General features: G+C 40.3%; 1 protein-coding gene and 1 long non-coding RNA gene across 19 annotated transcripts; both read right to left on the bottom strand.

Moving 5' to 3' along the window:
* Positions 1–83,060: 83,060 nt before the first annotated feature.
* On the bottom strand, positions 83,061–89,230 carry LOC121674655. Its single transcript, XM_042049172.1, has 2 exons — positions 89,053–89,230; positions 83,061–85,763 (listed from the first exon to the last, which is right to left on the bottom strand). Exon 2 carries the CDS (start codon positions 85,736–85,738, stop codon positions 85,115–85,117), a length of 624 nt encoding a protein of 207 aa, XP_041905106.1. The 5' UTR covers positions 85,739–85,763; positions 89,053–89,230; the 3' UTR covers positions 83,061–85,114.
* Positions 89,231–91,785: 2,555 nt separating this feature from the next.
* LOC121674611 lies at positions 91,786–211,645 on the bottom strand. 18 transcript variants are annotated; one of them, XR_006019704.1, is made up of 7 exons: positions 211,543–211,642; positions 152,107–152,210; positions 115,131–115,196; positions 110,577–113,198; positions 109,443–109,880; positions 95,314–95,564; positions 91,786–94,801 (listed from the first exon to the last, which is right to left on the bottom strand). It is a non-coding gene; the product is annotated as an uncharacterized LOC121674611 (long non-coding RNA). The 18 variants fall into 18 exon arrangements; XR_006019706.1 differs by lacking the exons at positions 91,786–94,801; positions 95,314–95,564 and adding exons at positions 147,264–147,403; positions 147,930–147,983 and having other exon boundaries at positions 100,829–109,880; positions 211,543–211,645; XR_006019709.1 differs by lacking the exon at positions 95,314–95,564 and having other exon boundaries at positions 211,543–211,641.
* Positions 211,646–243,655: the final 32,010 nt, after the last annotated feature.

Here is a 243,655-nt window from a genome sequence, read left to right as displayed (position 1 = left end):
ACAGAGCAAAGTATATCAAAGAGTATATAATAAAAATGAGACCAATATTAATGAACGTTAATTTTTTATCTAATTTTAGGATTCCTGCTGATAATAAAGCTCTTGATGCAATTCTATTTCAAGAAAAACAAAACAAATAGACAAAAGTAGGAGGAATTATTTGCTTTATGCAAGATGATGATTTAACTAGATATTTTCTACTTTTTTTCCAGCTGAGAAGTCTTTCAATTAAGGCTGCATAGGTTGTGTTATCAGCAAGATACTGCCTTTCTCTAAGTATTTTGGATGCTGGGGAATACTCCAAGGACAACTCTTGTTCCTCTCTTGTCAAGATATCTTATAAACTGTCAGGTGGCTATTTATTCCACCCAGCTGAAGGTCTGTCTTGAAGGATATTTGATTAGGTTCATCTGATCAAGACGGAGATCTAACATTACCAGAAGGATGGTAATTTCTATTGCCAAGTTAAATGTTCAGAGGTACATGCATTTAACATGGTTCTGTCTCCTATTTAAGACGCAATGTAGATAAAGTTTCTTCCTCGGTAGGACATAGGTCTTACTGCAAGTTCAAGACTTCACCAATCTCATCTGACAGTGTTATCTCTTTATGCCATCCTACAAGATTAATTTACTCAGTTTCATAAACAGTAAACTGTGCTAAAACTTTGCTATTTCACTGATTTTAAAATCATTACAGGTAAAAATATTTAAAACCATGTGTCCTCAAAAGATGAAGAAGAAATGGCCATGAGCTGACTTCACACCTCAGTTAGTCCCTTTAGATTTTAAAGAACCACATCCTATATAGTTTAGATAATTTAGTACTTTTATATATATATAAAAGGAAAAGGGTTTTATAAAAAGCTCTTTACCAGGGTACCAAGCATATAAAATTTAAAAGATTAATCGACCTCCAGGAAAGAGATGGATGACCATTGATTACCATGCACACATGTCCAAGATAATAGATGAGTGCTGTTGGACCATTGATCTTTGTGAATGAGCCTGACTTTGGTCAACTTATCACTCGTCTTTGGGACTCTTTCCATTAGCAGCTAACCTTAAGTAAAGAAAAACAAACAAAACCCAGCATATCCTACTGTGTTCTAAGCCACTACTTAGAGTGCAGTCTCATCAATACAGCCATAGCTCATCATAATGTTGGAGCTGTTCAGCAAAAAGAGAAGAGATGGTTTCATTTTTCACCATTCTGTAAAGAGATCCACAAGATTTTTTGTGGTTTTCTGCCAGGACCTATACTCAGTCTCCTGCTCAGGTCATTTTTCCCATCAAAGTTTACATTTTGAGAACAGGTTGAAAATGTGAGAAACCATTCTACAGAGATAGAATTGTTTATCAAAGCTTTCCCATGGCTCTCATTCTGATTTTGTGCTTTTATGCTTGCACAGTGTCAGATGAGTTTTAAACAAATTTTTCTGCTTTTCACCAATAGAAGCAAGATCCAGAACAGCCTGTTGAAAATAGATGTGAATGTTTTGCTGACCATTGTTTTGCTGTAGAAAATCTGAGCCAAATAGCCAAATAGTGTAGAGGGACTCCTTGCAGAACAGGGGCATATGATACCCCTGGAAAGGTTGGACAACCCAGGGTTGCTGAGAAAAAACCCCTGAACTGGCCCCTGGCTGCCGGCAAGCCTGGAAAATACCTGGCTGCAGGCAGCCCTGAAAATCCTTGGCAAAGCAATACACTGGTCGGCTCTCCTGCAGATTAGAGGCCGTCTAGAGGCACTGGGCGTGAATCTTTGCAAAAGTAGATATGAGCTTGTATAGTTAAACAATAAAGCGGAGAACGACGCTCAAATCATATCGGTGTATGTGTCGTTACTCTGGCCAGCTCTCCAGCACTTGAACCCCCCAAAACCTGGCGCCTGAGCAGGGACTCGAGTGATTTTCACTTAGATGTGGTTTGTTTTTGCTTAAATGCATTTTGCTTGAATGCGGCAAGACTCCGAATCATTGCAAGGACAGTGAGGAGCCTGGAGAGCTGGAGCGGGAGTGTCCCAGCAAAAAAGTTGAGTGGAGCCGGAGACCGGAGCTCGCGCAGCCAAGCGGGCCCCTGCAGGTAAGAAGCTATGGAATACGAGTCCGGCACTCATCTCCTAGCCAGCATCCTCTCTAAGAGAGTCAAGCCTGTAAAAGATCGAGATCTCTATGCCCTAATAACGTGGGCCCAGGAACAAGGGTTTTTGAAATGCACTTTGCTTTTGTTCTCGACTGAAGAATGGTGGGAAGTTGGAAACAAACTGTAGCTGTCCACAATTGAGGGAGGAAAGGAAGGTAAAGAAGCTAAAGCTCTCAGATTAACATGGAGAGCTGTGACTAATACCCTCACAGAAATGAAGGCAGAGAGGAAGGTGGCCGTGGCAGCCATGGAGGCACTGGGGGGTGTCAGCCCCGGAAAGGAAAGAGATGGGGTCTCACGGAGTGGTGCCTGGAGGCCAGGGCGGAGTCCAGGGTTGTGCGATTCTTCGGGCTGACCACGGGTCGATCGATGAAGGGAACAACAGCACCCGTACATTCGCTGAGGGAGCTGCTGGACACGACGGGGAAGGAAGTTACCCCACAGACGCCTGAAGTAGAAATGGCAGCAGAAGCGGAAGTTCAGGCTCCCGACTCTGGGGGCAGGGCTCAGACGAGCATACGGGAAGTGAGTGGTCCTAGCTCCCGGCCAAAAACGGCAGCGCGCCACCCCCCTCTGCCAGACAGCGGATCATCGTTTGACTGCAAAGCAGCCTCTATGGCTTTGTCGCCCACAGAGCCAGAACCAGCTAGGGCTGCTGGGGGTCAGCCCCAAGAGGAGGAGAAGCACCGAGAGATGATGCATGAATTAATCAAGAAGCTCACTGAATTGTCTACACGTCAGGACGCGCTGGAGTCTAAGGCTTGCGAAACCACACCATCAGCACCATGGCGTCCCGTGGACCCACCGGTCAAGACAGCCACCAGAACTCCTATGTTCCCATCGGCAGAACCGGGCACAGGGCCTACAGCCCTTCCCTTCCCGCAAGAGGAGGTGCAGCCATTGCCTCCATCAGCCCTGACGGCGAGGACTGATCCATTGCGAAAGAGATGGAATGCAGTTGTCCGTAACACAGTTATTGAAGGAGATTGGCAAGCCGTAGATGCCCTAGCCTGCCCTGTACTGATACAGGGGGACACTGCAAGGTGGGAGCCCCATGACTGGAAGATCTTGCAGCAAGCGAAGCAAACGGTCACCACGCATGGCTTGCAGTCTGAAGCTACACGGAGCATCCTGAAGTTTATCTTTACAGCAGATGTCCTGTGTCCTAATGATTGCATCAGCATCACACAATTGTTGTTAACCCCGTCACAGTTCCTGCTCTGGGAGCGAACGTGGAAGCAGCTAGCACAAGAAGAAGCTAGCAAACAGCAAGGTGACACACAAGACCCACTGTATGCACTCCAAGCTGACATGCTAACTGGGAGCGGAGCTTACGGGGCGACGGTGACACAGCTGACCATGCCCATAGTCATTCATCAGTTGTCACAGACTCTTGCCCACAAAGCCTTGTTGTCAGTACCCGAAAAGAAGTCTCCTCCATATGCAGCAGTCCGACAGGGGCTGTCGGAGCCATATGGTCAGTTCATTGACCGTCTGTCAGCAGCCTTGAAGGACGCAATTGAGCTCTCTGAAGAGCTCCAAGAGTAAATGTTCCTGACCCTTGCCTTTGAAAATGCTAATAGACAAACTAAGACAATTCTTGCCACACTGCCTCAGGGAGCAGGAGTAGACGAGATGCTGGTGCGTGCTAGCCATGCGGAGCAGTTGTCTCAAACAGCTGCATTTACCGCAACGCTGCAGAATGTCCTGCAAAAACAGGGACAAGTCATCGCCGCAGCGCTGACGGGAGGGGCGCAAAGTAAAAATGGGGCGAAGTAAAAAGGAGGCCCACCTCCTGATCCCTGGACGGGCGGAGTAGCCTGTTTCCGATGCGGTGAAGAGAGGCCTGCGAAACCTTCAGGAGACAGATGACCCTCTTAGAGATTGGCTTAAGGGTCTGGGTATCACCGGATGGCTGCGTACCTTGGTAGTAGAAAGCTGCCGATTGCTATTTGTAGTTATATTGGGCTTATTAGTATTTGGGTGCATTTTTTCTTGCATTAAAGCAGGGCTGCGAAAGATCATCGACCAGGCCTGGGTTGCCCAAAAAGAAAATGGGGGATGTGTAGAGGGATTCCTTGCAGAACAGGGGCATATGATACCCCTGGAAAGGTTGGACAACCCAGGGTTGCTGAGAAAAAAACCCTGAACTGCCCCCTGTCTGCCAGCAAGCCTGGAAAATACCTGGCTGCAGGCAGCCCTGAAAGTCCTTGGCAAAGCAATACACTGGTTGGCTCTCCCACGGATTAGAGGTCGTCTAGAGGGACTGGGTGTGAATCTTCGCAAAAGTAGATATGAGCTTGTATAGGTAAACAATAAAGTGGAGAGCGACGCTCAAATCATATCGGTGTATGTGTCGTTACTCTGGCTAGCTCTCCAGCACTCGGACCCCCCAAAAAAATAGCTTCCTTTATAACATCTGTTGGAAGATGTCAAGCAATCTAAATTCTACCACTGCAGGAGACAAAGGAGATGAAACTGCTAAGTTTTTGAATAATATTCCTATTCTCTATACTTTTTCTGAGATTCCACTCTGAAGATCAGCTGTAATCACTACATGCAGCACCAAATTCAAAATCTGATCTGTGTATGTATACACAACATTTTAAAATTAAACAGATATATGAGGAAATTAAATGTGCCTATTTTGCCACCAGCTGTGCACAGGCTTCTTGGAACGCATCTATTGATCTTGTTTAGGCTTGTCATTATTCACAGCAAGATCCTCAGCTTCAATTTTCAGAGTTCACTGATGTTGTATACAAGCTCACAAGTAAGAGATGATTTTCAAGCTTGATGTGAAATTCCAAGAACGACCATGTCTACATGCTGTTATTAATGCCAAGAAAACAGCCTGGGCACACACTGGCCTCATGCCCAGTGAAGATTATAGAAACTGCTGGCCGGGTGTCTAAGGATATATATTCCTGACAACCCAGGAAACATCTCAGCATGTGTGCTGCCTGAGATTTTAATGCTGGTAATGAAGAGAGAAAAGTCTAATAGGTAGGAAAAATTCTCATTAAACATGATGATTTCATCCAGGATGCCTTCCTTGCCCCCAGAGGAGGTCTGGTCTGACAGCAAAGGAAGAAATCACTCTAGGAAAGGGGTTGAAACCAAGAGAAGTGAAGAGGGGATAAATTTTATATTGCACTCTGGATAAGTGTCTAAATGTACTTGCCTTAACAGCAGATAAGGCAGACTATATGCAAACCTTACTCTTAATGTTACATAACTTATGATCTGAGGTCTAAAAACTACACTTTACTTACAACTGTGCTGCGCAGCTCCTAATAAGCAAGATCAAATATGTGAATGCAGAGGAAAGAACACAAAAGGTGCCAATGTTACACAGGGTCATTACAGATCAGGATTAAAGACATTAATTATTTTACCATACTCAAGGTACAAGTGAGAAAGAAGAAATATTTAACATATCACAGGAAGTTTGTGAGTCATTAAAATCCATTCAATGCCTAAACTGATTACAGAATAGAATTGGCCAAATTCAGTTTTCACTGCATGGATAATTCAAATATTTCAGTGTTTGTTTGCATCCAGAATTAAAATGAAAAATCCATGCTTTCAAATTATTCATGAAAGGGTTCAGTTTCATAGAAATGCCTCAGAAATGTCAAAATGAAATTTGACATTGCCAAGCGAGTCAAAATATTTTGTCATTTGCAAACTTCTCTCATTTCACTTAACAGCATGAGAACTTTTGGGAGAGATGAGGGTATGTTCAGCACATCCATTTTCCCCAGCAATGCTGGAGAACTCTGCAAACCACAGCCTACACTGCAAGGTCCACAAACTCCTTGGTGGATGGGATGCCATCCTGACAATAGGTATAATGATACTCTGTGCCCATCTGACTTAAAAGATGCCCCTTGAGTTGAATCAAGTGAGCAAACCTCATATATCATTTTCTGATTCATTTAGGCCAAACTTCCATTTTATGAAAACTCTGTCTGCCATAATAAAGCAATCAAATCTTAAAATTCACACAGAGTTTTAAAAAACTTAGCTTAAGTTCCCTTGTTCTAGTGTTGTCATAAGAACAGCAGGGCTCAAATTATAGGGTGCTTAAGCACCTTTTCTAATACAATTGTAGAACAAGTTGCTTCAAGCAAGATCAACCTGAACCCTGTGATTGATCTCTTGTACTGAAATCTAACTAAAATATTCCATTTTTCTTTCTTCTGTGTAGCTGCTCTCACTTCAGTCTGCTACCAGATGCTTATTTTCTGTCAGACTGTCATATTCTTTTAGGAAGCATTTTGCTCGCTTTAAAAATGTTTCCACTTAATCATTTCTCTTGACCAAGGTGACTTTTTAACAGTTCATTCTGACTAAACTTGTGAAGTTCTAATCAATGCAAGTTCAGAGCCTGTTTTTCATCCAAATCCCTTCTGTTTTCATTGATCTCTTGCTGAGAGAGCAATTTAACTTCCTTTGGTTATCCTTCATATATCATACATAACGGCTGTTGTACAAATATTTGTCTGTGCCTTCCACACCACCATCTTTCCAGTTTTCAAGAGAGCACTGCTGTATTAAATAGAAGCCTTTTTATGTTTTTGGGGTTTTTTTGGTTGGATTTTGTTTGGGATTTTTGTTTGTTTGTTTAGGTTGGTTTTGTTGTTGTTGTAGTTGGGGTTTTTTAGCAACATCTATGAACCTGTCACATCCGCGTTTGTTATCACAGGATAAATCAGGTGGAAGGAGGATACCCAACCCTATACTCTGCTGTAAGACTGCACAGCATCTCTGTGACCCTGCTTGGCTACCCTCATGGGGAGTCTGAGCCACTCTCATTTCAGATTGTTCCCGCTGTCCCTTGTGCTCCTGAGCTACCATCAACATTTGTGAATTTTAGGGAAATTCTTTTGTTCCCTTTTCTTTAACTTCTGTGCCAGATTGGTGGTCATTCCACGTCTGTACGGCGCAAGCACTGTGCAAGCCATGCAGGCTGCCCATGTCTGCTCAGGGTTAATGCTCAGGGGTCTCCACCTGCCATTTTAGTGTTAGCAAGGGCATCTCATTTTGGGTGCTAGAGGTGTATTTAGCTCAGAACTCCATCCCAGAAGGAAGTGACAAAGTCCTGATATATTCCTCTGCATGAACACTGAGCCCCAAAACCTTGCGTTACTTAAAAAAATGTAGCTCTTCAATTATAATTTATTGCTGTAATCCATGTAAAATACTATTTTTTAAGACAATAACCCACTGAAGTGAAAGTTCCACTGTTTCTGAAGAAACTGCAAGGAGTATCCATTATGAAAAATAGGAAAAATTTCTAGTAGTAAACAAGTAATATATGTAATACCTTTGGATCATCCTGTATATTAATACATCTGTCCCCCCACAGTCATTTCACTACTCCAGTTCTTCTCTGAATCAGACTGGCATAATTCCAGAAGGTTCAGTCATCCCAAACTCTTCCACATGTCCTTCCTCTGTCAGTGACACTGCTTCTCTTCAAACCACAGCTCTTCTGCCTGTTGGGAATTCTCCCACAAACACTGAAAGCACACCTGATAAACATTCAGAATAGGAAAGTAAGAAATTATATGCAACACCATTCTTTTCTTTTCATAGTGCTAGACGTCTCGTTGTCCTCCAAGCCCGCTCTAAATCCAGTACAACCTTCCATGATTTTATCATGCCCTGACACTGGTTCTTATTCTTGCCTCTAAGTCAGGCTAGATTACTCAGAGCACCTTCTCTCAACCTGTCAGTCCAAGAATCTGTGATACATTTCGAAAAATGTCCTATTGAAATATATGTATGTTTACCAGCTAAAATTTCAGAAGTAATCCTTAATCTTGTTTGAAGAGGAAGTCTGCTGCAGCCATGCTTTCACAGCACAGTCACCGTGTTTCTCCAACCTCCTCTTATGAATGACATCATCTATGGTTACTTTGAAACCCATTCGTAATTCGGACAGATAAAAATCAAATTCAAGGCATATGATGTCTTTATTTTGCACGCATATTTTCTTTGACCCAATCACACGTTGCACTGCAATTAAACCAGACAGCCATACAGTTATATGTCCCTTTGAGTTAAAACATGTGAATGGTTCTTAAATTCTCCTCATTAATCAGAAAAACAGGTTAAGCACCTTGCACATCTCACAGTATTTCATACCACGGCATATGCACACACTCTCTTGAGTTGTCAGCATTAGGCACTTGGGTTTGAAGTTAGAGGTGTTAAATATGCACTCAGCTCTCTGCTTTGCCTTTATCTTCACTTGAGTCATGTGACCATTTCTGTGCCCCCCTTTGCTGCCAGGAAGTAGGTTTTCATTGTCTGAACTTGTTCCACATTTTCAAGCTATTCAATGGAATAATCGTTATTTTCTGCACCTGTTTCCTCAGCTATGTTGTGCCCGTGTATCATTATTAAAGCAAAGAGAATTTTCTGAATTTATCCTAAGTTCGTGAATAGTTTTGGTCATATACAGTTTTATGCTTCAGACAATTGGTTTTTTATGTAGAATATTACCATTCCTCTAATTAAAACAATACTACACCTCCAGTTTTATAAGACCTAACTTCTGTGATGTTTTGTGCCAAAATATTTCTAGAAGGTAAGTTTAAGGAGTAAATGTCCCAGATGTCAGCATCAAAGGAGTTCTTGAAGCCTTAAGAAGTGCTTTGACAACTCCAGATGAAAGATGTAGGTAAGACCTAAGGGAATTCTCTGTATTTCTGGCAATGTATTTAATTTGCTGGAGGATTATACCTTCTTCATCCTCTAAGTTTCTTCAGCAAGTGCAAGCATTTCCTTTAATTCTTCTTTGTAAACTCATAAGAATGAAAACTCTGGGCACTCCCTTTCTTATGGCCAATTATTATGCTCATTCTTCTGAATTTTTAAAGGATGCCACTCATTGTTTCACAGCTTCATCTTCTTTCTGATTTTTATTTAAAGAATGTATTTGTGGCACATTCTATAGATGGGAGTAATTATGGTTGAAAACAGGGTACATTGACTGGAGACTTTTTTAAGCCATGTGGGTGTAGGTACAAAAATGCTGCTAGCGAGGATTTTCTTGTTATTTTCTAAGTCCGTGAGACATTTTTCTCTCTCACAGAAGAGGTAGCATGGAATGTAAACAACCAAGCCACCTGCAACCTTGAAAAGTCTTGTTTATGATATAGTAGAAAATATTTTGACAATGGATGTTTTAGGATTTTGGCCAATCACCCCCAAGGGGTGGCTGGTCCTTTGTCCAGTTAGACTATGAAGAAAAAAGTCTATAAAAGAGTTTGTAAAATAATTAAATAAATCAATCTTGCTGCACAATTCCTGCCTGCTGGACCTTCTCTCCTCCTCCTCCCTATGGCTGCGGGACACGGTGATATACCGTAGGAACCAGGCCTGTGGTAATATGTGGGCATATTTGGAAAAATTCCCATTAACATTATTTCCATGAAGAAAAAAGAAAAGGGAGGAGGGATGGGGAATTTTAATCCTTTTCATTTAATACTGGGACATTTTACAGAATATTTTCCTTCCTACCAAACAGGAAAAAAAGAAAAGAAAATGAAAAAATTTCTTTCAGGTCCCCTCAGGGTTTCTCAGCCTGGTTAATTCCCCTATTGTGAGCTTTTGTAGTTTACAAGACTGTGGTCCATCCTGGGAGACACAGCTTTATTAAAGACCCTGTCAAAGAGCAAGAACATGAAGCATTGAAACAACAGTTCCTTGGCCCTTGGCCACATCTTGGAGTATGTTTATCATCCCAGCCTTGTATAAGATCTCTGGGTACTGCTGAAGCCAAAACAGTTTTAAATGAAAATGAACATGTTCAGGTTGTAGCAGCCATATACTCTCCCAGGCATTTGGTGGAGCTGAAATGGTAAATTATGATTCCTTCAAGATGACCAACATGTTAAGAATTCCCACAGTGCTGTGTACTTGTGTAGAAAAAAGTAATTATTATTCTGACAATATTGTGATCATAATCAGAAGGAAAGCTGTTATTTTTCTTGGCCAAGCCATTCAGAGGTGGCTTGATGGCCTGTTTGATGTGTGCTGATTATTATTTACTTCATCAGAAATGAACCTGCTAAGGTGTTTCATGTAGGTATGTAGCCATTAAATTTTTTAAAACAAGATGCTGCCTGAAATGTATTTTCATGTGTCCCCTCTCAGTCGGAATTACTGAAAACAAACATCACAATTACAAGATCACCACAATTTTAAATGTATCTCTACACATCCAAGGAAATAACAAACTAATTCTTGTCCCGTCTTCTTTAATATGATCCAAAAGTATTCCATCTCTGAATGCACTGCCTCTGAAGAGGGTATCTCCTGATTGGTGTGCATTGACTAAAACGTGTGCATGTCTGAACTTTGAGGCAAGGGTTACATCTGTTAAACATGAAAAAGAAGTCTATTTACCAGCCATGCTCAATGTTGCAACCTGTTTTTTGTGCTGGAGTTGCACAGTATTTTGCCACAACTGAGGCTGTTTTCCATTCTAAAAATAAATAAACAAATCTCATCTCTTCCATGTAACACCGGCGGGAGCTCTTAGCCTTTTCAACATCTACTGGGTATGGTTTGCAGAGCGCCTGGCCAGAACACAGCTTCATCATGGCCAAGGCTGCACATGGAGATACAGTGCTACCCTTCACTGGAGAAATTACAGTGCAGTTTGTGTTTTATTTGAGCAAAAGAGAAGCCCTACACTGCTCACCTGCCCTGCTTCATGTTTTCTAAAAAGTAGTTGGTGTTGCTCTGCCAACGATAGCTGCACTGCTGGGTCCCTGGGAGTCATTCAAGCAGAGGAGAGACAGGATTGCTATTCCTCAGCTACAAGGAGACCAGTTTACAAAAGATGTTGCCCAAAACCTCCAGAACCAGGTTACCTCCTTCCTGCTTCTGGAGGTGCCAGCCTTGATTATGCCTCTCTCTGCTAATTGTTAGTGCTGATAATGTCTTCTTATCAAACAAACTTTTCATTAAGCTTCCATAAAGTCATTTTTATTTAGCCTGAAACCAAAAAAAAGACAACCTACTCTACTCCTGCTAGAAAAACTGCTGAAGTGAGGGGCCTGTTACCCACCAGAAATAACTAACTGCGTGAAACATCTTTCAGCACCTGACTGCAAAGCAGGTTCATACAGAAAGGTCATGTGAGCATAAACAGGCCTTTTGTACCCTGACAGGCAAGGACTCCCAGAAGCCCACAGCAGCAGTTGCCTCTCCTCCCTCCACACATAGGGTCTCAGGAAGGCTAATGAGTCCCTGCTGCTTCCCAGTGCTGGTCTTTAGCGCAGCTGATAGCTAACAAAGCCTTGCTGCAGCTTAGCTCCATTCCTCCTGGGTTCTGTTCCCCCAGGGGGAGGGATGACCCACAGCGAGCCTTTCACAACATCACGCGATTCCCATATGGGGTTTGACGTGCAGTGTGTGCAGGCTCCATCCTGGCTGAGGGGAATCTGGGGTGCTTCAAATGTGTTCTGAGGTACCCCAAACACAAGCCTACCTGAGGAGATCCTATACCCAGAGTCTAAGCTTGAGTTAAACTCATGCCTGAGTGACCAGGATGGAGAAACTGAAAACAGAATTGTTATGAGAGGAAATATGTTTAAACCCAGCAATAGATATCCATTGTCTGAAGTGCTCTCCTGTCATTGCCCTGGTCTTAGTACCAATGAATCTGTTTCACTCACATACCTTAAACTGCTGTAAGATTTTGTAACACCTTATAGAGATGTGTTCTCAAATCTCAGAGGGCTGCATAAAAATTGCTTGTTTCATACTTTATTTCAGACATATTTTTGATAAACTGTTGATTAATTAGTTTCCTCATTGACAGAACTATACTTGTTTATATCACCACAGTTCAGTATAAAATGCATTATTGTTCTGATTCCCCAAATCTGTTGCAACAGAGTCCCTTCTTCAGGTTTTGTCTTTTTTCTTCTTTTTTTTTTTCCCTCAGCTCATTGTACTACCACAAACAAGATGTATCCAGAAGGAAGAGAATTGCAGACAGAAGTCTGTAAGCCCTGGGTTCTGTAGGGAACTCTCCTGAGGGTACTGTCAGACCTGATGAATTCCACAACCATAAGTTTTACTAGGACCCATAATTAGAGTTGTTCTCCACAGAAAGGTGAAAAAAACTGAGCAGCCATGAACTCAAAAGCCCTCACAATGATCATCCTTTTCCTCAAGATATAAGCCAAGGACCGGTCAACCTTTGTCTTGGAGCATGGTCTTATGCTCTGGATCAGCAGCCAGCCTGGGAGAGCGTTATTGAGTCCCTTCTACTCCCTCCAAAGGCTCTTGATAGCAGACCTGGGGCAAGGTGCCCTGTATTTTGTTTTTTCAAGGAAAGAAAAGACAGATGGCTCCCATGTGGCTAAGATCCTCATAAATTCGGACACCTCTTGGTCCAAAGAATTAAATGTGAATTTCCTTCCTGTGCGTAATCCCTGGAAACAATAACAATACCCAGGACAAAAAAAAAAACAGATTGTAGCACCTTTAATTATATTTTTCTTGCCCTTCTGAATCACCAGACAAAGCAGAGCTCTTCATATGCATGATTAATGTGATAATTTAACAAGTGATCTATAGCAAAGGCACAGCAAATAAAGTGGAGGTTTAGTTTGTTGGTAAGCAAACATGCATCTGCCCTACCAACAAACAGCACACCCTGATCTACGGGGAGATGGCCTGATATGGACACTGCTCTGACCCGATCTTTTAAAATATTTATATATGTACTGTAGTCTCTTATGGACCTCTGCAATAGTCAATTGGAGGCACTTAGTCCTGCTGCTGGTCTTTCACTGTGGTAAATATTTAATCACAGAGGGAAGTGTGCCTTTGCAAGAGGAGGCATCACTCACAGACTCTTAAAAACAGCACAAAGGGCACTATTACCTAGAAGTATTTTATTCTCTAGTCTAGGAGTCAAGAAAGGTCCATCTAATTATTTCTGCAGTGAAATAGCAGTCTCTCTCTGTGCATTTGACATTTATTTATCCCCTCTTCTGTAGAAAAAAAAGAGAAATTGAATACAGAACTATTGCCCTTTCTGGCTAGTTTATTGCTAGATTTTGTAGCAGGATACATGATATTTGATTAAGTGGCCAGCAATATTTAATTTGGTTTCTAAAACTGAGGTGCAGGCAGTACAGCTTCTGGGACTACCCAAAAAGTCTCATGCCAGGTCATGCTTATATTGCCATCTAAAGTTTCATCTGTCAGGACAGTTTTTAGTAATTCCTCAGAAAGTATGGGCATATGTTTGAAATAATTCAAAATCTGATTTGACTGAGTCAAACAGGTGATAAAGAATTAATGGCAAAAAGACATTTATTTTTATGAGTCTGATTAATTTGTAGTAATCCTTGAAAGGTTTTTAGGACAGTTAGGACTCATGCAAAAATCAATTGTTAGCAGAAAGGGGGATAGATGAATGCAACTTGGTATACACAGTAAACAAAGAATTGATCTGAGCAGCTATAAGGAGTCATAACTCACGGAACAAATGCATATTGAAGAATATATCAGGAAAGTAAAGTATCAGGATAAGGAAAATGGAGCAGAATGCAATTATTTTGGACTGAAAAAGTTTAGTGGGTCATTCATTTAGTGGGTCTTTCTGCTTTGAGTCTGTTCTGCTAGAGGTCTGGATTGTTCCACAAATTTAACTCAATGTTTGGCAGACAAATAGTACCTATAATGTAAAAATTAAAATTAAAACACTTTTGTTTGAGTCTTAGTACTTTGGTTGGGGGTTTTTTCCTAACTGGGATGCATACCTGGAATACAAAGTTAAGACAATGAAAGGGTACTAGTATTAAATCACTGCTTCTTTTAATACTGAATTACATTGCAATTCATTACTCAGAAACTATCTTAAAGTATATTTCTCTAGTTTAAATTTTCAGACTATGACTTCCGTTGGAGTTGATGACATAAGTTTTTCTTAATTATACTGGAATAAATCAAAAGTAATAATGCAGCAATCTGTGGAATTGCTCTGGGTATACAACAACTTAATTGGAAACAGAATTTGAATCGCTAATTCAATGTTGGGGGTTTTTTTACTGCTTTGTGTGTGTATGTGTTGCGCTACATTAATTTTATATGAGGAGTATTCCAGAAATACAAACTCACCTATAACTATTACTTTTTATTTTGCCTGACAGACATCTTTATTTGTTGCAATTTAGGTAAAAATAATTTCTGGGAAAGTTGCACTAGGGATAAAGTAAGTTCAGGATGTTATTACAGTAAAAGTGATGTAAAGGTTTCTGATCTACCTAAGGGCATCTTTGTAAAAAAAATTTTTGCTTGTGAAATAAACCTGGATCCTAAGGCCAAGACTGAGGAATAGGAAGCTAAAAAAAGCATTGATGGCGAGAACAGCAGACATAAAAATGTCAATATGATAGGGTTTTTTCAATAAAACAGGTTTCTAGAAAATGTCCAGGAGCTGAAGTTCAGGTAAATCCATGCTCACAAGTTATTATTCCTCAAGTAGTAAAACTGCCAATACCACACACAAGCTTTCCTTTATTTAAATCTGTGTTTTGCAGTCGGTTTGTAATGAAAACCTAATCAAAAAAAGCAGCTCCATAGAGATGAAATTGATGAATAAGGGATAGACCACACACAGGCACATACAATTTCCATTTTCTGTTAGTGGTGAGATGTAGTTTGTAGTCTTCACTGACAAAAGACTGAAGTTTCACTTAATTTGTTATATGCTTAAAGCATTGGACCAAATGAATGGGAAGATTCTTATCAGACATCTGGCAAGGAGTCTGCATTGTAATTCGGGCATGTATATTATTTTGATGTTTCAGATTTGCCACTTCCACTACTGGATATCAAAGTGTATTAAATTTGACAGATGCAGGTCAACAGCTGGGTGTCCACATACACAGCTTCCTTCCTTAATTCGAAGACAGAATTCTGTTTCTGTTCTCTGTGGCTGTCATCCAGGAAATGATAAGCTGCAAATAAAAATTTTGCCATGAGAATTGTTTTCTACAAAATTGTATCTTTTCCTGGGAAAAATTCATGTCAACAGAAAATTTCCAACTCCAGACAGCTCAAGACATTCCTATGAATGCTTGCCTGAGAAGCCTTCTTCACTGGTATTTTTCTATGGGTTCTCTCCAGCTGCCAATCCCGAGCTTGGTGAGGTGAGACTCTTAGAATTTGTTGCAAGGCACAGCCAGCCTCATTAGGCTGGTAATGAGGTCTAGGGCCTGGGTCATATGAACAATGTTTATTCTTATAACATTCTGTATGCCAAGGCAGCACCCAAGAAGCGAGGTACCTTTGGATGTTTTTTATCAATGTAATAAACAAATACATATACACCAAGGATTTTAAAGTGATTCCAAGGCCCATATACAAAAACCTGCATTTGAACACCTGAAAAAACCGTTTTCAATATACCAGAACAAATCCAATGAGTAATAAGCCTACACCTTGAGATCTCATCAGAGTAGGCAATTAAAGAATCCTGAGGTTCGCCAGGGCTGATGCTGTGCCTTCAGAGCCCACATGGGAGTATGGAACAGACACCTACTCCTGAGAAATCAGACTCCACCAGAAAGAAACTTAGCTAGCACACAATTACTGCTTCCCTTGCAAAAAGGTTGTATAGTTATGACAAAGGGGGAAGAGCCCCATGAGCCTAGATGTGGACATCAGACACCTCACAGACTGTGTGTACTTCCAGATACCCCTCCAGCCTGCCATGGTAGGGGGAAGTTGGTTGTCCTACATGGGCTTCCCTTTAGAAATACTATGTTCTCTATGCACAGCACTAGATAGTTACTTGTAACCTAAAATGTCACCCTGACATGCCCAGGATTAAAAAGACATTCACAATAGAATCATCTCTCTCGGATATGACCAGAGCAGAGGTTCCTGAGTGTCTGTCTTCACACAAAGACACCAAAGTGCTGACTGATTTTTAGGATGAAGATGTCACTTGGGAATTTTCCCCACAATGATCTTTCAGATGTATACCTGGCCGAAGAATCTCATCCCATCTTGCTTTTGCCCACTGCCTCAGCAAGAAGCCAAACAGAAACACACTGCCAGGGTAGGGTCAAGAGCACTGAGCAAACTCTGAGCTCACACTATCCCTGGGTGGTGGTTGGAGCCACTAATGGCACGTGCCCTCAAAACCCACACACAGATTGCTTCCCAGATGTGTCAAGCTTATCTGCAGCATCCAGCAGTTCTTATCATTCCCAAAGGAGTCATCTCACATCTGAAAATCCCCTTGGACCTATCATCCTTAATAATAAAAACCACATTAAAAAGTGAGATTAAAAGCCATAATCAATCTATAATTATAAGGTAAAAAGCCAAGAAGTTGTTAAAATGGAAGGTACCTCTTTCTTTCTTTTTTTTTTTTTTTAAACATGACAGCATAATAGCAATGGACCAGCACTGTTCGTTTGAAGGGCTGTCCCAGCTCAGAATAAAAAAAGTAAATCTTTGTGCACATTTTAATATTAATGAAACAATTAAGCAGTTCTCTCTCAAAAGAAAGAATATTTTCTCTCATAATCTCTGTGTGTACTTTAGCTAAACTGTGGAATCTCACATTCAAAAAACATTGGCCAAGACATAAAATGAAATTGTTGGGTTTCTGGTGCCTGTGACTGCGTATGCCTATTCAGCCTAATTTCAGATATTTCAGAAATGCATATGGGGAATGATATCCTGAAAAGGAGGCATCTTTCCTGCAGGCATGTGGAAGTTTTGAAGTCCTTGGTTGAAATGTGAGGAAAGAACTTCTTTTTTTGATGATTTCTCAGAGGAACAAAGCACTGACTCATTCGTTTTAGTTCAATCATTAAGAAATGACTAGATAATAATAAGGTTTCATCTCTGACAAAGATCCATTTTCAGACAAGCTATTAATTGAAAATGTGCTAAGTATTACTTTCTATTATCAATGCATTGTTTTAATGTAGTATTACATTAGAATGACTACAAAATAGTAATACATAAGATCCTTCAATACAGTAATATATATAATTTATATCTATATAGGTATATAAATAGTTATATAAAATAGAAAAAATATATAAAATAGAAAAACTTCAAATTAATCCTTCTTTAGCAAATTGCAGTGAAAGGGAACATAGAGACCTTCCCAAGAACTGAAATTAAGGTTGCTTCTGGTGAGAGATGAATCTTTCAAAGCACTTTGTTTTTATTGTCAAATAGTGTTTTACAGCAGTGAAAGCAACCTGTGTACTGCTCCTTAAGAGTTGTTGTGAATTCCCCAGAGCATATCCTACCTATTTTTAGCTGAAATTTTCAGCTACAAGAAGGGAGGGTAGAAGGAGAAAGGAGAAAGAATATGACAGCTGTTAATAAGTAGTCTGCACAGCCATGAAATTAGAAGACAGAAGGACAGGAAATTAGGGAGAACTGTGAAAGTAAGAGAAAAGCAGAAAGAAATGCCATCCGAAGACTGTTTGAGAGGGAGACTGCAAAAAAAAAGAAGGTTTCACAATGAAGATAATAGATCCTAATTGTGGCCAAATCAATAAAAAGAACCAGGGGTTGCTCTCTGCCCATCAGAGGTTGATGTGGCAGGCTGGCCAAGGCCTCAGCACAAGGGCAGCTGCTCATGGTGCGTATGCAATGCTCACAGTCACTGCAAAGTCACAACCGTGCACCATGTCCCAGCCAGCATCCTGCCAAATTCATGCAGTGCAGCAGTGGCAGCTGCCCTTAGCAGTTCTCCTCCATTGAAGAGAAGGGTCACTAAATCCTAGAGGAATTATTGTAACTTTAATCATTATTGGAAGCTAGGAAAGAGATTGGCAAATTTATTTTTTTCCCAGATCAATATTTTGCCTACTTGTCCACGTATCATCAAGTAGATACATTAAAAAAAACCAGACATTGGTAGGGTTCTGTTGAGCCCTTTCCAAAGTCAATGAAGTTTATTGGACAAAGAATATCTTAGGGAACACAAAAACACTGTTTGTATTTAGGTATAAAAATGTTTGTTTGGTCATTTTTATTTCTCGACTGTATTTGATTTAATGCCCTATTTGACGGAATGCTGCCAAGCTTTGCACATTCAAAATGGGACTTGCCTATTTTTGGTTAATTTTAGGGATAAATAGTTAAATCTTCTCACTTCCTTATTACTGCTTGTTTCTGCTACTGCCAGAAAGCTCACAGGCAAGTAAATCAAAGTATCCAGATGGAGGAGAGAAACAATTCACTCAAGAAATGGATTTAAGCTTCAGTTTTCCCAAGAAGCTTTTATAAACACTAAGACACAGAATGTTTATGAAAAATGTCTCGTCAGTCTCCTTTTAAATGTGCCATGCATATGGAGCATATACAAAAATGTTAGAAAGGAAATGAAGTTCCTGTAGATACTCCATGTCATTTGGGCATTTGGAAGGCACCCATGCCCCAACTTCAGAGTATATTTAGCAATACCTATAAGCCCAGAAAGGATCCATTAAAATAAAGGTTTCTATCTGCCACACAGGGGAGAGAAGCACATTGAGCGGAATATGTTTGGTTTGGGAAACCTGGTTTTGCCTGTAAAGCAGAGCTTTCCTTACACATTAATAGAAAGATGAACCTAATGTTCATCACCTCACGTGGTTTTGTGTGTCCCAGGAATACTACTGCTACAGTCTACAACTACAAGGCTCCATCTGGCTGCTCAATTAGAGCCCAATGTGACAACTGTTATGCAAAAACAATTTATTAGATTTTTATGTCCCTCAACAAGCTGACTCAATTACAATGGGTATAATTTTTCTTTTCTTTTCTTTTTTTTTCTCTTTTTGCATTATAGCTTATAGTTTATTTTATTGTTTTCTAGTTCTGGCGTTGAAGTCTGCGGACTATCAAATGCCCTTGCCAAGAGGAAGCTATACAAGTCTGGGAGCTTGCTGTGCTGTGAAGGACTTCTGGGAGGCTTGGCGGCAACTTTGCCAAAGCACGGTTGATCATGCAGCATTCAGACAGAATTTTTGAGTAGTCTTGCTAACCCCCTCTCCAAAACAATTGGGAGATGAATATTAAAAATGAATTTTAGTTACTAACTGTTCATCTGTTCGTATCTTCTAAGTTGGTCTGCTCCTCCATTTTTAAAGCTCTGCTTTTGAGATGGGGTGAGCCAAAGCAAGCCTCGGCAGTACTAGTCTTGCCCATTTTGCACAGACCAGAAACAAGGTCCAGGGGGAAGAAGGCTAGCAGGAGTTCTGAACCTTGCAGATCTGGAACACTGACCTTCTGGAAGAATCGTTTTCCAGCAAAGTTCTTCACATTTATACTGATGCTCTGAAAAGAGAATCTGGGCCTCAGAGCTGGATTTTTTTTACCAGCATTCAGATGAGCTGAAGAGCAAATAAAGCTCCTTCTCTGCTGCATTTCCTGTATCTGGGGATGACATCCTTGTATTTACAGAGATTTGAGACTACTATTCTTATTTTCCCAAAGTCCAGGGTGTGTGTATATACAAAAACTTCACCAAGAGTTCACTTTACTGGCTCAGGCCATTAAAGCATCTCCTAAGTAAGGAATGAGGTATCAAATAGAAACAAAAAGGACTGTATTTACTTGTGACCTGCTAGAGAAATTTTTTTTTCCTTAAAACTGGAAATTTGGCTCAAAATTCATCTTATCCTGAATAATTCAAAGTTTTTCTATTCAAATCCACTAACTCTAAAAAGCAGCAAAGTTTAGTAGAGTTCTGTTCTCCTTTATGTCCTATTCCAATCCTTACAAATGTAGGTCTTCCCTATTTTAAAGAGTTTAAAAAATAGTTTAATGAGGCAGAAATATGGTAACACAATTTCCCCCCACCCTAGAAAGCAAATACCTCCCTTTCTCGGAGCAGAGTAAATTCTTAGGAAAAACAGCATTTTGGTAACAAGCTTATTTGCATGATGTACACACAACCCGACACAGAAGGAATACTTTCCAGCACACTGCGCCACTGACATAACCCTCTGCTGCTCCCTCGCTGCTCTGTTTGAATCAAGGGCTCCATGCACCAGCCATTGCTGCAGGGGAAAGGTGGGGAAAGAGTTGGTTCTCCCCACTCTGAAGTTCATTTTTGTTGCTCTAGATGCTGCTTTTGAATTCCTCCTCTTATCAGGATTTCCTAATCATTATTTCATTAATTGTTCTTTTCATAAAAAAAAAAAGCAGAGCCAGGATGCTGCAAAAGCATCTGCGAAGGAGAAATTGAAATGTTTTCATATTCAACAATGAAGTGTTTTTCTCAATTAGCTGTTAATATGAAAATTAAGCAATATGATATGAGTTTCTCAAACAAACAAAAAAAAATTTGAAATAGAATTATTCATTGGGTTGTGTTTTTCGTCCTTCAAGGGAAAGTAAAAACAGAGGACCTGAAGTCAAAGGTAATTTTGCAGGAGACTAGACCCCACTCAAAACTTACATCTTTACCTGTGAATGAGAATTGTGTAACCAGGACATTATATAGAGACTCACAGCATCTGGAAGTTTTATACAGATGAACTGACCCTAACCTGAGCTAGAAGCCAGAAAATTCTTAAAAAGTCAGCTCTCTAAAGAGCTTACCTCTCTGAAATTCTTTGAAAGCACATCATTCTTACAACAGATTGGAATAACTACTGGTTTATGCCTGCCTTAGGCAGTAACACAAAGATGCTAAATACCAGTACATTCTGATTCTTATAAAGCATAGTTTCTTCTTGCTCTTTTAGGTGAGGCTGATATATCAAGCCCCGAAGTCTATTCTGCCCAGGCAGTGTTATTAGACTTGCTCCACTGGGAGGGACTCCCAGAGGTTTCAATGTCACATGAAATTATTCAAGCTGCACCCTTTTTTTTTGTTCGGCAAGTAACCCTTCATTCTGAGTCACACCACCAGGCCTTATTAGCAACATCAGTCTTGCTGGCCCAGAGCCCCACAACACCTCCCATCTGAAGGAGCTATGAGCTGGCGTCCCTACTCCTGGGGTCAACAGAGCTTTAAAGCAGACATAAACAAATTATTTAAGGGGAAAAAAAGAAAAAGAGAAAAAAAGGAGCAGTAGCTAAGAATTTAATTTGAACATTTAAAACTTGTAGTGTGAAGAAGAACTCAGACTTGGGAACACCAGTCCATGAGAAATTTCAATGGAAAGTGCTTATGAGCTGGAGATGTGTAACTTACCAGCAATGAAATGGGCTCAGGCCTTGCTTACTCAGGAAAGCTGACATGGGATGATTGTTTTTTGGAAGTGCAAAGGCTCACTATAATATATGCCACATTCATGTTCCCAGCAGCAATGCTCTTCAGCTTTAATTATACTGTCAAAGCACCCATTTTGCCAGAGGTTGTAGGGGTAACAGTACCAGCATCACAACCTTTTGCAAATAGCAACACCCTTCTAAACAGAATGTTTTGCTGCAGAACACAGTTGAAATTTAATTTCTCCACCACATGAAAAACTGAAATACTTAAGTAATAACATTCAGCAACATCATCTGCCATCTGATAGTGCACAGAAACTGGGCAATTATGTTTCGCCTCGGGTGGCTAATAGGCCCATTTCAAATTTCAGGCATTATCAGATAATAACACTGCCTGCATCTGAGTATGTTATTATAATTATTAACCGTAAAGAAAGGGGAGCAGGGGGGAACTACACACAGGGAGGGAAAGGGATTGTTTTTAATTATTTAATTTTGAAGTTATGTAAGATAAGTTCATTTTTCCCCATGAACTAACAGTCAGAGACTGAGCACTGGCACCACTGCAGATTTAACTCAGTTCAAAGAGACTTATTTTCAGATTCATAAAACCTTATCATTGCTATTTGGAATAAGTAGGTTCCAGAACAGTGAGACTTGTCTAGAAACATTGCATGCAATTGAAAATGGCAATGACAACAGAAATTCTGAGTAATCTTCCACTAAAGCCAGTTTATTGCTGATATCATGCTTAAAACCTGAGATTAGGGTTTTAGATCCATTACTCTATTTTAATTATTTTGCTTTCAAACTCTTCTTAGGATGTGGATATCCATGAACAGAATGATGAAAACAGAACCTAGATGAGTATCCTTCATACATTCATGCTTGCCAAAATTTAGGGCCAAAAATACTTACATGTTTGGAAAGCGCAGGAATGGCCTTTGGGAATAGGGATCCTGAGTCGAAGTGGCACTGAAGGCCACAGTTTTGCCTTTGTGACCTGGGTAAAAACAAATAAAGGCAATAGATAGGTATTTTGATGAATTTCACATCCTCCATTTCTGTACCTGTAACAAAATAATGTAGTACCAAGGTGAAATACAGCTTTAGGTTTTTTAGATTGATAGCTGCTTTAGTTCGTGGGAGAAATATCTAATATATACGTTCCTACAGAAAGGAATAGAAAGTTCAATAGATATAGAAAATTTAAGAAATAAAATTATTTAATGTAGAAATTGATATTCTTCACATCTCTCGATTTGATTTGATTCTATTATATTGGTATTCTTCAAAGCTTAAGGCTCAGAGACAACATGCAAAGTGCTTTTAATAATTGCTTTATTTTAAAGGTAATTTTCTAGCATTCTGTAGGAAATGCTTCAGAAATACTGAGGTGAATTTACACTTTTGGCCAAAACATAAGGCAGCATAAAAAAATCTAACTAATGCCTTTAACCTTTTTCATTATTTCATGTAGGACTGCTCTTTCCAGCTCTCAAAGGTCATGCAGAGCAGGACTATAATGCATAAGAGTTGAGTGCTGTGGAAAAGACACATTTAGCAGAGTTGCATTAAAAATCAGAGAATAAGAAGTAAAGGCAGTTAAAAACAAGTGTTGGCCTAATCACCGGGAGGCAAAAAACTCTCCATTTGAGCAGCCACTATGAGCCATTTCAGGCTACCAGTAGCATGTGTTCTCCAATCCCACGAGCTTTCTAACCACATCAGAAGCCAAATTCACATCTCTCTATGTCTGCATATGTGCTACAAATAACTACATTTTTTTCTGAAAAATTATAAACTTAAGAATTCAGTTTTCATGGGTGTCCTTTTCTCTGTGCATATTGAAATTTTCTCATTAATTATGTTTTACAACTAGAAAAGTAAGAAAAACCTCCTTCCCTCTGCAGTCCTAAAGGGTAGCTGTGATGGAAGATGCAGTTCAGGAGACTCACAGCACTGGACAGCCAGGCACTTCTCCAGATCTCTCCAAAACAGAGCTGCTCCACTTCCCTAAAGGGAAGCTTTGGCTAAAACACAACACTTCACGTTTTTCCATTAGCTAATCTTAAATATACATGTGGAGTTAGTTTTAAGGGATAAGGCAAATACAAATACAAGAAGGTCTCTGCCTCAGCAGCAGTGGATTTGATGAAGAACAGGTCTCCCTTCAGAACCTTCATGAGCTTTCACAAAAACAGCCTCACCAGTGCTCATGTAGCCGGTGCCAGCATTTGCAGCTACTCTGATCCAGCACTCCAGGAAACCAGTGATCGTCTCCAGTGCTTTGCTCCTCAGCTGCCTGCAAGATTTCATGGCATGGCCAGCCCAACCTGTGCAGCCAGATCATGTGTAACACAAGGAACTCAGGAAAAGGCAGCATTGATTCTCCCACATGTCAACAGGGAACTAAGCAACAAACGTATACCTGGGTTAAGCTTTTAAAAACTGAGGGCACCGGGAACAGATGGAGCTAAGCTGAGTACCACACTGGATTGTGATCTCCAGCATAAGGATGCTGAGATGGAAGCACTGGGAGGCAAGGGCAGCCTGGTTTCCCTGGGCCTGCGTGGGAACAGTTCATGCACAGCAGTCATGACCCTGGCACGGCACCTGAGAATTGAAATATGAGTGATATGTTTTATGGTTAGGGGCTGACTTTATGACTTTTTTAACTAGTAAGGGAATTATTTGGAAAATAATTTTTTCAGGGCCTCACCATGGAGTTTTTCAGTATGATGTATGTAGTTATTTAATATTTCAGCCTTTCAGTGCCACACAAGAGGTAAGTAGACAGGACATGGAAATTTTCCATAACTGCAGAGCATTGCAGCCCAGCAAATATATATATTTTTTTTTTTTTTTAAAGTACATTATTGATAGGATATTTAGCAAATTCTGAATGGCAGATTATTTACTACTTTGCAAACACCAAATATCTCAAGTATTAAGATATTCAGCTCTTATTGCTCTCAAATAGAAGTTGATCACATCACACATTTAAAACAAACAAATAAATCCAAAAGCAGAAATAAAACTGTTTACTCTAGTTTCTAGTGAAACAAATCTCTTAGATCTGGAAATCTTCCTCTCTCTCTCCTCCTCCCCCATGTTTTGAAATGGCAGTGGCCCAACATACAGTAATCCAGTTTGTTCAGTGACCAAACACTCTCACGCCTGGAGGATCAACTTGAGATGCTGCACAGTGAGAATCAATTCGTGAAGCTGACATATGAGCACCCTCTGAAGGCTGCAGTACCTGGGGTGTCTGAAATGCCATTATTCTCCCTGTAAGTGGCAAATCTCAAGAGGTGGAATCACTTTTTCCCTGGCCTGTTTTCAACGGCAGCATGTCAGGTTTTAATTGCCTAAAAGGGTCTTAAATTTAAAATGCTTTTTCCCAGGTTCTTGGATAATTTAAATCCTTGACTAGTTCATTAAAAGGCCATTTGCGACAAGGCAGGATGGCGCATCTCTCACTTAACACGCTCAGCTGAGCTAGGAATAGAAGCAAATAAACAGCAACTGTGCTGCCTGACACTGAGCATGAGTGTTTGAGGTCACCCGCAGCAGTGGCAGAGCGGCAGAGCAGATCCACTGTGGTTAAAAGGTTCCATTCTTCCTTGAACAATTATATAAGGTGAAACCCTGGCTTCAGGGAAAGCAGTGGCAAAATTCCCCGAGATTTCAGTGGGAGCAGATTTTTCTCTCAATTAGTTTCACGGTTCCTACAAGGTGTAGCCTTAGAAGGTGCAATGTCAATAGATAGCTAATCCATCATGGTCCAGTGTTGCTCACTGGAAAACATAAACCAAATTAGAGCAACAGCATGCAATAAATGCATGCCTTGGCTCGACACCTTCCTCAGTGCTTTGCACTTTCATTCTGTGTTTTGGTAGCGTCTGTGTATTACTTCAAAATGATAAAATATTAGATTAGACCCAGTAGTGGAAACCCGATTTAAAGTAGCATTCAGGACATCAGTAAAAGTCAGTTTCCTGGTGAATGGAAATAGGCCTATAATAAAAATGGAAAAGATGTGTTCTTAAGGAATTTGGAGCTGACTTTAGGAGAGAGGTGGGAATGGCCCATTGTACAGGTTCTGCTTTCTATGAAAAATTAGTATAAGAGCCTATTATTTTAAATTTGGAAAATGTTAATATTTTCTATAGTTTGGGAAAATGTAGTGAGGAATGTATCATTAAGAAATCTCAGATGATGTTTAATGTGGGCACATGTATAGGTGGTTCTCATAGACACAGCTGTCGCTATTCATATATACATGAACAACAATACTATAGATATATGTACACAGAAATAATGAGACTCATCATGCACCCACCCATATTGTTCTTACACGAATGAACATACACTGTGCATGCTCACCTCTCAAATTTTACAGACCCTGACCACAAATATTTCACTGGCCAGGACTGCTTGCAAAATTCCAGTTCTTAGTGTCAACCACTTTATTAATAATTTTACTCGGCACTTACATAACCTTTTTAGGATAAATGATACTTTCTGGATGCTGAGAGATTTTCCCTTACAGAAAAACCATGTGTTTGTGGTATCACAGTTTCTTGCCACAAGCTTGGCGCTATACAGTGTTGAAAAGTTTTGCTCTGCAGTGCTGCCTAGTCTGGTGCTATACAAATATTAAATGCTGTTGATACCTCTAATGAATTTTTCAGGTGTTTGAATTTTGGCTCTTAGGTAGCTGGAAAATGAAATCTGGGAGCAAGTTGCAGCTTACCAAAAGTGTTCAGTGGTGAAGCACACTTGATCATTTCCAAATGCCTAGGTATTTTTATTTTCCTGTTGGAGTTCTTTCCATCACAATTGAAATTAAGCAGCTTGTTTAACTTCTTTTCACACATTTCCCAAGGAGACTGAATAGGAAGTGTATCTTTAAACTCTACTATTTTTTTTAAATCTATCTGCTTCCTTTCCTCCCCCTTTGAAAATTTTCTCTTCCTTGGAAAGCATGTTCAACAAAAGTAGTATTTTTCCTTTTTCTTTTTTTTTTTTCCTGTGACAGGTTAGATTTTCCCAGTTCTCCTTTCTTGCTTCTCGCTGTCACTTTGCTGTACAGCAAAACAGCAAGAAAATGATCCATCTCTGTAAAGGTTGCTTGCTATTAAACTTAATACCTCTTTGAACTGCTGCTTCTTTTTCTTGAAGGCCTATATTTGTCTTTAATTAAAAAGAAAGGATGTGGATGATACATAGCTAGCTGCCTCTGATCTTTACTATTTGATCCCATCCACTCGAATATAAATGTTCTTTCTTGTTTATTCAGACACTAAATCAATGCAACAAATCCAAAGGTCTACTGCAGCGTTCATTTGTTTGGGGGATTCTTGTTTTCTTTTTTTTAATGAATGTGTTGAAAGAGAGATATTACAATAGTTGGACCCCAAGAATTCAATATTTAAAACACAGAGCATAGAAAGGCGAGATCTGTTAGGCAATTCAGCATATTTTGCAACATAACGCAAACATCTACATTAGGAAAGCATCAAACTCGAAGAGTTAAATACCAAGAGTGGGATTACTTGAAGCTGACCCTACCTTCCCCCCAGGGAAGGCAATGCTAATACACCCAGAAGATTAGCAGCCTTAATACAGGCTAAGTGTATCTGTGTCTGACTAGTCCTCTTTCATGCTATGGTTCTGTCCATACTCCCAATCAGTTCAATTTACCGTTGCATTCTTTTTACAGACATGAGCTGCACCACCACTTACCGCCTCCTTTCTCCCCCAGATAATTATAATCCTCCTGGAGACAATGTCTTTTCTGCTTTGGTTTTAAAATTTTACAGTTAGATTTGCAATACAAGATGAAATTACATTTCCATATCTCCTTCTGCTAGCTCTCCCAGCTTTCCTGCTCTGCAGCTTTACATGCTCAACTCGCAGGATTTCTTTTTAAACTGGGTCTTGCTAATCTCTTCCATTCAGCCCTGTCACGTTCGGCACCTCAGGGTAGATCACATTGGTGTAGGGAAGACAAGGGATCTGGTATGTCATGGACAGAAGATATTTTGCTTGTTTACCCACTTTCTCTTTTGAAAATTATTTTCTTCAGATAGCTTAATGTCTTCTTCATATTGCAAGTGTCTTTCATGTCAGAGCCATTTATGAAATCCCCGCTGGAGAATTCTATCTTAAAAATTAGGCAGCTGGGGACTGGAATAGTTAGAAAATAATATCATTACAATGCAATAATGTGTTAATAGTGCTGTTATAGCTTTGTAATTCCTACTGTTCTCATATCCCTGGCCTGCTATATGCTGATTTTTTCTTGCACTAAAGGAATTGCTATAGCAACATACCTTCAAACACATATGATTAATACTTTATATGTCCATGACTGACTAGATATTTGTTCTAGGCATAGCATATTGAAAACCAAGATGGAATACCTGCCACAAATCCATAGAACAGAAACCGATTTATACCAGGAGAAAAATAAATCATAAATTGAATAAGAACAAGAGAAAATACAATTTCATAGATTCAGAATACAGGCAAGTTGATAAAATATACTGCAATGCTTTGATCTCTCTGGTATATCTAAATAACTCAGAATATCACAAGCTATTGTAGCATTATATGAAAAAATGTTATTTTTTCCAGATAGGAAAACAACTTTATCACTTTTCTCCACCTGCAGACAGATTTCTCAAGCCAGCAGCCAGATTCTTCCTTAGACTCCAGGGGAGATAAAGCTGTTTCAGTCTGGGAAACCAAGAACTGGTCACATTTTGCAAATCCAACTCACATGCACCTAGAGTGGCCTATAGTGAAAACTATGTAAATATTCATGCTTCCTCTTAACTACAGCTCCACCTGGCATTGTTCAGGATCTCACATAACTGGCTAAAGCTGTTGTTCCTGGTCCGAGCAAGCAATTAGCAACATATGCTTTCTTAAAATCTAATTATACAAAACTTGCCATTAACCACAAGCGAGGATAGTTACTAGAGGCTGATTAAACTAATTTTCAGAAGTCACCCAGTTTGCATGATGCTAATGGCAGAATTTCCTCCTCTTCTAAAGCAAAAAGCACCAAGGTCTCTCCAGTGTAGTTACAAATTTCGTCTTTTAAAATGCTGAATAAAGAATAAAGCTGACTCATGAAGTGAATGGGGCAGTTGTCAAGTGTAAAACTGTCTTGCTATGAACTAAAGTAGCAATGCCTGGCAGATTCAAGAGGAGGCCCACACACTACTAACAATGACTTTAAAACTTTAAAACAGGGCTTTGTGTGTGAGACAGCTTTGACCTTACCACAGGTAAGTTCCACAATAGGGATGGACAGCGCAGGTCTTAGCGAAAAGTGAGGCTGTGCACCACTCAGGTGGTGCAGGAGCTCTTGCATCCATTTACTAGCCCAGGTCCTCCAGTTCATTTCTGTCAAACTCTTTCAAAATGGGCTTTGTTCATGTGCAGATTGTGGTTTGCACGATGCAGGAGTTGGGGAGTTTGTCATGCAAAATGTGGAAGAGAAATAAGGGGGACAAAATGCGATCAAGTTCCAAAGGGCAATGCCCAGCAAAGAGCGTGGAAAATGCCAAATGTCCCAGGAAAAATGGTGAAATCTGATGCTGTGAATAATAGCTTACAGGGAACATCACCAGTATTGGAGAGGATCTTTAACATTTCCAGAGCTGGGATTAAATTTCTGGCTCAAATTTCTTGATGTTGCATGTGGCGCTCACATACTCTATTGACCTGACAGAGGTGTGTGCACAGCTCTTCTCAGTCTGTGATAAATACACCTTCAAGCCACTTGCAAAGAGAAACATCTCAATCTGTCTTAAATGACACTAACAGACTCACTGGTGTTGGCTACTGTCCTAAAAGACCAGGATTTTTTAAGGTGGTGTCTTCCCACTGGCAGTCTCAGGGCCTGAGAGTCAAGGTAAGTTTGCCTGCCAGACACACATGCCTTCCCAGTTAATAGGGGTATGAAACCCAGACATCTCTAGGTATCTCTGACCAATTAAATAGGTAGATAGCTGCATGGGTGAGTTTGATTTCTGACTTCTTATAAACAGCTGCTTGTCCCTTCATCTGAACGTCCACTTCTTATGCCCAAGTTCTCAGATCATTCAACAAAATCTCAGTTTGTTCTGTTCTAGCACTTTTTGGGCTCGCAGCCTTTTGTAAGTTTCCAGTTTTGACACATCATTAGGCAAGGGGAAAAAAATGTCCCTAGCATCTCTTTTTAAGTCAAAATTTTTAAACTCTGATTGTGACAACACTCAAGGTTCAGACAACACTCAAGGTTCAGACAGCCTTTTGGTATCGTATTGCCACATAATTTGTGCCTCGGTTTCTTTTCTGGGAATTCTGACCCACATTTTCCAAATACCTGCCTATAGTCCTGCACAACCTCTATCTTTCAACGCCTTATCCTGGACATTTCCTCAAACAACTCTTCTCCAGTCATCTTTCCAAGACTTATAAATCCTCCAGCTCACTCCAGCTCACAGAAATTCTTTTGAGAAGGGAGTGAAAAAAAAAGGGGTGTGATATCCCCCCCCTCCCATTCTCTTAAATAAGCAAAATAAGGTTATCTGACAACTGTCACTGTAAATGAATGAAGTATAAGCCTTTGTCAGAAGAAATGGAAGCCCAGGCCTAAAGGAATGACAAGCAACTGTCATCAATGATGGGAGTCAAAGAAATTACCTAAATTGTTCGGTAAGCTTCCACAGAAAGGTCAAAGTCTTCCTTAGCCATCACAGCTAGCTTCATTAGTAGACACAAAACTTAACCCAAGAGCTCCTTCAGCACTTGTCTTTACCTGAGTGTTGACTGCCAGCTGCATCCTAACTTGGGGGAGCAAAAGAAAGAAAGAAATAACACAGGCATGTGGAAAGCAGAGAAAATGTCACTATCCCCTCTACAATCCACATCCTCTTCCTATCATGTATCTTGCACCATGCATCCTTGCTGCAGAATCCCAGAGACAGAAGAAATGACAGCTTTATCCTGTCATTTCAAGGTTGCGAGTCTTAAAAATCATGCTGATGAGGGGTCCCTTTGACTCAAAAAATAAGAAGGGCTGAGGGAGGCAGAACTACAGTAAATTGCTAATCAGAGGTACCATTCCTGAAGAATACCAGCCCCTTTCTTCTTTGGTAATATTTTATCATTATGTTACTTCAAAATATTCTAAGCCAAGTACTGATTCCACCCCAGTTTGTCTGACTGCTCTCTACACACTCTCTACACATAATGATCAAATTGATTACAATAGTGGTCTATCATAGTTCCTCATGAAGAAGCTGTGCATGCCTTTCCCAGCATCCTTGCACCTGTAGGAAAGACTAAGACAGTCTGTATTGATACAATGGTTTGAGAGATTTTAGATGTGTTCTTCTAGACTGTTTATATGTGGACAAACCCCTTAATCTTAATTCTGACTTTTTGTTAGTTTTAATGAGCAAATTCAAAACCATGGATGTGATGCAACTTTTCAATTTTTCCACACGCTGAGACAGCCCAAGTTTCACTTACCTAGACCAAGAGACAAAAAACTCTGCAGAAAATGAAGATACACTTTATTTCTTACTCAAGGGTGAATATATTCCACTGTGAATGCAAAGGGAAATCATCCCTTCTACACTGAAATAAGCCTTCAGATCTACTCATATGATGGTGGAAGATGTGTGGGCCTGCATCTGTTAGCAAGTACGGCAAACATGAACACACCAAATTTTGAAAAACTGGAGGAAAAGTCACATATCCTGCATTGCAGCATTTGCTCTTTCTGTCTCAAGAAAATGAAAGCAAGCCAGTGGACAGTATATGGAATCAAATTTGATCTCCAAATATTTGAAAACTGTGGGATAAAGCAACTGGGGTAGATTACACAGAAATGTGTAGACATAGAATATGGCACTTACTAAATATGCTCAGATGTTTGGTAACTGTTTCTGAAGCTTTAAAGAACTTTCCATTGTGGGAAAGCCATCTGGCGGGTCATCCACAGCTGCTCGATGAGAAATTCTTTGTAAAAGTGAAAGCTAAGGTCTGCCCTGAGCCTGACTGATTAAGATCCAAGAGATGTATCTCCTGGAAGGGCCAAGTCCCAGAACTTTATCAGTTTCAGACATGAACTGCTGGGAGAACAGTCAGGCACCCCAGAAAGTTCCTGACAGACTTCAGAAAGCCAGTGAGCAGTGAGGAAATGCTGTGTCAGGGACAGTCTTCTCAGACTCTGAGCATGGATGACATTTCCACACACATATTGTGGTTATGCTATAAATTTAAAGAACTGCCTTGGGAACAAGATGAGAAGATGCCTTTGTATGCAATAAAAAGTGCTCAAAACCTTATGTTTGGATATAAAACAGCAACAGAGAGGGGTGGACTGCATAAGGAATTCTAACACAAATGCTCTAGTAAATTTTATTTAAAATTTCTTGAGGGCATTCAAAATACAATTTAATGTTACAGTTTACGATATTTTCTGTGTACATTAAACATTTGCTTCATTAAGGAACTGCATGGTATTTTAAAAATTGTCTGGAAACTATTAACACCTGTGTTCCTGAGCTGCATGTCCAACGCCTTGAGGTGTGAAGCTTTGAGTACCTCCTGAAGAGTCAGGGCTGTAAACAGTACCTCAGCTTAGAGGTAAGAGTGATAGGAAGATGGGAATTCAAGGACTTGTGCAAAACATTGCCTACATCATTATATTAACATAGCTGAGGTTGCCAAAAGCAAACATATTTAAACAGGAAATACCCCAAATATGCTAGCCTCCATCTCAGCTGGTGTCCTTATATCTTCTTAGGGGATGTGCTGCATCAGCCCAAGTTCAGCGTTTCTGTAAAATCTCCTGATTTCCCTTTCCAGCTCTCCTTAGATCACCTTCCTTCATCACTAAAGAAACCATCATTACCCTTGGCCTGTTGTTGCTTTCTCTGTCTGTAGGACATCTTCCATTCAAGCTTCCTGCTGAAGATCTAGGCTCTGCCTTGATAAAGGTTCTGATCTAGGCTCTTCCTTGATAAAAGTTGTTGGTATTTTCTGCTTAAAAGCTCTTAAAGCCTTTCCTTCAGAGCAGAAATTCTCATTCCCCATCTTGAATATTGCAGTTTTCCTTCCCTTGCCCTTAACAAAGCAGTTTCACTTCTCTAGAAAGCAGGTGTCCCTTCTCATATCTTGTGGGGTTGACTGCAACAAACCTCTCTTCACACTTTTCCCGTGGCTTCCTTCTCTCTATGATACCTTCGGTTAAACTTCCAAGGTGACCCACAATTCATGCCCTCCTTGATATCATCTTTTCTGACACAGTTAATCCCTGATGCCAGCTTTTCTATGCTGATTTTGTATTTGAGTTTTCTCCATGAGCTACTGAATAAATGTTCTCAGACACCTTGGTGTCTTCTTTCACATCTGTTTTCCCATTGTCTCAACTTGACTAGTAACTCAAGACCTTGTTCTGTACTTGTGGATGCCTTTGGGAGTTTTGCTGCAAGCACGAACAGGAGAAAGAACACCTCTGTTGTGAAATGCTGGCATAGTGTTATAAACCTTAGCTGATGTTGCGGTTGCCATGTCATCAGTGCATTTGGTTGCATATTGTTTCTCTTTTTTCTAATTGAAAAAATAAATGAGTAAAAGCTGTTTTGAAAGAGGGTGGATTTTGTGTTTAAATATGTGTGATTCACTTGTAAGAAGGACTGGAAGTGGTTCATTGGAAAGTAGTCTGAATCATAGCCTTAAAACTGAACATCTCTTGTCCTTGAAATTCAAGGTTGAAAGAAAAGTTCAATCATTGAATCTCCTTGGGTTTGAATTCTGGGTTTCATTCAAAACTATAAGGGACTTATGTTCCAAATGAAATTTGATGTGGCCTGGGATAGTATAAATCTCACCGAAACATCTGGGAAGAGTTTTGCTGATAGAAAGAACATGGAAGTATTGTTTTTTGACAATGCACAGAATTATAAAATTAACATACATTTTTTCTAAAATAATTTTCAATCTGACATTAAAACTGAGGGCCATTAATCCAGAAGAATAGCAGAGCACCTTTGAATAATTATTTGCAACGCAATTGTATGTTGTAATTTTTATGTCTAAGAAAATAAAAGTACCTGCTGGGTAAAGCTAATGATATCCAACACCATCAAAAGGACAGTGCAATTTAGGGAAAAATATGTGAGCTTCGCAACATTTTGTGGTCTGTTCTTCTCATACTCCCTAAGCATCCAGAAAGACAGTTTTAAGGACATTCCAGGACCTATTCATGTCTACTTCACTCCGGTCTTAATGCAGATCTGCTGTCCATTAATTCCTCTAACCCTTTCCCAAACCTAGTGGTACTCACTGCCTCCACAGCTTCAAATGGCAAAAGGTTGTGAAAGCTCATGATGCCCTGTGTGAAGGCATCTTGTCACTTGTTTAAAACCTATCTCCTATCAGCTTCAAATGCTGTCAAGTCCAGTTGTTGCAGAGTGTGGCAGAGAGAAGTTTTGTATCTGACTTATCAGCTGGCTTTCGGGATTTCATAAACCTTGATGACATCTCCCCTAATCCAGCTGTCTCTTCAAGATGAACAGTCCCAAACTTTTTACCATGTTGAGGTAAAGTAGCTGCTGCAAATCCTTGAACATTTTGTTGTCCTCCTCCGTGCCAGCTGCACAATGTCCTTCTTGAGTTGTGGAGATCAGAAATATACATCTCATTCAAGATGTGAGCCCACCAAGCTTTTATATAATTCCCTCCTTCTTCCTTCCTGAAGATACCCAGCATTTTTTTGGCTGCTCTTGCATGCTGAGCTGATGACTTCCTGAGCTGTCACTGCCATCTCTGTGTTTAACCCCATGCAGCAGACCCACCTAGATGATTTTATTTCCAGATGCATTTGTTCATATTTATCTGCATTGGTACTCCTTTCCCCCCCCTTTTTATCCCCACACTTAATTTTCTGAGGTCCTTGTGAAGTTCCTTGCCATCGGGATGGCATGTGGCTGGCTGAGAGAACTTACTGCCAGCTGCAGCCTTGGAGATTGCACGGTGAACTCCCACCACCACAACACTGATGAAGGTCCTGAGTAAAACTGGGTTTAGCACTGATTCTGAGGGAATAAACTACTGACTCATCCATGTAGAAAAATCATCTGTTTTCTCTCATTTTACCAGGTTTCTCTCAATAAATGTTTTTTTCCTCCAAACTTAGCTCCCATAATAACTTCTGGTTATGGACCTTAAGGAATTTGGAAACTCCGTGCTATAACCCAGGGAAATCCTTTATCTGTGTTCTCACTGACAAGATCACTGGCAGCCTCCAAGAGCTTGATAAGGCTACTGAGGCAGGATTTGCCTTTGAAGAAGCCATGAACCTTTTCTAAAAGATGATGTTCTCAATGCTTTTACTAATATTTTATGGACTATACTGTCTGAACTGACTTAACAGCTGGTAGTGATATCCAAAGACTTTCCAACAAGACTGTTGCATTAAACAATGATGCCTAATCTCCATAAAGCTTGTTCTCAATGTTTTATTCATAACCTGGAGATGGGTAAAGGATGCAAGTTTCCCAAAGCTGTGGCTCTTGCTGAAAATTATTTTTATATGCTAAATAAGATAGACCAAGGGCAATCCAGGTCCAACAAGTGATCACGCCCACTTAATTTCATAGCTAATCAAAGAAAACAAAACCAAAATAAACCCCAGGTGCATTACAGCTTTACAGTTATAATGAAATTAGTAGATGATTTGAACTCATCCTTCCAGCCAGGTTTCTCATCTTGCATATACAGCCCTCCAAATTTCAGTAAGATGTAGTCTTTTTATTTTTCTATTTTAAGTCCTAATTATGTTTGTTTTTCATTCCCACTCCATTGCTTTTTCCTTCACCCATCCGTTTTTCCCTACCTTACATATCTCTTAGCTTCTTTATTTTTCCCTCTAAAAAAGCAGTAAAAATGCTAAGTTTTAAACTTTAATAAAATACTTGCTGCTGTTACTAGAATAAATATATCCCCCACATTCATTTGGAAATCAAAGTGCTGGGAAAAAACGGGTCAATTATTGAGAAAATATTACAGTTTCAATGCCAGTAATAAAAACCTAAGCAATACAGAAAAAAATCCTTACAATGTGAAGTTCTTACAAATGAACCTAATTTATGGTTAGAAACGTGTGATGTTATGATTTTTTAAAGAAGTAGATCTAACATTGGACAAGCATACATACACACATACTTACATAGGTTGTAGTGAAGCTCTAGGAATCAATTCTCTGAGGGTTTGCCGAACTACCCTGGCTGGCAAAAATAATGATGCAGTATCCAAGCCTGTCTTTTGGGGGTTCACTTCATGGTATTTATCAGTCTTGACATTTCACCCCTGCCATGCAGTAGAAAGGTTACTAAGAGTAAAGCACAAATAGCCTGTGTTCCCAAGAGTATATTTTAATCAGAAAGAAAAACAGCAACTGCAGACTCTGATAAGAAAGGGGCTCTGTGTGAGGGGAAATATCAGAAATTACATGGAAGTTTTGCTCCTGCCTATGTCCAGACACATCCTGTGGTGCAAAAGGGAATGGACTATCACCTGCTGGAGCTGCTCTCTGGTATCATGCCTGGAGGTGCAGAGGAGATACATCCCATTCTTGCTTAGGTCCCATCACCTGTCGTTCCCATGGATTAAAAAAAAGCCCAAAACAAACAAAAAGGTTTTTTTCTTTTCAGCTATGAGGAAGCAAAATCTATGGTACAACTAGGGTCTTAGTCCCTTAATTTTTTTGTAAACTCTGCTGGAAATGTACCTTCCACTCCTGTTCCTCCTCTGGTGTACATTTAAAATTTCCTTTTAGTTTGTTGTGTAAGAGTCAGCATTGTTCCATACTAATTTGTTGCCCCAAGAAAAATTAACCAGTATGTGACCACCCACTTCTGCTGACTCCCACCGGGCTAAGGTGGTATGGCTGAGCTGGAGTCACATTCCAGACATTCCTGACTCCTTCAGTGGCATCCTTGCCCAGCAGCTGCCTCTGGCTGCCTGCCCCTTGTCCGTGCTGCCCAGCAGTGAGGCACCCACTCAAAGTAGCGGCTGGGGTGGGACTGTGACTGAAGGATGAATTTTCCCCCATATTTTGACATCTGCTACAGAATTTCCCAGCATAGCTAACTGGAAAGAACAGATTCTGTGTGTCTGCTGTTTTGCTACTCTATTGCATTTTTTTCCATTTGTGTGATTTTTTGGTATTTTGCAGCTGAGAAAGATCCTTATTTATTGTTGTTGAAAATCTCACATTTCTGGGCACACCTCATCAGCAGAGGGGATCTGCCCCAGGACTTCTGAATGCATGGCACTGTCTCCTCATGATGCAGCCTACATCATCCTGTAAGCAGACACATGCTTCTTGGTGCTGGAATTCCCAAGACATCTCTCTGCTCCTGCTTCAGCTGCAGTCTCACAGCTCTGGATGCTGTGCAATATATACCCACAGAGTGGAAAGCCTCAAAAAGCTGCATGTTACCAGGCAGCAGCACAAAAACCTATAAAAAATGTGCCTATGAAGTAGCAGTGTAATTCTCACTGCTTGAATGGACATCACAATGAGATTGCTTGAGCCTAAGCTTGATCAGTGTACAGTAAAAATGAAAAATAATGCTGTAATAAATCACCTTGAACTCCACTCCCCAGGTATTCAGTGAAATTATGATGAATTTCTCTATTCACATGCAATCTGCTTCTCTCTTTGCCAAAGTTTCTCCATCATATTTTCAAGTCCAAAGTCATGGTCATAAACATTGATGAATTTAACTGGGGATAGTTAAGATAACCTGGGGATATTATATAGATGTAGAAGCCAGACATTAAAAACCAAGCTCTGCTTAGAGTGTCCATAGGTCAATCATTACTCGACTAGAAGACTCTTTGCAGAGTTAAGTGGTTTTCCACCTTTGCCTAATATAGTCTTTTATCAGCCCTAAAGCAAGTTCTCTACATAACCCAAACAATTTCATCATGCATTGTTTACATCTGACTGATGTATAGTAACATTTAAACTTGAAAAAAGGTTACACTTTTTAGTCTTTCATGGCACCTTATAGCAAAATGTTCTTTATCAGGACATTTTGCCTATGTACTATACAAAAAATGTATAATGTGAATGTGTAGTATAAATATTTATATCACATTCACTTAACCTCAATCCATCATATATATTCAGCTTTAACTGAGGAAGTTCTGGGGGAGAAGTATAGCCTATAGGGTGGCTTGTCAATAGCCCATGCCTGTTAAAGGATGGGTTTTCCTTCCTACTTCCTCTGTACCACGGAAAGAACACAGTGGTCAAACACAGAATTTATCATTCAAAAGCATAAGTTATTAATAAAATACTAATTTGTTGATAACTGCGCACTAGTCTTTCCTAAGTTACAGACAAACACCACAAGGCATTATCCAAACTCTGTTGGAGATACTCCCTGGAGTTTTCATATCTTCAATAAGTTTTGATGGTATCTTTGGCTACACTTTAGCTGATCTCCTTACATATTGATTACTGCCCTCCAAATTAGATCATTGTTATACTTTTTATTGTAGAGGTTTTTAATTAATTAGTGGCATTTAAATTTCTGTGTTCTTGAGGCTTCATTAAATAAATGGATAGAACTCATTTCCAGTCAGCCTTAGAGGTTGAGTGTACAGTCTTTCTTACACAGGAAGGGATGGATGCTTTTGTACTACTCTTGTATTTCAGACAGTCCAGCCTTTTCCCTGCATCCTCTTTCACTAACAATTATCATGCACCATGTCCATGGAGGACTAGAGGAATTCATTAGCAAAATTTTGTTTGATTTAGTTTGTTGAAAAACATTTTTGTCCAGTCAATGAAATAGATTAGGAAAGAGATGCTTTTTGTAAATGACACTACATGGATCACACTTAGTTACTTGATATATTAAATGTTATCTAATGCTGTAAGTATTCTTGATATAGAATTTCCACATACACAGCATTTCTTGCAAACAACTAGAAATTATATCTGAGCCCCACAAAAACCCCACCTTTCCAAGGCTTTTGTTAATTTTCACTTTAAAATATCCAATTAATACTTATCGAGAATGCTTATTCTTCAATCTCTTTCCAAAAGCCACAGTCCAATGTACAAAAGGGAAGCTGAAAATAACACAGCTGTTCAATATTATACCTATGAAAATGAATGTTTAGCTGAGTTCAATATGGGATAGGTGCAAATGCACTCATTAAATAAACAATTTAATTTTCCTCCTTCAGAATGACCTTGCAAAACCAGCTTTGTTACAAGAAGTAATAACTGACTCATCATGTTGACTAGTTCAAAATTAAAAGTGCCTCTGACTTTCCACATTATCCAAGCATTGAAGGTAATAGACTCTATATTGGTAAGAAGCCAGCCAGCTCCTCTCAAGGTCATCCAGTCAGGCACTGCTAGTTTTGGTAACTAAGCAAGGCCAAACCACTGCAATTTTCAAAGAAAGGAGACCTAATAAATTTGAGAGGCAAGGACTGGGAAGGAAAGCCAAGTCACCCACATTTTGGGGCAGGAAGGTGAACAAAGTGCAGCCATCTGGGGCTTAGAGCAAGCCTGCTTCAGCTGCCAGTCTCATAAAAACAAAAAAAGAAGGATGGATTATAAAAATGTAATAAAACTGTTTAGGGATTTATCCTTATTTCAGTTCTATTGAATGGCTTTACTTTCCAAGAGAAGACATCAGGCAGAGGATATTTTAAAATATTATAACTGCAGTACACAGCACAAGATCCGAGTGTAAGGGGATTTTTCTTGGAGGGTGTGCCACTGCAGGTTTTTTACCTGTCACTGAGGGTTTGTGTTACGCACCCTATGGGCTTTCTGAGTGTGCCATACATGTGGTTCTCTGCAGCCACCCTGCAAGGCAGGGACATTATCCAGCCTCCCAGGAGCTGGCTGGAGTGCAGCTGCCTGTGGTCACCTCGCTCAGGTATGGTAGGGCTGAGTCCTGCCAGCCTGGCTCACTCTCTGCTCCTGCTCTGCTCCTCCTGCTCCTGCTGCTCTGCTCCTCTTTGCCACTGCCTGACAGGCGAATCTTACAGCAGAGCAATGCTCAAGAACTTTACATACACTCTTTGTGGACCTAGGCCATTCAGACTTGGAAGAGAGCAGTTTCAGAGGGCTGTTTTCAGTCTCATCACAAGCATCCAATGTGTTTACCATTATTCTTCACAACACTGAGGAACAAGAGCAGTAAGAAATGAGCTCTGCAGCATGATAGCATGATAGAAAAAGGATAAAACTGTATTCAGGCTAAACAGGGAAGCTGCTATCTGAAGCCTGAGGGTTTCAGCTACAAAGCCAATGTTAAGATTATGATGATCAGATGGTTTTCCTACACAGAGAAAAGAAGAGGACAATCAAGCAAATTAGCAGAGGGAGGAGACAGTGCATGCCTGGAACATGTGCAGTAAACCACAGAATTCATTATAAATTGTATCTGTGTGTACATTTGCTAAGCCAGCTGTGTATAATATCTTAGATATGCTTTAGGGTTGTTTCGCACCAATAACTCTTTAAAGAGTATTCTGTTTTTACACTGAAAGTCTGTCCCTTCAGCTCACCATTTCTTTGACAAAACCATATTAAATAAATAATCCACTGCTTTGATGTTTTTGGTTTAAGGAGAATGAGAACGGCATTCTGCCAGTGACTGTTGCAAGGAATTCCATTTTCCAGCAGTTACAGCAAGCTGTTACTTCTGCAGTCACCTCTGCATGCACTTGTCCAATCAGTGTTGATGATGGTGCTATGTGCATGCAATGTGGACATACAGCTACCTAGCCACCTGCTGTGTCTAGGTGTAGATAGATACTGAGGTAGGTAAGTATCCTCTCCCCTAGTAGATAGATACACAGGTATCTAACTAACTGGCTCTACACAGGTATCTATATTTGTCTATCTAGGTAGATAAAGGCATCAGGATACAGATTATCTATCTATCTATCTATCTATCTGTCTATCTCTAGATCTATATGATTACCTATCTAGATATGTGTCATAGGTTAGCAAAGCATAGTCCCGGAAGGGATGTCCTTGCTAAGGGGTGCTGACAGCTTCCTCTGGGACCTGATAGAACCTATCAGCTGGCCAGTTTGAATATGGACAATTCTTTAAGCCACTTAAAGTTGTGACCACCTCTGTGATCCACACTTAAGAATAGACAAAACCCCCCACAGCTCTCTCTCCTTTCCGGCGCTGGGACAGGTGGCTGCAGGCCCCCTGTGGGGGCCAGTGGGCCCGGCCCCTGCTTGGGCCAGGCCGGGCCGGGCCACGGCCATCCTGAAGCCATGGACCTGTTCCAGCCGTGGAACCCCCCCCCCACTGCCTTGCCGTGGGCAGCCGGAGCGGCTCGGCTCTCCCCCCTCTCCACTTCGATAAGAAACATTCAACATTCCAGCTGCAAAGCTGCAAGGCCGAGGTGAGATTAACCCTTTTATTGCTGTGAAGAGCTGAAAACCTGAGGGAAGAGAGAGAGGAGAGGCTTAAAGCTGAAATTCTGTTGTGAAGCTATGATATATCAGAGTATCCTGTTGTAATTTCATGAAGATATGGGGGGTGGAGTGTTCAACTCGTAAGCAAAAGCACCTGCGCTGAGATAGGCAGATGCTGACACAGCTGTAATTTCATGAGAAGTTTGGACAGGGAGAGATGGACCAGATGAGGACTTTTGCTCCAAATGGGAAAGGAGAAAACCTCAGTCCCTAGAGATGCTCCCAGAGATAGTCCTAAAGATGAAGATGAGGAAGACCCTTTGCTCCCAGGGAAGGAGAAGGGCCTCTGGTTTTTGTTTCTGAACGGCTCAACCTTAAAATTTTACCCCAAAAACCTTCAAGAGTGGACCCTCAAAAGCAGTTGCAGGAAAAGCTGCAAGTCGGGGGAAGGGACTCACATGCGAGCAGAGAGACTCCTCTTCCTAAATGGACTGGACAATATTTGGAAGTGGGCGGCTGTCTCATTGTGATAATGTTTTCATAGCATGAGCAAGAAGAGACTTCTCTTTCTAAATGGACTGAACAAGGTTATTATGGAAGTGGTAAACAGACTGAACATCTCAAGGGTTGTCTTTTTACATTGTCAGTGGGAGAAGGGAGGAAGGTGCGGGGGAGGAGGAGAGTTCTGAAGGTGGTATAATTTTTTTCCCCTCTTTTAGGTCTGTTAATAAACTTCTTTATATTCTTTCAAGTTTGGTGCCTGCTTTGCGTTTCTCCTAATTCTTATCTCACAGAAGGTAAACAGTAATGAGTATTTTGGACCAAACCACTACATTAAATTGGTGTTTCTGCCCGGTTATGAACCGAACCTGCTACAATATGCAAATATCTAGCTAGACAGATGTCTAGATGGATCCAGACAGATAAATATCTCTAACTGTATAGATCTGTGTCTACATCTGTATAAGTCTGTCTGTTCCCAACCAGATGAGTGTAGATCCTGGATACTGGACCAAGACATGTAATTCAAACACTTGCTGGTTGTTCCATTAACTTCAGCCCAGCTCAGGAAAGTGACGTTCTCCCCAAACTACCAGCATGGATGGAAGGAAGCAGAATAGCTCACTGCCCAACATTTGATAAACCTGTGCTGCTAAAACAACAGGAATCTAACTGGATTTCATCACTAGTCTCTCTGATTCTTCATTTGCTTGGAGACATTTGATTTAGATTACTGTTAAAGTAAATTAAATTAGTATTAACCTTGTCTGTGAAAATGATGCTTCGGAAAGATAAATGTATTCCTTTTGGCATGCATGAAAATGAAATTATAAGTTGTCCAAATCTCAATGCAGATGGACCCTTTCTAGTGAGTTATCACCAATGTGTAAGTCTATTGATTACATCTCTTGGTTGTCAAGTGGGATTAGAGAAATCAGTCTTCGATTATGTTCAGAGATGAGACTATGATACCACTCTGGTTCTAAACTATACCTTGGTATAAAAAAATGTGGAACATCCCCATTATATTCGGTGGACACAGATCCAGTTGATCAGATTGGCTTTGCAGGAACTGGCTGAACATTGTTACCAACTATATCTAGCCTAAATTATTAACTGGGCAGAAATAAATGAGACAGAAAAAGCTTTAATAAAAATCTAGTTCAGTAGTACCTATTAGACTGAGGTTAGCTTCCTAGGTCCCTGCTGTTTTTTAGCAAATGGAGGAAAAAGAAATGGCTCGTATTGCCATTGTATGCCTAATTTTGCTGATGATTACCATTTCAGAGGGGCTGAAAATTGTGTATTAGTCTCCAGAATATCTCTATTACAGCTGTGGTTAAGATGTACCCTATCTGACTTAGTTTTTAATGAGTACTATCTGAACACCTGGCTTTTGATGTTCAAAATAATTTAAAATAAAGTCTTATTTTGTAGTGAACATGAGGCATCATCTGCCTGCCACGTGCTTGTTTACTACATCCAGCTCCATTTCATAATTTTTCCTAAATAGAGCAATATATCTAACTATCTGTGGTAAAATTTCTATCACTGTGACTCAGTCCTAAGGAAATGCATGAGAATATCAGTAGTATTGTAAGCTGTATGATTACCTAAGTGCCCAGTGTGTTGTTAGAAGAGGGACATGGCAAGCACATACTTAACTCATCACTAGTTCAAAACACGTTTTAATCTCTAAATGGGATGGAACTAAAAGATGAGTCTCACTGGAAAGAAGGTCAGTTTTAGCCATTGTGAACCATGACATGATAGTTAAGGTGACATTTTCCTAAAAGGAATAATGAAGACTGTCTTTACATTCTCAGCCTACTCCTTCAGGCTGATGAGTATTTTGTACAAATTCTGGCTCTCTTCAGATGAGATTCTGTGTTAAATACAGATCAAAACATGTTTGTCATGCACAAATTATGATTTCTTTCAATCATGACATGTTATATGCAGATATCAGAGTTGAGTAATTGACATGGTATATTTCAACACTGTACTGTGGAGTCCTGCATTTCTGGAAATTGCTGGGGTTTCTGAAGGGCAAAAGCAAAACAAGAATGTAAAATGAAGATCCTACAGGTTTGGGCCACTCCTCTCCCACAGAGCTACACAAGCATTGTTTTTATTCTGAAGAAAAGGCTTTGATCCATATCTTTGAAGCACTGTGCACTTTCCTTCACAGACCCTGTTGCTTCAATGTTTTCAAAGAATAATATTCACTTTGAGTTCTCCTTGTTTCAGAAAGTCTGGCCCCACTGACACTTCTACTATGCTGATGGAGATAATATCAGTGCCTTGTACCATATGTTTTCCTCATATTCTTATAAGATAAAATGGTATAACATACCAGTTGGTTTCATTTGGGTCATAAACATGCCTTGTATGGTAGATCTGAATTTCCTAAAAGTGCAGTAAACTATCTGCCTTGCCAGACATATATAAAAATTTTATGACAACAAAATCAGAAATCATAATTTAATTTCCCCTGGAAAGATTTGTCCCAGCTTTTCAAAGCGCAGAAGGCCAGAAACTGCCAATATTTGCTTTTTACCCACCCAGAAGAACTAGTTTTCCTCTGCTCTCTTCCCTCCTTTTCCATCTCACACTGTTTTTCTCTGCATGTACAATCTGTCCTTGAACCATATTGGCTCTGATCTTCTCGGACTGCTTGCTAGGCTAGTGAAAGGGAATGAAATGGAACAGGCATCAAGAGTCCTATAGTGTAAAAGAGGATAAAGGAAAGGGAAGAACATGGAGTCTGTAATGCTCCACCCTTCTCGTACACATCACAGTGCGGCACAGCACATCACGGCCAAGATTACACTGTGCCATCATATGAGACATGTTATAAACTTGTGGAATAACTCCACTGAGGACTATGCTTATCCCCTGCAAACAAATATCTTCTCTTAAAAATCAACCAGACACAACAAAATCTCTAGCCTGACTTGCAGACAGTGCTTGAAAATTGGACGGAAGAAGAAGACACCCTTCAAAAGAGGCCTAATACATATTTTTTTTCTAAAATGGAGGAGCATAACACCAAACATTACGAACAGATCCAGTAGAAGTGATATTCGGTTGAAGCATCTAGTGAAGAAATCAGGATGAATACTTGGTGAATGTTGAGTGAAGTATTTGAATTCTTTAATCACTGATTCAGATATTTTCATAAGCTGTTTCCTGATGAGCAATCAAAATTCCAGTTACCTAGAGCACCGTTGGGTAGAAAAACCCTAATCTCCCCATTCTCCTCACAACAAAACCCTTTCTGCAAAGTTCCTCTAATTTTTAAGATGCGAATTCAGTCTATCAAGAACACATTTTTTCTTTGGCTAGCTCCTAATAAAATTCTATATATAGGAGGTTAATATTATGTATTTTATGACTACATTATTTTATCCATGTTTTGCTTCATCTTTTTGGGATTCATCCATTCTTTTGTTGCCATTGGACCCTGTGTCCTTCATTGTTTATCAGAATAATTAGATCAAGCAATAATTCAGATTTACTGGAGCTCTTACAGCTCGTTCAATTGGTTCCCAAAGAGTCTTGGAAGTTGAACAAGTTCATATTTTGCCTTTTTCTTTCCCACCAAGGCATGTGTGAATTGTCTGGCAAACTCATGGTGCTGCACTAAACTGGTGCTTGGCACCATGGAGTTTGATAGCTGACCACAATTTCCCTTTCTCTACACACCAGTGAGAGTGGGAGAGCTCAGGCATTGCTCAGTTTCTCCAGATTACCAAAAATCACTGAGTTTCACAGTGCAGAAAGCCAAGTTTAGTCTGCCTGGTCAAAAACAACACTGTGCACAGGGGTGGCTGGGTATGAAGTTAAAGGGAGATGTAGTGAGGGGGTCTAACTATGCAGAGGACCCTCTAGAGAGAAGAAGAAAGGAAAAGGCTTGGTTTTCCAGCTGGTGATACAAGCTCAGTTCCAGCGTCCTGCACGGAAGTTGGCAAAGGGAGCACAGGACCTCTGCTGTGCTCTGAGCACTGCACTCCACTGGCCCCACCACCACTGTCACACTGGGCCTCAGGGCACCAGCACCCTGAGCAGCCTGACAGTGCTGTGACTTATGTCACGCTCACACACATGGGGTGGGCACTGAATCCTGGAATACAGACAAAGCATCTGACACTGCGTTAAGCTCTTCAGATAAAAGTCTGGGTGTCTGTGCCAAGGAACACACCACTGCACTGCTGCTTTCATAACGATTGTGTTTGACTCCCACATGTTCTAAAGCAAACACACCTCAGATTACTGCTACTGGTGGAAAGCTTACAATATGGGAAGAAACCAGTGACTTTCTTGAAGGATTAAAAGAAGACCATGCTGCTTCTTTGTACCTCTGCACCACACCAGAGTGGAAACCTCTTGAAGGCCACCTACACCTTTTTTTAAATTTTCTTTTTTTTTAAAGGACGTTAGATATCAGATCTGAAATGTTGAGGCTGAACTGTCAGTTTAAGATTTACGTAAAGCAGAGCTCTGGCAAGGCTGCACATCTCTTCAGCATGACTTCTCTTGGGAAACAGAGTTTTAGAAAAATGTCTTGAAACTTGAGAAATGTAAAATAAAGAAAGATTACTGTCAAATAACTGGTTCATGGAAAGCATCAGTCGTATCTGAGATGATCTGTAATGAGCTGTGTGCTGATTAAAATAAAACAGTAAATCTGAACTACTTGGTGCATATTTTATCATCTATGTCTTAATATATCACCAGTTAAATATGCTTGGTGACTCTGAGATGATCAGCTGCATAGGTCCTGTGTCTCAGCTCTCCAAAAAGAAAGCCATGGCACTTCATTTCCAGCACACCAGAAAACAGCCCATTCATCACTGCCACTGGGACTGTACTTACCTGACATTCTCCCGCTAAGGAGAGATGGGGATTTTGCCAAGAGCTATTTGCTTGCTCACTGCTGCCATGGAGCATTGTTTTTTCTCCTTTGGTTGGGATGCTGTGCTCAGCACATAATAGCCAGTGCACAGGGCACATGAGAGCAGAAGCTGGAGAGATATCGAGATGTAAATGAAAATCTGTACCAGCAATCAACAAAAACATAGCCAAGTTAGCTCAGCCAGATTAAAAAAAAATAAGAGATTGCAAAAGTCAGAATGAAGCAGCAGACTGTACATTTGCAATGGCTTGATGGCAAATACTCATGTTCTGATTTATATTTTTTCACACCTTTTCCCGCGAAAGAAAATGTCAGGCCATAGAATCACAAGAAACAACCAGAAAATTACAATGGAGTTGTACTTCTATTTCCTTATTGTTTCCTTGGACTGGCAAAATGTGCTCCAATTCAGACACATTTCTGAAATGAGCCACAAAACATAAGAGGGACAACAGGGTGAGAAAGTAGAAGTAAAAAGGAAGGGAGAGGAAAGAAATGTGGCCTAGCAAATGCACTGCAGGATCAGGTACGTATGCTGTTAGCGTTCCTGACCTGGGTATGTACAGGTCCAGGGAAATTTCTGATGTGCTGTTGCTCTGATAAGCAGAACACCTTGTTGTAGGTTTGATTTAAGAAAAAGCAAAATCAGACAAAGGAGAGTCTCAGGTCCAACATTTGATAAACTTGGCCTAAAACTGAGCATCAGCTGAGAAATTAAGCTCTCATGGTTTTCATTAGATTAACATATGTGTGTGCTGATAAGGAATTGCTTACCCAAGCCCTAGAATGGAAATGCAGATCCAACAGCCCCCAGAGGGAGACCCAGTGCTTCCCCTGCTGTCTCATTTTCCATTCCTTCTTGTTATAAAAATACATCAACTGCCTCTTAAAAGAATAATGAACAACTGGCCTCTGGTAAAAAAACTGACACCAAATCACACACATGCAGAGTTTTCTAAGATGCGCATGCTTTTCCCATAAGCAAAAACTAGAGAATTAGTGGAAATCCAAATTGTGGTCTCCCCTTATTCCATACTAATAATGCTTTCATTTAATTTTTGTTACACTTTTCCCAAGAGATTTCTCAATTATAACTAACATTATGTCAAATTAGATAATACAGAATGAAATGTTCACACAATATATTTTTCATCCACATTTCACAAAAAAATTAGGCAAAATCCTGGCGCTGGACATGATCCTGTATCCAGGAACATGTAGGTAATAACAGCACCTAGGAGACTTTTATTTTATGAAAAAATACATAGGATGCATAAGATGTGCCTACTTAACTTTAGCTTGCCATGTGTATAGAAAGCAAGATCCTCACAATTGTCATCTGCAATCATCCTTTTTCTATCTTCTCTCAGAAGAAAGAACCTGTCCTCACCATGAGGAGTTGCTGAACATATCTAGAGCCTGGTGTGACATCAGGGGTGAATAGTGCTTGTCCCTGCACAGAATGCAGGGAAAAGGAAAGAACTTTAGGAGAAAGCTCTTCTGCTAAGCTGCAACTTAGAAATCCTAGTTCTCAATACTAAATAGAGAAGATATACCTCTACACCTATCTCATGTAAAATCAAAAATTCCTCAGAAAACTTCACAGCAGTTAGTCTCATGTGGGACCCATCCCCCTAACACCCATTCGAAATAACACCCTGGAGAATTAATGACATCCTCCCCCTCAAGAGACCCCTCACCCATCCACTCCAGGCTCTGAGTGCCAACCACAGCAACCACGAGGGGAGCAGCAGTCAAGCTGCTTTCACGATGGCAGCAGGAAGGAATTACAAAGACTTTCACTTTGGCCACAGTACTGCTTTTCACATCCAGAATTTCAGATAGAGAATCATCCAGAATCAACATGATTTGGCACCATCAGGAGGGTAACAAAGACCCCAAACAGAGTCTTGTGTAACCCATTGCTGCCTTAAATTTAGTCAAAGTTAAGAAACTAGCTGGGCTGAAACTTTTTGTGAAAACATATGACACTCTTTTTAAATAAAAAAACCCCTCTTTCTTCAAATGAATTTTCATGAAAACAAAATTTAATATATCTTTCCACTCTGCCCAGAAGACTGGCTATTTCTAATTTTTTGTACACATAAACATTATCTGTACATGTAAGTGTTTTACTATAGAATTGCAGGTACCCAACTTGGAAATGTAGGTGATTGATAATATAAAAATTAATGTAGATTTTATGGGGTTTTTAGAGAATGGAAATATTTCTTTTGTGTTTGTGAGAACATCAGGTATTTTTTGAATTATTTTATATCAACTCAGTGTTTTTTAAAAGAGAATCCAGTCAAAAGAAAGTTCTGAATGTAACTTCACTCTAAATATAAAAATATATAAAAAATACTAGGGAAAAAAGCCCTGGCTGCGTGACAGAATTTTTCTGCAATCTGAGCCTGTTTTTTCTAAACTGCTCTTTTGTTTGTACAGATACTTCTCTTTTTTTTCTTTTTTGTGAAATACAAGTTCTTAAATTATGCTCTCCTGGTTCATCAGGCCTCTTTGTTGTATTATAGGAGCAATATTCCCCCTCAGTGACTTATTTTTATCTTCTTTAATATTGATAGAGGTAAGACCGGAGAGGGCAAGCTTTCTTAGCTACAGTGCTAATATTTAGCAGAAAATTCACTTGGTAGCAACACAGCTTTAGCCTGGGTTGCCGAGCAAGCAATAAACCCTTTAAATAGCTCGGGGACCCCTGGGGCCAGCACTGTGCACAATTCATGAAGCCAGGCCTGCAAAGGCTGCTACTTGGATATTGCTTTCAATGCCTGGTGCTTCCTATATGTATCTGGCTGAGTCTCCTTTGTATCCTTGATACTGATCGATCCTCAAGAGCACCACCGTGGGCAAGGAGCTGGAGCTGGGGGGTCAATGCCAGAGCCAAAAGCACCGGCCATTCCCTTCAAGGAAGGGTGGTCTCTGCCCTTTTGCCTTGGCTCAGACTCCTGCTGCTGCCCAGTCTGGGAAACAGAGCCACTGTCCCCATTGCAGCTCACAGCCAGAGAAGGAAGGAGAGTGGGAACAGACAAGGAGATGACATGAAAAGCAAATAACAACAAGGCTTTGTGGACCTCTGGTAATAAAAGACCAAGAGCACCTTGTGATACAGTGATGGCTTCTGCCAATATGTTCTGCACATAAAAATAAAATCTATTTCTTTCCCCATTTCCTACCTCCCTTTATTCATTTTCTTGCTTACAGGACTTGCCAGGACCCCTTACTGTGCTTCATTTCCATCACTCTTTCCAGCTTAGTTGCTTTAGTATCAAGAAGATTTCTTTACTTTTTTCCTTCCTTTATTTTTTTTTTCAGTAAAATAGTCTAGGGTATTTTTATTCCTTCACGCTTGATAGTAATTTTCTGCAGTCATCTCTGGCCTCTGTGGCCATTTAGAATGATTAACAGTTTACAAGAGGTAATGAGTTTCTATCTTTTTCTTTCTCTGCTCCTTTCTTTGGCACAGTCTTTCAGTTATTTAAAATAAACAGACAACTGCATAATTGTCAACCTTAATGCCAAAAAACAAAATAGAATTGAGCCTTCCAAGTACTAAGGAAAGAGAGGAAGAGCTTGATAAGTATTGCTACATTTTCTTTCAAGGCATGGGGTTGGTATTTCTTTTCTCCCCCATTTAATTTCTCTTTAGGAAAAAAAAGATTTTTGTGTTTGCAAGAAAGAGGGGATGAGTGATTTTAGATTTGCATTTTCTCTTTGCTAGAGCCTGGCACTTTACTGAAAATAAAAAAAAAGTTTCCCATCTTACAAATGAAAGCATCTGTTTAAATAAAAAGCCTCTTGAGAAAAAAACATAAAAAATAATTATGATTTTTCCAAAGCAGGAGTGAAATATCCAGAGGTCAGTAGAAAATGACCAGCACTCAATTAAAGGTGTCTGTTTCCTTTTTCTGAAACCTCCATTTTAGCTGTGGATAAAAATCTACATTAAATGATCCATCCTCGTTTCACACAAAATTACTTCCCTCTTTAGAAAAATTGCAGGAGCCTTTTAAATATATCCATTTTAAGGAAGTCTATTTGTCAGAGTTTGCTGACCATATACGAAGTAGCACTCAAAGACAGTATCCAAGACTGTCTTCCCCTGGAGCTGGCTGAGGTCTAAGCAGAATGGGGAATCAAGCAGGAGTGGGGTGAGGCAGTGAGGTCTCTTGTTTATGGGTGCTGAGTGTCAGGGCACAGCAGACACCTCCTCTGGGCTCTGTTGCCTGGGCCAAACAGGTGCCTAGGAGGGGGCTTCTGTCTGTCACCTAGTACAGTACGGTGACAAGAGCTGTGGCAGTCTCATCATTTGCTCTTCCCGTTGCCACGATGAGCCTTGGTGACATCTCCGAGATGCCACTTTCAGGTCTCTTCATTTCCCTTACGTTCCTGGAGAAAAACTTGCATTGTTTTCCATGTATCTGATACCGAAGACTTTCCCTTTTTCTTTTTAAGATATCAGTATTTTTAAAGATCCTGTGGACCTTTTGGAAAAATATACATAGTTGCTTTACCTTTCACTTGAAGCCCTCCAAGGACAGCAGGTCCTCTGCTCTGCTGCTCCTCAAAAAGTGAACCAGAAGATAACATTTAATGCCCATAGAAGAGCTGTGCTTGCTGATGGCTTATAGGTTACCCAAGCCCAAGGCCAGTGCCAACAAGCAGCCTGGATTCATCCAGCCTATTTTAGGAACAAACTTCCAGCTCTCTGGACACAAGTCATGCTCATTCTCTAGCCTGAAGGCCAGGGAACAATTCCCAATTTATTTTATTTATTAGTAAAAATGTAGCCAGGGAGATCATTGTCCTAAGAAAACCTAGTCAGTATCAGCATACTTTATTAATTATTATTATTTCTTGCATCTCTTGTATTAATAGAAGACTGTCTTTGACAGGATTTTTTACAAAAACGAAGTAAGTGGAATTTGACCCAACAGGAACACTAATGTGGGAGATCCTGCACAAGCTGCTTTTCTTTTACAGAGCACACAGCCAGTGCAGCTCCAGTACTTTCTCCACTGTTTATTTCTCCCTCAGTTCAATCTCATCCTCTACATTTTTCAGTTGTCACACTGAAGTATTTTGGCAGAATTCACACGCCTATCAAGGTTTGGCCTGGCTCATGTCACTTTACCACACTTACACACTTGTATATGCTTCAGCCTTACAATAACAGAAACTTAACACACTGTAAATAAACCCTATTGTTTTCACCCATGTGCAAGCCTATTATCATTAGCCTTAACTTCACGCAGGGTGAACATGTTCTGACTTATACAACATGATTTTTTCATTCTCCTGCTGATTTCTCTCAATACTTTATTTTAAGCTTTTTGTAGCTGAATATAGGCCAAACTTGGGATACTTCATCTGCTCACACAGAAACAATCTACTCGATTCCAACTGTGAGCCCATGTCAGTCACATTGCACAAGAAATGGAAAAAGAAATTGGTCATATATTTTTTCAGTAAGACCTTCAGGTGCAAAGGAGCCAAATTTTCCAGTGCCATGCTGCTGCCCAGGGGACACAGTATTTTCTGCAGGGAGGGAGCCTGCTGAGTTCCAGCTGATCTCATACAGAAAGGTTCTTGGTGCCTGGCCCAATCTACACCAAAAGGCAGATTCAAGGCCATTTGGATGGCCTGTGGCAGATTGGATGAAACACTGAATTAGTCATCATTACCAAGCCACTTCTGCAAATGGCACAGTCCTGTGGTTTTGGGGGTTCTTTATGGTGTCAGACCTTTGCTTGAGCTTCATACCATGCTATACTGTAATCTACAAGTAAGGCCTCTATTTCTCAAGAATCTTCTTCCCATTTTGGCATCTTGGAGTATGATAAAATAAATTCTTTAATTTCTTCTTATTTTCTTGTGAAAAGTCAACAGAATAAATTTACTTAGGTATACCATGGGGAATTAGGTTACCTACTTTCCTGCCTTATTTTTTCCTTCCCCTGGATGACTATGGAACAGTATATAAAATGCCCCAACTTAGGTCTGACTAGAATGAGCCTGAGGAAAAATTACTTTATTTCATTTTTTGGTATAATGTACATTGATTTCTAAGGATTGAATTTGCTCTTGCACCTCCAACATCATATATGGATATCCTGTTCAATTAGGTCTTTTTTTGACCATTCTCAGAAGCATTGTTTTTAGAGATAATAACTAATTTAAAATCTGGTAATTTAAAAACACTAACAATGATCAGATGCATTTATTTTCCGGAGTGAACTGAATTAGCCATGAACTAAGAATGATGTGTTAACACCTTGATACAAAATAATGTTAAGAGGTCCATTTTGCAGTGTGATAAGTGCTACCGTATATTTTCACATGAATATCTGGAAAAGGAGAAGAAATAATACTGTCATTTAAATAGCTTCCAGTTACGAGTTTAGCACCTCAAAAAAAATGAAAGACATTTTCTTTTGAAGTCCTTCCTGCCAAGCACGAGTAAAACAACAGGTCTGCATTCAGACTCTGGCTCATGGGTATTCATTAAAACAAATAAACAAAGAAATGGTAAAGAAAGCATTACACAGCTTAAAGCCTGGACTAGTATCAGATGAATAATAAATACATTAGTGTTGGCTGAGCAATGGCAAAATACATTTCTACATTCCAGGAGATAATGAGCTCACTCAAGGAGCCTTGTGTATGAAAAGAGATTTCTGAAGAAACACATCACAGTATAATTGAGAATTTGTTATTGCTAATCCTAAGGCTTTGAATTTACATCCCCAACTTTTCTTTTTCCTTTGACTTGTCTCAGCATACCCTGTGTTTCAGTAAATACATATAAGTGGGCCAAATATGAGCGAAAGAGGGACATACAGAAAACACAGCGCCTGGAGAGAGGTGTTAGAATCTACTAGAACAATCACCCATTTGCTCTCATACAATACAATATGTTTAGGAGTGGCAAGATATTTTAGTGACAATTATTCTTTTTTTAGGTTTGTTTTTTTTTAATGCTAAACCCTGGCCAACATATTTTAAACCTTATGGACGCCAAGTGACAAAATGTCTTCAGTCTTTTAGCACACACTCTTAGTAATCATAACAACATTTTTGTATTATTATAGGCAGTATTGGCAGTGTGTTCAATTGTGCATGGAATAAACAGCTCACATTAGCAGTTTGCCTTAAAATTCATGTGATGCTAGCAGCCAGCTTAATTAAGCGCCTCTTTCTGGGAGATCAGTAATAACAGTAATGAATGAAGCTGCTGCTGACCTGCAGCAATGAGAAGTCCTTCAGAACATTTCTGAGTTTGAAACTCGGTGTCACCCAAAGCTACCTGCTCTGTAAAGCTGTGATTGGGAAAGGCAGCCAATACCAACAATATTCATCTAGTTTGATAATTATCCCGTTCTTCCTTGCTGGCCTTGGTCAATTTATATCTCCCATGATCTTCCACTGTTTTCCACTGGTGGGATTTTCAATATATTTTTTCAACCAGATGAAGGGCTGCTATGTGATTAGGTGCCTGAATTCTTCCACAAAAAACATATTTAAGAGTAGTTTAGATATTTTGGCCAGTTAACCAGAGGAAAGAAGCAGCCATTTGGTTTCACAAAACTAAATGTGTCTATTCAGATCATACCAACCTAAAACATGTGTGAGGGAAGGAGAAGCAAATACCTTCTGCAGGATAATTGTCTCTGATTTTAGAAAAAAAATCCTTTTCAAATAAAAAGCAAAACAAAGAACCTTTTCACTGGAAAATTCCCAACTAACTCTAACATTGACAGATTGTGACTTCTGAGAAAAAGCCAAAAACAAACACAAAGACATAGAGACTGGAAAACTTGCCTTGCAAGGAAAGAAATGAAAAAGCTGAGGGCAAACATTTGACAAAGATGGAAAGACAAATAGATGTTTAAACATATTTGAACTGCATAAACATCAAGCACAGAGAGAATCTCGGTAGTTAGACACATGCTGTCATAGAACAGATTAAGGAGACTTGTAATCACGGGGCGGCCTAACAAGACAGGAAGTCAGAGACACAGACTACATTTTTATGGGTGACATCTATTTTACTAATAGCAGTAGAAACATCGAAAAGGTTTAATGTACACTGCCTTATTGTTTGGGACTTGGAGAGGGAAGCAGAAAACAAATTAAACAAATGGAAAAGGTAAAGAATACAGTTGATAGGAAATACAGGAAAAGTACAGAATATCCTATATCCTATATATCCTAGATATGGTAAGGAAATGTGAACAGCCTGACAGAGAATTTTCTGATTTTTCATTTCTATATCTGTCCAGATACCAGAGTATAAAGAACCTGAATACCATGCATGAGACACGATAGACACAGAGGAGACATTGCTGGCAGGCTGTCATCATTGGTGACAGTTATTTAAATAAAAACTACGAAGTTCTAGGAAAAGGCATAGACAATAGCTAAAACCAGAAACAGTAAGCAAGAAAAGGGATGTGGAAGAAAACATCAACAGTCTCCTTCAGCAGTTTGAGCTATGTCAAAGGGCTCAGTCAGGAACAAAATGTACAGCAAGTTAGTTGTAAAGAGAAGACTTATTAAGGAAAACCCTTCCTTTTTCTTTTTCTTCTCATTAATTAGTAGCAGTGATATCACCTAAGCCAAGAAGAGGACAAATGAAGAGAGACTAGAAATAGTACCTTGCACTCTGAAATGATGATCAGTTATGTAACATTCCTATTTCTAAGGGAAAAAAGAGTTTTACATTTAACGTTATTAAGTATACAACTAAGAGTCACAACCATCAGAATTAAGATTTTTTTTATTCATCAAATAAAAAGTGTCAAAAGTTTAAAAAGCTGGCTACGCAAAGCTTAAGTGGAGAAAATCTAGAAATCACGAATAATGAATCGTAAACTGCAGTACTGACACCAGTATGTGCTTTTGCCCCAGATGGCCATCAGCAAAATTTTGAATGAATTAAGATAAAGTTACTGGCTCAAGAAAAGCCTTTAAAATGTACATAAAACCACAAAGGACCACAAAGAATCAGTCTCAAAATCAGGAGGAAGAAGGAGAAGTTAAAATATTTTCAGTAGTCCAGAGACAAAATTTCTAGGACTTTCTTCAAAATATTTGAAGCCTATACCCCAGTAAGCAAGCAAGGAGTCCAACAGTAGGTAAGGGAGGAGATGGAGCAAAAATACTGAGGTTCAGTTGAGTCCTCTCCCGAGTTGCTGAGGTGCATTGGGTATTTGCTGCTGATCTGACATCACAGCAAAGCTCCCCCATAACTGTGTTGTGGAGATAAAACAGAAGAATAAATATTTCCATGCACTTATCATGTGTAGCTTTGCTTCAGATTAAGTCTTTGAGTGTTACTGGTACAGGGCCAGACCACAATGCTCACACAATCTATACATAATCTGGCTGGGCAGAGTTCAGAAAAAAAACCAGATCTGGTTTTCATTTCTTTCAGTCTTGAGAGAGCTTGAGAAGTTTCTAAAAGCAAAATAAAACCAACTAAACCATCTTCACCTCCATATCCACCCCAAGGAGCTGTGGAAAGCAGAGGATTCTTGGGGAATTACACTGATAATCTCCCCTGCTCGCTTTCAGGGGTCCTTATCCAAACCCTGGGGCCAGGAGCACAAACAGTGCCTTGTTCTAAGCAGCAGTGGCTGAATTCTCCTGCCATGTGGTGACACTGGTTCAGGGTAAAAGAAAAGGGGAGGGGGAAGGGGAGAAGCCCTGCCGTTTCCATCAGTCAGACAGACAGCGAATTGAGGAAGGAGCAGAAGTTGTTTAGGACTGTCTAGCAAGTGACAACTGCTTGATTGGCAGAGAGCCACGATGAGCATGCTGTGCCTTTAAAATAGGTGTCTATCTTCAGCCTGGAATATATTCAAATCAGGTTGCATAAAAAGCTGTTCCAGCTACTTACAAGCTACTTACAGTAATTAAAAACAGAGAGCTGCCTTTGTCTCCCAGAACCTGCACAGAATAAAAAGCAAGCAGAGCAAAACAAAACAAACAAAAAAAAGCAATTCCCAAGGTCAGTTCTAAGGTATTATCATCCTTTTCTGCATATGAAATTTATGTTTACATACATAGGGCAGCACAAAGTCACTTCTCTGCAGCTCTTGATGACATACGCTGCAGGAGGTGAGGGTTCTACCAAATATAGGAGGACTTAGTCTATGTAATTTGGATTGTGAAATACAGGCAGGGACAGATTAGTCAAGCTCCTAGTAGGCATGGTTAGGGGTGGGCAGGGAAACTATTATGCTCCAGCCTCCTGCTCATCTTGCTTTTTTCCTCAGATTTGTCTACATTGGCCAAAAATGTCATACATCCAGGGTTCTGGTTTCTGAGTGCTCCTGGGGCACTTTAGCAGTGTGAGGCCCAAAAATAAGAGGAACTGATTTCAGAAACTTGATTCCACCTGACAAACAACCCTACTGCAATTTTCACGGGGAATGTCTGAACGTACTCAAGGCATGGAGGTTTCTCAGTCTTCCTGAGTGCTCTTCAAAGGTGTGTCCTTGTGGAAGAGCATAAATTAATTTAATGAAAGGTTTTCTGTCCCAGTCTGGTCTGCTTGCAAGCATGCACCTCATTTGTATGTCAGGAGGGCAAAAGAGCAGCATTCCTTCCACAGAGGAAGCCCCCACACTCAGATCTCTAAAACAGTGCAGCTCTCAGCCAGGTACCATTGTTGTGCTTTCATTCCAGATCATACAAAAAGGAATGGGATAGAGGCTAAATGTATAGTTGGGTGATGAGCTATAAACTTTCTCACAATTTGGAAACATGGAAAGAATGACAGTACAATATTCAAACAAAACATTTATATACACAATATACAACATATCAATACTCTATATACATATATCAGTAAAATAGATTGAGCAATACTAGTATGATTATCAGCCTCTTCAGCTAAGTTAACACACTAGGACTTTTCATTGTCACTTACACAGAAAGTGCTACAGTAAGCAAACATTGCATGTTTGACATAGAGCATTGTATGATTTTTTTTTTAGGGATTTCTTCAGGGTACTCAGTGTGCAGGGGTTACCAAGCCCAGCAGACCAATCGAGGCAAGGCTGCCACAGCTACATGACCCCAGGTCCACCCAGCAGCCAGGCTGAGCACATATTCCCAACAGGAGCACAGACAAATACCTGTATATGATACACACACACACAGCTGGCCACACAAACCATCACAGACATGCTCAGCACTCACACAAACACACACAACCCCTTTCCTGTTCTCCTCTGGACAGCCAGGCTATTCCCATATCCTTCCTTTTCAATCCCTTCCTTTCTCTGTCTTTGGTGACTCCCCTAAAAATCCCATAATAACTTTCATGTAGTCCCAAAGGGCTCTTCCCTGCATTCCAGTGAGTCTTGTCCACATACTCGTCTTTGCCACGGGGCCGAAGGCTCCCCAAGGACAGCTCTAGGAGCATCTGGGACAGAGTGTTATTCAGGTTTCCCTGCCTGCCCTTGTGTGTGTCTGTTCTCCTCTGTGTGGCTGCAGACGACACTTTAATCACACAAACTCCCCCCTCCCACTGAAACATCCTTTTTCATCAGTCTACACTAAACAATTACTATGAACCCAATCCACCTCTGATTTCTTCCTGGAAACACTAATAAATACCTTTAATAAATACAATTAAATCAAGAAAGACAAATGATTTATCATTTTTCAATTCCATCTATTAATAAATAGCAGAGAGTTAACCTAATATTCAGGAAAGACAGCTATCCATTATTTGCAACTTCAGTTAAAATTCCTCTTAGTAAAAGAGTCTGGACTGGAAAATGGGCTCAATCAAAATAGAAACATTTTTGTAATTAAGATGTAAAATTTCTCTCTCTCTTTCTCTCTTCTCTCTACTGGTGTTTCTCACTCCTTGGTTTGTCTGGGGAGAACTTCAATTTACTGACTTTTCAACCTTTCTTCCAGTGTATTAGAAAAATTACTCCTCTACTTCCAATATTTTATTTCTGAGAGTAATTTATTTTATAAAATTTCAGTTAATTTCATAAAATAACACTATCTTATTCCAATGGAGTAAAATACAGTAGCTTTCCCTACTGAAAACTTTATGGGAAGCTTGGGGATATTTTATTAAATATTATTCCCCTAGTATATCATATAATTTTAAAATGTTCTTATTTTACCTGAAGTGCTTGCAAACACATAGATAATTTTCAAGTGGCTCTATTTGTTTGTAACATATTCAAGTATTAACAAATTAATATACACATTTCAAGGTCATTTTTTTCAGAATAATTTTTAGAGGATGATGAAAATTTCATAATAGCAATTTTAAAATTGATTAGAATAAATACTCTCTCAAATGCACAATACTTTAGAAACATTTTATTAGGTTGTTCATCGTTTATCCTCAAATGGCTTAATTTATTTTGAATGGCTTTTTAAATAGTTATAACTTGTCAATAGTCAGCAAAATTACCTTTATTCAATGATAAAAACTATTAATTTTATTAAATATGTTTTCAGAGCATGTCTAAGCCATTTATAGAAAAGGACAATTTTTATAATGTATTATACTGTCTATCTTTGCTGTAATCTGTGGTGCTTGATAATATAATTGTCATGTCCTCTAAATGTATTGTAAATGCATTGTAAGACATTTAAGTCACTGCACAGTACTGACAGCATGGTTTTAAACATGTCATTGACTTTCCACAACTTTTATACAAAAATCCATGAGGCTTGTTACCAACCAAGGAAATAGGAACTATACCCTTACAATGTCTCAAGCTATGAGAAGGAAAAAAAGACTAGGAAAGGCCAGGCAGTCTAAACAGCAAATTATCTAATCTGAAATACTCAGATGATCATGATTGCTAAAAAGGAACACTTTATCTTCTATGTTTATTCAGGTCATATGTCTCACAAGGGTTGTGCTGCAAGGTGTACACACCATGAAGTTCTACAAACTTCCTTTCACTCACATAAAGAGGAATGCAAGGACAACAAGAAATAATTCAGAGCTTCTGGAGAATTTAAAAAACACACCCTGGAAAATGATCGGCAAGTTTTGTAGAAGAGAAACAATCCAAAATATAAAATCACAGAGCAGAAGCGTGGAAAAGAGCATGAATTTACAATAGCCCAAACTCAGCGGAGGGGCCAGCACAGTTTAGATCTCCAGATACAGGACATGACATCACGATCTTGATGAAGATCAATCTGCTACAATATGCTGAGTGTGAAGCCATTCTCTAACAGAAATGTATCAACTGACATGTTGGAAAAAATTCTGATAAAGGCAAGAAAAATATGCAAGTAATTTTATCCACCAATCCAAACTCATCTGCTCTCTCTAGCCTGATGACCTATAGACATCCCTCTCTGCTCCAGACTTGTCTCCTTCTTTACACTATAAAATATGTGGCTGTCTCTCTGACGTCTCCTCACGAGTGTTTAGCTGTCAGCTGAAGTTCAGGGTGGTTAAAACAGAACTGTGATTCCCCCTCCCCAGCTTGGTTTCTCGATCTGTGTAGACAATGCCATTATTCTGCCTGTCACTCAGGCTCACAGCATGGACATCATCTTTGGAGAGTAGTCTGAGCTGGCAGCTTCCATCATTTCAAGCCAGCCTAAGCGTGAGCAGCCACAAAATGCATAACTCAATTTTCCTGGGTGAAGTTTGAGCTGGATCAGCCCCCTAATCCTGCTGGTAGCATGGCTCCATAGAAACTAATGGAATTGGGAGAAACAAGCGGTATGGTGCCCCTTTTGAAAACAGCCTGTTCTGCCCCACAGTGATTATTGTAATCTGAATTCCAGTGCTAACATCTGGATATTTTTTCTCACATGTAGCTGCAGAGGTGAAGCTCCTCTCACACTACATCCAGCTCCTGCACTCTCCTTGAGAAATGAGACTTTGAACACTGTAATCAGGCACAACTGAGCTCTCTCCAGAATGCTACTGGAGACGCTGTGCTCTGAAGCTGTTTCGACCACTTCTGTCCATCCTTTGCTTCATGAGTTTCCTTCCTCTGTCATACCCAATATGGATTGCTTATTTTCAATGTCAGGTGGCCCTAACATCACAGCTGTCCTGCCAATCATGTCAGTCCCTGCTCAAACATCCACTCTTTAGCTAGCTTAAACTTGGCATAATAATCAAAACAAGATGCTCCAGTTGCTTTTAACTGGAGTTTAGTCCCCAGTCTCTGAATTATCCCATTATTCTCCACCTGGAAGTATTGATGGAAAATGTACCCAGGAGTACCTCCCGCTCCCTGCTTTGTTCCTCGGAAGCTTCAGCAGATAAAATGACTTCAGCCTCAGCCCTTGTCCACTGCAAGGAGTCCATCTGCTTGCAGACATTCCTCTCCTATCCACCCAAGACCAACACACACACACACATACTGTATGCAAAATCATGTGCCACTCCGTCTCATTCCAACTGAAACTGTTCCTCAAGGAGGCGCAGACTTGTCTTTTCTAGAAGCTTGCTGTTTTGAAGTTCTCTATGTGTATTTATCTACAACCTGTCTTTTCAGCATGTAAACGCACACCACCCAGACTCATCAGTAACTTACAGCTGAGAGATGCATCTCTTGGTTAGCACAATAGTACCACCAGCTGTCACACCTCTAATGAGAACTAAGATAAAAGTTTTGGACCTGGAATTTTGGTGCTAAGCATCAGAGATCAACCTCAGTAAGTGAAAGCCACAGCTAGCTTTACTTGCATTCCCATTGCCACTCCTACCAGAGGTCTGTTGCCTTGAAGAATGGAAGAGAACAAGATCTTCATTTTCAGGATCCCTGAGAGTTATAAGAACAGCAAGAGCAACATAGTTGGTGGGAAAGACATCAGCTGTTTCAAAACTAAATGCAAGAGATACAATATGAGTAGTGAATAGAAAACACTTTATCAGGTGCGTGGTCATTAGCTGCTCCACCACAAGCATAGAAAATATACGTCCTCTCTGTTAGTGTAGGAAATCCACTCTCAAAGTGATCTCTTTCTTGCTATAGCAAACATACGTAATAAAATGACCAAAAATAATCACAAAGAGAGGAAAAGATTTTGAGATTGGTACAACAACAAAGAAAAAAAGTAAAAGAAAGGAAGTAAAACCCATGCGGGATTAGTTAGGAAAAAATATGCGTTAACAATACAATGTATCAGCCTGCAAAATAGTCTCTAGAGGGTATAGATGGAAATACCATCATTCAAGGTATTTGCACATAGACAGTACAAAGCACACCAGAACATACAGTATAGCAAGTGTAAATCTGCCTTGACATAGGAATGAAACACATGCTCTTACTATAAGCTGGTCTGTGAAGCAACATCAAAACTTGGAGTAAAAAAACCAACCTCTGTTTTCTAGACTTAGTCTGGATCTAAGAGTCCTTCCCCTTTCTAATTTCTGTGATTTTCACCTCTTTTAAATTTGTTGGTGTAGCAAGAGTATTTGAAACACATTGAAACAAAGGTGATGGAAGATGGATCTAAAAGAAGGGAAACAAAAGAATGATTCCACCATGTCGCAGGTTCATATGACAATGTGCCCTATCAGGAATTCTCACTGAGTCCTCCCATGGAACACATGGGTCCAGCAACATGTTTCATGTTCAGTTACTACACCCAGCTGTGCCACAGAGGGTTAATCTCATCCACCTGTCCCAGATGCTCTATGCTTCACCAGGAGTTCAAACTAGCCATCTCAACTGGAGAACACCTCACCTTGAACACGAGTGACTTCCAGCAACACAATTTATTCTTTTAGTCTTTACTGCAAGAGGCATAACCAAGGGGAAAAATAGTAGCCAGGGAGAGTCCACACCTTGGTTATACTACATCCCTCTTCAGGACATCAACCTCCTGGGAATCGTAAGTAACAGTATAAATAAATAACAGCGTAAATGAGAGCTCAGAGATTACTGCAAAGTGGCCAGGGACCAACAAGGCTCCCAGTTGGTCCTGGGATTAGAAAGGCATAAAAGCAATTTAAAGCTGACTTTTCTTCCCCCCACAGCAGCACACAGCTGAGCACAGCTCAAGGGAGTTTGGAAAGTAAGCCTTATGCTTCCAGCTTTGATATTTTAATTCAAATTTCAGGTTTTAATAGACAACTTGGAATTATTTTTATATTTATTTATTTAATATATGATATTTGTTTAAGAAATACTTGATTATGAAAAAGTAATTATACCCAGAAAACTGTATAAAATCAATTAAAGCAAAGCAAACTGAAAATCAGCCTGAATGTTTTTCTCTCATAGTGCTTAGCAGAGATACTTGGCAAGCTCATGGTGGGCAGGAAAAGAAAGAATAGAGTATCACCTTGCAAATAGTGAAGGGACTATAATACTTCTACTCATAAAAATCAGTAAATTCACTATATAGTCCTGACTAATCACCAGGATTTCCAAATGAAATTGAAAAATTCATACAAAGGTCAGAGCAAAATCAAAAGCAAGAATTAAACTGAGCAAGGTTATTTTACACACTGGTTGAAGGAATATGTTCCTGTTTGATGTTGTAAATAAGCTGCTCAAAAGGTTCACCTTTTCTCTGCCAGCAACCTTTCAAGTTCTCATAATTTTAGGATGGAAATCACTTGTGAAAGCAACAGGAAGAGATGTATTTGGGTAGGTGCCATCTATTTCTCAGAGCCTTGACTTCTACATAGTACAGGAAAGAAATACTTCAGGAACACTTGATGTCTGTCAGATGATGGAGTCTCCTGGCACAGGTGTGTAGGGAAAGCCAGGGTTTTTCTCCAAGGCCATATGCAGAGCCAGTGTTGGGGTGCTGCAGCTGTTACTCACCATCATCTCTCACACGCCACTTTAAAATACATTTTGTGAAGCCATTCTTGGGCTGAACATTTATACCTTAGCACATGAGGACCTGTAATTAACTCCTGCTTACCAACAGCTGGATCCTCACAGACACACCCAAGAAGGTCTGTGGAAGCCTGCCCTGTTCCTGCCTGGCCAGAACCAAGGACCTGGACCCAAAATCCTTGGCTGCACCCACCCTGTCTCATCACAGAGACACTGAAGTGGCCCTGCACTAAATTCCCAAGGAAGCCCAGTGGCAGCAAAATGATCAATGCTTCCCCACCCAGACCCCCACTGCCCAGCAAAGCAATAGACACGCACATGGCCACTAGCCATTGAAATGATGTAAATATTGGATCAGAAGCCACGTTTTACAAGTCACAAATATTGATCTGATTTGCAGCAATCCAAAATCACTGATTAATGAGTAGCACAGCACACACCAGTGCCTGCAGACTATGTAGACATGGAATTTTTGGCAGTTAGAGCCATGTCCTTCATCATGGAGTACGAGATTTTTTTTTTTTCAACTAAGACAAAGAAATGATTCAATTTCAAATATTTTAAAAAAGTTTCTGTGTCAAACTTTTACAAAACAAGTATTCAAAGTCCAGTTGGTGAAGTTTTCTTTCTGCTTTTTTCTTTATTTTTTTCTGCTGCCCTAGCATATTTTCACAAGTGGTTTTCCATATAAACAGAAATCTTCCTGAAAATTGGACTAGAAGTCTTCAAATCCCAAATCCTTTCAAGGATAAATGGCCTATTTCATCTTAGTTTAAATTAATTATTGTACATACATAATGTGAACCAAATTGCTTCAGAAAGGGAAGGAAAGGAAGTCTGCACTAGATTATGCCAGATTAATTTCAGTGCAACTCCTTCGATTTCAATAAGAATAATTTACACCACCATCACTAGGAGCAAAATATGCCACAATGTCTGGCAGTTAATGGAAACTCAGTAATTCTGGCAGATGTAATGCCCAGTTTTCAGCTTTCTTTTTTTAATCTTGTAGTTTTTTCCAAGTGATTAAAGCAAGTACAGAGAGAATCCATCAATTTTCACCTCACTCTGGTTGCTCTTAGGGATTATTTCTTAGTTTGAATGAAGTCTTTCCAAAGTCTCTTACAGAAATATGGGGATTATAAGAGGTAATTTATTTTCAGGATTTTTTCTTTCTTCAATTAGATGTTGAGAGCTAGTTTGCAGTCTGGTCACTCAGAAGAAAGTTAACACTATCCATATACACAAGTCACTTATTGAAAAGAGGTCACCTGGCTTTGCTGCTCATTTTTTCAATGAAAATCTTTATTTATGTTAATAAAAACTGATGGCTTGTTTGGGAATGGAAGGTGTATTATCCAACACGAGATGAACATATAAATATGGTTAGTTTAATGCCACTGAAAATGTGACTGTAAGATAAAAACACAGAGAAAAAAAAAGCAAACAAACAAAAAAGGAATTTAATAAAATCCAAATCAAGCCTTCCATCAGCAGTGTGCTAACTGGTTAAACTATAAACCAATTAAGTAGGCAAGCAATAGGAAGCAATACTTGAAGGAATAGGAGCAAGATAGGAAGAAATTAAGGGTGTCCAAGTAAGAAGACAAGAAAACTTCTCCAGGGGTTCAGGAGTTCTTGTCAGGCAAAAGCATTTTTGGAGAAAATCTCACAGCTCACCTTGAGATGTGACTTAAACTGCTAAATGAGAACGTGATTTGGCTAAAGATGTTAAAATGGCCTTTCCTTCCAACTTCCCCTTAGAAGGAATTATGTTTAATAGAATTAAGGAAAAATCAAACCCCAGATAAAACAAAAAAACCCAAGCCCAACAAAAAATTCCACTAAACCAAAACAAAACTTCACAACTCATGAAAATCATGGAGAACAGTTATAAAGGAACTGGAAACTTTTAAAACAGAGAAATCTTATGCAGAGAGTCACAAAGACTATTTATGTTTTCCTCAGTCACAGCATACATTTTATTATTGTGGTTCCCAGCACACTGAAAGCATTCAGCTTTGGGAGTTCGATATATTAGAACATTTGCCTGGCAGAGAACAGGCAGAGAGTGAAAACATAGTCTGGGAAACATAACACAAAACAAAAAAAATAAAACCCCACCTAGAATTGTTGCATTTACTTAGCTGATTTACAGGAAGATGCAGGGAGGAGGGAGAGCAGTTACACCAAGCCTGGGACTGACCACAATTAATGAGTTGTGACCAAGACAGACATGAGCAGTTTCACAGCAAACAGATTTCCATTGTTCATGAGAAGTTAGAAAACTCTGCTGCTTAGAAAAATACCAGCTGTATCCAAGAAACTGTCAGCTGCTGTTATCAATATTGCTTCTCAAGTCTTGACCCATTGCCCAGAAGTCCACTGGGTGACCTTGATCTCAATGGCTTGTGGTGGTAAAGCAATAGCTATAAATAATGCATTAAAAGTGCCCTTCCATGTCAGCAGGCTCACATTTGTCAGGAATTTCCATACTATTCTGGGCCACTTTTTATGGTGTTCTCTTAATGTGCTGTGCATTTTCCTTCAACTGCTTTAATGTGGATTTATCCCTTCCTTAAATACAAATATATTAATATAGACTTGTCTCTTCATCAAATGTGGTCTGAAAAACAACAGTTGGTGAGTACAGTGGGGGAAGAAAAAACAGTTTAGGGATATCACATAAAATGTTGGCATCTTTACTACTTTTTTAAATGGTGTTTATTGTGAGGCAGCAACTTGCATGCTAATGGTGTTTTTCATGTAATTTGATGATTCCAAGTGTTTTAGAAAGCAGATAGTTACATTCATGGGAATACAGAACATCATTATAGGCAATTAGGCATAAGCAGGGATATAACTTACTTTATAAACTCAATAACCTCTTTACCTTATCTCTTTATTATCAGATCATCAAGAAGAGGCACAGAAGGTACCACAAGTGGCCAACCTCTGCCCCAACACAGGATTACCAGCCCCTTAACCCAGCTTTCTCATTCTTTCAAGCCTTCCAGCAACGGACACTCCACGCTCCTTCTTGACACTCTACCTCATCGTCAGGGTTTTCCCAAAAACTAACAGAAATCAAACTCCTCAAGTTTTTGAAGTCTTCTTACTTGGAACTGATTTTCTTTAACAATTCTTTCCTAATTATTTCTTTTCTCCTTCACATTCTCTGCAAGGCTTCCTTGTCAGAATCAAATTTGGTAGAGTTCCCCATTAATACCTTTATTCTCCATCCATACCAAAAATGTGTATCCCAACACAAACTGATAAAATTTTGAACAGTCCCTACTGTTCAACTATTTACCTGACAGGTAAATATCCCTCTTAAAAGTCAGATGTTGAAAAACTTTGCTAGATTAAATCTGCATCCACCTGATCCTTCTACTGTGATAGAAATTCCCTTGTTTTATTATAGATTTATGGTAGACAACTACTCATTAAAAAATCCCTTTTCTCTTTTTTTTTATGACCTTGAGGCTATCAAGAGGACTATCTTCCTCACCTCTTAGACTATTTCGGTACATGCATCCTTTTATTTACATCTCATTTCCCTCTTTACTGCCATTCAGTCCTCCCTAAATGAACTCTGACTTTTTATTTTAATGCTTGGTTTTGTTTGTCTTTACATAACTAGGATTGGGTACTAGGACTTTGGGATCCTGTTTTTCCTCAAACTGCCTATGGCTTCCAGTGAGCTTGTGATGCCACCTCCACCTCTGAGCCCAACTTCCATGCCCTCCTCCTCATGAGATTAGGTGTCAGACATCCTCCATGGGGCTGAGGGATGCAGAGAAAGAGGAACATCTTTAAACAAGTTGCATATCGAGCAAGCTCTCAAAGCTGAGCAGCATGATTCTAGGGGAATTTGGCTTTTAGCTTTGAAATTTGTGTCATATTTGAGAGAGCACATTTGAAGCAGAGGTGTCCCCTCTGACAGAAGAGGCAACCCTGGAGACCATCAATGCAGTGGTGTCCAGTCAACTCCTGTAGCTGAGAGAGGTCCTGAAGGAGCGCTTGGAGGCAGCAAGAACAGAAGACTCATGAGGCACTTGCTGAGTCTTCATCTTCCTGCTATTAAGAGTTCACTTAGAGCTGAGTTTCCAAACTTATTATCAGGAACTTACTTCTTTGATGTACTTGCTGAACATTTTTTTTGTTTACACAAACAAACAAACAAACACCTCCAACCAACCAACCAATCAAAAAAAAAAAAAAAACCCCAACCAAAAACTATTTCAGGTTTTGAGCAGGATTTCAAATAAAGCAATGAGCATAAGGCACCTTTCTTTCCCAGAAATGCCAAAGAAAAAGTCTTAATAATGTACAGTTACAGAAGAATCCTTTCAGTGCCTAGAAACCAAGACAAATTTGGAGTGTCTTAGCAGCTGGGTAGTGTTTCCCACCAACCTGCTGAAGTCTTTTGAAGCATAAAATCGTCAAGGGCCACAACATGGAAAGAGTCATTCCAGTGAGACACTAACCAGTGCCTTCTGGCAAAGGGAAAGTGACAGAGACACAGCCCAGGACTGTAGGAATCCCCATGTTGTCATAATCTATAAACAAGAAGTTTTGGGAAACTTTCCAGGATTCCTTGCCATTCTCATATCAGCAGCACAAGTTGCCAGCAGAGACTTCTCTGCTTTTTTCAGTGCCTATCAACACACAACATGTGTCCCAGCTTCTTCACTGGGAAATTGAAAGTGAAATCGTGAGAGAAACCACACAGTCTTATACATGATAGAGAGCTTTGTGTTAAGCATGAGAAGAAACTGTCTCAGCTGGTAAAACGCCATGTGGATTAATTAAGGTGCAATGGATAATGCTTAAATTGCTCCAAACACTCAGGACAATACTAGATAACCAAGAGCTAATTCTAGGTAGAGAAGATGACGGCCCCAAGGTTAAGTGATCTGTACTTTTTTCAGATTTGTGGACATTTTAGCGAGTCCATTTAACCATCCTCTTTAAGCACAATCTTTTCATAAGTGCAAATACATTAACTGACTTTTCTAGGCTCTTCTTCCTATAAGAGAACAGAGTATCATTGTATGATACAAGTGCATCTGATGGTAGCAACCAGGACTTCAGGTAGACATAATTATCAGCATAATTCTTAAGCAAATTGCTGTCTTGGATAGAGACATTCTACCTTGCATCATGAACAGCAATCCCAACCTGCTGTCACACCTATCCGAAACAGGAGTTTTTCCCAACTTAAAACTGGAAAGCATGTTTAAGGTGTGCTATATTCAATTACCAAAGCATACACTTGTACAACCAAAGAATCACACAAAATCAATCTGATTGTCAGAGAATCTGATAATATCTCAGATATTATAGACATTTTAGTCAAAGATAAATTTTAAGTCGTAACCACTATTACACTACTTTTAAACCATAAATTAACACAGATATTGAAAAAAACTTAGAAAGCATGCTAATTTGGAATTAATCTTAAAAAATTATAATTAATGTTTCCAGCAACTTGACCTTCTTCACCTCAGCTAGAATGTCATGCCATACAAATGTAAGCACAATTTTAGCTATAACACCACTGCTCTTTCACTGCTGATTATGCTTCCAGTAGACACAGAGCCCATGGACAGTGTACGTAAAGTATATTCAATTTTCTAACACATGGTGAACAAGCGTGAATGCAGTTCTTTAGTTCCAACATTTAAACAAGACAGTTTAAACACCAGTGAGTATCATGCACCTTGTCTTCTGAGGACAAAAGTTATGTTCAGTTTAACAGTCTAACAGAGGCCTTGGAGATGAGTGGTGTGTGCCAGACACATACAATACCTTTACATTATGAAAATGGGCTTTATGCTTCTCTATGCCTGTACCCAGCCAAATAAAAGTGCACTGTCACTACTGCAGCTACCAAATTAAATTAATTAGTCCCAGACAAATATAAATCCACTGGCTTGGGCCCTGAGGAGCACTGGGGAAACACAATTCCCTGATGCAGCTGCTGGGTACTGCTGCCAAGCAGCAGGTCAGTATGGGCTGTGGCACAGAAGGCAGTGAGGGAGCCTGGCCCTCAAAGCAGCAGCCTCAGCTTCACCCAGACTAGTGATCCCTCCAAGCCTCAGCATTCCAAAGTATCTTTATTCTAAAAGAGCCCAGCTGGGCTACAAACCTCCACAATTTCTTTGTTTGTGTCGTGGTACTCTCCAGGTTTTCATCCTTTTCTTGTTTCTTTCAGGCTTCACACAAGCAAGGTTGCCAGATCTTGGATGGCTTAGTGATAAGTCACAGGTAGGAAACGACCCTGATTCACTGGCCCAGAACTATAGCTCCTTAGCTTCAAATAGCCTTTGCAACACACAGGTGACTACTGCGGTCACCAAAAGTCTCTGCTTTCTAATTTCAGGTGTAGCTTTTTCCAGAACTTAGTAGCTCTCACCCAAACTCATTAGACTTACAGGCACACATGAGCAGAGCGCTACATGCAACCTTGAGAGCTGAATCTGTCTACAGTTACAGTTTTTATTTATATTGAACTAGAGAGGCCAATAAACTCATTTAGAGGAATTCTTTTTCTGTCTTTCCTTCCTGCTATGCTCAGCCTCCAGCCCTTGCACTGCCCCTGCCAAGCACACCCAAGAACATTTTTCTTTCAAGCCTCTATGTTTGCCCTGACACTTCCACTCCCGTGCTTGTCTGCTGCAGAAGGTTCAGGGCATCACACTCACCATATGCCACTGCCCACAGAGATGATGAGGACATGGCCAGCAGCTAGCAGGAAAAGTGACATTCTCTTACACTGATGTGACATTTAATCCTGGACTCAATGAAATGTATGGCATGAAATTTATTAACTAGCTGAGCCATCCTATAACAGCAGAAATTGGCTGCAGCTGTGACAGCCTGTGAACCAGTCCAGGAAACTGTCTGGGGGTTTCTGAGGCAGAAAATCACCACCAAATTTTAGCCTCTTCCAAATAAGTTGTTTTCCTTTACCAGGTGTTGCTACTGCATGGTGTCATCAGCAGAGCAGGCAGTGAGGCCCATTCCTGGCCGACTGGTTCCTTCAGATTTGTGGGAGAGGAGAGAGTCAGCCATACCTGCCTGCTCTGCAGTGCAGTAGTATGTGACAAAGGACACTGGGGGACACCACTGGGGAGACAGCCCCCACAAGGTGGCCCACCCCAGCTCCAACTCCCCATTCCTCTGACTCTAGGGAAGTCAGTCCTAGCTATAAGCTTCCTTATTATAAGGAAAGCCTAGATATAAACATACACACATACACACATATATTTACATTCACACATGGATACATATATATGTGTGTATATATATAGGCACGACAAAAAGATATGATGAAGCTGCACAGAATTCAGCATATCACAGCTTTTCCATTTGAGCCTTGTACAGCAGAAGGATTTTATTGCATTTTTCTTTTTCTTTTTTTTCTTTTTTTTCTCTTTTTTTTTTTTCTTTTTGTTACCTTGCTGCTGTAGACAGGAGCAGTTTGGGGGAGGGGAAGGATGCCCAGAGGCTACTTCAAAAGGCTGGGGTGCTGCTGCCATCTAGTGAGGTGCGTCTGCCCAGGGACACACACATATACACATGGCAAGGTGTGGGGGACACCTTTGTGTTCGTGTGTTCCAGGTAACGCTGGAAGCATCGTGCCACTCTGAAATCACAGGGGCAGTTTGGAAGCTGAGCCGTAGGACAACATGGCATACAGCAAAAGTGCTTGTTTCCCATAGGGAAGCCTGCAGTACAGCCAGGTTGCAGCCTGTGTGGGAGCAGTTTATTAGGACGGTTCAGTGATGCTGTATCAGAATCTACTACTGCCTGAACATTATCACTTCAGAGAAAATATATGGAGCCATCAGTTCAGGTGATACTAGGGATCAAACTATAAACGTGACAGTGATCAGAGCCTCATGTATGAATTGTCATGGGAGACCCCAAGCCTTGCGAGCACAGTCTGCTCTGACAAAGGTAGCACTGAAATGCAGCTCCCCTTCTCAGACCACTTCCATGGGGAAAAAAAGGGTCCTTTCCACACACAAAACAGCTCTTTTCTGGCTTATAGCTGGTTTCTACTGTTCTGCAACAGTCAGGAATAAAAGCAGACCAAGCTACAACAAAATGCAAAATTCACCAGAAACCACCTTCATTTGCAAAAAGCTTTGTGATTCATATGTCTTATCCCAGCAATGGAGGAACAGAGTATCCCAGGAGAGAGGCACCACTCTTAGTGGGCTCCATGTCATATCACACAAAAGAAACTGTAATCTTGCAAAGCCATCCCATTCACACCAGCTCCTTGTAGCCTGTCTCCTGGACTCAATGACTCCCTTCAAGTGTAGATGGGAGAGTCCAGAAAGAAGTCCAAATATACCCATGTGGGAAAGAGAATGAATGAATCACATCCCAATGTGTGCAGTCAGGAAGGGGGTTAGTTTTGAAGCTATTGAATTAAAACTACAGAGGAAAGTAAAAGGACTGGGAATTTGAAGTGCTTGTTTGAGAGCTCTGCTTCAACCCATGGCACATCAAATCTGTTCCTCCACAGGGAGTCCTAGACACATGGTTATCTTATGATGCAGACATGTGGCATATTTTCCTAAATACCCTGAAAGACCTAAAGACGATACTGTAAAATGTAGTTTGCTAAAATATCTGAGAACTGATGGAAAAAGAAAGCACTTAAAGTGGTTTCTTAATTACTATCCATGGCTCATTGTGCTGGTTTTGACTATGAGAACAGTAATTTTCTCCATAGCAGCTTGTATGGGGCTGGTTTTTGGATCTGCACCGGAAACAGTGTTGATAAAACAGGGATGTTTTCATTATTGCTGAGCAGCACTTACACAGACTCAACTCCTTTTCTGATTCTCCTACTGCTCCTCCAGCGAGGAGGCTGAGGGTGTGCAAGGAGCTGGGAAGGGACACAGGCAGGACAGCTGACCCCAACTGACCAAATTGATATCCCATACCATATGGCATCATTCCAGTATACAAAGCTGAGAGAAGAAGGAGGAAGCGAGGAAGTGAGGAAATTTGGAGTGATGGTGTTTGTCTTCCCAAGTCACAGTCCCATGTGATGGAGCCCTGCTTCCCTGAAGTGGACTGAACATCTGCCCATCCATGGGAAGCAGTGAATTAAATTTTGTTTAGCTTTGCTTGTGTTCATGGCTTTTGCTTTACCTATTAAAGTGTCTTTATCTCAACCCAGGAGTTTCCTCACTTTTAGTCTTCCGATCCTCTCCCCCCTCACACCATATGGAGAGTGAGTGAGCAGCTGTGTGATTCTAGCTGCTGACTGGGGTTAAACCACAACACTCACCAACTTTGAGACTTAAAATCTTCCAGGACTTCTTCCAGTCTTCCAGGACTTTCTGTAAGCTGGGTCAAAGTGAAGCCATTCAGCAGCCTTCTGTTCTTGCATTATGGACTCCCCACTGATAACTCAATCGCTCACAGGTCTGAGCCATGTGGAGACTGCTGTTTTAGACACGTGTATCTTTTGGTTTGCACTTGGATAATGGGTCTTCTAAGAAAATATTCTTTTTCTGTTTCATTCCTCTTTTCTCAAGGTCATGTAGATTTTGGGGATAAGAGTGCTCTTACACTGTCAAAGAAATTACTTTTTTTTTTTAAATATATGGAATCAGTCTTGTGCTCTGATTCTGGAAGACCTTATGAAGATTTGACCTCGTGGCTTTAGCCTACTACATATTAACTTGATGGCAAGATTATGCAGCTGTGTAGGTCTTTGCAGGACTTGTCACTGCATTTTGTTAAGTTGAGCATTTAAGCCAGTGTTGCTGTGATAAGTAGAAAAATATCTGAGTACCGGCTACCTTCTAGCCAAAGAAAATGTCTGAAAATCGTGACATTTTCACTGATAGCCATCAGATTTTTCCCCTGGAAAGATAATAAAAATCCACAGTTTAATATTCAAGCTTCCCCTAAATCAACCAGTCAAGCAACAGTTTCTATTCTATCCAACGAGTGAGAAATCACATTCCTATCTGAATAAGACACTATAGAGGATAACACTTGAAGTAAACTATTTCCAAACCTTTATCAGACTAAAACAATATGCTGAGAACAGATGGCACTCACTCAGCATAAAACCCCTCTAAAACCTGGACAGAGTTGTAATGTTTTTAAAAAAACAAAAAATGAGGACTGCTTTCAGAGCAAAAATTTTAAGGCAGGTCTTCTGCCAGATCCCTGGAGTAGGTGACTCCAAATTAGAGATCAAATATAAATGAGACTTTGCCCTCAAAATACATATGATGGTTGCATCACCCTCTACTATAATGGAACTTTTACCAGGCAGAGGATGAACTCATAAGAGTGCTGGAGTGAATGAAAGTGAGTGAAGAAGGAAAATTATCAGTAGAATCATTAGACTGTCAGACAGAAATGGCCTTTTTCCATCAGAGCTGTGAGGAATCAGGTCCAGCAAAGCAAAGAATCTGGTTTAGCCTCATAGTGAAAACTTGATTTCTGTTTGACTTTCTAGAGACCTTCACAGCTCCTTCACTGGTTTTCTTCCTTTCTCTCCCTTTTCCGCCAAGCCATACTCACACTGAACCATGAGCTATTCTGTGCACAGTTGTGCACCTACAAAAGAGCCACAACCATCACACATATGGCACAGGAGAGGCAGGGGATGTAATTCACCACTACAAATAATTTATACCTGAAGTCTAAGTGCAAAGAGATTAACTCTGAGGCCTGTCAAGATACTGCTGCTATTTCTTGCACCACAACAGCAGCATCAGTGTTGTTAATCTTTGCCACAGGAGGCACATATTATATTTTATAACATTATGAGCAATCCTCACACGTTTTCTAAAAGGAGGAGAGCCAAAAAAAAAAAAAAGCAGAGGAAAATAGAAAGGTAGGACAGCAAAAAGAAACACAATGAAACAAACATGCAGCTAAGACCCATCTTATCCTGCTATATCTGTCCTCCCCTCTAGACACCCTTATGGAGCTGTTTTAGTAAGGTTGGCTATTTATTATATTGTAAGCCCTGCTGCTTGATTTATTGGGCCTTGGTTGCCTCAAGGAGTGAGAAAATCTCACTCCTTTCTCAGCTTAAAACAGAAGAAAGTTTTATTACCATCTCTGTGGTGCTCCCTGGTCCTTGCTTAGTGATGCTATTTCTGGCACAGACTGATTGAAAAGTGCTGCTGTCCCCCACATGGCTGCTGGTTTGACACTTTTTGACATTTCTAAAAACTCGTGCTCTTCCTGCCAACTCCCTGTTGCTTTCTAAACCTTTTTAATCCTGAAGAATGCAAACTAATCTACTGAGAGAAAGAAGCTGGTCCTGGGAAGCAGAGCTGGAAATGTCAGAGTGGTAGAAATGATAAATTTACCTGCTACAGAAAGAGAGCCAGCACAGGAGAGGGGCTGTTAAGAAACCTTGCTGGCACTGTGGCCTGTTAATATTATCTACTGTAAAGAAACATGCAGTATATTATTAAGCAGAACTGTGTAATATCTTCTTAAAAAATAATGGTTTGGAGGTAAGCACAAAGCATGGTTAATCAAGTGGAATAAAGCAGTGGTCCCGGAGGGAGACTTAAACTGCTTAGACCTAAGTATAGCTAATAAAAGTTAGCAATTCAAGAGAGTTTCCAAAAGACTAAATTATTATTATTGTTGTGTCATGCCTGATCTTTTGAATGGAAAGGTCAAAGAGCCTATCGTGTGCTAACCTGATGGATTTATTTTCCACAGAGCCCTCAATACACGCAGAGAACTTCAGTGCCCTGAAGGACTCCCTCTTCTCACTTTCCCCCCTGCAAAATTACTTTTCAGAAGGCCTTCTCATTCCAGAAAGAAAGAGACAAAGTTTCTATTCTAACACTGTAAAACAATAGATCCCGGGTTTTAAGCAGAGTCTCTTTTCATATTTCTTTACCTTTTTACATCCACAATGATGCATTTAAAACAAATGTCCTCTGTCATTTCTTTGTAGTCATAGCTCTGTACAGAACCAAGTCTACCTTCAGTCAGGCAACCAGGCATCTAAAGACAAGGCTTCCCATCTAGGCTGCAAGCAGCAAAATGGAACTGTGGTTTACCCTCAAGCACACAGTGTTACTAGCAGGAAGCCCAGTTTGAAGAAAAATGAGCTGTAATATACAGTGGGGGATAAGGGCTCTGAGAACTTCTGAGCCATACTTCCCAGGTGCCTGGTGATCTTAATTCATTACTCCAATGTGTTGGAAGCAGATATGTTCCCTTCAAACTCAAATATTTCCCGCTGACTGGCTGCTCAGCACCCTTCCAGCCCAAGCACGGCAGCATTCAGAAAACCCTACATTCATCGGAGTGTAATTGGAGTAATGTCAAGATTCCCTAAATGTCACATAGGTTTCATTGCTGTTTCAAGATGCCAGAGGCACTTGACTGGTAAAAGCCCAGAAGTACAAGGATTCAGGAGAAATTGGGCTGTTCAATTCTGACTATAAGCAGAATATTTGGAGATCAGATAGTCTGACATTATTTTTTTTATTCCTCCTGTATAGTAGAAGAATGGATTAGACTTTGACATTTCAACATAATAATTGTCAAAAATAACTTAGAGAATGCATCACCAAGAAAATAAAAGTTTCTTTTTAGTGAAAAATTCACCACTTCTCTAGCTTTACCACTTCTTTAGCTTTATGAACAATACACCAGCAAAGAGCAGAACTCAGACTTTGACTAGTTTCTTTGTTCCTACTAAAGGGCAAGACTGAGAAAAAATATAAAGACACCAACAATGACAATCTATACCATGAATACTATAGACAGCATCCTGGGCTAGCTTTAAAATGGGATTTATATGTATTTTCTTTGACATTTGACAGCATTTATTCCAGTACAACATGGAGGTTCCCTGCTAGGAAGTATCTGTTTACGAGGAAAAAGAAGAAAGTGAAGAAAAACTTTTCTAGAAGAAAGTGAAGAAAAAAAACATTAAGGAACAGGAAACTAATTATTAGCTTGGCTCCATCTGTGTCCATCAAAATCTTGACTTTCTCTTACACTCTTCTCTGTGACAGGTCATATCTGATGCAAAAATCTAGAAAACTGCCATTCATTTGTACTCCTGTACAAATTGAAACGAAGTCCAAAGACCTAATTTCAATGGCCTTCCATTTTACATACACCAAAAAGATCTACCCCAAAAAGAGATCCCAAATCTATCTGACTGCTCTGTATGGTGCAGAGCTATATGCACGTTGCCATCTGGCCTGGAAGGGCGTTTGACCCTGGAGCAGAAGCAGCAATGTGCTAGCAGTACTGCTTACTGTTGCAAATATTAATAATTCAGCTCCATGAAGCTGACATTTACTGGATTCATTAGAAACAGTATAGTATAGTATAGTACAGTATAGTATAGTATAGTAGAAAACAGAACTCTGCATTCCCTGCCTGTCAGATTTACAAATTCCATGAAGTTGCATTAGACATCTCAGATTAACTAAGGAAGAACAGCCCAGAAAAGGAAACAAATCAGGGGAAAAACAATTCAAGAACAAGAATGCATCCAAAGAACTTAGCATGACCCACAGGATTTGCAAAACTCCCCCTTTTGCAAAATACCCAAGATACATTTGACCTACTTATACACTCAAACACTGGGATTTTGATGGTGTCTCGATCTCAAGATGCCTTTCAGAACTGCAGGGAATTTTACCCATGTACCAAATAACACAAGACCTTCTGAAAACTAGCTTGAACCCACAGGGACTAAAAGCAGCATGGAGAGTTTCACTGCAGGCTCAGCAGTGAACTCAGGAACTAAACCTGGAAGTTTACAGCACAGGGTTCAGTTGTCAGCTCCATCACTGGCACGTAATGCCACCCCAGGGACATTCTCCCTTCTCGTCCACCCTTCCTGCTTTAGGAGCTTCAAAGGAAGATGGTCTCCTCCCATGTCTAGCACAGTTCAGCTCTGATACCAAGGCATTGAAATGCTACAAATAAAAATTGAGGTCTGTACAATCACTTTTTAAGGCCATCTCCAAATCTCTTGAGATTAGGATGGCTTCTCCTCCCTCAGACAATATACTCTTAATCTGTATCCTATTGCTGCGAAGCACACGTTTCCTTCGGGAAAAAGAAAATACACCTTCAGCAAATCTAGAAATAACAGGCTGTCATTGGGAGGAAACAGGTGTGTTACAGAATGTCGTGAGACCGCTTTCTACAGCAGAGCTTAACAGAGGTGTCCCTAAGTGAGGCACAGGGGGAAGAAAGCTCTCCCATAGGTAACCTTTTAAAAGGGCATCCTGGCAGTCAGCAGTCATTTGACTTTTGGAGGTCCCTGGGTCTCACAGCAAAAATCCCTCTGCTTATTCTTCCCAGAAAGGGAACTCAAAAATGTGAAAGACTGCTTTAATTATAAACAGTAAAAGCCTGGTTTTAACAAGTCAGCGGTGAAACCCTCCTCAGCTTCTCAAAGGCATTTCTAAGTTGCAGTGTTGGTTTCAGTTTTTTGTTTCTGATTTTTTAAAAATTTTTCTTCTGAAATGTAGGTTTGAAATTATCTATGAAGGTGACCACAATTATTTGTGAGCTATATAATACATACAGTAGCTTGTTATCATATACTACTGAATTATTCTCACTATTTTCCTCTCTCCTAAGAGGTACAGGGGATGCAGTTTGGAGACAAAACCTCCATTTCAATTTTCATGTGATTGCCATGCTGGTCTCCTGGGCTCATTTTGGCTTTGAATTTAGAAAATTGAAATTCTTATCTCTCTGACCATACATCCTGTATGATTTGAGTCAGATTCCAGACTCTCTGATACTTTTTTTATGCTGCATATGTAGCGGAAGTGCAGAACTGAGTTTCTCAGCTCATATATCCTCTTTTGTCCAGACTAATACACTGAAGTCACAACTACCACAGCCCCTTTCCTGACTTTACATAGTGGTAGATTAGGAGGCCCAGAAAATCCATTTCACTCCACTAGGACAACAAAAATTTTAGACTCAGAGATAGTCTGCTGCAGCTCTGTGTAATTTACAGCTCACAACAGTTAGGACATTGAATATTCTTTACCTGTGAATTTCTTTAATTTATCCTTTACTCACTGAGCTTTACAAGTGCTTCCTTTCCTATTAGTTGTTATTAATTAGCCTTGAAGCAAATTGTCCTTTAATTTCACCTTTATTTCATTGTAATCACCCCTCATACAACAGCAGTCTCTTATTTTTTCATGCTTGGTACACTTACATTGGAAAATGGGTTTATCTACAGAGTTACACAGAGTATCACAATTTATAACAGTGTGTTTAATTCTTTAGAACCAAACTGAGCACTAACTGCCTTGAGCTGTTTGGTGGGAAATTAGATTTGTGCTAAACTGCTTAATGCTCTGGGGAATGCAGAATAAACTAGATGTGGCAATTTTATGAGTTTCAGAACTTCAAAATGACTATATTTTTATCACTATCACTGAGCTTGGATGTCATTATCCAAGATTTTTTTTTCTATGTATCGTCGTCCCAAAAGGGATTTAAATTTAAAAAATGGGGAGGAAATAAGGGGGGGGAGTGGGGGTCATGCAAAACATGTCTAATTTAAAACACTTTACACTTAAAATATGGAATGAAAGAAAAAAAAGACAATTTGGGAGCATTTTCATTTAAATTTTACCTTTTGGATAAGACTACATGAGTAAATGTGATATGCTTTCAGATTGGCAACCTAGAAGTAAAACTTAAATTGAAAACATGGAAAACCACGTTTATCTTACTTCTTTTCCAAACTGCAGCAGAAGGACAGATCTCAAATCCATTCTTTCATGACACTACCCAGGTCACAGCAGAGAAGGGGGAAAGAAACAAAGAAAAGACGATAAAATTATTTATGCTCAACCATTTAAATAGGCATTCCAGCTGACACCACACTAATTCTGAATAACAGCCACTGCTGTATGGACAAGAGTTCTTTATTTAAATTCCCAAGTGCTGTTAATGTAATATTATAATGCAACACAATTAGCTATTTCAGTAAGACCTGATATTACCAAATCTTTTATTGCATGATGAAGTGCCATCTCCATTATGAAATTTCATAAAATACATTTATCATGTCAAAAAATATATATTTGCAATAGAAGGACAATAGAAATTGTTAACAAGATGATGAAGCCTCTGGAGCAGTAATTATGTGGCTAAAAGGCTGTGATTGTCCCACAGAGATTCTAAGGCAGGTCTCTGCAAGCGAGATCCGTATTGTAATGTTTTGTGCTGAATTCGCTGCCAGTTCTGCATTGCTAAGGACAAGAAAATTGATAATTTTCTTGTCCTTGGCAATGCTGTGGAAAGACAAAATACACAATGGAGGAATCTGGATTTGCAAACAAACTCAGCATGTCTGCCGAGTTATGAAAATATAGGAACCTATTCCTGCACTGGAAGGAGAAGGGTTTGCAAATTTCTGTATTGCTTTAGTGTGATGAAAGGCAAGTCAAGCTTGACCCATCTGTCCAGTTGCTGTTGCCAGATATTGGCCTTCATAGAGCTCAAAAAAAAGATTATTTCCAAAAAGGTGTTAAAATTTATTTGCCTTTTTTGGTTGAATTACCTAGAAAGCTACTTGATTAGGTCTTTTTTACTAATGACAGACCAATGAGCAAAAAATCTCTGCAAGGACTTCACAGAGCTCTGATAGGACTTTCTATATTTTTAAGTCTTTGCCAACGAACATGTTTTCAAATAACTGGAGCTTTTAATAGGATTAGCTGCAACTGGGATCCATGTCATAAAGCCTACTGTGACAAGGAACTAGGAAGAACTGAGACAGAAAAATAAAATTAAGAATAGGTTAGGGTATCAAATATATCATAGTTAAATGACTGTATCTGGAGATCCATACAAACCTGAAAATCTAAAAAACCACAAGGAAAAACTTGTCCCACTATGATCTCAAAAAAGTGCATGTACAGCATAAAAAACTGAGTCTGTAGAAACGTGGACTTCTACCTCAGGGCCTTTCTTGGAAAGATTTGAAGAACCAGATGCTGTCCTCATACAGAGAGATAATTATGGAGACTGATATACTAAAGCTTTAATAAGGGCTTTTGGCAAGTAATTAAGTCCATTAGTATTTCTAGACTTACATCATTGGAAATTATTGTTAGATGATGCCCTTTCCTGTCAGATGCATATCTATCAGGGCAGTGGTTTTCATAAAGCCAATTTTAAATTTTGGGCAAGGTAGACAGTCTATTGAAAAGCAGAAACATTTAATGAAACCAAGAACAGTACCCATACTGTGTATGTAGATTGAAATCTTCAACCCATCCAAGTTGTTGAGCAGTCAGAAGTTAAAAGAGATTGAATGGATTTCATTCTTCAGTGTATAATGGCAGTAATTTCTTCCCTGAGACCAGTAAGTCTGCAAAAGTTTTCATTAACTTCTCTTTACTGCTGATAAGACCTACAAGAATAGAACTTGTCCAGTTGCTGGGAAAAACTGTTGGGCTGCTTTTCTGGCTGTTTATTATTGTTCCTTTTATTGCTGTTTTTGTTGTAGTAGTTATTATTTTAAAAATATGATTATTGTTAGCGTGTTTATTAGTACACGATAAAATTTAATAAATTAATATTATACATCACAATATTTGGATAAAATTAAATAATCGTATTACTAAAGCATGATTAAGAAGAGGCACAATCCCTAAAAACAAAATGATAATTAAAATCCATGTTTTATCAATACAGCTTGAACTTCAGTGTTTGGAAGGGCAAGTGGAGTGAACAGACACAGAGACAGCTGCAGATACCACCAACCACTATGAATCATTCCTGCTAGAATTCTTACACTCTTCATATGGTTTTAGCACTTTGGTGAACCTCTCTGTGACATCAGTAATACTGGTCATTAAGCAGCATACAATCCTGTTGAAGAGATCAGGGAAGATCAATTTCCACTAACAGAAAAAAAAATCTAAACCAACAAAACTGCATCAATGTAAGTCTTTTTTTGGGCTATTTTAGTGACATTCTGCAAGTCTGCAGAGTTGGACAAGAGGAAAAATTAATCATTTGCAATGACAGAAATAATTTTTCATTTTGAAGATTTAATTATTTTAAATCTCTATGCATATTTATGTCTAAGTAGTTCTCAATCTAATAAACATATGTATTGTACACAAAGTTTTCTATGTCGCTTTAACTCAGGCTTGATTTTACATGTATCTTTAAAAGAGATTTCACTGTTTCTATGGTACTTCATTAAATCCACCTTTCTAGATAAAGTTTTGAATAAGAGGCCTTTGCCATGAGACTCTTCAAGGTGAACCTGAATATGACCATTTTTTTGTCCTATGTTTCTCTAACCCCAGGTCAGTGTGATGAAACATCTTGAAGGCAGTTCCTCTTAAGAAGAACTTCAAGAAAAAACAACACTTGCCACCTCTCACAAGAGTCTGATTCATGTATTTCTAGGATAGGCTCAATGCAACAAAAAAATTAGTAACTGAGATTTTAATAGAAACATCTTCATGTTTTATAGTCTCTCAGAAGGAATTCTCCACTCCATGTAATTTTGTCTTGATACCATGGGAACCAGCTGGATCCCTGTGTTTTCATACCATCTGTATGTGATCATTGAAACAGGCACAGAAATCCCACAGCCCGAGTGCTGTGCACTTCTGTAGTCCTCCCCCAAGAATGAACTAATGCTTGAGCTAAAGAAATGGCTGAGACTGAAGATCACTCCAGATGGTGCAGTCCTGAAGGCAGCAAAAACACAACTGTAAAAATGTGAGATAGAAATAAATGTCAGTTTTGTATAAAAAAATTCAGATATTGAGTATATTTTCTTAATGGTGCTTACAAAGACACCCAGCGGGATTTGAGATACTGCTACATGCCACTGGATTTCAGTTGGAAAGGAGCCTCCAAGGCAGTGTCTTTGTAGAGAGTATCTTGTATCTTTGATACAAGAAGCACATCCCCACAGGAACAGATTTACAGACCAAAACCTCTGATGCTGAAGACCTGACATCCACACTGCATGAATTTCAGGGAAGGTTTAGGTCAATTTAACACCATTCTGGCCCCATGTATTGAAAGCTCAGCTTCTGGGTGAAGCTTGTGGGAAGGTTCAGTCTGCACCCTCTGGGGCCTCTCCCCAGTGCAAACCTAGCACAGGAAGGTGGGCAGCAGCTTTTGCTTCAAAAGCAAAGCCAGCAACCTGAAGAGAAAACACAGTTTTGATGAACTTCCCTGTTAATCACAGCACTTCAGAGCACACAGAGCCCATCCCATACAGCCACACAAGACAAGGCCCTCCTCTGAGAGCCTGCCACCTCCTCAGCACCCCTTCAGTCTCCAGTCCTCTGTCTGTAAGGGGTGTTGGGCTCCCATTGGATTGGTTTCACTTAAAGCAGTGCTAATTGAAAGAGCCTTCAGGTTTACTCTAGGAACAGTGAGTTTGTTCACATACCTTCAGTGGAACAAGAAACTTGGATTTAACAATTTTTTTCTTTTTGCTCTTCTTCATTTATCATTTACAACCTCTGGCTCCTTATGAATCTATGTCTATATACAACTGTATTGAATTTATGAGATGTGGTTCAGTATTAATCATTTCATATATGTCAAAACACATTTTGGAAGCTGGCCAAAACAATATATAAATTTCTGTAATTTTAAAGGGTAATAGCAGCAAAATACTAAACACAGTGCTGCAGCAATGAGCTTCTCATACACTTCTTCCTCAAGATCCTGATTTAAATTCTGGTTTATCAATAAAAAAGCACTACCAGCTTTGAAATTTTAATTTCCTTTTGAAATAAAGGTCTCATCTAGATAAAGCTGGTGTTGCTTGCCTCTCAATGCTCCCTACTTTCATTATACAGATTTTTTTTCATACAGCTGCTAAATCCTATTTTCACAAGAGAAAAAAATTTGCACCTCCAGTCATCAAAGCAGCATAATTTAGGCCTTTATTGTGTCAGTCATGAATTGTCTTTCTTGTGAGCTCACAATGTCATAATATTCTGATTAATGAGGATCCTACAATTACAGGGTAGGAACTGTCGTGCTGTACTGCAGAGCCTGTCTAGAGACAAAAATTACTGTTAATGCTAATGCGTTACCGGAGAGTTAGGGGTGGAATTATTACTGTCAGCAAATGCAAAGGGTCTGCACCCACAAGATGGATGGCTTTTGTCATTTCTGGAATGCAGTTCTGGGTGGCCAGTGAACTTTCGCGTTGGACCTCACCCATTCCCACTGCCACTTTTTGCATTCTTAGTGCCCCTGCACACATTATCTGGAACACCTCTGCCCACCTAGGAGGCTGGCAGATGGGGGTGAAACAAAAAACCAAAAGGGACCAGTTCCAGTCTTCAAAGTATAATCAGCTTCCCTCATGCAGATGAAAGGCAAAAATCAAATCAATAACTACTCAAATCAATCCTTGAATTGTTATAGGCAATTTGTTTCCTTGTTAGTTGGTTACGATGCATTTTCCCACCTGTAAGCACAAAAAAATAAAAGCAATTTCACAAACCTCTATGCCTCTGCATCCCCTTGGAGTAGATCCCACTCAGCCCGGTCAGCTCCGGACACAGTCGGCTGCGGGGGCCAGCCTCCAGACTCCGGGAGACCAGAGGTCTGGCTCGTGGGTCCTTCCACAGGACCGCCGGGATGGAGGCGAGCGGTGGAGGGAGGAGGCAGACTCAAAACTGGGTTAAATCTGGGAAGTTTATTGAGCCTCGGATGCAAGGTCCCGCCTCCCAGCGGTGCCCAGTTCGGAGCGAGCTCCGAAGGCATCTGCGGGAGGATTTATGGGTGGGTGGTAACATGGGAGGGAACCAATCGGAGAAGGGAAGGGTGTGGTGAACAGGGTGAAAGGCATATCAGGGAACCAACCATGGGAGAGGAAGGGGATCTTTTTCCCCTAGCCAGTCACACGATGCCCCTGCCAGAACTTTCTAGAAGCCTGGGAGGGGTGCCAGCACGATTGGCAAGGGCCAGGGAGGAGACAAAGGTGGGAAATGGGGTAATTGGCAGAAAATTGGGAGGATACAAACTGGGTAGATACAAAGGTACAAAACTCGAGGGGAGACCCGGACTGAACCAAAGCAAAACACACTCCCACATCTCCCCCTTTTTTGTATTTTATGATGACTCAAATTCGGGTTGGGGACAATATTCAGAGTCTGGATATAAGTCCCCAATCCACTGCGACTCTGGGGCCATGGGCTTGTGCTCTGATTCCAGGAGATCTTCGGCCTGGCCAGTGTCCACGGGGGAGGGGGAGCTCGCAATCAATTTAAACAGCAGTCTTCTGAGAAGTCCGAACATAATCAGGGTAACCAAAAGGACGAAAAACAAAAGCAGTCCGGTCCAGAGAATAGACACTGCCCATCCTGATAGTCCCCATCCGTTGAGGATGCTGCCGAGCCAATCACCCGTCTCACGTTGGATCTGCGATACCATGGTCTGCATCTTGTCGAGAGTCTTGTGGATGTTCTCCGCTCTAGATGACAAGTTTAGGCAGCACAGCCCTTCGAACTCCTCACACCAGTGGTCATGGAGGAGGAGTAGGAAGTCGATAGCGGCCCTATTTTGTAAGGTGGCTTGTCTGGTTATTTGCTCGTCTTTAGGAGGTCACTCAGGGCGCTTGAGGTAAGATTTGCTTGTTTGACGACCCAACATTCCAAATGACCTAATTCCCCTAACCCTTTGGCTGCAGCCACCTACGGCAATAACGTGGTGATTGCAACCCCTTTTGGTCTGGCCCAATGAACAACTTCCGAGTCACAATTTTGGTCCAGATTTGAAAGTTCACGTTTTCAAATTGCCAATTCGGAAGTCTTGTTTCTTTTTCTTTCCCAATCATGCACTAGAGTTTGGTTGGGCGTCAACAGCGTCAAGCGGCCAATGGTACAAGGGCCTCCTAACAGGCGAGAAGGGATGCCTGCCCACGCCCTGTCACCGCAGATGAGGAATAGTCCTTGGGGTAACCCTTATGGGTGTGACCTATGTGGGTTGTCGGTGGTCACCCCGCTGACGGCCAGGCACCATTTGTCTGCCCCATAGTCACGATGGTTTGGGGCTATGTTTTTAAAAGCCTCCCGATCCGGGGACAACCCGAATTGAAATTGGACACAGTAGTGAGCCGGATAGGATCCCAAGAGATCCAGCTCTTGGGGCTCACTACTAGTCTTCGGGAGCAGGGGCAGCCACTTTTCCAGGGGGTTATCGGTGTGGCGTTTCCCCCTGCGGTGCCAGCTGAAAGGAGGCAGTCTCCGATAGGGTACCCGGGGACGGTGCAGGTTGACAGGTGGCTTAGCGACAGTAGCCTTACTTGCGGGCGTTGTCAGAGCCTGCGTGGCTTTGAGCTTTTCAAGGAGAGATGTAAGCTCCTCTCGCCCAAGAGGGATCCCTACCAGACATGTAGCCATCGGGTTTTGGGCCGCAGCTGTGGACAAACATATGTGGTCCTGGCCCATGGTTCGTGCCAGGACCGACCATACGTTTGCTGCCGGCTGGGGAACGATCCACAGTGACACAGGCCAGGGAAGCAGCTGCAAGATGATGATCAGCTGCAGGCTTCTGGTGATGGCTCGGGCGGATGGTGCACGATCCATCTCCGGTGTCTCCAACTAAAACAAACTTAGAGAGGACATTATTAAAACAAGGACCTAACTGGGGTAAAGTTGGGGTCCAGAGGGCATGGGGTCAGCCTATCCTGGTCTTAGGGGTTGCTTGACTTCCTTTTCCGGCGGGACGGGAGACACACGGTTTCACCCATCTCGATGGGATCCACCTAGGGCCCTCGGGGGTGGATACGCAAGCATATCCCTTCCCCCACGTGATCAACTCATGGGGGCCCTGTATCTCCCGAGTCTCCGGGTCTTTAATCCACACCGGAGGCTTTTCTTTCATTTGCAGCTGCCGAGACCCTCCAAAGTGCTGCACAATCGGTGGGTTCAGGCTCTCAAAGGCACAGTTAAGGAAATTCAACGTGAACAGTGCCCTTGAGAGCCTGATAACCGGGGAGTCTAGTTTTTCTGGGAATCTTTGACGCTGCAACATCCTTTTGATGTTTTGATGAGCCCTTTCCACGATGGCTTGGCCTGTTGGGGAATAGGGGATGCCCGTTTTATGTTCTATTCCCCATTGCTGCACGAAGCTCCTGAACTCCTTAGAAGAGTACGCAGGGCCATTGTCCGTTTTTATGACCTTCGGGATGCCCAGGGTAGCGAATGCCTGCACTAAGTGCCTTCTGGCATCGCTAACCTTTTCCCCTGCATGGGCAGAAGCAAAGACGGCTCCGGAGAAGGTGTCCACTGACACATATACATACTTCATCCTGCCAAATGAAGCGACATGCGTCACGTCCATCTGCCACACCTCGCAACTGTTGAGTCCACGGGGATTAACGCCGGTGCCAATGGCGGGAAGAGCTAACTGATGACATTCTGGACACGCAGCCACAATTGCCCTGGCCTGGTCATGCTTCAGGTTGAACTGCCGGACCAGGGCAGGGGCGTTTTGATGAAAATGCCAATGGCTGATTTTGGCCTGCTCAAATATAGCCGGGAGCGGGGCCATCACGGCTGGCGCAGCGAGGGCATCTGCCCTCCTGTTGCCCTCCGCGATGAACCCGGGCAGGTCCATGTGTGACCTGACGTGCATCGTGTAATAAGGTTGCTCTCAGTGGGAGACTAGATTGACCAATTTTGAGAGCAACTCATATAAAGCTGTGTTGGAGACCTCTTGCAAGATGGCATACTCTGCTCTGGAGACTACTCCTGCAACATATGCGGAGTCAGTTACTAAATTTAGAGGTTTGGGAAACCTTTCAAAAGCCCTGACGACTGCATCTAACTCAGCGACTTGAGGTGATCCTTTCACCTATTTAATATCCGCCTCCCACCGCTGAGTTTGGGGGTTTTTCCAAGTCACGACAGACTTGTGAGAAGCCCCAGACGCGTCAGTGAAAACGGTCAAGGCCTTTAAAGGTTCCTTACTCCGAACACTCTTTGTACTCAACTCAAATTGAATTTCCGAATTAAAAATTTTGTGGGCCGGCCTATGTAAAGAAATTTGGCCTGTGTAACCCTCCAGAGCAAATTGCAAGGCTTCACAATCCTGAAGCAGGCTCTCCAACATTGCTTTAGTAATTTGGCCCGTCCGCATCCTGATTGGTACGTGGATGCAGTCAAAGTCACGTCCCGATAACTCTCTGATCCAGACTCTAGCTTTCCGGATCAGTTCAGCCATCAGCTCTTGTGGTCGTGTCATTCTCTTGGACCTGTTGTGACTGAGGAAAACCCACTCAATTATCAAGAGAGGGTCCCTCCGGTCCTGGTCCTTCTTGCTCTTCCTGTTGTCTTCCCATTGGAAGACAACCCTGTGTAGGTGCGGCAGATTGCCCAGGATGATGAATCTAAACGGCAAGTCAGGCCTGTACCTGCTTGCCTGCCTGGTGGACATCAGGTGTTGCACCTTCTCCAAGGCTGTCTGTGCCTCTGGGGTAAGCGTCCGGGGAGAACTAAGCTCCTCTCCCCCTTTCAACAAATCAAAAAGGGGGGCTAGGTCTTCATTAGACAGACCCAGCCACGGCCTTACCCAGTTTAAAGATCCACACAGTTTGTGTACATCCGCCAATGTCTTTATATTTGTTTGGATTGCCAATTTTTGCGGCACAATGGTCCGCTTGGTAATTTCAAGTCCCAGGTATTTCCAAGGTGGCATCCTTTGAATTTTATCTTGCTGGAGCTCAAACCCTGCAGCAACCAATGCTCCGATTGTCAGGTCAAGCACATTCGCCAGCATGTCATCATCGGGGGCACACACGAGGACATCATCCATGTAATGAAGGATGATGGCCTCCTTTGCGGCTGCGCGTACTGGGGCAAGCAAGGAAGAGACATACCATTGGCAGATAGTCGGGCTGTTCTTCATGCCCTGTGGCAGCACCTTCCAATGGTATCTCTTTCTTGGGGCTCCTCGGTTGATGACCGGAACCGAGAAGGCAAAACGTGGGGCATCGTCAGGGTGTAGAGGAATTTGGAAGAAACAATCCTTAATATCAATTACGGCCAAATTCCAATTTTGGGGAAGCATCGTCGGGGACGGCATCCCTGGTTGGAGAGAGCCCATGTCCTCAGTCTCATTATTAATTTGGCGAAGGTCCTGGAGGAGCCGCCATTTGTCTTTGTTAGGTTTTTTAATTACAAAGACAGGGGAATTCCAAGGGCTGTTGGTCTCCACTATATTCCCCTTCTTAAGCTGCTTCTCCACGAGCTTCTCGAGCGCCTCCAATTTCTCGCCATAGAGCGGCCACTGTTCTACCCCAACTGGGCAGTCCGTTTTCCAAGTCAATTTCTGGGTAGGGCGCTCCTCAGTGACCGCTGCGCAAAAATTCTGTGCGGGGTCAGGAATGTCAATAGTGACTCCCCACTGCTGCATGAGATCTCTCCCCAAGAGGGGTTCCTTGTAATCAAGTACGAACGGACGTATATTGGCCAACTGCCCGTTCGGCCCCTTAATTTGTACGATGCTTCTAGATTGTTTTGCCAATTGGATGCCCCCAACACCTTGTACGTGCCCTGCCACGTTCTGCAGTTCCCAATGTGCCGGCCATTCCCGTGTGGGAATGATCGTCACATCTGCCCCTGTGTCCAGAAGCCCCTTGAGGTGAAGGACTTCTTCCCCTCTGTTGATTTTGCAGTTCACCCTCGGCTTCCCTGTTCCTATTACATGGGTGGCACACACTATTGGGTGTGGCCCTCCTGCAGGGATAGCCTGGGCGACCATCTGCCCTCTGGACAGAAACAGAGGTGGACGGACACAGCGCAGCCAGAGAACGGGTCCTTCGGGACTAGATGTCATTAGCCCCGGAGCGACTTCGATCTCTGGTGGTGTGCAGTTAACATCTCTGATGATGACATACCTGTCTGGGCTCTGGTCTCTCGCCCCCAGCTCACCACCGGTGCTCACCGGTGCGGCGTGCCACTCGCTGTTCTTCAGGAGGAGCGGTGTCAACAGCTGCAACCTGAAAGAGTTGTCTGAGAAAGAAGTCAAGTCAGGCTGAATTGTCACGTCCGGTAGATATATTTTATCACACCCTGCCCTCCCCAGCCCCTCCTCCCCCTCGCGTCCCGTCCCTTTTTTATCTTCACATGGGGCGGGCGCGCGCTCCCCACTCAGTTTTTTTGAGACTCGTTTACGAGTCCCCCCAACCCCTGTTCCTTCTTAAACTGGTGGAATTCGCGCTTGAGCGGGCAGTCTTTGGTCCAGTGTCCAGGCTGGTTGCAGAGGAAGCAGGTGTTCCGGGTCTGTTGTTGTGGCTGCCTCCGGGCGTTCTTTGATGGAGGTCGGGCGCCTTGGCCTGTGGTTCTTCTCTGGTCCGCAGCAGGGCATGGTGTAGCTGCTCCCACAGAAGCCATTCCCCAGGGTCTTTGCTTGTCCGAGCTGACAGGTTGCAGGTGCGGCGCTTTCGCAGCGCAGACTTCTAGCATAGCTTGTATTGTCGGCGGAGGGTCCAGAGGGAGGCTCAGGATGGCTGCCTTACACTGGGGGTTCGCGTTTGCCATCGCCATCTCCACAATGACCTCCTCTCTGGCTGCCGGCTGCCTGACCTGCAACTCTACGGCTCGGGTTAGTCTCTCTACAAATCTGACGAATGATTCCGTGGGCTGCTGTCGGACCCGCGAGTAGCTCTCCACAGGCGCGTCTGGCCTCAGGTCAAGGAATGCCTTACCGGCTAGTTCCTTGACCTGCTGCAGCACCTCTAAAGGCAAACCCTGGGCCTGCTTCAGCGCCAAAGCCCACTCCCCCTCGCCGCTCAGATGGTCCATTGTCAATGCCTGATTATCGGCATCAACGGCCGTATCGAATCCCTGCAATAGCACTAGAAGGAGTCGGCGGAGCTCCCTTTCCCATGCCAATTTCCAGAGCAGAAACTCTGCTGAGGAAAGTAAGCATGAGAAAAGTTGACAGAGATCAAAAGGCGTCACTACCGCTCCGGAGAGATTTGCCTGTAAAAGGCCACGAAAATATTCGCTCTCCCTCCCAAACTCCTTCTGCGCTTTGCAGAGCTCCTTAATTGTTTGATGGGAGAGGGGTTCCCAACTGGCATGGGTCAATCCCCCTCTCCGGGACCTCTGATAAAAAACCAGAGCGACTGAAGGGATGGGGTCCAGTTCCGGGTTCCGGTCCTCAGGCCCCCCCACTTCCGGCCACTCACCGTGGGAACCGGAAAGCCAACTGTGGGAACTGGAGGTAGGGGCGTGGGAACCGGAAGCGGGAAGTGGGTGGCGACCGGACACGGACCTACGACAACCCCCTGGCGCGGAGCAAGGGGGCGTACACCGAAGTGGGGTGGGAGGAGTAGCAAGGGCGGACCCAACTTGGGAGTAGGAGGGGTCAGGGTATGGGGAGGAGTTGAGATGGGAGGGGTTAGAAAGTGGGAGGAAAGGGTTTCGGGATGGGGAAGGAGAGGGAGGGCAAGAGGGGGTCTCTGCCATGTGGCGTCCACCATCTTGTCCCCCTTGGGTAGGGAAGCCATTTTCTGAATCTTTCATTAGGCTAAAACGAACTCGGGGTCTTACAACTGGGGAAGTCGGGGAACGGGGGGAGCCCCGGGCAGTCTGGCCAGGACTGGCCGGGCGGGGGGACCGGGAATCCCGAGGAGAGCCAGGGAGTCGATAGCAACCCTGCGCAGCGTCGCGGTTTGCTCTCTTCGGGATGCCCGGTTTAGGGGACATGGGCTTAGGAGAAGACTTAGGGGCAGCAACTGGACAACCCGGGGTTGGCCGTCCTTCCCTCTCCCTTTTTTTGTTTAAAGCAGACCGAATTTGCAAATATAACAAAGAAAACTTATCTAAACCTTTTTCTTTCACCAATTGTGATTCTGCCAATTTTGCTCCCACTGCGTTCCAAAAGGGAACGCTTAAAACCGAATTTTGGGAGCAGCGAGGGAAGTGCAAAAACAGCCAACGAACAAACCTTTTTAAACACCCCTTAGAAAAACGTTTCCCCCCACCCTCTAGGAGTCCCACAACTTGGATATATACCCCCTTCTGTGCTGTGGACAGTTTAGCGCCCATATCCACAGCACAACGTCTGAAGCCGAAGGAATAAACCCTGGACACTGAATCCCAACCGGAGGCAAGTGACACACCCGCCCCGGGGCTGCGCAGCCTAGCGGCTCCTCAGGAACCAGGGACCATAAGTCCCAAAAAGCCTTTACCGGCTTTGAAGTAGATTCCCACCCCCCGGGGGAAAATACTTACCCCTTAGTGTCCAGGCAGGCTCCAGACGACCAATCCTCCACCGAGGACGACTCCGCTGGCGCAGGTGGAGCTACTGTCCTCTCCCCCAGAAGCGCAGCTCCCTAAAACAGAGCGTGCTACAACTGGGGTAGCTAGACGTCCCAAGGACAGGCTCAGAGAGCCGACCAGTCCGTTCCGCGGGGTCCAATGGAGAGGGGGCCCCGCGATGGGCGCCAAGCTGCCTCTGCGTCCCCTTGGAGTGGATCCCACTCAGCCCGGTCAGCTCCGGATGCAGTCGGCTGCGGGGGCCAGCCTCCAGACTCCGGGAGACCAGAGGTCTGGCTCGTGGGTCCTTCCACAGGACCGCCGGGATGGAGGCGAGCGGTGGAGGGAGGAGGCAGACTCAAAACTGGGTTAAATCTGGGAAGTTTATTGAGCCTCGGATGCAAGGTCCCGCCTCCCAGTGGTGCCCAGTTCGGAGCGAGCTCCGAAGGCATCTGCGGGAGGATTTATGGGTGGGTGGTAACATGGGAGGGAACCAATCGGAGAAGGGAAGGGTGTGGTGAACAGGGTGAAAGGCATATCAGGGAACCAACCATGGGAGAGGAAGGGAGGGATCTTTTTCCCCTAGCCAATCACACGATGCCCCTGCCAGAACTTTCTAGAAGCCTGGGAGGGGTGCCAGCACGATTGGCAAGGGCCAGGGAGGAGACAAAGGTGGGAAATGGGGTAATTGGCAGAAAATTGGGAGGATACAAACTGGGTAGATACAAAGGTACAAAACTCGAGGGGCGACCCGGACTGAACCAAAGCAAAACACACTCCCACACCTCTATACTTTATGGTACAGCCAGGGTACTTATTTTGTACCTATGTGTGATCCCTGCTGTAGAAAAGCCAGGATATTTTCTACAGTTGTCTCTGTGACTTAGATAACTTAATTCTATGACTAAATGGGAAAGGGACATGACATTTTATGTGCTGCTTGAGTACTTTTCAAATTTTGCTCTCAGCATTTCTAGAGACTACTTCAAGCTTTCTACTGTTTATTATTTTTCCACATCACTCAGTAGTACGAGTATATACTAAAGATCAAAAACGTAGGACTTGAAATCTGAAAACCAATTTTTCCCTTTAGAAAATAAATACTCAGGATGGGAATGATTAAATAATGAGCGGCACAAGTGATGTCAAAAACCAAAGTCTCTTTGATGCTGCAATTTCAGAACACAATATCATCTTCCTTGAATCCTCCTCTTTTGTCACATCTCCTTATTTAATTTCATTCTAGTAGGATGTATCATGTTTGAACAACTCAAGTGGGGAGGCTCATTCCAACTTCCAATATGTCAATGCCATTAACTGAACACATGTTTTGCTGTGGAAGAGAGTGGCTGATGTAGCAGTGCAGTCATTATTCAGAAGACAGACGTCCAGCTGAAAGCCATTAACCCAGAGAAAACAAATGACTGCTCTCAGGATTTGCCCCTCCAAGCTTTATGCTGCTGTAAAGAAAAACATTTAGTCCCACACTGCAGTTCTCCATGTAAAGAGCTTTCTTTACAAAAAAAGCATACCCTTCAAATGAAAGGATCAGTTTAAATATACCTCTTAGTTTGGAAAGGCAGCACATATGTAGGACATGGTTCTAGAAAGTAGGTGAAAGCAGAAGCAAATAACAGTTTAAGGATGTGAACAAACATTACACTGTTTTTTCTATCACCTAAGGAGCTTCAAGCAGTTGGGAGAGGGAGAAGGAACAAAAACATTCTGACCTACCACAAGGTTTTTGAAGTTCTGGTTGAAAGTAATAGTCTATGATAAGTAGGACTTCAAGAGACTAGTTGATTCAGTAGCATTTCACAGTTATTAAAAATATCATAGAAATGGTACTAGCCACAATATTATAAGTATACTTAGTGATAGTCAACAATCAAGATTATTAGGTAAATAAAAGATTAATATTTACAATATGCTGATGTTGCTAATATCAGTGAGAGTTTATTACCTAGCTGAACTAGCATAACTGCGATTATGGTGGATTGCTCCATTTTACGCAGCAAAATTACAAGCAGAAAAGTTAATGTCATAAACTCCTAGCAACTCAATATATTCCATGGAACAAATGAATTGTATAAACAGCAAAAATATTAATAGATTTTTCCATTGAATTTCTTTTCTTGGGAAGTTTCCTGCAAAAGCTCCTGAGGAAGATGAATAATCATCTATATTCCTTAATGGCTCTTGGTAATACAAACTATGGTTTTGAAAATGTAAATTGATACATTGACTTTTCAAAACTCTGCAAATCTATTTCTTTTGGAACAAAAAAAAAATCTGAGAGAAAAATGTATTTAAAGAGCAGGAATGAACACAGGTGCCTCATAGCGAGTGAGGCTGATAGACTACCTATTTCAGAGCCTCAGTTCTGATAAATGGTAGTAGTGAATCTTTAGAGATAGTACAGTACATGATTAGTGAGCATATTCATGCCTTGCTTGTCCTCTAAATTTTGCTAATCAGAAGGTTAAGTGTTCCTGAGCCAAAAGTTGTATCCACGGCAATGAATAGCAGCTGTCAGTGGATTGAGTTGCCATGAACTCGCCTGCCCTCTTTTGAAATCCATTTTGAGGGTGGAATCATGTAGCAAAACCGATAAGCAATGAGCGCATTTTGGGGCAGAGCAGCAAATGCCAACCATTGCAACTTCCCTCAACTCAGTACAGCCCTCCAGTCTACCAGCTCTAGTCTTGGGAAATACAGCCTTTCTCCCAGGGTTAGCTAAAGAGACTCCTGTTTCCTCTGTTAATCCAGTTGCCATTTGCATCTAGCAGTTACAGTGCAAGCATTAGAAAGGACCCTCAAAAACATCTCTAAAGGCACTCATAGAAGCCACTTCTTGGCTAACAATGTCTTCTTGTTTCCACTATGTGAGCGGAAATTCCTTGCAACTGCAGCAAAGCAGGACTGGGACGGGCAACTGCTCACTTCTACTCAGTGGGGAGAAGTGATCCATGTCCATCCTGCTCCTGACCTCCACATTCATCATCTGCACTTCATAACACAGATGTTCATCCTTATGGACCAGCATCTCATCCCTTCCTATTGCACAAAGGGATGAACACCACAGCATGAACTTATTTATTTCTACCCCAACTCCCGTTGCAGACAAATATCCTGAACAATTTAATGCAGAAGTTTGTCAAGTTTCATCTTCAAAAAAATTCAACCACCCCATTCCAATATTCTTCTGAAGGCTGTTCCACAACCTTCTGCAGGCTGCCTCCTTTTCCAGATGGCTAGAAACTGTCTTCTAATTATCAGCCTGAATTTACTCATGGGATCCATTTGTTCTTCTGCCAGTATTGTTTTGCAGCAACAAATTGTAGTCACTACTGAGTTGGGTTTGGATCAGCAAGTTGTAACCTAAAGATAAAAGGATCATTGTATCGCATTAATTTATTGATTAACTTCCCCTATAGTTATTTTATTAGAAAATATGCAGTGAAGTGTTGAGAAATATAAACGAATGACATTGGCAGTTAAAATGAAGGCTTATGAAGTTACATGACAATTAGCAGTCCTCCTAAATCATAGTTTAAATTATTACTATCTAATTATCTATATATGTATATCTCTATGAGGTAATTATGTGTAGCTTGTTAAATAACGTAAATGTTCTACAAAAACTTCAGTCATTAATAATAGAGTAATTAAAAATTTATCAGTAATGTGCTTTGAGTTAATGACATAGAAAATAAATTTATCTCACATATTAACCTGATGAACTGATTTGGCTTGTTAGAAGAAGCCTTTATAATCTGCTGATGTCTTTTGTAGTACCTGAGCCTAACCTTGGTCATCTCTGGGACGCATATTTCCCTGCTCCTACTCCTGATCCTCCATGGTAAGCAGGCATCCCTCACCCCACTGCCCACCTTCTCCTCTCACACCGTCACCACTTGCTTTCTTCACCTTCTTGTGATGCTGATGGATGGATTCACAGTAGCTAGACTCCATTATAGCCTTGTGGCTAGAACCATTTTCACGGAAGAGAGATAGACTCTACTGTCACTAATCTTTGTATTTTTGCTTTACAGGTTATAAAAGATTTTGCTTCTCCAAAAAATACTTTTAAAAAAAAAGACGCTAAAAATTCCACCAGTTTTCCTGAGGCCTTCTCCCACACCTGTTGGAAACAAAGATTTTGCTTTACCTTAAATTAAAACAAAATGCCCAAAGATGACAGTATTGAAAAAAAGGGATATATATATAAATAGTATTTTCCTCAAGTCTGAGTTGCATTAGTAGTAGGGCCAGCATTTTCTTTCTTTCAAACATTCACTCTTGAAACAGGGCAATATTCCTAAAGGTATATTTGCATATACATAGTTATCTATAATTTCATCACAGACAAGTGATACATAATGCCAAGATAAATCATAGCAGGCCACTGAATTAATGGCTTGGTAATTTTTTAGAAATTTTTACAGATTATTTTGTAATACTTTTTGCCAAGGATATAACACTTAATTCCAACTGTATCCAACATTTGAGTAAGATTTGCACAGTCTCTCACTAAAAATAACATGCCATCACTCAAATTTTTAAATTTGCTTTTGCTGAAGACAACAAGGAGAAAGCAGAGACTTCTGCATGCCCATGAGAAGAAAGGCTGATCCTGAGGTTTTGCATTTACAATAGAATATAAGTGGCCTCAGCGGAATAGAATTCAGGAAAAGAGATGAAATTTCCCTTCCCCCTTCTTCCCCCATCAATAAAAAGATTCTGTGTGTGGTTTATTTTTCTCTTAAAAAAAAAAAAAAGAAAATCTGGTCCCCATGACAGCATGGATTGCAAATGCAGTATTTCAATTGGAAGATTAGTTAGCTTTCATGGGAATTAACAGAGTGTCCCATCATTCACAGATGATTTGGACAATAAAATATGTTTTCTGTCATTAATCTGGCACCAACTGGCTGACTGGTCACCTACAGTGAGCTGTGAGAGATGGGAAGTGGGGAACAGTCATGCTTATTCACCAGATAGTACTGTGGAAAACAAACAGAAAATTATCTTGGGAAAACTGTGGGCCACAGAGAAGTTCTTGTCTGTTCAATGCAGGGTGCAAGGTTATTAATGTGATTCCTAAGAGCTCTTCTCTTACCCACAGTTCAGGGAAGGAAGATATTTTCCTCTCATAGGAGGAAAGAATGGAAAAAAAAATATACAGAAGTTTGATAAAAGCACAAAGAATAAGCACTAACAAGTCTTTGAGGAACTACTTATTCATTAATAATATTTACTTAGCAAAAGCAGATGTTCAAATATCAGCTTTTCTGTGTTTTAATACAGAATCTAGTTTAATGTCATTACAGCAAGCCCTCAACGTGGCTGTAGACCAGATCTCTGGGTTTAGAACCATACCTGTACAGGAACCCACTTTACACCACATAGACAACTTGAGAAGGGAACAAGCAATTGGAGAAAGGACTTCAAAAGTGGTTTGAATTTAGGCTTTGTTGCTTAAGCACAAGCAGTTTGTTCAGTGTGAAATTTCCAGTCCCAAATGCCATAAGAAGACTCAGGAAACCTGTTTATACGGCAGCACAAGGGTTGCAGTACAGTACTGTAGGCAACTCTCAGAAGACAGAGCTTGGGCAAATTTATTGAAGCTGGATGAAACTGAGTATAACTAAAACTGAGGTTTTGGGATGGCAAACCAGTACCAGACTTCACCACTTGACACCAACAGGTTTTCTGACAGAAAAGCAGAAGCCCATGTTGGTTGCTCCATTTACAGATTTCTGATTTTGAAGATGGATAGAAGCTGCCAAACCAGAAGAAATAAAGGGCTCTGTACCTGTGGAGTTTGGTTCTTCAGACACTTCCATGATTACGTAGCTGTGGATGCTTAGACTCAGCTAAACCTTTCAACAGGGCTCCCGCAAATCCATATCAAAAGCAACCAGCTGGTCACATATCCAGAGAAAACCAAAATATGCAACAGGGAGTGCAATTTTGCATCCTACGTTACAGAACACTCTGCTGTACTATATACTCCTCAGCAATATTACTGTATGCTAAAAAAGGTGGAGATGGGCACCAAGCTCAGCAGTAGCCAAGATATTGTGTATTTTCCCTGAAGTAAAGGATGGCACTCAGCTCTGGGCAGTTGTGCTGTGCAGGAACTAAGAGCCTAGGGGAAATCTTCCCTGCGTGTGTTAGGCACTCTGCACTTTTCTTTTTGACTTAAATGAGTAATTTTTGCCAAAAGTGAGAGAGAAGAGCTGCTCACAGTGAGTGATAGTGTTGGCCAGATGAGTGCTGAGTATAAAAGAGGCTGAGTCCAGCACCTTCTCCCTTTTTAGACACAAAATACACTCAGATGGCTGACAGGAGCTATTTTGCTTCCCTAGCAGTCATCGACTCCAGGGTTAGTCCTCACGGAAGCAAGAGCTCCCACCTGATCTTCTTATGGTTTTCTACCGGGCTAGTTTCTCCCACAGAAAGCCCATGACTAGTAACTGGTTTTCAAGTTATCACTCAAGACCTTTGCATGAAAAAATAACACTCTAAGAGGTTTCCTGCTAACTTACTTTAAATAGGAAATAAGTATTAAACTGCAGCAGTTGTGGTTGATTTGTTTCACTGCACCTGTAAAGACTTGCAATAAAGCTACTTGTAACTGCACATTTTTTTCTGTTCATTATTAGCATTTACTTGGTGAACTAATTTTTCAGTTCTGCCAGTTTAACTGCAGCACTTTGAAAAAAACACCCTATACAACAACAACTGAGTGTGTGTGGCAGTGTGCGTTCAGTCCATTTCTTTTCTAAAACACACATAAGCACAGGAATGTTAGCTTTTTTTTTTTTTTTGTAAAAACAAATCCATTTAAGAAGTTACAATGCTCAATTCTAAGCAAGAAAAAGTTCAAAAGAGAATACAGTAAATATATCACCAAGGTACTAATCAACACATTTTTTTTCTTCTAGGAAATGTATTTGTTCTCTTGGAGACCGAATTTTCACTAAAACGAAATACATTAGTGAGAAAAAAACTTTGCACTGTGGCTCTTCTGACATTTACAGACTATTCTACAGTAAAAAAAAAAAAAACCTGAGAATTTTGAGCTGAAGAAAATTATAACCTCAGTCAAAAAAAAGGAAAAAAGAAAGGAAAACAACAGTAGAAGATGGAGTTTTAGTCACCCCTATTCACTGGCTTGGCACATGGATGTATTAAAGGTAGGAAAAGCTCCATTTTTGTGAACTACAATTAAGTATCAGAAACCAAAATAATTCTTGGCTTCATAGAAGAAGTTATTACAATAGTAATGCTACACTCTTATGCAGTATTTTTTTATCTTTAGGTCTCAAGGCTGCTTATAGTAAATGCACTAAAGTTTTGTTCAAAAGCTACAAAATACATGAAGCTTGCTTCTAAAATACCTTTTTCTAAAAAGTGTTCCTCATCCTTTTATACACACTTACATAAAAATGTGACCCACAAAGCCTAAATTGCCTCTTGCTTGCACCGGCTCATGAAAGATTTGCCTGACTTAATCCCACGGAGACTTCAAGTAAATCGAAACAATTGAATGTCCCAATCACATTTACATAGAATCTTAAAAGGATAAAGAATCAAAAAACTGGCTCAAGTATATGGAAATTAATAGAAAATTCTCCTTTTTATTCCCATCCAAGGTGAGAAGGTAAGAAGGTGAAATACGTACCAAAACAATTGGTTTTGGGAACACACAATATCCCTGAAGAGAAAGACCTCTACTATTGCGCATGTTTAGAAGTTAGGAAGACAGATATGGAAAACAAGCAATCACATCCCTGGAATTAATAAGGCTTCCATACAGAAAAAAGATCTTTCAACTGTGGGACTTGCAGTCAGTGCCAAGAGCTACTGAACAATTTAAAGAGAAAGACAAGGTGGGCAAGAAGGTGAGCGCATCTGTGCCAATACAGAGTCAAAGCTGTGAGGGCTTTAACCAGAAGAAAACCCTTCCAAGAGGAATCACAGCAATGTAAATACTGAGAAACAAAAGTTTCACTACTAACCTCACATACCTTTGAATATCACTCTATAGCAAGAAGCAGTTCCAGGCCACACATTAATTTTCTACATGTTTCTTCAAGAGGTGTGTTGTACCATGCAAAGGAAAGAAAGACTGCAACTAATCCTATTTTCTGCCTTCCTCAGCTGCCACCTTCACACAAGGGCACGTGCACATTAACCAGTGCTCTGGTCTTCCAGGTGTCTAGCTATGGCAGCATGCTCTGCCCAGTAACAAGTTCCAGAAGACCCAGGCAGACTTCAATAACTTAGCTGACACTAAATTTAGCTAACACTTCCATTGGGGAAGTGGAACCCTTCCATCTCAGGGATTAACTCTCCAGGGAAAGAAAGACTTTATTATATCTAACAGGACATCCAAGCACAAGAACAGTTGCTATTTTTCAGACTGCTCCTTAATATTCTTATATTATATTAGTGGGCAGATTAGAAATACTTCTTAGATTTTATTAAGCAGAAATTACATAGAGACATAAAAAAATATGAATTACCATCTTCTGAACAAAACAGTCTGATGGCAACTGGAATCCCACATCCTTTTCTAACTGGTCAAGCCAAAGGTGTCTCCTATTACTGATTTCCTGATCCATTTGCTCCAGGTTTTGATGTCAAATGGACAGAAGGCCCTCCCGAAGTTTGCAGAAATATTTGGAATTTAGATTATAGGTTTACAACAATTACACAAAATTTGTTGAGGTTCAAAATCTTTGCCCATAAGCCAAGCAAGTTCTTGGAATTTAATTCTACTGGAAAGCTTTTAGTAAGGAAGACTGGAAGACTGATAATCTTTGTGAAAACGATGGGTAAACTAACCCCACAAAACAAATGGATTTAGTGTAAAGTATGTTTCCTGCATGATTAACTATGCAAGCAAATCTATCATTGACTTAATAGGAGAAGGGTGAGCCTGTAAACCAGAAAACCAATGCAATGTTTCTTGTTAATTGGATCTTCCTTCTCTGGGAACAATATCTCTGATTTTTTTTCTTTCTTTTTACAAATGAAGCTGGGGGTTGCAACTTAGCAAATTCTTTAACCATGCAACTAACCACACTATCCATTATGTACAGTGCAGTGCATATTTGATCAATAGCACTGTTTTTGTTAATGCTATATCAACTAAATAAGTGGGGAAAAAATCCTTCACATTTTGTGGGTATTTTCAGTTGCTGAGTCAGAAAACAAAATAAGGTCTAACATCTGCATTTATTTCTTGTTCAGTAAAGCTTGCATCTCCCTTCAGGACTAAGAGCAAGCAAACTGCTGCTAACCATGATAATTACACAGTACTCAGCATGGTGAGTAGAATAACATTGTAATTGTCCAAGGGTTTGAACAATTTGGACTGATTTTGTATAGTGTATAATTTACAGTAAAGATTCAGAATGTGTTTTCTTTGCTCCAAGAACACTTTCATCCTTTAGCTTTGGATCATTATGCATGAAGACAAGCATCTACAATCAAATTCAATCCAGATGAAGAACATCTGCAAAAATAGAACAATTTATTTTATTGACATTTACATTTACGTAATTTTATGAGTGTCTGATTTTGCTTGTGACAGTCAAGGTAATATAAAATAACCAAGACCCCATGGAGTCATTCAGACAAAATAAAAGTGTGCAAACTCTTGAAATTTTACCGTAATCAAAACAAATTAGTGACAGTGACTGAAGCCAGGTGAAAGGACTCAAGAAAATATTAACAAGCTCCATGCTTGCATAGGGTTTATTTTCCCTCATGAGGTCAGGGCCAGACTCAGTCATATGCAGCTACATATTACGACCCTCATTCTGCAGAAACCTAAGTGTTTATTTTTACATACTGAAGAGTTACTGTGAGGCAACTGGGACTAATAACAATTGAGAGCAGTTATAAATCAAGGCCCACATAATTTCTGAGTATTAGATGTGGTGGTGCATAGCAGTGGGAACAATTAGTACCACGGCCATTGTCATTGCCACTTCATGTAAAGCAGCAGCTTGACCTAAAAGTGTTCTAGCTTTTCTCAGAAAGAAATGAACAGTTCATCACTGTGAATGTACAGTATCTTCCTCTATGAGACACAGACAAAAATCTTTACAAAAATAATCAGAAGTCTTAACAATGGTTTGTCTTATATGTCTTTTAAAGATCTCATTTTTTCTTTTTTTCTCTCTCTCTTGTTTTCTTTTTTGTTTTCTTTTCTTTTTTGTTTGTTTGTGGAATTGTTTTAACTGGGGGAAGCAATGGAAAAATGGAGCTGATGGGAGGTGGGGGGGGGGGGGGGAAATGTTTCTCAGTCAAAAACTGTCTTGAACATTTTTGTTCTTGACTTGAAATGGAGAATTTCCCTCTCAGAGATTCCATTCCATTCTCATTTTGGTGGGAAAAAAAGAGACATAAAAACTAGTAGGATTTTTTTCTCTTTTGTTAATGTTTCATGGCTGCCATCTATAAAATGGGAATAAGAAATATCTACCCCAAAGGACTCCAATGGAAATTATATAACCACTATTTAGGGGCCACTTTCATGAATGAATTTAAGATAAATACTCTAAATACTGTTACAAAGTTATATCACATCATAGAATAATTCTCGCAGAGAATTGAGTACTGTTTCTAAATCACAGGATTGTTGCCAAAATGACCTTTCTAATGCTACTGAATTCATTCCTATTAGAGAACCTAAAGAGGTCGTCATGCCAGTTGCCAGGTTTATAATACCCCCTCAGAAGAGCAGTAGGTTAAACACTAGATCCAATGTCTGCTTTGCTAAAAATTAGGCAGTAGACATATGTAACAGACTATCTAAAAAATTCTACACTAAATCCTTCCAAGGTTTCTTCTGTGTTTAAGGTAATACTTTAATTCTACTATGCAAAACTGGAAAAAAAATGTTTTAAGTTAGCATTAAGTCTAACAGCTACAGTAACTGTAAAAGAATTTGACTTTAGACTTGTATTTTACATATCTGGCCTTCAAGTGTGTCACACAAAGTCCTTCGAAAGTAAGATTCACAATATAATTTTTGACAAGCTTCCTATCAAAATGGACATCATAGCAGTTTCTGGACATAATGTATCAGTGCTCTTTTATGCTTATACAGCTTTATTCAATACAATGAAGAGAGAGGCAAAAAAGGAATTTATATATAAGGTGGTATCCTGCTTCTCAATGTTAACAAACACTACTCAGATCTGGAAAGCAAGACTCTTGAGGTTAGGTGACCTTCACAGTCAGAAACAGATTTTTCAATTAATTTAATATTCATCCTTATGATGCATTTAACACTGTAATATTGCAAGTCAAAACTTCAGACTAATCTCAGTTGCCAACAGTTGGTCTGACAAACTTTAAAGCTGATGCTGCCAAATTAAACAACAAATAAAAAGTAAGAAAATGGAAGAAAATAAGGGTTGTTGGCTTAAGGAGGTTTTCTCCTCATTATTATAGTTCTGGGGAAATTATTTCCTTCTTGCACTACTTTCATCATTGCCCACAGCTCTAAAACAATGTGATGAACCACTGTGAACAGAAGACAACCATTTGGGTTGCTTTCCAAACTATGCTCAGCTTCTGGGGCATGGATTTCAGTGTTATCTCCTTGAGGGAAAACTCAAAAGCACAGATGCAGAATTAAATGGTCCCACATTGGCTTCTGTGCTCAGCAAAGGTGTTTATCCAAAACACATCAGACACAGGACTTCCTGAATTACATCAGACCCACAGCATTTACTCAGCAGGAGGTTAAAAACTCCTTCCTGAGAAAGGAGAGCAAGACCAAATGAAAGACGACAATCAGATCCAGGCACAGAACATCTTGGGAGGTGCAATTCCAAGGGGACACAAGTATGACACCTTTTCTTGTCATAAACACTAATATCAAGAAAGTCACCATAGGCCACACTCCCTTCTGCTATTGCTAAGTCATTAGATTTACCTATATATTGGTGCTTATACAATACGTTTGCATATTCAGAGATGGTCCTGTGTCAGGTCCTGGCCTCAGGTGTATTTTTTGTGGAATTCCACGGCAGTCAAGGTGAAGAAAGCAGACTTTGCTCTCAACCACAAAAACACATAATCTCAAGAGAGAATAAGTTCATAAACAAGCTACCAAACTAAACTGCTTGCACACATCCTTTCTTCCCTAAAAGGAAAAATTTTATTTTACTGAATACACTCTAGCCTGGTGCACCCAGGACACAGGGCTCCCTCTCTATCCCAGGGAATTGATGTATAACTCTCAAAATGAAGGAACAAGTGTGGAGGACAGAAAGCGGGAGGGAACAACCCTCCCTCCTACTGAATAGCAGTATTTAGTAAAGATGTTTCTGGACACAACAGGAAACCAAATTTTAAGTTGGCCAAGGCTGACCTTAATACAAATAAAATAACTAACATAAAATAGAGGCTCTTATAAATATAATTTGCCTCCTTGGCTGCAGAGGCAATTGAGTAGGACTTAGGGAATATACTTTTCAGAAACCTAAAATCCTACGTTAGATCTTAAATTTTTTTAGGCTGTAATTTGAAGTCTGTAATGATTCTCAAATCCATTCCAGGGAAGAGAATGAGAATCAGGAAGCCTGGAAAATAAATTTCCCAGAGCTCCTCAGGTTCTGTCCACATCTGACAGATTTTTCTGTCAGGAGGATTTGAATGTGTATTTGCCTGGTATTTCCATTCCATTTCTTTAGCAACACTGAAGTTCCTTTTGCTTGAGAAAATTCTAATCGCAATTTTAAGATGGTCCACAGTGTTAACAAAACCAACAAAACATACTGAAGTTCAGGAGGGGTGGGATCTAGTCCAGAAAACTTGATTGCAAAGCAGGGTTTTATTTATGTCAGCTTTGCAAAAAGCAACATTTCAAATTCTGATAGAAGACCTTTATATCTAGGTTCTACATTAAGCAGTCTGATGTCTGGAAAATTATGCCATTGAAAAGAAAATTGTTTTCTTAATTATCTCAACCCAGTCTAACCCCCATGGTATTTTTTTTTCTTTTTTTTTAATGAGGCTCAACCTGTGCAGTTCAATGTGTGTTTATTTTCTCAGAAGGGGAAGGAAAAAGACAGGGTTTTTTTATTATGTGATGAAAATAATGGAGCTATGAAGGGGCTTTTTTTTTGGAAGAGTTTAAGGGTACATGCAACAAAGCATGTCCCAAAGGACAGAATGCAATCACTCACAGAGAGATTTCTCCTGATAATTTTTTTTTCCAGGATGTGATTTTTCTGGTAGAGTTAAATAATCCTTTAATGTTGGCGTTCAGTAATGGAAAGTTTAACACTTTGCTAGGTCACTGCTACATTGAAATACTATGTTGGGTCAGATACCCAGTTTCTCTAAGTCAGCATAACTTCACCCAAAACACTTACTCCAACAAAACTTCACTGTTTTACAGTAGCTAAAGGCCTAGATACAAATCTTGCAGAAACAAAACACCCAACTAAAATAACCCTCCTCTCCATTCTTAGAAAAGGCTCTATTCATAGGTACTTTGAATACACAGGAGGAGGTCAATACATTTTTGCCTTCTTCACTTATGAAAACCCATTATTTTTATGCAGTTTAGTTTTAGCAAATGGGCTTGAGGCAATTTACTTTGAAACCCATTTGGTAAACAACCTTATCCACCATCATCTTTCTCCTGCAGTTAACTTTTTCCTGTTTCATGCAATATCAGTAGGAGATGCACCATGCCAATCCCACCTGTCCACTTCCCTAAACACAAAACTTCTGAGGTCCAGCTGTGTATTTCAGAAAGGAATTTGAAAGAAAACAGTGACAGTATTTTCTGCAATGTCAGAAAAAAAGGAAGCATGAAACAGAGAGAAACCAGTTCTGATTTCTTTTTCTTCAGGAAGCTACAGACTGTTCAACAAGTGACTGGATGAAGTCACAGAGTGCTAAGCATTGATCCCTAACAGAGAAAAACCTCACTTGCTATGTTAAAAGTTGTTTTGTTATTTTTTTTTTTTGTGTGTCTCTCCAGAAACCACAAATGAGCTATAAGAAGTAGCACATCTCTCCATGGCAAGAACAAAGAGTACCACAGGTTGCTCCTCTGTGATTTTATCCTCTTGGAAGCATTTGATGCAGATCTGAAAGCTCTTAGCTCAGTTTGGAATGTTCTTTGATTCAAGAATCTGTTGTATGTTGTATTATACACTGGTGTGTTTTGTAATGCCAGGCATAATGCAATGAGGGTATTTCAAATTCACATGAAAGCAACAGATGCTAACTTTGACTTTAAAGCCATTGCTTTATTACGCAAAGGTGTGTTTTGAAGTGATTACTCAAATATGAAACAAAGGAAAAGGTATGCTGGGCACTGGATCTAGTGAACATAAATCCGCAAGACGGTACAGAAAAATGAGGATTCTGATTTATATATATTCCTTGTTTCTACTTGCACTTCTGACTCCAGATTCAAGTGCCTAGTATACCTTAGAGCCATGATTCTTAAAGTTAAAATAAATGTTAAAAAATATATATAAAAATTAATCTTTGTTACTTTTGAACCATGCATGACTGGTTGCAAGGCAACTGGTTGCAACAGGCAAGAGAGGCTCCATCCAAGGCTCTACAGAACAGTCTTGAGGGAAAACAGCAGACTGAGCCAGACAGATCAATTTTTTGACAGAAGTAACACATATAAAAAGAGTAACAAAGAGCCTCAGCCACAGGCCACCAAAAGCATTGGAGCCTTTTTTCTTTATAGATTAACATGGATTATGAAGAATGTAAGACTTTCATGAGCTCACAAACAAACTTGGAAGGAGTTTGTGCTGAGTTTTAATATATTGACTTTCCCTTTCAATTGCATTTTAGGGAAATAAAACTGTTAATTTACCTATTCATTCTCATTGTCAAACATTAAAGTTACAGCCTTTCACGGCAACATTTTTCAGAGTTGAACATTTTTATATATTCCAGTGACTTTTAAGAAGTGCTGTTGCTACATTTCCATTACAGCTGTCCCCCTTCCTTAAGGTATATACATGTATATGTACATGTACATATTTATATATGTACTTGACTAACTGAAAGGGAGATTCGTGCGGAGCAGTTCATATGTAATCCAACCATTCCGCATTTTCAAAGTTTGCTGGAGACATAGCTCAGCTCGAATGCATTTCCAGTGAGACTGGTGTAGTTGAAAGTAGGGAGATATTATGAGCCTAACTGCTATAACACAGCACAGTTGTCCCCATCTGTTTGAATCTATGGTTTCACTAAGTGAGGGGCAAAGAGGCTTAGAACGTGCATACACAATGGTCACAATATGTGCAGTAAGGAACTTTGTCTGGGAGGGCCTTGTCACAACATGTATGAGATGCTTTTCATATCAGATAATCTCAGGAAAATATGTAGGGAGACAGCAAGGAACATCATCTTAACTAACAGTGGAAAGAGAAGAAAAAGGGTGTTACACCTAATGGTGAAAATATTTGATTTGCCTATAATAGTAGCCTTCACTTTTCATTTCATTTTCATTTATTGAATTTCTTTGTACAACTGTTCTTAGAACCATAGAAGAGTCTAAGTACATAAAGTTAAAACTTTATTTTTAAAAACTTTAAAGAATTGAAATGTACTAGTCCTATTTTTATTGCTTTGAATGTTTTAAATAACCTTGACACCCATCCTCTAAGAACTCCAGTGTATCAGTTTTCTACCAGAAAAACCTGTCAATCTACAATTAAAGAGGAATGTGGGAGATCCTATAGCAATTGGTTTGTACAATTTCCAGCATTGAATTATTTTCTTTAACCTGACTTCAGTTGTTTTATGATCAAAAATACCCATTTTAGAAGAAAAAAGTAACTTTTTAGCACTAAAGTATTTCTAGTATTATTCAGGCAAATACCAAAGTTACGGAGTAGTAGACAGGTCATCTTCCATAGGCTCAGTTCTATTGGACTTAATTATGCAGAGGCCAGTGGTATCCTTAGTGTGCATCAGAAATGAGGATAAATACCACTGACAGTACCAATGCATCTAGATTTATACATGCAGCCAACAATACAATTAGACAGCAATTTATTTTTTCTGAGGTTGTTCAACTTTAATTTATTAAAACATTTTTATTTATATATAAAAATATTTATTATTATTTTCACTCCCTCTAATCACCCATTCTCACTGATGTTTCTCAGGCAGGTAATTTATGCTATTATTCTCATGCTTAAAACTTCCAGCAACTCAGTAAATATCCATTCCTTTAGTGATAAATCATGCTAAGAAAAAAAACAGCACAGCAATATCAAAAACAATTCCCGATACCATGATGTTCCATCAGAAAGAAATTGCTTCATTTCTTCCTTACAAAATAATCAAGAGAGAACAAAGAAAGTGAACATCCGAGAGAATGTAAAATGTAAAGTTGACACAGTCCTAGAATACGTTGGTTAAAAAGTTATGATGCAAATGTAAACTGGAAGAGACATCCTCACTGCAAGAAATTCACAGATAAACAGTGATTGCTCCCTAAAGACTTCAGACAGGTAGAATGCAAAGGTAGGACATATTTATAGAAGGATACATATGATGAAGAATAAAATAAATTATGTGACAAATGAAGCAGATCCTCTTTGTGTCACATTTAAAGCATCACATCCTGGGAAATTTCAGCTAATAGACATGAAGTCCAGAAAATGAGTTCCATATATAGGACGGAAAAAGCGTTTGTCAACATTTACAAATATTCACATCACAGAATGACCACATATACATGTTAAAAGGAAAATTAATCTATGAAACAGAGTTGCAACATGAGGAAAATTATAGTTCCACTCCTGTATTCTCCCCAGCCAGTCTTCAGCACTCTAAAACATTATGCCAGGAAAGAAACAACACATTCTGGGGATCCCAATATCCTCCATCAGGGCATAGGCTCCCACCTTATGTGCGTGTTCCAGGGAGAATACTCCTACCTACAGTTGGACACAGACTTAGGTGGAATCTCCAGAAGGACTAAGGTGAATTTTATAGATAGCAGCCGAGCTGAAATAGTTTTGAGGTGGCAAAAGCATGTCCTACTTAGTTAAGATAAATATATGGAACCTAAACATCAGGACCACACCAAACATAGATAGCAAATATATTCTTGGTTGTTTCTGTGCCTTGGGTATCCAAGGACTCCGAAGGCTTCTGAGTAGTGGACAAGAAGTGCAGAACCTGTGGAACAGAACAAACTGGAAAGAAACTTCCATACCTCCATTTCTGGATGGCTTCAAATTGCCAGTAATGAATATGCCATCAAAATTAAAATGTCATTAAATTTCCTGGAGACCAGGAAATGCTAAAATATGCTGCACTAGAAGCAGGAAATACAACTAAATTTTTCAATTTTCGCTTGAAGGACTACATTCCACCTTAAGCAGTATAGTTATGTTTCTTCTCATTTCTAAGCAAAATTAGACCATTTTGAATGTTCAATTATTACTTTCTCTATTTTTAATTTGTGGTTATAGATGAGCTTATACATTTTCTGGGAGATTTTTTTCTTGACATCATAGTCAAGTTATAATGTCTTATGGACCACAGCACACAAAAAATGCTGCTTAAAACACAGAGAGGCTGTAAATCTTATGACAAACTTTGTGTGGGATTGCTAAGGATGAAAACACTCAGCATTTTTTTCTTACTAACAGCCTTTAAAAAATCTGTATACCTGGAATAAGTTTGGATTTATGTAAGAAGTGACAGCAAGATTAAAGGACATCTTGAACAGAGGAAATGCATTTTTTTCACTTTTCAGAAAAAAAAGAATGTCAAAATACCATATATACAAGATGTAGTATATTGCTTATACTGTCATTATTTTCAATTGAACTGTAAGGCTATGCATATCCATCCTTTTCCTCCTCAGTCCTTAAGACTTTGAGGTTGCCACTGGTGCTGTCACTTGAAATGCTATCAGAGATCTAGGATCTCAGTCACTCATTGGAGAAAGTGTTTTGGAAGTTTCCAACCCACTTACCTGGCAGGAACATTCTTAATCAAATGAGGCTGAAGGTAACAGTGGGTGGGGAACTGGAAACTCTTTCCACGCTGAGAATTTTACATTCCCCACCTGTCTTTTCTATATAGCAGTTCTCCATGCTGGTGTTGAACCAAATTCAAGGAAGGGGAATGATGCTATTTTTACATAGAAATATGCATCCTTCTAAGTTTCAGCTTCACATTTCTCTGAAGAAAGAATGGCTCATGTGACTTAATTCTACAGGCAGCTGAGAGTAAAATCTTTTCTGTCGTGCTTCATTGTGAATGACAATGCTTATAATATCTCTGTAAGATGTAATTTTTTCATGTCAATAGAAATTTGATATTCATAATCTAAGCAATAATTATCCTTTGTAAATGCCCTTGTTTTTGACTGCCACACTCATTATGGTTGTTTCAATTCACCATCTTCAGCCTGTAGAGAAAAGAAATGCAGCTATTTATTCCAATGAAGAGAGGAGAAAAGAGATTTTTTTTAATGGAAAAAGTGTAAAAATCTGGAGGGGTTAATACAATTAGCCTAGTGCTTAAGGCCTTTCCTATCTTCGAATTTATTTCTAGTATTCTGAAAAAAACCAAAAATGTATTTGTATCAAAGAGGGGGAGGTTGTATCTCTTTCATATACAATTTCATTTCTTCGTTATACTTTTATCTGTGTAATTGTGTAGGGTGGACTGTACAACTTCCTCTTTGAGTAGATTCTTCACTGAAAATAGTTCACCTGGTTGGAGAAAGGCAAGTGACTTTGATTTATATGCCCTAATTAAAAGGCATGGCATCACATTGTTCTGTATGTGTACAAGAACTCATTTGTACAGAATATGGGGTGGGGGGTGAGAAGGGATTTCCTTTCAGCTGCTATTGAACAGCTGACCTAAAGCCTGAGGACTCTAACTTGATATTTTTAGCATTATACAGGCATGTAGCTCTGCCTTGTCTTCTTACATTGTTACACTTAAGGCTGCAGGGAAAACAAACTCTGAGTATTATCCAGCTCCTAAGATGTACCTGCAGCTACACATTATTCGCAAGCAGGCCTAACTCCTGCTTTTCTATTTTATTCATTACCATGACTTACGAGAAAGAGACTTTTACTCCCATTCATCATACCTGTGCAAATTAAAAGCCATTTCAATCCAGCGTACATGATAGGCAAGTGGACAAGGAGTGGCCTTCTGCTGACCTACAGCAGGAAATCCTCCAGTCAGACACATCTTCCATACTCCTGTCTCTCCCCAGCAGGCACCTTCCTGGGATGCTATCAGGGTTGGCAAACCTTCTGGTCCTCTGTTGTTTTTCCTTTGTTAGAAAAGCAAAATTCTAAAAGAAGCACAAAATTTGTACAGTTTACACAGAGAGAGAAAAAGAATCTGGTCTTCCATCCGTCATAGAGATTGCTGTGCTGAGGTTCACTGGGAATTAAAAAAGTGTACAAGGCAAAATATCCTAATCACTCACCCCACTGAGATTAACTACAAGTACATGTCTGGCTGTTTCTCTGATACAAGTCCTTCCTCTTTTCCTCATAGTGTATCCCAAATGACAGATGAGGTGAAAACCTACCAGAAAACAAACTTTTGAGAAAAAGTAAACCAGTTAACTCTCATAATTCTCTGATAGGCCACTCTGGTAGGTCCTCACAAAATGGCAGCTGCATCTTCCAGGAGTAACCTACCTCTGCTTAAATGGGTCCCTTTCCATAGCAGAGTTAACTATCTATAAAGATGAAACAATTGCAATAATTAGTAAAACCAAACTCTCGAAATACATTGCATGCAACCCACAAATAGCATGTTTACATTTAGTACCTTTAGCTGGAAGCACAAGAACTGTGTTCCGAAAAGGTGGTGCTCCTGAGGTTTTCTCCATACTCTAGCTTGGTAGGATAAATGGGAAGTGGAGATATTGGAAATAATTAAAACCCCTGCAAAGTATTTTCTGCCTCTGGGAAGTGCCAACATCAGAGCAGACTCAGGATCAGGTTGCAAATTTTATTTGCTTCTCCTGTGCAAAGTGTTTTCCCTTGATCACAACAAAGATTCCAGCATTGGTCCCCAAACCTTTACTTTCTTGGCTTTTTCTCTCAGATGAGCCACCTTCCAGCAAGCAAACATCTGGTCACTAATCAGTCCATTTGGTGGCCTTGAAAGCTGCAAGAAAGGTCATTATCTGGGAGATTTGCCCCCCACAACAGTTCCTCTGCCTCGCCTGATTCTGATTTCCTCCCAATGCTCCTACTGATTTTGATCTCTTTTTCTGTATGTAGTCAATGTTCATTGCCATAACTATACATTTTGGTACCCTGAGAGGATATAACTGGACTGCATGGTGCTGTGTGTCATTTCTCATCCCCATGACAGACTCAGGAAAATTCATCTGAATTATCCTTTCAAGTGGATTGGTTGAACCACATTAAAAGCCTAGCATAAATGCAACCTAAATTTGTTTTAGTTTAATTTGTTGCAGAAACAAATTAAGCAAAATTAAATTAGGCCATGTTTTGTTGGGTTTTTTAAAATATGTGGTTTCACAGACCTGTAACGTTGTTTACCTGAGGTACCTTCAGTTTATACCTTTGTTAGTCTGCACAGGCAAACTCTTACAATCCAGAAATTAGTGTCCAAAACAATTTTCCTATACATGCAGGTTCAGGATCAGGGCAGGTTGCTTGATGAAAAAAATCAAAGCAGCCAAATTACTGTTCTCAATTTTCCATTCAAATATGGCTCCCTGGACTGTCAGTATCACTGCATGGGGACTAAATTCCCGAATTCTACGTGCTTGTCTTTAACCTCCACCTTCTAAGACACTCTTCTCCTGGAAAAAGATGCATATCCAAACAAATAATTTTCAGAAAGCGGGGGAGAAAGGTGGCGTAAACTAAAGGAGTGGAATGCAGCCAGAAAGTAAACACAGGTAAAGGAAATATGCTGTCATTTCAGTGGGAGGCAAAACCAGGGGGATCCTCTCTGTGTTATTTCAGTTAGACTGAACTAACCAGAGGGTACAATGTGGTGAAGGAAGAGAGGGAATAGAGGAGAAGCATTAGTTATCTTCATACTTACTTTTCAAGTTAACAAATATGCTCATGTATGAAAAACATGGGGTGGCCTGGGAAGAGCTCCAATAAGCAGCAGGCATGGAGCCACCTTTGGCCTGAGACACTTACCACGATGGAAAAAAAAGGCCAGGAAAATAAAAGCCCTCAACTGAGATCAGAATCCTTAATGCGCTAAAGGGCAACCACGTCAATCTGCAAGTTCACTACAGACAAGAACAAGTCCGCACTGGTGAGAAGGATTGAGACACAAAACATCTTTTCCAGCGACGAAGTCATCAAAAGCCAGAAGCATCCATTCCTGTGATCCCAATGGTTTTTGAAGAGGAGGTGCTGGGCTGCAGAGGGAGCTGTGCACACATCATTTCGGCGCAACTCTTGATGAAGAGAACCTGCTCCTCCAAATGGCAGTGACACCTCAGAGGTGTGTTCCTATAGCAGCAGCAATGCACAAACACCACAGGGCTCAGTGGAACCCTATGGTTGCTTACATTTATGGCTCCATTTATTCTGTAGGTTTTCCAGCAGCTCTGTGAGTGCTACGTTGAAAGTGTGCTCACAGACACTACAGTTTTGTCTCATCTGCATGCTGTGTTTAATTTGAACTGATGCAGTATTTCCATTCTCATTTAGCACAGAAAACCTACCCTTCTTCCAAGGTGAAGAGCCAAGCACTGAAAAAAACACATGGTTTAAAAAATTCATTAACTGATGACTACGCCTTCTTCCAAATTGCAACAAAATGCCTCTACCAGCACAAAGAATGCCCAAATGAGTAACTGTTTAATTTACCATCAGTACCAAGGAGATAAAATGCCTAAAAAATGCTTTCTAGCCAGTCTCTTCAAAAGAAATTTAAATTATAGTATTCATATGGCCAACATACAACCAGTGAATAATGTTACAATGGGAATGCACCAATAATACTGGTATTTGGAACCTGAAAAAGTTTTACAGCGACCTATGAGTCTGTAGAACGTGCAGTGTGTCTGCTAATTTTATCAATCTAAATTGATGCCTCATTTAAATGAAATGGAGCAGAGAAGCCAGCTTAAAAAAAATGCTGTATGTATTCCATTTAATAGATAACTACACAGACTGGATGTACTTGATTCAGTAAATTCTGGTACAGATATGCTTTTCCTGCAATATGCAAGGAATGTAAGGTAGGATGTAAGCTATAGGAGGAATAGGAATGAACAGGAGGTAGAAACAATCATTATGGTCATTCCTATCTAAACTCATGGTGATTTATGACTTGGATATATTAATCTAAAGAGATTGTTAGCAGTGGAGGCTATTTTAAGTGATCAGCTCTGCAGACACAAACTTAACACACAAGTGCTTGGATATGGCACTGATGAAAACTAATGTAAAAACCTGGCTGCAACAACATTCATCAGACTGAGCAGTCTTGACAAGACCTCTGAAATCCCCTTCTTCAACTGAGAAAAAACCTTGCTCTTTCCTGAGCTATGCAAAGCACAAAACCAGCAGTTTGACCACATATTTTCAGCCAAATGTTGCTAGACAAGAAAGCTAATAATTTAGGCATTTTGTGACAATCTGCTTTGAGCCAGGCCTAATAGAAGGCTGAAAGGAATCGTGTGATTATACCAGGAAAAACACATAAGTAAATACTCTAGAAAAATTATTAATGGAGTAGAAGAGGCATTACAGCTGGACAGTCTCTGAAAGCTTATTTGTCAAGGTTTCTGTTGCCCAGTTGTTATTTAATGTCACTTGGCAAAACTCTGTTTTGACCAGAGATCACAGAAGACTAATTTACTGACCATTTTTCCCCCTTTTTTCTCAACAGCAATTTTCCATATTAGTTTAGTCCCAGTACTGTTAAAATCATTCATTTAGAGAATCAACAATGGAGAACATGTAAAGAAATTATTAAACATAAGTATAAATCAACATGAGCAGATCAAGCAGTTTTAAGAAGGAATTAGCAGTGCAAACATATGACATTCACATTTAAATATGAGAACATAGAGGTAACTCTTTAATACATGTGGTAAAGGGAATGTACAGGGACAAAGAAACATAAATATTCCCTCACATCCATCAAACAGAACCTTTCTAGAGGCTGATGATTAAAAATCTATAAGGGCATCTCAGTCTCAAATTTGGTTGCTTTGTGAAACTGTTGCCTCTTTGGCTTGTACACACTTGGATATGTACAATGTGGTATGGACCTGCAAAAAACAAAGATTGCTTCTACTTCAACGACAGATGGAGAAACTACTTTGGTTTCTTAACTATTAGCCTTGAAACACCATTTTAGTCATGCCTGCGGTTTAGGGAAGAAGAATATACCCCACAGCCCAAAGGCAAAATTCAGATTTTGTATGTTCCCATTAACTGAGAGCAACAAGAACACAAGTTGGTGCTATATGTTGTTTCTTCAAGAGAAAGCTAATTCTTTTGAATAAGATTTCCAACAGTTTGTAGCAATAGAGCATTGAAGTAGTATGTGTAGCATACGTGCAGCAGGAATCAATCAATGCTGCTCTGATCAGCAGCAAAGGGCCATATTCTTACATGACTCCACCAGAAGCTGCCTGGAAAATCAGCAGAAGAAGAAAGTATTGGCTTACCACATAAGACTACTTCCTACTTCATTCCTACTTCCCAGGCATTTCAAGAGGCACAGAAAAATACATCTGTAAGAGAAGGAAAAGGGTTTAGCTAGCTTAAGTGTTGAGACTTTTTTTGGTTTTACATGCAGATCACGCATTTCTACCAAGAAGCCTAGGCATTTTCAGGACTAGATTTTGGTGCAACATTCAAGAAAAAATACATGGGAAAGCAGTTTAAGATTGTCCTGTTCAAAGTTCATAGATAAATAATGTACAAGTTTCCCTATCATCCTCAAATGGCTCCTGTTTACTCAGACACATCGTGCTTATCACTGGGGGTTTTTAGCAAGGATAATCTCTTTTTGCATGTTGATTACACAGCCAAGGACAACAAATTTGCCCAAAGAGAGTCAATAAATCTGAAGAAGGGCCTAGAGCACAAATTGTATGAGGGATCTGGGAGTGTTTAACCTGGAGAAAAGGAGGCTCAGCGGAGACCTTATCACTCTCTACAACTGCCTGAAAGGAGGGTGTAGCCAGGTGGGGGTCGGTCTCTTCTCCCAGACAACCAGCGACAGGACAAGGTGACACATCCTTAAGTTGCACCAGGAGAGGTTTAGATTAATTGTTGGGAAAAATTCTTCACTAAAAGGGTGGTCAGGCACTGGAATTGGCTCTCTGGGAAGTTATGGATTTACCATCCCTGGAATTGTTCAAAAGGCACATGGCTGTAGCATTTGGGGATATGGTTTAATGGTGAAGATGGCAGTGCTGGGTTAAGGGCTGGAATCAATGACCTTAGAGGTCTTTTCTAGCCTGAATAATTCTATGACTCTATGATTAATCCTGCTCTCTCACTGAGAATTTGGATAATGGCTGTGGTAGAGTAGGGGGACAGATAACAATTAAGCTAAATGAAGAGAATTTCTTCCAGTTCTTATCCATTCTTACACTATGCTCCACTGTTAGTGGAGCATGCTGTCCACGCAGCCACCCATTACTTCTCTGAGCCCAGCTCTTACTACACCAACCATAGATTTAAAAGCTGAACAAACTCCTGTTCTCCATCAGGCCACAACAATTCACCCATGTATAGTAGGAATTACGTTCAGTTGTCTCAAAAAAACACACATGCTGCTAATGAAAGCTTCCACTCTTCTGCCAGACCTCCTCACACTTGCAGCTGTGGCATCTGATCTTACTTGTCATTTAAGGCTTTCCAAAGCTAGAGACGTCTTTTGGAAGTGACAAAAACCCAACCAACCAAGCACACACATAAACATCCATGCCATGTTGCTGACCAGTTCCTCCTTGTTGCAAGTCAACTACTGCCGCTGTATCAGGGGAAATTGAGGAAGGTAACAGATAGGTCCTTCCTTGTTCTTCTTGTGAGTGAAAAATCAGGGAATTAAGCTCAATAGCCTCATGGCTAATTTACCACTGAGGATGTCAAAGTGTCTTACAGAGACTGTTCTTTTAGAGGTATCCCATTCCTTGCCACACTGCCATTTACTGTAGCTTGGCAGGTGCTCTACAGCTGCTGCTGCTCCACATCAGGAAGCAAATATCCTCCCTTTTGTGTTCCAGATGAAGAAAATGTAGCCTATGAGACACAATACGAGATTTCCTATAGCGACTAACGAAACTAGGAATGCCATAATGGTACACCAGTTAATGCATGGGGAGAGAGAAAGAGCAATACAGCACTGAAAAAAAAAAAAAAGAGTCCATGCATCTGATATATGTCTGATAAATGATTGCCTTCCCACAAGACATGTGGCAACAACTGCCTTAACTGAGTGTGTAATTCCCCTTCCCAGAGACAGGGCCAATCTGCCTGACAGATGACACTGGGCCCAGAAATGCAGGAGCATTCTCCCTGGGCCGTGGAGCAATAAAGCCTCCACACTAGAGTTACTGCCCCTATTAAGAAGAGGTGCAGGGCATTAATTATATTCACAGCAGAAACAACAGTAAAGGCTGTGGCGTAGCAGTATAATAGTACTGAAACTGTCATTTCCCAGTCCAAGCTCCTCTAATTAAGTCCCAGCTGAGGTCTCCTGTTTAGGTCTACAGTCTTGATTTCAAAGGGGGAGAGGTGAGTGAATAAATAAATAAATAAATGCAAACAGTTTAATTTCCCTCCAAGTGAGGAAGGGCAGGTATTTGGAGGCATTTGTGGGTATTTTTATTCGAGGAAGTTGGTAGGTTTTTTTACCTTGTAATTGTCTGCTGTCCTATTTTGAAATTAATTTACAGCGTTCATTTTGTAGAACCTGACCTTGAAGTCCACCAGGACGTGGTACATCTTAGGCTTACTTTCCATATTATAACTCAAGATCTGCCAAAGAATGAGAGTACAGGAAAAATCCCACCATAACCTTGCTCTACATCTCCATGTACTGATTATATCTAATATCCAGCACAGGACTACTACAACCCACTCCAGACACCAGGAGAGAGCATCATGGCACCTTGTATAACTATTTCACTTCCAGTTTCCAGACTGGTGCATGTAAATTTGATGAACAGTTCTGCACATCTTGTGCTGTTTTCCTTTTCTTTTCTTTTCTTGTCTTGTCTTGTCTTGTCTTGTCTGTCTTGTCTTGTCTTTTCTTTTCTTTATGGTACAAGTGCAAGTGATCTACAAATTTCTGCTACTTGATACTTTTAATGAAACCTTACTCCCTGTAAAAAAAAAAAAAAAAAAAAAGCTCCAAGGGCAAACTTGGGAAAAATTTAAATTTCTTTTTTTTTTTTTAAACTACCTACTCAATGACATTTCAAACTAATAGTTTTAAACCTGTTTCTGTTTACTTTGCTTCACGAGGACAATGTTAGCAAATCCACTCCTCCTCATTCTTCCATTGGCATTCTTCCATTTGCTAATAGACTACTTCAAAATAAAAAAAAGAAAATAAATTACTAAGGTGAGCATAAGTGAAAAGAAAGAAATCACCAAGTTTGGAGAGAAGACATTCCCTTTTCTTTCTAATATTTTCATTTTACTTCTTGAATAGAGTCCATTCATGAATTTACCTTGCTGTTTGCTTCCTTTTTAAATTTAAGCTAGTTTTCTTATAGGTTTAGATATTTAATTCTCTTGAGGTTGCTGAAGAAATCATTAGTCAATGGTTTATAAAATTGTAATTTCATTTTCCCAGGTTATTAAAAACTAATAGCATGCCATTTAATTATACTAGATGATGAGAATCCACTTAAAAGTTAGAAATAGACTTACAAACATCTTCTTCCTTACTGCCAAGCAAGACTTTATAATAAATCATTATTCCTTTTAAATTAATTTAGTAATTACAAAGGACTTCATTCTTCATTATATTCACCGTAGCTATACATATTTCCATAAGTTATCTCATTTATTTGTACCAAGAGTACTATTAAATATAGCATTAATTTATCAGAGCAGGGTACAGAAAGAAGCCCTTAGAGGATATTATTGGTAATGGTCTGAAACAAAGCTTTTTGCTTATCCAAAGAATGAGCCTCTGCAAGAACCCTCCGTATTAACTCTCAGACCACAGCATGGCAATGCTGTAGAGTCCTGAGGAAGGGGACAAGGCAGGAGGCAAAAGACTGATTCCTTGGCCACATCCTTTCCAAGTGCAGTTCCTGTGCTGAGCCTTGAACTTAGATGACAATTACTGTCACCTGGAGCATAGGCCTCTTTCCCTAAGGAAATGAACCAAGACCTCCAATTTATTTCACATAGCCTATTTAAGAGTCATTGGATAATAATGGCCTTCAGTCACTGCCAACCCATGGTGAATTTAAAATAGTGACTTAGACGGGAAATGCTCTATGTCATTACTCCCTAGGCACATGATCCCCTCTGTCATGCCATTTATTAGGCAGCTTGGTGCTGGCACCACATTTATTTATACCATAATATTTCATGCTCTATAGTCTGAGGTTAATAAAGTCTCATTAGCAGCTCTTTTATGGACTCCCTCTTTATAGGTAGTCCCCATAAAGCTCTCCAAGATTTCATTTTACAATAATGGCAAAGAACCTCACAATTTATTTTCCCCCATCCAATTTTAAAGACCCTACAGCAACACAAAAACGGGGGAAAGAAAGGGGGAAAAAAACATAACAGGAAAATAGTTACTATCTGTCATGCAATGAGGAGAGGGCAAAGAAAAATGTGGCGATCTAATAGGCAAATATGTTTTCCCTATGCACCAGACTACACATTCTGTTGGTAAGTCCAATACTTCTTCAAGAAAAAACCTGGATAAGGATGACAGTGATTTTTAGTTGTCTCTTTGTCACAAAATTCTCATTGACTTGGCTTGAACTGGAATTTCACTTCATACCCAGAGCAGGCTGCTGTTTTCTGGAGTCCTCCAAACTTCTGAACAGCCTTTCTCTTGAGGTCTTCTTTGATACAGTCACAAGAGCCTCTGTGTCTTGGTGTTTTCTTATTTGAATTCTAAATATCAATAAAAATTGTTGATGCTTTCTAAAAGAATAAGATTTCCAAGGCACTGGGGATTGAGTGTTTTTCTTTTGTAAAATATATGAGCTTCTTCAGTATTTGGATTTAGTAGACACTCATTACTTCTTTCTTAACCTGTTCAATATCGGAACAGCTCTGGAACATCCAGAAAAGAGAATAAACTAATAATAAATTTACTTAAACTAATAACAATTATAAACTAATGCATCAGCTGAAGAGACTTCTTAAAATGTGTATTAAAAAAAACAGATTGGAGCTTTCAAAGGTAATAAAACAGTCACAGCTGAAGGAGTGTGCCCAAAGGTTGTGGCAGGACTAAGATGCATTTACTTTTCAGGAGTGTGAAGGAGGAGAACAGCACACTCAGCAGTCCCCTGTGAGACAGGACAAATTTTGCCTCACTGCATATGTCATTCTGAAATTAATACACAATATCTCTTCACCAAAGAAATCACAGTCCAAATAAAGGGAGCACAAAGAAGTGAAAGATAAGAGAAGCAATGAGAAAGAAAATTATTTGTCCAAGATCAACTTGAAATCTTCTGGCTCCTATTCTACACCAAACTTAGAGGAGAAGGGGTCAGGTCTAATCTGATTTTCTTCCATATGGCCATTCCTTCCTGCTTCTCCCCTGTCCTGAAAATTAGTGTTCATGTGAAGATGGAATTTAAGGGGTTTGGGACACAACAGATAAATATTACACTTTTTGAAGAAGAGCAACATATATCGGTCGGTGCTTTCTGTAATTCTAAAGTGGGATTAAAGAATTATAAAATGCTCATTCCCCCTCAATTTCATACCTCTGTATGCTTTATATCCTAAAAAAAATTGAAAGTTTTCACTGAAAAGTGAGTTATGGTGGAAAGATTACATATTACTTCAGAGAGAAGGGGGATGAACTTGACAAAGAAAACAGTCACACATGAGGATAAATAGATAGATAAAATGATAGATTAGATAGATTAGATAGATAGATAGATGGATGGATGATGTCGGAGCCTTTGGACACCATATACTCCGATGTAAAGCCCATATTTGAGATTTCTGCCATATTCAGGTATTCAAAGTCAGAACTTGCAAACAGTGACAGAGTTCATAGGATTACAAATACTAAAAGACAAAGATAAAAACAATTGTTTCTCAAATAACATTGATTATTCAATGAACATCTAACATATGTGCATAATTTTTCAATGGGAGATCAATGGGATCACACACTGAAATTTAAACATTTGCTTAAATAATCAAAAGAGATGGGATTATTTATATATGAAACTGAAAATTCATATTCTACTGTAGTCTCTCATCCAGATTGTTTTATGACTGTAAATTTTGTATTAAGAAAAGATACCACTGTATATTGGCTCTGATCTCTATTACAAGAATTTTAGGAACAGAGAAATCAAGATGAGACCATTTTCCCTGCCAGCTTAGCAACTGCATGATTTACTCCATTTACTGCACTCCAACCCAGATTCCTTCTATCGAGTACCTAATTTGCCAAATCCCAGTGATGGAATGACAGTTTATGCTAACTGAGAGCTTCAGTCTTTATGTTTCTTGTGGTTGGGTTTTTTTGTCTTTTTTTCTTTTGTTCGGAGTTTTTTTAAAACTCATATTTAAAATCATCTAGATGGGAAGTACCTTTGGTTTTTGTTCCATGAATAACAAGAACAGGTATAAACCAGGCACATGGAACTATTTCACTTTGAAAAAGAATACTTGCAAAAGTTTTACTAAAGATTGTGACTTTCTATGTCCTTCCCTTTTTTGGATGTTCTTCCCCCTTTTTTTATGGCTTCCAGTCTTCTAATAACTGTTTCAAAACAGATATTACATGGGAACTGTCCATCCCCTTGTGCAATAAGATGTTGTATAACTCAACTGCAGTCAGAAAAATTTCAGTTCTTGCTGACTGAAGGCAGAGGCTCAGATTATGAGGCATAAAACTGACATAGGATTGTTGCCCATGCCTGGGAAAGACAGACCTTTAAAACAGATATGCTTAGCAATATTGCTTTAAAGAATACAGAAGGTAGGCCAATGTATTAGAACTACATTTCCATAATGCAACATCTGTGTTATAGCCCTCAGGAACCTATATTTAATTTAGCATTCATCTCTGCCTGTAACTGCATCTAAGTATTGATCTATCAATCTGTAGTGCTTCACATCACACACAAACAAAACTTCATTTATCTTCACACACCTGTTGTCCATTATCCAAGACTAGCATGTCCAAAAATCAAATCTTCATCAGGATTTTAAAGATAATTTTGTAATAACAACTCTTTTTCATCTTTTTTTTTATTATTCATGAGAGGGCTTAGACCTCCTGAGCAGCTCAACCATAAACTGATAACACACAGACTAACACAGCATAAGAGAAACAACCCCACTCACAAACAAACTCAGCACACAAAACCCCTCGTTTGCCAAGTCTATTGCATTAAAGTATTTGTAAAAAAAACAGAAGTAGGAAAACAAGGGTGGTGGCTTTTGCATGCTCTAATTCCAGTCACTGAGAAGCAAAAAAGACTGTGGGTAGGTAGAAGTAAAAAGAGAAAGGAATGGGTAGAACAAAAAACATTTTAAAACAGAGCAGTAAACAGGAATACGAGAAACTCATTTGTGAGAGAAGCCAAGAAACCTTCAAGACAAAGGCAAGAAACACATGTAGAAGATTACAAGTATGGTAAAAAACCCCAAAACAGTAGTGCTTTCCACTCATCTCAGGATCTTAAGAATCACCTTTAGCAGTCTAAAAAGAGGAAAAGCAGAGACAAAGCACATCTACCAAGAAGCTGAAAGAGGGTTGACATTTATTTCATCAAAAGAAAAGTTTTTAAAAGCAGAATATTGAATTTATAATCATTTAGAGTCAATAAAAATTACAGAGAAGTAAAGAAGCAGCAATAGCTCTGACACATCTGCAGGTAGTGGGAGTAACCAAGTATTATAACTGGAGAATTAAATATATGCAAATATGTATACAGTTGGAAAAAACAAACAAAAAAATCTCTGTATCCATTTTCCAACTGAATCCAATCTATTCAAACGGTAGAAAAGTTGAAGTTACATTTGAAACCTGCTCTCCATTTAAATTCATGCACCACAATCAGTGTTATATGTATTTTACACACATTGTTCCTGTTTATTCACTATATACTCGTAAGAGAATTTTAAAGGGTAGTAAGACAGGAAATCACTTCAAAGAGAAAAGCTTCAGCAATTTTGATCAGATTATTATTAATCAATTGCATTCATCGTGTTCTCCCTTCTAAGGTAGTTCTGGGCAGCTCCTCTTATAAACAATTAATTGAAGATATGCAAGACAAAACAGAAAAAATGAAAAAAAAAACCCCCATCTGTTAGATACAATGGCTTTAAAGAAGAAAAGAGGCAGCATGAAGTTCACACTGAAGCCTAGAGAGCCATAGCAGATGAGGCAGAAAAGGCAACTCACATAACTGCATTTCTAGGAGAATGCTTAAATCTAAAGGATCTCCAAATATTCCTCATGAGAAGGCACCAGTATGAAATCACAAATACACAAGGGTGTGGACTTCCCATGATGTCCAGGCTATCGTCATTCTTCCAGCACATCTAAATACCAGATGAAATGAGGGAAAAGTCACAAGAGCACATGTAAACCCATAAGATCCTGAGATACCCAAATGTGTCTGTAGCTCCCACATTTATGACCCAATGGGGGCCCGTGGGCTCATAGAGCTGCTAAGGACTCCAATTTTTAATATTTTTTTTGCTCACTTCAAATTTTTATTTTGTGGAGAACAGATGTCTTCTTTGCAGAAAAAAAAGGTGAGGGATGGGAGAATAAAAAGGAGGGGAAAAAACAGTGAATGCATTTTTCAATGCTTGGACTCCCAAGGAGTAATAAAAAAAATTTTTTCTTTTGAATTTCGAATTTGATTTTTTTTCAGACTCAAAAGAGTGGGGAAGACACTCTTAGTACCAGTTCTTAGTACTAGTATATCAAATGTTCCTTTCCCTCTCCCTTCTTTTTGCCCTCTCACCACACATCCTTTCCACATTCCCAGCCTGAATAAATAAGAAAATGGGTTTCCCATCCTCACTGCTCAACAGTAAAGCAAAGCAGGAAAAGGGAGGAATAATTAAAAGCTATGCATGTGCAATTAAGTGAAAACATACTCTGACTTCAAAATGATTAGGAGCAAGGCAACACAAATCTGGAAACATTAGCTCGGGTTCAGTATCACAGGGGGTCTGCTGCTGGTCAGCACTGGTGTGCCACGACCTTCCTAGAGAGAGTGTCCTGCAAAGAACAGCTCTTCCAGGGGCAGTGGCAGGCCTCCCTGGGCAGCAGGGGATTTCAGCAAGTGTAGAAACTTCTCTGCTACAAGTGACTCCAGCTCTTGTGATTCAGCTCTTTGTGAAATCACCCAAGGCGAACCCGGGGACAGAGAGACAGGAGCCTCATTTGGCAATTCCACAGAGGTAGCCTTTATTGTCCAGCAGCCCCTGGGAAGGAAAGGCCACAGACAAGACTCCCTGCTTAGGGGCAGAAACAGGGGCCTTTTATGGGAAAGGCAGGGGGTGGGGTAGGAACCAACTAGCCAGCTGGGTAAAGGCTATTACTGTATAGGAACAAGGCATGCTGGGGGTGGTTCACTTTGTCACCATGACCCGAGGAAGGTTGTTGATCTCTGGGGAGAGTCTTTTTGGCCTCAGGCCTCTCTCCTCCAAGGGAGTGCAGAGTGCTCTTGTGCCAAGGGCTCCCAGCCCTCCACAGGTATGAGCGGGTGCTCCTATTTGCTGCTTCTCACCATATTCGCTCTTGCACTGCTTATTCTTGCTCCAGTTCTTTGGAAAGGGATTATCCAAGGTAGTTACTTGCAATAGCAGAGGTTTAGGCTCAGTGACCCAGAAAGTCCCTTAGTCTGAAGTCTCTCTGAGTAGTCTAATTCCCACCCCAGCCATACTCCATAAGCTGCAGCTGTCAAGTAATAGCATGATCAAGCTTTTTCTTATGTACAACATCTTTTATTTAAAGCAGAAATATTTTTCTGTATCCTAGCACTAAGTTGTACCACAGTAACTGAGCAGAATAGAATTCTGTTTGCACACTAGCAAAAAGAGGTAACACTGACATCAAAATAAAAGAGTTTTATCTATAAAATCTTTTATTTTAAACTATTAGGCCTGGATTTAAGTTACATTTTAACCCTAAACATGGGAGAAGCTGTCCCAGATGGTGAATGTAAAACGTGCTGTAAATTTTAATGAAGCAAATAAGTCACTAATAACCATAATGCCAACACTGCTGCATTTTTGGTAGATGTTAATAAAGCAAAATTTAAAAAGAGCATGCAGCATTCAAATAAGTGCTTAAGAAGCCCAATATAATTTGCTAATTCAGCTATTCACACTTTGATTGCACAGCCCCTGGTCATCTGCTCAAATACAGCTGCTTCATGTAAAAACAAATTAAAAAAAGTTTTATTGTCCACCAGATGTCCCAGCTTGTAATATTTGCTGCTATAATTCAGGTCATGCAAGGTTCAAGCACATTTAGAAATCGATTGTTCCTGGATGGTCAACCTTGTGACAGTGGTCAAGGCACTTCAGTCCTGGGTTTATCCTGCTGGGAGGTGAGAGAGCTCTTCTCTATGGAAAGTGCATTCATGTTATGAATATCACAGGCACCCCAAACAGATAATTACTACTACAGCTTAGGGAAAGAGCTGGAAAGGGCTGGAGTGGGAAGAATTCAAGCAACATATGCCCTGCTTTATAAGGCCATTGAAAACCCATTAACAGGGCCCTACCAGATTTATTTTCTTTACTAAAAATGAATTTATTATTAATTTATTATTGTTAATAAAGAATAGTATAAAAGCACAAGGCACAGCAGCCACTGCTGCTGTGCACCAGCGTTCTCACTGTTCTTGATGGGAGCTAGACAATACATGTAGTGCAGCCAGTGCTTCTCCCCAAATCAAATGTGAAAATCAATGGAGCAGAATTATTAGCTGAAGCTAAAACATCTTGCATCAAGGGTGTCTGCCGTTGTGCTGCACAAAGCAGGTTTGAAATCAGGGGGCAATATTTTGTTTATGGATTTCACAGGGCTGACAACTAAGGAAAGGCTGGACTGAAGGCAAAGAGAGCTTGTTTCTGCACTCACCTACTCTTCCAGAGGAGGAAAAGGGCATTGGTGAATGGAAGGAATCTGAGTAGAGCCAGAGACTCCTGCCAGAGCCATGCTGAAGGCACAGCTGTAGCATACAGATCCCAACACCAGATCCCCACCAGTTCACCAGGGTGAACTGAGAAGGCCGATGACTTTATACAAGAGTGTACCCCCAAAACACTCTGCCTTTACTGCACAAGATGCAAAAACCTGAAGCTTCCCAAAGACATCAAGAGGTTTCAGAGTAATCTTTCCTTAAGCAGGACCTGTGCAGCCTGTCTTAGCAGCACAAGCACTTGTTTGTCACCTTCTCTGATGATTTATGAGGAGCAATATCTTGACAGGAATATTTTATGAGAAATGATGTTGTTTGCTATACCTAATTTACAAGGCACTATAGAAGACAGGAAAAGTTAAATTTTCACCAGGCATCTACCTCTCATTGTATGGTTCCTCTCAGCACACTGAATTTTTGCAACTCTCTGCAGTCAGCACCAGCCCCTGGCACTTAAATGTGCATCGCAATTAATAGAACAATTACTTGATTGAAAACCTTCCCTCTTGAGCTTTACTACTATTAGCTTCAAAATAGAGACAAGCACTGGAATCAGAGGAGTACTCAGCCACTTACTCATTTCACTTGAAAGTCCCTTCTGTCCTACTAGACTGAATTTTGGAAGAGCTGTTAACATCTGTGAAAGGGCTTTACCTCTCAGCTTGGACAGATTTAAACCATCAGTATATTTGATCTTCAAAGCCTGCCTTTCTCACTTTGTTCTCAGAGTTCATGAGCATCTCCTTGCCCATTTTTCTCCCTCAGCACTTATTTGCTTCTCATCCCTACAGTCTGCCTGCCATGATGCCCATTCAAGCCAGTTTATCAGAGTTCCCTCTGCTCCCCATTTTATCACCATGTCCCAACGGATAACCACAATCCATGGATTTGAGTGCCCTTCAAAACCTCAGTCCTCTTTACAGTTTGCCAGCTGCCACTGACAAAGAAATGCCACTATGTCCTTTATCTTCCTCCATCTCTGTTTTGGAAATTTATTCCCATCTACATCAGTAGCCAGCTGCTGTCTCTGTACCCTTGGTGAAGCACTAAATAGCCAACAACAGCCTGGAGGAGATGGAGCAATGGCTGGCTCAGTGACTTGGCTATACTGAAGACAAGGATGAAGTGGTGCTGGTACAGAAGCCATGAAAGGAGCCTCATGTCTGCAGGCCCTCTGCTATCCTGTACAAGGGGAACAGGAGAAAAGCAACACAGCTGGAGAGAAATGGGGTGCTTGCCTCAGGCTGCCTGCAACTTTGGGCCAGCCACTTCATCAGCTTTAACAGCCACTTTCTGACACAACAAAGTGGCAGAAATATTGTTCAGAAATGCAGTGATCTTACATCTATCCAAAAGAGTGTGGAATAGACTCAGGGAGAGCAGAATGCAGGGGCTTCAAACAGTTAAAGAAATTAGGTTTGAAGAAGTTGGATCAAATTTTAATTGTGTCAGGAGAAATCCACCTACATGCCCAGGGAGCAGAATATCTAGCCCAGGACGTGCAAAGAGATTGTTGCAAATGCACATCCTTGCCTTTTCCACACAGTTCAGGTGGGACTTGGCCTGTGCATGAAGAGGCTTCTCAGCCACCTGCCCAGCGCTCACCCAGCGGCTCCCACTTAATTACCCATTCCATGTTCTGCGCCAGGATTAGCTGCAATCAGAAAGCTGTCTTTTCATTCCCATCTATCACAAGTCCCCAAAAGCTGGGACAAATGTTGGAAGGATTAAATCAAATTTAACAGGGAAAAAAAAAAAGGGGTCAGATGTGGGAGGGAACGGAGGGACGAGAGGAGATACCCATCCTCAGTGGAGCTGGCGTGCAAAAGGAGTGAGCAGGTGCCTCCCAGCCATTTACTCTGCTACCACATTCTGTGGAGGGCCCAGTACCAGGCTTTTCACCCTGGAGTGATGCTGGCAGCGTGCAACCCTTGTGGAGACAAAGGGAAGCCTGATCGGCTCTGTGCCAGGACGGCAGCCCCAGCACCCGGGATGCCCTGGAAACCCGCCCCAGCTGCAGTCACTCTGTCTTCGTTGGCAGGCAGCACCGCGGCACCAAGTGCCACTCCTGGCCATTGTACAGGCTCATACAGACTAATCCTCTCAGAGGTTATCCTAATGAATTAGCAGCTACTGGATTAGATGGGCTGTAGGCAGGCTGCAGCTGAAAGCTAACTGAAATCTCCCCTTATACCTCTGTTTCTAAGCATCAGATTCAGCTTCCAGCTATCAAACTATATTTCCCCCCCTTTTTAACCAGCAGCTCTGTTGCAGACCCATAGATTTGAACAAGTTTTGTTTGACAAACTGCAAAATTTGATCCTGTATTTTTAAGACTCAGTGTCACTTTCAGGCTATTGTTAGCTCTCACAGTTTCATTGCCAGGCAGACAATAACAGGTATTTTTCAAGCTACTAGGACTAGAGTCCAGGGATTATATAACTGGGAAAACAAAATGTGACCCATATCTAATGGCTCAGAAAGAAAATGTAAGAAAACAGTGATTATTTGTCAAGTCTCATTTTTAAGCCAATTTCAGGAGCTTCTAAACGTTGAGGGTTGAACAATTTGTATCACTGCCAATTCTTTAAAACAAAATTTGTCCCCTCTGCTGTTTCAATTATACCAACTACACTTATCTACAGTGTTTACACTTTCAATAAAAGATCTTAATATCTAAGAAGACATGCAAGCAACTTATTTCTCTGTGCTTTCTTTGAGCATTTATCACAAAAGGTTGTTATTTCCTTGGGACTGTGCAATTAGAATTCACCCTTTATTGACCTCTGTCATACTTTGAATTATCCATTAGCTATGTTGTTACTAAATAGGTGCTTTTGAGTCTCATTTCATTTGCAGCTTCAGGGAACTTCTAATCCATCTAATCCGATGGAAATAGGCCTTGCTTGCACAAGCAGGAAACAAGAACTGTGTCTTCTGTTCTACAGCCTCTCCACCAGGTACAGGTTTGATCTTCTCTGAAGTCCATGGAAGTCATTCACCCACAGAGACTTTCAGACAGATAACGTGAGCTAGCTTCTCAGCTGTCTGACATCTGGTGAAATCAGTAAATCAAAACTGATAGCTGCAGTTAGGCAACATCAGAGTATCTCACCCATATGGATAAGAGAAAGCTATGGAACAGCAGGAATATGAGAAAGACTTTAGAAGCCAACAGAATATGTGGCATTATGCATAGAATACATGAATATTGCTCATGGCTTTTTTTCTTCTTGTTCCCCTTTTGTTCCAAAATGATACTTCTACTGAGCTTTTTCCTCTAGATTTCACAGTTCTCAGTCTTCTGTGTAACTGGAGATAATACTTTTTCTTCAACTAACAATAATCCCCTAGCCATGTTATTGGTTTAAGTCTCAGCCCAAAGACAGAAATAGGGCTTGCCATTCAAATTAATATGAATGTATTAGCATATGCTTTAAACTCTAGGGAGTGTTATTCTGAGAATATTTTGCAATCTGAAGCCAAATTTGTATTTCAGTTCCGGGGACAACTTTACTGCTTGTCATCTGACCTAAATGGTCCCAGTGTATTTCAGAGATACAGGCCTATATATTTCATGCAAATACTCATATGGAAAGGAGATAATAGAGCAAATATTCCAGTGATGCCATGATGATTTTTTGCATTTTCTTTTATATACTTTTTATATACACTTTTATATAGCTTTTATGTATCCCCAGTGCTTTTAGCATGCATACTTGTAATTCCTTAAGTCTGATAACTTAGCTTAGACCCAATATGCTGTTAAGCCAGGAGACCAAACATCCTGGAGGCCTCGCAGCTGGAGGCCAGAAAGCCCTATGCCATCCTGAGAAACCAAGGCCTTTTCTAGAACACATCCTGTAAATTAAGACAGGACCATCCAGGGGGGAATTCCTAGGGATGGGGGGGTTCATTCGAGCCTCTCATTGGGGAATCTTTGATAGATCTGCTAATTTGCAAGCCCTATAAATTGTATACATGATTTATCATGTGTGTGCATTTTGGTGCATTCCACCTTGGCAAAGTGGTGCACCTTCAAGGATCATTAAATAAATACCGAGGTAAAAACCCCTTTTTCCCTTAACCGTGTCTGGCTCTTAATTCTAAGACCAGGAAAAGGCAACACCAGCATAAAAAAATTTTAAAAAATTAAAAATCCACAAATTCTAAGGAAAAAACCCACCTAGAAGAAAAGCAGACAAATGGCTATAAAAGAGGGCTGCAGACAAGTTCAAAGTACAGTTTTGGATTTTCACTTAAAAAATTTGGCACAAGGAATCTTTTTCTGATGATAGCTAAGCACATTTACCTCTGTACAGCATGGCACACTTGGTAAAGTAGTGTAATGCTTTTCTTCCTTCCCCTAAACCTCACATTTTCCACATCCCTAGCAACATGAACGTTACAGTACAAAAGCTTTAAATAAACCCAGGACACACAGTCTGTGGGAGAAAACAGAAAGAAACAAGTGCCTCCACAGGCAACAGTTTGGAAACCAGAGCAATACAGGTGATACCCGCTTTTGCAGCTACTGCAGAGGTTTCTGTTTATGTGCAAAAAAACCCTCACAAAAACTGATCAGAAGTACAATGCATGAGATTCATCGAGATACAAACTGTTTAAATGAAAGTTTGACTGAAGACCCAGGTTTATTTAACTTGATGCCACTTTTATCACCTCCATGATAATTTGATCTTTATATTTTAACACCAATAAGACATACTTCCCTTTAAATTAGAAGACTATATATTTCCCCCTCAAGAATATTTCATCTTCTAAGGCTACAGTGATTCTGAAAACTTCACATTAAGTGTGAACCTGGAGCAGAAAACTCAAAATGACCTACTAGGACAACCCAGCTTGAGAATACTACATGTAACTTCAGTCTACCCATATCTAGTGTGTTTAGAGGTTTGCTAATGAAACCCATTTCATTTAAGTAAGATGGTCTCCTTTTGCATTATATCTCGGCTTACTATTCAGGGCCTTCTTGGGCAATACTCTGTTAAAATCCCATTTTAAAGCCCCTGCTCTGTGAGATGACATTTTAATGTAGTCAGTGCTCATCTCCAGAGTTTTTCTCTGAAAAAAACCCGTGTCTGTTCTGAAGAGATAAAGCAAGAACACACACAGGCTCAAAACCCCACGTGAGGGGGCAGAGGTTCAATGCTAATGTTTCTGTTCTCTCTGCTTCTTCATTAAGTAGTTTCTTAATAAGAAGCCCTTTTTTTGTTTTTGTTTGACAGAAGCAAAGCATTTGATCTGCTAAACCCTTTATACCTGGTCAGATGTGAATCCCTCTCATCCTCCATCACCACAGGACTACCTGCAATCCTCCTCAAACACTGGTTCTGCCTTGGAGCCCATAGGGATTTTGCACAGCCTGAATTTATATTAGTTCATGCAGTGCATTTTCCTCCCCCACTCTCTGCCCACACTTTGTCAGAAGATGTCTGTTGACTCACATTGGCGAGGATATTAACAACCCTGGGGAAACATTTTCCTAAGCTTGTCTGTGCAAGGTGACACTTGACATGCTCAGTGTCACAGTCTAAGCACAGCTGGGCAACTGCTGCCCAAACATGAATACTCATGATAGATGAGTTTATTTAAAAGCTGTATCTGATACTGATGACTGGCTTAAAACACCTGCTTCACCAGCACCACGAGAGAGCTGCCAGGCCAGTGAAACACCATCACTCATCAGCAAGATTTGAAACTTGGCTAATAGTTAACTTTCTGACCTATTACTTTGCTCTTTCTGTTTATGTGCCAAAGCATGAAAGATGAGGGGGGCACATTTAAGTCACCTGATGGCAAACATATGCCAAGATTTACTTGCACTTTTTGGTGTTGTCATTCCAATCAAAAACAAACAGTTACATGGAGAATAAAAGAAAACCAGAGCTAACTTGCACGCTGACTTTGCTGCAGACTTCTGCAGAACACAGCCTTCTTTACAAGAGTCCTCCTACAAAACTTCATTCATTCAGCAGCTAAACATCAGTGCTGACCGTGCATCAGGCTGGCATGTTGAAAGGTGATTCATTCCTCTTATCTTAGCATGGCACTAGAAGTGCGTGCCTGTCTCTCTCCACACTTAATATAGAAGCACCTGAGTCAGCAAACTTGTGTATGGTTAAAGATAGCAAAGCTGAATCCCTCCCTCAGTTCTGCAGCTTAGACCAGCCACGGATACAAGCCAGCTGTGTAAAAACCAGTGTTGCTCACCAGGAAATTTGTGAGACCTTAGGTCTCACAGCCAAAACCATTTTGCTCACCAATTTTACTTAGTGAAAGTCAAGAGGACAATTAAAGGAGCGTTGGTACCCAGCAGCAGCACAAGCACAGCAGCTAAGACACGAGCAGCTTCAAGAGGAAGCAAACAGACAGCTTGGGGACAGCAAGACCTTTGGAGGCTGAATGACCAGCAAACCACTACCAGAGTAATCTTCACGGCAAACAGTCCTCTCTCCTGCACCTCTGTGTTGCAGAGATGATGAGTGCCTTCCACCCACGTCTGCAGGATTCAACTCCACCCTCCAATGCTGAGTCCCAAATGCACAAAATTAATTAGAACTAGGTCATGTTGCAAGACATCAGACCCTACTTGGCAAAATCTTCTCGAAACATCAAGCAATCTCTAAAATGATTGTCTCACACTCTTAAAGGAGAAAGACTCCCAGTGACAGAAGTCATGAAAAGGAAAGAACTGCTGTTAAGTTTTTCCTCCCAAAACAAAGGAAAATCTGGATAAAAAAGCAGGTAGTAATAGTCACTTAATAAAATGAGTCCATGAAAGAAAAAAAAACACACGACTTCTTTAGCATGCAGTGTACACTGTAGGTAAGTTTAGAATGTTCATCTTTTTGATTTTTAACTCTGAGAAATATACAAGAAATTGCAATGCTGTACAGGAAAGGCCTACGTATGGATTTTTCCTCTAGACATTTCTCTAAAATAAGCACAAAAATAAAACACTGAAAATGGCCTTATTGATAATTTATCAGCTAAAAGGAAGACTTAAACAGAGTTAGACAATGTCACCTGAACAGGCTCCAAATGTTGGTCCTGGTACAGAAGAAACTTTTAGTTCAAGAGTCAAAGTCTGGGAAAATAGATTCTGCCTTTATATGTACTATGTGCTCATTATAATACACAAAATCAAAAGGGATGGTGAATTTGACTGTAGTATATAGAAATTGTGAACGCTTATCCCTTATGAAAGAAAGGATTATAAAACATTGAGTAATTCTAGAAAGAGTTTAACAAATATCAAGTAATAGCTTAAACATTATTCTAAAAATTACTTCCCTATTATTTTGAGGAGAACAAAGTCACAAAGGATTTTTGGTCAGTTGGTTGGTTGGTTTTTGTACAGTTATTTCCAGACACTTTCTATAGGTGTTTGCAGGAGCTTTGTACCTCTGCGGTCCACATCACATTCCTTCCCTAAAAGATGCCTTAACATACATATTTTTATTGATAAATTAAAAAGAGGTTGGATATATTAGAATGGAAAAACCTCACAGCATCACTTAGATTAACGTTTTCTCTCCTGTCCACTAGGCATTTTAGCCTCCTGTCATTCACCAAATTTTCCAGTTTTTAATCGCTGTCAACTTTCTTAGTTTGAAAACTGCAGAATTCACTAGTTTATCAGTGTAAAAAAAAATTCCTCCTAATCGCATATTATAAATATAATTTCTTCCCCTAAAATTGTCTTTTATGGAGTCTAATTGACTCTTGAGACCCCAATTTATTCTTTCCATTCTAAATATCAACTATGATTCAATACAGGAATTCAATAGCTGTGTATATTTTTAAGCACCAAATTTTAATTCTCTTCTGGTACTAATTTCAAAATCGAAACTAGATGGCTCTCTCTTTTTCATTCCTTCCCCTCTTTTTAGGTCCCTCTAATAATGCCAGCCTATCTTATGAATATTCAAGATGGGAAATAGGAATATGTAAACAGCACAACTGGTGACTGAGGACCGCTGACACACTGTGTGCATTACCACCAATATATTTCCAATGTAGTCCTTAGCTCACGGTACATTTTCACACCACCACGCCCCTGACAGATTAGGGACCAGCACTGACAAGTTCTGAGAGGTGAGGCCTGCTATCTTTTTGCTCCCTGATTTTAAAATGCATACAGAGGGTATAATTCAAGCTGTCAAAAGCAAAATCTTTTCAAGACATTTCAGTCTTGGACACATTTGTTTGTAATTTTGTATAAAATGCCCAATTATTAGTACCAGGTTTGTCTTTCCACAGAAAAACCTACATTGTTCATGACCAGTATCCACATTTAATAAGTTGATGCAAACCTGGGACCTACTTGTAAGAAAGCCAAGAAGAGAAAGGTACCTGATTTCAACAGTATAAGATTCAATCCACAAAACCCTAAATCGTATAACTTAACCTCTGCCCTGAGTCAGAGTGGCAGTTCTTGTGGAATATTGGCCTGACCCATGTAACAACACACTTATGAAATACCGTATTTATTTTAATGGTAGTTATGCAGCTAAATATACTAGTTACACAACTTCAGAATCAATGCTTGAACAGTTATTGTATTTATCCCAATCTATGTATGTTTTGCCACCTTTATGCTAAGAAGCAAGTAATGCTAGTTAAATTAAATTGATAAAAAATTCTATAAAGTCTATAAAACTGAAAAATTTATGATCCAACATTCTTAAGCCATCATTCCATATGTCATAAACCCTACATTTCCTAAAGAAAACCAACCCCCGCCCCCCCAAAGAAACCAAAACCCAAACAAAACAGCTAATAAGGAAATCCAGTCAAACTTCCCCTATTTTTTAATGTGATTATTGAATTTAGCCTGGTTTATCACATAAGCCCACTAAACTGATCAAAACTTTTTAAAAATATATCATCAGATTGAAACTGCTTCATGAATGAGCAAAATAAACATCTGTGAATTGTCCTATATCAGTCACTGCTTGTTCCCCTTTCTCTCCTGTTTTTACTCAATACTAATAATTTAATCAGGAAGGCAACCTATTTATAGGAAATGGAAGAGATATGTGTTTACACAGGGACTAATTAAGTAAAACTAAACACCTAATTTTTTGGAAATTTTCTGCAACATTTGCAATTAAATGTGTTCTTTTGCTCAACATTTCTTTTTCATAAATCTGTTGTAAACACCTTCTCAAACTTGATTCATCTAAGACATGGAATGACAAGTCATGAATAGTACCACTACTACTACTAGTGTTGCTTTCATTCTCTTGATGGATGTGGCTGAATGTCTAAGCAATTTCAGAACCTACCTCAAATCCCCAAATTTTGAGTTTGTGAAAGCAACTGCTATGGAGAATTTGGATTCTTTGGATGTAAAAGAATAGAAGGAGCACAGAATAAAATAAAAGAGAAAAACTAGAAAATTTTGAAGTTTCAAAAATAGCTGGGGAGAAGATAAAAGGCAGTAAGTATTAAAGACAAAGAAGTTTATATTCTGTCCAAACTGTTCTACTCATTAGTGGTACCTCTTAAAAAAACATTTAAAGGAAGAGTTTCTGATACCTACTTTCTTTTTACACCACCAGAGTTACAGCAGAACTGCTAATAATGGATATGAGTCTTCAAAATTAACCTAGTCAGAGTGGAAAATATCTTAGTTCATTATTAAAGTCTCAAGAGACAAAGAGGAGATTTACTAAAATTATGCTCAGTAGAATAGCAAAAGCATTTCACAAACAGTAGGAGACTTTAAAACTAATTCTCATTCAAAGAGCAATAGTGGGGGTTTGTAGTATGTTTAGCCAATCAGAATAGTCCTAATACTGCAATAAAAATAAATGTAGTTGACCATAATTCCCTGCAATAGCAAGAGTCTATGGGTGTGATAATGAAAGAGTCCTACCAAAGTGTAAGTACATAAGAAATAATAAACTCCAAAATCAATACTGTAGTTTAAATCTTTATCAGAATTAATATTGCAAAGAATCTCCAAGTCTTTAATAGAATAAGAACCAAGACAGCAGTATTTCCATGTCTGAAAAGTCATGGTCTGATTTGGGATTTTAATTTCTTCAGCTTCACTGCCAATCAAAAACTTATACAGCTTTCAAAAATTATTTAGAAGTGAAATGAAGAGGCAACATGACCAGCACATATTTTACTTCTAGATCCAAGCCCATCCACAACTGTCAAAAACAACTTAGAAGGAACAAATGTGGATAATATATGGAATGGAGTGGTCACACCAGTAGCTGGTAACTGTGCCAACTCAAACATTAGTTTGTTCCCATGGGCTGACCAGCCAACTCAAACTGGAAGTACCCCTCGAACACAGGTTAAGAGATGATTCATGCAGGGGAGAGTTAGAAGAGATTTAGATATATGCAGAAAGTCAAATCATTGACTCAGACGTGCCTCTGTGTCTGCGACCTGAGGTGCAGCCCAAGTAATCTGAACAAGAAGTAGTTTCAGTTTAAGAGCAGAGCCTAACAAAGACAGAAGACTAGTGTCTGACAACTTAGGAGCAGAAACCAAGTGCATTGGGACTTGTCTCTTCCTCCAACCACTGCAGGCAAGTGAATGTCAGCAGAGTGCGCAGCAGTCGCCTGCAGCTCTTGCATTCAACTCTATTGTGCTGAAATCTCAAACAGGATCTTTGCCACCGGCATAAACATTTTAGAGAAGCTTCAGGGAATATACTTCAGTGCTTACATCTCTGCTAGTTCTTGTCTTGCAACACAGGAAAGATCCCTCAGAAACAAACACAGGCTGTGACTTGTAGCAAAGACTAGGATATCTGCTGTGAACAGATGAGGTTTGGGAAGGAGGGGAAGAAAGTCAAGGTTTGAGAAATTACAGAAAGGTCAGATGCTTACCTTACACATGGAGTTCTTTCAAAACAAACCACATGGCACTCTTAAACATATAAATAACAGTGTTGCCTCAGCATTCATAGTCTCATATCCGAAGTTCCCACGGAGTAGCAGAAGTCAGTTGTACAGAGAAGGGTGTGACACCAAGGCCCAACTCAGTGTTAAAAAAGAGCTACTTCTCTTTGGCTATCTTGGTGCTTACCAGTGGTGATCACATTAAATGGCAGATGACAGCAAAAGGGCACTCCAGGCAAATCCTGTTTCATTGCTTCGTGGCCTGTGTGAGATACTGCTTCCCAAGAAAGCATTCCCTAAAGAATCAGTGCTCCTCCTCCTAATCAAACCCAGTAAACTTTGAGGCACTGCACGATGCCTCATGAAACCTTTGCAGAAGATACAGGTTCCCACAAGTGCAAACAATTAGAAAGGATCAAAGTAACAAACAAACATCCAATACTCATAACTAACTAAGAAGATAGCAAAGGAAAAATACTGCAGTAATGATCTGTATTTTTCCCCACAAGGTGAGGTAGTCTTTGATTTAAAAATACTGTGACGTGCAGCTTTATACAGAGACACCGTTCCAACTCCAGCACATTTCTTAGACATGCTTTGCCAAGAGGACAACAGATTACAAACACGCGAGCACATGTTTAGTAGGGAGTGTGATGTTCTGAAAAGATAGTCAGCCTTGTTACTTTTGCGTCCCTTGTAAAGAATGTACGTAACTGTGGTAGGATTGCTGAGAGTTGTGAGTTATATGGGGCTATATATAAACCTAATACAAGTTGTGCTCTCACAATTTGAATTAAGTAGAGCGGAGTGCACAATGTGGCTAATTGCATTTATTCTTCCCTTTATGCTCACGTACAATTTCATTTTATCTTAAGAGCTGTGTTGGAAAAATGAAGAGACTATGCTATTTTGTATTTTGTTGGCATGTATTTTATGAACTGCATTCTCAGACTACATATTACTGCTGTCAAGAACCACAAAACCTTAGAGAGAAGCTGCACAGATTTTTTTCCTTATTTTATGCTATTGTGGCACTGTCACAAGTATTAAAATGGACAAACATTGCTTCTCCATTTAAGGCTTTGTACAATTGTTGCACAGTGAATGATACCAAATAAAATCCTTCTTCCCCCCTTTAATTCTGGCAGATATAACAGATTGAGACATTGCTACACAACTACTAGACTGAAGTAATTAAACAGTGTAATGTGCAAACAGCATTTTAGAGTCAGCAATTAGATCACTCAAATTAGATGTTTTATTTGCCCAAACATGTCTGTAAATCTCATCTAACAAAAGGCTTCATTTACAAACAATACAGCACCAGACTTTCAAAGCACAGTGCTAGAGCACTGCAGACCACTGCCTGTAGTCAGTGCCCAAAGAGATCCATCACACTGAGACATGCAAACACCCCAGAGGCAGCCCAGCTCTCTGCATTTACAGTGGGCTGTAATGGTGTGTACAGGCTGTACCTTTGACTGGATGACTGCAGAGTTCTGAGGGAGGAAAAGAGAACCCTCAGGAGTACAGGATGATCTGATCAAATATGTTTATTCATCTTTTGAAAGTTGTTTGAATTTTGAATTAGTCTAGTGTTTCTGAAACATTCCAATTCATGGCCTTGAAAACTGAAGACGTCGAGCCCAGTCAGAGGCAACACAAAAAAAAAGCACTGTCCACAATGTGTTTTCTTAATCTTGTGGTTGTTGTTGTGATATATTTGAGAGAATAGCATCATAATAAAAATAACATTCCAGTGCATGCTCAGCTTCAGACCTCCTGCACTGTACTAAAAAGAGGAAAACTGATATTCCCATGAGTCCTCTCTGTAGTCCAGGTCCACTTATTATCTAAAAAGTGCTGGAAGTCACTGAGTAACACACAAACCTTATAAAAACTGCCACATGACAGACTGTAACATCCATTATTTAACACTGAAAAATCCACACAATTAAATTTCTATGCAGCAGCACAGGAGATGTCTTTTATACACACACCCACTAATAAGATCAAGTGCTGTGACATCCTTTCCCATAACTAGCACAGTCCCAGGTTATTGTAATAGTACATTTTATTCAGTGTTCCTATCAAATTACTCTTGTATCTCCCGGTGGCTGGAAAATGGGAGGTAGATTCCCTTTCCTCGAGGAAAAGAAACTCACTCACGGAAATCATCATTCACAAATGACGAACAGAAAGGAGAAGCTAAACTGAAGGGAATGGCAGCACAACCAAAGGAGAGATCAAGGACTCATCCAGCTCCCAGGAGTGGCCCAGAGTCCTGGGGCCACAGCAGGACCTGTAGACCCTCTGAGGTGCTCATTGCTAAAGGGAGCTGCTGCTCTTTCTGTGACAGACAGATCTCCCAGTTACTCTGGCACAAAGCACAGCTGACCTTCACTGGTGTTTACCTCTCCTGCTGCAGCACATTTGCTCTTGAGAGGCACTGCAAATGGCCTGACGGTGAGTACATCTGGCCTTTCCAGAACGAGAACCTAGAAAAGAAAACTCTGAAAAATGTAACACATGCTCCCAGTCACCACCTTCTCCAGGCTGGTGCAAAAATGTCAATATAATCTCAGCTATATGGGCAGTCAGACTACAGACCGAGCATTGTATTGCAGCCCTTGATCTCTGGACTTTTCCATCTCACTCCATGAGCCCAGCATCAAGTTAGCACTTAGCATTTCAGCAATACAAAAGCTCAGCAAAATATAAATAACTTTCCCCCTTTTTTTTTTTATACATGTGCTCTTTGTTTACTTTTGCTATCGTGAATGTCATTAGAGTGAGGGGGGGAGGTGAGAAAAAAAGAGATTGAAGGCATTATTGCATATTATTATCACTTACTATATTACCTTGCCACTGATGCTTCCATTTCAGACTTAAGTAAAGAAAACCAAAACTATTAGAAGCAGCTGATAAAAACAAACCAAAGCAACTGGAGTGTGATGAAAGCAAAGGAGGATTATTAATGTGTTGCAGGTACAGGAGAGAGATGCAATTATAAGATTCAAGGGAAATAAGGCAGACAAAAACATCTGCAGTGAAAGTCTAATCCTTTGAAATGAATTCATTTACTAAATACTCCTATCTTTTGAAGTTTAAGATTCACAGCAAATATCACTGCTTGTCAAAAAAGCTTTGACAGAACACACTTTGAAATACTCATCATCCAACTCCAAGGATGAAGTATGGATTAGAAAGAATGTGTTTTCTTTTTACTTTTTTTTTAAGGTAGCTATATGCATTAAGTGCATTATTATCCTTTTAAGGGCACATTTTGAGGGAATTAAAAAGAGTTGTGAGGTTATTCTGTTTCTTTCTTTTTTTTCTTTCTGTTTACAAAAGAGTTCTATGCCCTTGACCACTAAACTGCACTGAGTGTTCACGCTGTATAAAACATGTACATTGGATCTCCTTCTAAATCATACACAGATCAAATAGCCCTGCAAGTGAATGAGAAAAATCAACAATATCTCAAAAAACATACTGACGTGCAAAAATTAGCAAGTATGCCAAAAGATGGGAAGGTAAGGAGGGCAGATCATCCAGGACATGACTATAGACTCCTGACATGTGGAATCCCCATCACTGGGGAGCTTTATGAACTGGTTAGTGAGGGATGGGCTAGACGTGTGTCTGAAACACATCCAGTCTGGCTTCTCTGTGATTAATATCTCTTGTTTACATTACAGCAGACTGAGCCAGGAATAAGGACGCCCTCCCCTAGCCACTGCACACACGAACCTTTATTCCAACAAGTTTAGAAAGGCTGGAGACCACTCATTATGTTCCTATAATTTATTTTAAATGCTAAGGTGCCACGAGCCTCTGCAGTAAGGCTTGATCACCATTCAGCACGCTCCATATCTGATAAAGCAGGACCTGCCCAATTTAACCTAAATGCCATGAAAGTGAAGGGCAGCAAGCAGGAGATGGGGCACTGCATACTCAGGCTGAGACATTCACAGGAGGATCAGTGAGCCCCAGTTGCCATGGGATGTGGGGACAACAGCCCCTCGGCCTCACTTAAAGCCTAGTAAGCTTCTGTAAGGTGCTAGCACCTCCTGACCATGAATTCAAGAGCTGGTTTACAGCAACAGCACACCCCCACAAGTATGCCTCAGCAGAGCTAGTCCCTGCATGGAAAAAAAGATTCACCTATGTGCTGTACAGTCCTCTGAATCAAGCATCATGCCTCAAACTTCATGCATGTTTTAATCTGTTTCATAGAGGCAGCAAGAATGAAGTCTGAATTTATGCCCTTGCCTCTCCAAAACAGACCCCACAACCCTTTCAGACAGGGAGTCATTTGGGATAATGTTCCTCTTAAAATCACAGAGAGCTCAAGAGAGTAAAAGGATATTTCCACAAAGCAAGCTTCAGAAACTACACTGAATAAATACTGCAACATTGATATTTGCAAGTGATCCTATATAGATGACAAAACCAATGCATACCAAACCCCTGTCCAAGCTGCTGTTCAAGGGGCAAAGGCACTGCACACAAGTACTCCTATGATGCTGTGTACAGCTCTCTAAAATCCAGCTCACAGGCGTGCACACCCCACCTCCCAGATATCCTACTCCCTTAAAACAGGCTGGATCAAATCAAAGGAGCCTGTCATCAAGGAAGCAAGGAGCTGCAAAGACTTCCTGTCAGACGGTAAGGAGGACAAGATGGTGACAAGTGTACCATCTGGCAATTTACTTCTCTTCCCAGGCTTCAGCACACAGCCCAGATTGAAAAGCTTGCAGGAAATCCTTCCTACACCCATTACCTCTCAGCTTCTGTGTTACTCTCCTCAACATGAACACGGCAACGTGTTGCTTTCCCAAGGTACAGAGACCACAGAACGACCCACAGGAGATGATATCACTGTAGCACACACAGAATTGCCTGTCCCCTTTTGGTTTAACTGTGCCATGCTGTGGCATTCCAGGCTCCAGAGCCTGAGGCAGGCAGGTGGTGCTCTTGGAGGCTGCACAAAAAGCAAATCACCAAGAGTTTCATCCCACTGGACTGACACTTTTCAAAATCTGCTTTGTTCTGCATACAATCACTTCAGGAATCAGGGGAGCTGTCGGTCTAGGTAAGGCACACACCTCAATATAAGTAAAAGGAGAGAGAACCAGGCTCCATTCATGAACTGGACACAAGGGCTACAAACACTACACCTCAGCTTTAAGATGAAGCCACAATCTGTAAACAGTTTAAATCAAGCTTTGAAGATTCAGCTAGGCAGAATCCACACCTAGAATCCTAGAGATTTCAAGTGTCTAAGTGCCATCTACTTAAAAACTTCACTCGTATTAGAAAGCCAAGGAAAGTGTATGTGTTTGTGACAGAAATAGATACATATAGTAGCATATAAAAATATATACTACAAGTCAAGTTAAAGGAGAAGTTTCTGGTATAAGACATGTTAGGTTTGTTTAAGAAATGGTTTAAAATATAATAACGAGTAAAGAATCCAGCAATCAAAACCAGACTAGTTAATGTATAGTATATGATAACTCTCAAAAGATCTTTATTCTGCAAAATTTTCTAAGCATTTTACATTTTTTAAAAAGTTTCAGTGGCCAAAAAGAGTTGATACTAACCAGCTGCATTATTCAGGTGTGTTATACAGAGGGAGAGCTTACAGTTTCAGCAGAGCCCAAACATACAAAAAAACATTTGCAGTGAAGTTTCCCCGTTGCCCTGCCTTTGTTACACACAATTAACTGTCCCTTTAACTAAGGCATCATTGCACGGATATCATCTTCTCTTTTAAAATACTGTGAGAGAGAGGAGGAGTACCAACATTCTGACAAATTTTGAAGTATTACACAATGGTGCAAATCGTATAGGACTTGGACGATGCACACATCAAAATATGAAGCCCAGTTCTATTTTGCTAGTTGCATCAGATTAAATACAGAGACTTGTTAGATTTCAGTGGAGTTTTTTCTGCTGTAAACATGAAAAAAACTAGAAGAGAGATAGTCCTGGGATAAGAATATGTATTAAAACCAACATAATTTCAAGGAAAAGTGGTTAGTGATAGCACTTAGAAAACCCAGCTGATTGCTTAACAAACAATTATATTTACAGAACAATAAATGCATTCAACCAGCTACCACATAATGGCACATTCTGACGGGCTTTAAGCTGTGTCTTTATAAAAAACTTCATTAGGCTACTAAGATCCTTTCATATTATCTTCAGCTGGAAGCGCAGCAATAAATCAGCTGATTGTTCATGATCCTGCTCTGATCCCTGACAACTGAAAATCTCATATATAGTTTAATCTAAAAAAAAAAAAAAGTAAGTAGTGAATCAAATACAAGCTTTTTCAGCTATGGAATTATCTCAGAGAATTAAGATGGTTTGGAATAAGGCCACTCTTTTAGCAAATTAGTAAAGAACATAGAATAAATTCAAACTACAGGTCAATCTGAATTCACCTGACTGTATAGAAAACACATTGCACTATTTACAACCCAGTTCAAATAAATCAGCATAAGGGAGACATTTACTTCAGTCTAACAATATTATATGCTAATCTTAATACAGTAGATTTCTGACAGATTTCAGTAAATTTTGTTTAACTTAAAAGAGACACAAACTTCCTGCTCACTTCCATAGAGCTTCCCTTGTATTTTGCTCTCAGAATTATCTTAGATAAATAGAGGTACATTTATCCATAGAGTCTTTTGCAGACTGTACACATAGACTAAGTGTACTCTGTGCCAGGTACGTATTGCCTCCAGTACAGAAGCCCCATGTCTATATTAGATCTACCTTAGTGCAGCACTGTTGTCCAACTATGTCCCTCTAGTTCTTAGCACAGTGTCAATAACATTTAGATTTGTTTTCTTTCATTAATTCTTTCATTTCCACTCTCTGCAGCTTTCCCAGGGTCGCTGAAATGGAAAGGCATTCTTCTGCCTTTTGACTTCTCTACCAAACCACATGGGGAGCACTAAACCTATGGGCACCTTCTCTCATGTTCATCAAGTTGGACTGACCATGAGTTCTTTTCTGTGCTTTTGCTTTCTTTGTTTTTTAGAACCCCCAGACCATCCTTAGCAGCATTAAGAGGTGGTATACTCCCTTACGCTATTAATATGTTTGATTTTTGAACAGTCAGGTGAATTATCTTCCCCACAAAAGTATTGGTAGACCTTTCCGTTTTAGAGTTTATCTTGCTTTATTGGTTCATTGAAGTATTATCCCTATTCATCTCTCTACCTCTCACTGTACATGGCTTAGATGTAGAAAGGAGGGGTTTTCTTACCCTCATTTAAAAAAGCCTTTGAGTAATCTCTTTTTTGTTTGTTTGTTCAGCCTACTTCTCTGCATGTAGCAACTAGATTTCCTGCTTTTGCTTCATTGTTCTTTACAATTCCCTGACTCCTCTTTTCAGCTTGCCGTCATATACTATTTGATTTTCAATCTTCAGATACTCCTTTTCTGCAATACCATTCCCCATCCCAGATGGCCAAAAAATATGTTCATTTGCAATAACTTTGTTGCTTTATTTTTCTTTTTGTTACCTTCACAAATTTTCTATCACTGTTTTCTTCCTTCAGGATGCAACACGACCAGAAATACTATTGTTACCTAACTTCCAAGGTCTTCTTAAGATTTCCTTCTACACAAAGATCATGAATCTTCTAAGTCAACCAAAATACAGTCATTTACCTTTTCTGGGTTCTTGTTTACAGAGTGTGTCATGATCAGATTTTCCCATCCTCCTCCCCCTCTACAGAGGTTTCATCTTTTCCTCTCCTCTTTGTCATTCATAAGTCAAATATTAGTTTAAGATACGGCTCGAGAGGGTCTGCAGGAACCACCAGGAACTGCTCACAGTATGCAAGAGAGATTCTGGACGACATTTGGGAAGGTGACTGTAGTATAGCTTTTGCTGTAACACAGACAGCCAACTAGTAATTCTAAGTGTTAAAAGGGGTCATGGCACGTAGGAGCAATGGACATCTGATCTCCAGTCACAGAACATATCAACTGCAAACAGGGGATTTTGACATGGTGGAGGGGAATAAATCTAAACACAGGAAGCATATCTTCATTTACTGGATGGAATCCCACAGTATTTCAGTAAATAATTGCTGTACATGTTAACATGAAAACTTCAACCAGATAACATTTTTTTAAAAGTGCCTAAAAGGCAGGCCTGGACGAGAAAAGCTAAACGCTTCAATAACAAATGTGCATAAACCCAAGGGGGACACATATAAATTAGCCTAAAAGGGGCCTCCGAGATGTTGTCCTGTAGGAGATGAAGGATCTGTACTAAATTAAGAGGCAGCACCTCATCTTGCTCACTTCAGGTCTTGCCACAAAGCACTGTTGCAAATACCAGACATAGCCATTTGTAGCTTCTCTTATTCCTTTGCTAATTGATAATTCTTTTGCACTTGCTCTACTCTAAGAGAACAGCTACCTGCAAAAACTGTTTATCGAGCACCTTTTACCCCTGGCACCACCTTGCAGCCAGAACCTTAGCCAGCCTGCAATATCCCAGGCAGTTCCCAGCTGCATGGTGCAGGATGGCGTCTCACAGGGACTGTATGAAAGGACAGCAAGATGAGATAGCCCTGGCTGGTTGCAGAAGAGTTCCCTTGCCCCAATAAAAAATTACTTACTATGCCACTTTCAGGAAAAGAGGGCAAAATCTAAAGTAGCTTATCTATTAACATAGAGTAGCCTGCAAGAGCCAGCCACAACAAAGACGCTATTACCTCCTCATCTTTTTCTAAAATCAACGATTTTCGTCCCCCTAGTTGCCCTACAACGGTAGGAGATTAGGAAAACTAGGAGTATTGACTGGAAACAATTTCCTGACATTTCCTCCATTCAGATGAGCTATTCTTCCCTTCTGCTATCTGGTTAAATCAGAAAGCCTTATACCAAAAACACCCTCGCACATGGTGTGGGCCATTTTTGAAACCCCGTGCAATAGAAAAGATGAAGGGAACAGGACAAATAATGTAAAACAAACATTTCCATGAATCCAGCCTCTCATTTTGATTCTGATTTTTTGTTCCCTCTCCCACACCCCTTCACATGTATGAGTTTGCATTTGCATAAATGCTGAGAATAAGGGCCCATACAAATACTCATTCATATGCAAACAAGGGTATTCACTCTTGTTCCAGAAGTGTTTGCCCTCTGTTTACAAGGCTTCGGTAGCAAAATCACACAGCAGAAAAATATCATGAATTCCAGCTGGTCATTGATATCCCACCAATAATACTCACTAGCCCAGAGAAAATAAAACCAAGCAAACAAAACACACTGATGTTCACAGTGTCTTGATACAACTAGGTAGTGAGAATAAATGTATGAAAATCAGACTCTGCACACACCATGTTTATAAAAATACTGCATTTGCTGATAAGCTGGCTGTTTCATAAAGACAGAGTCACATCTACCACAGTGGAGAATGCCTGAACACCTAGCTCTGCTTTCTGCTGCCACACAGGCAGGCAGATTTCGGCTTCAGGGTTTTGTCACTTGTTTCATTCTGATGCACAAGAGCCCAGAAAGAAAGGAGAAACTCCCTAAGAAATGATTGGGATGCTCACTTGGGAATGGAAGCAGCAGCATTCAAGTCACTGGCACCAATGTCTATAAAAAAAAGTTTTCAAACTTGTATTTTTATGCTCTTGATAAATTACCCCGCTGATCTCTTCTATGGCTCACAGCTGTCTGTCACAGTCAGCTACTGAAAATGTTAAACTTCTTCCCTCCTACTCTCTCTCTGGCCAGAAGTGAATTGAGTGCACTTGTCCTAGACCCACAGTTTTTAGGCTCTAGCTCCTCTTCCAAACCGGTCTCCTGGCTTTCTGATGTGTGCTGAGCATTGCTCTTTATTTCTGAAATGAGTACTTACAAACACGGGGTTATGTGATACACAGGGGCCTCATCCCTCCTTCCTCTCTTGCTGAGATCTCCCACCCTGTGATTTATTGGTTTTGGGATGTATCAGCCCTTTCTGACAGCAGTTTTGGGTGGAAAAAAAAAAAAAAAAATTGTCTTACCATCCACATTCTTCGAGAGAAAAAGACCAAATCTGAAGTATGAGATATTCTACCTCCCCTCAGCAAAATGAGAAGCTTTAAATACAAAATGTTAGTTGTTACGGATCTTGGTCATAAACTGTGAAGGCAAAGCATCGTTCTGGGGCTTTTTCTCAGTTTAGTCTTTGCTAGTAATAATTCTACCAGTGATTTCAGATGTGCCCTTCCTGCTTTCACTTTCATCCTTGAGAAATGTTCTGGGAAAAGTCATTTTATTAGATAACAGGCAGAACCATCTTAAATAAACTCATTTTCAAAGAAAAAAAGAAATGCTGGATCATATCTTGGCATCATTTATGACAGTGCAAACATATTGATGCAGATTTTATTACCAAAATTTATATTTTGCATCTGTTGTCTACCATAAAAGGGGAAAAAAAAGAAAAAAGAAAACAAAACAAAAGAAAATCACAATATGATCAAAATTACAGCTAAGTTTTTAAAAATCTCCTTACAAAAAAGACTCCATTTAGGAACCAGGAGTCCACACCTGAGGTGGTGACCAGGCTGCACCTGAACCTCCCAGGAGCTCTGGCAGCCAAGAGCCTGCTCCTCTCCACTGGTGTCAGAGTGCCAGGAGAAGTTCCCAATGAGTCTGAAAATGGACCAGGAAACGATTGCAATTTACAACAAAAATGATAGGACACAGATTCTCACAGGGACAAACCAATGGTCAATCTAACCAAGAAGGGGAAATTGAAGTTATGAGCATTCAAAACATGGTTGCAAAGGAAAACCGTTTTGGTAATGCATCTCAAAATGTACTGAGTTTATTTCATAAAGTTGAATGAGTTCTTTTGATCAAATCAGCAGCTTTAGACTTTAAAAAATTAACTATTTTTTACTTTCCCCGCAAGACTTTCTGTTTACTGGGATCATATTTGGTTAAGGTACACCATTCACTCCCAGGGTTTTTTTCTCATTTTCAACAGATTTGCAAGGGGCTACAGCAATGAGCAGGAAACACACAAGTCTTCTATTCTGATATGTATTTTGAGAGAGACTTATTTTTCATTCTCTTTATTTATAGTTTGTATTTGTATGGAGTATAAGCTGTGTGAGGAAAGAAATTGATTTACAAAACAGACTACATGCAGCACATACAAACTGACTCCTCTTACCAAATAGGAAAGAGTTTCTCAATGCAACAGCTTGGTGCAGAAGAGCATGCTGAGCTGAAAAGCAAATAAAGCTATCTGATTAATTGATTCTGACCTCATAAATATTATACTTTGGGGGCTCTAATGGAACTTCCTGAGGGTAAATTGCATGGTTCACCTCATTCATTTATATCTCTGGCTGACAGATGTACATTATGAAATGTCACTGAATATGCTGGCAATAAATGAGGTATAACATTAGCATCTTGGTTCTGTTTTCCTGAAGGAACACTTTTGTTAAATGAATCCCACATCAGTAAAAAATATTATTCTCTACTATGTACACTTCTTTCTATTTTAATCAGTCTCACAGAAATATATATCGGCCTTCCAAAAACACAGAGCCCCAGTAAATTAACAAAACAAGCTGCTCTTTTGTTGTGCATGTTTCCATTGTGAAGCTATATTGTTGGAGAATATTAGGCTGTGACAAGCATTTGATAGTGTAGTAGTTGCACTAATGTTATGGTTATTATCTTTACTACCGCGCAGTGAAACACAGTTAATTAAAATACAGTGAAGGAATTGCTCCCTTCCCCTGCCCACACATAAATGAGATGATAAATTTGTTGTTGTAGTCAGCATATAGGGTCCCTTGACCTCTCTGCATGTATTTAGGCATTATTCTATTTTATTTTATTTTTTTATTTCATTGCCATTTGAGACTGATAAAACTACATAGAGGTCTTGGGAATAACGGCAAATAACCATGACATGTGCAGCTTAATGAAATTATATACTGTGGTGCATTGCAATAAAATTTGTAAGAATATGTGCCACACTACTGTAAGGCGTGCAAATTCCAATAAACCATTAATCCTTGCCAGGAGCAGGCCCTGACTGCAAAGGTAACTTTGCCAAGGGATGGGGTGAGGGGAAACAGAGGAGGAGGGAGGGAGGCTGAGGGAAGGAGAACAGAGCTACTGGCAAATGTGGTAGTTAGAGGAAATGAACCATCCCTTTGGGATTAAACCTACTTCCAACTATCCCCTTTCCTCCCACTGTTAAGGCATAATTGTTATAAAGGACAGCACTGGAAAAACATGTAATTTGTCTCTCACTTGTCGCCGACAGCTAATGCAGGCTTAGGAGCCCAAGTGAGGCTGAAAGATATTTCATCTTTCAGTGTAACCTCCAGGACAGCTTCTGAAGAGCTGCATGGTGGCTGCCTGCTGCATGTCTGCACAGAGAGCAGTACAGGGGCAGCCCCCACTTGTACCTGCTTCCCAGACACTGGCCACAGACATGTTCTCCTCTAACAAATCTTTCTCCGCAAGCTCCAAACCCCTCTCCAGTTTTTCAGAAGGGGAGTGAAGGAGAAAAGCCAGTAGGGTTGGGAAAATGGCCATTACAGGAATTTTCTGCAAACAGAGATTGAAAATAAGTGACTGAATTTGTGCCTTCTCTGCTGCTACATCTGTGCATTTATTGATTTACTCTCAGGCACAGACTACAGCTGGACTGTAAAGGGGCTACACAAGACACCTCTGTCTTTGCTTAAGACCACAGAGGTCAGCTGTCACTTTGGTACTTATACTTTTTTGACTGAGTTTATGCTTTCGAAAAGGCTAGAAAAACATGTTAGATGCAAAGAGCACCATCTAGCACTAAGACCAGGAGTGGAGATACGTTAAAGATCAGTAAATAGGATTTCTACCCCAGAAAACCTGTCGAAGGTGTATATGCTTAGATGTAGACAATTAAATATTCATATGTAAAAAACAGAAAGACAAGTAGGAAGTATAATTATGGTTATATTGGATTTCTTTCCTGTTTACATTTCTCTAACATTTAAGAATACTTGTCTCTTCTGCTTCTATCTTGCATACAACTGAGAAAAACAAAACACAGAGAAAACAAAAATAAAGCAAAAACAAGTCCCTTACCAGTTTCTGCCTAAATACCAGCACACACACACACCTTGACTGATAATTAATTTGGGTAAAACAAGGGAACTACCCCACACTGCCTCATAACAGGGGAAATTATCCCATGCATGATTTCCTGGCCGATAAACCAGGGTCCAAATGACACAGTATCCAGTGCCATAAACCTAAACTTGCCAAAGGCATTACACAGGTCAGGTCTGAGGCTGCTCAGCGCCTTCCACTCACAAGGGGCACAGACAGTGTTGCCCTGCTCCAAAGTGTTGTAAATCATCAGGCTGTGAACATGACGCCAAGCTGGACAATTATAATCCAACCCAGCAGGGAGCACTCAGGTGAACCAAGTACATGCCACTAACCCTGCCTAAGTCGTGGGGTAGAAAGCAGATCTCTAATAGCAGATGAGTCTGCTTCAAAAATATTAACCATATCACACTTGTACCTAATGTACAGTGTCTAGACAGTATTGACTGTGTGTACAGACCATCCTCCCAGGGATAGCTCTCTCTTAGACCTGAAACAGTGCTTCTATAATTAAAGCCTACAGTTTTTGGAAGTCACTTGGTTTTTCACTTAGAGTTTTCCTGAGCGGCCTTGCAAGCGAGGCAGCTACGTGCACCTCCCTAACATAACAGGTGGAAGATGAGGAGGGGGGGGGCCATCTTTAACCAACTGTGAGCAAATTTACCTGTTTTATAAGGCATTGGTGGCTGACAGAAATAATGTTCTATTTATCTACACAGAGCATAATTTCTTTTTCTTTTAAAATGTCCAGTATACCAGTTTATAATTTTGATCCCTAGACATCAACCTTGAAGACAGGAACATATCAGTACTTTTTATTTTCTCCCTGCAGACTAGGTTTGCACTACACAGACAAACAGATGTTTTTAACTCCACAGCTTTACTTTTCTTACTAATTTGGTGTTTTGTTTTCACCAGAAACCACACTTCTATATATGGCACAGCCAAAACATCATTAATTTTGCCTCTAGCGGCCCACCCTGCTCTGAGGGTGTAACAGCCAAGGACCCATTAAGCTGCCTCAATGCCCCAGATTTGTCAGCTTCTCTGTGCTTCCCTCAGAAATCAGCTGGCTGGTCTCTCAGAAAGCAAGTCAAGCCCTGCAACAGTCGGTGCACATCTGGCACAGGAACAGCCTTGCACATGGCATTTGTTTGGCCAGCAGTGCTTTAGGAGGTGAGGGCCACCAACTGTGTCACGCAGCTCTCAGTATTGTTGTTGGGCAGCACAGCAGACACATCATTCAAAGGCTTCCCTATTCTCAAGGGACATTTCTATCAAAAAATTAAAAAAAAAAAATTCCCAGGCTGTTCTTTACTTCTAAAAGACCTGAAATGAATTGCAGTCTCTTCCTTTTAGAGCATATTTTTATGTTACCCATTCCTCCTTTCATCCTAAGGATCAAGTAGGAGGGTATTTGCAGCATGGTCTCTCTCTGATCTTTGTGATTCTAGAGCTGCCCAGACAAGACCAGAGCAGAATAACATCTGTCCAGATCAACATTAATATCTTTGGAGAGAAGGCCAAGGAGAGCAGAAAAGAAATGAGACAAAACACATGCCAGAGGATGAGAAGGAGTAAACAAAAGGATCTTGAGAATCTAAACTGACAGTCTTGAATGCTCAGCAATAGTGCTAGCAGTGCTCCCCCCACAAGACACAAAGTAGAATAACCTGGAAACCAGTAATATGTGCAGAGCTTTGTTTAAAATTAGGGTAGGTATCCATGATGAAGCCACATGATGAAGACATGATGAAGCCTTTCTGAGATGGCAAAGGAGCAAGCATTTGGCAGACAGCAGTCAGTAGTGTACGCTTAAAATATCAGAGATTGGCTATGCAAAGCTAACTTCCAGGAAGACAGAAAAATTAATAAAAATAAAATTAAATTTTTTGCATGGAAGGACAATTTATTTCCCCTCTCTGACCTTCAAATACCCCTTGAAGAAGTAAACAGTGCCATTCCTCTAAACCACTAACCTTTCCCAAATGAAACCACATTGTCTAGCATTAAATTTTTTCAAGCATAGGCCATGGTGAGGGGTGGGGGAAGCTAAGATAAAAGCAAAACAACGAGCTTTAAAACAGTGTAAGAGCTTTTTCTGCAATACTGAAACAGATCATGAGTTCTAGCTCTCCGAAGAGAAGCAAGTGAATTCTGCTCAAGCATCTGCGAGCAAGTTAGCTTGGGTTTAAGCTAGAAAAGATCACATATTCTGAAATACTTACTCCTGATTAGGCACAGCCATTTCCACCTCGTGTCATGGCCAGCAGAATGGATCTGACTCTTGCCTTTTCTCCCCTCTGGACTAGACCAAATGTCATCTTCCTAACTACAAGAAGATACAGAGAAAAAAAATTAAATACATACATACATACATATATATATATATATATATATATATATATATATATATGAAACCTCTTAGGCATAAAACTTTGCTAACTTTTCATGAGGTGACTAATTTTCCCATTGCCTGGGTCGGCATATGTGATCCATTGTTTTTGAGTAACATAGATAGATAGATAGAGAGATAACAGATAGATAAATAGATAGATGGATATGTGTGTATATATGTGTGTGTACACATATATATAACACTCACAACAGTGAGTTACATATATTTCTCTCCATAAATCTTCAGTGGAATATAATACCACAGAGCTTATGACAAGTTATTTTCCTGATCCTTTGTTAAGCTTACTAGCATGAGCTCCGTCCTAGTTTGTATGCTGCCTTCCAACTCATAACCTGATGGGGAGCTTACAGAAAAGCTAAACACAGCTGGGCAGAAGCTGGGTCAGTTTTGGAAGGCAAACCAGGAATCAACCACCAAGGAACTGCTGCCATGCACCACCTCCTGGGGACCCTAAGACAGGGGTTTGGTAACAGCTTTTGATATATCCAAGGGGATGCTGGAAGCAGGATATGTTGAAGATGTTTGTTCCCAAAGCACGGAGAAAGAAAGAAGAGAGCCATTACGCCCTCCATACATGCCAAGAGTGGGAGAGAAGGTGTCACATAATTTACAAGGTAAGCCCTTCAAGAGCTGATGGAAATGAACTAAGTTGCTTGTTTGAAGGTCATGTGTATAAATGCCTGGGCAAACCACAAGACAAGCAAGTCCACTTGCTTTCTGAAGCGCAGGCCTGAACAGCCAAAAAAAGTATTGGCTCTAATAGTAAAGAAAGAGAATGGAGAAAACTCACAAACACTGCTCATCTTCTCAGAGACAGGAGCCAGATTCCCACTTTAGAATAGAGCCCCGTAACTAGAAAAGCACCAAAGGGGGCGGGGAGGAGGAGAAGTCAGATCCTGCCTTTGAATTCCTCATTTCAATTTATGTATCCTATCTGCCAGAGAATTAAAAGAAGAGAGGCAAATGCTGGAGATTTGCATAAGTTACACTGAAGCAGAGATGCATGCTGGTCTTCAAAGTAGCAACCTTCAACGTGGCTTCTTCTTTCTTCCCTGCTCACTTTTTTTTTTTTTTCTTTAATCGTTTTTTCCCTTTAATGATCCTCTCCTCGCCCGCCTCTCTGAAGAGTTGCACGGAAAAATGCTGCCATCCAGCGGCATTCCCAGAAAGAATCCCAGAGACTGGGAGTTGCAAGGGTCCGGAGAGGGAGACACCACACCCCCCACCCCCTTTTAATCATCCCAGAGCAGAGGGGCAGCAAAGGGGGTTCAGGAGATGGAGTTTTAAGGCTTGCTGGCACTCCTTCACTGGCAGACATGATCATCTCAAATCAAAAACATGATGACTCTAAGGATCCTGCAAAGCACACTGATTACTCATTACTGAATCCAGTTTGCTCACTGGCAAACGGAGTTTCTGTAACTGATGCACTTGAAAAGCCCTGATTTTATTTCCCTGAATGATCTAAACATAACTGTATAAAAATTGAATAAAAATTCAAATATCTAATTTTGTAAATGTAATTCGAAATTTAAAAAATCTCCAATTTTGAATGAAAAATATTTCCTTTTCTGTTATTTAGAATTATTTTCCTAGCGCCCAAAAATTACCAGTTTCTCAGACTGAAAGAAATGCAGTCTGCTAACATGTTATAGAAGACTGATTTTTTTTTTCCCCTAGGAATATTTAACATTATTCAGTAACTTACTCGAGGACAAATGTCCACAGTCTATGAATTATAGTTTGAAGTCATTCATCTAGGTTTTCATAATCCATTAAGGCTTTGGAGACCTTTCCATCACTTTGTTAAAAGCGTGAAAATATCTGTTCCATGTCATGGAACTGTGTGCTATGTGCATAAACACATAGTTACACAGCCGATGTTGCTGTCTCTGGAATGGGACAGCAGGAAGGGCTGGAGCAAAACCAATCCTTTTAAACAAGCACATACACTTGCAGAGAAGGTCAACAATGTTAAAATTTTTTAAAAAAAAAGAAAGGTGGTTGTTTATTTATCTTAGGGTAAGGGGATTTTCCATACCACCATCACTTAAAAACATGTATGTGCAAGACTAATGCACCAAGTTGTTTATGAAAAATTAACATGTTTGTTAACCTGTTTTGGCTGTGCCTGTAGCAATACGTGCCTAGTATAGCACACCCAGGTTGTGTCTGCAGCTTGAGTTTTTGCTGCCTTCTTGCTCCACAAATCTCCCCTACCAGAAGTTCTAAGCTTGGCATGAACTTGGCTCTGCTATTCAAGACAGAGTTTTAAACTTAAACATCTGATTCCAGAGATAGGCACAGCTCTCTCCCTGCCTTCTACCCCCAAAGGGTGAATTTGGAACGTTTCCCATGGCATTCCCAGAGGCTAGCACTCCCCAATGTCCAGCACCCAACATCCTGCCCCTGGGTTGTCTCCCATGGAACAGGTGACCCTCTTTTCTCTCCCTGCTTTGGGACACAGCAATCTAGAAGGAATAAAACCAGGGGGTTTCATTTTGGTTGCAATAAATTATTTATACTCATTTTCCCCAGTTTGCAAAGTCTTCCCACATGTTTGACTTTTCAGTCACTTTACAGATTGAGTGCGTAACTGCCCACTGCACAGCCCCAGTCCTCAACCAATGAACAGCCTCACCAAAGGAAGCAAAATGCTGACTGGATCATCCACACAATTCTCCAGTGTGAGTGGATGGAGTCAGACTGGGGGCTGGCTGGGTTTCTGTCAGACTGTCAGCTATGGCGTAAAGCACCAAGTCTAGATTTCCAGGCCATGTCCAGATCCCACCTTTCGTGGGAAGAGCTAGGATGGAATTGAGCTGCTGGCTGTGGGATGAGCCTGCAGAATGCCATGACAGGACAAAGAAGCTCATCTCCACCTGACCTTGGTGGGGGGAGATGCCACAGGGCAGAGCCCTGCGGAGAGGAGCCTGCCAGAAGCTGCCGGGTGGGCAACGTGTGATCCCCCCCATACAGGTACATTAAGAAAGTGTGTTACTGACATGGCAATGTGTGATAGGTCACTTAGTGAAAAACACCAGGCAAGGAAATATTGGGTCTTGAAGCAGTGTATAAAACCAGCTCGTTTCTCTGAATAAAAGTCTCGGATTCCCTGCCGGCCTGAGTCCGTGCCTTAGTCATTACGTCAACCTTTCATACCATACAGAAGTCCAAATGCTCCACTGGACCATAGAAAAGACATCTACCTCCACATGTACCCATGAAAGAAAGCTAAGATAGGAAACTACTTGCCTCAGTGTAAATATGCATCTTGGTTTCTGCTTCATGTACTTCATTCCCAGTATAAACCATTTTCAGTAATCCCATTAAATTAAACTGCAGGCCTGCATGTAAATTCAAGAAATTTTTTTATTACTGAAGCTTGAATTTTCCATTCATGCAAAGCCTATATAAATAGTTCCATTTTAAATCAAACAAATCATCGACCAAAAGGCTCAGCCTTAAAAGCAAGGTCAATATACCTACATTCAGGACCTACAGGAACATGCTCACAATATGTGGTAAAGGAATGTGTATTCCACACATGACAGATAATGGAAGGCAATGGGGTTACATCTACTGCTGACCACTCCCTATGCCTATTTGTTCAAATAGTCTCTCCACTATTTTCACCTCAAAAAATGTTTTCCATCCTTGCCAACAGTTGGGTCCCCTCGGCCAGGTATTTTGCAAAATCCTCTATCACTCCTGTTTACTGTGTGTCTACTCTTTGATTAGACATGACTTTACAGTTCCCAGGGTGTTGCTGTGGTATGTTTTAAAAGGATGAAGAATTATCAAAATATGAGAAGACTGTCCTTTGGGCCTATTCAAAGTCATTAAAATCCAGCAAAGTTCAAGAAAAGAGAGATTCATATTTCATGAGAGGCTTTTTGCCCCCTATTTTTTACACGGCCCTTTACCCATGCTAGTTGCGTGAGCCAGTTTCTGCTAATTTTGCAAGAGTCGAGAGACCCAGATTGTTAAAACATTCTGTTTACTGGCCTGCAAAAGGTCATCTCTTTCAATGGTTGTCATTAAGCCCATTACTGCACAATTTAATCATAGATGCTTAGAGAAAACACTCAAAGCAAAATATCACAATCAACATGTCTAAGTGCATTACATAATAGATCAGTAGAATGGAAGCTTCCAATTTCCCGTCAATGTGACTGAGTAAATTATTTTCTTGAGTAGACTAATTACTATGAAATATCTCAACCAAAACCTCTCCTAAACTCCATCTATCAGTCATTTACTACATGCATCCTTGTCAGAAGAAATATCCACTTATCTGCTCCATTTAGAATAATGAGACTAATGAGTTTATAATTGTTATTTACCAAAATCCTTTATAAAAGTAATGAAGGAAAAGTAACTGTTACATCAAGTAAGTAGAAAAATACACTCCCATGGGACAGCCTTTCTGTGGGAATTGCATTGCTAGCAGTGAAAATTTGTGGACAGAGTAAATCAATAGAAGCAGCATTTTACAGTCTAACTGATGGAGTAAGCAAGGTGTGGACTCCCACCTTCCCAGGATGCTTTTGTTGAGCTATGCAGAAACATGCAAAGTAAATCAAATAAATGAGTCTGTCAAAGCAGTTCTGCCACCACTAAGTCATACCCAACACCTAAGCAGGACTCCTGTTACATGTAGCACCAACAGTGCCCTTGCTTGCCTCTTGCTTTCAGTTCATAGCACTTCATCCTTCCAAGCACTGTGCAAACACTGATGATTTTTAAATAAATAAGAAAATAGAACTGGCATAGTAGAATGAAGACCAAGTCTCGGGAATGTTTTGCCCAGGGCTGCAAGCAATAAATCAATGCACTACAAGATAATTACGTAGTCAAACTGAGGATTCAAAAAACACCTCACATCTATGGCAGTACCACAGAGGAAACACAGTGAATCCATCAACAGATGCCCTTATATTTAAGGGTGCTTCAATCTCAGATTCTTATTTCAAAACACGCATTAACTACAACCCCAAAAAATCCACTTCAACTGAAAGAAAAAGATTAAAAAGTCTTGAACCTGAAGTCCTAATGGACTATGGCAAACAGCATTATTGAGTTGGGAACGCATTCTTTCTCAAGATATCAGATATCAGAGTGGAGATGGTAGAGCATGTAACAAATAGAAATAAATCTGGAACTGGAGCTAAAGTGAGACTGGTAGAATACACCAATGATTTTTTATCATATACTGATCCAGTTTGTAGACTCTTTCCAAAGCATCCAGCATTCCTTTCTATTGAAAACAGATCATTTTGTCTCAGCCATACTAATGTTTTCTTGTTCTGAATCCCTTTTCCCTCACATTTATAAGCTCTTTGCAGATGACTAAAAAAGAAGAGATTTGAGATCCCACACTATAGGAATAAAAATATTTTAGAAGAGGCAAAACATGTAAGAACTATGATATTTCATTTTCCTTGTCCTTGTCTTTTGTACAGAGTTAGACAATTTCACTGCATGTTGATAAGGTTATACTACAGGATGAGAATATCTAAGGAATTATTCAAAAGAGATAGTACTCAATAAAAATTCCTGTATTTGAAAAGCTGCAACTAATACATCCCATGTGAGACATCAGCTCCACAGACTTGATAATTTTTGGCTCACCCTGAGTCAATGCCTGACTAGTCTGAACACTAAACGATGCAGCTTACACTAACAGCAAATTGTTCAGCAGGATTGGTCAGAGGAAGGAAACCCCTTCCAATGAAAAAGGTAGCACTTGCAGCAGGTTTTTGATCCCAGCCTCATGATGAAAGAATTCCAAGAAAAGATGTTGATTTGTTTCTGGTTTTTTGGTAAGATGCCATCTTTAACAGGTAAGAAAAGACTTCTTGTCTTGGGTGTCTACCAACATTGAAGCAGCCATAGCACTTGTAAAAATATTTTATTAGGATGAATATTTTCCTGTCAAAAAATTGATCTGGTTGAAAACTGCATGTCCTTTTATAACAACATGCCTACCCAACAAATTCAGGAATGGAACAACATGTCCATTTCTTTCATTTAAGCCACCATGGAGATGTTTTGGTTTAGATTTGTATTCTAATATCAATTTGTATTCTTTCAAAACTTAGATATTCCCATTATGGAGAAAAACCTGCTTTATAGAATTCTGCAAATAGGGATTAAGTTTAAATCATAAGCAGAGATTTGATATGGTTAAAAAAAAAAAACAACTAAAAAAATGAAAAAATTATAGCCTATACCTATAAATTCTAGTGCACATCTGCTCTATGACTGCTGTGCAGGAACGCTGGGAGTCTGTCTACAAACAATTCACGTAGACAAACATTCTAAAGATACCTTAATCTCTTTGCAATTTATTTCAAATGCCTTTGATACAAGGACTTTGGTTAGCAGAATAGGTAAGTGCACAATTTGGAAACAAGTGTTATTATCAGAACATTACTGAAAATGTCTCAACAACTGACTACAAGAACAGTAAGAAAAGACACAGAAACAGGATTTACAGCTTCCAGCCCAGTCCTGCCCTTACCTCCTACCCATACATAAAGTCCTTGACTACTCTGGCTGAAGACACTGTACCCCATTTGAGGAGCTTATAGCTTTGAAAATTGAAGTAAAACCTAAGCCTTTTCTGAGAGTCTCTCCTCCTGTCCTTGCAAATTGACCTGAGGTTAGCAAAAGACAAAAATATAAAGGTCCCTTTTTTGCTGCAAGAACAGCAAATCACATGAGAAAAGTAGCAACATGGGATTGTATATTCTCCAGGATTTCTCCATCTAAAACCTGGGTGACTAACTTTCCACATTGCTGCTTCCAAACACTTTGCCAAGCTCCATTGCAATGACGAATTCTGTCATGCTTAGAGTCAGTAGAAATAATTAGTGTTTAGTATCTATTATTTTTAAATGGGACAAATAGAAACCATGTTTAAACCAAAATAAGAGCATACATTAAAGTGTGCTTGTTTGAATGGCAGGGCTTTAGTTAAAATGATGCAGAGCTTTGCTAAGCTCTGAGAATATAAGGGAGATACAGAAGATCTTAAAAGTGGACAGATGTATTTAGCAATTTTAAAAAATAATATTACAATAAATTAAACAAGGACATCCCTTCACAAAAACATTGAAACATATACCTTAGAGTCTAGATATTCATTGTAGATATGAGAATTCCTCTTTTATCTCTAGGCAGCCATGTCTATCTCTGCAACAATGAGCACAATAACCCTCCTTATGAAGTGGATTCATATTCTTCATGCTTTTTATTAAGCCACCCATATATCTGAATACTTAAGCAAGCATGTCTATAAACAAACAGTGACTATTATGTCTTCTCTTCTTATTATATCTTCTTTTCCCTGAGATATTTCTACACCTGTACAATGTTGCTCCTTAAGTTACTCACCACCTGAAGCCTAAAACAATTCAGTGCTTCTGTGAAGCTGATGAAAAACAGGTTATAATTCTCTTTAAGAACAGAGGATGAAAAAATAATCCCAAACTTGTCAGCTGTGGATTGATCCAAATATCAGAAATTTAAGGACACTGAAAAAAAGAAACTGTTATTCAGACACCCATAGACTGTTAAGAAAAAAAATAGTTTACTATTGGCATAGGATAACCCACACCTAGGGATTTGAATTTGTCAGAGGCACTGATCATTTGCTTTGGACAGCAACGAGAGTCTGTTGCAAGTGACATTTCCACCTGGGTCAGGCAAGACTCCCCAAACCGTGGTTCTGCAGATTCCTTCTATACAGCCGCTCCATGGCCCCTAGATGATCCCTCCAGTACATGAATGATCCATTGCTATTGTCTCAAACTTCATGGAAAATACCCCCTACCCATTTTACCTACCTAAAAAATACTGTACTTCATGACCACTTCTGCATCTGTAGAAACAGCTTCTACTGATTCACAAGCATCTTATCAATGCACAGTTTGGTCTGTTTTGCAGCAGGAACCACCTGGGTATCACTGGGACACCCAGATTCTTCACTCAGCATGTTAATAATTGTATTTAAGCAAAGAAACTGTTCTAAACACTAGGGAAAATCTTCAGGGGAGTCTGAAATGTCCACATGGAAAGCTCCAAATACTTGGTCAAGTATACGCCAAGTATAAGCCAAATACTTAGCTGTGGAGACATCTAGTAGTTCAGTCAATGACTGAGTTTCAAATCAGTTCAGTGTCCCACAGCAGTGCATTATCTCCTCTGCACAGATGACTAACCAAGGAGCTCCGGGACCACCCAGGCTGTTGAAAGACTGAAGTGCAGGCATGCACACAGGTTGCAACCCTTTTACCTGGCTACAATTAGAACAAACTTGACTTTTCTTATTTATAACTTGAATCCCACAGCCCTTGCAACAGAACAATCACTGACAATACCAGACAGCTACAGTTAAACCCATTACATGGATGTCCTGGGAAATCCATGTTTTCCAGAGAATTCATCCCATCCACTAGAGATCACCACAGTCAGCAGCTCATTTGCAACACCATTTTACAGAGGAGAAAGCAGGAACCTGTGTTGCAAAGCAGAAAATTTGTTCTCACAGCTTAATGGTGAAATTACCACATGAGATCCCTTAGAGCTCAACTCTCCTAAATATAAAGTTGTACTCAACAGAGCATGGGGCACTGAAGAAAAGCCAGTATCCTGCCCTAGTAAGTAAATGGCAATATGCTCATGTCGCAAAATTCTGCTTAAAATAAAGACAATATTTCCCAAAAGAGCCATAGATATGAATATCATCTCAGCCAGCAGTGGATTTTTTGAGCTGAGAAAAATAAGCCTTACATTTATGAATGGTTGCTATTTAAAGGAAAGGCAACATATGGCAAATTTTATTTCAGGATTAGAGTGTTAAGACGGGTTACAGTAGCACCTACAGTGCCTGACTGCTAACATGACTAAGGACAGCCATATGACAAAGCAAGAGAACTGTGTCAGTCCTCACTGCTTTTTCCAGTACTTCATATAAATGTACTGGAAAGGTCAAAAAGAGACTATATTTGGATTTCGCTTATTCTGCTATTCCAGTTTCAGCTCATGAACTAGATTGAAGGAGACTTGTGATACAGTAGATATTTAAAACATGGGATAAACACGGTAAGGCACTCAGCCACTTGGATAATGTAAAAGGAGTTCTGCCAGAGTCGATACCTCCCTATATCAGCTCCTGAGAGGCAAGTACATGCGTCTCATCTGCACCTGCATAAAATGAAGTGATTGCTACTTCACCGACAATTAACTGTACAAATACTGGAGTGATCCCAAAACCCTGAGAATCCACTAAGCCTTTGGAAATCAGGTGGGTTTTTATCCACTGCTGCCAAGATACCATTCTTCTAGTGCAAAAGAAGTTTAAATTCTTAATGTCTGTTCCAGGCAGTACTTTCCAACCCCAGAGGGTCAAGCAAAAGATAAGAGACTGCACCAAAAGCAATACAGAGCCTAAGATTTGTAGGCATCAGATTGGAAAAAAAATGAAGATAATCTGTTTTGCCAAAAATTAAGAGAAAAATTATACGAATTATACAAATTATAATCATTTTTCTTCAGATTTAACTACTGCATGAAATAGAAAAATAAACATCCCCAAGCTGTTAGCATAAAAATTGAGTTGTTCTGTCTAGAGACCGAAGCATCTGGTTACCGTACCAGAGGGAACCTGACAAACCTTCCCTTTGACTGGCAGCAGCAGATTCATAACCTGTGCGAGGCACTGGATCTAGATTATTTCAGCTTCCTTTCATTCTCTACAAGCAAGAATACAAAACAAGCAGATTTTCTAGACAGTGATTTATTTGCCAAAGATCTGAACTTTATTTAATGCTTTCAGTAACAACTCAGCAATCTACAGCCCACCATTTATCTGGCTCTGTTTTCCTGAAGTCATATGATTCCTAGTCTGCCATCTTTGATCCTTACCTTGGATTTGTCCTGCATTAGCAGAGCTGCTAGCATTCCCAGCAAAGAAAATTATTTAATCCGACTGTGCATAGCAACTGAAGTTCCTGCTTGAAGCACAGATTTTGGTACTTAAAAAAGGTAGTAAACAAAAGAGACATTTGGAGAGCAATGGAATTAAACTGTCTTCTGGCTTCCCTGCCAGGGCCTTGCAAGACCTGCTCCCAACTTTGCTGTGCTGTGGGATTTGGGTCTTTTTGTACTGAAAGGATTCTGAGGGACTGATTGTTTAAAACACTACAATTGGCCATGATTCACTCAGTCTAGTTGGCACCACGTCTGGGTAGAAATATATTTCAGGCTGAAAAATGGTTCCGCTTCCCTTAGGCTGACAGTTGACGCTTTTTCTACTCCAGTAATTTTTTCCAGCAGTCACTTTTGCAGCAACAATTCCCAAGATTTTCCTTCTAACATAACCTACACTGTGGTGAAGAGTGGGCCATGATCTTTTTTAGGCATATAATGAAACAGTAAAAGACTTTTCTGCAGTTTGTTTTTGTGAGTCCATTTGCTTTTGATTACAAAGCTGTGGAAGTCATCACTTTAATCCAAATAATTTTCCAGATACTTACGCCTAAATGATGCTCTCTATAATAAATTGCCATATTTTATGTAAACAGTACAAGCTTTATGTGCTGCTCTAAAAGTTCATCTGTTTAATCTGGCCCTGTCAAGGGCCCAGGCATTTTGAATCAAGGCACGAGCTATATTCTCTTGCTGTTTTCAACATTGTGGACAAAAGCCACTTGCGTTTTCCTGAATAAGTATTGCCTTATTTCCAACACTGTAGGAAACCCTTGTATTTTTTAACAGAGACAGAGGCTAAAATTACTAACTAAGCATTCGCTTATGTTTTGGTCCCCATAACAAGACTGACTGCAAAAGCAGCATGCCCTTCTCGCTGCACCAGTGCTTACACCAGCAGGACTGTCATAAATTGTAATGGATGGCTTCTGTGTGTTGTACAGCTCTCTTTTTGATAGTTCCAGGCATATTTATCTCAGCTTGCAATTTACTCATGTCAGGCTGTATCCCAGCAGTACATAGTCTGTCTCTTCAAAATGCTGTTTTGCTTCCAGAGAACTGGCAATTTTCCACCTTCAGTTTTAATCCAAGCTCCACTGACTTACCTGAGGCCTCTGCACAGACTTATTATTCTGTCCTTTTTTTGCACCACTCCTGCCTGTACCCCCTCTCCCACTCCTTCTTCTGCCACCATGGGCAATGCACACACTGACAGGCATTCCCAGGTGTCCTACTCCATGCGCCAGGGATCTGCACAATACTGAATGCGCAGACCATCTGATACATGGGGATAATCTTTTCACGGAAGCCTTGACAAAGGCACCTTATATACAACTCATTATCAAACTTATCTGCCAGGAAGGTGTGAGTCGCTTACCTTTCAAAACTAATAGGCAAGTGGCATTTTTTATATTATTTTGTCTTCTTGAGAGACCAGAGAATGTCCTTTCTCTTTCTACCTTTTTTTCTAATGGATGAGTTTAAGCACACAATCTGCCTCTTTTTCACCATCTGGCAAACAAGTCAGATAGCCCAATTAGCTGGATACAGAGAAAGGCCAGAAATGAAGACTAATCCAAATTTCATCTAAATTTTGTTGGAAAGGAAAAATAATATTACAGAGACCCTGTTTTTTTACTTAACTTTGTGAAGAAAATGTCACTAATTATGTTTTATCGGGCAGTAGTGTATCCCAAACAAAACAGCAATTCAGATGGAGAAGTTTGATCTTGAATCTCTGGTTGATTATTCAGGTTTTGTGGTTTGAATTAATTTCATGTGTCTTCTGTATAAGACTTTCTACACAGCCCTTTCTGCCTTCAGCCAAATTGTTATGGAAGGTAAAAGCCACAGCTGTCAAGTAAGTATGATTTAACCACTTCAAGCTAGCAAAGAAGATAGCAGAGAAAGACTCAGTGAAATGGAAAAGCTTTCAAGCATGACCCAAGCCACCACCTGCTCTGAGGGAGCATCCAGCACACAGAAAATATTTGTTTGACCTAATCCTTAATTTTTTTAGGCATCCACCAAACACCCCCCATGTAGCCTAAGTGTTTCATCAGGATAACAGGTAGAAAGTTTTCTTTCCTGCTATCAGAACTAAATGGAAGCTTATTATTTTCCACTGTATAAACATAAATCAAGTTAATTTCTCCCTCTCATAAGCAGTAAGAAAGACTGAGCACTTCATCTTGTTATATAGTCCATAACAGAAATAGCTAAGGAGCTATTAGGTAACAAACTCCATTCTCTTAATTTTTCCTATCAGGCCACAGTTTCTTAACACCTTACTATTCTTGTTAGCTTTTTCTCAGTTCCCACCTTAGAAAAAAAAATGAAATTATTTCACAAAGATTTATATTCACATCAGGTTATCGTGCTGTGATTAGTCCTTGTAATAAAGCACTGGAAGATGCTTACAGTACCAGGAGCCTGGGTTCAGGCTTCAGAAGTCTCTCTTTAAAGGGCATCTTGCCCAAGGCATCCATATTAAGTGATGTTTCCCTACTCAGTTGCCTCCACCACAAGTGCTGTTTCTCAGTGAGAAGCATGTTAATTTATGGATTCCCAACAGAAGCATATTTCCCATCACCAGCCATAACTGCCACTCCTGGTCCACAACAGTTCTGCCATTTGTCCTTCCTTTAGCTTCCTCACTTGTGCATGCAACTGTCCCAGAACAAATGTCCTTTTAAGCTCACCCCTTTCCCTCCCCCATCCCCACAGCTCACCTCAGCTGCTAATGGTCAGCAGAACACAGAGCAATGCTCATGAAGGATCCTTTCCATTAAGTGAGAATAGCAGGAGAGCTGGAGGGAAAAGGAGACAGCAGGTAGCTTCCAGGATACTAAGGGAGTGCATGCCATCATCTTCTCTTTATCACAACCCAGAATTACATCACTCTGTGCTGTAAGATTTGCTACTTTACCCAGCTTGCAGTGGCTCCAGCGAGGTTAAGGCATAGGAAAGAGAGCAAATCCAGAAAGGGAGGGTTGCTTTAAAAGCACACATTTGGCAAATTTTTAATTCATCTGTCCTACACAGGAGTCACTAAGATGCAACCAGCCTTCGAGCCCATTTCTTCCCTTTGCTCCCACTGATATCAACTTGTTAAATAATTCTTCATGAGGAAAAAGGCGGGAGAGGTCAGTGACTGATCAGAAACAAACCTGAGCCAAAAAAGCACATGCCAGACAGCAAACTCTCTTGCACTGTCTGTCAGATGGACAGTGTGTATCAAGCTGCATTCATTTCCTGTGATCACAATCTTTCTTGCTCCCACATTAAAAACTAAGACACTGACATGCTAGGACACCAAAGAGGCACCAGCAAAATTATTTTCATTTTGCATCCAGAGAATCTCTACACAAAATGGAAATAATATGTCTATATTTCAAGGCAGTCAAAATGCCATCATGGCAGTCTGTCTGTCTATCTATCCAGGCCCATCAATCCTTCTTGTTATTGTTGACCCAAGCAGGTAGCTGACAGGTCACAATCAGCCAGGCAGAGAAAGTTATTATTTTCTGAGGCAGAGAAGACCTGCAGAACATGTTTCTTTTTTGTTCTACAGAGCATCAGATCTTAATACTGCAAGTGTGAAATAGAGTTACTAATGTCCTCTCCTTCCCCTTTTCCCCACACTTTAGGGAGAAGCCCTGCAGATTTAACAAGGAGGTAACTAATCACCTTGCACAGAAATGAAAGGTTTCTGAGGAAGTTATCCCTATCACAACATAAATATGAATAGCTCCACTGAAGACAATGAAATTCCACTGGGATAAAAGCTTTAACCAAGGGTTAAGGATTTTACACAGAATTTGTTCCTTTTAAAAAAATCTTTGGAGTCCTTCCACAGAAGAGATAAAATCCTCTGCTCAGTTAAAAGAGTGGTTACAAAATAACCTTTCATAAAGGTTTCCCATTGAATTTTGAGAACTTTTCCATTAGTACAGAATGATAATATTGTCTCTGGAAAGTGCCTTGTTCCTGCAGTGGTACAGCATCTATACAATGCCTCTTCATCTGAGCTATTAGAGCACACAAAAGTAGTTGGAGTGTGAATCCATTTCATAGAGGCTATGTACCACTTAGAAGAATGAGGACAATAAATCCTGGAACTGCCAGCATTTCTTCCCAATGCAACAAGATACTCATTTAACTTCACAATTTCAACTTAAAACATGACCAAGAAAGACAAATGCTCATCATGCTAAAACAGAGTTGTCTTTGGAATTGAGGCTTTCGCTGCAGAAGCCAGGTAGGGGAATTTCTCAACTTTCAGGGCACAATTGTTTTTAAGCCTTTGTTTAAAACCCTGGGAGAAAGAGGATTCATTATGACAACAGAGTTTGAAAGAAAAATCATTTTAGCAGCAGTGTGTTTGACCTCAAGTATGATTTTTGCGTTGCACAGTACAAAAGAAATACACTATTTCTAGCAATGAAGTAGCTCCAACTAGTAAAACAAAAGACATTTTAGACTGAGAAGTATCTGAGGAACTGACTGTCTTTCATAACAAATGAAATGAAAATTCCACTCCATTTACTGTGCTCCCATGGGAGTAATGCACACATCTAAGTTTCAACCAAATGGAAAATGCAATAGCAGCACTTAACTTCATTTTCTTGTATCTGTTCTCAATTTTATGAGGGATATACTTTAAACATCTGTAATAATTATATTGAAATTGTTTTTAAATTAAATGTCACAGAATACAGTTGAGAAAAAACAGCCTTCGGTACATGAATTACACATTGTTTTAAAACAATACATAACAATGATTAACTATCTGCAGGTACATTTAAAGAAAGGACAGTGGAGGAAACTCAGTGGGATAATCCTTCTTCCTCCTTTTGTAAAACAGTTGCACAAGATTGTCCCTAGATTCCCAGTAAAAGATCCCCTCCCCCCAACCCTAGCATCTGAAATCACAAATCCTTTGAAGAAATTCTGTACTACTGGTAACATTGACATTTCAGAAGACTTTCATGATTTTCTACTTGACACTCTGAATACAGTAAAGTATAGTTTACCTCTTTGAAATGATGTTATTAAATGGTTTATTTTTTACAGGAATAAATTGAAGTACATTTTTAAATATATATATATAAAGTGTGACTGTGTGTGTATGTATAAATGTGCATATGCAGGCTTACTTGTGCAATACGAGCACCCTTTTGGGGCTGGACCACTACAAACTCACCAATTCCTCCTCCTCCTCCTCCTCCTCCTCCTTTATTGAGCAGATATTCTGGGAGATGACTTTTTCCTCCTCCTCTGTCTTGAACAGCCAGAGTGATGTGGAGAGATATAGTGCAAGCTACAGCTGAGATTTCAGTTTACCCAAATGGATATGTCAAGCAAAATTAAGATCACTTAGACTTATCAAAGTTTCCACCAAATTCCACTTTTTTTTTTTTTTTTACATAACTTATTGTCATAGGTTAGCAAGCATAGTCCCGGAAGGGACGTCCTTGCTAAGGGGTGCTTACAGTTTCCTCTGGGAACTGATAGAACCTATCAGCTGGCCAGTTTGAATATGGACAATTCTCTAAGCCACTTAAAGTTGTGATCACCTCTGTGATCCACATTTAAGAATAGGCAAACTCCCCCTCCAGGCTCTCTCGTTTCCGGCGCTGGGACAAGTGGCTGCAGGCCCCATGTGGGGGCCAGCGGGCCCGGCCAGGCCCTGCTTGGGCCAGGCCGGGCCGGGCCACGGCCATCCTGGAGCCGATGGACCTGTTCCAGCCGTGGAACCCCCCCCACTGCCTTGCCGTGGGCAGCCGGAGCGGCTCGGCTCTCCCCCCCCTCTCCACTGCGATAAGAAAAATTCAACATTCCAGCTGCAAAGCTGCAAGGCCGAGGTGAGAGTAACCCTTTTATTGCTGTGAAGAGCTGAAAACCTGAGGGAAGAGAGAGAGGAGATGCTTAAAGCTGAAATTCTGTTGTGAAGCTATGATATATCAGAGTATCCTGTTGTAATTTCATGAAGATATGGGGGGTGGAGTGTTCAACTCGTGAGCAAAAGCACCTGCGCTGAGATAGGCAGATGCTGACACAGCTGTAATTTCATGAGAAGTTTGGACAGGGAGAGATGAACCAGATGAGGACTTTTGCTCCAAACGGGAAAGGAGAAAACCTCAGTCCGTAGAGATGAACCAGATGAGGACTTTTGCTCCAAATGGGAAAGGAGAAAACCTCAGTTCCTAGAGATGCTCCCAGAGATAGTCCTAACGATGAAGATGATGAAGACCCTTTGCTCCCAGGGAAGGAGAAGGGCCTCTGTTTTTGTTTCTGAACGGCTCAACCTTAAAATTGTACCCCAAAAATCTTCAAGAGTGGACCCTCGAAAGCAGTTGCGGGAAAAGCTGCAAGTCGGGGGAAAGGACTCACACGCAGGCAGAGACTCCTCTTCCTAAATGGACTGAACAATATTTGGAAGTGGGCGGCTGTCTCGTTGTGATAATGTTTTCATAGCATGAGCAAGAAGAGACTTCTCTTTCTAAATGGACTGAACAAGGTTATTATGAAAGTGGTAAACAGACTGAACATCTTAAGGGTTGTCTTTTCACATTGTCAGTGGGAGAAGGGAGGAAGGTGGGGGGAGGAGGAGAGTTCTGAAGGTGGTATAATTTTTTTTCTTCTTTTAGGTCTGTTAATAATCTTCTTCATATTCTTTCAAGTTTGGTGCCTGTTTTGCATTTCTCCTAATTCTTATCTCACAGCAGATAAACAGTAATGAGTATTTTGGACCAAACCACTACACTAATGCTAACCTGTGGTTAAATCTGACTATTTCTGCTTCTAACGCAGACTCTGCGAAAGAGTCATACAGCTGTTCATATTTAAGCAGGCTCTTGTAACAGAGTACAGCGCTCCAAAGATGTAATTAATGGCCATGTGGAACAGGATGACTCACCATCTCTTAATAAGCCACAAGTGCTACAGGCATGAGCAAAACAGGCAAATCACACAGAGTGGTTATCAACGTGTCCTTCTCACAACCCCAAGTAGGAGCGCATTTGGTGTCTTACAAACCACTGAAAATATGTTTCCAAAGGTTATAGATACTTTGGTGAACTTTACTGGCATTATTTTGTGCGTCCTTCTAGCAGTAAAGTATATTTGCTACAAATACATCCATGGCACTCACAGCTCAGGAACAGTTAACCTGTCACTCTAGCTGAGAATCAGGACATCCATAAGTAAAGGGGGTTTAAGCCAAGAAAATTAATGGTTTGTTTGGGGGTTTTCTTTAAGCAGAACTAAAACCAAAGCAGTATAAATAAGCTGATTTGTTACATATACACAAATATGATCATTGTCATTCTATTCACTGGTAAAAGACTGCTGTCCCAAATCATTTCAGGAGCAAACCCCAAAATCCCTGGTTGCCAAACACTGAGTGGACCTGCAAACCTAACACTAGCAACCACTGTCCTAGTGAGTGGATTTCCCTCTGGCATTCTTAAAACCCTTGACTTCTTTCAGTAGTCATCTTTTTCTATCTTTCTCACTTTGATCCTTTCAATATATTCTAACATGGCACTGTTGAACAGCCTTCATACAGGTAAAATAAATTCTAACAAGAGTACTTTTTTTCTTGTTTGTTGTCTTTTTTTTCTTGCACAGCCAGCACAGAATAAATTAATCCTCCATGCACACTTGCTATGAAGCACCACTATATCACTTTCATTTTGACTTCGCCTTTTTCCTTCACAGAAGCAAATGAGCAGAGAATACATTTATACACTTGAACAGAGAAAACTAAACAGTTCAAACATTCTGTTCAATCATCCATATGAAAAAAAGAAAAGCAGTCAAAAACTAACAGTTTCTTCACATCAAGCACCTCACGTTTTTGTTTTTAAAAGTGCTCAAGAGAAAAATCAGAATCAAAAAATTTGTGTCAGATCAAAAGAAGTGGTGATGGACATGAAACAAATTGCAATGCACTTGAAATGTTCACTTCTGAAATTTTTTTTTTTTTTTTTTCAGAACTGCCAACAAACTGAAAAACAATCTGTTCCTTACAATCTATTGTGCTCTTAAATTTTGCTTCACTAGCACATTAAATTGCAAGTGTCTTGATCAATCAAAAGTGACTTCTCAAGGAGTTTTGTTCCCTGATGATAAGCTTACTTTTACTGAGAAGTGGCTAAAGTCCTTTTTATAGCTTTTACATTTGATAAAAATATAAAACTTTTGTTTCACTTTGACTCTAGTTTAATTCATTTAAAATAGGGCTAACTCCAGCTTATTATTTTTACATAAACTGACATCAGGAAGAATAACAGATTTAATCAGGACAAAATACTGAATACTTACTACAAAACCAAATGAGTCTTCCTGCAGTGGGATGATTCTCTTTTTTATTCATCCCACATCACCACCATGTTTGAATGAATCATCTTTTCTTGATATCTCCTAGTCACAGGTCTGTAGCTGAGAAGCCTAGAAGTCCTTTCTCTTTCCACTCTCAATAAAAATCTGAAATAAAAAAAATCTTCCTAGAAACTGTTTAAAAATATTAAGCCTACAACAAAAGACATTTTTTCCAAGAACTTGTCATACATCCCCATTCCTTGGACTGACATGGCTCACATACTTTTTAGGTTTTATGAAAACTTTGGATCCTTGAGGATAAATGCCATCCTCAGCATAAGTGGGTGAGCTCAGTACTGTTGGAGAGTTTTGTAGACCAATGAAAACTCCTGAATCCAAATGTCCTTTTCCAATGAAGTGATTTCTTTGCATATGCTTATAACTCTATTGCTCTGTACTCCCTCTGCACGCAGGAGGAGTTCCCTCAAGGTGACCTTCACCACAGGCAGCGCCCATGGGAAGAGATCTCCAGGCACCAGCAGCACCACGCTACTTGCACGATTGCAAACATCAGGAGGGAAGATGAGGGTCAACATTTCCCTTTATCCACTAGAGAGTACAAGTGCACACGTGCTCACTGGCTGAAGAGCAGACCTGCTAAGCCAAACTGAGGACCCCTTTCCCTGAATCCTCGCTGACCAGATACCAACTTTCATTCACAGGTCACGTGCTCCCTGCACTCCACTAAAGCCAAGCTGGTCAAGGTAGCTTGGAGCAAGGGAAAGGAGGAACAGGTCTTGCCGGGCATTGTCCCCACATCTGGGCATCTATCATGTTTGCAAAGCATGGAAGCAATGCTGAAGCAGATCCCAGTAGTCAGGTATAGATTCAGATTCACAAGGACTCTCAAAATTGCTTTTCTTTTTTTTTTTTTTTTTTTTAATTTCCTCTGGGTATAACAGGTTACAATTAAGCCAATAGGTATTTTACCTTCACTGATATTCTCAGTGGAAGGTTCCTTTATATCAAGAGATCACTTTGTATTCTCAAAAATTAACAATCTGTCTAATCATACTCTAGGGCTTTACAAATCCTTCATGCATACGATTTGTCATTTACCATTAATGTCACTACCATCGGCATGCTGAAGCTCTGAAGAATTATACCAGGAATAGATACAATAAGAAACAATATAACTGCAACAGGAGGAAATCCCCAGACTCACCAGCTTGGAGCAGCTCTGGAGGCAGGGCTTCAGGTTCCTCGTTTTGCCATCACAGAGCTACACAGAGGACTATTACCCTGGTTAAACCAATGACCAAAAAAAGCATGAAATTTCAATCCCACCAGGGAAACAGAGGCCTTATTTTTCTAAGGGCTCATTTTACACTCTCACAAGAGTCTGAAAACTTCAATCACTAAAACATGAACAAGTCTAAAATAAACTAAATACGGTGTTATATATTACCTCTTTTCAGACTGCCTTGTGTTTAAGTCAGATGGCTCCGAAATGTTTCCTCTTTTTATTGGATGAAGACTACAAAAGTTCCCCTGATGTATCAAGGGATATTTTAGTCTCAAATTAGTGGAGTATTGGAAGTAAAGAAAAGGCTATGTTGTGCAATGGTATGTTTAGAACAGAGCTATTGAAAAAATTAGTGTTCTTACAGAGTTACTTTTCAACGTCAAAAAGAACTTGACCAAATGTTTTTGATAGAGTACTGTCCACAGAGACAAAAGGCTGAATCCTTCATCTGATTATCACTGGGATTTTGATATGCAAATCTAGTTCAATCCCAGAACTACTGAATTATTTGAAGGTTTGATTTAATACAGTATATTTAATAATATATGTATAATAAAATACTGTATATTTAATAATATAATATACATTATATTCTTGAAGCCTACAGGGCTATGTCAAGTCCAGACTTGCTTTGCACAAGGGAAAAGTTATGCTTGTACAGCACAAAGGATGTGTAAGTTCCTGTCATTTTCCATCTCTCTGCCCCAGACCCACAGATATCCTTTGTTCCTTCTCTATGGACTTAAACCAGCTACTAATCAGAGATAATTTCCTGTGGAAGATGATGTTAGAAAGACATCAATTCATGCAAAGCCTAAAATCCCAATCCAAAATGATCACTAGCAATTGAATGGGTTCCAGAAGAGCCTGGAGAATATGCCACCACAAACATGTATAGCATCTGACTCTCCAATATAAATGTGTGCACCTGCTATAAGAACAGGACAGGAATTGCCACATTTAAATATTTAATAAAATACTACTCTAATCAATGTCCCAACATCCTACACATAGGAAGTCTTCCCTCATTTCTATGGTGATGAACTTATACCATGAAAGTGGAAACCTAATTACACTTGCTTGTCACTGTGACCACAGAATATAATTATAGCTATCACCAGCCAAAATAATTGGACAGCTGTTCTTAAAAAAAAGTCTTCTTACTTGACTGGAGATGCTTTGATAGGAAGGAACTCAGAAATTTAACCATTAGCCTAACCACAGAGGAAAAAGGAAAGAAAAGACAGCATTTGCTTAGAATATTGGGAACATTGCAGAAGCATGCATTGGAGAGGGAGTGAAAATACAGAATTTAATTTGTTAATCTAACATCAGCATTGATACTAGAATTTAGATGTTAGTTCAGAGGGAAAGCAATTATAAAGAACCCTTTCTCGGTTGCATTACTGTGTCTGGATGGATAAATCTTAAGAGAACATGAAGTTGGCTGGGGACAGCATGAGACAGTCTAGTGACAACAAAAACCACAAGAGGAAACATGGGTGAAAAGAAAGACAAAAAAAAAACCCCAAACAGAAACAAGAGAAGGTTACTACCCTTCTTGCCTTTTATTCAGCTCCAAAATACTGTCAGCTCTCCACCCCAAAAATGTGTTAGACTGTTTCCTAGCAAAGCACAAGGCCCTGCTGTATAAGCAGCAGGAACAAGGCAACAGCAGAGAGGTAGTAACAGAAGCAGGACAAGGGCCCCCAAGGCAGCCGTAGTGGTTTTAGCACTGGCTGCATCTTCTCACCAAACACAAAGCAATAGGGAAAAGAAAAAAACCCCAAACATTTCTTTTCTTCTTGGCAGATGAATCCTTTAATTCACCACCTGCTGCCCAATTCTAATAGCAGTGTGCAACATCCACGGATGCATTGCAGGAGACCAGTGAGGAGACGATGGAGTCTCTGGCACCAGGAGCTTCTGCTAAGCAAAAAGAAGCAATAAACCCCCCAGTGGTCACCCTCGGTTTGGAAGCAGCCACTGACAATCTTCTACACACTATCCCTGACTCAAAACATCAGATTGTGGCATTGCTGGTGATCCAGGGACAGCAACAGCACTTTGTTGGGAGGCTGGGGAGGGAAAAGCAAAGAGGTGCTAATGGGAGATCAAGGCCTGTTCCTCCTCCTGCTGCTTTGGATATAGGAAGAACAGGGCCAGAATTAGTCTGGTGGGGAGTGGAGAACAACAGCAGCAAGTCAGAGAGTTAGGAAGAGAGAGAACTTGTCTCTTACCTGTCTTCTCAATTCAGACAACTTTTACACCTAAATTTAAAGGTGTACTCTGGTAGAGTCACTCTAAGCATCAAGGTTATATCATATGGCTTAGAGCAGCTCCCAAGCAGGAAGCATTCACAGAAAATGGAGATGACCAGAACCACAGGGCAGATGTGACGCAACCTCTCTGGCTGATTCTGTTACTGCCAACAAAAAGGTCCACAAGAGCAGTGCGGAAGAAACCAAAACAGACATATGGCATTGTGCCATGGTTCCTGAAGGCGGACACCTAAAAGCCAATTTCTTATGAAAATAAGAAGAGAATAGCAGAAGAATCAAGCCTGAATACACCACAACACCAAATGTATTAATTGCTTTTGAAAAACTGCATAAAAATTAAAAACAGCGGAGATATTGAATGAACCTTACTCAAGAATTTTGAAACACTTACATATATCACTTCCCTATAAAAATTATCTTCTTATGAAAAATAGGAAATGCAAAACCGCTGTAAAAGGCCTTTATCATTCAAATGTCAAGTCTGCTTTTGATAATTTCTAACACAAGATTAATTTATCTACACAATTATACATTAGCAAATTATATGCAAGTAATGAGAATTGGTAATATTTTCTCTGTGTGCACACTGCACTGAATCTACCTTTAGTCTGCAAAAACATACCCTGCACCTCTGGCAGGTGAGTTATAAACTTGGCTTATAGTTGAGATTTCCCCAAAAGTGCTGTTTGTGATACATTGGAAGAAAAATAATTGTTACATTGAAGCAGCAGCTCTCTTCTTTGCATGAAAGATATAAAATAGCGCTATGAACAGCCAGTAAAATAAGGCCCTCTTCTAGTTGGTAAACAATGTAATAAATGTCGGCCCATTTTTCCAGCAAACTCAGCTACAAACAAACTCATTTGGGGGGACACAACAGACAGTGCGTGTTTAAAGAGACAGCTTTCCTGTCAGGATACAGCTGCTACAGTAGGAAGGGTAATTCAACAGTACCACGGTTCTCTTTCAACCAGCCTGTTCCATGCACTGAATGAGACAGTAGGCTTCAGAGTACAAGGTATATGACTACATAATTTTATCACTGCAAACACACAAGTGAGAAAAGTTTTGCAATTTGGGCTAAACTACTTTAAAAACCGTAACTCCTGAAAAATTGGTCTCCTAACCTAAAAAATTTTCCTTTGCTATATGCATTATATTCATATGCTTTCTCACTGTTCTTCTCTACTTTGGACATTAAACCCTCTGCAGAGGATGCGAGATATGGTGATAGGGCATTACTCATCCTCTCCCCTCTTCCCATTAAGCAAGTGGTTTAGTTACACCTGATCTGTGAGGAAGAGGAAAAAGAGGTATTTTTCTGCCCTTTCAGTGAGTCAAATCAGGTCAGCAAAGGATCCAGGGAGCACTAGGGCTGCTGCAGGAAGGACAAGGGTAAATTGTGCATCCTAGAACTTAGATAGACAACTTAGAATAATGTCATAAACTTAGAATAATGTCATAAACCATCAAAAACCTCCAAAGTGCACCCAGACTAATTTCTGGGGCCTTCCACCAGAGGACTGTGCATGATCCTCAGTGTTGCAGCAGTGTTAAATACACATGCCCCTCCCAAGGGAAGTACCTGGGCATTCCCACCTGAACCTGAACACATATTAAACTTCTGAACTCTGCGGTTCAGGGGCCTCCCTCACCCAAGACAGATCAAGACTGCAACCATCACTTTGACCAACAGACATCAAAATCACAGCCATCAAGTGCCGTCACTCAATCCAACGGGTGGTGATATCTTTCCTCCCCACTAACTACTCGTATCCTTCCTTTCTCTTTCTTTCTTTTCCTTACATATTTTGTTAAGGGACTTTTATATTGTTATACTACTATAGTATAAAAATGGCTACACACCTCCTTTCCATTGCAACCAAATGGTTCTAAAATAAACCCTAAACACCACACACACACACGCATATATATATATATATATATGTATGCAAAAACACTAGTCATTCAGTGTCATTTCATTCTAATCTGCCCACCAAGGGATCTATTAACAACAACCTCAGTTACCCTTGCCTTCAGGAGTGGGTTGTATCTTCCTCCCCCCAACGCCTTTATTTTCAAACCTGGGAAAAACTCCTGTTCCCAGGCCAAGCAAGAGACATGGTGCATGCCATGTCACCGGTCTCACTCTGAGAGGCAGACTCCGAGGCATATTCCTGCTGCAGAGTCTAGACATAGCCAAGGAAACAGCTGGATTAGAGTAACTGTGCAGTAAAATGCTTCATGAGAGTCTAAGGTCTCTGAAAGCTTACAGGACAACAGAAACAGACTGAGAGCAATGCTGTGTCCTTAAGCAGGAAGAAAAACAAAACCAGGATAAATTAATTTCTGATACTAGCTGGCGCATAAAGCTTGCTCTGTCTTATCTTAATAGCTTTTCAAGTCAGGCAAGAGGTAGAACTAAGCAGCAGAATTACAGGAATTTGAGGAGTACTGCACACTACTGGAAAACAAATCATTTTGGAGGAGACACAAAGCAGATAAGAGCAAAACAGACACAAAGTGTTACAGAGCTCAGAAGCCTATCTCACAAATGCAAAACTGAGTGAGGAAAAGGGATGAGCATGCTTGGGGGAAACCCCATCGTGGCAGACCTGGCAGGTGGATCACTTCCAAGCTCCAACTTTAACACATGACCACACAACTGGAATCTGAGTAACAGAAGCCACAGAATCTGTACTTAAGCTGAAGAAGGACTCCAAAGCAGCATCCAACAAGACCTGGGCATGACAAGGCAAGTCAAACAAGCTTATATCATATCTGGTACAAGAAAGAAAAAGAATGAAGCCTGAGTTATTCCACTAGCTCCATCAGCACACATGGTGTGCTCAGAGAATATGCCAGATTAAAGAAACTTTACACTGGTACAATGGAAGTAGCTTGTGACAAAATTTTAAAGTAAAACAAAAGGTTTTAGTTTATCACAAATGCGTGGACAAGTTCCACCAGCAGCAACATTGACACTGAAAGGGTGGGCAAGAAAAGCTGGGGGGAGTGTGATACACTGATAAGAAGTTCTCCCATATGACAGAGTCTGTCTCTGCAGATGCCTATCATTTCATATATGCTCAAATATATCCAAAAAATATGCCGCCTCTTTCTAATATTAAAGGCAGAGATAAATGAGTAAGAAAGAGGCATGAGGCCACAACAGAGAACAGAGAATTCCAGAATAGAAGAAGTATTTTTTTAAGTACCATATTTATGAGGTAAAGTGAAATCACAAAAAGAAAAGCCAGCAAGAAGTACACTGAGGCATGAGAACAAAACTAGTTCTCTCTGATTTATGCAGCAATTCAAGTTGCTGGTTTTTCAGGCTTGGCCTCTGAGGAAACTCAGTCCCCAGAGCAATAATACATAGATTTGAACCTGTTTTCAAAATCTGAGAAAAAAAAGCAATTAAAATTTAGTTCCACCCTCACCGCACAAGGGATGCAGCTTTTTGGGACAAAGATGGGGAAGGCAGCCATGAACATGCAGATCCATTCCAAGCAGCAACACCTGAAGAATGCCTTAGTAGTAGATGCTTTAAAAAACAATGCATGTTCTGGGTGCTCCTAGTAGAAACAAATGTCTTAAATCACTTACAAATAGAGATCTAATAAAATACTATATGACCTGGTATAGTAACATTTTTGGGGTATAAAAGTGTGCTTTAAACAGTTTTCTGCAGTACTACAAATAGCAGAAAACTGCATTTGGATTGCTCAAGGACCAGGCCCTCAATGAAAGTCACAGACTAAAATATTTCTAAACACTGATGTCCTCTGCAGGAGGGTGAGCCAAAGGAGCCTCTTCCTGAATGCCTGCAGCCTTCTTTCCACCTCTCCTCCTCTGTGCATTGAGTAAGAAAAATAAAAAATAAAATAACTGCAAAGTCAGAGCTAAAAGCTCCCTTGAAATTTAATTCTGACTATTTTTTCAGCATATGCATACATATCAAGAACAAAGAGACCTTCATCAAAATACCAACTAGTTGTACTGCAACCGAACCATTCCCAGCCCAGACCTGTAATGGATTTTGGTTAATATTAAGCTCCTACTGTCAAAATAGCAACAGCAGTCACCATTTTCTATCATGCCTTCCCAGCCATTTTGCAAATGTTTGCCAGATAGATTTTCTTCAAATTCTTTTGTGAGTCAAGTAGGGTGCAATATATCAGAACACAGAACATAATTTCATTTGGAAAGGTTATCAGTTCTCTAATTTCTATTCTGAAAGCAGATCATGTTTCCATCTACTAACCAGACATGTCACTATTGGGGTTTTTTTTCTTCCTCTCCTCTCCTCTCCTCTCCTCTCCTCTCCTCTCCTCTCCTCTCTTTTTTTCTTTTTAATAATGGCTTCATGTTGCCAAGGTTACCAATATTTTTTCCTTTAGTAGTTTTGAATATATATCAGGCATGTTGTGCAAGAAACACTATTATTATGAAGAATAGGTATCTGTGGATGCCACAGTAAAGATAGAAACCCATTCAGTCACAACTCACCTGTTCTCTTGCCCAAAATTTCTAAGGTTAAGAATTTTTTTAAGGCACACAGAATTAACACAGCTTCTACTAAACAACTTTTATATGTACTCATGTATAAATTGTTACTATTTATGCAGAGGTTTAATTGCTTCTGCCCTGAGTATAGAAGTCAAAGCTATTAGGGTAAACAGATTAATGTGAATTCTATAAGCTATAGAATTTCAACAGCTCAGTCACCAGTTTTAATTAACACCAGACAGGGGTCAATTATGCGTGTGTAGACTGTGTTCTTTGCCTGTTATTTACTTGTGATCTAGAAAGAGTATGCACCAAGTAAAGTTAGGGCAGTCAAGAGAACTTTAGCACCTAATCACTTGGCTTTAAAAAGAGAGAACATTATACAGAAGTGACTGACATACACTGATTAAAAGACTGAAGTTAATTTACCCTATCTGAGATCTCATTCTACTTCTCTAGGAACTTCATACTTCTTCCTACAGAATAAAATGAAAGGAAAGACGAGGGAAAAAGTAACAGCACCAGATGAAGATAATATGTGCATTGAATTTGAATATATGTATATCTACAGTGGAGTTCCTAAAAATGGCTGGCAATGATACAGTGACTCCAGTAGTCCTCTATCATTTCAGGAAGTCACAAATACCAATGATTCACAATGATGAATATGTAATCACCTGTGAAGTGCATTCCTAGTTGACTTGTCCATGTTTGCAGGTCTTACTCCCTAAGGTTAAATTGGTTGATTTCTGACATCTGCACTAAGAGCAGCTGCCTTCCAGGAACAGAGCACTTTAATCTTGTCAAGCATTGTATTCAGCACCCATATGACTCCAATAAGCAGTTATGCACACTTGGTTCTTGCTTCAGTGTTGTCAGCATGGAGATAACACTCCTGCCTCTCCCCTCCTACTCAGCAGGATCAGTTGGGCAAATCAGTCACCACTGAACTGAGTTTTGCCTTGTTGAGTTCCCAACAGCAAGCAGAAGGCCAAGCTCCCTGCCACGTCTGTCATGTCTGCCATCATTCAAGTTAACACCAAAGAATATTTGTGAGCTCAGCGAGTGAAACGAGGCGGCTGCCAGGCTGCACCTTCCCCAGCCAGCAGCACGTACCCCGTGCATCCAGCTACACCCCTCACACCCAGGGCGCTGATAAAGTGCTGACAGCTCGACAGCAAACCAAAGATCATCTTCTCACTTCAGATGTTCATGATGAGAATTTTTGTCTTGGAAAGTATTCAAGCATAAGAATAATGTTTAAGTGCTTTTTTAACCCCGAGCCCCATCACAAGAGTTACTCAGTGAATAACTGCCGAGGGGAGTGTTGAGCCCAGGATATGAGAGTTTTTGCCCTTCACAAAACATTTTGAGTTGGGAGCAGTTAAAAGAGCTTCTGGGCTGAAAACAATGCCAAAAGAACAAACCATGAACAGAAACAGAAGGATCTGATAACAACACTAACTAGCTAATATTATGCAGAATACTAATATTTTTTAGATTAATCTTCAATTTTATTCCAACACTTGGAGTACAGAGCTGTTGAAAAGGGACTATAGGGGATTCAGTTTCTTATGTCCTATCAGGTACTCAGGAATTCCAGGCTAGCACGAGATATGCAGGCCAAAGGTAAGGCACTTGAAATTTCCAAGTTTTAGCCAATAACATCACCAGCTTCCCTGCAGTCAAACTCACTAAGTGTTCTAAAGCTGTTTAAAAAGTGATTTTTCATTGCTAACGTTAATGTAATTATCCCATTTTTATGCTAGCCTAATGTTAGCTCTTAATCACCCAGAGAAAAATAGCTGCAGCAAGAGAACACATCCCCATTAAAAAACCCCACACTTATCAAAGACAAAACATTATGGAGAATTTAGGAAAGCTTTTTTGTCCATCAGTTAAATGATTAACAGTATGACACTGGATGTAGAAATTAAATAAAATACTATGCTACCCTAAACTACTTACTAAGTTTACTCCATTAGAGGAGGATATAACCGAACACTATTTTACCTTCTTGGGATTATTTCTTTTTTTTTGGTTGATGATAGGAAGAAAAAGAAAACTCAAAAGAGTCTTTCATTTTAGAGTAGGAAAAACTGTGAAACTGAAAGGGTCAGGAGTCATGAGCACGGCAAGAGGAAAAAATTGTCATGGTCTTCCTGCAAAGGGGTGGTTACAGTCTCTGACAGCTCCCCCTGAGCTGGGCGGCATTGCCACCATCCTAATTTGGCCCAGTGAGCAAATATCAAGCAAGCCAAGAAACCTTGTCAGATTCACCTGCCAAAGACTTGTGTCACTGTGCCAGTGAGACTCCCCCACCCCACATGGGAGAAGCATCAGGCATGAATTGGACAGATGTGATAAAGACCTAGAGAAAAACACCTTCCCTAGATGACCTGGGAGACAACCTTTGAATCACTTCATTTATATAACAAATGTGTTGCTTACAAGATGTCCAAGATTTGTTTTTCTACTTCTGCATAACAGATACTTCTAAATTATACATAAACAACTTCAGCCAAGCACAAAATAATAGGATGAAAGGATCAAAACCATTCACAATCTCAGCGCTGCAATTCAGTGAGAGTAATGAGACCATGAAGGGAGGCAAAGATTGAGAAAAAGGCAAACCAGGGACATTTTTTACTGGACATCAGTACAAATAGCTAAATAGATTAAAGGCTTCTGGATTACATTATAAGATGGAAACCATAATGCATCACTGGACAAGTTAGCTAGACATTTAGTGTAGGCTTGACTTTATTAAGAATCAAAATACCGAAAGCTCAGGTCAGACTGAGCATTAGCAACTTCCAAGAACTCAGCCTATAAATGGAATAACCTTCTGAGAAAGCAGAAAGCAATGCAGACCATAGGAAAGGCTTTACAATAATTTGAAGTTAATTCACATAACAGAACAGAATATAAACTGACTTATATAAGCAAATACTGGGAAATTAAGAAATCCAGTGATGAAAGGTAGATGGAAGCAAGTATTTAATTAATGAATAAGGGAAAATACTGTGTAATGCTAGAAAAAGTTGCATTAAATTTGCTTAATTGAAGCTTAAAAGCTTCACTTATAATGAAGTCCTCTTAGAAGGATCTCTCTAGGAGAGGCTCACAATAGACCGAGACTGCGTGCTCACATGTCCTGACATGGGGTCAAGATCCTGCCAGCACTGGACATTACATGCATAGGTTGCACACACACACACATATGATTTTTTAAAACTGTGAGGGGAAATTCTGGTGCTCTGGCCAACAGCAAGGACTAACTAGCCTGTAGCACTGCTGTGTCTGCAGTCTTTGTAGCTCAAGCAGGTACAAGGAAATTTGAAAGGCAGGAAAAATGCAGGAAGACAAAGCCAACATGCAGCTGTGGAGCAGAGTGCCAAATGGAGCAGAGTGACAAGTGCAGCACAGCTTGGTGGTACCGAGGTTGTTGTGATACAGTTTTTGTACAGCATGACAAACACTCTTTAGAGGCTGCAGTTGAATTCATACAGCAGACTGGCAGACCTCCCACTCTGACCTGAAAACAGGGAAGGAACAGTTCTGCTTAAAGTAACTACCCCACAAGTTCATCCTGAGTATCTGTTAAACTACAGAGAAGAAAGAAAACACAAACCCAAGCTTCAAATCAAAACCATCTGCAGTGAATTGGGATAGAATTGTGAGGGGCATCAATATGCAAACAGTTTTCTCATTTTTCAGGAACACCTGTCTCTATACTAGACTCCCCACCATTTTTCAAGATCTCAAGCTTGCCAGCTGCTATGAGAAGCTGATCCTCTTCTTTCTCCTCAAGCAGAAAAGATGTTTCCCTAGCCTGTCCCATCACTAAGCATCTCTCTCACTTCTCCAGGCATGGAAAGCATGTCCTTGAACTCACCTAGACATGCTTCCCACACATTCACCTTCCCAGACAAGAAATCATTTCCTGAAAACATTCTCCCCTTTCTCCTCCAGAAAATAAATCCTGTTTACTTGAGGCAGCTCTACAGAGTGATCATGCAATGGCGTCTCCATATCTGTAGCAATACAAGTTCCCATGACAAACGCCAACCCTCCCTCTCCTTTGGCTTCAGCACAAGATTTTCTCATCTTTCCCTGGCCAGGGAAAGGGACATAAAAACCCAATCGCCCCGTAGTAGGTGTGTGTGGCATGTGTTGACAGATAACACCTGTAAGTTTTGGCTCCATTCAAACCCAGGGGAGTGTTGCAAGGCACCTGGCAGTGGCCACTGCAGCAGAGCATTCAGAGGACTGGTAGACAGGCCCCCAGAACACAGAGGTCTGATTCTCACCCATTGGTTACAGCGAGTTCCCATGTTCCTAGTGGTTCTTAGTTTACATGTTTTAAGTTTATTGGTTCAGGAGTTCTCCACCCAGTTTTATGTATAAATTCATGTTTATGCATTTCCCTTAATTGGTTATGTATTAGTTCTGTAAAGTTCTCCCCTCTTCGATGCTCCATTGGTCTACTCATGTAATTCCCTCCCTTAGGTTATCCCTATTGGATATTCCTCTGTTGTCTCCTCCTCCTCAGTCAATCCCCATTGGTTGTTTCCCTTTGTTCCACCCCCATATAAAATGCTGTACTCACCCCTTTTTTCTGGTCTTTATCCCTGGACCCTCCACTGGCGATAAGGTAGCTGGAACCTACACAGAGACCCCTCTCTCATCCTTTGCCTCTGCTGACGCTTTTACACCACCTTTGTTTGAGGCTCAGATAATTGCTGGGTCTGTGTAACTATATTTGGTGCTAAATTCCTTAATGAAATTTAAAAAAAAAGAGCCATAAAGTCCAAAGCCTATTATCCAGAAAGTTGTAAAAAAAAATTCCAAGACAACCAAGACCTATTTTGCATTTCACTTGTACCACTGTCCCTGACTTTATATTACTGGATATTTTCTGTGATTAGACATTACTAAAAAAAAATTTAATTATGCTGGCCATCCAAATTACTGTACGGAAACATTACTGCACAGAAACATGTTGGCATCAGGGATGCATTCGACAATCTTGAGACAAAAATGCCCTTTCCCAAATACACTGTTGTCTACTTAAGTAGCTAGTAGGATTGGAAAATGCATTGAGCTGTAAGGAAGAAGTGGAGGAAGGGTGAATTGAGGAACACCAGGAAGAGCTATCATTGCAGACTCATAAGACAGGAGTTGCAGAAAAATATACACTAGAATTATATAGAATAGATTAATCCTATGTGAGGTCATTGTTCAGAGATGATATATCTCAGAAACTATTTGAGATGATTTAAACAAAAATAAACTGTTATATATATAATTTTAAGACTAAATTTCCAAACACAAATCTCTAGTTTGGGGGTAAAAAAAAAAAACAACCTAAACCAAACCAACCAAAGAAAACCACCAGAACCAAAACAAAGAAGCCCAAAAGAAAAAACAACTCACCATGCCTAAGGTTTTACTCCAATGTTTTTTTGCTAGCATCTCTCTAGTTCAGTCCCAGCTTAAAGCTCAGTCTAAGTACTTGAGGTTAGGCTGCCAAGAAAATGAAGTTCTAATGAATACAGAACAACATTTGGTAATACATCACCCTAAAAGTGATGTATTAAATCTTGCAAGATCATACCCAAGTGTAGTTTGGATATGAAATTCAAAGTACCAGATTAGTTAAAGGAGGAGGAAGGCATGTGGAAGAGAAGAGAGGAAGTAAAGAAAAAAATCAAAATAATTCAGCAAACATTCCTTAGTTTCTAGGTGATCCAGAGAGCAGGAACTGCAGCGTGTTTTTGAGATACTGTCTCAGTCTGTTCACCTCCACACCTGTCCTGCTGTCCACTGGCTTCTGTCTTCATTAAGAAATAATTTCAGCTAAGTTTGACTTTCTCTTTGAAATTCTGTGCATCCAGCCTTGCTTCCTGATACCACCCCACCATCTACATTATGAAAGAAGTTCCACAGTGATCACAAAAGCTACAGTTGCTATGTCAAATTTTTTAACCTTTGATGCCTTTATTTGAACTACATTCAAAGGTTCAGACAGACAGAAGGGCAGCCACAGGAATAAGAGAAAATCCATCTTTTTCTCTAATTTGTACCCTAAATTAATCATGTCTTGTTTTCACTGCTTCTCTCACTTCATACCACGTGCATGGCACTAGTCAGCTGCCTTGCAAGTGTTTGGGAATATTTGTAGCCATCAGATTGAAGACAACACAGCAGAAGTCAAAGTGATGCAACACCTGATCATTTAAAATCTGTCAAATGGAGGGTGGTAGTTGAGGTCAGAGCAGTAAAGACAATTTTTTGAGATGCTGGGAGGAGAGTGCTGATCCTCTTTCAATAACAATGGCTTTGCTGTAATTTAACACAAAAAAGGAAAGATACATTTACCCCTCAGAAAAAGTCTGATTTTTGCCCTGACTGAAAATTAATCAAATGCTAGAAAGCACCTTGACTGCCCTCACAGCAGAAACCTCATTTATACAAGAGGCAGCAGCATTTGAGCAGTAGCATTCAAAACCACGTGCAGTAAGAAGCCCAAGGGGAGAGGTGGTTAGTCTGCTACCAAGATAAATGGAAGGTTCTTGAATGGAGACAAAATTACAAAGTAAGCTGACAAAATCCCAAAGTCTCCCCATTATGTGAAATGACACCTTCATAAAATCTGGAAGGCCATCCAGAATTCAGCTTTACAGGCAGCCTCTTCACCTCCATCAGGAAACACTACTTGCAGTTATTTCTCTCAAGTCCAAGCACTTGCATCCAGCAGAATACTAATAATGCAGTCACACATATTACAATTGACATTATTATGACCCTCACAAAGACCAAAGAATTTCATGGCAATATTTATTCCTCAAAAGGAAACATTTGTATTAGTTCAGTTGGTTAAAGCATGGTGCTAATAAAGCCGAGGTTGTGGGTTTGATCCCTATGTGGGCCATTCACTTCAGAGTTGCATTTGATGATCCTTGTGGATCCCTTCCAGCCCAGAGAATTTTGTGAACACTTCCCTTGTTGGATGGCTTTCAACTACTCCACTTCATTCCTACCTCCAGAATCCTGAACAGTTTGAAAGTCCTTTCCCCATAACACCGTATTTCACCCTTCTGTTCCTACCTCGACATTTCTCCTCCCTTGTCCTAAACCAGCAGTCAAAGCCGCCATTGCTCGCTGTACATCAGCACAAGGCTCAGACAAAAGGTCACAGTATGTCAAAGATGGGTCAGTGTGGTGAGGGAAAGTTCATTATGATCACAGAAAATGAATCATGGGAAAATTAAGATCAGAAGAAACATTAGGAGGTCTCTAATCTGTTTATATTTTTTTACTGTGCTTCTAGGACTCACTACAGAAGATCCTGTGTCCATCCTCTTGATAAACTCCTGAGATGTATTGACAGGTTGCTATGAGGTCCTTGTGAAGTTCTCTAACACGCTGTACAGGACAAGCGCTCCAGCATCTTAAGGGCCACCTGCTAAACTTGCTCCAGTTCATCAACATCTTTCTAATATTTGAGGTGGAGCAGGAAAATACGACTCTAGGTTTTGCCTAACAAATGCTGAGTAGAGAGGGATAATCACTTCCCTCAATCTACTGGCAGTGCTTGCTTCACTGCCTGGCTCAGTCTCAGGTGCCTTTGGTACTTACTGAGATGTGAGTTTCTGCCTTTCATTAGCTACTAGGACATGGGAACTACCCTGCACTTACAGACCTGCAGTTAGAGAAGCAGCCACTCTCCTGGTACAAAAAAAAGGACTAAGCTTCCCATCTTTTCCATCAAACCAGATGGTTTCTGGCTGCCTCTCCTCTGTGCAGTTGGGAGTTAAGGCTCTCATCTCCACAGGGTCTCTGAAGATCCTCTCAAATGCTTTTCTCATCTTCCCTGATGGTGCACATTAGCTGACCTTCTCCAGACTGACCTCAGTGTAGTGACGCAGGTCTTCTATCAGTGCACACCTTGTGCAGGCAGGGACATCATCTCCCTCTGCCCTACCCTCAGCAAGAGGCCCTGGGCAGCTCTCTGTCCCCAGCCCTGCAGGGCCATGTCGTTCCTTTGGAGCTCCCTCAGGGTTCATGCCTTGGCTGAGGGGCAGTGCTCCAGCAAACACTGGCCACTGTGCCCTGTGACATTCCTCCTCTGTAGGTGCTGAGTCCCATGGTGTCAAGCAGAGTCAAACCACCAGGTCTGGTTAAGCAGGTGCAAACTGGCACCAACCAACAGTAAACATCAGGCACATCAGGCAGATATTTTTTTCTAGCACTTACTCTGATTTTTAATATTTCTGTAGTAATTTTGTCGCATCTAGTCACTTTATACAATCTGTAGGCATATCCAGGATTCCACATGGAGGACTGCCTGTTCCTTTCACCCTGAATAGCTGTTACTGTAGAGAAAGAGGAGATAAATACTAAGAAGATGAGATCATAACTGAAGATACACTGAAAAACATTATCTTGAGTCTATATCAACTAGACACTTAGGCATATAAACTCTCCATATGTGCTCTTCCATCCTATTGGTGATAACACTAAAATGGTGCAAATACAGGAAGGATTATGAGAAAGTTAGCAAGCAGCCACAAAATTTCAATTTCTAGTATTCAAGGACATCTGAATGCAATTCTTAGGCATGATTTCCATTAAATAAATATTTAAGATAAAATACACACTTGCTTTTCATGTAGTAGATGCACTGAAATGTCTCTGAAAGAAAGCACAGCTTCCCACTATTGTTACTGGACTTCAAGTATATCTGTTCTTCTATAATTAATAATTATTGACATCACATTTAATTTGTATTCTTATTTTGCCAATGGCCTACTGAAGACTTATCATATTAATTAGTAGTAATGAGACAGTTCTAACCACCTACTGTCATTAATTTCTTAAATATGTACAATAAGATGCACACTAATTGTGTCAGGTAATTGGTACCTGCCCACATTCTGCCTCTTTTAAAATTGCTCTGAAGTAGATCTAAGAGTTAATCATCACAAAACCATACTTTTTAAACTGATGAAATACAGCCCTTTCAAACAACATATTTCTGAATGTAAGCTGAAACTTGTTCTTTTATGAGACGGCAGAATTTTTCTGTAGACTTACAGATCTAGTTATCCATCCAGAAAGGCTGGAGGATTTTATCCAGCTACACATTTTGCCAAAACCGACTGAAGGCTTCAGCCAAAACCAAAAGTCTCCTGGGTTCTCCTGGGTTTAAAGGAGTTTGGGGTCAAAATATCCTATCAGGTATGAGAGGCAGTCCTACACCTAATAACACAGAGGAGAAACACCCATAAGCGTTGGGATAAAGACATTTGCTAAATAAGGAAACTCAAACCCCTTGGCCTGCAAGATAAAGGCAACAGGACTAAACTTCAGCATTTCCACCACAGAAAACTGTTCCCCACATCTGCCCAGAGCCAGGCAGAAAGTGTCTGTCTTTCATTCTTATCTATTGGAGCTTCTCCCCTTGTTATTTTTTGGCTATGCATGGATAAAAGGAAGAATAAACCCAGAATGGGACATACATACAAGACTGGGGTTAAAACTCTTGCTCTCATTCTTTCTTTGTATAAATATTGATTTATTTATACATTTCACTTATACAGCAAATATTTAAAAATAGCAAAAGCTCCCCATGCCCCTCTGACTGTCATTGAAGCTCTCCATTGATAAGCAGTGGGTGTGAGTCAGCGCAGAAGGGATGGCAGCATTACAGATGCTCATTGTGACCTGATGATTCCTCAGGGAACCGTGAAGGAAATTCATCTGACAGATGCAGGCTGCATCCCACACTGCCACAGCAAACACAGCCTAATAAAAGCAGGCAGCTGAATGTAGTGACTGAGATGCACAAGGAAAAGGGCATCCTCTGCATTCATCCATGGTCAGTAAAAAGACACATAATACTAGAATGACTGTAAATCCTGCAGTGGGAAGGGCTTGGGGGGGGGTGGGAGGAAGGTAAAAAGAAAGGAAGGGACTTTATGCATAATTAGGCTCTGCCAGTAGTCAGGTACAGCTTTCTGTATATCCTCAGTCCACTTCCTTTTGATGTAAATAGTTCTGTGCTTTATGTATTTTTAGGCAGTTGCAGATGGGAACAAGGTGATCCACAGCAAAAGGAAGCCCTGTGTAAAAGACACGTCCTTCATTTGTGCAAGAGGAAAATGGCTTTTTATGTGTAACATGACTGTCAGAAGAATGGTCATTCTAGTATGCAACATCCTATCCGTATGTCATTAGAAATAACATCCTACCTCCTAGTTTGCTGGGTCTTGAGTCTACAAATGTATGATTTCATATCCAAGCACCTTCCTCTACTCCCAAAAAATCTTTGGAAGCAGGAGGGATATGGCCCATTCAAATGAAATATTCACACAAGTCTTTCAAAAACCAAAGTCCCTACTTCATGTTAGGGCCATGGACAATGAGTTACAAACTGCTGGGCAAATTCTGAGGGAAGAATTTTCCCTCTCATTTGATCTGCCGGTTAAGAAAAGTTTGTAGTTGCAGCACACTCTCTTGCTCCTGTCTGTCATTTTCAGCAACTCCATTCACACGTACAACACACAAGTAAAGTTCAAGCCTGTCTGAATGAAGACACCACCAAGCCCTAAACTAAACAAATACACAAAACTTTCCAGTGATCTTTAAGGTCCCTTCCAACCCAAACCATTTTGTGATTCAATGTCTGAGTTTTCAAGTCTTAGATAGGCCTGTATAAGAAAAAAAGGCAGCTCTAAGAAAGTGCTTTTAAAATAAAACTCATCTACTCCAAACCACAAGATGGTGGGATCTAGTGAGTCACTCCTTTGCATTCATACTTATGGTAGTCACAGGTATTTGTCAGCCTGACAAAGACATTTTAAAAAGTTAACCATGCTTAGGAAGCTGCCTTTTTAAAAATTAGTTTGCTTGTTTGTTCTCCAGTAGTAGGGTTCAAACAGTCTGGATAAAAGCAAGTTGAAGATTTTGCCCACTCCTCTTCCAAAACACACAAGGAAGTCTCACTCATGACCATTTTCACACACTGTCTTGGAGATCTGTTATTTGTACAACAAGTAGTTACTTACACTCAAGAACACCATGGTCCAGCTGAAGAGGCTAAGAAATGGAGCAGCTGTGGACTTTGGTAGCATTTCCATTGATCCCTGCTAAAGGCCGGCAGGCGAATCTCTCACAGCTGAATCAAAAATGTCACAGGTACTTGGTGCTATCCTTTGCCCTCAACTCTGGTCATCAGGCAAGAAATTCCTATATATTTTGAAGAAAACTGATGCGGACACACAAAATCCCAAATTCAGACAGCCCAGCCTCTGCCTAATGACTTGCATTTAAATAATCTTGTGAATTTGGAGTCTCCACGGTCTAAATGCTCAGGGTGTGGGTGTATGAGGGAGGTGTCAGGCATCACAGTAAGTCTATACATGCATTTTCCTTTCCTCTTCCCTTCACTAACTTTATCTTAAGGACCGTGTTTCTGCACAGGCTTGCCTCCAGAATAATTCCTCTACCCTGGAATAAGCTTACTCTTCTCCCTGGGCCATTGTCTGAGGGAAGAAGCAGAGGGATGGAAAAGAACAAGCCCCAGAACCGCTTCTGCCCATCAGGACTAGCATGGAGAGCTGGAGCCATGGCTTTTGGCACCACTGGGAGATGGTGGGTACGACTAATGCTGCTTCAGGGGTGGCTGCCTCTACAGGAGCAACAGCCTTTCTCCCCCACACTTTTACATCTTCTTTGCCTCTATGAAGATGAACTGGGCTGTGTTTGAAGAATGTCATGTATAGCTAACACAACAGTTAAAAAACCCCAAAATTCAACCCCTGATGACTCTGCCTATATCCCTTCAATCCAAATAAACCAGAAGGACAAAGAAATTAAGATATGACTAAACTGAGTTATATGTTGTGCAATAAAAAGTCCCACTGAAATGCATTAAGCAGCATACTTGAATGCATTTTTTAAATCATGCTTTTTGATTAAATCCAGTAAGCCCTTTTTATGGAAGATGACACACTTCTGAAGAGAACCTTCGTAAGTAAGAAATGTAGTCTATTACTCTTGGATCAGTGGTATTCTTACTCGTTTGCTAAGATTTATTAAAAACATTATACAAAACTAATAGAAACCTCTTCTGAATTTTATCATAAATTATTTTAAAAGTCAGGAAACCTAGTGCAGTCATAGCTTTATCCCAGGATACAGTCAAACTAGATTTGGAAATGAATATTTCTAATTTTGAATTCAGTACACAACAGAGTATCCTCTTCGGTTAAGGCTTTTTCCAGGCTCCATTTTGGTTCCACATTGCTGAAACAACACATACCTACTAAAACAAGATACTATATATGGTTTTCACAATTTCTGTTCAGGCACAGACCCTACAGATCTGTGGCCATGAATTTCCATAGATGCACAGGGATTTTGAGTGCTTGCAGACCAAGACTCTTCAGCCTGAGGGATTTGGAGAAGCAGTTTACAAAAAGCACTGAGCATCCACACTTGACAACTGAGGCCAGGCTTTCTTCTGAGAAACTCTGGGTCTTCCCTAGGAGTCTGTGTGTGCCTATACTCCTACATAGCTGTGTATGGACTTGCACAATACACACCTATAAACTCACAAGTGTTTTTTCAGGAAGAAATTGCTGTTCTCAAAATTTTAATGGAGAGAGATGTCACGTCTTGTCAAGTTTCATAGTAATATAGCAGGTACTTCTTATCAGCATTTTATCATACACACTCATACATCTATATATATCTTCCACATATATATTTTATTTTCCTGTAGCTGTCAAAATCAGTTATTTTCCCTGAGGACAATAAGAAAGGATTAACAAAGCAGTTGGAATAGACCCCAGTCTCTCATTTGTCCAGCAAAGCCTGCAGGGTTTCAGTTGTGATTTGAGAACAGACTGGTTTGGGTTTTGTACACAGTTTTGACCCCAGACCCAAAACACGTAAAATTAGCCCAAGGGTGACTTCTCTTTGCACCTTTGAAGGGGAAATTTTGGGTTTCAAGAGTGTAGGAGCTGACCACCAGAGCTGTTTGTTGAGCATTGTGACAAAGAGTTCGGCATGAAACTCCACCTCTGGAAATGAAGGAAGAAGTTACTGTTTCCACTCTCGCTTTATAATGTTCTTCATTTACTGCTAGACTTGTACTTCACCAGGTACCTTTCTCTCTTCTCCCCTGGCCTTTATGCAGGAAAATGCAGGAAAAGACAGGAAGAACAACACTGAAGAATCACCGGTTCGATTACTGGGCATGCTGAAGTGCCATAAGCGAAGCCATCACTGCAATGTGATGACAGTACACTATTTTCTGCAACAAGTACTTAGGGGGTAAAAAATATAAGGCAGTATTTTAGTATAGAGGATGGGAAACTTGAGATTTGGCTTGTTTCCTATTTTAAAACTATTGCAAACCATTCCTGGACCACATTCTGGAAAGATCTCTTCTTCAAAATCCGTTTTTTCATAGAAACCCTAAAATGACTTTAGCAAAGAGCTAGTGAGAAAAACACATGTATGTGCTATTGACTAAAAGGACAGTACATTATTAACTGATGAGTGAAGGAAGGAGTCTGAAAAGACTTAGAGAGTTGTCTCCTATGGCAAAAACATACTGCAAATGTGTAGCAAGGAGTCCATTCTTCAAACCTGGTGCCTGACAGCAAAAAGCCAAAATTCAAGGTGATGACCACTGATTCCAAAACTGTATTGCTGCCTCAGCCCAAATTATCTTGAAGGCAGCTTATTCAGCTCTGACGGATCATGAACTGCAGTAGTTCAGTAGTTGAGCTAATCATTCAAGCATTAAAATTAATTCACAGCCTCTCTAAAGTGTCAGTCTTAGCACTGTTTTTACAAGAAGTGGACAATAACCACCTTGCAAAGATCCAAGGCACCTTCTTGAGGAGTTTCTCCTGATCCTCGAACTCATTCCTTGGCCAAACCCATCCTGTACCCTTCCAGCTGCAGGAGGGAGGGCTCCATAATAACTTTTAGTCACCAGATGGCACTAGTACAGAAACCAGACATTACCCTTCAGCGGCGTAAGATAAAACCGTACCACAATTTATCTGTAAATATTCATTTGAAAACCATAACCTGATTTTATTAATGTTCTGAAATCCTTGTTAGAGGAAGTTGTAGTGGTTTCTGATGTTTAAATAAATATGGATGAGAGACTTGACAGGCACCCACCATGAAATTTGCTGTTTTCTTTTAACTATGCAAGACAGAGTATACAGTCTCTCACTGTACCTGAAAGTATTCCAGCTGAAGACAGTAGCTATGAACGGTTATAGTCAATTAAAAAAAAAATCCACATTGCATTTAATTCTGGCATGCTCCCTCCCTCTCCCCAACTCCTGTGTTTTTAGCTGCAGGTTGATACAACCTCTGTCATGGATACTCTGTTCAACAATTCTCCCCTTGAGATATTATCAGCTCTGAAAACAGCCAATGTAGCCCAACTAAACTCTCACCGTACCTTCATCCTCAGGTTTTTACAGCAGTTTGAAGGTAGGCTTACATTTTTCCATATAGCATTGCCACCAGCTGGAGAGTGGACTGCCTGAGTCAATTTGCAGACTCAAGTACATTAATTCAGCATTATTTGTTGGGATTCAGTTCCAGAGATGTCGATTTTGAACCCACTTATTCTGGTGTACTAATTTTTCCTTCAAATTCAGAGGCCAAATCACCTTTCCATGGGACCCATATAACACATAGACTTCTTCGTTAACCAAAATACCTGCTTTAAAGCTCTCCTTCCAAAGGACTGAACATAAATACACATTAAAGATGCTTGTGTTATTTGGGTATAGACAGATTGAGGCATTGCCAGGACACACATTAAGCTACAGACTGAAGGTGAATGCAACATCTTGTGCCTAGCCTTGCAGTCAGCTAGAAACACATTGTTTCTCCCTAGAAATTGGCGTTGTTTCTGCACAATTTCTCTTCAGAGTATAGAGTTCAACACTAAAAAAACACGTGCTCCACAAACACATAAAGGAGAAGAAATATGGCTTACTACATATTGACAGAAAACAGACATGATACAGTACAAAAAAACTGGCATCACAGGACTCAAGCAATCATGAAGAATAAGATTGCTGAAATATAACAATTGTGTATCTCTGATTTTTTTCAAGGTGGAAAGTTGTGCAATTTTTTAATAAAAATGGTGATGAAATATATCAAGAAAGTCAAGAGTTAGAAGATTTCAGAGAAGTGATATAGCTATTTAATCCTAATAAGAATACATAAAACTACATTCTGTAGCAGGGGAAAAGTATAGAAATGCTCATATTATTTAGGGTATAAGTGAACCTCTGAAAAAAAAATCCAGAAAAAAATCACATCACTCTGTCTCATAATTGGCTACATTTAATTCCACTAAAGCATCAAGCATTATCAGAAATAACATAATCTGAGCCTTTAACACAATTTCTACGTTCATATATCCCTGCCTCTCTTTCACAGAGCTCACAAAGCCAAAAAAGAATTATACATGGTCATGCAGAATGAGAGCAGCAAGGGTCAGTATTTATATTGGCAATAATTGCTTAGAAGGCAACGACTGCACAGAGACAAAAATCAGCAGCTTGCCAATTGGCCAGTGTGTGCAAGCTGACATCACATGGCTCCACAGCTTATAAGTACCTTAAGATAGATCTTTGCAGCTTTCTTTTTAATCTACATAATATTAAGTTTTTTAAAGAAAAAATGGAAGACTTGCTCAGATTGTAAAAAGCTGCTGACTGAAGCAGCACCACAAAGACCAGTAGGTTAAGCCAAAAAAAATCCAGCAGAAGTGAGGGAAAAAAAACGAGCAATAGGAAAATAAATGAAGGCCACTGTGGTGACATTCAGATTGCAGGAGGCATCTTCTGCTTTACAATTACTACTGGAAGCAGAGGTGTAGTGCCCACCACCCAAGAGTAACAAATAGACACCCAGCCACCCCCAAACAAAACAAACAAACAAAAAAAAAACCACTAAAAACATTGGCCCCATAAACAAGGCTTGGACACATAGGTCCAGAAACATTTGGGTCCACTCACACAGTACAAGAGGAGTAAGAGCACTTCTGTGTCTGACAAAGCTTAAAAAGAAGTTATCCAAGGGTAAAAAATAAATGAGTATAATTTCACAAGAGAAAGGTGGGCTCATTTTTTCCCATTCTTCTATGGATTTGGCCCACTGAAAGGAGAGAAGAGTGTACCTCAACACTTCAAAGAAATAAGCAAGAAATAATAATGGAGGATGGAACAGGAAATAGAAAATGAAAGGTAATAGTTAATTTCCTACTGGATTTTGGTGAGGGTGATTAATATACTTTTTAATATTATGTGGAAAAAAATACTTGGCAAATTGAATTCCCTTTGAGCTTATAAACCTCAGGAAAGTACCCAATTCCCAAACTGATTATAATGGGAAATTGACTGGTTTATGACGGGGGTTTGCTTGTTTGTTTTTTATACCCACTCTGAGGGAAGGAAAACAAGATTTTACATGAAAGCCTAATATATATTTCAAGTTAGTGAAAAGATGTAATCCTTGTTAATAATTTTCCTTTGTGCACTACTGGAAGGTGTTTACATACAGTGTGCTATTAAAGGCAATGTAAGACAATAAGGCAATACCCTGGATTTAAGAAAAAGAAAAAGGTTTTTCAGCTACCTTCAGCTCTTGAATTAATCAAAGCATATTATCAAGATTTGTCTGAATATCACCCCCTCCCCCCCTTACAGCTCATTAAGCCTGCCCTTTTGAAATGCTGCAGCAGCTGAAGCAAGAGGCAATGCAGAGAAGATAAAATGCAGCCACTCTCCACCAGGCTCCAGGCTGCCCAGTCAGCTCCTCTGACAGCATCTGCCTCAGGCAGCAGGGTCAGGCACTAATGATCAGACAGAGCACAGATACAGGGAGGTTTGGACACTGAAGGCAAAGCCATTTTACTTGGGCATTTATATATATGGTCTGGATTTCAGAAACATTTGGGGGTTGTGTATGGTTTCTTTGAACGCACAGGTGTTGCTTTACATTTATAAGGGTGTCAGATTTAGAAAAGTACAAGGTACCTTCATCTTCCCTCTGAATGGTATATTACTCATTTGCTGATTGTCTGAGGTGGGAAAACTTGGAGAAGAGCAACTGTGATGCAGAATTCCCCCCAAAGCAGCTTGGATTAGCTAGAAATACCATCATTGGTAATCGTATTTATGAAGTATGAAGCAGCAGTCAAACATGATGAAAATGAAAAATGTCACTCTGCTTTCCACTCTCATGGTTTCCACTCTCCCTTCACAGCCCTGTTTCTTTGCCACACTACAGCGCTGATGGAAAACTGCATCCTTTAAATACATAGCACTGCAAAAAGCTTGACGACATTGGAGATCATGGAAAATGTGCCACTGCACAAGTACCCAGGTCTCTGAGGAACACTTTAAGGGAAAAAGGATAAGGAGAACAAGATGAAGGATACCAGCAGCAAAGACACATGAAAATCAATTTTGCACATGCTGGACCAACAGAGTATCATTATAGTTGGTTCCCTCTAGGTTCTTCCTTAATGTTCCTGATCCTTGACCTTCTGGCTAGGTTACCTTTAGGGTTGAGGATTTGTTTTTCTAATAAGAGGAAAACAAATACTGAATTGTGCAATAAGTCTTATTTATAGTCAAGCAAAATGTAACATGGAGAGTCCTTGAAATCACATACATGGTGTATTCTGCTGAAATTACATTGGTTTTGAGTAGGTCTTTGGGAGCATTATGGCAAGTAATGACAGGGAGCTTTTTGTAAGTCACTGCAGAAATATTTTGCTTTGCTAATAAGTGATCCTTATGTGACTTATCAGCAATAACTTAGGCATCTGGACCATGACACAAAACATCAATCTTACATCAGTGTAAATGTATTAATGCTCAACTTCTCCCTACAAATCAGTTTAAGAGGACCAGCTCTGGGATCCTTCTCTACCTTCCTGGATAGTCAGTGATGCAGAGTGAAAGAACAAGTTAGTTTGACAACACAACCTTCTTCATGGTAGATAGTAATGCTTTGGAAGATGTGAGGGGAAGCAGAAGTCACACAAGGTGGGAGTCCATTTTCTGCAGTTCCACTTCATGTTTCTGTCTTGCCACATGCCTACCCGTAGAAATCAGTAGGCATAATGTTTTCAGCAAGTGTCCCAAGAATAATTTTTTACTATGACATTTCATGGCATTTGATGATTCATTGGAAGTGCTTGGTTATGCACATTTTGATGAGCTTTTGTCACTGCAGAGGCTTGGGAAAAAAGCACACACACAGAAAGTAAGTACCTCCTCTTGCTCTGACATTGTTGTTCTAACTTTCACAAGTCACTCCATTCATTTTAGGATCATAAGTTTTTATTACTGTCTTTCAGCTTCTGCCAAATGTTATTTGCTTTTAGGTTCAGTAGTGGAAGTTAAGGGAGGAGGGGAAGGGGGGTGGTGAACAGTGAGATTTACTCTATGTGAAAAAGCCTCACAGTACCCAAGATGAAATTTGGAAAGTCAAGCTCCCAATGTGAAAATTCAGAGGTAAGGCTGAAATCCCTCATAACATTCACTAACCTAGGACAATACCAAGATGGGCCCCTGGCAAAGCCTGACTGAAGCTATAAAGTTGCTGGAGAGAAAAGAGCCTTCTCCCTTTAGGAGCAGACTGTAAGCGTACGTGAGAAATCATTCCAGGCATTAGCATTACCAATTTACAGCTCAGATATCGTCACATTTCAAATCCATCAGTCACGTTCCACTATTTAGACATCTCTCAGTCTCAGGGTACTATAAAATCCTCTAAACAGCTTCTTTGCTACAAACACCCACAAGCAGCATATGCAAAGTATCATTTTAATGCTACATAATAACTGAAATCGGTCCCAAATACAGTGTCAAAATTAATAAAATACAGCCTGATGGCTGAGTTATCTACTACTCATCTTGGATATAGTAAAAAATAAGCCAGATCCCCAATTTAGCTTTCTTTTTTTATTTATTTGCCTTTTGTTCCATATGGTAATATTACTGAAGCTTAGCTTTAGACTCTGTACCATCCTGAAACCAAGAGAATAATTTTTGGGTACTGTTGTATATTTGACTGCTACAATATAAGTTTTATTGACAAAGACAAACTAAAATCTTTGGTAGGAGTACGAGAACTAATGTTAAAACAGTTCTGTGAAGGACTGCAGATGATGTTTCTGAAGACCTAGCTGTAGTGCCAAGATCTGACACAGACTGGGTATCACTAAGGAGATTGCTCCCCATTTAATTAGACTAAAATCAAATTTCTACCTGTATTTACACAAGATGCTCTGTTAAAAGCAAAAGTACATAGAAAAAGAGCTGCAGATAAGAACACAAGAACAGGTGTTACACACACTTCCTGCATCCACTTTAGAGGATCTAGGCTTAAATGAATTTTCTCAGCAAAAGAAGACTCTCTGCACCTACTAACATCTACATTGTGGCTTTTGAGGATGTCGTAGAAGGACTCTCTGCACCCAGAAAACACAGTACTGGTTTCTGCAACTCCCTTAGTTAGCTAAATAAAAGTGTAACACCTTTACAAACCTATGCTCAAACACATCACAGCTGCAACTGCTAAATCTCTACCAAAATAGAAAAAAAAATCATCTCTTAAAAACTGCAAATCACAACAGTGCCTAGACCAGAGCATAGGAGAGAGAATGCTCCATTTTATCTCAGTTAAGTTCTAATAGCAAAATGACACGTGAACAGAAATCCAGTGAGTCATAGCTGAGTAACATGATTTTGTGCAACAGCGGGGAAGAATTATTAAGGAAACCAAGCCACCGTAATGCGCAACACAAAAATTTACATGTGGATGAATTTAGGTCTTTTCAACTGCGACAGCAAGCATTGCTGTTTGGCTAGGTAAGCAGAGAGAAAGAACACAGAATAGTAAATTAGGAATCGTCCCTTAAATGCTCAGGTTGCAATTGCTCTAGAGGAGCACCCTTGTTTACAGCCTTTATTTGAAAATTTTAGTGATGTTGCAAGAGAGCAAGGCACCACCTCTCTCCAGTAATTTTTTATCCAGACATTAATGATCTCCAAAGACCAGCAATGCACAAAACTGAGAAATAAATAATTGATGATTTTACACAGTCTGAGCTGGCTGAGTCATCTCCAACAGGCTATTAAAACAGCATCATGAGCTCAGCTGGTATAAAATGCCTAGAAATCCCCAGTTCTTCCTGTAACTGGGGTCTTTTTTCCATTCTGACTGAAGACAATGAGAAAAACAAACAATTCAAGGAAAATCTGAGGAGAAGGTGGGGAGGGGGGTTAAGATTTTTACTCCCCTCTTTAGACATCTCCCCCTTTTCTTTCTCTAATTTGCACAGCTCTAGTCGCAACTTTCTCTGCACACCTACAGTTCTTGTGCAGGTGAGGAAAGCAAACAGCTGTTGCAAAAAGAAAGGCAAGCTCCCAGATCAGGACCATAAATTCCTTAGCATTGCTCTTGGGATACTCTCAGGGATACAGAACAATTACAGATCTTGGCATTGCAGCTGATAGAGTTCCCTTCCCTGCTTGTGAGCATAAATAACATAGCCTCTGTATTCACATTCAAGGGGAGTACTGCACATACCAAAAGGTTTTTACTGGTTGAACCATAAAAGAAGCTAAGTCAGCTTCTCCATCTCCCCGAAGTGAGGGGCTGGTCATTGCTGAGTGTGGGGTTCACTACTCAGCCACCCCACTGCAGAGCATTTCTGTGAAAGGTTTCTGAGCTATTCCCACCAGGGAATAGTGGAAGCAGATTTTTTAAGACATTAAGCTCTGGTTAAGAGCAGAGAGAAGCCCAGAGTTTCCTGACTCCAAGTTGTGTTACAGAATCATAGAATCACATAATGGTTTGGGTTGGTAAGGAGAAAGGTGACCCTGAGATCGGCTCAGTTGGTCAGAGCATGGTGCTAATAACACCAAGATCACAGGTTTGATCTCCATGTGGGCCATTCATGTAAGAGTTGGACTTGCTGATCCTTACAGGTCCCTTCCAACTCAGAATATTCTATGAGTCTGTGAACAGAGGTCTACTAGCCAACCTTTTCTAGTGTAACCCTGGTCTTAAGTGACACTAGATATGACAATTTCAGACAACCTAGTAGATCAGGCAAGCTTATGTATCTATTTACAGAAAACTAATATCATCCTGTCCTGGTTCCAGCCAGGACAATTAGTTTTTGCAGTAGCCAGGAAGGTGCATGGCTAAGAACCAGTGGTTTTCAATATCACCTCACATCATTTTCTGGGAACACAGGTGGGGGTACGTGGAAGCAATCAGGAATTGTCTGGCTCTGCATGGTACTGTCGTAAGCATTTGCATTTTATACACTTTGGCCATTAATATTGTTGCTGTTCCTGTTCATTTTCTTATCTCACTGCTGTTTCCAGTAAATTGTTCTTATCACAACTTGTGATTTTTCCCTTTGGTGCCTCCAATTCTCCTCTCCAGAGACAGGAGGGAGAGGAAGTGGGGAGTGAGAGAGTGATGTGTAATTCGGAATGGTTTCAGTGGGAACACTAAATTAGGGAATACCATTCCTAAACCACAACATATCCACATGTGTATTGGAACTCTCCCTGACAAAGTTTGCTACCAGGAAGACAACCATCTAGTAGTCCCACAGCCTGTACTTTATCATACTGTTCTGATACACACCCCTAAATCATGCAAGAATCATATGAGAATAAGATTGACATTGTCAAAATAATAATAAAAAAAAAAAAAAAAAAAAACCCAAACAACAAAGCCCTTCTCCAAGGCCAGTTCTTCAATTTGTGACCTTCTTGGAGCACTATGTGTCAGAGCTGCTAAGAGACAGAGGACAGAGAAAGCACCAAGATAAGAAGTCAAGCTGCAATTTTACCTCTACCTGACAGTCTAGTAGCAATAAGCCATGAAAAGGGGCCTTGCTCTCCCATCCTCCCCCCTGGCCACAGATTCTCATTATCTCCTTTCTACAGGCTGGAAGCTAAATGGCAGATACTGCTCATGCATACAAATCTAAGTTTTCTCTGGATTAGCAGGCTTACTGCAGCCAGTTTGGTGTAAACAAACACAAGAAACCACTTTATGTTTTTTTTTAATTGCATTTAGATGCTGAATTAATTTTGGTGCACCACGAAGCCCTGTCTTTAGGAATGCTCTGGGAGCAAGTTGGTCTATAGGATCCAGCAGAGCAGGGGGCAGAATTTCTAGCTCAGGTCACAGAAGCAGACCAGTAGATGCTCAGCACCAAGATGTGCATGTCTCTAACTCTGAAGTACAGAGGTGTCCTATCAGCAGTACCAATTTTACTTTCATGACAGGTCACAGCCACCCTGATGCTGATAACTGAACAGATTGTTCTCAGCACAATAAAAATAAGTTACCAAGGATGATTTGCACTATCATTGCTGGTTCTCAAACTCTGGCTTCTCTTTTTTTCCCTGTTTCCTACTTTAACACCGAAAAAGTTAGACCAATGAAAATCTGGGTTAGTAAATAAAATATTCTATCTGAATTTCTTCAGTGAAATTCTGGTTTTGAATAATTGTTTCCATGACAGAAGCCTAAAAATACTTACTGAGAGTAGCACCCCAGCCCATAACACTTTTACCCTTCTAGCTGGAAAGGGAAAAATCTTTGGAAGATTACCTCCCAAGGAAAAAATGGTTCTAAAAAAAACCAAAGCAAAACAACCACACACACACAAAACAAACAAACAAACAAACAAACAAAAAACAACAGAACCCCCCCAAAAAAACAAAAAAAAAACAGAAAAAAACCGAAAACAACCCAGAGACATTTGAATAGAAAAGATTAACAAGTTCTACCTAATAAGGCATTCATAATCCAGAAAGTAAACCAAGAGCCACAATGTTGTGAACTAAACACACAGAGACCCAATTTAAGCCAAGATACCCCTTTTCAGTGGCATCCTCTACCCATTCAGGGTCTCCCACACATCACAGTTATCACTATCTTTATGCTGCTACTACATTTATACTGCTGTGTTTGTGCTGCCATTTAGTAAATGGGCATGAGAATTTTTTATCAGTTATCCTATAAAGACAGTGACTAAAATTAATTATGCTTTTGTGAGTGTAATGATGGCCATAGATTAAGATGGGGCCAAATGACTGGGACAGCTGGGTACATTTAATAGACATCAGTGGTAGCTAATATCTTTGAAAAGATACCATCCAAAGAAAAGATAAATAAGAAAATCCTAAAGTCTGTTTATGGTAACTGATCCTCATCAAATTACTGCTAGTTAATGGTTCAAAGTGAGTTAGAACATCCAGATCCCATTTTACTGGGCAACATTATAAGATTCTCTCTTTTTCCCTGATGCATCTGAAGAGAGAACTTAATGAAATTACTCTCTCTTCTCCAGACTCTCAAAAAACTCTAAAAAAAAACCCAAAAACCAAGCAAACAAAACCAAAACTAATTAAAAAATCTAGCATGCAAGCCCTCTGAGACAGGGAGAATACTTGGGGTCTTGACAAAAAATGAATCTCTTTTGGAAACCTAAATAGCAAAAATACATTAAAACCAGCAATTTGTTTATGACTGAGAACTCTGTCTAAAGCAGCACTTCCAGAAAACACCAAAGTAGAAAAAGAAAAGGGAAATAAAATGGTTAAGAAAAAAATCTGGTTCCTGGAGATACTATTACGATTGCCTAGGGCAAAAATATTACATTTTTTAAAATTAGGTACCAATTTCCAAACAATCATTTTCTATATCCTGACAGTTTCTCAGTGCAAGATGTGCACTGCCAGAACTATCCTATTTTCCAGGGATTCTGATGGGAAAAGATATTATGCTATAATGAATCTAACAATCTTATATCCTCTATTTATAATGGACCCAGAATGCTCCAAAAATAATTGGAGAAGTTTCTTAACTTCAAGTCTTCTACCATTACCAGTGCTTAGCAGCAAAGAGAATTGAACACTTTACTAAGTAATAACATGAAAACTCAAAGACAAACTTTCCAACATACTGTCAAGCTTTATCAGGCATTGAATGATTAAAGTTCAGTTCAGATTGTGATCAGCTGAGGCAATCTTCTGGACTTATTTATCTGAAGTAGGGGGGGTTAGCCATTATATATTAAAATACTGCATTGAAATAGAGCCTGATGGAATACAGAAAGACTGAACGGAGCTAAACAAATCTCATTAAGGGGATCAGAATTTATATATTTTCCAAATATCATTTGCAGATCAAATCTTTTCTGTTGGGGTCCCTCCCCTGCCATGGAGCCCTGGGAGATGGGCCCTGGGGGGGAGACACAGGGTTTCCCTGCCCCTGCTCAGATTCATTTCCATTGGTTGGTTTGGGTTCCCCGGGGTGGCCAAGGACCCTCGGGTCCCGTGACTGCGGAGTTCCTGAGCTGAGCCCCGGCCATGCGGCTGGAGAAATAAACATCTCTGAAACATCTACCACGAATCTGTCCATATATACTTCATTTCCACGGGACTCCTGGTTTGAAATATGCTTGTTGCAGTAATCCCCGCTGTAACACTTCTCTAGGAAATTGGTTAAGACGTATTCTTAACGTAATAATTACCTTGATAAGGAAAAACAGATCAGCAACACTACCCAAAACTCTAATGTTGCAATAATACGTAAGTCAGTATTTGTGCATCTTTAACACACAAAACAAAAACAAGTCATCCATCTACATTAATTAACCTCTAATTAGCCCTGAATACATATCCATGGTAGATTCCCATTTTGCTGCCTTTCCCATAGGCAGGGTCACCCTCCTCTCCCAAGTTCTGTTCTTCCTTTGAATAAGACTCTTTTGAATGGGATCTTCATACAACAGAGCATAGACCCTATCGGAGCAATTACAAAATCTACTTGAATATCTTTATTTGCAAGACAATTAATTTAAGTCTAATGTATTTAAATGTTACATAGAAGCAACACTTTCAGGTCAATTTGTTGGTTTCCTAAACATCCATGGCCATTTCAGGTTTACATTTGTTCAGAGCTCCTGCACAAACAATCTGAAATGGCTGTGATTTTGTGTCACACTCACCATGTTTGCGGCAGCTTTATAAAAGCACTGATGAAAGGCTTATTATAAACATGTTTAATCTGATTCTTTTTTTTTTGTCCCTAACATCTCTAGTAGAAAAGATTCGTAACTCCCAGCTACTCTAACCACGTTTCTCTGTAGCTATACTTGCCAAAAGACTGTTCACCTGTACATGATTTCAACAGATACAATTCACAGAGATAACGTTATGAGTGGACTTAATATATCTAACATCTCTAAAAAAATAAGGGTTTAGATCAGCCAAGATTTCTGATGGAAACAGGAGGACTCCCCTTTCTTATCATTTGTTTATGATTACCTAGTATTTAAAATTCCAATTTCTGTGTATTGATACATCATTTACTTCAATACTTGTGTGCTTAAAAAAAATTTAAAAAAACCAAACCAAAAAAATCCCAACCACAGACAGGAAACCCACAAATAAATAAAAACAAAATCCCAAAAATATATAGGAGATTAAGATTGTGTTTATTCTGACACAAAGTAAAAATGTTCCTAAAGGATATTTAGGGCCATTTTTTACATCATGAAAAAAGACCAAAACCCAACCCCAAACAAACAATTAAAGGGGGTTGTTTTGGCTTTTTTTTGGCTTTTTGCTTAGCCTCAGGAGATGCAATTTGCTGCTCCTTTCTGAAATAAAGTACAAGTGCATTAACTACAACATGAAAATTTCCAAGAACTCATTTGTTCAAGAACACATTTTGAGTGTTTACTAGGTGCTTGAGCTAATGGAAAAATAAGTTTGGAACAGTGAAATTCAATTTTGCAATTAATGATCTATCATATCTACTCCTTTAAAGATGCTTATGCCTCAGAACTGATACATTTAGGGAAGTAAGGCAATAGAAACACTCCTAATTTGAGGCACAATTTCACTCCAAAGTTTTGTAGCAGCCTGTGTGTTATCCTATTTCTTTCACTGATAGATATTAAGGTACTTCACAAAAGAGATCAATCCTGTTAATCTCAACTTCCAGGGGGGAGAGAGATTCACATTGGAATACAGTTTTATCCAACAGGAAGGATATGGTTTGGCCCTCCCATACACTAAAGCACTTCCTATACAACCAACGTTGTATTCTTTCTTGTTTTGCTTTCCTGGCTACAAACTTGATGTTGAATGCACGAATAGAGGTAATACCTGCAGGAACTACAGGAAGCCAACTATAACTCAAATTTGTGGTACAGTGGAATCGGAGCCTTTAGGAACCGAGTTTTCTAGGTTTTACAGAAATAATATAAAGTTATCTATCGAGAATATACTAGGAGTTAAGAGTACACATGATCTCCCACATCTCTTACAAAAAAGAAGAAAATCTTATTTTATCTTATCAGAAGTGTCCTCATTCTTCATGCTCTGGTGTTGTGTCTAATGCCATGAGGAAATGCACAGCGAGGGTGTCATGTTTGTGCATGCCTGTGACAGGGCATTGTCAGATAGCCCTGAGGAGACACCTTTGCCTCTTGGGTGCCACAGATGTACAGGCAACAAAACAAAGGGCAACAGATGTTGTCATTCAAGGGGTGCACTTATGCAACTGCTTGCAACGTAAGGTTTAACACTCTTGAAAAACATATGATATTGACTTGAGGTTGGAGAATTAATTAAACACTATAAAAGGCAATTGCTGAGAGGTGTCTAACAGTTCTTTCTTCTTAAAGTGCATATTACCCTCAGAGAAAGTTTCCAGGTGGACACATCTTAGGTTCTGTTGGGGAAACAGCTAATGAAGAATGGTCGATAAAAACAAGTTTCTCCTACTAGCCAAAAATTATCTATGTACATCAGCCGGTTCAATTGCCAGTCTTTACAGCCACAACAAATACAAGCTTCTTTGGAAAGGTGGGGAGATTAAACAGTGTTCGTGATACTTGTAAAGTATTTCTTGACAAAATACTTTAGTGTGAGATAATTTGTGGTAGAAAACAAAGGCAAACCCCATCCTTACATTAGCTAAAACACACTGTATCTCACCAATAGTGGCTCTGAGAGCCATCAGCTACTCCATTTATTTCAGAAAGGACTGCTAGGAACCTCTGTTGGAAAATGCCTCATTTCATTCAACTTACTCTGCAAAGCAAGTCCCTGATGTTCACAAGCATGAATGAACCCTGATACAGCCCAAGCAAGAACATTTCATTCTCAGGCTATTTCTAAATATAAGTACCTGTCTTCTTTGAAATCATGTTCTAAGAAAGGAGCAGGAAATTCCTGTGTAAAGGTTAGCACTCTGTTAAACTTATAAAACACTGATGGTTTCTGTGGCTTGCTGAAACCACAGGCACTTCCACATCACCACATAATGACTGTGCTATGGTTATTAGCAACCCAAAATTAAAATACTTACTCTGAAAAGGGATCCTTTTGCTGTTCCATGCTGTCAAATGAACCTGTAGGTGGGCAATGATATTTCACTGAGGGCTGAAGGTGAATGAAAATGGAACTAAGCTGAATGATAAATTCAGCAGTATCATAGAAAACCAGGGTCTCTGAAACCAAAACAGATGAATCTTGCAATGACTAAGTATTGGATTAGTAGCCTGAATGCTTCACCAATTTAATCTTTTTACCAATATTATATAAGGAAAGTCTCCCAGCTCAGTTCCTGCCAGTCAAATAGGTGCTGAGTAACCAACTCCAACTGGTGGTGTATAGATACAGTGAAATGGCCTTATTAATATGGCATGCAGATTTCAAGGGACAAAATACTCATTTAAAGTATCCCATTTTCTCTTTAGCAGAAGACTACCTAGCTTGCAGTATATGGGGCATCACCCAATTTTACCTCTTCTGTTGCAGTGATAGGAGGGCAATTTGCCACTGCCACTTCTACTAACCTATCTCCAAATTGGAAATGAATTAACAAACAGAGCTGCAAGGAAAGAGTTAGCAGAACCTTCACTAGTAGTTTCAGTGAGATTAATTGACAAGGTATTTTAAAAGCCATTTTGACAGCAAGACAAGTTGAAACAAGGGACTGTCCTGGCTTTGTTTTCTCTGTGCTTGCAAAAGTGTCAGATACCATGTTCTACAGTGAAGAGGGAGGCAGCAGATCTGAAAAGTTGCTCCTTCCCCTAGCACATCAGGGTGGTATATGGAAATCTTTACTCAGGCACAGGATGACTAGAAAGGAAGCCATGAAAGCTAAAAGCAGACACATCCCAGCAAGTTACTCTCTTACTACAAGACAGCCACTCCTGGAGAGCCCAGGAAAAACAAGATATTTCTGCTGGTACCTGAGCACAGCTCATTCACCTGGCAGCAGAACATGTTTCAGGCTCTTAAGAGTAGGAATGCAATGACTCCCATTTTTACTGGGTAATGTCTTCCTAGTAGGGGAGAAAAAGGGGTTGTTTCTTGTTATTTTTAAATCCACCTCACTTTTTTCAGTTTTTTTAATAAAAATGTTTTATTGATGAAAATGGGAGATGCCTTACAAGAAAAGAGCTGTTTGCAGGATCATTGCTCTGCTCTTCTTCACCACAGCCACTGTTTCCTGTTCACAGCCACTCTTCTCCACTGTGGCTGTGAACACTTTTACATGAGCAAGCTGTAAATTTCTATCACACTTTGCCAGACTAGAATTCAATCTGAGTACACTGTCAAAGGAGGGCTGATGGCAGGCAAGTAATTTATTCCCTCTTCCAGGCTGTTTGCTTCCAACAAGTCCATTTCACAGGATAGTTAACAGATTCTCTCATGATAAGGATGACTGCTCAAAGCACTTAGGCTGATGTTGTTTTAATACCAAATCTATACTCCGGTGGTTGACACAAGTAGTGACATACAAAGTAGCTTACAAAGGCTAGTGGAGTGGAACAAGCCATGAAACCTAATATCAACATTCCTCTGTTTCTGAAAGGCCAATAAAATCTCTTGGTGCTGTGGGTTATTTCTTAAATACACAGCATTATAGTTACAGCAAATGTAACTATGCTTGCAGATTAATTTGCTGGGTAAACATTTTATCACAGTGTCACGCAGTGGTAGGGAGAAGAAGAGAGATCCAAGAGGCAGGAATTGTGCAGCAAGATTCCTTTATTTAATTATTTTACAACTCTTTTATAGACTTTTTTCTTCATAGTGTAATTGGTCAAAGGATCAGCCACCCCTTGGGGTGATTGGCTAAAATCCTAAAACACCCATTGTCAAAATATTTTCCTACTGTACTATAAACAAAGCTCTGCAAGGTCGCAGGTGTTCACAGCTTATAGAACTCTGCTAATATCATCCATGAGAGAGAAAAATATCTCATGGGACTGGAAAGAAGCAAGAGAAATTCTTGCTAGCTGCATATTTGTATCCACAGGATTTCACTTTGAAATTATTTTCAGTTCTTGTAGCTCTTGCACACCTAACATAGTCTCAGTAACATTTATGTGGTAATAAGATTATTGCACTTTGTTTCCTTGAGGGAAAATCATCTGAAAAAGGGAAAATAAATCCCTTGATATGATCAGCTTATTGCATATGTCCCGACTTTATATGTTATGTATTTTTTGTATAATAAATATTTATAATATAAGGAAAATAAATATTATACAAAGCTTCTACAGAGAAGATATTTTCAAGCTTAATTGATGAAAGTCAAAGAGAGTTCAAATGATTCTCAAACAGAAATTTTTCCTCCTGCTTTCCAAAAGTGCTTTTGACTTGGGGCCATCCCATTTGAACCTATCCTGGATGTTTTCACAACCATTTCTGGAAAATCTCCTCTTTTTCCTGCCCTGAAGGTCCTTAAACTTCATTTCTGCTTGGATCCTTTGAATTCTTTTCCAGGCCACTAGGTATCTGAACACAGAAGAACTCCCTTAACGTGTGGTTTGTCCTAATTATCAGAAGTCCTGAGTATTGTGATAGTTGACTCATAAGCCACTTCTCTAACAGAAAAAAAAAAAAATATTAGCAGAATTAATTTGGTTTTAAGTTCTTTCTGCAGCCTTTATTTTCACAAAGATATACACGCACAGTCCCATGTCACTTGGTCAATAGGGAATGAGTCACTTGCTGTTATGCTGCTCACACTTTCACCCTCTACTTGCATTAGCAATTAAAAAGTATTAATTGAGCATATGGATTTCACTGAAGGTCAAGACCTGTTTTAATTAATATCTAACTATTTGTTAGGAGCAACCACTGAATTGTACCATCATCATGGTGTCTATATGTCTAGTGAAAACATATTGATTGCTTTCATCAATATTACCTTGTTGCATCAACTGTCTGTAAACTGCACTTTCCTGTCACCATGGAAGAGAGACAGTGCAGAAACCCAAAGTGTCAGTGGTGGCTACCCTGCTTTGGTTAAAGATCATGGAAATAAGTACATCTCATCTCAAAATAATTATTAGGTTTTGGCAGTTTCCCTTAATTCTGAGAGATTGTTCACAAAGTGACTCAACCAATTATTATCTGGGGTCTTTCAAGTATATGGCAGTTTGTCCATGAACAAATTTCCAAATGGTCCCACATATCTAAAATGCTGTGTTCGTAGCCCAGTTAGTTTAGCGTCAAAATTGCATTCTCTCCACACCATTCACCAAACCCTGTGAACTGAGTAGAGAACAACAGTTTTAAGTTTCAAATCTGCAAATGCCTCCTGCAATTTTGCAAAAGCAAAAATCTAATTCTGGGCATGGCAATTAGTCGGGGGATACCTGTGCTTGTCAGCCAAGCATTCACACTATTAACATGTTGGCAATTGCAGTTAACATGTTCATTAAACATACAAACATCAAATCCATAACGTGCAATTCCCTGAGCAACTGCTGCTCATCCCAGTGATGTCCAGTAGAAAGGAGTGAACTCAGATCTGTTGTGCTGAGTTCTGCCGAAAACATCAAGGTGGTTAAAAGCAAAGTGGAGGAGGAAGAAAAAAAGAAGGTGTGTGTGGGAAAGATGCTTACACAGTCACAAGAGGGACACATGGTCATGACAGGTGATGTATACGCATCCAACTGGATGCAAATTAGTTGGTCTGTTATACTCAGGGAGGGGAAAAAAAAATCTGCATACACATTGCATACCAGGGTGAAACCAAAACAGATGACAAATGTCAGCACTCACATGAGATATCGAGCAACAGCTCTAAAATGCCTAAGAGGCCATGCCTTTTTCCTCCTCCACCTCAGATCAAATGAGCTTACATCCTTACAGGAGTCCCGACAGAAAAGTGCCACACTGAAGTTCCACTAGAACTAAGGTAATGGTGCTGGACGACTGTTGAACAGCTTCCAATACCTCCATTAGTGTAACTATGAAGACATTCTTACATTCTAAAAAAATTCATGGTCTCAGTTAAGTTGGGATATAGTTCTCTGTGGCCATCAGTCTGAACTTGTCACAGCTCCTATAGGAACTGAATCACAAAGCATCTGGGGGAAAGCAGAATCCCAAAAAAGCCAGTGAGTCATCCTACAGTGTCCTGTTACTTCAGGGGGTGAGCACTATTCCCAGTACTCATGACAGTGAGCAAGCCTGACTCGTCCACCTGATTTTTTCCAACACTGAACTCAGAAACCTGCAAGAAATCTTACTCATGGTGGTGGGCTTAGGGATTGGTAGGACTGATATAGAAACTGTTGGAGTTCAGGAGCAGCAGTCATCAGAACTAAGTAAATCATGCAGTGAATTTATTGTTTAATAAATTTTTATGTTCTCTGGTTAGCTTGGGAAGTCCCCACAGGAACCTAAGGGACCTTCTGCAGCTACTTCAAGAGGCTTGATATTAACTTTGTTTTTAATAATTTTTTAAGTATCTAAATGAACAAAAGTAACAAAACAACACTTCTGTCTGTGTTTTGGGAGTACCAGCTGACACAGTGATGTTTTCATCGTACATGCTGTATTCCTTCAGAATATATCCAGTTGTCCCCCTCTGAAGAAATGAAGAAAAATTAAATGAAGAGAAAAAAAAAAAAAACTTTTCTGTAAATAGTATAGAGCTTTTCTAATAACTCACTATCATAGCACTACTTTCCTCCCTACTGATGTTTTAGTAGTGACAATGCAGTGCAAACTGAAAGAAGAAAGCCTTTCTGCAGACAGAATCATACAGAGTTGGACTGAAGCTCCAGCAGGACATTAAAGAAGCTACTCTAGAAAATAAAAGATATATATAATAGACATTTAACAGGAATAGACCTCCCAGCCATATCATCTTCCTTCACAAGTGAAATCTGCAGAGCAATATATGAACCTTAGCCTTTTGCAACTCCTACTTGCTTTCTGAATTTCTTCTTCAGAGTGGATCTGAGTGACAGAAAACACAAACTGCATGTTACCCCTTTGTAATGGAAAGGAATGTAGAAAGCAGCAGCAGCAGCAACCAGGCCCCTTTCCTCTACCCACTGAAACAAGTCCCAGCATGACCCTGATGTTTAACGTTTCTAATTAATACTCAAAAAAAGAAGATTATATATTCACACCCAATCCAAAATATGAAAAAGAAGAAGGTTTTCAGGCTGTGAAGCTAAAATATTAAGCTTCTCGCAGCTGGGCTGAGTGGATTTGAGAATCCCTTAGAGTCAGCATCAACCATCGCTGATGCATAAGCACAGCACAGTTTGAAGAGATTTGTGCTTAATTTGTGATTTAAGGCTTGCAACTCATAAAATAGAAAGAAGGAGAGAAAGAAATAAAGCTTGTCTGCAGACAAAAAGATTCCAGCCTACCTGCTTTTTGTGCTTCTGTCCATAACTCTGGTAGCTGGTGCTTTTCTGTGCCGATGAAACTATCATTGAATTGATTGTCTCAGTTGCTAAGGAAACCAAAGGGATGATGCTAATGGATACTATTTATGACACTGGGAACCCTAGAAAACATTTGCCATGAAAAGATGGTATCACAAGTTAGTTAAAAGCTACATTGAATCCTAGCACAGAAAAGAGAACTAGATAGGATTTTTTCCTTTCTGTCTTCCCTCTGTCTTCCCTCTGACATTTTATTTTTTATCAGATACTTACAGCTTTATTCTTGGTTTGACTGTCAGGACCACTTTATAGTAATTTTTCTAGCTTTATTTCAAAACACAGGAGTTAGCTCAAACACATTCATTCTAATTCTAAGAGTGGAGTCCAGGATTTTTTTAAAGCATCACACATGATGCAAAATAGGATTTGAGTTTGGGAATGTTCTCCAGAAGACAAAATTTTTGAATCAAAAACATTGGATTTGAGATGCTTCTACCTTTGCTCTTATGAACTATAAGTTATGGAAGATTTTCATAACAGACACAGCAGATCTCATAAACCAAACTGTTATGTTACAAATTATTTATTTTCAGGAATCTACATTTATATTTAAAAAAAATTAATCTCCATTAAAAAGAGACAGGCTTTCTAAAAACATTAAAAAAGCAGCAGGGGACTGTAAGTTATTTTTTCTTTTTCCACAAGCTATATGTTCACAGCATGAGTCATGTATCAAAAGCAACCACACAAGTCTGAACCTATACCAGTGAAGGATCAAGCTCCAGGCACTTACTTATTTACAGAAGGCCTGAGGAGTTATTTCTGCACTGGAGTCACAGATGACCCATAGTCAGACACCTTGTTGCCATGGAAATCTTACATCACCACTCTCTGCCTTGCTCCCATCCAAGATCCTCCTTTGCATCCCTGGTGATCCCTGCTTGTCACAGTTTCCCTGGGTCCCTCATTTTGGGCAGGCAGCAGCTGCTAGCACGACTGGAGCACAGGTCTGGCACTTCCAGTCATAGGAAGGTCCAATAAAGTGATTTTTTAGGATTATGATTCTTGACAGAACATCTTCTGTCGCCTTACATTCTCATGCACAGACCTCCAAAGATGTTTCTCATTGCTTAATTAGTGTTACAAAGAAGTAAACAAAGAAACTAGTGTCCTTCCATGCTGGTGAGAGTAAGAAATCCCAGCCAATTAGCAAGAATTTATTCCTGGAGAAAGGAAAGAGAAATAATATCCAATGGCTACTCATTCTCATGGGAGAGCCATTCATTGGGGCAATTCAGTGACAACTCATAATGCGCATCCAGAACAAAGCACTACAAAACCCAAAAAAACCCCACACACCAATCCCCCAAAATCTGGAGGGGCACAGGGAAGCATACACTCCACCTGAGCACACAGTCACAGGATCTCTTGAGTTTGAAGGGACCCATAAGGATCAGAGCCCAACGCCCTGCTCTTTACAGGACTATCTAAAATGGAACCATATGGCTTTAGATGGTTTTTGCAGCTGAAAATCTCTGCAAAATGGGCAACAATTGTTCCTCTTTTTCTTTTTTTCACGTTGCACCTACACTTCTACTTTAGACTCTCCACTTCAGGATCATACATCTATTTACACATCAAAAATACTGCTAATAGAGCAGATAGGAACAAGGGCCTAAAACAAGTTAAATAACATAGGAATCTAAAAATTTATTGGAAGAAGTAGGAGACAAGAGTACATTATACCATCCCAACAAATGCAGAGCATTAAAATCACATAAGGCACTTCCCTTGACATGACCTGGCTACAGACATTGACCCTTGGTGATACCTGAAAACATAAAAAAAAAAATAATACTGGTGATTATTCTTCATACAAGTGGACAATTCCATTTTCAGAAGGATATCTCAATTTTACCCAGCCTGTAAGCATTAGAACTGCAACCTATCAAGTTATTTGAAGTTATTTCAGTATGAGACTATGAGCATCACAGTGTAAGTGAAGGGGGAAAAGAAAAGTTGTGACATTTCCAAGTCAGGTCTAAGCAAAACCATTTGAAGAAAACACCTTCTCACGACTGCCCAGTGCTGCTGTTCAGCTTTTAGTCTCCTCTGTGGCCTCAGGAGAGAAAGTTAAAAACAGTGTTCCTGACACTTTTACAGCTTGTGAAATTTAAATAGCTCTCTTTCTGTTCAAGATTAAAGGATTTTTTTCAGTAGTACTAGTAGTCCCAGCACTGAAAATTAGCCCACTCCAATTAAGGCTTCAACTAGAAGTAATGTCTCCCTTCAGGGAATACATGACATTTTAAATTAAGAAACATTCCAGCTAACAAGCCTATAAATCTTCCCAATTAACTGTATTCTCTACTAGTTTATGAGTCTTCTGTTCAATTTGACAATCCTAATCTCCCAGAGTGCAGAAAAGGATGAGACCTCTGTGGAAGTTGCATTCCACTTGTTGTAGCAGAAAGGGATACAGACACCCTCCCAGACTATATTTTTATTTGACAGATCTGAGCCAAATGGCACATCAAAGCCCAGGACTTTTCACTGCCATCAGGTGAAAAGGTTTTCAGTCAGCCAAAAGCCTCTGTGATGCATTTCTCACTCTCCATAAGGAAGCTCTGTGGCAGCAACACTAGAAACACAGCACCAAGTGATTCTCTCACTGGACCACTTTGCACGCTTCTCCATGGATTATTCTTTTGTTAATCAAAGCTCTCAGGGAACACAGTCAGGGTTTGTCCTAAGAGGCAGTGTCACACAGTGGTGATTGGGGACGCCAGGTAAGATAGGCTGGAGGAGAAAGCAAGTACATGTACACCTGTCAGCAGCATTAAATGTAACCTTTCTGTTATATAGATGGGTTTATTCCCTTTTAATATGTTAAGAGGGTAGCTGTAAAGAACTTCTAAATCGGAGATATGAAAGAGACATCTGGAAAAGTCACAGAGAGAAACACAAGCCAAGAGCATAGAAAAAAAAGAACAGACTATCTGAAGAGATCACTGTGGTTTTTGAAAGACAAATGTCAAAAGCTATCATCCTAAATTGGATGAGGCAAGCTGGGGTACTGCCAGACACACTGTAAAAACAGAGCCAGCTGAAAGACTGTGTTGGCTAACTGAGTGTGATCATGGAAACACGGAATGGTTGAGGTTGGAAGAGACCTTTGGAGATCATCTACTCCACCCCCCTGTTAAAGCAGCTTCACATCCAGGTGGGTTTTTAATATCTCCAGAGAAGGAGAATCCACCTCTCCAGGCAGCCTGTTCCAGACTCTGTCACTCTCATCAGAAAGTGGGTTTCAGTTTGTGCCCATTGCCCCTTGTGCTGTCACCAAGCACCACTGGAAAGAGCCTGATCCCATCGTCTTGAAACCCACCCTTAAGATATTTGTAAGCACTGATAAGATCCCCTTTTGGTCATCTCTTCTCCAGGCAAACTGGCCCAGCTCCCTCAGCCTTTCCTCATAAGAGAGATGCTCCAGTCCTTCATCCATATTTACAGCCTTCTGCTGGACCTGCTTCAGTAGTTTCTTCTCTTCCCTGAACTGGAAAGCCCAGAACTGGACAAAGAACTCCAGACGCGGCCTCTCTGGGGCTAAGTAGGGGAGCAGGATCACCTCCCTCCTGCTGGCAGTGCTCTTCCTAATGTACACCAGGGTACCATTGGTTTTCTTGGCCACCAGGGCACTGCTGACTCAGGAACAGCTTGTTGTCCACAAGGACCCCTAGGTCCTTTTCCACAGAGCTATTTTCCAACAGGTGCCGGTCATGGCACCTGGGGTTATTCCTCCCTCAGGTGCAGGACCCTGTACTTGCCCTTGTTGAACTTAATTTGATTTCTCACCTCCCAATTTTCCAGCCTGTCCAGGTCTCACTGAATGGGAGCACAGCACTCTGGTGTGTCAGACATTCCTCCCAGTTTTTCAACATCAGGACCTCTGCTCACAATGCTCTGAGCTCTGCTATTCTGCCAGTTCTCAATCCACCTCACTGTCCATTAACCCAGCCCACATTTCCTGAGCTCATCTATGAGGATGTTACAGGAGTGTGGAAAGCCTTGTTGAAGTCAAGGTAGACAACACCCACTGCTCTCCCCCACCTACCCAGCCAGTCATTCCATCTTAGAACAGAAACACTTCCCCTGGTGAATCCATGCTGACTGCTCTTGAAAACCTTTTCCTCTACATGTTTAGAGATGACATCCATAATGAGTTGCTCCATCACCTTTCCTCACCATAATGAAGGCAAGGCTGACTGACTAGTTTCCTGAGTCCTCCTTCTTGCTATTTGAAGACTGGAGTAACACTGGCTTTTCTCCAGTCCTCAGGCACCTCTTCAGTACTCCATGACCTTTCAAAGATGATAAAGAGCGGCTTAGCAATAACATCTGCTATCCCCTCAGCACTCATGGTTGCATCCCATCAGGGCTTATGTATTTGTGGGTGTGTCACATCTGGACCCATAGATTTGTGGTTGTCAGGTCAGCCTAAATGACCTCTAACCTGATTCTCCTCAACCAAGGGAAGGTCTTCCTTTCTCCCAGGCTTTCTCCCTTCCCTCCAGGGTCTGGGATTCACAAGGGCTGGCCTTACCAGTAAAGACTGAAGCAAAGAAGGCATTCAGTAACTCTGTCTTCCCTATCTCCTTTGTCACCAGGGCACTCACCTCATTCAGCAGGAGGTTCTCATTTAACCTAGCCTTCCTTTTGCTACTAATGTACTTAAAGGAGCTCTTCTTATTGTCCTTGTCACATCCCTGCATACTCTGATAACAGCCCTGTGTTTCTCCTAAGTGGTTTGCCTCTTTTCCACATTTTGTAAACTTCCTTTGCCATGATCTCCTTGCTAAGACATGCAGGTTTTCTACCCTCTTTGTGCATCCCTATGAGTAAGGAATCAAGAAATCTTGACCTTGGAGGAAGTGATGCTCTAGTATTAACCAACTGTCTTGGACCCCCTACAATTCAGAGGTGTAGGATGTGGTGCACCTTGAGGCCATTTCCATGGAACACTGTGCTTTGGAACTAGAAGGTGTTAGCACCTATGCTGGCTCACAACACAGAGAGCAACAATGCACTGTCCCACAGGTACAACCATAAAAGCACAAACAGAATATTTCACAGAGACATTTAAAAAGAAAATTTTGCTAATGTAAGAGGAAAACAAAGTCATTTTCCCAAGGCTACTGTCCCAGGCCGAACTACTGCGTAGTGTTGTGGAAAGAAAGAAAAAAACCCTAACAAAATACACCACATGTCCTCTGAAAATGCATAATGTGTCACTACCTTCCATAAGGGAAGCATGAAGCAGTTTCTGCAGTGTGGCCTTTGCAAACCAAACAATATTAGTCTACCACAACTGACAACATCCCCATGCTCCCAACTCTAGGGCCATGGCAGCTGATCTCCATTTATGAAAGTAAGACAAAAGCATCCCTTCCCGAGAAGCTCAAGACTGTGAAAAAAGGCAGGTAGTAAAGGCAGGAAATATTCTGCAATCCTTTTAACCCACATCCTGAATGTCTTAAGTCTCTGTACCTCAGGGTTGCCCCTCAGAGCAATCTGTATTTAATAGATCCTGGACAGAAAGTAGAAGAGAGAAACACATTAAGATTCCTCATTTAAAACAAACAAACCAACCAAAAAACAAACCACAAACAAAACAAACAAAAAAACCCCAAAACCCAACACCACAACTCATTCCAGTAACAACAGAAATGCACCACCAGGTGAGTGAGTTTGTGTTTACAAAACCTCTAATGCTCAGTTAGGTGTGTTTGGAACTGTGCATTACTTGCTGATCTTAATGCAGCTTCTTCTATTGATCACACTGTAGCAACTGCTATTGCTGCCATGTAAAAATATGTACAGTGATAGAAACCTTTCCACATAAGACCCTAAATGAGAGTGTTTGCCTCATTAGTCAGGAAACACTGTCATGCTCTAATTAATTTGTAGGAGGCAGAAAATGGATAACATATGGCTTTACTCTTACAGAATCAAGGAAAAAACAAGAAAACATGTTTACATGTATTTCCAATATGAAGAGACATCTCTACGCATTTTCCATGCGTTTACCACCTCTTCCAGAGGCACATATAGCATCTTTTATAGGTACCATTCACTCTGATGTTGAGCACAATGAAATCGCAGACCCAGAGGCAGACCACATGCTTGAGTCATTAAAACAACTATGGTCATTATAAATTCAAATAGATAAAAGAATAATTTAGGATAAAGGTTTCTAGTTAATCCCTACCATGATTACAATACCAAGAACTCTTTTATTAACAAAAAACAATGCAAATATTAAGTAATATTTCAGCACACAACTAAGCAAGAAATACAACACAAGAGATTTAACATTTCTAGCAACAAAAGTCTGGAAACTGCTTTGGGTCAGTGAGTCCTAAGTCTCGTTTAAAGTTTAAACCCCACCTAAATAAGTGAATAAATGAGAACAAAAAAAAAAAAAAAAAAATTCAAAGCAGCCATGGTCTGTGTTCAGTTTTGGGAGTGTAATTTTCAAAATAGGGAAATCATGGTTAGGGAAATCATGAATCAGAAAGTCATTACAGTCTCAGGACAGTTGTTCTGTGGGACATTGCCCAACATCCAGGCTCCACGGTGTAACACAGGATCCCACTATTCCCCCACCTGACAAGGAAGGAGCCACAATACATTGTGGAAGTTATGTGGACCTGCCTAAGGGGAAGGAGACACCAGGGGCATGGCACACCTCCTTGTCAATGGTCAAACCAACTGGCAGGTAATTAGCTTAAAACCATATCCTTTAAGAAGGTTCTTCTGTTTCCCTCTTGTCAGAGGCCTTTATTACTTACTAAAAGATGTTTCTAAGCTGCATATGAAGCAATTTGCTTGTAACAAAATTTTTCCCACCCCTGAGGTCTTCCTAGCAAGTTCTTCCACCCACTGTGAGTTGCAGAGCCTCACCTATGCAGAGAGGAAAGTTCCCTTGTGGGAGCTGGAAGAAGGACAGAGCAACACCCACTCCAGCAGCCTACTTCTTTTTAAAGCATATAAAATTTGGAGCATATGATATGTTTACAGTTATTGCTTCCCATAGTAAGTGGCAAATCCCCAGAACTAATCTCTAACCTTAATGTGGAGATGGGGTGAACTGCTGAAAGTGATGTGGCAGAACAGAAGCATCACAGAGGGTTCCCAGTGTTCCAGGATCCAAGAGGCTGGAATTGCTCCCCACATCACAGATCAACCAATAACTGGTACATTTGCCTACACAGAGCACTGAGCCTTCATCTCCTGGTTTTCCAACATGGAGGGAAATATTTAGTGCCCCAGCTCTTACTAATGTGCAGACTGTCTTGGTCTGAAAAGAAATCATAAAAATGTCACTTTCTCATTCCTTGCACATGCAGTCAGACATACACATGGGCTCTTTTCTCCTCCCACGCATTTTTTTGACTCTTGAGGACTGCAGCTTGATGGCAAGACTCATTTTTATACAGGGGACAATGAGCATATGTGACAGGAAAAACAAGAGACAATAAAGCAAGAAAAAGTGAAGTAAAAGCAGGAAACCAAAGAAAAACACTTCACATGAGAAGTCTGTAGTTCTCCTGAAAACAACCTTGAGATTAACTACCCCATCTTACAGCTCTAAGTATGAGGCTTGCTACAGTGGCATTTCATACCTCTCAAGGCAAAATTGTTCACTTTCCCCAATTTCCCTTAGACTGAAATGTAGCATAAAATGCATTTGTTGTCCCAATGTGCAGACAGAATGATACTTACTTGTTGAACAGAAAAGAGCACTAAATCATATTATTTCTTGAAAAAACTCATACAAGTAAACACAAATATTACTTTGATTTCCTTTGGCCCATTAGGATGCCACTATAAAGTTTCCAACTAGAAGAACAATTTTTTGTCGCCTTTCTTTTTCTCAAAATGTATTAGAGAAAAAGCTGTGACTTGATTTCTTCAGGAAAACATTGTACTTGTCCATATTGACTAGCTTCTACTACTGGAAACTTTAGTAAGAGGGGCAGCATGTCAAAAATACTTCTTGTCAAGAGAGAAAAGAAATAAACAAAAAGACACTATACTGAAGGGACCAAAAGTTCTTCAGATTTCATATTAAAACCTTAAACTTTCAAACTAAAACAGTATTTATTAAAGCAGACGTGATTACTTTGGTAAGGAAGGTGCACTGATAAGCTGGGGAAATCATTTTGTAATATCCAGGAAGACCTTGGAAAACTACAACTTTGAGTCCCACAAGGTTACTTTTCAGACCACTGCAAATCACTTGTTAATATCCCCCCCCCCCCCCCCAAGTCTTTCATCAGGCCTTTGGCAGTAGGTCAACTGCCAAACATGAAAAGGCAGCAGACAGAGTCAAGTGCCCAAGTCCTCACAACAAACAAGGCCCACTTGGTTCACACAACAAGGTTCATAAGGTGCTCATTGGAAGGAAAATAGGAGTCAGGATACCACTCAGGTTTCATCATTGTGAACAAAAGCAAGGTGGTTGAAGAGTGAAAATGCATGAGGGTGAAGGATTGCCATCTGCCACCTCTCTCCACAGAGCATAATTTTCAAAATCCTCCCAACATATAGTCTCTGGATCTCATCCCAGCTTTTCCTCTTTTATACCACCCATGCTGGCAAGTGCTTCCAGCATTCTTCACTGGATAGTTCGCGTTCTTCACAGCAACTCAACTCATAGGTGCTCAAGAAGGAAGAATTAACAGTAGCTCTCATTCCTAACACCTCAAAAAAGGGTGAACTGATTTTGAGTCAGGAAACAAGGATGAGGGAAGCAGAAAAGCTGAAGGCAGAAGAGGTGCTGGCTATGAAAGATGAGCAGTTTGGAACTAAGCCTTGCTGACGTGCATTTTTACCCTTGAAAATGAGTACATCAGAAATCCTAGTCAGTGGCCTTAATCCTCTCAATAACACCCAATCCCAGGAGGATCACTGGTGCCCAAGGGAATTGCCAAGGTCCAATACCATAAGGATTTGACACCTTATATCCCAAATACCAGCAGAATTCTGTGAGATTTAAATTATATTGGGAAATCAAAAATGCACAGCAGCGTTGGGATCAAAGGAATGTGCAAGAATATGGATTTTATTTTTTTGTGCGTGTGGTTGGGTTTTGCTGGGTTTTGCGGGAGAGAACTGGAGGGGAAGGGAGGGTTTTTTTATTTTTATTTTATTTCTCAAATGTGCTGTCCACATCTCAGCCAAGACAGCTGCTCACATCAGTGAGGCTGCCTGGGTGTTGTAATTCTTCCAAGATGACATGCTCCATGCTTCACTTAAATGTGATTATATATATGGGCAGCATATTCCCAAAGGAGAGAATTAGGGACACACACTCACTCCATATAGTCTACAGAGAACAACATGAAGTTTTTTTATTCTATCACTGTGACCTTAAGAGTCACAGCTCCTAGGTGATTAGGACAACAGCCATAGACTTGCTGTTGGGCTGGAAGCATTATTTCCTCAAGCTTTCTATAGTCACAGCATATATACATTGAATATTTCTGTACTATATGATGCCAGTACAGCTTCACAACTCTTCCACACTTACAAGACCTTCCCGACCTCTAACACAATTATAATTGCCACTCCTTTTCTGCCTCCTGCTTTTTTTCTGTGATTGTCTTTCATTCAATATGAATTTTCTTCCATCAGTGCCCATGGTAACATCCATAGAATTAGCTCCAGGCTAGACAGTGGCCATGAACAGCTCCCTAACCATGGAAACCTGCCAACATTTATCACAAATATGAGGTGTTCCACAGAAGTAAAAAGCACAACAGCACTTCTTTAACTCTTTTGCACATCCTTGGCACATTGCAGTAGCCAGAGCAATTTGTAAACATGGCAAACTGCCTGTCTTGCCTTTTTACATTTATAAGCATAAGGATGCACCTGAATGGCATGTTCAAAGATTTTAGGACTATAAATTAAACTAAATAGTTACCTTCACGTTAGCCATCAAATAATACGCGAGTCACACTGCTGTCAAAGATGCTATTGTGATAAAGATGTATAACACACAGTCTACCTTGTGATGAAGAATGCACAGAAACTGTTTTACACTGGAAAATTCTGAAGATGCATGCTGAACATTTAAAACTTGCAGAAGTTACGAATATGAATTTTGGGTATAAGGGGATTGATTGTATTTTTTTAAGGTAACTTTAGGTATGAAATTGGGATGAAGGATGACACAATCTTATTCCATAGAATTAATGTTGATAGCTTGAAATCCTGATGTGATTTCTTTTAAAACAATCACCAATTGTCTCTTGGAGTGTCTGTTTACTAAGAACATCAAATAATCAAGCTTACAGTGGTGAATCAGAATGAGTAGCAGACCCAGACTTATTTGGGAAGCAATCAAACTATAATTAGACTAGAAAACATTGAATGCAATAAAACACAGATATGCATGCTGTTTGGAGGTTCCACACAGGGACAGAGAAACATTCAGTACACAGCAGAGAAGTAGTCTGCCTTGATCTGCAGGGGAGTCAAATCCAGATCTATATGCACTTTAGAGAAAGATGCAAGAAAGTCCATGCCTGGCTGCTACATGATGCTCAGTTTCTCCTCTCCTTCAACCAATTTAAGACAGCTTTTGCTCGAGAACAAGGAGGTTCACATCCCTAACTTAACCTCAGCCACCATTGAACAGCCTTTGCCTTTACATTACTTATTTTCATTTGAATGCTTTCTACTATGACCTGGCTTGGTCACCTGTAAAAATACTTCTCCTTTCTAAATCCCTGCCAATTTACAGGTTATAAGCCCGTGGATGCATCAAGCCTTGTACAAAAGCTTTTATCACAGAGACTTGTTAATGGCTAATGTTTTAACATTTCTGCATTCAGGACTGCTTACCAGAACACGATGATTTCCATGGTTGACAATATCACTGATAATTAGGAGGCTTTGTTTTTGGCAAGATCAAACATGCTTTGTATAATCCAAGGTATGAATTTAAACTGGTATACCATAGCAGTGTAAAACTGGCACACACACCTACAACAACATTTCACATCAATCTTTCACACAGGGTTGGGTGGCTCTACCTAATATACCTAATCTATGTAATTACTCATATCATAGCATGGTTTTGGTTGGAAAGGACCAAAGGACCTAGACATTCATCTAGTTCCAACCTCCCTGCCATGGGTCACTAGACTAGGTTGCTCAATGCCCCATCCAGCCTGGCTTTGAACAATTCCAGGGATGGGGCATCCGTAACCTCTAAGGGCAATCTGGTCCACAGCAAAGAATTTCTTCCCAAAATCTAATCTAAATCCACCCTCTTTCAGTTTGAAGCCATTCCCTCCTTCCATGTCTCATCACTACACATCCTCATAAAAAGTTCCTCTCCAGCTCTCTTGTAAGTCCGTTTTAGGTACTGGAAGGCTGCAATAAGGTCTCCTCAGAGCTGAGCAATCCTAAATCCCTCAGCCTGGTCTTCATAGGAAAGGTGCTTCAGCCCTCTGATCATTTTCTTGGCCCTCCTCTGGACTTGCTCCAACAGGACCATACCCTTACATTGGGGGCCTGAGAGCTGAATGCTGTACTCCAGGTAGAATCCCTGAGAGTGGAGTATTGGGGGTTGCAGTTGGTTTTCTGAGCTTCTTGTCCCCCAACATGCCCAAGTTCTTCTCCTCAGGGCTGCTCTCAATTCATTCTTTGCCCAGCCTGTATTTGTGCTTGGGATTGCCCCAACGGAAGTAGAAGACCTTGCACTTGGTTTTGTTGGATTTCATGAGGTTTGCATGGGCCCACTTTTCAGGCCTGTCAAGGTCCCTCTGGATGGCATCCCTTCCCTCCAGCATGTCAACTGCACCACACAGCTTGGTGTCATCAACAAACTTTCTGCAGGAATGTTCATTCCGACTGTCCATACTGCCAACAAGGATGTTACACAGCATTGGTCTCCGCACAAAAACCCCTGAGGAATGCCACTTGGCACCAGCCTGGAGCCATTCACCACAACCCTTTGAGCACAGTCATCCAGCCAATTCCTTATGCACTGAGTGGTCCATCATGTTGGTTTTGCACGGCCTGGTTTTGGGTAACATGGGGGCCACAAAGATGGCTCCTGTGAGAAGCTGCTAGAAGCTTCCACCCTGTCCAGCAGAGCCAATCCCTGATGGCTGTGAAGATGGACTACTTCTGGCCAAAACTGGGCCAATTAGAGATGATGGTAATGCCTCTGTGATAACATATTCAAGAAGAAAATCAAAACAAAGGGGGGCACAGTTTTAATTCCAGCTAGAGAAGAGGAGGAGGTGAGAACATGTGAGAGAAACAACATGGAGACACCAAGGTCAGTGGAGAAGGAGGGGGAGGAGGTGTTCCAGGTGCCAGAGCTGAGGTTCCTCTGCAGGCCGTGGTGACAACCATGGTGAAGCCGCTGTGCCCCTGCAGCTCATGGGGATCCACGGGGGATGCAGAGATCCACCCACAGCCCGTGGGGGAGGTGCTCACGCCAGAGCGGGTGGATGCCTGGAGGAGGCTGTGATCCAGTGGGAGACCCGGTGGAGAGAGGGGGCCCTTGCTTCCAGGCTGGAGCAGCCTATCCTTGGAGGACTGCACCCCATGGAAGAGTGACCCACACCACAGCAGTTTTGGGAGGACTGTGTGCCCATGGGAGGGACTCACATTGCAGCAGTTTTGGGAGTACTGCTGCTCATGAGAGTGGAACCACGCTGGAGAAGTTAATGGAGACCTGTCTCACGTGGGAGGGACCCCATGGTCTCACAGGGGAAGGACTTCTCTCCCTGAGCAGTTTTTTTCCTGAGCAGTGGAAGACGATCTCAGGTGATGAACTGACCAAAACCCCCTTGCCCTGTCTCCCTGTGCTGTCAGTGGAAAGGAGGGAGGGGTTGGGGGAAGAAAAGGTGTTTTTAAGAGCTTATTTTGCTTCTCATTATCCTCCCCTGATTTTGTTAGTAATAAATCCAATTTGTACTTCTAAGTTGAGCCTATTTTGCCCTTGGAGCGTTTTCTCCCAGTCCTTAATTCATGAAGCGTTCATTAAATTTTTCTCTCCTCTGCCCAGCTGTGGCAGAGGAGAGTGAGTGAGTGACTTTCATGGGTGCCTGGCATTCAGCCAGTGTCAAACCATGACAGCCACCAAACTTGTCAGTCATGATTTGTCCTTCATGAAACTGTGTTGGTTGTCACCAATTGTGGTGGTGCATTCCCCCCACCCCCTCCTTTCCAGGGTGCAGTGTGATCTGAGAAATGCTTGTTAGGCCTTGGCCTTGAAAACAGCACCTGGGCTCCGCTCTTTTCAAGCTTATCAGAAACACTGCTCCCAAGTTCCTGCTTGTTGCTAACAAGCTCCTGTTTTCCTTATGACCAGCCTCAGAAAATACTCCTCTTGCCTGAATGGCACAACATCCCTGTTCTCACACTTAGAAAACGCCAACCCAAACTGTGGCCACGATGAAACTTTGTTATGACTAAAGCCCACTCTCTAGCTACCCTATAAGCAGCGACCCAAAATGGGGCACTTTGAGCTCTCCTGCACCACAGCGGGCCTGCGACCAGCAACCTCCCTCTGAGTGGGACCCCTCTCAGAGGGGGCAAACCCCCAGGTTTGCTATACCTGGAGGATCACCAAAACATGACGTGTCCTAGGCTAATACCTCACTCCTCAAGGCCCGATCCTTCACCCATCAGGAGATGCAAAAGCATCCAAAGTGAGTATTTCACTGACATCTGAGGGGAATTTTTCACGGGTACCTTGCTTGCACTGATTGTTTCTGTCTGCATGCATGCCCTACACATATGCCATAGGAAATCTGAGAGAAATAGTGCTTTCTTAGATGTTTAAGTGTCTCAGATATCTATGATCCAGGCCTGTAAGTAAGGTTAAGTTATAAGCTTACTTAAATGCTAAGTGTTGTTCTTCTGCTAAGTTATTAAGCATAAGTTATAAGCTAAGCTAAATGTTCTTCTGTCAAGTTGCTAAGCATAACTTCGAAGTTATAAATTAAGTTAAATGCTGTTAAGTGTTATTCCTCTCTTAGATTGTTACAGTTAAGTTATAAATTAAGTTATAAGTTAAGCTGAGTATAAGTGAAGTGTTTTCCCCATGTTAAATTACTAGGCTTAAGGTATAAGTCAAGTTCAAGTACTGTTAAATTTAAGTGTTGTTAAGCTTTTGGGCTGTGTTTCTTTTTATCCCTGCCCTAACTGTCCTTTTGTCACTGGTACTGGTCTCACACACACACCCCTAGGTAGTCTTCGGTTCATTCCTACTTGGATTGCCTGGATTTTTGTTTGGGTTTTTTCGTTGTTGCTTCCTTTCCCTTGTTGTGCCTTAGCTGTCCTGTAAGTTGTAGAGTGAGTCTTGCCAATGAACTTGTCGTGCTGTGTCACTTAATATTAAATCTTACTTTTGCCTCTACCCTTGCTGATGATTTTTTAAGCAATCTCAAACACACTTGTTTGTGACACCAATCACCTCCTTGTTTTCCAGGTGCCATAGCAGAGTTTCCAGGAGGCTCTGATTCTTGGCCTTGCCAGGCACCAAGGTGAGACAGACTGGTCTGTAGCTTCCTGGGTCTTCCTTTTTTCCCCTTTTTAAAAATAGAGGTTGTGTTTCTCCTTTTCCAGTCAGTGAGAACTTGACCAGACCACCATGACACCTCATATACAATTGATAATGCCTTAGCTGCTTCATCTGCCCCCAGGACCCACAGATGTATCTCATCAGGTGTCATGGACTCATGCACCTTCAGGTTCCTCAGATGTTCTCCAACCTGATATTCTCCCAGTTCCTACTTTTGTGACTTGGATGGTACGGGTGGACCACTTGCGGGTGAAGATCCAGGGGAAAAAAGTCATTGAGTGCTTCAGCCTTCTCCATGCTCTGGGTAACCAGGTCTTTCTTTTCCTTCCAGAGAGGGCCCACATTTTCCCTAGTCTTCCTTGTATCACTGATATACCTATAGAAGTTTTTCTTGTTTCCCTTGACATCTCTGTCCACATTCAATTCTACTGGGGCTTTAGCTTTCTTAACCTGATCCATGGCAGCTTGGGCAATTTCTTTGGATTCCTCCCAGGCTATCTGTCCTTGCTTCCACTCTCTGTAGGCTGCCTTTATGTGTTTGAGTTTGTCCAGGAGCTCCTTGGTTGTACCTGCAGGTCTCCAGGCATTTTTGCCTGACTTCCTCTTTGCTGGGATGCATCATTTCTGAGCTTGGATGAGGTGATCTTTGACTACTAACAAATTTTCTTGGTCCTCCCTTCCCTCCAGGGCTTTATCCCATGGTACTCTACCAAACAGATCCCTGAGGAGGCCAAAGTCTGCTCTCCTGAATTCCAGGGTAGTGAGCTTGATGTGTTCCCTCTTTGCCGCTCTAAGGATCTCAAACTCCACCAATTCATGGTCACTACAGACAAGGCTCCCCTTGAGCTTCACATTCCCCACCAGTCCCCCCTTGTGAGAAGCATCAAGCCATTGCTCAGTGGAAATTAGATTTTCCATCACAAAAAAGCAAGGTGCCACCATTTATCCAATCCATAGCATCTTGTCACACTTCAAAAACTTGCTGTCTCCCTGTGTGTTTTGCAGGACATGTAACTTCTGAATTGGGTGTAAAAAGCTCCAATGCAGCACTGCAGAAAGGTGGTCTGTTCCCTTCCAGGCCAATATAAAAGCAGAGTTTATCCTGAAAGTGAAATGTCAGAGAGGGCTTCAGTAGCAGAGCAGTGGTTTCACTTGTACTACTGTTTGTCCTGTGACATTCAGTCATTCTTTATACGCTGCTAAAGTCACAGGACAATTACCAATTTGGGCTTGGTCAGCAATTCAATATTCTCAGCTGTTTTCCTTCAAGTCATTCCTAACAGCCTCTGACTCACCAAGGAGAACTAAATATAATTTCTACTTCATTCACTGCTGCTGCAGCTGTGAGAGGAAAGCAAGTAGAGGCAGAGCACAGGGATCTTAACCACACCACCACCTCAACTCACAAGCTTCACATAAACCACACTGGTTTCCTCCAAATGCTCAGTGAGATGAACACCACCATCTTAGAAACAGTTGTAGAATTTGCAGTGTCAAGGTAACTGCAAAAAGTGGTATGTTTGTAGTATCTAGCACTTCACTAATTATTTTCTGGGTAATGAAGCTGAACCTTTTTACACAGCTTAATGTTACTGCAGCATTTTGCCTGAAGTGCATAAAGACTCAAAGAACATGAAATCTCTTTAGTGGGGGGGGAGAGGGGGAGGGGTAATATCCAATATACAATTTAAAAGATATAATTAAAATCTCAATTTCATGCTTTTCCAAGAATCTAGCCTCTTATGATTTTACAGAACAAAACCTAGCAGTCAGACAAAAGAGATTTTCACTAAGTAACAGAACCAGAATATCACAACAAAGATTAATTTTGTATTCTACAAATTTCAAGAACAGAAAGCGGCAATAAAGGAAAACAGAATGTCACTACAGGTCTTGAAGGAGAAGGCCTTATGACTACATTTTTCAAAGCTAGCAATGAAATTGAAAATTATCCTAGTGAACTAAATATCTCAAAAAGATACAGAAACAGCACTGTTCTCTCTTGTTTCTAGAAAACCAACATCCTTGGAATAAGATGCAGTAGTTATGGAAAATTCCTCCTGGGTATTCTTTCTCAAAAGCAGTTGAGAATTCAGTATAACTCCTAAAAATATTTTTATATAACATATATATATATATATAAAAGCAAACACAAACTAAGTAGCAGTTTTAACCATCTGGACTTGGATTTTATGCATTGCTTTATGTAAACCAAGTAAATTACAAGTTCTTGATATATTGTACAGCCTGCAACCTACCCTTTCATCACATTTAGGCTGCATGCATTTGTTTTACATTTAGAAAGTGGTCGACTTAACCTTGAACTTAAGGAGCAGCTATCATATGGATAAATTGATTTTGGTTACTTTCTTGATTGTTTTTCCTGCGAATACAGGAGGAGCATGTGTCCCTTTGACTTTCAAAACACAAAATTCCAAGTTAACACCTTTCGTGTTTTTGGCCTTTCCTGTTAACACCTTTTCCATTAAAAGCCTCTTCTGTAGAAAGTGTCAGGGATTGAGGCTGGCTTGGGTACACACAAGACTGATTAATCACCAGGAACAGAGAGGCTACCAGCCAAATGACTTTGATAGAGGATGTGCACACTCCTTACCATGCAGTTGAGCTGTGCTGCAAACTACTGGATGATGGAGACAGCATGGTTTATGCTACAGAAAGTGAGAGTATTGCTATATGAGAAGTGTTAAACCAGCCTCAGGCAGTTCAGACTAAGCTGTGGCTGCCACATCCATTACTTCGTTTTTGGCATCTTTTATCTCAAAGGCATCCTAGCTGTAAACACTTGCATGCCTACAAAAGCCTTACATTTCTTTTGCTGAGGAAAACTGCATTCTCATTTCACTTTTAAAGCTTGTCTCAAAATCCTCTTCATGATCAAGGTCATGCACTGCCAGATTCCAGTGCTTAAATTTTCAAAAGGGCATAGTTCTGTATCCACTTTCACTTACTAAAATTCACATCTTTCTTCTATTGCCTGAGAAGTGGGAAGCTAGTTGCTTAAAGCATATAAAGCAAGAAAGGAAGCATGGCTTTTCAGGGGACTGGTACCACATACCCTCATATCCATATAGCCTTCTGTCAATGGATTTGTTCAAGGCCTGCTTCCGTATTTCCCTTATGTTGTTTCAAGTGTCTCACAGATAAGGACCAGAGCGAGGTACAACTCCCTGTTCCACAGGGGCTCAGTGGGCAAGAGGTCATGGAGTGCTGGCAGAATGTCATCCATCCTTCTCCAGGTCCAGTGAGCACTAAAAACATCATAGTAAAGCTGTGTGCAACTTAATTTCTTACACTAGAGGTTTCTGAGCTCAAAATCAAAAGCCCACAGATTTGTAGGTCTCAGTCCTGTATCATAAAGCCATTCACTCTGTGTTGGAAATAATTCATTATCTGATGCAGAGCAGGTGGGAGGGTTGGGAAGTTTTACATAGAAGAGCTGAGCAAGTTGTATGCAGGTACTGAAATGCAGTGGGTCTGTGGTATTACGAGGGCATTGGTCATGTTCATAATAGCCCTTACTGAGAATAGGGGGGGGAAAAAGGAAGCAAAAACCACAAGCTTTAAATATTAAGATGCTTGAATATCAACTCAAGAAAATCTTTGCTGCGAGCAGAGAAACTCTCTTACTGCAGGACACACATTTCTAAAAGCTGACTAACCAAAAAGAGAAGGATAATAATTTTATTGCAAACCGGGTATTTTCAAAACTAGTCCAGTCTGAACAGGAACTGGGGAGGCCTTGACAGTTGTGCTAAAATCCACTGTGAGAAGCAATAAGACAATATTTTCAGAACGCACCTATGAGGTATAAGAACCAACAAATCTTTACTTTTATACATTCCATGGCTCATACATCAATTTATTCTAGTACATGGGACTGAGAACCTCGAATCAGACACTTAGGCACCTGCGCCACAGGAAGGACAGTGTCTGAGGAGATAGAGGTGGATCTCAAGGGGCTAGAACAGCCTGTTGAGATATTCAGCATTTTATGAATTCCATTTTCAGAAAACAAAGGAACAATTTATGCTGAAATTCAGGGCTCTTCAGTCATTGTTCTAAAGCCTTGGAAGGCCTCGTACTCAGATTTCTCAGGGGTATTTTAAGCATTTAAATCCCATTATCATGTATGAGCTTTCACAGATCAGCAGCTCAGCATGTAATTCAGGGGATTTCAAGCATGCCTTCCTCCCAATAGCTCCTGTGTGAGTTAGTCATGAAAAAAAAAAAAAATGTAGGACAGGACTAATTATAGAATAAAACCTGACAGAGGTGGTCTATCTGAAAGATTTTCTTTGGAATAATAATTTTAAGAACAACTATATTTAACTGTATAGCTGCATTCTGTTAAAAAATAGTCCCCATTACTCAAGAGAAACTCTTGCTGTGCAGTTATGTCCTGTTCTCTGCAGTCTTAGCAGGTAGATGATTTTCCCCGTTTTTGTAGCAGTCTTGAAATCTTATGCCCCAACTTCAGTTACTGCTTTAAACAGAGCACAATACCTCCAAACTTCCCTTGAAGGGCATATTTAAGCTTTAGTTTTACTACCTCTGAATCTACAACACCCTCACTCTGGATATTTCCAGACTAATCATAAGAATTCAGCAATGCCCCAACATTGCCAAGAGGAATATTATCTTGTATATGACTGTACTGTGCAGAAGCTATGGAATGGCATCTTCCCTGTGACAGAGCATCATACTGATGATTAGTTATAGCTTTGTCTGTGTTAGCTCTTCTCCAGGTCCTCTATTTCCATTTCCCCTTCAGTTTTATTTAACCATTTTAAACATCAGGCCTCAGCCGTTTCCCTGTTTTCTGAGATGACACCCATCCTTATAATCTCTAATAATACAGATAATCCTCTTAAAATCTTTATGAGGTAGCTGCTAATGGTACCAGACTTGCTTTGACTCACTCTTTGACCACTCCAGTATGAAAATATTCTAGTTTGGAGGAACTCGATTCGGCCTTTTGAAAAGCACCCTTGAAAAAACAGTGCTTAGAATGGAGTAGATGCCCCATTGCAATCCCAAGGTGTGACTGCAGTCATACAAATGCACTCAAGCCAGACACAACCCTGGTTATCCAGCTCAGTCTCCGTGTTCTTGACAAGCCACCACATTCTTACCAAGGCTCATTGGCACCTGCTTCATAACTTGGAAACTAGGTCCTAAGTGACCATGACTACACATTCTTCCTGATGTACAAACACTACAATATTTAGCTCCCAGATCTTCCAGCAGATATCTCCTGAACCATTGGAAATGGGAACCTCCACATTAGCCCAGGTGAGATCTGTACTCATTACTGAACAACACAAAAGATGAGCACTAAGCTGCAGGGTGAATATTCTTCTTAAATATTCTTCTCAAATATTCTTCTCTCACATGTAGGGGAGAAAAAGGTTAACACAATACAGTATAGGTGTTTTCAAAAGAAAACTACATTTACTGCATCTTATTTAAGATTAGTAAATGGTAGGCCTGCAAACATATCAGCCCACATCAAAAAATTAAAGTGTGCAGAACCTAAAAGCAGACAACAAAGACAGAGGAAAGCAATGAGAAATGCCCTGTTCTGACCTCACCACCTGAAAAAGGTGTTAATGCCTAACAAAAGATGTTTCTATGGTAAACCACTGAGCTCTTAAAATGCAATTATAACTTCACAGTGGCCTGGACCAGATAATTTACAACTTCAATACTTCCAGGATTCAGGCAGAATCTTGGTGCAATTAAGCAATTTATTTCTCAATTAGCAATGAATTTAACAAACACAAGAGACAGAAGAAAATATGAAAGTGGGTTTTTAAAAAGTGAGACAATTGAGGAGTAAGTTGTATTCAGGTCTACTAAGTCAGACTAGGATCCATTTGCAAGCATCTTAGCAAGGGAAAGATATATACCTCTATAACTGGTGAAGAAATCAAATATGCAAAGGCCTCGGGAGACAAACCATCCTTCCGCTTCATATAGCCAATGCTTCATCAAACAAAACAGTGTTGGAGCCCTTCAAGGCTCCTTCCACTACACTCTGACCATGAGGGCTATTTTCTCCAGCCACAGCTGATTGATAAGTTCCTCTAGGCTCAGAGCTGAGAGAAAGTCAAGTTCCTTCTGATTCAGACAGAAAATGTGGATCAGAACATGGAAACAGCAGAAGTGGGATGTCACTGAACAAACAGCTCTGGAGCATGAACCTGGAACTTCATTACCATCCCCCCATAGCCATGTCTCTAATAGTGATCCAGCAAGGGCACAGATATGAACACCCTCTCATGACACTGCTTGTTGTCACACTAACCCCATTTTGACTCATGTCACCCACAATTTAAGGACATAGCCACAGGGCATGCTTCTCATATGCAGCATGGATAGTGGGGAAAAATGGGCATAGACATGCATGTGGCCCTACAGACAAAAGCCAGGCCAGGCCAAGTTGACCTCAAGACCACACAGCAAAGGACCTAGACCATTTTATTTACTGATAGACATGTACCTGAGAATGATTTGTGTTGGGCGGGACCTTACACTATCTTATAGAAGTGCTAGGAACTGCAGAGACAATTGCTTCTGTTACTAAGAGATGCCAAGTACTATAAAAATTATAACAGTTTCCTTGGTCTAAAAAAAGCCTAATGTTCTTTTATTTTTAACATGGATGAGTCAGCAGATAAGAAAGGCAATTCCCAAATATAGTGCCTTGTACCAGAGGACATAGCAAGAAGAAAATTTGATCAAGGCTTCCTCCCTTACAGAGATCACATTGCTTGCGATGAGCCACATCAGTCAAACAGCATTGCCCATCATCAGCCCTTCCTTATAAGGTCCCTGGAGTGCTCCAACAGTGAGGTAAAGAGTCTTTTGCTTGGTATGAAATGAGATAACTTCCACAAATTTCTGATGTGGTTAAGACTACTTGGGGTACCCAGCTGGAACATGAACAAAGTGACCAAATAAGTAGACGTCTGTATTGTCACACACACATTTTTAGGTAGATCTCATACTAAAAGCATATTCTCTGGATCATTTTGAATTTTCCCTAGCACAGGTTTCTTGGGCAGGCATTCCAGAAAAGATACTTAGTGCTACACATGCTGCTCAACATCGACACTGTATTCTGAAAATTTTGCTAAACTACAGGTCAGTCTTTTCTAACTTTTGGCTGTATTTCAGTTCTGTGAGATGTAACAACCCCATAGTAGTCCAAGCCAATCCCTGGCTTGCCACATTTTTCTGAAACAATACTCAGGGTCCAGTCACCTTGAATCACAAGCCTCTCTGCAAGATGAAGGGTGTTGCTATGCAATTCACATTTCAGAGAATTTCTGGCTTTATGGCCACAAGTCCCAGAAGATGAGATTCATCTAAGTTCTACTACTTTCAAGCAGAGCTATATCAATTTACTCCAAAGAGGGATATGATACAAGTACTTTTGGACTCCTCCCTGATGAAACAGCCATGAAAAAAAATTATGTTTTTAAGAGTTAGCTACAAAGGTTCTAGGATTAGGACATCTTTGTATTGGTAACTTGTTGGGTATTCTTACACATTTCTCCTTAAAAACACCAAGCTGAAATTACCTTCACTAATATTTGAGAGCAATTTTTGCATAATGACTTATATAATGTAGGCAGTTTCCTCTGTTGCAAGGTATCTACATACCCAGGAAAAGGAATGCTCTTATGAATATAAAAATGTAACCACCAGACCCTAAACCATGTCTTGCAGAACCATTTTTTGAACATAAATATCAGATAAATTGTGTAAGTCATAGTGTAAAGTGAACCTGATTTGTAAGTACGCTCCAAATATTTTGCAAACTGCTGTGTCCCACTAGAATGCAGCAACAGATTTGAATGGAAGTGTGGATTATCAAAGTTTACTGTAATACTCACTGTCGGTATTAAGCAGACTAGAATCAGATTTTAGGAACAGAATTTAATAAGCCTGTGTAACACTGAACATAAATTATGCCATCTATAATAACCATCACCTCAGATGGCCTTGATAAAGCTATCAGCCATTTTCCACTCCTTAAGTCATTCCCTGGATTAAGAACATAAAAATCTTGAGTTATTTCCATGGATTTCAGAACAATTTGAACCTTCAGTTTTGGATATTGCTTCTCCTATCTTCAGGATAGCATTTATCCATTTCCATAAAGCTGTACAGTTACTAACACATAATGATAAATCACTACAGTATACAATCAGGTAATTTAACAAAGGATAGATTGATTCAGGCCTCCAAATTCATGGGTATCAAACCACTTAGTCCTATTTCTATCACTGTCTCTATTCATTTCCAGTTTCATCTCACTCAAAATACACCAGACACAGAGTATATTTGTATGCCAATTAATTGTGCTGCAAAAGGATGGAATGTATTTTTGAAGCACGTATGCTAAGGTACCCAAAATGCTAAAAAGTAAGTCCCTGTAGCTGCATCTTTTCTCAGTTTGCAACCCCAAGTCACAGAGTACACTATTTATGGCTATTTGTTGAGCTAAATGTCTACTGCAATGTATGAACACATAGTTGGGAATACATCTTCCTTCTTGAGAAGTACAGTAATTATCTCAGTGCCACCCACGGTTTGGGATGTTCTCAGGTGCAAGAACAGTGGGTATGAGAACCCTTTCCCTCAAAGATGTGCCCTTAATAAATGAAGCAATCAAAACAGCCAGGCATCAACATCAAGCACCTCAGATTCATTTTTCCCCCACAGCCTTAGAGCACAGCACCCAGTATCTCTTGCAAAACACCTTTAAAGCTTGTTAAGTAAACATACAATCCAACAGGTAACATGTTCTAGGGAGAGAAGACACCAGAAGTATAGAAATATCTGGTCCAATTAAACAAAAACTGATAGCAAACTCCAATTTGTCTTAGCATTAATTGAATTCAGTAGAGGTGTTTCCTAATTTACCTCATAGTTTCCAAGACTGGGATCACAGAGAAACATGCAAAAATTAAAACAGAAGAATGCCCCCACATTACTAAAGCAGATACATGTAAAAAAGAGCAAGTTCTTTGCTGACCTCTCTATATCAACTTTTTCCTCATCAACAAGAGCACAGCATGAACATAATTAACATACAAGAGGAATAAGAGTCAAAACAAACTGTATCTCAAGAGAGGAAATCATAGCAGCAACAGATGGAGGCAACAGTAAACATTAAAAATGCTGGCAAGACCCAGTTCTCTCCTCTGGCATTTATGAAGGAATACTTATTCAGAGCTGAGCATATGAACATAATGGTCAACTTACAATGGAAGTATATTCTCTTGAGGGGACCACTGTCAAGTGCACAAACAGTGCAGCAGTGCTTTAGAGCCAACTCACACAACCAGCAGATGAGCTTCCTTCCTTCCAGCACTCTCAGAGACTAAGCTTGCTCCTGTAAGTAACTTTACTTTTGTTTGGCAATATGCAATTTAAGCCAAGGCTTGAGAAGCTAATATACAGAGAAGAAGAGAAAGAGCTGCTACAAACACTCATCATTTGCAAATGTATACACATCAATTTGCAAATCTACAAGCCTCTTACTGACTTTACCACAAAAGAAGTTGAGCTTCTCATCTTTATAGGCCAAGCAACACATGTTAGTGATCATCATTATAGAGCATGCCTGAAGCTGGGTTTAAATAGGGTAATAGATTAAATACCTATTAACTGGAAGTCAAAGGGCACTAGAGTATTTATCATGCATTCAGGAGCCCCTTGAGCCATGGTGGCAGTAGGTTTTAATTGGGTTTTCAGTTGAGGCAATTCCTCTTTTGTGATTTATAATGAAGAAAAAAAACTAGTCTTATTTTGAAATGCTAATTCATTGTGTAGTGTAAGATTAATTAAACAAACAAAAAAAACCCCACAAACAAACAAAAACCCCACAAAACACTAAAATTAATAAAAAAGACCTCCACAATCACCAAAATGCTACTGTGATTACAGGAAGGATCTGAAGAAATTATCTGACCTCTCTGCCAAAGAAAGTCTGGAATGCCTTCTCACTCCACTTAATCTCTGTGTAGCAATTCTAAATGCATTATAGTAAACTCCCTCAGTACAACAGGTACTAGAGGCATTTGAAAACGTCCCTGGCCTAAGGCTTGAAGCAGTCTGAGATTGAGGAGTGTTACAGGGCTATTCTTCCTCATAACTGAATTGGAATTGCATTTAGATGCCATTACTACAACACTCAGGAAGGAAGTCCAATTTCTGGGCAAAACACTTTACCACCTCCACCTATACACTTAAGGTTCAAAGAGAAGTTTTATTCCACACAGCCACCTAAGTTAAGGAAGCACTTAAGGCTGAGTCAGTGGTGAAACGTAAACTCTGTTGTCATTGTGGGGAATTTTGCCACTGACTCCAGTGGAACTACACTATTGCCCAAGAGGTAATAAGAGGTGTTACTGTCTCTTAAAGCAACACTGAAAAGCATAAGAGTGTCTTCTTGTCTTCTGCATAATTCAGAATATACAATAATAATAATAATAATACTATTTCAGACAGCGTCTGAATGAAGCCTGTTATTTCTTGTGGACTCAGGCATCTTCCAAAAAGACTGTCAATCTTGATTATGAAATTGGACAAAGAATCTAGCAAACTCCTGGGCAAAATGCTAAAACAATTAGCCTAATTTCTAGCCTGCATTAGCACGGCATTAATTTTGAGCACCTTTATCACAATACATTATTTTCTCTAAAATTACAGTTATTTACTACCAGAAGTTGTCTCTACTACAACAGCCACAGTGTTGATTACAGCAATGAAAATGCTATAAATCACTAAAAAGTCTCCCCTATAAAAGCCATAGTGTATTCAATGTAATTATACAGGTTATGACCAAGATGCACCGTAACAACGGCAAAACCATTTAATCACTAGAATAAGTAACCAAGAAAGTCACTACCCCCACCATAGCTGGAGAAACAAAGGGCTTTGGGGTTTCATTACAAAACACAAACATTTATTTTGGACTGACACAAAATGAGAGGTTTTGCTTCATTTGAGACTAATACATTTCTTTGTATTACCTTTTCTCTCTCCAACAAAATTTTATTATTAAACAAAACCAAACCAAACTATTTTTAATGGAAGAATCAAAGGATTACGTTTCAAAGTAGAAATATTTTGACATTTCAATTGTTACTTGAAATATTTGATTTTGAGTAGTGTTTTAACAAAAGCCTTTTTTCAAAATCTTCCTGTTCTCCTTCCATGTTTTGTTTTCTCCACTGAACCAAATAAAAAGATATTTCCTTTCTCCAGCCTTCTAGAAACATTTTTTCTTCCGTGAATTTACAATCTGTCAAAATAAAATTATGTCCTCATTTATAGAATAGGTAAAAATCATTGCAAAAGTTGGAGAACAGAATTATTGCCCTTGGTTATGAAGGATGTTGAATAGCCAGGTATAATGGTATTTTTCAGCCTTGAAATTGATAACCTAAGCAAAAAGAATCAGAGAATATTCTTTGAGTGCTGGGTATATCAATCATGAATGGAAGATCCTACTTTTTCCACTGCTAGCTGTAGAGCATTCAAATTGCACTCAAAACCCCTAATAAAAAGGCACAGTTAGTGATCCAGTCCAAGCTGCAGGCTATGTCAGTGACATCATGATCATCTTACCATCAAGTAAAAAATCACCAGGACATAATTCACATAACAAATTGTTAAAAAAAAACCCAAACAAAAATAAACAAACAACCCCAAAATAAACAAATAAAACCTATCTAAACCACATTGATTTCCTCAGATTAAAAAAAATAGGCAGTCAAATGTATTATTTAGATAACTACATCTCAGTGATTTAAAAGGGCTTAGCTCTCTTAAATGAGATACCACTACCTGAATAATTAGATCCCAACGCAGTTTTGAAGATTTGTCCCTTAATCTTCAGTATTTTCAGCACAAAACGCCCAGAACGATCAGCTGTCCTGACCTATTGAACAAGGGAATAGAATGAAAAAGTGACTTAATCCCCAGTTAAAAATTCATTCTTCAGAGAATATAGTATCATATAAAACCAAGCAAGAAATCAGAAGAAAGGAGACAGTGAAACATATTTTGTTAGGGTGTTGTGTGCTATTTCCTCATGAAGACTGCACACAACTGTTATGAGGTCAAAGATCCTGGAGAGAAAAGGAGCTCTGCTGAATTAGCTCTACCAACTGCAGAGCACCATGCCCACAGTGAAACATGGTCATAGAAATCAAAAGGGTTTTAAAACCCCGTAGGCATAAACAGAAGATTTTTATCAACCAATCTGTTCTTGTTACATATTCACAAATGCAGCTATGTTTTAAATGTCACACATGGAAGTCTGAGGATGATGTCAAAAGGATGATATTGACACTGGAACCTTGCTGGCTTATACATCGAAGAGATTACAGGTGTCCATGAGAGTGGAACTGGTCTGCCTATGATTGTTGTCTGTTTACCTTTGAACATCATCAGCGAGTTAAGGTGAACAGAAGTTCACCTTAGTTAAGGTCACCACAGAACTTTGACTATATTTTAGTTCAGAAATAATAGTTCTCTTGAATGATCTCTTGAGGGTACCTGCCTGTAATCCCACCAGTCTCATGCCCTCTGAAAGTGCATCAGGATCAAAGGTGGAATTAAATTTTTATTGGACTGGCTACAAAGAAAATAACATTTTCCTTGTGTCTCTATTCAAACACCTTGGACAGATTGGACATGCTTATTTTCTCATAACATCTATAAATCATAGGAACAATCAGTGTATGCTCTCCTCCATAAATATATAGTCGTTTGCAAAAGCTGAGATGGCACTTATCCTTCTCACTGCTCTCTGGGAAGCAATTGTTTGGAGAGACTTTTATTGCTAAAATCTAGCAGTGTTTTCTGAAGAAGAAATATGGACTAAGAGACAATCAATGACAGCCTGGCAATTGATGCTCGGTATAATGGCTAATTATATTACAAAAACACTGCGGTTGCACTGTTTCAGAGAACAAAAACAAAGAGCTCCTTGAACCAGAAGATGCCTTTGCAGAGAGGTCTTCACAGCATCCTCCAGACAATGTGGTTCCTGCCTGATAGCAGCCACTCTCAGACACTGCCAGTACATGGGCAACAACACCATCACAGTGTTGTCCTTCCCATCTTTGGTCTTATAATCAGTATACATATTTTAAAACTGTGCTTATGTTGATTATACCGTATTTGTGTACTACCTTCACTTTGCCCTGTTGTTAAGATTTGTATTACACATACTTGTATAGAAGAGCCCAGCCACAGAGTAGTTGCATTATAAACTTACAGTGGCTGCTTTATAAAAGTCAACCAGTTTATCAAAAGATGATAGGAAGCAGTATAATGACTTCTGGAATAGAGATCTGACAGATAAAATATTAAGACTCCAGAGGATTTTGAGAGCAGTTATTAATGTCCTCCTCATGACTCTCAGCATTCACAGTACAGGTCAAGTTTTCAGTTACTCCCATTTCCCTGTGGGCACCAAAGCACAGGAGAACTTGGTACATTGCATATGAAGCAACTTTAGCCACCTCACCTCTGGGAACAGAACGCACAGGCATGCAAGAGTTACCACAAGACCCTTTGCTTCAAAAATTTTTCTCACAGGTGCACAGGAATAGAGCAGAGAGAGAAACTCATCTGATGTGGCCTAACCCAGTCAAACACAGTAACTCACACACGTGGTGGCCACAGCTCAGCCTGCCCAGAAACAGCCCCTGGCTGGCTGTCCCACTGGGAGCAGAGCACTATGGAAAGTCTTCCCTTGGCAGGAGTGCTGTGCACTTGAACGTAGCTTACACCACACCTCCTCACGAAGAAAGGGAATTTCTTAGAATGATTCTGAACAGTTTCCCCTCACCTGACCTTGGCTTTGAATTCCTCTTCCCTTAAGAAAACAAATTTTAAAAATTAACCCAATCTCCCAGGCACTGATCTTCATAGGCAGGGTATTTTAAAACAACACAGCCGTCTAGCGGTAGTAGTAGCTGCTGCTGCAAAGAAAATACTCTCTGCTGTACACATTTGCTGACCAACACTTGACACTTCTAGAAAATGGTGGGTTTGATATTTTGCTCTTCTGTTTGGGTGTAAATTAAGGCTTTTTGCCTCTAAACCATGTAGACACACTGCACTTGCAAAGCTTATTTGGAAACAACTAGGCCTAACAGCAAGAAAGTTTCTTACTGAAAACTGGAAACACAAATGTGATGAATGGAGGCAGTTTCTGAGTGAAGATGGGCCTCTGAAATACTGCTAATTCCAACTGCCTATTCCTCTTCGCTTAGCATCCCCTCACAGGCAATTGTTCACTGACTCATGTGAGCTCCCTGTCACATCTTCAATCACTTGTGTATGCGCATTTTGGATTACACAGCTCCTAAATATTTCCTGGGATTGTGATCTTCTAATTCACCAGCACCAACAGGAATGAAAAAGAGAACTAACAATTCCTAGCCCATATATTTTCAGCATACAAAAGAAAAAAAGCACCTAGATTTATGATTTTGATTGTCAAGAAAGCATCTTCTGTACTTATGGCTCAGGGGACAAGAACAAATCTATATCCAAAGATGGCGATGGCAGAATATGACAAATTATGACAATTAATCATTTTTGCTAGCTAGAACACTTTGAACAAAGCACTGGGAAATACAGCCGTGTCTGACAAACAAGTAGCCAAGCACTGATTTCTGGACAATAGCAACAGATAAATCACCTCATATAAAACAGGAATGCAGCAGCTGGCAGCGTGTCTAGAGTCTGAAAAAGACACCTCTTTGATTCATAAACCATGCTCTGCATCAGAAGTTTTAAAAAATAAAATACCCTTTATAGTAGACCTCCCAGCTCTAGAACAGCACTACAGACCTGAGCCGACCTCTGCCTTTTTGCCCCATTCCTCCCCAGTATTTCTGGCCCCTTAAGATCACCTCCTTAATGACAGGACAGCTCCTTGAGGAGACTCCAGGCCAGAAGAAGGACAGACAGCTTTTAGTTATCAGTCCTGCTCCTTGTGCATCTGTGTCAACTGCAGATTTTCCAGAAGTGGAAGTGTGATGGACCTTGCTCTCCAGATGAAGGTGAGCCAGTCATTAGGAAGGTAAGGACAGGCAACTGTGTCAATAATGTCATTACAGCAGAACTATTCAGGCCACAGCTTTCCACAACATGTGAAACAGAAAAACAGCCTCTGGAATCTTGCCATCACCATTAAGCAAATAGGAACAGACATCTGCAACTCACTGAACTTGAATCTCATACCAATTTCTGCATTTTGCTACAGGAGAAACGTGTTTTACAGAAGCTGTAATTTCTCCAATTCAGCACAGGCTCCCAGAAGCTACCTAAGCTGTGTTCATCAAACCAGCTGATAAAATCACTTCAACTCTCAGTAAGAGAGAAGCTGTAAACTCTGTGGCAACCAACACCACCACCTACAGAAGTTCTTGACAGGATTTTTTCCTCAGCATGCTCACTACTGTCCATTATAAACCTTTAGAACAGCAGATGGAAGATAAAGAAAGCACTAGACTTGAGTTTCCTCTCCACCAGGGGAAAAAAAACCAAACCAGTATCTACAGCTTGAGGTAGAATATTGCATTTCCTCTCCATGCCACTACCAGCTGAAGCCCTCAGGATAAACACAGTCTAAATTTTTTGAAAGCTGGTAGCTGAGGAAAGACCTACATTTGGAAATTCCTTCATGTAACAGCAGCTGAAACCCTGAGTCCCACCATGACCTATAGGTCCTGCTATTCTAAAACATCTTTGCATTGATGTTACCTATTTCAAGGCTAAATAGGACATGTACACTCTTCTGTTCAATGTTTCTCATTACCAAACTCAGCTACACTTCAAGAACAGCTCTGATCTCAGGCTGAGTTTAAAGTTTTCCTAATGTGCTAGAAGTGCACTAAAATCAGTTATGATATCACCAATGGTTAACCTTCAGGGTTGTTAATTTGGAGTTCACAGATCAATTTTTGCATCACAGCAAATGTTCCCATTGCTAAAACATTTAATTTGTCTTGGTTAGCTGAGCATGTAACTTCTGTGTCAGGAAACAAAACTGGGCCAACACAGGTATTTAATGTTCTTTTTATTTATTGCTTTTGTCAATAGGTAAGTAAGTAAAAGAAGCTTTGTAAACAGAGGGAGGATTGATCATGTAGATTAATTGCTTTTTTTATAGAAGACATCTTCCTGATCTGAGATAAAGCAGCATTCAGTTGTAACTGCTATACTACATGTAAATGTGGTGTTAGCTTTCCAGGACAATTACTCACAGAATCGCTTTTAAGACTGATAGCCCATCTGGCTTTTCATTTATCAACTCACTGTATTTTCCTGCCTTTTTCACAAATAGTTGTCAGTTTATTACGTGCTAGCTGCTGTGGGCTGGGTATGCTTATTATACTCACTGAACAGCACACTGTTGTAAAGTAGCACTGCTCAGGTCAGGGGAACATTTATGCATTACTCATTGCCTGAAACAAGAAAGGCGTAACAGTTTTGGAAGGACAGGATGAAGTGCACTGAAACCAGCATTTCTTCCTCCAAATCTAATCCCTTACTTGCTGGTTTTTAAATAGCTATTTTTATGATTCTTAGTTTGCAACTACCCAAACTCACTGTCATCATCAAATGCAGGATTTTTTTTTTTCCAAAGAAGCTTGGGCTATTAATGAAACCATTACTCTCACCTTATTCTTTACATATTATAGCAGTTTAAAAATACCTTGTTTTTCCATTGGCTAATACTATCCCATTTTGCTTTAATGCACTTCCACTTTTTCTGCATGCAACAACACTGTTTCTGTGCATATTTCAGTGCACCATATGGATATGAGTCTTTAGAACTCTCGCCCTTTGCATTCTCATCATTCTTTCAGAGGAATTACATCTTTCCTCTTCATGGGATACACTTTAGCATCTCCAGCTCTTGGTGCCTTGTCATGCTAACTCTTTTCTCAGTAGGTTCCTTAGAACCCCAAACCTGCTTTCTTGAAATCTTTCCCCATGAACAACCAACCTGTTGCTGTCAGACGCCAACGCCTAGCCCTCACGCTCACCCTGTCTCCCTGAGGAGTCTCCCTCGGTCTCCGCTGACCGACGCATTTCCCCAGCTCCCAGATGTCAGTGCCTTGTCCTTCGCAGGACACTTTCTGTCACGTCTATCCACTCGGCTGGACAGATGGCACAGCCCTGGGTCCCTACGGTTTTCGATGCTGACTAAAAGGGGGAGGTGGTGTGGGGGGCGCGATCAGAGGCCTCTGCGCCTACACCCAGGGAGGAGACCGCCGTGACCTTGGCGTGCACCTGCGGGCGTGCCCGGCGCTGCCGGCGGGCCCCCGAGCGGCGGCAGCCGGGGAGCGCCGGCCCCCCCCGGGCGGCCGCCTTTGGGCGGGGGCGGGGGCGGTGTGGCGAGCGCGGGGG

The sequence above is a fragment of the Corvus kubaryi genome, unplaced genomic scaffold (genome assembly GCF_017639235.1).
Source record: "Corvus kubaryi isolate FWS band 111438036 unplaced genomic scaffold, C.kubaryi_AGA036_p1.0 69, whole genome shotgun sequence".
Classification (NCBI taxonomy): Eukaryota; Metazoa; Chordata; class Aves; order Passeriformes; family Corvidae; genus Corvus; species Corvus kubaryi.
Note: the sequence above shows the minus strand (reverse complement) of the source record. Positions and strands in the feature narration are given on the sequence as shown.

Coding starts and splice junctions, on each gene's coding strand:
- LOC121674655 (XM_042049172.1), bottom strand. CDS start 85,738: ATGGATCGTGCACCATCCGCCCGAGCCATCACCAGAAGCCTGCAGCTG.